The 288,358-nt window shown below is 50.5% G+C and overlaps 1 protein-coding gene across 2 annotated transcripts; it reads right to left on the bottom strand.

Annotated features, from left to right (window-relative positions):
- Window positions 1-81,111: 81,111 nt before the first annotated feature.
- LOC140393961 (transcription factor ETV7-like) lies at window positions 81,112-242,108 on the bottom strand. Of its 2 annotated transcripts, none has more exons than XM_072480655.1 (8): window positions 241,980-242,108; window positions 207,259-207,423; window positions 204,227-204,361; window positions 177,202-177,375; window positions 91,392-91,619; window positions 88,454-88,596; window positions 85,884-85,984; window positions 81,112-81,576 (listed from the first exon to the last, which is right to left on the bottom strand). In XM_072480655.1, the coding sequence occupies exons 1-8, from the start codon at window positions 242,074-242,076 to the stop codon at window positions 81,462-81,464; spliced, it is 1,158 nt and encodes a 385-aa protein (XP_072336756.1). In that variant the 5' UTR covers window positions 242,077-242,108; the 3' UTR covers window positions 81,112-81,461. The 2 variants fall into 2 exon arrangements, with proteins under 2 accessions (XP_072336756.1, XP_072336757.1); XM_072480656.1 differs by having other exon boundaries at window positions 242,010-242,108.
- Window positions 242,109-288,358: the final 46,250 nt, after the last annotated feature.

Here is a 288,358-nt window from a genome sequence, read left to right as displayed (position 1 = left end):
GGCTGGTTTAGGGTCTATTACCCCAGGGAGTGGGGGCGGTTTTGGGTCTTTTACCCCAGGGAGTAGAGCAGGTTTTGGGTCTATTACCCCAGGGAGTGGGCTGGTTTTGGGTCTATTACCCCAGGGAGTGGGGGTGGTTTTGATTATATTACCCCAGTGAGTGGGGCAGGTTTTGTGTCTTTTACCCACAGGGAGTGGGGCAGGTTTTGTGTCTATTACCCCAGGGAGTAGAGCAGGCTTTGGGTCTATTACCCCAGGGAGTGGGGGTGGTTTTGATTATATTACCCCAGTGAGTGGGGCAGGTTTTGTGTCTACTACCCCAGGGAGTGGGGCAGGTTTTGTGTCTACTACCCCAGGGAGTGGGGCAGGTTTTGTGTCTACTACCCCAGGGAGTGGGGCAGGTTTTGTGTCTATTACCCACAGGGAGTGGGCTGGTTTTGGGTCTATTACACAGGGAATGGTGCTGTTCTGAGTCTATTACCCCAGGGTGTGGGGGCGGTTTTGGGTCTATTACCCCAGCGAGTGGGGCTGGTTTTGGGTCTATTACCCCAGCGAGTGGGGCAGGTTTTGGGTCTATTACCCCAGTGACTGGGGCTGGTTTTGGGTCTATTACCCCAGAGAATGGGGCTGGTTTTGAGTCTATTACCACGGGGAGTGGGGCAGGTTTTGGGTCTATTACCCCAGGGAGTGGGGCTGGTTTTGATTATATTACCCCAGTGAGTGAGGCAGGTTTTGCGTCTATTAGCCCAGGGTGCGGGGCTGGTTTGGGGTCTATTACTCCAGGGAGTGGGCTGGTTTAGGGACTATTACCCCAGGGAGTGGGCTGGTATTGGGTTTATTACCCCAGGGAGTGAGGCTGGTTTTTGCTCTATTCCCCCAGGGAGTGGGGCTGGTTTTGGGTTTATTACCCCAGGGAGTGGGGCTGGTTTTGGGTTTATTACCCCAGGGAGTGGGGCTGGTATTGGGTTTATTACCCCAGGGAGTGAGGCTGGTTTGGGTCTATTACCCAAGGGAGTGGGGCTGGTTTTGGGTTTATTACCCCAGGGAGTGGGCTGGTTTTGGGTTTATTACCCCAGGGAGTGGGGCAGGTTTTGCGTCTATTACCCCAGGGAGTGGGGCTGGTTTTGGCTCTATTACCCCAGAGAGTGGAGCAGGTTTTGCGTCTATTACCCTGGGGAGTGGGCTGGTATTGGGTCTATTACCCCAGCGAGTGGGGCTGGTTTTGGGTCTATTACCCCAGCGAGTGGGGCAGGTTTTGGGTCTATTACCCCAGTGACTGGGGCTGGTTTTGGGTCTATTACCCCAGGGAGTGGGGCTGGTTTTGGGTCTATTACCCCAGTGAGTGAGGCAGGTTTTGAGTCTATTGCCCCAGGGAGTGGGGCTGGTTTTGCGTCTATTACCCCAGGGAGTGGGACTGGTTTTGGGTCTATTACCCCAGGGAGTGAGGCTGGTTTTGGGTCTATTACCCCGGGGAGTGGGGATGGTTTTGTGTCTATTAGCCCAGGGAGTGTGGCTGGTATTAGGTCTATTACCCCGGGGAGTGGGCTGGTTTTGGGTCTATTAGCCCAGGGAGTGGAGCTGGTTTTGGGTTTATTGCCCCAGGGAGTGGGGGTGGTTTTGGGTCTATTACCCCAGGGTGTCGGCTGGTTTAGGGTCTATTACCCCAGGGAGTGGGGGCGGTTTTGGGTCTTTTACCCCAGGGAGTAGAGCAGGTTTTGGGTCTATTACCCCAGGGAGTGGACTGGTTTTGGGTCTATTACCCCAGGGAGTGGGGGTGGTTTTGATTATATTACCCCAGTGAGTGGGGCAGGTTTTGTGTCTTTTACCCACAGGGAGTGGGGCAGGTTTTGTGTCTATTACCCCAGGGAGTAGAGCAGGCTTTGGGTCTATTACCCCAGGGAGTGGGGGTGGTTTTGATTATATTACCCCAGTGAGTGGGGCAGGTTTTGTGTCTACTACCCCAGGGAGTGGGGCAGGTTTTGTGTCTACTACCCCAGGGAGTGGGGCAGGTTTTGTGTCTACTACCCCAGGGAGTGGGGCAGGTTTTGTGTCTATTACCCACAGGGAGTGGGCTGGTTTTGGGTCTATTACACAGGGAATGGTGCTGTTCTGAGTCTATTACCCCAGGGTGTGGGGGCGGTTTTGGGTCCATTACCCCAGCGAGTGGGGCTGGTTTTGGGTCTATTACCCCAGCGAGTGGGGCAGGTTTTGGGTCTATTACCCCAGTGACTGGGGCTGGTTTTGGGTCTATTACCCCAGGGAGTGGGGCTGGTTTTGGGTCTATTACCCCAGTGAGTGAGGCAGGTTTTGAGTCTATTGCCCCAGGGAGTGGGGCTGGTTTTGCGTCTATTACCCCAGGGAGTGGGACTGGTTTTGGGTCTATTACCCCAGGGAATGTGGCTGGCTCTGTGTCTATTAGCCCAGGGAGTGTTGGGTCCTAGCCTCCAGGCAATTGGGCTGGGTCTAATGCCCCAGGGATTGAGGCTGGGATTGGAGTGGGGCTACTTCTAAGTGTGAGAGTAGATCAATGTTACATCGAGGTCTCCACAAACAGTGGTAAAGGAATCAAATGACGGAGTTGAGGAGGTAGCTGGAACGTAACTCAGCAATCTGTCTCGCCTCTGCTCAGGAGAAGGATTTGGGGGTGGAAACGAGGACGTGGCTGTTAACTCTCTCACTCGCTGAGTGTCAATGTGGGGAAGTTGGGGAACACTTTTCCCAGCATCAGGGTAATAAACTGCAGGACTCAACACAGGCACATTAGCTCTCTCCGAATGAAATACCTCCTCTGATCAGCATGAAAGGCATGTTGTCAAATTGCTATTTGCAACATGAGGGGATTTTCAGTTTTCTGTAACAGCAGGAACTGGAACTAAGGAAGTACCTTAACTTGGCTGAAGTCCAGAACAAATTCCGCAGTTGGGAGTTGACACAGGACTTTGTGTTTACTGGAAGGGAAGGGCGAGTAATGAAGCACCTCCGACTTCTCTGTTTCCTTGTTCACCTGTTCCAGTGGGCGTGCCTGTAGATTCAAGCAACTGCTTTCTCGCTCTGCTCAAAGAGAGCGGGTAAGGACAACCCTGCCCTCCTACAAATACTGTGCACTGTGACCTTCAGTGCCCTCGTCTCCTGCCCTGAACCAGAGTTCAAGCCTGTATTCTGCCCCTCGCGGTGCCTTCATGCCTTACACTCTGTGCCCCTCGCAGTGCCCTCTGTCCCTCGCCCTCACTCTGTGCCCCTCGCAGTGCCCTCAGCTCCTCGCCCTCATGGTGCCCCTCGCAGTGGCCTCAGCCCCTCGCCCTCACTCTGTGCCCCTCGCAGTGCCCTCAGCTCCTCGCCCTCACGGTGCCCCTCACAGTGCCCTCAGTCCCTCGCCCTCACTGTGCCCCTCACAGTGCCCTCAGTCCCTCGCCCTCACTGTGCCCCTCACAGTGCCCTCAGCCCCTCCCCCTCACCCCGTGCCCCTCACAGTGCCCTCAGCCCCTCGCCCTCACCCCATGCCCCTCACAGTGCCGTCAGCCCCTCGCCCTCACGGTGCCCCTCGAGTGCCCTCAGTCCCTCGCCCTCACGGTGCCCCTCACAGTGCCCTCTGTCCCTCCCCCTCACCCCGTGCCCCTCGTAGTGCCCTCAGCCCCTCGTCCTCACTGTGCCCCTCACAGTGCCCTCAATCCCTCGCCCTCACTGTGCCCCTCGTAGTGCCCTCAGCCCCTCGCCCTCACGGTGCCCCTCGCCGTGCACTCAGCCCCTCGCCCTCACGGTGCCCCTCGCAGTGGCCTCAGCCCCTCGCCCTCACTCTGAGCCCCTCGCAGTGCCCTCAGCCCCTCGCCCTCACTGTGCCCCTCGCAGTGCCCTCAGCCCCTCCCCCTCACTCTGTGCCCCTCGCAGTGCCCTCAGCCCCTCGCCCTCACGGTGCCCCTCGCAGTGCCCTCAGCCCCTCGCCCTCACGGTGCCCCTCGCAGTGCCCTCAGCCCCTCCCCCTCACCCCGTGCCCCTCACAGTGCCCTCAGCCCCTCGCCCTCACGGTGCACCTCACAGTGCCCACAGCCCCTCACCGTCACTCTGTGCCCCTTACCCTCACTCCGTGCCCCTCGCAGTGCCCTCAGTTCCTTACCCTCACAGTGCCCCTCACAGTGCCCTCAGCCCCTCGCCCTCACTGTGCCCCTCGCAGTGCCCTCAGCCCCTCCCCTCACTCTGTGCCCCTCGCAGTGCCCTCAGCCCCTCGCCCTCACAGTGCCCCTCGCAGTGCCCTCAGCCCCTCGCCCTCACTCTGTGCCCCTCACAGTGCCCTCAGTCCCTCGCCCTCACTCTGTGCCCCTCGCAGTGCCCTCAGCCCCTCGCCCTCACCCCGTGCCCCTTACCCTCACTGTGCCCCTCGCAGTGCCCTCAGCCCCTCGCCCTCACTGTGCCCCTCGCAGTGCCCTCAGCCCCTCGCCCTCACTCTGTGCCCCTCGCAGTGCCCTCAGCCCCTCGCCCTCACTGTGCCCCTCGCAGTGCCCTCAGCCCCTCGCCCTCACTCTGTGCCCCTCGCAGTGCCCTCAGCCCCTCGCCCTCACTCTGTGCCCCTCGCAGTGCCCTCAGCCCCTCACCCTCACTCTGTGCCCCTCGCAGTGCCCTCAGCCCCTCGCCCTCACTGTGCCCCTCGCAGTGCCCTCAGCCCCTCGCCCTCACTCTGTGCCCCTCGCAGTGCCCTCAGCCCCTCGCTCTCCTCGGTGATCCTCGCAGTGCCCTCAGCCCCTCCCCTCACTCTGTGCCCCTCGCAGTGCCCTCAGCCCCTCGCCCTCACGGTGCCCCTCGCAGTGCCCTCAGCCCCTCGCCCTCACTGTGCCCCTCGCAGTGCCCTCAGCCCCTCGCCCTCACGGTGCCCCTCGCAGTGCCCTCAGCCCCTCGCCCTCACTGTGCCCCTCGCAGTGCCCACAGCCCCTCGCCCTCACGGTGCCCCTCGCAGTGCCCTCAGCCCCTCGCCCTCACTCTGTGCCCCTCGCAGTGCCCTCAGCCCCTCGCCCTCACTCTGTGACCCTCGCAGTGCCCTCAGCCCCTCGCCCTCACAGTGCCCCTCGCAGTGCCCTCAGCCCCTCGCCCTCACTGTGCCCCTCGCAGTGCCCTCAGCCCCTCCCCTCACTCTGTGCCCCTCGCAGTGCCCTCAGCCCCTCGCCCTCACAGTGCCCCTCGCAGTGCCCTCAGCCCCTCGCCCTCACTCTGTGACCCTCGCAGTGCCCTCAGCCCCTCACCCTCACTGTGCCCCTCGCAGTGCCCTCAGCCCCTCGCCCTCACAGTGCCCCTCGCAGTGCCCTCAGCCCCTCGCCCTCACAGTGCCCCTCGCAGTGCCCTCAGCCCCTCGCCCTCACTGTGCCCCTCGCAGTGCCCTCAGCCCCTCCCCTCACTCTGTGCCCCTCGCAGTGCCCTCAGCCCCTCGCCCTCACAGTGCCCCGCGCAGTGCCCTCAGCCCCTCCCCTCACTCTGTGCCCCTCGCAGTGCCCTCAGCCCCTCGCCCTCACAGTGCCCCTCGCAGTGCCCTCAGCCCCTTGCCCTCACTGTGCCCCTCGCAGTGCCCTCAGCCCCTCGCCCTCACTCTGTGCCCCTCGCAGTGCCCTCAGCCCCTCGCCCTCACTCTGTGCCCCTCGCAGTGCCCTCAGCCCCTCGCCCTCACTGTGCCCCTCGCAGTGCCCTCAGCCCCTCGCCCTCACTCTGTGCCCCTCGCAGTGCCCTCAGCCCCTCGCCCTCACAGTGCCCCTCGCAGTGCCCTCAGCCCCTCCCCTCACTCTGTGCCCCTCGCAGTGCCCTCAGTCCCTCGCCCTCACTGTGCCCCTCGCAGTGCCCTCAGCTCCTTGCCCTCACTGTGCCCCTCGCAGTGCCCTCAGCCCCATGCCCTCACGGTGCCCCTCGCAGTGCCCTCAGCCCCTCGCCCTCACTCTGAGCCCCTCGCAGTGCCCTCAGTCCCTCGCCCTCACTGTGCCCCTCGCAGTGCCCTCAGCCCCTTGCCCTCACTGTGCCCCTCGCAGTGCCCTCAGCCCCTTGCCCTCACAGTGCCCCTCACAGTGCCCTCAGCCCCTCGCCCTCACGGTGCACCTCATAGTACCCTGAGCCCCTTGCCCTCACTGTGCCCCTCACAGTGCCCTCAGCCCCTTGCCCTCACTGTGCCCCTCGCAGTGCCCTCAGCCCCTTGCCCTCACAGTGCCCCTCACAGTGCCCTCAGTCCCTCGCCCTCACTCTGTGCCCCTCGCAGTGCCCTCAGTCCCTCGCCCTCACTCTGTGCCCCTCGCAGTGCCCTCAGCCCCTCGCCCTCACAGTGCCCCTCGCAGTGCCCTCAGCCCCTTGCCCTCACTGTGCCCCTCGCAGTGCCCTCAGCCCCTCGCCCTCACTCTGTGCCCCTCGCAGTGCCCTCAGCCCCTCGCCCTCACGGTGCCCCTCGCAGTGCCCTCAGCCCCTCGCCCTCACTCTGTGCCACTCGCAGTGCCCTCAGCCCCTCGCCCTCACTCTGTGCCCCTCGCAGTGACCTCAGCCCCTCGCCCTCACTCTGTGCCCCTCGCAGTGCCCTCAGCCCCTCGCCCTCACTCTGTGCCCCGCGCAGTGCCCTCAGCCCCTCGCCCTCACTCTGTGCCCCTCGCAGTGCCCTCAGTCCCTCGCCCTCACACTGTGCCCCTCGCCCTCACTCTGTGCCCCTCGCAGTGCCCTCAGCCCCTCGCCCTAACTCTGTGCCCCTCACAGTGCCCTCAGCCCCTCGCCCTCACTGTGCCCCACGAAGTGCCCTCAGCCCCTCACCCTCACACTGTGCCCCTCGCAGTGCCCTCAGCCCCTCGCTCTCCTCGATGATCCTCGCAGTGCCCTCAGCCCCTCGCCCTCACTCTGTGCCCCTCGCAGTGCCCTCAGCCCCTCGCCCTCACTCTGTGCCCATTTGCAGTGCCCTCAGCCCCTCGCCCTCACTCTGTGCCCCTCGCAGTGCCCTCAGCCCCTCGCCCTCACTCTGTGCCCCTCGCAGTGCCCTCAGCCCCTCGCCCTCACTGTGCCCCTCGCAGTGCCCTCAGCCCCTCGCCCTCACGGTGCACCTCATAGTACCCTGAGCCCCTTGCCCTCACTGTGCCCCTCACAGTGCCCTCAGCCCCTTGCCCTCACTGTGCCCCTCGTAGTGCCCTCAGCCCCTTGCCCTCACAGTGCCCCTCACAGTGCCCTCAGTCCCTCGCCCTCACTCTGTGCCCCTCGCAGTGCCCTCAGTCCCTCGCCCTCACTGTGCCCCTCGCAGTGCCCTCAGCCCCTCGCCCTCACTCTGTGCCCCTCGCAGTGCCCTCAGCCCCTCGCCCTCACAGTGCCCCTCGCAGTGCCCTCAGCCCCTTGCCCTCACTGTGCCCCTCGCAGTGCCCTCAGCACCTCGCCCTCACTCTGTGCCCCTCGCAGTGCCCTCAGCCCCTCGCCCTCACGGTGCCCCTCGCAGTGCCCTCAGCCCCTCGCCCTCACTCTGTGCCCCTCGCAGTGCCCTCAGCCCCTCGCCCTCACTCTGTGCCCCTCGCAGTGCCCTCAGCCCCTCGCCCTCACTCTGTGCCCCTCGCAGTGCCCTCAGCCCCTCGCCCTCACTCTGTGCCCCTCGCAGTGCCCTCAGCCCCTCGCCCTCACCCCGTGCCCCTCGCAGTGCCCTCAGCCCCTCGCCCTCACTGTGCCCCTCGCAGTGCCCTCAGCCCCTCGCCCTCACTCTGTGCCCCTCGCAGTGCCCTCAGACCCTCGCCCTCACGGTGCCCCTCGCAGCGCCCTCAGCCCCTCGCCCTCACTCTGTGCCCCTCGCAGTGCCCACAGCCCCTCGCCCTCACGGTGCCCCTCACAGTGCCCTCAGCCCCTCGCCCTCACTGTGCCCCTCGCAGTGCCCTCAGCCCCTCACCCTCACACTGTGCCCCTCGCCGTGCCCTCAGCCCCTCGCTCTCCTCGATGATCCTCGCAGTGCCCTCAGCCCCTCGCCCTCACTCTGTGCCCCTCGCAGTGCCCTCAGCCCCTCACCCTCACTCTGTGCCCATTTGCAGTGCCCTCAGCCCCTCGCCCTCACTCTGTGCCCCTCGCAGTGCCCTCAGCCCCTCGCCCTCACTCTGTGCCCCTCGCAGTGCCCTCAGCCCCTCGCCCTCACTGTGCCCCTCGCAGTGCCCTCAGCCCCTCGCCATCACTCTGTGCCCCTTACCCTCACTGTGCCCCTCGCAGTGCCCTCAGCCCCTCGCCCTCACTCTGTGCCCCTCGCAGTGCCCTCAGTCCCTTACCCTCACTGTGCCCCTCGCAGTGCCCTCAGCCCCTCGCCCTCACTCTGTGCCCCTCGCAGTCCCCTCAGCCCCTTACCCTCACTGTGCCCCTCGCAGTGCCCTCAGCCCCTCACCCTCACTCTGTGCCCCTCGCAGTGCCCTCAGCCCCTCGCCCTCACTGTGCCCCTCGCAGTGCCCTCAGCCCCTCGCCCTCACTCTGTGCCCCTCGCAGTGCCCTCAGCCCCTCGCCCTCACTGTGCCCCTCGCAGTGCCCTCAGCCCCTCGCCCTCACGGTGCCCCTCACAGTGCCCTCAGCCCCTCGCCCTCACGGTGCCCCTCGCCGTGCACTCAGCCCCTCGCCCTCACGGTGCCCCTCGCAGTGCCCTCAGCCCCTCGCCCTCACGGTGCCCCTCGCAGTGGCCTCAGCCCCTCGCCCTCACTGTGTCCCTCGCAGTGCCCTCAGCCCCTCGCTCTCACTGTGCCCCTTGCAGTGCCCTCAGCCCCTCGCCCTCACTCTGTGCCCCTTACCCTCACTGTGCCCCTCGCAGTGCCCTCAGCCCCTCGCCCTCACTCTGTACCCCTCTCAGTGCCCTCAGCCCCTCGCCCTCACTCTGTGCCCCTCGCAGTGCCCTCAGCCCCTCGCCCTCACTCTGTGCCCCTTACCCTCACTGTGCCCCTCGCAGTGCCCTCAGCCCCTCGCCCTCACTGTGCCCCTCGCAGTGCCCTCAGCCCCTCGCCCTCACTGTGCCCCTCGCAGTGCCCTCAGCCCCTCGCCCTCACTCTGTGCCCCTCGCCCTCACTGTGCCCCTCGCAGTGCCCTCAGCCCCTCACTCTCCTCGATGATCCTCGCAGTGCCCTCATCCCCTCGCCCTCACTGTGCCCCTCGCAGTGCCCTCAGCCCCTCGCCCTCACTCTGTGCCCCTCGCAGTGCCCTCAGCCTCTTGCCCTCACTCTGTGCCCCTCGCCTTTACTGTGCCCCTTGCAGTGCCCTCAGCCCCTCGCTCTCCTCTGTGCCCCTCGCAGTGCCCTCAGCCCCTCGCTCTCCTCTGTGCCCCTCGCAGTGCCCTCAGCCCCTCGCCCTCACTCTGTGCCCCTCGCAGTGCCCTCAGCCCCTCGCCCTCACTGTGCCCCTCGCAGTGCCCTCAGCCCCTCGCCCTCACTCTGTGCCCCTCGCAGTGCCCTCAGCCCCTCGCTCTCCTCGGTGATCCTCGCAGTGCCCTCAGCCCCTCCCCTCACTCTGTGCCCCTCGCAGTGCCCTCAGCCCCTCGCCCTCACGGTGCCCCTCGCAGTGCCCTCAGCCCCTCGCCCTCACGGTGCCCCTCGCAGTGCCCTCAGCCCCTCGCCCTCACTGTGCCCCTCGCAGTGCCCACAGCCCCTCGCCCTCACGGTGCCCCTCGCAGTGCCCTCAGCCCCTCGCCCTCACTCTGTGCCCCTCGCAGTGCCCTCAGCCCCTCGCCCTCACTCTGTGACCCTCGCAGTGCCCTCAGCCCCTCGCCCTCACGGTGCCCCTTACAGTGCCCTCAGCCCCTCGCCCTCACTGTGCCCCTCGCAGTGCCCTCAGCCCCTCCCCTTACTCTGTGCCCCTCGCAGTGCCCTCAGCGCCTCGCCCTCACAGTGCCCCTCGCAGTGCCCTCAGCCCCTCGCCCTCACTGTGCCCCTCGCAGTGCCCTCAGCCCCTCGCCATCACTCTGTGCCCCTCGCAGTGCCCTCAGCCCCTTGCCCTCACTGTGCCCCTCGCAGTGCCCTCAGCCCCTCGCCCTCACTCTGTGCCCCTCGCAGTGCCCTCAGCCCCTTGCCCTCACTGTGCCCCTCGCAGTGCCCTCAGCACCTCGCCCTCACTCTGTGCCCCTCGCAGTGCCCTCAGCCCCTTGCCCTCACTGTGCCCCTCGCAGTGCCCTCAGCCCCTCGCCCTCACTCTGTGCCCCTCGCAGTGCCCTCAGCCCCTCGCCCTCACTCTGTGCCCCTCGCAGTGCCCTCAGCCCCTCGCCCTCACAGTGCACCTCGCAGTGCCCTCAGCCCCTCCCCTCACTCTGTGCCCCTCGCAGTGCCCTCAGCCCCTCGCCCTCACTCTGTGCCCCTCGCAGTGCCCTCAGCCCCTCGCCCTCACAGTGCACCTCGCAGTGCCCTCAGCCCCTCCCCTCACTCTGTGCCCCTCGCAGTGCCCTCAGCCCCTCGCCCTCACAGTGCACCTCGCAGTGCCCTCAGCCCCTCGCCCTCACTCTGAGCCCCTCGCAGTGCCCTCAGTCCCTCGTCCTCACTGTGCCCCTCGCAGTGCCCTCAGCCCCTTGCCCTCACTGTGCCCCTCGCAGTGCCCTCAGCCCCTTGCCCTCACAGTGCCCCTCACAGTGCCCTCAGCCCCTCGCCCTCACGGTGCCCTCAGCCCCTCCCCTCACTCTGTGTCCCTCACAGTGCCCTCAGCCCCTCCCCTCACTCTGTGTCCCTCACAGTGCCCTCAGCCCCTCGCCCTCACTCTGTGCCCCTCGCAGTGCCCTCAGCCCCTCGCCCTCACTCTGTGCCCCTCGCAGTGCCCTCAGCCCCTCGCCCTCACCCCGTGCCCCTCGCAGTGCCCTCAGCCCCTCGCCCTCACTGTGCCCCTCGCAGTGCCCTCAGCCCCTCGCCCTCACTCTGTGCCCCTCGCAGTGCCCTCAGACCCTCGCCCTCACGGTGCCCCTCGCAGTGCCCTCAGCCCCTCGCCCTCACTCTGTGCCCCTCGCAGTGCCCACAGCCCCTCGCCCTCACGGTGCCCCTCACAGTGCCCTCAGCCCCTCGCCCTCACTGTGCCCCTCGCAGTGCCCTCAGCCCCTCACCCTCACACTGTGCCCCTCGCCGTGCCCTCAGCCCCTCGCTCTCCTCGATGATCCTCGCAGTGCCCTCAGCCCCTCGCCCTCACTCTGTGCCCCTCGCAGTGCCCTCAGCCCCTCACCCTCACTCTGTGCCCATTTGCAGTGCCCTCAGCCCCTCGCCCTCACTCTGTGCCCCTCGCAGTGCCCTCAGCCCCTCGCCCTCACTCTGTGCCCCTCGCAGTGCCCTCAGCCCCTCGCCATCACTCTGTGCCCCTTACCCTCACTGTGCCCCTCGCAGTGCCCTCAGCCCCTCACCCTCACTCTGTGCCCCTCGCAGTGCCCTCAGCCCCTCGCCCTCACTGTGCCCCTCGCAGTGCCCTCAGCCCCTCGCCCTCACTCTGTGCCCCTCGCAGTGCCCTCAGCCCCTCGCCCTCACTGTGCCCCTCGCAGTGCCCTCAGCCCCTCGCCCTCACGGTGCCCCTCACAGTGCCCTCAGCCCCTCGCCCTCACGGTGCCCCTCGCCGTGCACTCAGCCCCTCGCCCTCACGGTGCCCCTCGCAGTGCCCTCAGCCCCTCGCCCTCACGGTGCCCCTCGCAGTGGCCTCAGCCCCTCGCCCTCACTGTGTCCCTCGCAGTGCCCTCAGCCCCTCGCTCTCACTGTGCCCCTTGCAGTGCCCTCAGCCCCTCGCCCTCACTCTGTGCCCCTTACCCTCACTGTGCCCCTCGCAGTGCCCTCAGCCCCTCGCCCTCACTCTGTGCCCCTCGCAGTGCCCTCAGCCCCTCGCCCTCACTCTGTGCCCCTCGCAGTGCCCTCAGCCCCTCGCCCTCACTGTGCCCCTTGCAGTGCCCTCAGCCCCTCGCCCTCACTCTGTGCCCCTTACCCTCACTGTGCCCCTCGCAGTGCCCTCAGCCCCTCGCCCTCACTCTGTACCCCTCTCAGTGCCCTCAGCCCCTCGCCCTCACTCTGTGCCCCTCGCAGTGCCCTCAGCCCCTCGCCCTCACTCTGTGACCCTCGCAGTGCCCTCAGCCCCTCGCCCTCACGGTGCCCCTTACAGTGCCCTCAGCCCCTCGCCCTCACTGTGCCCCTCGCAGTGCCCTCAGCCCCTCCCCTTACTCTGTGCCCCTCGCAGTGCCCTCAGCGCCTCGCCCTCACAGTGCCCCTCGCAGTGCCCTCAGCCCCTCGCCCTCACTGTGCCCCTCGCAGTGCCCTCAGCCACTCGCCATCACTCTGTGCCCCTCGCAGTGCCCTCAGCCCCTCGCTCTCCTCGATGATCCTCGCAGTGCCCTCAGCCCCTCGCCCTCACTCTGTGCCCCTCGCAGTGCCCTCAGCCCCTCACCCTCACTCTGTGCCCATTTGCAGTGCCCTCAGCCCCTCGCCCTCACTCTGTGCCCCTCGCAGTGCCCTCAGCCCCTCGCCCTCACTCTGTGCCCCTCGCAGTGCCCTCAGCCCCTCGCCCTCACTGTGCCCCTCGCAGTGCCCTCAGCCCCTCGCCATCACTCTGTGCCCCTTACCCTCACTGTGCCCCTCGCAGTGCCCTCAGCCCCTCGCCCTCACTCTGTGCCCCTCGCAGTGCCCTCAGTCCCTTACCCTCACTGTGCCCCTCGCAGTGCCCTCAGCCCCTCGCCCTCACTCTGTGCCCCTCGCAGTCCCCTCAGCCCCTTACCCTCACTGTGCCCCTCGCAGTGCCCTCAGCCCCTCACCCTCACTCTGTGCCCCTCGCAGTGCCCTCAGCCCCTCGCCCTCACTGTGCCCCTCGCAGTGCCCTCAGCCCCTCGCCCTCACTCTGTGCCCCTCGCAGTGCCCTCAGCCCCTCGCCCTCACTGTGCCCCTCGCAGTGCCCTCAGCCCCTCGCCCTCACGGTGCCCCTCACAGTGCCCTCAGCCCCTCGCCCTCACGGTGCCCCTCGCCGTGCACTCAGCCCCTCGCCCTCACGGTGCCCCTCGCAGTGCCCTCAGCCCCTCGCCCTCACGGTGCCCCTCGCAGTGGCCTCAGCCCCTCGCCCTCACTGTGTCCCTCGCAGTGCCCTCAGCCCCTCGCTCTCACTGTGCCCCTTGCAGTGCCCTCAGCCCCTCGCCCTCACTCTGTGCCCCTTACCCTCACTGTGCCCCTCGCAGTGCCCTCAGCCCCTCGCCCTCACTCTGTGCCCCTCGCAGTGCCCTCAGCCCCTCGCCCTCACTCTGTGCCCCTCGCAGTGCCCTCAGCCCCTCGCCCTCACTGTGCCCCTTGCAGTGCCCTCAGCCCCTCGCCCTCACTCTGTGCCCCTTACCCTCACTGTGCCCCTCGCAGTGCCCTCAGCCCCTCGCCCTCACTCTGTACCCCTCTCAGTGCCCTCAGCCCCTCGCCCTCACTCTGTGCCCCTCGCAGTGCCCTCAGCCCCTCGCCCTCACTCTGTGACCCTCGCAGTGCCCTCAGCCCCTCGCCCTCACGGTGCCCCTTACAGTGCCCTCAGCCCCTCGCCCTCACTGTGCCCCTCGCAGTGCCCTCAGCCCCTCCCCTTACTCTGTGCCCCTCGCAGTGCCCTCAGCGCCTCGCCCTCACAGTGCCCCTCGCAGTGCCCTCAGCCCCTCGCCCTCACTGTGCCCCTCGCAGTGCCCTCAGCCACTCGCCATCACTCTGTGCCCCTCGCAGTGCCCTCAGCACCTCGCCCTCACTCTGTGCCCCTCGCAGTGCCCTCAGCCCCTTGCCCTCACTGTGCCCCTCGCAGTGCCCTCAGCCCCTCGCCCTCACTCTGTGCCCCTCGCAGTGCCCTCAGCCCCTCGCCCTCACTCTGTGCCCCTCGCAGTGCCCTCAGCCCCTCGCCCTCACAGTGCACCTCGCAGTGCCCTCAGCCCCTCCCCTCACTCTGTGCCCCTCGCAGTGCCCTCAGCCCCTCGCCCTCACAGTGCACCTCGCAGTGCCCTCAGCCCCTCGCCCTCACTCTGAGCCCCTCGCAGTGCCCTCAGCCCCTCGCCCTCACTGTGCCCCTCGCAGTGCCCTCAGCCCCTTGCCCTCACTGTGCCCCTCGCAGTGCCCTCAGCCCCTTGCCCTCACAGTGCCCCTCACAGTGCCCTCAGCCCCTCGCCCTCACAGTGCCCCTCGCAGTGCCCTCAGCCCCTTGCCCTCACTGTGCCCCTCGCAGTGCCCTCAGCCCCTTGCCCTCACAGTGCCCCTCACAGTGCCCTCAGCCCCTCGCCCTCACGGTGCACCTCATAGTACCCTCAGCCCCTTGCCCTCACTGTGCCCCTCACAGTGCCCTCAGCCCCTTGCCCTCACAGTGCCCCTCACAGTGCCCTCAGTCCCTCGCCCTCACTCTGTGCCCCTCGCAGTGCCCTCAGTCCCTCGCCCTCACTGTGCCCCTCGCAGTGCCCTCAGCCCCTCGCCCTCACTCTGTGCCCCTCGCAGTGCCCTCAGCCCCTCGCCCTCACAGTGCCCCTCGCAGTGCCCTCAGCCCCTTGCCCTCACTGTGCCCCTCGCAGTGCCCTCAGCCCCTCGCCCTCACTCTGTGCCCCTCGCAGTGCCCTCAGCCCCTCACCCTCACGGTGCCCCTCGCAGTGCCCTCAGCCCCTCGCCCTCACTCTGTGCCCCTCGCAGTGCCCTCAGCCCCTCGCCCTCACTCTGTGCCCCTCGCAGTGCCCTCAGCCCCTCGCCCTCACTCTGTGCCCCTCGCAGTGCCCTCAGCCCCTCGCCCTCACCCCGTGCCCCTCGCAGTGCCCTCAGCCGCTCGCCCTCACTGTGCCCCTCGCAGTGCCCTCAGCCCCTCGCCCTCACCCCGTGCCCCTCGCAGTGCCCTCAGCCCCTCGCCCTCACCCCGTGCCCCTCGCAGTGCCCTCAGCCCCTCGCCCTCACTCTGTGCCCCTCGCAGTGCCCTCAGCCCCTCGCCCTCACGGTGCCCCTCGCAGTGCCCTCAGCCCCTCGCCCTAACTCTGTGCCCCTCACAGTGCCCTCAGCCCCTCGCTCTCCTCGATGATCCTCGCAGTGCCCTCAGCCCCTCCCCTTACTCTGTGCCCCTCGCAGTGCCCTCAGCGCCTCGCCCTCACAGTGCCCCTCGCAGTGCCCTCAGCCCCTCGCCCTCACTGTGCCCCTCGCAGTGCCCTCAGCCACTCGCCATCACTCTGTGCCCCTCGCAGTGCCCTCAGCCCCTCGCTCTCCTCGATGATCCTCGCAGTGCCCTCAGCCCCTCGCCCTCACTCTGTGCCCCTCGCAGTGCCCTCAGCCCCTCACCCTCACTCTGTGCCCATTTGCAGTGCCCTCAGCCCCTCGCCCTCACTCTGTGCCCCTCGCAGTGCCCTCAGCCCCTCGCCCTCACTCTGTGCCCCTCGCAGTGCCCTCAGCCCCTCGCCCTCACTGTGCCCCTCGCAGTGCCCTCAGCCCCTCGCCATCACTCTGTGCCCCTTACCCTCACTGTGCCCCTCGCAGTGCCCTCAGCCCCTCGCCCTCACTCTGTGCCCCTCGCAGTGCCCTCAGTCCCTTACCCTCACTGTGCCCCTCGCAGTGCCCTCAGCCCCTCGCCCTCACTCTGTGCCCCTCGCAGTCCCCTCAGCCCCTTACCCTCACTGTGCCCCTCGCAGTGCCCTCAGCCCCTCACCCTCACTCTGTGCCCCTCGCAGTGCCCTCAGCCCCTCGCCCTCACTGTGCCCCTCGCAGTGCCCTCAGCCCCTCGCCCTCACTCTGTGCCCCTCGCAGTGCCCTCAGCCCCTCGCCCTCACTGTGCCCCTCGCAGTGCCCTCAGCCCCTCGCCCTCACGGTGCCCCTCACAGTGCCCTCAGCCCCTCGCCCTCACGGTGCCCCTCGCCGTGCACTCAGCCCCTCGCCCTCACGGTGCCCCTCGCAGTGCCCTCAGCCCCTCGCCCTCACGGTGCCCCTCGCAGTGGCCTCAGCCCCTCGCCCTCACTGTGTCCCTCGCAGTGCCCTCAGCCCCTCGCTCTCACTGTGCCCCTTGCAGTGCCCTCAGCCCCTCGCCCTCACTCTGTGCCCCTTACCCTCACTGTGCCCCTCGCAGTGCCCTCAGCCCCTCGCCCTCACTCTGTGCCCCTCGCAGTGCCCTCAGCCCCTCGCCCTCACTCTGTGCCCCTCGCAGTGCCCTCAGCCCCTCGCCCTCACTGTGCCCCTTGCAGTGCCCTCAGCCCCTCGCCCTCACTCTGTGCCCCTTACCCTCACTGTGCCCCTCGCAGTGCCCTCAGCCCCTCGCCCTCACTCTGTACCCCTCTCAGTGCCCTCAGCCCCTCGCCCTCACTCTGTGCCCCTCGCAGTCCCCTCAGCCCCTCGCCCTCACTCTGTGACCCTCGCAGTGCCCTCAGCCCCTCGCCCTCACGGTGCCCCTTACAGTGCCCTCAGCCCCTCGCCCTCACTGTGCCCCTCGCAGTGCCCTCAGCCCCTCCCCTTACTCTGTGCCCCTCGCAGTGCCCTCAGCGCCTCGCCCTCACAGTGCCCCTCGCAGTGCCCTCAGCCCCTCGCCCTCACTGTGCCCCTCGCAGTGCCCTCAGCCACTCGCCATCACTCTGTGCCCCTCGCAGTGCCCTCAGCACCTCGCCCTCACTCTGTGCCCCTCGCAGTGCCCTCAGCCCCTTGCCCTCACTGTGCCCCTCGCAGTGCCCTCAGCCCCTCGCCCTCACTCTGTGCCCCTCGCAGTGCCCTCAGCCCCTCGCCCTCACTCTGTGCCCCTCGCAGTGCCCTCAGCCCCTCGCCCTCACAGTGCACCTCGCAGTGCCCTCAGCCCCTCCCCTCACTCTGTGCCCCTCGCAGTGCCCTCAGCCCCTCGCCCTCACAGTGCACCTCGCAGTGCCCTCAGCCCCTCGCCCTCACTCTGAGCCCCTCGCAGTGCCCTCAGCCCCTCGCCCTCACTGTGCCCCTCGCAGTGCCCTCAGCCCCTTGCCCTCACTGTGCCCCTCGCAGTGCCCTCAGCCCCTTGCCCTCACAGTGCCCCTCACAGTGCCCTCAGCCCCTCGCCCTCACAGTGCCCCTCGCAGTGCCCTCAGCCCCTTGCCCTCACTGTGCCCCTCGCAGTGCCCTCAGCCCCTTGCCCTCACAGTGCCCCTCACAGTGCCCTCAGCCCCTCGCCCTCACGGTGCACCTCATAGTACCCTCAGCCCCTTGCCCTCACTGTGCCCCTCACAGTGCCCTCAGCCCCTTGCCCTCACAGTGCCCCTCACAGTGCCCTCAGTCCCTCGCCCTCACTCTGTGCCCCTCGCAGTGCCCTCAGTCCCTCGCCCTCACTGTGCCCCTCGCAGTGCCCTCAGCCCCTCGCCCCACTCTGTGCCCCTCGCAGTGCCCTCAGCCCCTCGCCCTCACAGTGCCCCTCGCAGTGCCCTCAGCCCCTTGCCCTCACTGTGCCCCTCGCAGTGCCCTCAGCCCCTCGCCCTCACTCTGTGCCCCTCGCAGTGCCCTCAGCCCCTCACCCTCACGGTGCCCCTCGCAGTGCCCTCAGCCCCTCGCCCTCACTCTGTGCCCCTCGCAGTGCCCTCAGCCCCTCGCCCTCACTCTGTGCCCCTCGCAGTGCCCTCAGCCCCTCGCCCTCACTCTGTGCCCCTCGCAGTGCCCTCAGCCCCTCGCCCTCACCCCGTGCCCCTCGCAGTGCCCTCAGCCGCTCGCCCTCACTGTGCCCCTCGCAGTGCCCTCAGCCCCTCGCCCTCACCCCGTGCCCCTCGCAGTGCCCTCAGCCCCTCGCCCTCACCCCGTGCCCCTCGCAGTGCCCTCAGCCCCTCGCCCTCACTCTGTGCCCCTCGCAGTGCCCTCAGCCCCTCGCCCTCACGGTGCCCCTCGCAGTGCCCTCAGCCCCTCGCCCTAACTCTGTGCCCCTCACAGTGCCCTCAGCCCCTCGCTCTCCTCGATGATCCTCGCAGTGCCCTCAGCCCCTCGCCCTCACTCTGTGCCCCTCGCAGTGCCCTCAGCCCCTCGCCCTCACTGTGCCCCTCGCAGTGCCCTCAGCCCCTCGCCCTCACTCTGTGCCCCTCGCAGTGCCCTCAGCCCCTTACCCTCACTGTGCCCCTCGCAGTGCCCTCGGCCCCTCGCCCTCACTGTGCCCCTCGCAGTGCCCTCAGCCCCTTACCCTCACTGTGCCCCTCGCAGTGCCCTCAGCCCCTCGCCCTCACTGTGCCCCTCGCAGTGCCCTCAGCCCCTCGCCCTCACTCTGTGCCCCTCGCAGTGCCCTCAGCTCCTCGCCCTCACGGTGCCCCTCACAGTGCCCTCAGCCCCTCGCCCTCACGGTGCCCCTCGCCGTGCACTTAGCCCCTCGCCCTCACGGTGCCCCTCGCAGTGCCCTCAGGCCCTCGCACTCACGGTGCCCCTCGCAGTGGCCTCAGCCCCTCGCCCTCACTGTGTCCCTCGCAGTGCCCTCAGCCCCTCGCCCTCACTGTGCCCCTCGCAGTGCCCTCAGCCCCTCGCCCTCACTCTGTGCCCCTTACCCTCACTGTGCCCCTCGCAGTGCCCTCAGCCCCTCGCCCTCACTCTGTGCCCCTCGCAGTGCCCTCAGCCCCTCGCCCTCACTGTGCCCCTCTCAGTGCCCTCAGCCCCTCGCCCTCACTCTGTGCCCCTTACCCTCACTGTGCCCCTCCCAGTGCCCTCAGCCCCTCGCCCTCACTCTGTGCCCCTCGCAGTGCCCTCAGCCCCTCGCCCTCACTCTGTGCCCCTCGCAGTGCCCTCAGCCCCTCGCCCTCACTCTGTGCCCCTTACCCTCACTGTGCCCCTCGCAGTGCCCTCAGCCCCTCGCCCTCACTGTGCCCCTCACAGTGCCCTCAGCCCCTCGCCCTCACTGTGCCCCTCGCAGTGCCCTCAGCCCCTCGCCCTCACTCTGTGCCCCTCGCCCTCACTGTGCCCCTCGCAGTGCCCTCAGCCCCTCACTCTCCTCGATGATCCTCGCAGTGCCCCCATCCCCTCGCCCTCACTGTGCCCCTCGCAGTGCCCTCAGCCCCTCGCCCTCACTGTGCCCCTCGCAGTGCCCTCATCCCCTCACCCTCTCTGTGCCCCTCGCAGTGCCCTCAGCCTCTTGCCCTCACTCTGTGCCCCTCGCCTTTACTGTGCCCCTTGCAGTGCCCTCAGCCCCTTGCTCTCCTCGGTGATCCTCGCAGTGCCCTCAGCCCCTCGCTCTCCTCTGTGCCCCTCGCAGTGCCCTCAGCCCCTCACTCTCCTCTGTGCCCCTCGCAGTGCCCTCAGCCCCTCGCTCTCCTCTGTGCCCCTCGCAGTGCCCTCAGCTCCTCGCTCTCCTCGGTGATCCTCGCAGTGCCCTCAGCCCCTCGCTCTCCTCTGTGACCCTCGCAGTGCCCTCAGCCCCTCGCTCTCCTCTGTGACCCTCGCAGTGCCCTCAGCCCCTCGCTCTCCTCTGTGCCCCTCGCAGTGCCCTTAGCCCCTCGCTCTCCTCTGTGATCCTCGCAGTGCCCTCAACCCCTCGCTCTCCTCTGTGAACCTCGCAGTGCCCTCTGCTCCTCGCTCTCCTCGGTGATCCTCGCAGTGCCCTCAGCCCCTCGCTCTCCTCGGTGATCCTCGCAGTGCCCTCAGCCCCTCGCTCTCCTCTGTGATCCTCGCAGTGCCCTCAGCCCCTCGCTCTCCTCTGTGCCCCTCGCAGTGCCCTTAGCCCCTCGCTCTCCTCTGTGCCCCTCGCAGTGCCCTCAGCCCCTCGCTCTCCTCTGTGACCCTCGCAGTGCCCTCAGCCCCTCGCTCTCCTCTGTGCCCCTCGCAGTGCCCTTAGCCCCTCGCTCTCCTCTGTGATCCTCGCAGTGCCCTCAGCCCCTCGCTCTCCTCTGTGAACCTCGCAGTGCCCTCAGCTCCTCGCTCTCCTCGGTGATCCTCGCAGTGCCCTCAGCCCCTCGCTCTCCTCGGTGACCCTCGCAGTGCCCTCAGCCCCTCGCTCTCCTCTGTGATCCTCGCCGTGCCCTCAGCCCCTCGCTCTCCTCTGTGACCCTCGCAGTGCCCTCAGCCCCTCGCTCTCCTCTGTGCCCCTCGCAGTGCCCTCAGCCCCTCGCTCTCCTCGGTGATCCTCGCAGTACCCTCAGCCCCTCGCTCTCCTCTGTGATCCTCGCAGTGCCCTCAGCCCCTCGCTCTCCTCTGTGCCCCTCGCAGTGCCCTCAGCCCCTCGCTCTCCTCGGTGATCCTCGCAGTACCCTCAGCCTCTCGCTCTCCTCTGTGCCCCTCGCAGTGCCCTCAGCCCCTCGCTCTCCTCTGTAAACCTCGCAGTGCCCTCAGCTCCTCGCTCTCCTCGGTGATCCTCGCAGTGCCCTCAGCCCCTCGCTCTCCTCGGTGACCCTCGCAGTGCCCTCAGCCCCTCGCTCTCCTCTGTGATCCTCGCCGTGCCCTCAGCCCCTCGCTCTCCTCTGTGACCCTCGCAGTGCCCTCAGCCCCTCGCTCTCCTCTGTGCCCCTCGCAGTGCCCTCAGCCCCTCGCTCTCCTCGGTGATCCTCGCAGTACCCTCAGCCCCTCGCTCTCCTCTGTGATCCTCGCAGTGCCCTCAGCCCCTCGCTCTCCTCTGTGCCCCTCGCAGTGCCCTCAGCCCCTCGCTCTCCTCGGTGATCCTCGCAGTACCCTCAGCCTCTCGCTCTCCTCTGTGCCCCTCGCAGTGCCCTCAGCCCCTCGCTCTCCTCTGTGACCCTAGCAGTGCCCTTAGCCCCTCGCTCTCCTCTGTGACCCTCGCAGTACCCTCAGCCCCTCGCTCTCCTCTGTGACCCTCGCAGTGCCCTTAGCCCCTCGCTCTCCTCGGTGATCCTCGCAGTACCCTCAGCCCCTCGCTCTCCTCTGTGAACCTCGCAGTGCCCTCAGCTCCTCGCTCTCCTCGGTGATCCTCGCAGTGCCCTCAGCCCCTCGCTCTCCTCTGTGACCCTAGCAGTACCCTCAGCCCCTCGCTCTCCTCGTTGATCCTCACAGTGCCCTCAGCCCCTCGCTCTCCTCTGTGAACCTTGCAGTGCCCTCAGCCCCTCGCTCTCCTCTGTGACCCTAGCAGTACCCTCAGCCCCTCGCCATCACTCTGTGTCCCTTACCCTCACTCTGTGCCCCTTGCCCTTACTGTGCCCCTCGCAGTACCCTCAGCCCCTCGCTCTCCTCTGTGCCCCTCGCAGTGCCCTTAGCCCCTCGCTCTCCTCTGTGAACCTTGCAGTGCCCTCAGCCCCTCGCTCCCCTCCATGACCCTCATGGGGCCCTCAGCCCCTGGCTCTCCTCTGTGACCATCACAGTACCCTCAGACCCTCGCCCTCACTTTGTCACCCTCGCAGTGCCCTTAACCCCTCGCTCCCCCCCGTGACCCTCACAGGGCCTGTATTATTCCTTGAGTCTGAATAAAGCTCGTAGTCGTACAGTTGAAGTAGATGCTTTATTTTGAGTTTGTTCTCTCTCCAGCGCTCATACTATGTTACATCTGATCTGCCTGCCTGTGGCCTGCTCACCAGCTGCCGTTCCTGTGAAGAGTGCCCTGACTTCCTGTTTGTCTACGTATATATACATCACTGGTGCTCCCTCTAGTGGTTATTTAGTTGTAGTGTATTTACATTAACCCTTTGTGTATATACAGTGATGCCTGTCACAAATCCTCCTTTTTTCTTTTTACATATTTTTTGTACTTTGTTAAAGAAAATTGTACAGAATAGGTAGATAAATGATGATATGTAGAAGTTGTGATGATATTGATGATTATACAAAGCCAATTAATATTTATGAGTCCAATTTTAATTTAAAAAAAGTATGAGTCCAAACTTTATAAAAAAAAATTTCTGTTGTTGACGTGGTGATGTTGATATTGTAACTTCTTTGTGAATGTCGCCAGTGTTCTTGTTTTTAAGTTAGCAACAAATCATCACAAGGTGTTCGAATGGTCTAACCACTGATGTTGACTGACGTGGACGTGTTTGTGCTTGTGGTATCGATTTAGTGTGTCATCTGCCTTGAAAGCTGGTGTGCTTGTTTGTTCCGGAGCAAATGTGAGTTTATGAGATTCGTTGTCATGCCATGGTATGTTTGTAGTCTTGTTATTGTTTTGGGGTGTAATGTTGCATTGTCCTTCATGAGCAGGGTTATACCATGTTGTACAGGTCGTTGTTTCATTGTTGTTGTTTCTGTCACTTCTGTCTTTGTTATTTTCATTGTCGTACTTGTTGTTGTTTTTGTCATGCTTGTTGTTTCTGTTTTTGTCGTTGTTTTTGTTATTGTTCTTGTAGTTTTTGTTGTTGTGCTTCTTGTAATTTGTTGCGCTCAATGACTGTTCCATGTGGATAATTTGAGTCATTCTCAAATTTATTGGTGTCAGTGTCCTTTGTGGTATCTGATGTTCCATTTAGCGTTTCTTCTTGAGGATTGTGAGAATGATCTGATGTTGCATTGATCAGTCATTTGTGGTGGATTTGATTCCTCTTCTTTCTTTCCTCGGTGCTCCTCTTCTGGAGTCATTTCTGGTTCAGTTGAATCATCTTTGGTTTCTTGGTGCTCCTCTTCTGGAGTCAAAGTCTTCAAGATTTAATTTCCTTGTGGGTAGTTTAGAGTACATGAGGTTTCAATTGATGCGGTCTCACTAGGGAGTGGTTGTGCTTTGATTGTCAAGTTCTTTTGTACAGACAAGCTGAGATCTGTCAGTCTCGCTGTAATCTTGCACATCTTGTATGGGAATTGTGATTTCTTCATCACTTGTCTCACATACAGTGGGTAGACTTACATTCTCTTCTTGTTGTTCACGTGAGCTGGGTAGACTTTCATAGTCTGCTTCTGGTTGCTCAGATAAGGTTGATAGAACTTCATGGTCTTGTTCATGCATGGACTTCGCTCTGGAGTTTTTAGTTGCTTCCATTTTGGAGTCTGTCTGTGGAGGCTTGTGTCGCTCTCTCTGTGGAGTCTTTCATTGTTCTCTGTGTGGAGTCGTGCAGTGTTCTCTCTGTGGAGTCGATCTGTGCTCTCTCAACGGAGTTGTTCAGTACTCGCTGTGTGACAGCGTTTTCGTCTTGGGTATTTGACAGATTGCTGCAATCCAATGTATCGACGATCTGCCATTGCATCATGGTATTGGATTCATCTACCATGAGTAGAGTCGTGTTGAGCTTTTCAACCTTGCCGCTGATGCTATGATCAGCATACCAGAATAACTCAGCCATGTCTGAGTAGTATTTTTCGATAAACAAATCATCTTTATTTGTTTCGGATTTGTTATTGTCCTATTCATGTTCAATGAACAAATCAACTTCTTTGGTTTTGGATTTGTCATTGTGCTCTTCACTTTGGGTGGTGCAAACTGCTTGTTCCAGGGTGCTGCGAAAGTTATGTTCAACTGCTGGTAGAAGTTCAGGTAATGTTGTGGCTTTTGAGGTTAAATTTGTTGGTTTTGTGCCTTTAAGAGTCTTGTTGGTGATTTTCGGGTATTTCCCCTTTAAGTGGGCATGGTCTGAGTTGTCCGACGTCATGACGCTTGTGACGTAAAGCGTAGGAATCGATTGCCCATGCGCAAATCGATTTTCCGTTACAGTGCGCTTTTTCATAAACTGCGCATGCGCAACTTGTGCAAGCGCAGATTCCTCTTCGAACTGTGCACTCTTTTGTCCAACTGCGCTTGCACATGCACAGAATGATCTGAATTGAAAACGTCTTTTTTCAATTGGTATGCGCGGTTGCGGTTTCCAGCGCATGCGCAGACACAGATTTACGTCTTTTGTTCCCCGGGCAGTTTAAAATGTGCTCATATGCCATTTTAACTTCTTCAGACCTGTGGAAAAGAACTTTTTCACCATTTTTTCTTGTTAAAAACTTTAAAAAAAAATTTATTGAGATCTGCACTTGTAAATCGCGATTTCCAGCATTAAACCTTTCTGTTCTGATGATTGTTTGAGTTTCGCAACACTCATTCCCTGTGCAATTTGGTCTCTGAGCATTGAATGTCTTAAAGCAGCATTGTTATTGGTGTTACAGTAATCTTCAAATTCTTTAAGTATTACTTCTAATTTGGTTTTGTCTTCACCTTTCAAGTAATTAAAGCAGTTATAGATTTCTCTAGCTTCATGTCCTGCTAGTAGAAGTGCTATTTTCATTTCTTCTGAGGCCGTGCTCAACTCATTAGCTATGATATATAGTTCGAACGTTTGTTTAAAATTTTCCATCTATGACTTAAATTACCGGTTGTTTTCAGCTGCAGTGGAGTTCCAACGAGTTTCATCGACTCAGCGAAGTCTCCCCACATATGAGTTTTCTTCTGTTTTCGATCTTGCTTTGTCTGCATCATGTGTAACTTTTCTAGGAAGCGTTTTGAAGTCACCTGGTACCATGTATTATTCCTTGTGACTGAATAAAGCTCGTAGTCTTACAGTTGAAGTAGGTGCTTTATTTTGAGTTTGTTATCACTCCAGTGCTTATACTATGTTACACCTGAGCTGCCTGTCTGTATCCTGCTCACCAGCTGCCGTTCCTGTGAAGAGTGCCCTGACTTCCTGTTTGTCTATGTATATATACATCATTGGTGCTCCCTCTACTGGTTACTTAGTTGTAGTGTATTTACATTCACCCCTTGTGTATACACAGTGGTGCATATCACTACAGGGCCTTCAGCCCCTCGCCATCACTCTGTGCCCCTCGCAGAAACCTCAGCCCCTCGCCCTCACTCTGTCACCCTCGCAGGACCCTCAGCCCCTCGCCTTCACTGTGGTCCTCGCAGTGCCCTCAGACCTGCACTGATACAGGTCACATTGCAGGTCAATGGTCATCCAGTGACAATGGAAATAGACGCTGGTGCCGTTGTCTCCATTGTTGACCTCCGCACATTTCACTGGCTTTGTGCAGGGATCATGCCTCTGATGTTATGCGATCCCACAGCACGACTGGTGACCTACACAGGGGAGCCTTTGAAGATCGTGGGGTCCACCATGACTCCGGTAACATACGGACCTATCATTAGTGGGCCCAACCCGGTATTCTCCGGGGACTCCACGATTCTCCGCCTCCAATGGGCCACATTCCCATGGCCAATCCTGTTCGGCTGGTGGTCAACAGCACCACCCAAAGCTGCAGACTGGCTGTCCGACCTCTTGGAATCTCTCCAAATGGAGAAAATCAAAGAAAGGCGATCCACAGGAGAAGGGGAGGGAGGAAGGGGGCAGAAGGGGGACGGAGGGGGGGGGAAGAGGGAGGAGACAGGGAATAATAGAGGGGAACCAGAGAGGTGGGGGGGAGGCAAGGGAATGATAGCCGGAAGGAGGGCACGGGAAACGATAACAAACTTGGCAAATACAGGAACAGCGAGCAAGGAAAATATGGTTGAACGACGGGACGAACGGCCGAAGCGGAGGTGAACGCGAGACGACAACAGCAACGAAAACCATCCGGGAGAAACAAGTAACAGCACCAACACCAGATCCATTTGCGTATTGCCCTCTCTGTATTGGACATCACCAATGTAACTGTTTCTCCGACACCCAAATGTATATGTACCTCCCCTCTCCACCCCCCCCACCCCCCAGCCCCCACCATAAACAGGTGCCTACTTATGTGTTAAAAAAAATAATATTGGCAATTGTGTAGAGTTGCTGTTGTTGAGCATAATACCCTACCAGTTCTTTTTTTGTGTGTGTTTTCTTCTCTTCTACACATATATATATTTTATTCTGTGTACATAACGGTAAATATACTTTGTTCAAAAACCCAATAAAAAACATTTATATTTAAAAAAATCAGGAAACAGTCACCTAGAGGGGTACGGATAGTGTCCAACATCGTCATAGTTTGCTGACAATTGTGCCGCTGGGCGGGGGGCTTCTGCCGGTGCTGGGGGAGTAGCGGGGTGTGGCCAGGCGGTGGACTGTGGGGTCGGAATGGACAGGCAGGGAACTCCATTGCCGTTGCCGGCAAGGCAACCATGCAGCTGCACCTGCCGCTGACTGTCCGCTGTGAACTTAGGGCCACGGGTCGTATGGGTGACCCCCCCCCCCCCCAGGCCACCCAATGAGGTGCCCTCTGGCCCCAGCCAGCCCAATAGTCGTATGAGCGCATTCCAGCCCAACCAGTGTCATGTTGTTGGCTGGGATGAGTGTGTGTATGGAGTGAAGTGTGTATATGCATGTGTATGTAGCTTGTCAGCCTTCTGAGTGTCAAACCCGAAACCGGCGAATCCCGCACCATTTCTTATTGGAATCGATTGCGTTCCACGTGGTGCCGGTGCCAGCACCCACAACAGCCGCTGAATGGGTATAAGTGCAGCGCCAGGTTTACTGTCGTGGGAGTCCACTGATCCAGTCCCGGCGTCAACACTTAATCCGAGGAACGGAGAACCCTGCTGCTGGAGGTAGGTGCACCTGGCTAAGTCAGACTCTTTATGCTCCCAAACGTCTGGGCCCCGTAGGCCTTCAGGAGGACAACTTTCTGAAGGCCTTCTGCCAAAATCCTATTTTCCTGGAAAAAGTACTGCATGTTCTCCGCATACTGGTTTCAATCTTTCAGACCTGCGTCAAAGGCTTCCAACTTTCCAAATAGAGGCATCCTAAGTTGGTTACAAGGTATGTTCCATACAGCAAACTTCCAGTGCCTAGGCGAATCAACGAATGAGTCTGGAGTTTCCTTTAATCCTCGTCACCAGATCAATAACTCAGAGGAAGCTGGCGGTAAATTAATATAACTTTATTTAACTATTTACAAAGTCCTACTCATTGTAGCATGAGACTCTCAGGACAGCCGCGGCTGGGAGGACTCAACACCAGGCCCTGCTTTGAGCCTACTTTTATCTTAGTTTATAACGAGCCCTCTATCTGGGAAGCTCGTACTCCCTGAGTCCCACAGGGAGATCGATGATGGTTTCCTCTTGGTTCTTCTGGGGTTATGACAAGTATAAAAGTAGGCTATTTTAAAGTTCTGCCTTTATTGGCACTGGAATGTGGCTTTGAATTGCAGTAGCGTGAGACTGAGGGGTTTGGTGACTGAGGGAGTTTGTTGACTGAAGCAGCAAGGTGATCCTTTCCTTTCCTACCGTTCCTTAGAAATCAGAGCAGCAGCCTTGGTGAGTAGAATCTGGTGAGTATCTCTACTATGCTTAATATATCCTAAACTAGTGGAGGTAAAGGGAGAAATTTAAGGATAAGTCATGGCAGAGCAACTTGGCCATGTGGGATGCTCCTCTTGTGCAATGTGGGAAGTCAGGGCCATTTCCAGTATCCAGGGCAACCATGTGTGCCTTCGTCCAACTCCCTCTCAAACTGGTTTTCCATTTTGGATCCTGTTGGGGGAGATGGGTTCTCAGGGTTCTCCCTGGCACCACCAGTACAGGGGCAGGGAAGTGGGAGAGCAATACTGATAGGGGATTCTATCGTAAGGGGAACAGGCACTAGGATGGTGTATTGCCTCCCTGGCACCAGGGTCAAGGATGTCACTGAGTGGCTGCGGGACATTCTGAAGAGGGAGGGTGACCAGTCAGAGGTTGTGGTTCACATATAGGTAGAAAGAGGGATGAGATCTAGAAAATAGGGAGTTAGGAAATAAATTAAAAAGCAGGACTTCAAAGATAGTAATCTCAAGATTACGCCCAGTGCTACCTGCTAATGAGTTGAGGAATAAGAGAATAGACCAGACTAATGTGTGGCTGGAGAGATGGTATAGGAGGGAGGGATTTAGATTCCTCAAGCATTGCGATTGAATCTAGGGGTGATGGGACCTGTACAAGCTGGACAGGTTGCATGGCAACAGCACCGGAACTAATATTCTCAGAGGGGTATTCACTGGGTGAAATAAGGGCTAGCAGCAAATAGGGCCACAATACGATGATGATGTGTAAAATTGTTGAAACAACAAGTCTAAAAGCACTGTATCTGAATGCAGGGAGCATACTCAATAAGGTGGATGAATTACCAGCACAAATTGGTATACATGGCTACGATATGATTGCGATTATGGAGACTTGGCTGCAGACTGACCAAGAATGAATGGTTAACTCCTCTCTCATGGTGTAAAAAGCGCGGAGCTCGTGGCAAAGCTATTTTGATATCATGGACCATCTTTGCTGGCTGCATGGAATGGATGCAAATGGAGGAGATCTCCTGTATGAGGACATCCCTTTGAGCACTAGCTATGGCTCCACTCCCAGTTCCCCCGGCCAAGTACTCGAGAAACCCGGTGGCAGCCACACTGAAGATCTGGAACCAGCTCAGGCATCACTTTAATCTTGGTGCAATATCTGCCCAATATGGCCCCCATCTGCAACGACCATAATTTCATCCCGGTGCCAATGGATCTTCCTTTAAAATGTGGAGACAGGACAAAGTGGTACTGACAGTAGGGGATTTCTACATGGATGACAGAGTAACGACCCTGGGGGAACTAACAGAAAAGCTCCAACTCCCGAAAGGGAATGAGCTTCGATACCTGCAACAAAGAACTTCCTCCATAAGGAAACTGCAACATTCCCCCAGCTATCCAGACAAACACTACTGGACAGATTGCTAGCATCGGGCAAATTAGGGAATGCAACTGTAATGATATGTATAATGTCAGTATAAGTAAAGGCTTAATATCTGAATCTATGTGTAAATCAAATACTTAGAGGGCGTCACTAATTCACTGTACATAAGACAGCATCTCTAGGAATTCTGGGAGAAGCTGAAGAGAACATGAAGAGAGCAGAGTGAAAGTTGAATAGAGAAATATAGCATGAGGTCAAGTCATAGGGTAGTTTAATAGTTAGATAGAATATTTTATGCTGGACTACAGATTCAGGATCATCAGTTTATTATCTGTAACTCAGTGGAGTGTGCAAACTTCATTTAGTTTAGAAGTGTAAAATAAATTAGTTTTGATTCAATCTTTTTATATGTATATTCTTTGTCAACACTACATATCTGGCTATCTTGGAGGAAAAGGCAAGGTATATAACAGCAACTATGTCAACATGTACGGGTGACTGCGAGAGGAGGTAAGGGCCCCGCTGGATGAGACATGGGAAAAGTGAGAGGAGGAACTGGGTAGGCCTGGCCAACTGCACTCACATGTTCTAGGCCTGCCCCAAGCTTGTCAGGTTCTGGAAGCCATGTCCAGGATTGTGGGAGTGAAGGTGGAGCCATGTCCGATGGTGGTGTTCTTTGGGATAGTCAGAATAGCCAGGTCTCTTTAGGAGGAGAGGGGTAGACATGCTAACTTTTGCCTCCCTGATCGCCTGCCAGAATCCTGCTTGGCTGGAGATCAGCAGCACCTCCCAAGGCTGCAGACTGGCTGTCTGACTTGGTGGAATTCCTCAAATAGGGGAGGAGAACAGGGAGGGTGGGGAGGGAAGGAGAGGCTGGACAAGAGAGGGGAAATGAGGGGGGGAGAGAGAGAGAGAGAGAGGAGGTGAGGGGGGAGAAGGGAATGGGGGGAAATAACCCATTGATGCTGCCAAGGCAATTAATGGGTTATGCCTCTGTGGCCTCAAACACAACCCTGGTATGTTTTAATGCCATGGGGTAACGTCTATATAGTTAATAATATGGCTGCTTGTAGCCGACCACTCAGCATTCACTGTTAATATACCTCATGTTTTTGTACATGTTTCCTGTGTGTTCCTACCTTTTTGTTTTGTTATAAATTTTATTGAAAATCAACAAAAAAAAATATATTTTTTTTTATGTTTGCTGCCGGCGTGTGTGATCTGCATGTAGGGCAGCTTCGCGTTCCTCTATTCTGCAGGACGACAGCACTTGAACCTCCTCCTGATGTGTGTGCTCAGTGGTGGGTGAATGAGCCCTGGAACGGGCATTAGTGGGGTATATCTCCTAACGCACTTGCAGATCACACTGAGGTTGTAGCGTTGGAGCTGGAGCATCATCCACTGCAGGCGTGGTGATGCAGTATGGAGGGGCTTTTTAAGGATGGTAATGAGCGGCTGGTGACCAGTTTCAAGGTTGACGGTGGCCATTGATGTAATCATGGAATTTCTGACATACAAAGACGAGGGCAAGGAGTCCCTTCTCGATCTGGGCATAGCGAATTTCACTGGTCTGCCATTCTGGATACACACTGCTCCGAGTCCGTGCTTGGAGGCATATGCTGATAAGAGTGCAGCTGCTCAGACATTGCATGGTAGCACAGTGGTTAGCACTGTTGTTTCACAGCTCCAGGGTCCCAGGTTCGATTGCCGCTTGGGTCACTGTCTGCACGTTCTCCCCGTGTCTGCATGGGTTTCCTCCGGGTGCTCCGGTTTCCTCCCACAAGTCCCGAAAGACGTGCTGTTCAGTGAATTGGACATTCTGAATTCTCCCTCCGTGTACCGGAACAGGTGCCGAAATGTGGCGACTAGGGGATTTTCACAGTAACTTCATTGCAGTGTTAATGTAAGCCTACTTGTGACAATAAATATTATTATTAAATCTGCTTGATCTTTCCACAGAAGACAACACCTTTGTCCCAGGAATCAGTCCAGTGAACTGTCTCTGAACTACTTCCAATGCAAGTACATCTCTCCTTACACAAGCAGACCAAACCTGTGCACAGTACTCCAGGCGTGATCGCAAAAGTGCCCTGTATAGTTTAGCAAGGCTTTCCAACTTTTATTCTCTATCCCATTATAATAAAGGCTGATATTCCATTTGTCTTCCTAATTACTTGTTGTACCCATACGCTAACTTTTTGTGATTCATGTACTTTATTGCTATCAAAGAAGAGAGGCAGGGCTGGCAGCGCAATATGCCAGTGTATACAACCTTCAGGTGAGACAGGGAGGATGTAAAAGAGGAGGTGGTGGTGCAGTATTGATTGATCAATGATTAAATTACTGCAGTGACGAGGGATGATACATGAGCAGCATCCTCACCTGAGCCCATATGGGTAGAACTTAAAAACAGAAAGGGGGCAATCACATTGCTGGGAGTGTACTATAGACCCCCCAAACAGTCAGGGAGAGAGATAGAAGGGCAGATATATGAGGGCATGAAAAACCACTGGCGGGTTGGGGGGGGGGGGGGGGGGGTGAGGTATTAAATGAGCATTTTACATCTGTGTTCACTATGGAGAAGGCCAATGTAAGTGTAGAAAGCAAAATGTGGGGCTGTGATATTATTGAACAGATTAGCAAATATCAGAGAAGTGTAAAAACAATAGGGTAATAAGAGTACGGAATTTCAACCTCTCCAATCTTAATTGAGACAGGCAAAGTATGTATGGCTTAGAAGGAGCAGAATTCTTAAAGTGCATCCAGGAGAGCTTTTTGAGCTGGCATGTAGAAAGTCTTACAAGAGAGGGGGTGGTACAAACAAACAAAGAACAAAGAACAATACAGCACAGGAACTGGCCTTTTGGCCCTCCAAGTCTGTACCGGTCATGTTACCAACCTTGGCCAAAACCCTCAGCACTTCCTTGTGCCGTACCCCTCTATACTGTACCTAATTTTAAGGAATGAAGCTGGACAGGTGGTGGAGATGTCAGTGGGGGAGCATTTCGGTGATAGTGACCATAACTCGGTAAGAGTTGAGGTAGTTATGGAAAAGGACAAATATGGACCAGAAAGAAAGGTTCTGAATTGGGGGAGGCCAATTTTAATAGGATGAGACAGGATCAAAGTGGGCTAGGAGCAGCTACTTGTGGGAAAATCCATATCAGAGCCGTGGGAGTCATTCAAAAACAAAATTGAGAAAGCACAAAGCTGTTAAGCACGTTGAGATAACACGGGCTGCAACTGGATGCAGCTCTAACTCAAGTAGACTCCAGACCTTGAAGTTAGTTCAACTTGATTTATTGAACCTGTCACACAGTTAGCACAGGGGCGAAATTCTCCTACCCCCCCCGCCACATTTCTGCTCCGACCGGCCGGCGGGAGTCTCCGTAACACCGGCCGGTCAATGGGGTTTCCCATTGTGGGGCAGCCCCACGCCGTTGGGAAACCCCCGGGCGCCGGCAAAACGGAGACTCCCGCCGGCGGAGAATGATGCCCCAGTTCTCTGTGAGTTCGACTCTCTGCTAACGTAGATGTGATTTCTCTATCTAGACTGAACCAGACTAGCTCTTCTCCACGTGCTGTATGCGTTACGTGATATGTACACTGGACTCACTCTGTAGATGTCCCTAGTAGAAAGAGGCGGAGTGTGAGTTACTCATGCCTTTTATAGTGGGAAACCACCTCCCAAGTGTTCTGCCTGCTGATTGGTTATGTCCTGTTCCCTGTGCTCATTAGCTGCCTGTCTGTATCTCATTAAGTGCCTGTCTGCATATCATGACAAAAGCCAACATGTTCCTGTAAAGGTAAACGGAGGGACCACAAAGTACGGAAAACCCTGGATGTCAAGGGATTATGCAAGATTGGATAAGGAAAGAAAAGGGAGATGCATAGATGCATGGCAGTTACCAAGGGTTCAAAACAGTGGAGTATAGAAAAAATACAGGGAGTAATTAAAAAATAAATTAGGAAGCCCAGCAAACCATGTCCATATGTTTTGGGCATGCCCGAACCTTAGTGGGTTCTGGCAGGGGTTCGCAAAGGCACTGGCTACGGTACTCAAAACACGGGTGGTGCCGAGCCCGGAGGTGGCGATCTTTGGCGTGTCGGAAGATCCGGGAGTTCAGGAGGCGAAAGAGGCCGACGTCCTGGCCTTTGCCTCCCTGGTAGCCCGGAGACGGATCTTATTAATGTGGAGGAACTCGAAGCCCCCGAGTGTAGAGACCTGGGTTAGTGACATGGCTGGGTTTCTCAGTCTTGAGAAAATAAAGTTCGCCTTAAGAGGGTCAATGGTCGGGTTCTCCCGGAGGTGGCAGCCGTTCGTCGACTTTCTCCGGGGAAAATTAAAAATGTCAGCAGGGAAGCGGAATTCCAAAGGGGGTGTGTGGAGAGGGCTGGATTGTTGTTTCATGGTTGGGGTGTGTGAAGATTGGGATGGTGGGGGGAAATGTTTATTGTAACATGTTCATGGCATTGTTATTGTTATTATTATAAAAACTTGCAAATACCCTAATAAAAACATTTTAAGGAAATAAATAAATAAATTAGGAGATTGAACAGCGGGCATGAAAAAATAAAGGAAACTCCCAAGGTGTTTTATAAGTATATTAAGGTTACCGGGGAAAGAGCAGAGCCAATTTGTGTCCTAAGTGGCAGCCTGTGTGTGTGTGTGGGGGGGGCAGGGTGGACGTTGGTGAGGAATTAAATGGGTATTTTACATCTGTGTTCACTATGGAGAAGGACGATGTAGGTATAGAAAGTAGAAAGTGGGGCTGTGGTATAATTGAACAGGTTAGCATTGAGAGGGAGGGGTGTTAGCGGTTTTAGCAGGCTTAAAAGTGGATAAATTAGTGGTTTTAGCAGGCTTAAAATGGATAAATTCCCAGGCCCAGATGAAATGTATCCTTGGCTGCTGTGGGATGCAAGGGGGGAGATTGCAGGGGCTCTGATGCTAATTTTCAGATCCTCTATGGCCACAGGTGCCAGAGGACTAGAGGACAGCAAATATGGTACCATTATTCAAAAAGGGAAGCAGAGATAAATCAGGTAATTACAGGTCAGTGAGTCTGACATCAGTGGTGAGCAAATTATTGGAAAACATTCTGAGGGCCAGAATTAATCTCCGCTTGGAGAGGCAAGGATTAATCAGGGATAGTCAGCATGGCTTTGTCACAGAGAGATCATGTCTAACAAATTTGACTGAATTTTGCGAAGAGGAAAATGGAGTTAAGGCCACAATCAGATCAGCCATGGTCATATTGAATGGTGGAGTTGGCTCAGTCTGCAGAATGGACCACTCCTGCTCCTATTTCTTTTGATCTTTTGGCCACCGCAAGCGCTGCTTATTATTTAAGAGGGAATTTATAATCAGGAACCTTCAAACCGTGTGAGGTGTCTATCATCGACGCTACTTATCCTCCCTCATCCTAGCATCAGTCACCTCCTCCACTACCCAACTCCAAAAAAAACCTGTCCTTTAGTTAATTTTGGGCTTGGCGAATAAGGGGTGGGATTCTCCGATATCGACGTGGTGTCCGCCGACCGGCGCCAGAAACGGCGCGAATCAGTCCGGCATCGCGCCGCCCCGAAGGTGCGGAAGTCTCCACATCTTGAGCGGCCGAGCCCTCACCTTGAGGGGCTAGGCCCGCGCCGGACTGATTTCTGCCCCGCCAGCTGGTGGGAAAGGCCTTTGGTGCCCCGTCAAGCTGCCGCAAAACTGACTTTGCCGGGCAGCACATGCGAGGGAGCGTCAGCGGCCGCTCTCGGCATCCCCGCGCATGCGCAGTGGAGGGGGTCTCTTCCGCCTCCGCCATAGTGGAGACCATGGCGAAGGCAGAAGGAAAAGAGTGCCCCCGTGGCACAGGCCCGCCCGCCGATCGGTGGGCCCCGATCGCGGGCCAGGCCACCGTGGGGGCACCCCCCCGGGGCCCGCCTGCGCCCCCGTGTCCCGCCATCCCAAAGGTGGTTTAATCCACGCCGGCTGGCGTGGGTTGACAGCGGCGCGACTTCGGCCCATCGCGGACCGGAGAATCGCCGGGGGGGGCCCACCAACCAGCGCGGCGGGATTCCCACCCCCGCCGAATATCTGGTGCCGGAGAATTCGGCAACCGGCGGGGGGCGGGATTCACGCCAGCCCCCGGCGATTCTCCGACCCGGAGGGGGGTCAGAGAATCCCGCCCCAGGTCCTCTCCTCCCTGCCCTTTCAAGCTCTAACTTGTCCAAAGTTCCAAGTTGTATGAAACTCCAACGCTCACACCGTATCCCATACTAAACCCAGATGGTTTTACACCTCATCGAATTCAAAATGTTGTTCCCATTTAGAAACTCCTACATGATCTTGTAGGCGATGGTGTAGTGTATTGTCACTGGAGTAGTAATCCAGTGACTCAGGGTAATGCTCTAGACATCTGGGTTCAAATGCCACCACAGCAGGTGGTGAAATTTGAATTTGATTTAAAAAAATCTGTAATTAAAAGTGAAACCATTGTCGTTTTAAAAACTTGTCTGGTTCATCTCCCCTAAATTGATTTTTGGCCAAGTCTCTCATGACTTCCTTGAGACCATCTGCATTCAAGGTACTTTAGAAATGTAAGTTGTTGTTTTATTAATAATGACGCAGAGGGTTTCAGTCTGTCAGTTCACAATGGGGAATAGAGAGCAAGAACTGATGGAAAGTCTAAATGATCAGTTGGACCCCCTTTACCAGACCACACTAAATTCTACCTTAAAATGGATCCCTAATTGTAATGATGCACTTTGATAAACTTTGTTAGAAACACAAAAGGTATTTATTGATAAAGTAAAGCTAAAGTCGCCATAGTCCCAGATGACCATAGGCTGCTTTCCCCTTTGAGAGAGAGAGCTGACTGTTGGTGATTCAACCTGAGGATCACCACACCTCAGGCGAGGGTCAAGATTGAGCAGCCGGAAGTTGAACCTGTGCTGTTGGCCTCACTCTGCATCACGAACCATCGGTCCAGCCAACTGAGCTATTTATTAATAAGAAGAATTGTACGGCAGTATAGCAGCCAGCACAGCTGCCCTATTCCTCTACATGTCTATTGTCGAAGAGAGGACTCCACCCCCGAGAGTGATTACCCACTCTGTCCCAATTGGGTCCCCAAACCAGGTGACCCTTACTCTGCTGTGTTGTCCTTAAAGCGTCATTCACCACACTAATTGTCATATGTGGATTGCCCCAAATGTTGAACGTGTGCTCTCCCAGTTAATAGATAGGTTTGCAATTCACTATTGCCTTTATTATTTCACAGTAACTTCATTGCAGTGTTAATGTAAGCCTTCTTGTGAAAATAATAAAGATTATTATTATTTGAAGAAATGTTTTCAATTGCTGTCAACTAACCTCTTGAGCATACCTCTGACCTTGGCGCTATTTACATACACAGCTCAATGCAAACCTCCCTCATGATATCAAAACATGCTGATTCATTTTGAGAACGTGTTTCTGTTGTGCACCATAAAAAAAGCTGGGAGGTGTGGACTCTTCTCATGGTGAACAATGAGAAATTAGTGGCTTTATTTTGATAAGACTCAGCAGATCAATATTTACGGTGCGTGCAGAGGTTGCAAGCCTCCAACATTAATATTAGTTTGCCATAAAACCTCCTCCATTTGAAAGGTAGCTCTGCCCAAAAAGGGTTTCTGCCTTTGTGAATGACGTCGATCAGGAACTCCAGGAAGCCTCGGGCTTCACTGGCTGTGTTTCTGAGCAGCATCTGGCACACAAGGTGGTGGCACTGGTTGAAGGTGACTGCTGGGCACAGGGTAGATGGTAAATTCCTGAAGCTGCGAAAGGGGTTTACAGTCAGAAATTGAGCTCCGAGCACGGTCTAGTGGGTGTGCAATGGCATTGACATCTGCATTCACGGTAAAATGGGGCTTGATGAGTTCACTGAAATAGCTCAAAGACATGAATGACCTTTTCAAAATAGAATAAATAAACGTCGAGAAAGAAATGGGTTGATCGAAGACAGAGGGATAACAAGTAAATGAGAAAAAGCAGGGAACGGATCTTTATTCATTAAGGTAAAAGCAAGTTACTGCGGATACTGGAATCTGAATCAAAAACAGACAATATTGGGAAAACAGAGCAGGTCTGGCAGCATCTGTGGAGAGGGAAAAAAAGAGTTAACGTTTCTAGTCCGCTGTGAAGAAGTTATCTGGATTGAAAGTTCTTCCCCAATCGTATTGTCTTGGAGAACACGAGGGCTCATAACGTTCTCCCATCACCTTGGAAAGGCAATAGCACAATGAAACACAAATGTATACAAGCCATGGTCAGATATATTTACAGGTGGAATAATACGTGAGAGCAGTAAGGCAGAGCAAGATATTTCAAGAGTTCAATATTTATACAATATGTAAAATTGTAGAGTGGTTACAACACTAAGGAAGCCACTCTGCCCTTCAAGTCCATCCTGGCTCTCTACATGGAAATTCCAACTGGCCTAGCCCTTTACTTGTTGTCCTGCAATTCTTTTTATCTTCAAATATTGATCTAATTCCATTTTTGAGAGGCAGCATTGAATCTCAGATAGCTGGATACTAACCACTCGCTACATAACAAGGTTTTCCTGCTTGCCGCCACTTGCTCTTTTGCCAGTTACCTGAAATTACCGTTCTCTGCTTCCACCAATGGGAACAGTTTCTCCCTCGTCTACTCTGTCCTGACTCGGCACGGTGGCACAATGGTTAGCACTGCTGCCTCCCAGCACCAGCAACTCCTGTTCAATTCTGGCTGTGGAGTTTGCATGTTCTCTCCGTGTCTGTGTGCGTGGGTTTCCTCCGGGTGCCCGGTTTCCTTCCGCAGTCCAGAGATGTGCAGGTTAGGTGGATTGGCCATGCTAAAATTGTCCCTTATTCATAGATTATCATAGAATTTACAGTGCAGAAGGAGGCCATTCGGCCCATCGAGTCTGTACCGGCTCTTGGAAAGAGCACCCCACCCAAGGTCAACACCTCCACCCTATCCCCATAACCCAGTAACCCCACCCAACACTAAGGGCAATTTTGGACACTAAGGGCAATTTATCATGGCCAATCCTACCTAACCTACACATCCTTGGACTGTGGGAGGGAACCGGAGCACCCAGAGGAAACCCACGCACACACGGGCCCAAAGAATTGCAGGTTAGATGGGTTACAGGGACACGGTGGAGGAATGGGCCTGGGCACGGTGCTCTTTTGGAGGGTCGGTGCAGACTCGATGGGCCGAATGGCCTCCTTCTACACTGAAGTGATTCTACCAGCTTTGAGCACCTGGATCAAATCTCCTCGCGGCCCTCCTTCCTCCAAAGCGAACAGTCCCAATTTCTCCAATCTCTAATGTAACTGCAGTCCCTCATCCCTCCTCATCCCTGGAACCATTCTTGTAAATCTATCTGACTCCTCTCTACACCCTTCATATTCTTCCTAAAGTGTGGTGTCCATAATTGGACAGAGTGGTCCAGTTAAGTTGGCTGCAGTGTTTCCTACGTTACAATGGTGACTACACATTGAACATATTGCCGTGCTGGAAAGCGTTGTAGGATTTCCTGAGGCTGTGAAAAGTGCTGCATTAAAGTTCTTCCTTCCTCCCAAGATGGTTAAGAGTTATTGCGATGGGACTGTGGGCCAGCTGCACAGCTTGCCAGTGTCCCAGAGTTGTGGTGTTGGACTGGTAATGGGGTGGCAGTATAGAACCATAGAATCCCTGTAGCGGAGAAGAGGCCATTCGGCCCATCGAATCTGCACCGACTCTTTGAATGAGCTACCCATTTACACTCCCATCCACTCTGCCCTAACCCTGTAACCCCATAACCTAACCTGCACATCCCTGGGCACCAAGGGGCAATTTAGCATGGCCAATCCAACTAGCCTGTACATCTTTGGACTGTGGGAGGAAACCGGAATACCAGGAGGAATCCCACACAGACACGGGGAGAACGTACAAACTCCACACAGACAGTGACCCAAGGCCGGAATTGAACCCTGGCACTGTGAGGCTGCAGTGCTAACCACTGTACCACCATGCCGCCCACCATAGTTGGGCATAGCAAGACCAAGAGGAGATTTGTAAACAAGGGCCAGAATTGTTTGTTGAAGGATGGAAAGGCAGTGGAGTTTAGTAGAATAGGAGCAATGAGAGAATGTTCCTTGGTGTGGGAGAAATCAGATTCCGATGTACTGGAGCCCATGGGAAGTTTTGGAAGTTGAAAAACATGTAATTTTATTTAATCTGGGGTCAAAGGCAACTGGGACCTCAACTCAGACACATTAGTCAGCCTTTCTGATTCTTCAGTATCATTTTGATGGTAGAACCGCCATTTTGAACATAGGTAAAGGTGGTCATCGGGCAGGAATGCAAACCTGAACAATATATATATTTTTAACATTTTGAGTGCCCAATTATTTTTTTCCAATTAAGGGGCAATTTAGTGTGGCCAAACCCCCTAACCTGCGCATCTTTTTGGGATGTGGGGGTGAGACCCCCGCAGACATGGGGAGAATATGCAAACTCCACACAGACAGTGACCCGGGGACGGGGTTGAACCCGGGTCCTCGGCACCGTGAGGTAACAGTGCGAACCACTGCGCCGCCGTGCCGCCCTAAACCTGAACATGTAAAACAGTAAATGGAGACAATTATTTCAGAGAACAGTTCTTATTTAAATAAATCAAGTGGGATTGCAGTGCTGGAAAGCGTTGTAGGACTTCCTGAAGCTGTGAAAAGTGCTGCATTAAAGTTCTTTCTGATAATTGCTCACAATTTTGTCTTTGTGGTTCTTTTCAGACCGTATGTACCATATAAAGCCCAAATTCAGGTTATTTTCATCTCCTTCAAACTGCAGACATTAATAGAGCTCTCTATTCTGAGTTAGGATTTATTCCTGACAAGTCCATTGAACACGACAGCATAATTTAGCGAGTAAGAAATCAAAAAACTTTGAAGGCAGGGAGTGTCGAGCACCCTGGGTATATAAATAAATTCATTAAATAGGGTGAAAAAAAATCCCAAACAATTATTTGACAAAGAGTAGGGGAGTTCTCTTGGTGTCCAGACCAGCATTGGTCCCTCAACCAATCTTCGGTGATCACTTGCGAACGAGTATGATTGTCCTCCTAAGAAACTCCTTGTTACTGGTCATGGGTTCTGTGGGTTCTTGCATGGCTGATGAGCTCGATCCTAGCGCCACATCTTAGATCGCATGCTTGGCAGGCATTTCTGGGAGGTGGGATCAGTCCTTGGACACTAGATCACTGGTATTCCTTTGTCAGGCTCCTTTTCTGGGCCTCTGGCCCTGACCTATATAAGAAATCCATAATGGAAAGCCATCAGGGATGCCAAAAGACAATACCGGATCAAACTAGAGTACCAGGCCAATGACACAAACCCACAACGTTTATGGCAGGATCACAGGTTACAAAGCAAGGCCAGACGGAATCTCTGGGGCTGGAGCTCCCTCCCCGATGAACTGAACAAGCTCTACGCGATGATAATGGTGTTGAAGCCCGCTTTGAACAGTAAGCCAATGCATCAGTGCAATCCGCCCCAACAACCCTGGACACACCCACACCCACTATTACAGCCTCAGAGGTAAGAGCTGCTTTCTTGAAAGTGAAACCATGGAAAGCGACGGGCCCCGACGGAGTCCCTGGGCGAGCACTCAGAGCCTGCGCAGAACAGCTGGCGAATGTATTCCCAGACATCTTCAACACCTCACTTCTCATCTCCGAGGTCCCCACCTCCTTCAAGAAGACCACCTAATACCAGTACCAAAGAAGAACAAGGTAGCGTGCGTCAACAACTACCGACTGGTGCCCTGATGTCTGTTATCATGGAATGCTTTGAGCGGCTAGTCATGAGAAGGATCAACGCAAGCCTCCCAGACGGTCTTGATCCATTGCAATTTACCTTTCGCCGCAACCGGTCCGCAGCAGATGCTATTTCTCTGGCCCTATAATCAACACTGAAACACCTCGACAACAAGGACACCTACATCAGACTGCTGTTTACAGACTACAGCTCCGCCTTCAACACCATCATCACGACAAGACTAATAACCAAACTCTGCAATCTTGGACTTGACCCCTCCCTGTGCAGCTGGATTTGTGACTTCCTCACCAACAGACCACAATCTGTCAGGATAGGTAACAGCACCTCCTCCACAATAGTCCTCAACACCGGGGCCCCGCAAGGATGTGGGCTCAGTCCTATATTGTATTCCCAATACACACACGACTGTGTGGCAAGATTTAACTCCAATTTGATCCAAATGTTTACGGATGATACGACTGTGGTGGGTCGTATCTCAAACAACGACGAATCAGAATACAGAAGGGAGATAAATCACTTGGTTGCATGGTGTACCAAAAACATCCTCTCTCTAAATGTTGGAAAGACCAAGGAACTGATCATCGACTTCAGGAAGTGTAGTACGACACACACTCCCATCGGCATCAATGGCTCCGATGTGGAGATGATCGATAGCTTTAAGTTCCTGGGGGTCACCATCACCAACAGTTTGTCCTGGTCCACTCACGTTGATGCAACAGTCAAGAAAACCCAACAACGTCTCTACTTCCGACCGAAGCTAAAGAAATTTGGCAAGTCTGCATCGGCTCTCATGAGCTTTTATAGATGTGCCTCAGAGAGCATCCTATCCGGCTGTATCACAGCTTGGTCTGGCAACTGCTCGGTCCAAGATCGCAAGAAACTGCAGAGTGTGGTGAACTCAGCCCAACGCATCACACAAGCTTGCCACCCTCCCATTGATTCGGTCTACACCTCCCACTGCCTCAGGAAGGCTGACAGCATTATCAGAGACCCCTCCCACCCAGGCATTTCCCTCTTCCAGACCCTTCCATCAGGCAGAAGATACAGAAGTCTGAAGACCTGCACATCCAGACATAGGAACAACTTCTTATCCACAGCTACTAGACTCCTCAACGACTCTCCCTCGGACTGATCTGTTCCCTGTAAGAGCACTATTCACGTCACCCTATGCTGCTCTTGCTCATGTATTTGCTTTGTTTGGCTCCTTATTCCGCACTGTAACCAATCACTGTTTGTCGATGTACCATTTGTCAATGTTCTCTGTTGATTATTCTTTTTGTCTACTATGTACGTACTGTGTCGTACACCCGTACTTGGTCGCAGAAAAATAATTTTCACTGTACTTCGGTACATGTGACAATAAATATCGATCAATCAACCAATCCTCTTGCCGTCGGGTGTTCTTGAAGAACTGTGTCCCTTCAATCAGGAAGTTCCTGCTAGTAAGTCTTTTCTGAGCAAGGGTCTCCAGGCATTGCCATCGATGTTGCATATCATGAGGTAAGTCTTCAGGGGTTTGTAAAGCATTTCCTTTGTCCTCTTGTTTAGGAGTCTTCCTTGAGCTGGTCAAAGAAAATTTGTTTTGGCAGTCAGGACTCTGATATCCTAAACACATGGCCGGCCCAGCGGAGTTGGTTTTGGATGATCATGGCTTAATGCTGGTGCTCTTGGCTCCTTCAAGGATGCTGGTGTTAGTATGCCTGACCTTCCAGCGGAGAATCCATCTCAGACAGCATTGATGGTACCTCTCCGTGTCCTTGAGGTGGCGCCTGTATGTCAGCCTTCGAGGAGAAATGGGCAGCACGGTAGCATAGTGGTTAGCACTATGGCTTCACAGCGCCAGGGTCCCAGGTACGATTCCCGGCTTGGATCACTGTCTGTTCGGAGTCTGTACATTCTCCCCATGTCTGCGTGGGTTCCCTCCAGGTGCTCCGGTTTCCTCCCACAAGTCCCGAAAGACATGCCTGTCAGGTAATTTGGACATTCTGAATTCTCCCTCCGTGTACCCGAACAGTCGCCGGTATGTGGCGACTAGGGGCTTTTCACAGTAACTTGTGACAAAAAAGATTATTATTATTATGTATGTAATCCAAGTTTCTGAGTCCTATAAAACAGCTGGGAAGATGATCACCTTGTACACGAGGATCTTGGTGTCGGCACAGATGTCGCAGTCATCAAAGACTCTCATCCTTAGGGATCTGAAGGAGGCGCTTGCGGATTGGATACGATGTTGGATCTCCACTTCAAAGTCAGCCTGAGAGGAGATGTGGCTCCCCAGGTAGGGGAAATCTTCCATGTTTGGTAGGGTTTCTCCGCTGATGGAGGGAAAGACTGGATTTTTGCCCTAAGGTGGGTTGGTAAAGGACTTGACTCTTCTAGAGGTTGCGGCTGAGACTGATTCTTTGATATGCTTCCGCAAAGGTGTCAAGCATGGGTGGACGTCTGGTGGCGCAATGTAGTGGGAAGATGCATAGGAGGTGGCTCCCACTGGAGAACAGAATTCTTTGCCCTTTTTCTTGGTGCTACGGATTGTTTGTGCCTCGGAAACTTTTGATAGTTATCAGGGTAGAGTTCATACCGCCCTGTATCACTTTTGAATGTGGACAACATGTTCCTTGCTAAGGTGCTGGCGCTGCGTTTGGAGCCTTGCGTCTCAAATATAATTTTGGAGGATCAAACAGGCCTCATGAAAGGCTGACAATTGTCGGCCAATATACATCGCCTGTCAAATGTGATCCTTTCCCCTTCCCCAACACCCGAGCGGAGGTGATAGTTTCTCTGGATGCTGAAAAGGCATTTGACAGAGTGGAGTGGGAGCATTTATTTGAGATTCTTAGAAGGTTTGGATTTGCTTCCTGGATTTGCCTATTATATAATGCCCCTACTGTGAGTGTTCAAACAAACACCTTGAACTCTGATTATTTCCCCTTAAGTAGGGATATCAGGCAGGGCTGTCCACTTTCCCCACTTCTGTTCGCTCTGGCAATAGAGCCGCTCTCTATAGCTTTGAGGTCCGCGAGTCGGTGGAAGGGCATTTGTCGCGATGCTGTGGAACATCGGGTGTCTCTCTAAGCCGATGACCTACTTCTCTATTTAACAGATACAGCCCCCTCCACTGGTGACATAATTAAGTTGCTTAACACCTTTGACTCCTTCTCAGAGTATAAATTGAACTTAGGTAAGAGTGAATATTTCCCAGTTAACCCCTCTGGGAGGAGAGCCCAATTGGGGGTGTTATCTTTTTGCCTTTCTAAGACAGGCTTTCACTATTCGGGGGTTCAGGTGCCACAACTGGGCCTCACGTCATAAGTTAAATTACACGAGTTCGATAATAGTATCAAAACAGATTTGCAGAGGTGGAACAACCTTCCTCTATCCTTGGCGGGTAGAATTCACACTATTAAAATGAATGTATTCCGAGGTTTTTTTCTTTCTTTCGGTGTCTTCCCATTGTTGTAGATATTGCACACACACACATTCAGCTGCGCTCAGTACACATCTATATTTATTACCACATAGGCACATGTTCTTGTAAAAAAGAGGGATGTCATGATATTCAGATAAACATCATGGTGCAAACACACATACACACTGATGGACAGATCAACGGGCCAATCAATACACACACAACATCACAGCCAATCACAAGCAAGAGCACACACACTATAAAACGGGGAACACAACACTTCCGGGTCATTCCAGCAGGAGACAGCTGAGGGCACAGAGCTCACAGCAAGCCACTCAGACATTCACCATGTGCTGAGTGCCTCTCCAAGATAGTGTTAGGGCTGGGTCCACAGGTTAGAGGGTAATGAACGAACCACAGTAGCCAGTTTACAAATGTTATACAGTTAGTAATAAAACTGAGTTGTACCCTCCGCAACCGTGTTGGTTCGTCTGTGTAGCAGAGCACCCAACACGACACGTAGTGTTCTGCTCCAAAGGGACAGACAGTCGGGGGCTTAGCCCACCCCAAATTATTGTTCTATTTTTGAGCTGCTAACATTCAAAAGATATTGTTGTGGATTTAATATCCTTGAGTCTATTTGGGGACAAATGGAGGCTCGATCCTGCTCTACTTCTACTCTTCTCACCATAGTCACTGCCCTGTTTCCCTTTTCCCCCCACTAGATTTTCTTCAAACCTCGAGGTGGTCTCATTGCTTGGGATTCAGAAACAGTTTTGACAACATTTTAAGCTCCATTCCCTGTCTTAATTAGCCCACATTATTTGTAACAATCACCTTTTTCTATCTTCTGGCTTGGACCCAATATTTAAATCTTGGGAAGTGAAGGGTCTGGAGTGTTTTGTGGACCTGTTCATGGGAGAGGGTTTGCCAGTTTTAGGGAGTTAGCTGATAAATTCTAGCTGCCCAGCTCCAGCCTTTTTTGGTATTTTCAAGTTCACAATTTTTCGAGTAAGTCTTTTCCTTCCTTTGGTGCCACCTTCTTCCTTGATGAAGTGGATTCAGTCCCTGGCTCAGATTGGGTGAGGGGTCTATTTCGGACCCATATGGCCATAGTCTCTTATCAGTTTCTGCTCCATTGAGTGGTGAGAGGGCGAAATGGGAAAGTGAATTGGGCCCTGTTCTTACTGGTGAGGTTTGGAGTGAGGCCCTTCACAGGGTCAACTCCACGTCCTCGTGTGCTCAGTTAAGGCTAATTCAGTTTAAGGTGCACTTCACTCAAAGATGAGTGGATTTTTCCCTAATGTTGAGGATAGGTGTGATTGCTGTTCTCTTGGCCTGGCTACCCATACAAACATGTTCTGGTCCTGCCCCAAACTCATAGGTTTCTGGGCTTCATTCTTTAATGCCATGTTGAAGAAACTCCATGTGGATTTAGACCCATGCCTGTCAAGTGGCAATTTTTGGGGTATCGGATACGTCGGTGATTCAGCCTGAGGTAGAGGTGGATATCGACGCCTTTGCCTTGCTGATAGTTCAGAGGCGAATATTGCTTAGTTGCAGTTCTCCCACTCAACCCACTGCCTCTGCTCGGTTGGGTGACTTAATGTCATTCCTGCATTTGGAGAAGGTTAAGTTCACCATTAGGGGGTCAGTGGAGTGGTTCTACCTGAAATGGCAACCATTTCATTCCTTTTTCAAGGAATTAGACACCGTCCGTTGTTAGCTGGTTTAGGTAAGATTTAGTATTTAAATTAATTATGGAGTGTGTGCTTTGGTTATACTTTTATATTTGATTGTGTTTTTTTGTATTCTTTTGTTCTGATTTGTATTGATTGTTATGAAAAAAAGGCTTTGAGCATGGCTTGGAGATGCTCTTCTGAAGGGATGGCGATGGCGATATTGATGTACCGTCAATTACCACGAGACGAGAATGGTGAAACAATCGAGGCTTTATTGCACAAGATGTTGTGACTCCTGCAGCTGGAACCAGAATGGGAGCAGCACAGGAGAGCTTACACTTTTATACGCCGCCTGCTGGGAGGGGCCAGCAGGCAGGGATTTACCGTAGTACCTGCAACACACGGGCAGTGCCGTAATACATACAATATATCACTAGTGGTGTTTACCACATTCACCCCCTGTTTAAAAAAGAGTCTGACGGGGGTGACGAAAATATTACAGATTAAGTCTGTCGGGGGCTTTGAACCTTCCCTGCGATCGCCTCAGTCCTGGTGGTGATGTGGGCGCTGACGTGGTCACCTGCGACTCTGGGAGCATGTTGCCCTCGTCTTCATCACCCCTGAGTGGATCCAGTGGGAGGGTGGATCCTGCTGGGGTGGCGGCTGCGGTGAGGTTCGCTGGAGGGAGGGTGGGTGGCGCAGGGGTGAATGAGGCAACCGGGGGATGGGGGGAGGAGCGGTGTCAGGTCGGGGGTCGTGGGTGGGGACCCAGCAGGTGGCAGGTCCTGGAGGGAGACTGTCTCCTGTCGCCCATTGGGGTGTGCCACGTAGGCGTACTGCAGGTTTGCATGTAGGAGGTGGATTTTCTCGATCAAGGGATACGATTTATGGCTCCGCACATGCTTCCGGAGGAGGACGGATCCAGGAACTGTCAGCCATGTTGGGAGCGAGACCCCGGAGGTGGACTTCCTGGGGAAGGCAAACACACGTTTGTGAGGGGTCTCATTAGTGGCGGTGCAGAGGAGTGACCGGATGGAGTGAAACGCGTCGGGGAGGACCTCCTGCCAGCGAGAGACCGGGAGATTTCTAGACCGAAGGGCCAGCAGGACGGCCCAGACCGTCCCGTTCTCCCTCTCCACCTGCCCGTTTCCCCAGGGGTTATAGCCGGTCGTCCTGCTCGAGGTGATGCCCTTGCTGAGCAGGAACTGACGCAGCTCATCACTCATGAAAGCGGATCCCCGATCACTGTGGATATAGGTGGGGAAACCAAACAGAGCGAAGATGCTGTGCAGGGCTTTAATGACCGTGGCAGAAGTCATGTCGGGGCATGGGATGGCGAAGGGGAACCGGGAGTACTCGTCAATTACGTTAAGGAAGTACATGTTGCGGTCGGTGGAGGAGAGGTGCCCTTTGAAGTCCATGCTGAGGCGCTCAAAGGGGCGGGAGGCCTTCACCAGGTGCGCTCTATCTGGCCGGTAGAAGTGCGGCTTGCACTCTGCACAGACTTGGCAGTCTCTGGTTACGGTCCTGGCCTTCTCAATGGAGTAGGGCAGGTTGCGGGCCTTGACAAAATGGAAGAACCGGGTGACCCCCGGGTGGCAGAGGTCATAGTGGAGAGCCCGGAGTCGGTCCACTTGTGCGCTGGCACATGTACCATGGAATAGGGCATCTGGGGGCTCATTGAGCTTCCCCGGGCGATACAAGATCTCATAGTTGTAGGTGGAGAGCTCGATCTTCCACCTCAAGATCTTGTCATTTTTGATCTTGCCCCGCTGTGTCTTATTAAACATGAAGGCAACCGACCATTGGTCAGTGAGGAGAGTGAATCTCCTGCTGGCCAGGTAATGCCGCCAATGTCGCACAGCTTCCACAATGGCTTGGGCCTCCTTTTCGACAGAGGAGTGCCGAATTTCGGAGGCATGGAGGGTGCGGGAAAAGAAAGCCACGGGTGTGCCCACCTGGTTGAGGGTGGCGGCCAGAGCGACGTCCGATGCGTCGCTCTCCACCTGAAAGGGGAGGGTCTCGTCGACCACGTGCATCGTGGCCTTGGCGATGTCCGCCTTGATGTGGTTGAAGGCCTGACGGGCCTCAGCCGTCAGGGTGAAAACTGTGGACTTGATGAGTGGACGGGCCTTGTCCGCATAATTCGGGACCCACTGGGCGTAATATGAGAAAAACCCCAGGCAACGTTTCAGGGCCTTGGGGCAGTGGGGGAGAGGGAGTTCCAGGAGGGGGCGCATGCGGTTGGGGTCGGGCCCTAGGACTCCATTTTACACTACGTAGCCAAGGATGGCTAAGCGGTTGGTGCGGAACACGCATTTCTCCTTATTGTAGGTGAGGTTAAGGAGTTTGGCGGTATGGAGGAATTTTTGGAGGTTTGCATCGTGGTTCTGCTGATCGTGGCCGCAGATGGTGACATTATCTAGGTACGGGAAGGTGGCCCGCAGCCCGTACTGGTCAACCATTCGGTCCATCTCTCGTTGGAAGACCGAGACCCCATTGATAACGCCGAAGGGAACTCTAAGGAAATGATAGAGGCGGCCATCTGCTTCGAACGAAGTGTATCGGCGGTCCTACGGGCGAATGGGGAGCTGGTGGTAGGCGGACTTCAAGTCTACTGTGGAGAAGACTCGATACTGCGCAATTTGATTGACCATGTCAGATATGCGTGGGAGGGGGTACGCGTCGAGCTGCGTGTACCAGCTGATGGCTGTAGTCAATGACCATCCTGTGCTTCTCCCCAGTCTTCACTACCACCACTTGAGCTCTCCAGGGGCTGTTGCTTGCCTCAATGATCCCCTCCCGCAGAAGCCGTTGGACCTCCGACCTGATGAGGGTCCTGTCCTGGGCACTGTACCGTCTGCTCCTAGTGGCGACGGGTTTGCAATCTGGGGTGAGGTTCGTAAACAGTGGAGGTGGATCGATCTTAAGGGTCGTGAGGCCGCAGACGGTGAAGGGGGGAGGGGTCCGCTGAATTTCAAAGTAAGGCTTTGGAGATGGCATTGAAAATCAAGGCCTAGTAACAGGGCAGCGCAGAGGTGGGGGAGGACATAGACCCTGAAGTTGCGGAACTCTATGCCCTGAATGGTGAGGGTCGCGACACAGTACCCCCGGATTTCAACGGAATGGGGTCCGGAGACCAGGGAGATTTTCTGTGTGATGGGGAGCACCGGGAGGGAGCAGCGCCTTACCGTAGCGGGGTGGATGAAACTCTCTGTGCTCCCGGAGTCAAAGAGGCAGGTCGTCTCGTGCCCGTTGATCTTCACCGATGTCCTAGCGGTCACGAGGTTGCGGGGCCGAGACTGATCCAGGGTGATGGAGGCGAGCTGCGGAAGATGTTGGGAGGTCCCGGGCTGATCAGCGGTGGCGGAGGTATCAGTAGGCAGCGAACGGCCAGATGAGCAGAGGTCCTGAGGCGCGGTCCAAAATGGCACCGAAGATGGCGGCGCCCACGGGGCGCACATGGCGGGCGGCATCAAAGATGGCGGTACCCACGGGCCGCACGTGGCTTGCGGTGGAGAAGATAGCGGCATTCCTGGATCGCACGTGGGGGGTGTAGTAATGCCGGGCCTGGAAACAGCGGCGACCGACCGGGCCTGGCAAATGGAAACAAAGTGTCCCTTCTCCCCACACCCGTTGCAGGTCGCGCTCCGCGCCGGGCAGCGCTGCCTGGGTTGTTTGCTCTGTCCACAAAAATAATACTTGGGCCCCCCCTGAGTTGGCTGGCTGCCGCGCGGCGCAGGCTTGCGGTGAGCTGGAGTCGGCAGTTGGTGGGGCCCACGATGCCACGAGGGTGCCGCGCGGTCAGGGGTGTAGGCATCCAGATTACGGGAGGCCACTATTAGCAAGCTGCCTAGTCCCCGCAAGATCAAGCGTACCCCCTTCCAATAGTCGCTGGCGAAAGTACATAGACTTCATGTCCATGACATAAGTGTCTCTGATTAATAGTTTGGTGTGTTGGACTGCCGAAACTGCCTGGCAGTCACAGTTCCTACCGAGAATCTGTAGAGCCCGCAAGAAATCGTCCAGAGTCTCCCCCGGGAGATGCCATCTCGTGGACAGGAGGTGCCTGGCGTACACTTGATTCACCGACTTAACGTAATGTCCCTTTAGTAGCGTCATCACTTCTGTGTAGGTGGGCGCATCCCGGATGAGGGGGGAAAAATGTCAGGTCTCACCCATGAGTAGAGGACTTGGAGCTTCTGTAGGTCCGAGAATTCTTCAGTGGCTGCTCTTAGGTAGCCTTCGAAGCAGGCTAGCCAGTGCTGGAAGGTGGACGTGGTGTTGGCTGCATGAGGGCTCAGCTCCAGGCGATCAGGCTTGATTAAGGTGTTCATCTTTTAAAATCTTGTGCAATAAATTGATGTACCGTTAATTACCACAAAACGACAATGGTGAAACAATCGAGGCTTTATTGCACAAGATGTTGTGCCTCCTGCAGCTGGAACCAGAATGGGAGCAGCGCAGGAGAGCATACACTTTTATACGCCGCCTGCTGGGAGGGGCCAGCAGGCAGGGATTTACCTGTAGTGCCGTAATACATGCAATATATCACTAGTGGTGTTTACCACAGATATCATCCTCATATTGAAGTTCTGCGGCATGGTAGCACAGTGGTTAGCACTGTTGCTTCACAGCGCCAGAGTCCTAGGTTCGATTCCCGCTTGGGTCACTGTCTGTGCGGAGTCTTCACGTTCTCCCTGTGTCTGCGTGGGTTTCCTCCGCGTGCTCCAGTTTCCTCCCACAAGTCCCGAAAGACATACTGTTAGGTGAATTAGACATTCTGAATTCTCCCTCTGTGTACCCGAACAGGCACCGGAGTGTGGCGACTGGGGGATTTTCACAGTAACTTCATTGCAGTGTTAATGTAAGCCTACTTGTGACAATAATAAAGATGATTATTATTACGAGCAATGTCAGGGTCGTTTTCATCTTGGATTACAACCAGTTGAGGTTGAAAGGTTTTCTGTCCGCCCTGTAGACAATGTCCACTACACTGGGAAGCTTGTTCTTGACATGGTCCACCCCTGCTGCTTTCCATTCTTCACGTGTTTCATGGCAGCTTGAACTTCAACCAAGCTTGGTGGGAGTCCAAGATCATCTTCGATGGAGAGTTTAGGGAATTTCATCCAACACGTCCTCAACTTTGATTGTATCACAGGTTAGGAGTTCTTTGAAGTGTTCTCTTCTTTATTTTTAATAAATTTACAGTATCCAATTAATTTTTTCCAATTAAGGGGCAATTTAGTATGCCAATCCACCGAGCTTGCACATCTTTTTTGGGTTGTGGGGACGAATCCCACGCAGACACAGGGAGAATGTGTAAACTCCACACGGACGGTGACCCAGAGCCGGGACCGAACCCGGGACCTTGGTGCCGTGAGGCAGCAGTGCTAACCACAGTGCTGCCCTAAAAACCTCCATAGCTGACTTCTTTTACCAATAATGTTAAATGTGTCCTCTGGTTATTTACCCTCCTACTAGTGGAAACAATCTCTCCCTTTCTACTCTATCAAACTCTGAACATAATTTTGAACTCCTTCATTAAATGTCCCCTTATCCCTTTCAGCTCTGAGATAAACAATCCCATCTTCCCTAGCGACCGTTGAGGGGCTAGCACTGCAGCCATGTGGAACACAATCGATTCCAATGAGAAACGGTGCCGGATCCGCCGGTTTCGCGATTGACACTCGGGAGGCTGACAAGCTGCAGCCGCACATACACATTACACTCCCCACACACACACATCCCAGCCAACAAGATGGCAGCAAGACGCTCGGCACCGAGGTTTGCCGACGTGGAACTGGAGACCATGCTGGATATCGTGGATGAGAGGTGGGCAACCTTGTAGCTCGGGGTGGGAAGGAGGCTGCCAGCCACCGCTGTGCATTGGGCCTGGGCACAGGTGGCAGATGTGGTCAGCGCCGTGGGCAACACCGTGTGGCCAGGGTGAGTAAGCAGCACTGTGCCACTGGCACTAACCCCATCCCTCACGCCCGTAACCACTATCCCCCCAACCCAGAGGGCGGCCTAACCCCAAACCTGCACCACATGCTGGCACCCATACCCGCTGCCATGGCCGGGTGCAATGGCCACTGAAGCCACCAGTAACCCACTCCTTGGTCCGCATGCACGGTCGGACTGTCTAACGCTATGCGTTTTCCGGGTGTCCCCCCCCCCCCACCCCCGCAGGAGATGGCCGTTCATAACTCCCAAGAGCGGGAGAAGACTGGAGGGGGACCACCGTACTTGCGGCCCCTAACTGCAGTGGAACAGAGGTTAGGGGGCAAAGAAAGGGCAGTCGCAGGGGCGGAGGTTGGCATCGGGCGAGGAAATGAAACCCCGCTGAGTTGCGGTTTCCCAAGGAACGTGTTCTCCCCCCCCCCCACCACCCCCACACCACCCTCACACCCACACCACACCCACACCTATACACCACTCCACACCCAGACCACCCTCACACCCATACCACCCCACACCACACCCAGCACACCCTCACACCCATACCACCCCACACCATCCCCACACTCCTGCTTCAACACCACCACTCCTACCCCCCCCCACCCCCCACCCCCCGACCCGCAGTGCAAGATGGGGTTGGCCTTCTGGTGTCTCCCGCCCCTGACCACAACCACAGCCACAGCCAGAACCCCAGATGCCAATCAGCGATGAGACCGACACCGATACGGACGAGAGCCCTCAACCCTACTCCCAGGACACCACACAGCTCAAGTCGGAGGGAATTTTAGTGAAGAGGCTCCTGGGACACTATCTGGTGCTCACCACACAGCCGATCTGGTCCAGCAGGTGGGGGTAGGAATTCCCAAGGGGGCGGACAGTTGGAGGGTGGGTCAACCCTAGGAACGAGCTGCCATCCAGACGGGTTTGGGGTTGATGGATTGTGGAGATGCAGTCGCAGAGTGAGAGACTATGAGAGGAGTTGCCAGTGAGCATCCAGCATCCTGCAGGTGCAGTTGGAGGAGTCCACCTCAGTGCAGGAGCAGGAGGTGATGCCAATCATGCGTGCTACCCAAGGCAACACCGCATGGGTAGCGCCCGCAGTGGGCAGAAGAAGGCAGCACCATGCCACCTGGGACACCCGAGCAGCAGCCGAGCTCATCCAGGCCTGGTCATCCCAGAAGACGGCCGCCACAGGGGACCCAGGTCGCAGGGTGGAAATCACAGCAGGCCACCTCCACTCCTGCTGTACCAACTGGGGATCCACCTGGGCGTGGTGTTAGGGCCCTCAAGGCCTGAAAAGTAGACAACGGTTAAGTTGGCATGAGTGCAAGTCACAGTTTAGCATTTCGGGTTAGGGCACAAATCTGTATATGTTTTTACATTAAACACCTGTGCACCTGCCTCGGTGCTCTGTCAGCTTGGTGTGAGGGTGTGAGGGTGGGATGGTCTGCTTTGGCCACAGAGGGGCGTGGATGGGGGGGGATTGATTGATTGATTTATTGATTGATTGATTGTCACATGTAGCGAAGTACTGGGCTAACGGTAAGATTCTTGGCAGTGTGGATGAGCAGACAAATCTCGGTGTCCATGTACATAGATCCCTGAAAGTTGCCACCCAGGTTGAGAGGGTTGTTAAGAAGGTGTACGGTGTGTTAGCTTTTATTGGTAGAGGGTGTGGTAGTATGCATTAGGAGTCATGTGGGACTGTGAAGCCGTGATGTCATTGGCTGACAGATCCCGGGTCCTGGTTGGCTGTTGACCTCTAGCTCCGCCCTGAAGGCGGTGTATAAGAACCAGGAGTTCTCCCCCGCAGGCCAGTCTGCTACTGAACTGCGGGGAACAAGTCACGCTTAATAAAGCCTCATCGACTTCATCTCTATTCGTCTCTCGTGAGTCTTTGTGCGCTACAATTTATTAAGCGTGCTTAAAAGAACTATGGAGCTCAGGATCATCCCGGAATGCCTGAGGATCAGCCCCAACGCAGTGAACTCAGCAGCAGTTTTCAAACACTGGCAGACTTGTTTTGAGGCCTACCTCAGAACGGCCCCCGGCCGGGTCACAGAAGACCAGAAACTACAGGTCCTGCACTCGAGGGTAAGCCCGGAAATTTACCCTCTCATCGAAGACGCAGAGGATTTCCAGACGGCGTTCGCAGCACTAAAAAGCATCTATGTTCGCCCAGTGAACCAGATCTACGCACGCTACCAACTCGCAACGAGACGGCAAAGTCCCGGAGAATCGATAGATGAATTCTACGCCGCGCTACTAATTTTGGGACGGGCCTGCAGCTGCCCGCCGGTAAACGCGATGGAACACACAGACATGTTGATGCGTGATGCTTTTGTGGCTGGTATGAACTCTTCCCAAATCCGCCAAAGACTTTTAGAAAAAGAGTCGCTAGGACTCTCAGAGGCACGGGCCCTTGCAGCCTCACGAGATGTGGCCGCGCGAAACGCCCGCGCCTACGGCCCCGACCGCACGGCCCCTTGGGCTCCGTGGACCCCCGTCGCGACAAACCCCCCACTCCCCCCCACCCCATAGACTTGCGCGGTTCAGACGCCAAGTCGTCCCGGGGGAGCCCGCTGCTATTTCTGCGGCCAGGCGAAACACCCCCGGCAGCGCTGCCCGGCCCGCGCAGCGATTTGTAAGAGCTGCGGGGAAAAGGGCCATTTCGCGGCTGTGTGCCGGTCCCGGGAGGTCGCCGCTGTCCCATGCGAACAAGGATTCCTGCGCGCTTCTAACGCTCCCCAGCCCCCCCCAGCGCCCCATGTACGACCTGCAGGCGCAACCAGTTTGGGTCCCGGCCACCGCTGTCCAGCGCCCCATGTACGACCCGCAGGCGCAACCAGTTTGGGTCCCGGCCACCGCTGTCCCTGGAGAACAAGGCGATCTGCGCGTTTCTGACGCTCCCCAACCCCCCCAGCGCCCCATGTGCGACCCGCAGGCGCCGCCATTTTGGGTCCCGGCCAGCATGAGGGGAGGAGGGACGCCGCCATCTTGGGACCCCCCAGACCTGTGCGACACATGGGGACGGTTATTTTGTCCACCCCCGCCGCCATCTTGTGACCCCCCAGCCATGTGCGATGCATGGGGGCGGCCATTTTGTTCACCCCCGCCGCCATCCTGGACGGCAACAACGGACCCCAGTGTCGACGGCTCCACGGGGTTCGAGGAAGACGCTCAAGCACTATGATCATGCCTGGCCTCAATGACGCTGGACCAAGCACGGCCCCGGACGCTCCAGACAACAACGGTGCTGATAAACGGGCACGAGACACCATGCCTGGTTGACTCCGGGAGCACGGAAAGCTTCATCCACCCCGACACGGTAAGACGCTGTTTTTTGACCATCCGTCCCAGTGCGCAAAAGATTTCCCTAGCTGCAGGATCCCACTCCGTACAGATTAAAGGCTTCTGCATAGTGACCCTAACAGTGCAAGGGAGGGAGTTTAAAAACTACAGGCTCTACGTCCTTCCCCAACTCTGCGCGCCCACATTACTGGGATTATATTTCCAGTGTAACCTGCAGAGCCTAACGTTTTAATTTGGCGGCCCAATACCCCCACTCACTATCTGCGGCCTCGCAATCCTCAAGGTTGAGCCCCCATCCTTGTTTGCAAACCTCACCCCGGATTGCAAACCCGTCGCCACTAGAAGCAGACGGTACAGCGTCCAGGACCGGACATTCATTCGGTCCGAAGTCCAGCGGCTACTGAAGGAAGGCATAATCCAGGCCAGCAACAGTCCCTGGAGAGCACAGGTGGTAGTAGTAAAGACAGGGGAGAAGCAAAGGATGGTCATAGACTATAGCCAGACCATCAACAGGTACACACAACTAGATGCGTACCCTCTCCCCCGCATATCCGACATGGTCAATCGGATTGCCCAATATAAGGTCTTCTCCACCGTGGACCTCAAGTCCGCCTCCCATCAGCTCCCCATCCGCCCAAGTGACCGCAAGTACACAGCCTTCGAGGCAGACGGGCGATTATACCACTTCCTAAGGGTCCCATTTGGCGTCACAAACGGGGTCTCGGTCTTCCAACGAGAGATGGACCGAATGGTTGATCAAAACGGGTTGCAGGCCACGTTCCCGTACCTCGACAACGTAACCATCTGCGGCCACGATCAGCAGGACCAGGACGCCAACCTCCAAAAATTCCTCCAGACCGCTAAAGCCTTGAACCTCACATACAACGAGGACAAGTGCGTGTTTAGCACACACCGGCTAGCCATCTTGGGATATGTAGTGCGCAATGGGATAATAGGCCCCGACCCCGAATGCATGCGCGCCCTCATGGAATTTCCCCTCCCGCACTGCTCAAAAGCCCTGAAACGCTGCCTGGGGTTCTTTTCATATTACGCCCAGTGGGTCCCCCAGTACGCAGACAAGGCTCGCCCCCTAATACAGACCACGACCTTCCCTCTGTCGACAGAGGCTTGCCAGGCCTTCAGCCGCATCAAAGCGGATATCGCAAAGGCCACGATGCGCGCCATCGACGAGTCCCTCCCCTTCCAGGTCGAGAGCGACGCCTCCGATGTAGCTCTAGCGGCCACCCTTAACCAAGCGGGCAGGCCCGTGGCCTTTTTCTCCCGAACCCTCCACGCTTCAGAAATCCGCCACTCCTCAGTGGAAAAGGAAGCCCAAGCCATAGTGGAAGCTGTGCGACATTGGAGGCATTACCTGGCCGGCAGGAGATTCACTCTCCTCACGGACCAACGGTCGGTAGCCTTCATGTTCGATAATGCACAGCGGGGCAAAATTAAGAACGACAAGATCTTAAGGTGGAGGATCGAGCTCTCCACCTTCAACTATGAGATCATGTACCGTCCCGGAAAGCTGAACGAGCCGTCCTATGCCCTATCCCGTGGCACATGTGCCAACGCACAAATTAACCGCCTCCAAACCCTCCACGAGGACCTCTGCCACCCGGGGGTCACTCGGTTCTACCACTTTATAAAGTCCCGCAATCTCCCCTACTCTGTGGAGGAGGTCCGTACAGTCACAAGGAACTGCCACATCTGCGCAGAGTGCAAACCGCACTTTTTCAGGCCGGATGGTGCGCACCTGATCAAGGCTTCCCGTCCCTTTGAACGCCTTAGTCTGGATTTCAAAGGGCCCCTCCCCTCCACCGACCGCAACATATACTTCCTGAACGTGGTGGACGAGTACTCCCGTTTCCCCTTCGCCATCCCCTGCCCTGACATGACAGCGGCCACAGTCATTAAAGCCCTTAAGACCATATTCACACTGTTCGGTTGCCCCGCATACGTCCACAGCGACAGGGGGTCCTCCTTTATGAGTGACGAGCTGCGCCAGTTCCTGCTCAGCAACGGTATAGCCTCGAGCAGGACGACCAGCTACAACCCCCGGGGGAACGGGCAAGTAGAGAGGGAGAACGGCACGGTCTGGAAGACCGTCCTACTGGCCCTACGGTCCAGGGACCTCCCAGTTTCACGGTGGCAGGAGGTCCTCCCGGACGCTCTCCACTCCATCCGGTCGCTACTGTGTACTAGCACTAACCAAACGCCTCATGAGCGCCTCCTTGTCTTCCCCAGGAAGTCCTCCTCTGGAACGTCGCTGCTGACCTGGCTGGCGGTCCCAGGACCCATCTTACTCTGAAAACATGTGCGGGCGCACAAGTCGGACCCGTTGGTCGAGAGGGTTCGCCTCCTCCACGCGAACCCGCAGTACGCTTACGTGGAGTACCCCGACGGTCGACAGGACACGGTCTCCCTGCGAGATCTGACGCCCGCCGGCAACACGCACACCCCCCCGACACCAATCACCCCCTCCCTGCCACCGGCGCACCCCGCGAGCGCCCCCTTCCCGGGAGGATTGGTCCTCCTCCCAGGTCCGACCAGAAGTGAAGCTGAAGCAGAAACCGTAAGGCTCCCGGAGACGACAACACGGGAACAAGCACCACCACCGGGGCCGAGGCGATCGACGAGGACGACCAGACCGCCCGACCGACTCGTGGCATCGATGTAACACTACAATGTTGTGGACTTTAACGAGAACTCTTTCCTTTTCCCCCTTTTACTGTAAATAGTTCAAAACAAAAAAAAAAACCTCTGTACATGCTGTGATGACATGCAAAAGTTTTCCTCCCAGGACCAGCCTTGTAAACCCTTACCACCATACGAAGCACCACCCCGCCAGGTTCATTTTTAACAAGGGGTGAATGTGGTAGTATGCATTAGGGGTCATGTGGGACTGTGAAGCCGTGATGTCATTGGCTGACAGATCCCGGGTCCTGGTTGGCTGTTGACCTCTAGCTCTACCCTGAAGGCGGAGTATAAGAACCAGGAGTTCTCCCCCGCAGGCCAGTCTGCTACTGAACTGCGGGGAACAAGTCACGCTTAATAAAGCCTCATCGACTTCATCTCTATTCGTCTCTCGTGAGTCTTTGTGCGCTACAGAGGGATTGAGTTTCGTGGCCATGAGGTCATGTTGCAGCTGGACAAAACTCTGGTGCGGCCGCATTTGGAGTATTGCGTGCAATTCTGGTCGCCGCATTATAGGAAGGATGTGGAAGCATTGGAAAGGGTGCAGAGGAGATTTACCAGAATGTTGCCTGGTATGGAGGGAAGATCTTATGAGGAAAGGCTGAAGGACTTGAGGCTGTTTTCGTTAGAGAGAAGAAGGTTAAGAGGTGACTTAATTGAGGCATACAAGATGATCAGAGGATTGGATAGGGTGGACAGCGAGAGCCTTCTTCCTCGGATGGTGAAGTCTAGCATGAGGGGACATAGCTTTAAATTGAGGGGAGATAGATATAAGACAATTGTCAGAGGTAGGTTCTTTACTCAGAGAGTAGTAAGGGCGTGGAATGCCCTGCCTGCAACAGTAGTGGACTAGCCAACACTAGGGGCATTCAAATGGTCATTGGATAGACATATGGACGATAAGGGAATAGTGTAGATGGGCTTTAGAGTGGTTTCACAGGTCGGTGCAACATTGAGGGTCGAAGGGCCTGTACTGCGCTGTAATGTTCTATGTTCTAAGTACAGTGAAAAGTATTTTTCTGCGGCTAAGGGAACATACTCAGTATGTACATAGTAGACAAAAAGAATAATCAACAAAGTACATCGACAAATAGTGATTGGTTACAGTGTGGAACAAGGGCCAAACAAAGCAAATACATGAGCAAGAGCAGCATAGGGTGTTGTGAATAGTGTCTTACAGGGAACAGATCAGTCCAAGGGAGAGTCGTTGAGGAGTCTGGTAGCTGTGGGGAAGAAGCTGTTTCTATGTTTGGATGTGCGGGTCTTCAGACTTATGTATCATCTGCCTGATGGAAGGATCTGGAAGAGGGCAAAGCCTGGGTGTGAGGGGTCTCTGATAATGCTGTCTGACTTCCTGAGGCAGCGGGAGGTATATACAGAATCAATGTGGGGCAGGCAAGCTTGTGTGATGCATTGGGTTGAGTTCACCACACTCTGCAGTTTCTTGCGATCTTGGACCAAGCTGTTGCCATACCAAGCTGTGATGTAGCCGGATAGGAGGCTCTCTATGGCACATCTGTAAAAGTTTGTGAGAGTCGATGCAGTCATGCCAAATTTCTTTAGCTTCCGTAGGAAATAGAAACGTTGGCCGGGTATTGGGAGTGGGTTTGAACTAGGGACTGCAGTTCAGCCAGTGCACACTGCTCCAGTACCCTCCCACTCCCCACTGTTCCCTCCCCCCTCCGCCATCCCATGGATTCGATGGGACCAAGTGATGGAATGGGCAGCTCACATGCAGGTGGGAAGTGTTACTGTAGACAAGATTCACATGTTGTCAAATGATGCGGAGCAACAGAGCTCATCACAGAACGGGTTGTCATCATCTTCCATCCCATGGACCATACCTGCTGCTACTGCCAACCCAGGGCCCGCAACCTGCAGTGCAACGGGTAAGTATCACAGCGGGGGTTGCAAGCGGTGGGGGCGGGGAGAGGGGGGGGGGATGTGTTGTACGTATCCCTGACCAGTTCCCCCACATTCCCAGTCAGTGAACCTAGAGGCGCTCAGAACGTCCCGTGTGCATTGGTCCTGGCACAACTGTTATCCTGCCTCCTGTGCCTGCTGGGCCCCATGTCCTGTCGGTCCTCGGCCTCCCCCGCATCCACCTCATCGGACGAGGACTGGCATTTATCTTCCTCATCCAGCACCTCGATCCTCTGCTACGCGATGCTGTGAAGGACCCAGCAGGCCGCCACGATGTGGGTGGCCCTCCCAGGGCTATACCGTAGGGCCCATCCAGAGCATTCCAGGCACCTGAATCACATCTTCAGGATGCCGAAGCATAGATCAATCACGCCCCTGGTCACGGCATGGACGTCATTGTAGCAGGTCTCCACTCGGCCTGTGGCCTCCGGATAGGTGTCATCAGCCATGAACCCTGCCACTCCGGAGCCAACCCCCCAGCTGGGGTGTGCCTCTAGCACACTGCCCGGGTATCATGGTCGCGCAGCAGCTGCACATGCATCGAATGGAACCCCTTTTGGTTTGTGAAGATTGGTCTGTCATCTGCAGGTGTTGGTAGGGGGACATGCATCCCATCGATCACCCCCTGGACCCGGGCACCTCGGCGATGGCGGTGAACCCCCAGCCCTGGCTTCCTGGTGAGCTCGATCCACAATGAAATGGATGTATTGTGTTGACTGGGCATATAGGGCCTTCATTACGGCACGGAAGCACCTGTGCACCGACGTCAGTGAAAACCCGGACAGGTCCCCACTCGGCACCTGGAAGGACATTGTGGCGTAATATTTCAGGGCTATTGTCACCATCACATCCACCAGGAGTGGGTGTCCTCCCCCATTCCTCCCTAAGTGCCAGGTGCACCATGATCTGGCAGATATGTTGCACTGTCCCCCTGTGGTAGTCTCTGTAGAGGTATTACGGTACCTGGTAATACTGGAACACCATTGGTAGATATTGTATGTTTCCCATTGGTCAAACTGTCTGGTAGCTTCGCCCTGCTAGGCGGGGTATAAGAGCCCGTGCCGCCCCAGCAGCCCTCATTCTGTACCTGAGCTACTGGGGGAAACATCTAGCTTATTAAAGCCTTCAGTTGGACTACAACCTCGCTTTAGTGGTCATTGATCGTGCATCGCCCCCTACTCAGCCGGAGCCATCGCGGCATGCTCGGTTCGGCAGGTCCTCAAATGACAGGCAGTACATGCGGGTGAGATCCTTTGCATCTCTTCCTCCTCAGCCTATTGGGCAGCCGGGTCTCCATCCTTAGTGGCTGACTCCTGTTCCACCGGGGCAGGTTCCACTGCTGCATGGCCCTCCTCCTGGAGCAGCTCCATCTTGTACAGCCTCAGTGTATCCCCAGGGCTGCAGTGACGAGGAGGAAGGCCACCATTGCTGGTTGAATTCCAATTTCCATTGTCTGCAGGGGGTGGAATGCCGATATGTTAGCATTGTGCATACCCCTGTGCCCAACCTGGTCCACGGGCTGCATGGTGGCCCAGTTTGGCACTGCAGGCCCTGCCCCACATGACCCCCTCCATCTCTGCACCCATGGTCCCATTGGTGCCTGGCTCCCTGGGGGCCTCTGGCCCTGATGCCAGTCCCTGCTGCCAGGGGGTTCAATCAGCTGGTGCTGCCCTTGCCAGCGGTATGCTCCGTGGCCCCCGTCCAGCGCCCCTCTGTAGGGCCAACGTGCCATTGCCCTTGGGCGGATCGTGTGATGCCCCACTGGTGGGTGGCGGCCGGTTGGAGGGTGGTATGGCAGAGGTTGGGATGCGGGAATGGGAGCTGGGATGCAGGGGTAGTTGGGTGCTGGGGTAGTTGGGTGGAGGGTGGGGTCACCCGTCCGGCCATGGGCAGAACAAGGGGCCAAGGTGGGTGGACAGTGGTGTGCGCAGCAAGTTGTCTGCCTTGCGGACCGCGGCAATGGCGGTCCATGCCTGGACAGTGCTCTAGTTCATTGGGGTCACCCCGGCCCCAAGACCCATCCTTCCGTCACCACCGCGCCCCCTCTCCCAGCCATGCCAGGGCCCCCCACCTGCCAGCCCGACCAGTGTCAGGACCAGCAGCCCAGGATCGTGCGTCTCTGTGTCCTACTTCCTCTCTCTCCCTCATCAGCCACCAGGGGCACAGGTTTAAGGTCCATGGGGAAAGTTTAGAGATGTGTGAGGCAGGTTTTTACGCAGAGGGTGGTGAGTGCCTGGAACGCGTTGCCAGGGGAGGATGTGGAAGCAGATACATTAACGGCGTTCAAAAGGCACCTCGACAAACACATGGATAGGATGGGTAAAGAGGCATACAGCACAAGGAAGTGTTGAGGGTTTTGGCCAAGGGTGGTATCATGCCCGGTACAGGCTTGGAGGGCCGAAGGGCCTGTTCTTGTGCTGTATTGTTCTTTTCTCTTTGAAGCCCCACCCCTTTAACAGGGAAGCTCATACTCTACTGAAGTCAAGGGAACCTGTTAGTCCATACACCGTGACCTCAGTGAGGGTTGGAACACAATGCCTCTCCTTATCTCCCAGCCAACTCCTAAACCAGATTATCTCATTTATTTCATTGCTGTTGTACACAAATTAATAGCTGTGTTTCCTAAATTGCAACAGTGACTGCACTCAGTGTACTTTATGAGGGTGTGAGGTTGTGAAAGGCACTGAACAAATGCTAATTCTTTAAATAATCTTTCAATATTCAAATATGATGAATGTAGGCGTTTCAGATATATTGTATTCTCAGTATTTGGTGCAGTAAGGATTAGAAGCCTGAGTTAGTGTGTGTGACTTCTGCAGTCATGTTTTAAAAGAAATCCTGGTTTGAAAGGCAAGTATATTTTGGGAGGCAGTGGTGCATTTAAAGTGTGGTAAAAAGCTTGGGATAATGCAGTTTTGCTTGGATAAAAGGGATTTCCTGTGGAGTTAATTCGATTTCAGCTTGGTAAAATTATGCCATTGCTGAGTGGAGCTAAGGCATCAGGCATTTTGAGAAAGCAGTTCAGTTCTGAGCTGAATGAAGCTGTGACCAGAAGAGAAGCAGTTTTGCTCTCACTGCAGTGCAGTTTAAATAGATGAACAATCTTTAAAGCAGTGCAAAGAACTGAGAACAAGGACACTTGAAACCAGCTGAAACAGCTTCTGAAGAAATACAGCCAGTTCTGTATAGTTCTGACAGGAGTCAGGGGCGTCATTCTCCGACCCCCCAGAGGGTCGGAGAATGGCCGTTGGCCGCCGTGAATCCCGCCCCCGCCGGTTGCCGAAGTCTCCGAAGGGAGAAAAGTCGGCGGGGCGTTAATGGCGCCGCTGACGTCGGAGAATGGCACGGGTCTGCGCAAGGCAGACGATTTTCGGCCTGCCGATATTCTCCCTTCCGGATGGGCCGAAGTCCCGTCGACGTGATGACCGTTCACGTCGACGTAAATCAAACCTCCTTTTCACCGGCGTGACCCTGTGCTCCAGGTTCACGCCGACCAGCGTGGAGGCGAGTGACGGCCTGGGGGGTTGGCTCTGGGCAGGCGATGGCGTGGCCGCAGTCTGAATGTGTGGGGAGAGGTGTGTCTCGGGTTGTGTGTGTGTGTGTGTGCGGCGGGGGGGGTGGTTAGAGTGGGCTGGGCTCCGGGGGAGTGCCGGGAGGGGGGTCCGTGCCGGGGAGGAGGATGGGGGGTCCGTGCCGGGGAGGAGGATGGGGGGTCCGTGCCGGGGAGGAGGTTGGGGGGGTCCGTGCCGGGGAGGAGGTTGGAGGGGTCCGTGCCGGGGAGGGGGATGGGGGGTCCGTGCCGGGGAGGAGGTTAGGGGGTCCGTGCCGGGGAGGGGGATGGGGTCTGTGCCGGGGAGGAGGTTGGGGTCCGTGCCGGGGAGGGGGATGGGGGGTCCGTGCCGGGGAGGAGGTTGGGGTCCGTGCCGGGGAGGGGGATGGGGGGGTCCGTGCCGGGGAGGAGGTTGGGGGGGTCCGTGCCGGGGAGGGGGATGGGGGGTCCATGCCGGGGAGGGAGATGGGGGGGTCCATGCCGGGGAGGGGGATGGGGGGTCCGTGCCGGGGAGGAGGTTGGGGGGGACGGTGCCGGAGAGGGGGATGGGGGGGTCCGTGCCGGGGAGGGGGATGGGGGGGTCCGTGCCGGGGAGGGGGATGGGGGGTCCGTGCCGGGGAGGAGGTTGGGGTCCGTGCCGGGGAGGGGGATGGGGGGTCCGGGCCGGGGAGGGAGATGGGGGGTCCGTGCCGGGGAGGAGGTTGGGGGGGTCTGTGCCGGGGAGGGGGATGGGGGGTCCGTGCCGGGGAGGAGGTTGGGGTCCGTGCCGGGGAGTGGGATGGGGGGTCCGGGCCGGGGAGGGGGATGGGGGTTCCGTGCCGGGGAGGAGGTTGGGGGGGGTCCGTGCCGGGGAGGGGGATGGGGGGTCCGTGCCGGGGAGGAGGTTGGGGTCCGTGCCGGGGAGTGGGATGGGGGGTCCGGGCCGGGGAGGGGGATGGGGGGTCCGTGCCGGGGAGGAGGTTGGGGGGGTCCGGGCCGGGGAGGGGGATGGGGGGTCCGTGCCGGGGAGGAGGTTGGGGGGGGGTCCGTGCTGGGGAGGGGGATGGGGGGTCCGGGCCGGGGGATGGGGGGTCTGTGCCGGGGAGGAGGTTGGGGTCCGTGCCGTGGAGGAGGTTGGGGTCCGTGCCGGGGAGGGGGATGGGGGGGTCCGTGCCGGGGAGGGGGATGCGAGGGCAAGTGAGTTGGTCCACCTGGCCAGGTGCCAGCCTCCAACAGTTGGACCCATGCGGTCCATGCCACCTGGCTGGGGGGAGGAGGGAATATGGGCAATGATGACATGTCGTCGTTCCCCTCCCCCCCCACCAGGCCGTCATGTTTTCCGATCATCCAGCGATGTTGGCCGCCGTGGCGGCAGCCGCTAATGTCTATGTTGCCCTGGATGAGGAGGAGGATGAGGAGGAGCGTGCCAGAGAGGCGGCGCAGGCTGCCGCAGAGGGACAGGCGGCAGCCGCCCAGGCTGGAGGGACACCTGACCGACAGGACGAGGAGGGGGAGGAGGACATCGCGGCCCCACGGCAACGGAGGTACCCAAGGGCGCCCGGCCAATGTGTACCGGCCCCGGCAGTCATACCAGGACCTCATGGACCGGGAATGCAGGAGGAGACTCTGGATGAGGCGGGAAACCGTGGCACACATCTGCCACCTGCTGGCACACCTGTCACCGCGTGGCACTGGCGGGGGACACCCTCTCCCCGTGACCGTCAAGGTAACGATGGCCCTGAACTTTTATGCAACGGGGTCATTCCAGGCACCGAGTGGGGACCTGTCTGGCATATCGCAGACATCGGTGCATCGGTGCATCGCGGCAGTGACAGATGCCCTATATGCCATGGCGCACCGCTACATCCACTTCCCTGTGGACCGGGCCAGCCAAGATGCCCGGGCCGTGGGCTTCTCTGCCGTGGCCGGGTTCCCCATGGTCCAGGGCGCGATTGATGGGATGCACGTCGCCGTGCGGCCACCTGCAGATAACAGGGCCGTGTTCACCAATAGGAAGGGGACCTATTCGATGAACGTACAGATGGTCTGCGACCACCGCATGATGATCCTGCAAGTCTGCGCCCGTTACACAGGCAGTGTACACGACTCATACATGTTGTCGCGGTCATCCATCCCCAGCATGTACGAGGGACGCCATCCCCGGCTGAGGGGCTGGTTGCAGCGCGACAGGAGCTACCCATTGCGATCGTGGCTGATGACGCCTATACGGAGGCCACGCAATGAGGCGGAGAACCGCTACAATGATGCCCATGTAGCGACAAGGGGAGTGATAGAGAGGTGCTTTGGTGTGCTGAAGATGCGTTTCAGGTGCCTGGACCTCTCTGGGGGCGCCCTCCAGTATCGGTCAGATAGGGTCGGCCGCATCATTGTGATGTGCTGCGTCCTGCACAACATAGCCCAGCAGAGGGGCGATGTGCCGCAGGCAGAGGAGGGCGGAGTGGAGGAGCAGCAGGAAGAGGCGCAGTCCTCCCCAGATGAGGGGGATGGGGGTAATGGTCAGGGCAGATGGCAAAAGAATAAATAGGGTGGTCAATAGGACTTTAAACTAAAGATTGGGGGGGAAAGGAAAGTCAGGGAACCAAGAGGTGAAGTAATCAGTGGGAAGACTGAAAAGACAAAACTCAGGAGAGGTTACGATGGTCCCCATCCCACAAAATATGACACAGTGTATGGAAAGGCTCAGTAAACCAAGGTCCACCACACTAAGAAAACAAAAAGGGATGGTCAATAGAGAATTAACGGTGCTATATTTAAATGCGCGCAGTGTACGGAACAAGGTAGATGAGCTTGTGGCCCAGATTGTGACTGGCAGGTATGATGTGGTAGGCATCACAGAGACATGGTTGCAGGGGGTTCAGGACTGGCATTTAAACATCCAGGGATTCACAACCTATCGAAAAGACAGAGAGGTGGGCAGAGGGGGCGGGGTTGCCTTGTTAATTAGGAATGAAATTAAATCAATAGCACTAAATGACATAGGGTCAGATGATGTGCAATCTGTGTGGGTGGAGTTGAGGAACCACAAAGGCAAAAAAAACATAATGGGAGTTATGTACAGGCCTCCTAACAGTGGCCAGGACCGGGGGCACAAAATGCACCACGAAATAGAAAGTGCATGTCAGAAAGGCAAGGTCACAGTGATCATGGGGGACTTCAATATGCAGGTGGACTGGGTAAATAATGCTGCCAGTGGACCCAAGGAAATGGAATTCATTGAATGTTTACAGGAGGGATTTTTGGAACAGCTTGTGATGGAGCCCACGAGGGAACAGGCCATTCTGGACTTACTGTTATGTAATGAGCCAGACTTGATTAGAGATCTTAAAGTAAGGGAGCACTTAGGAGGCAGTGATCATAATATGGTAGAATTCCATCTCCAATTTGAAAGAAAGAAGGTAGAATCAGATGTAAAGGTGTTACAGTTAAATAAAGGTAACTACAGGGGCATGAGGGAGGAACTGATGAAAATCAACTGGGAGCAGAGCCTAGCGAGAAAGACAGTAGAACAGCAATGGCAGGAGTTTCTGGGAGTAATTGAGGACACAGTACAGAGGTTAATCCCAAAGAAAAGAAAGGTTATCAGAGGGGGGATTAGGCAGCCATGGCTGACAAAGGAAGTTAGGGAATGCATCAAAGCAAAAGAGAAAGCCTATAATGTGGCAAAGAGTAGTGGGAAGTCAGAAGATTGGGAAGGCTACAAAAACAAACAGAGGATAACAAAGAGAGAAATAAGGAAAGAGAGGATCAAATATGAAGGTAGGCTAGCCAGTAACATTAGGAATGATAGTAAAAGTTTCTTTAAATACATTAAAAACAAACGGGAGGCAAAAGTTGACTTTGGGCCGCTCCAAAATGACGCTGGTAATTTTGTGATGGGAGACAAGGAAATAGCTGAGGAACTAAATAAGTACTTTGCGTCAGTCTTCACAGTAGAAGACATGAGTAATATCCCAACAATTCCGGAGAGTCAGGGGGCAGAGTTGAATATGGTAGCCATCACAAAGGAGAAAGTGCTGGAGAAACTAAGAGGTCTAAAAATTGATAAATCTCCGGGCCCAGATGGACTACATCCTAGAGTTGTAAAGGAGATAGCTGAAGAAATAGTGGAGGCGTTAGTTATGATCTTTCAAAAGTCACTGGAGTCAGGGAAAGTCCCAGAGGATTGGAAAATCGCTGTTGTAACCCCCCAGTTCAAGAAGGGAACAATGAAAAAGATGGAAAATTATAGGCCAATTAGCCTAACCTAGGTTGTTGGCAAGATTCTAGAATCCATTGTTAAGGATGAGATTTCTAAATTCTTGGAAGTGCAGGGTCAGATTAGGACAAGTCAGCATGGATTTAGTAAGGGGAGGTCGTGCCTGACAAACCTGTTAGAGTTCTTTGAAGAGATAACAAATAGGTTAGACCAAGGAGAGCCAATGGATGTTATCTATCTTGACTTCCAAAAGGCCTTTGATAAGGTGCCTCACGGGAGACTGCTGAGTAAAATAAGGGCCCATGGTATTCGAGGCAAGGTACTAACATGGATTGACGATTGGCTGTCAGGCAGAAGGCAGAGAGTTGGGATAAAAGGTTCTTTTTCGGAATGGCAACCGGTGACGAGTGGTGTCCCGCAGGGTTCAGTGTTGGGGCCACAGCTGTTCTCTTTATATATTAACGATCTAGATGACGGGACTGGGGGCATTCTGGCTAAGTTTGCCGATGATACAAAGATAGGTGGAGGGGCAGGTAGTATGGAGGAGGTGGGGAGGCTGCAGAAAGATTTAGACAGTTTAGGAGAGTGGTCCAAGAAATGGCTGATGAAATTCAACGTGGGCAAGTGCGAGGTCTTGCACTTTGGAAAAAAGAATAGCGGCATGGACTATTTTCTAAACGGTGACAAAATTCATAATGCTGAAGTCCAATGGGACTTGGGAGTTCTAGTCCAGGATTCTCTAAAGGTAAACTTGCAGGTTGAGTCCGTAATTAAGAAAGCAAATGCAATGTTGTCATTTATCTCAAGAGGCTTGGAATATAAAAGCAGGGATGTACTTCTGAAGCTTTATAAAGCATTAGTTAGGCCCCATTTAGAATACTGTGAGCAATTTTGGGCCCCACATCTCAGGAAGGACATACTGGCACTGGAGCGGGTCCAGCGGAGATTCACACGGATGATCCCAGGAATGGTAGGCCTAACATACGATGAACGTCTGAGGATCCTGGGATTATATTCATTGGAGTTTAGGAGGTTGAAGGGAGATCTAATAGAAACTTACAAGATAATGAATGGCTTAGATAGGGTGGATCTAGGGAAGTTGTTTCCATTAGCAGGGGAGACTAGGACCCGGGGGCACAGCCTTAGAATAAAAGGGAGTCACTTTAGAACAGAGATGAGGAGAAATTTCTTCAGCCAGAGAGTGGTGGGTCTGTGGAATTCATTGCCACAGAGGGCGGTGGAGGCCAGGACGTTGAGTGTCTTTAAGACAGAAGTTGATAAATTCTTGATTTCTCGAGGAATTAAGGGCTATGGAGAGAGAGCGGGTAAATGGAGTTGAAATCAGCCATGATTGAATGGTGGAGTGGACTCGATGGGCCGAATGGCCTTACTTCCGCTCCTATGTCTTATGGTCTTATGGTAGACACAGGCGGGTGGCTGTCCACCGTTACCGGCTGGCCCAGCGGGCACGGGACAGACTGATAGCCGCCCGCTTCACTGACTAGATGGGCGTGGGAATCGGGTAGTATGGCCACAGACCGCACACCATGGCAACAGCCGACCACCCACACCCCCCACCCATCCACCCACCCAGCACCCTCACCCTCCTCCCCAACCCCACCCACCCCATCCGCATACACACCAACCCCCCCCATTGCCGATCCACCTGTGGCACAACAGGCCGGGCTCACATAGTTGCGGGTGGACGCGTGTCTATTGCAGGCCATGGAGGATGATGACAACCCGCCCTGCGGTGAGCTCCTGGCTCCACATCGTTGGACTATGTCTGACCCATGGCCACAGTACCACCATCCACCCGGACCATCCCTGCATGCGGCTGTGACACTGCAGCGCACGGTCCCGTCCTCTGCCCGGGGGGATGTTGATGGCGGCCCAGGGGGAAGGGGGCAGACTCACCTGGGGCTGAGGTAAGACCACCCCTCACACACACACATGCGCTCAACATACATGACACCCCCGCACGCTTTGTACAGAGCACAAAGGCAGCTTCTGTAGGTGTAACATTGACTTTAATAACCAAAGGAGTTCATGCACGTGCCCTAGCCCCTAAAACTCATCTGTGCCCTGCACCCGTGCCAACTTACTCAGTGTCTAATTGTTTGGCCTTACGGGCCCTTTGACTACGTCTACGTGGTTCCCCAGACGGTACAGCAGAACTGGAGGTGGACTCCTGTGATTCCTGCCCTCTGACACTGGATCCCTTTAGCGGCCGTTTCCTGGGGCGTCCTGGCCTAGATGGGCCAGGCTGCGGCCCGGGCGACTGGGATGGCGAGCTGCCAGCCTGTCCTGCCCGTTGCCCACCCGATGCACCTGGGACGGAAGGGGGGGAGTCCGAGGTGTTGCGGTGTTCCCGGACCTCCCCTACAGGGGGACCCGGGACGGACCACACCACCTCCTCCACCCTCGGGGTGCCCGATGGCCCCCAGGCCTCTACATGGGTGGGGGATGCGAACGGACTGGCCATCCGACGCCCCCCCGACATCTGGCGTTGCCAGTCCTGGAGGCCCGTGCTGGTATCGACAGGGGTCTGCAGGTTTGCAGCCATGGAGCCCAGGGGGTTGGCAAACCCTGTCTGTGACAGTGTGACGCCGGCTCGCACATGGCCACTGGCACCGATGCCCTCAGCGATGGCCTGCAGAGACTGGGCCATGGCCTGCTGAGACTGGGCTATGGCCTGCTGAGACTGGGCTATGGTGTTGAGCGCCTCTGCCATCTGGCGCTGGCACTGGCTCATGGCCTCCTGTGAGAGGGCAGCCATTTCCTGGGCCAGAGACGCCGCCTGCACGGAAAGCCCCAGGCCTCGCAAACCGTTCCCCATGTCTGACACCATCACACCCATGGCCTCCACCGCGGACGCCACCCGTGCGGTCTCAGCCTGGGTGGCACGTATGACCGGCACCACTCCCAGCTCCTGGACGCGGGTGGACTCCTCCACCTGCGACTGCAGCCGCCGCAAGTCGGCCGTCACCCTCTTCGCTCGTCTCCGGGTCGGTGGTTGCATCGGATCTATGTGTGGGTGTGGTAACTCCAGGAACCCGGGATTCATCTGGGCGGCAGATGTTCGCTTGGGCTGGGCTGCCCTCTGACCGCCCGGCCCCTCTGCTGCTCCTACCTCCACCTGTTGTACTGGGACGGCTGTGTTGTGCGCACCAGTGAGTGTACCAGACGCCTCATCACTAAAGTGCCCAACCGAGGTGAGCGTCTCTGCGATGGTGGAGGGTGTTGGTGACAGCAGTGGCGTTGTGTCGTGCTCTTCGTCCCACTCTGAGTCTATGGCACTTTGGGGTGGGGGTTCGTCTCCACCCATCCACTCTGAGTCACTGTCCGGTATTTCGTCTTCCTGGGTAGTGCTGTCGCGGGTAGGGGTGTCCTGGGCAGTGCTGTCCCGGGTAGTGGTGTCCTGGGTAGTGGTGTCCTGGGTAGTGGTGTCCTGGCTCGGATGTGACGGGGGCCTGTGGCTGCCCCCCTCGTCGCTGGGTGGTCGCTCCCGCACGTGACAGGGTGTCGTCTCCCTGTTGCTCCAGGTCTCTCCGTCTCCCGTGGTGTGCGAGGGGCATCCTGCGGGCGTCGCATGCTGGAGGGTCCGGGTCTCTCTGTCTCCCGTGGCCTCCGAGGGGCATCCTGCGGGCGTCGCATGCTGGAGGGTCCGGGTCTCTCCGTCTCCCGTGGCCTCCGAGGGGCATCCTGCGGGTGTCGCATGCTGGGGGGTCCGGGTCTCTCCGTCTCCCGTGGCCTCCGAGGGGCATCCTGCGGGCGGTCTGCATCTGCGGGGGTGGGTGCCTGGACGTTTGGTCCTGCGATACACAATGAAGCATGCATGGTTAGACACGCAGGCAGTGATCAGGTGATATGGGGGAGGGGGATATAGGGGAGGAGGGATATGGGGACGGGCTGTCGGTGGCTCACTTGCTAGTACGCCCCCGACCTCTGCATCAGCAACCTCCCGGTCCTCAGGTCCGCCAGCCAGTTCCAGGGCCCTTTCCTGGTGTTCGGTCAGTGGCCTCTCATCAGCGTGGCCTCCTCCAGTCCTCACATGCTCCCTATTGTTGTGTGCGCGCTTCTCCTGTGGGGGGGGGGGGGGTAGGGGGGGGTGTGGCAGGGGTAAAAGGCAACACTGTTAGGCAGGTATATGAATGCACGCCATCGGTTGCGCGTGCATTGCAGAGGTTAAGGTTAGGGCTGGATTCACTTGGGGATATGGGAGATATGGGGGATATGGGGGAGGGGGGGATATGGGGGAGGGGGGATATGGGGGAGGGGGGATATGGGGGAGGCTCACCCTGCCTGCTCTGACGAGGTCGTTCACCTTCTTGTGGCACTGGGTGCCTGTCCGTGGTGTCAGGACCACAGCGGTGACTGCCTCTGCCACTTCCCTCTACAGACGCCGGCTGTGGCGTGGGACAACTCTGCGGCCGTGCCCGGGATACAGGGCCTCCCTCCTCTGCTCCACTGCGTCCAGGAGCGCCTCCACATCCCGTGACTCGAACCTCGGGGCTGAGCGGCGGCCAGCCATCCAGTCGGGTGTTCCGGTCGGGTGTTCCGGTCGGGTGGGGGGGAGGCGGCCTTATGAGCCGTCACGCCGTGCGGCGCGTATGACGCTGCACGGCGTCAACCACGTGCGCAAGCGCGGATCCCGTTACGTCGCTGCTAGCACATTTCGGGCCGGAGACTTTCGACCCATTTTTCCGACGTGACGCGAGTCGGATTTGCGCCGTTTCTTGCGCCGATCGGCGGACTTTGCGCCGATAACGGAGAATTTCGCCCCAGGTCTTTTCTTTAAAGCAGTGTCAAAGGATCTTTCTTTCTCAAAGAACATCTCTGTAAAGCAAACATTTCTGAGTGTCAATGGTTTAATAGTGGAATGTGAGCTGAAATGGTTTTTCTTGTTGTATGAGTGGGAATAAAGATAGCAGTTAAGTATTCACTGTATTGAGTAGCATTGTTTAAGGGGTATTTGTAAGTTATTTTCTGGTGTGATGTTAAAAATATTCTAATACTATTTTAGTAATAAAACTTGTTTTAATATACCATGTCCCTCCGATGTGAAATCACTCCTGGAGCGAGGTATCCTTTCCTCACAGTCTGACAAAATTAAAATAAAATATTGGGGTTTCTGCCCAGTATCCTAGCCATTGTTGGGATTTGGTCTGGGATCGTAATATTTGTGTGATAACTTTATCAATTGATAGTTTTAACAATTAAATGGAAATGCAGAAGGGATTCCATTTTTGGAGATTATCTTATTTGCTTTAAAGATTTTTCATTTGGTGACTGATTTGCATCTGTATTTTAAGGAATGAAGATCAAAAAGATAAATAAAGTTGACAACATATGATTAAAAATTGTTACAATGGTCGACCACCATTATAGGCAGGCGATACTTCACTTCCTAACCTTGGTGATGATTTCAGTCTTGTGTATTACTGCCGTTCTAGAAGCCCCGCCTTCAATTTGATATGTGTGTCAATTTTTTAGGTTCCAGTCATGGAGTTTGAAACCCTCTAGCAAGGGGCTCTCAACTCACCCATCGAAGATTCATCGATCGGACTGGGTACAATGTGACCAGCGGACATTGGAAAACCCTCTAAACTGGCCAATCAAACACTCTCACAACTGTTACCAACCAGTGCTACCCTCACATTCAGTGGGCAGGGGATTGAAACTGACCCAATCACCCCATCAAAGAGGTTTTCATCTCACCATTCTGGACTGAATCAAGAAGTGTGAGGGCAGTGTGATAATCCACAACATCCTTTCCTTTAATAAGAACTCCCTAAAATATGAGATGACCAGATATGGAAGTAATGACAAATATCTATTCATTGAATTTGGAACAATAATATTCTGCTCGTGAGCTACAGGTGGGTGATGCAGGTTCAGACTAGTACTGATTAAGAAACTCGCCAATCCTGTTTATATGAATATATATGTCATCTTGTCAATTGTCATCTTGTCAAAGGCTGCAGAATATTCTAGCCTAGATTTTTCCAATGAGTGCAATTTATCTCCAATCTTAATTCATTTGTTTTAAACTTGCTAATGCCACACGGAGACATGAAGCAAAAAATATATATATATTTGTCAATTGGACTAATGTTTTTGTGCCTTTCAAAATGGACTATGCTGACAAGTTGGCTCCAGCTGTCCATGTGCTGGCTTCCGGAAGTTTTTGAGCCATTTCAAGGTGAACAAAGGCAAACCCCAAAAACGTCTGGAAAGTAACATTTCTTGCATCGCATAAACACTCCAGCCAACACAATGGGCCAGCAGATGGTCTGTCTGCTCCAGCCAACTTTGATCAAAGACAGCCATTCGCAGGTCCTAATCTACAACAAAGGTGCTAATGGTCTAAACATTAACTGTTCTGACACAGTACTTTCAACAAGTGGGCTTTGTTTGAACAATCTAAAACCAGCATCACATGACCGAGACTTGGGCTGTCTGATTTCCTTTAATTGTACAGTTTGGACCTTATACTAAGTTATTATTTGACCTCCGATGAGAACAGGACTCCAGGCAACCAGCTTGTGCTGTCTACCATCAATCTGGTGGCAACAGAAAGACCTTTGACCGTAATCAAACCTGCATCTCCTGGTATTTTTAAATGACATCCCGATCTCAGAGGCCCTAAAAAGAATCCCAGCCCAATCACGCGCGTGCAAAAAATGCCAGCTTGACAGTGCCAGGCTGGCACTCAAGTGGCATTGCCAGGGTGGCAGTGCCAGCCACCACCCTGCCCAAAAGGCATGCAGCTGGGGGGCCTCCAATCCCCTTGCAGACCCCCATGAGTGCCATTCCCTCTGGCCCCCGTTTGTGGAGACCAGTACCAAATGGCGCTTGCCCGAAGGGATTGAATCCCAAACCCTCAGGTACACCGGGAATCTGCACATTAGAGTAAGGCGTGCCTTGCTCTAATATGCAGATTTGCTAAAATGTGATCCCGCCCATTGTGGGCAGGATTCCCCTTTCAACGTCTCGTGAGATTGCGTTCAATCTTGGGAGGCATTGTGAGCAAGGTAGATCTCGGGAGTAGGGTCTCCCAGCTTTCTCCAGCTATGCTGCACTGCGGCGAGCTGATTTTCCAATGCAGCATGGCTGGAGGATCGTGACCTGTATCCCCCCGTGTGCAATACAGAGCTGAAGTAACATTGGTCAGGCATCTGCGCTTCTTACTTCTTGTGACCAATCAGAGTCAGGATGGAAAGGGGTTCTGGCTCCTGCCTATTGGACCTGATGTGTCCTCACTGGTGCTCAGGCTGATGATGCATTCTTTATCAGAATTTGTACCTCATCTGCGTGAATAATTTCAGTCGGCATTGCCAGTTCATCTATGATCTTCATCCCCAACATGTTACACTGGGATATGCTAATTACTCTAAAGCCTGCATTACCCTGCATTTGCACCCAGTGTAAGCCTGCGTTACACTGGGCCTATTCCCAGTCTAAGCATTCTCCAGAATTTACTCAAAGTCTTGCCTTCCTGTGCAACCAGTACCATTCTAAAGCTTGTGTCACTCTAGATTTCCCTCTTGCATCACTCGAGGTCTTGTCCCAGTCTAAGCCTACATTGCTCTGGTTTTGCCATCGAGCCTGCTTTACTCTGGATTTGCCCTCCAGTCTGTATTACATGGATTTTCCCCCAATCTAAGCCTGCATTACTCTGGATTTGCCCCCAGTCAAAGCCTGCATTTAGACCATAAGACATAGGAGCGGAAGTAAGGCCATTCGGCCCATCGAGTCCACTCCACCATTCAATCATGGCTGATTTCAACTCCATTTACCTGCTCTTTCTCCATAGCCCTTAATTGTTTGAGAAACCAAGAATTTATCAACTTCTGTCTTAAAGACACTCAACGTCCCGGCCTCCACCGCCCACTGTGGCAATGAATTCCACAGACCCACCACTCTCTGGCTGAAGAAATTTCTCCTCATCTCTGTTCTAAAGTGACTACCTTTTATTCTAAGGCTGTGCCCCCGGGTCCTAATCTCCCCTGCTGTAGCCACGTAAAATGGCTGCGTTCCGATTAATCTGGCCAAAACCCAGTTTGAAATGGCTAACCCGAAAGGCTGCTGGGAAAAGCAGCTAACAAGACACATGCAGGCAGCTGCAGACAGTATTGCATATTCGGCTCTGGGGAAGTTAGCCCAGATCGATTCTCAGGGCTATTAACAGCCCATCAACCCAGGTATTTGCAGTTACATTCAGGACTGTTTGCAGCCCATCTATCCAGACATCTGCAGTTAAATCGGCTATCCCTGGGGACAATTGCAACATATTAGCAATTGAATACCGGGCCAGACCTGTCGGCGCCTGCAGTGGCCGAAACAAAGACAGGTGAACGACCACCCCCCGATCGAGGAACCGCCTCACCATTGGACACATCGACCCCAGGGATTGGGAACAAATCCAATCACTTGGGACTCACGGTCAAGGGCCGCCCCGGGAGGCGGGAAGCCCCTGGGCCCTATAAAAGTGAGGGGCCAAGTTCAGATCTCTCTCTCTCTCCTCTTCGCCTGCTCGAGACCTTCGCAAGAACAGCAACCGGCAACAGTAAGTTTGAATCCAGCGATCGCTATCCGGGAGAGACACCTAGCCACCGACCTGTAGCAGCCTTTTCAATCCCACGGGCCAGATCTGATTGGACAAGCCATTCGTTTCCCTGACCTGGTGGGCTCTTCTTAAGTTAAGTATTGGCCAGTAGTGATAGATTTATTATATAGAAAGTAGTATTAGGGGATTAATATTGCTTGTTGTATATAATAAATGACCGTTGTTTTAATCCTTACTAAGCGGTGTGCTGTGTTATTGATCATAACCTGAATTTGAACCACGTGGCGGTATCATAAAGATACCTGGCGACTCGTGAGCAAAGGTGACGTAATCAGAGCAAATAGACTAAGGTTAAAAAGAGCAACACTGCTAATGGAAACAATTTCCCTACGTCCACACTATCTAAGCCATTCATTATCTTGTAAGTTTCTATTAGATCTCCCCTCAACCTCCTATAGTCCAATGAATATAATCCCAGAATTCTCAGACGTTCACCGTATGTTAGGCCTACCATTCCTGGGATCATCTGTGTGAATCTCCGCTGGACCCGCTCCAGTGCCAGTATGTCCTTCCTGAGGTGCGGGGCCCAAAATTACTCACAGTATTCTAAATGGGGCCTAACTAGTGCTTTACAAAGCTTCAGAAGTACATCCCTGCTTTTATATTCCAAGCCTCTTGAGATAAATGACAACATTGCCTTCGCTTTCTTAATTACGGACTAAACCTGCAAGTTTACCATTAGAGAATCCTGGACCAGGACTCCCAAGTCCCTTTGCACTTCAGCATTATGAATTTTGTCACCATTTAGAAAATAGTCCATGCCTCTATTCTTTTTTCCAAAGTGCAAGACCTCGCACTTGCCCACGTTGAATTTCATCAGCCATTTAATGGACCACTCTCCTAAACTGTCTAAATCTTTCTGCAGCCTCCCCACCTCCTCAATACTACCTGCCCCTCCACCTATCTTTGTATCATCGGCAAACTTAGCCAGAATGCCCCCAGTCCCGTCATCTAGATCGTTAATATATAAAGAGAACAGCTGTGGCCCCAACAATGAACCCTGCGGGACACCACTTGTCACCGGTTGCCATTCCGAAAAATAACCTTTTATCCCAACTCTCTGCCTTCTGCCTGACAGCCAATCGTCAATCCATGTTAGTACCTTGCCTCGAATACCATGGGCCCTTATTTTACTCAGCAGTCTCCCGTGAGGCACCTTATCAAAGGCCTTTTGGAAGTCAAGATAGATAACATCCATTGGCTCTCCTTGGTCTAACCTATTTGTTATCTCTTCAAAGAACTCTAACCGGTTTGTCAGGCATGACCTCCCCTTACTAAATCCATGCTGACTTGTCCTAATCCGACCCTGCACTTCCAAGAATTTAGAAATCTCATCCTTAACGATGGATTCTAGAATCTTGCCAACAACCGAGGTTAGGCTAATTGGCCTATAATTTTCCATCTTTTTTCTTGTTCCCTTCTTGAACAGGGGGGTTCCAACAGCGATTTTCCAATCCTCTGGGACTTTCCCTGACTCCAGTGACTTTTGAAAGATCATAACTAACGCCTCCACTATTTCTTCAGCTATCTCCTTTAGAACTCTAGGATGTAGCCCATCTGGGCTCGGAGATTTATCAATTTTTAGACCTCTTAGTTTCTCTAGCACTTTCTCCTTTGTGATGGCTACCATATTCAACTCTGCCCCCTGACTCTCCTGAACTGTTGGGATATTACTCATGTCTTCTACTGTGAAGACTGACGCAAAGTACTTATTTAGTTCCTCAGCTATTTCCTTGTCTCCCATCACTAGATTACCAGCGTCATTTTGGAGCGGCCCAATGTCTACTTTTGCCTCCCGTTTGTTTTTAATGTATTTAAAGAAACTTTTACTACATTCCTTATGTTACTGGCTAGCCTAACTTCATATTTGATCCTCTCCTTCCTTATTTCTCTATTTGTTATCCTCTGTTTGTTTTTGTAGCCTTCCCAATCTTCTGACTTCCCACTGCTCTTTGCCACATTGTAGGCTTTCTCTTTTGCTTTGATGCATTCCCTGACTTCCTTTGTCAGCCATGGCTGCCTAATCCTCCCCTCTGATAACCTTTCTTTTCTTTGGGATGAACCTCTGTATTGTGTCCTCAATTACTGCCAGAAACTCCTGCCATTGCTGTCCTACTGTCTTTCCCACTAGGCTCTGCTCCCAGTCAATTTTCATCAGTTCCTCCCTCATGCCCCTGTAGTTACCTTTATTTAATTGTAACACCTTTACATCTGATTCTACCTTCTTTCTTTCAAATTGCAGACTGAATTCTATCATATTATGATCACTGCCTCCTAAGTGTTCCCTTACTTTAAGATCTTTTATCAAGTCTGGCTCATTACATAACACTAAGTCCAGAATGGCCTGTTCCCTCGTGGGCTCCATCACAAGCTGTTCCAAAAAGCCCTCCTGTAAACATTCAATGAATTCCCTTTCTTTGGGTCCACTGGCAACATTATTTACCCAGTCCACCTGCATATTGAAGTCCCCCATGATCACTGTGACCTTGCCTTTCTGACATGCCCTTTCTATTTCGTGGTGCATTTTGTGCCCCTGGTCCTGACCACTGTTCGGAGGCCTGTACATAACTCCCATTATGTTTTTTTTGCCTTTGTGGTTCCTCAACTCTACCCACACAGACTCCACATCATCTGACCCTATGTCGTTTAGTGCTATTGATTTAATTTCATTCCTAATTAACAAGGCAACCCTGCCCCCTCTGCCCACCTCTCTGTCTTTTCGATAGGTTGTGAATCCCTGGATGTTTAAATGCCAGTTCTGAACCCCCTGCAACCACGTCTCTGTGATGCCTACCACATCATACCTGCCAGTCACAATCTGGGCCACAAGCTCATTTACCTTGTTCCGTACACTGCGCGCATTTAAATATAGCACCTTTAATTCTCTATTGACCGTCCCTTTTTGTTTTCTTAGTGTGGTGGATCTTGGTTTACTGAGCCTTTCCATACACTGTGTCATACTTTGTGAGATGGGGACTATCGTAACCTCTCCTGAGTTCTCTTTTCGTGCTTTTTTGTATTCCTAAGCAGCTACGTTTCCCACTGATTACTTCACCTCTTGGTTCCCTGACTTTCCCTTCCCCCCCCAATCTCTAGTTTAAAGTCCTATTGACCACCCTATTTACTCTTTTCGCCAGAACACTGGTCCCAGCTCGGTTCAGGTGGCGAACATCTCAACGGTATAGGTCCCCCCTGTCCCAAAACTGATGCCAGTGTCCGATGAAAAGGAACCCCTCTTTCCCACACCATTCTTTCAGCCACGTGTTAACTACCCTTATTCTTGCCTCCCTCTGCCAATTTACACGTGGCTAGGGCAATAATCCAGAGATTATGATCCTTGAGGACCTGTTTTTTAATTTGAATCCTAGCTCTTTATAATCTCTAAACAGGTCTTCTTTCCTAGACTTGCCTATGTTGTTGGTACCGACATGGACCACAACAACTGGATCCTCCCCCTCCCTCTCCAGTATCCTTTAAAGCCAGTCAGAGATGTCCCGCACCCTAGCACCGGGCTGGCAACATACCATGCGGGACACTTTATCCTGCTCACAAAGGATACTATCTATCCCCCTGATAATAGACTCCCCTACAACTACAACTTGCCTATTTCCTCCCTCCCCTTGAATGGCCTGCTGACCCATGGTGCCTTGGTCAGCTGACTCATCCTTCCTGCAACCCTGTTCGCCATCCAGGGAGCAAGTGCCTCGTACCTGTTGGACAGTGTCAAGGGCTGAGGCTCCTGAGTTCCTGACGGCTGGTTCCCTTTACCTGCCTGACTTGCAGTCACACCCTGCTGTCCCTGGCCACTGGCAGGATTTAAACTACTTACTCTGACAGGTGTGACTGCCTCCTGAAACACAGTGTCCAGATAAGTCTCCCCCTCCCAGGTGTGCCTCAGTGTTTGAAGCTCAGACTCCAGCTCATCAACTCTGAGCCGGAGCTCTTCGAGCAGCCAACACTTACTGCAGATGTGGTGATAGATTATCATAGAATTTACAGTGCAGAAAGAGGCCATTCGGCCCATCGGGTCTGCACCGGCTCTTGGAAAGAGTGCCCTACCCAAGGTCAACACCTCCACCCTATCCCCATAACCCAGTAACCCCACCCAACACTAAGGGCAATTTTGGACACTAAGGGCAATTTATCATGGCCAATCCACCTAACTTGCACATCTTTGGACTGTGGGAGGAAACCGGAGCACCCGGAGGAAACCCACGCACACATGGGGAGGATGTGCAGACTCCGCACAGACAGTGACCCAAGCCAGAATCGAACCTGGGACCCTGGAGCTGTGAAGCAATTGGCTATCCACAATGCTACCGTGCTGCCCGTCGCTGCAGTTCGCAATGGGATCTGCCAGCTCCCACATCAAGCAGCTCAAGCACATCACCTGACCAGCCATCTCTAATTAATTAATTAGTTTAATTGAAGTTTACGAGTTTAACTGTGTTTTTAAAAAAAATTGGGGCAGATTTGCTATCAACCAATCAGATCACTGACGTCAGTTTTGAAAAAAAAAGTGTTCAAAAATCTCTGAATTTGCCCCCAGTCTAAATCTGCATTAATTTGTCTTTGCCCCATTCCCCCTGTCTAAGGCTGTATTTCTCTAGATCCCACTCCCCCCCCCCCGCAGTCTAAGCCTGCATCACTCTGCATCCCACCCACCCCCTAGTCTAAACCTGCATTACTCCAGGTCTTGTCCCATTCTAAGTCTGCATTACTTGAGATGTGCTTCCAATTTCAAATGTATTGCAGTGAGATCTTCGACCAGTCTAAACCTGTTTTACTCTTGACATGCTCCCAGATTTAACCTGCTTCACACTGAAACAGCTCTCAGTCTATGCCTGCATTAATCTGGGTTTAATCCCAATTTTAATTTTAACTCATTTACTGGATGTAAATGTTAGCGTTACTGGAAAACCGGATTTGTTTTCCATCCCCATCCTCTAGCACATATGGTGATGAGCAACATCCCCTCTAATGACCGATTTATTTCAGTGCCTGACATCTTTACACTTTTTACACTGCCGTCTGGCGGCTCTCATATGGCCTGCAGTGTATCGTTTGGGTCACTTCATTGCTGTGCAGCTGCATCCCGTGGTGAGCTGCCTTCTTGAACTGCTGTGCACCCACAGTGCTGTTAGGGAAGGAATTCCAGGATTTTGACACAGTGAAGGAATGGTGACTTATTTCCAAGTCAGGATGGTGAGTGACCTGGAGGGGAATCTCCAGGTGGTGGTGATTCCATATGTCTGCTGCCCTTGTTCTTCTAGGTGGCAGTGCTGTTGAAGGAGGCTTTCGATCTCCACCCTTTCATTGCAAGTTAACTAGTTGGTGGCCGCCCCAGCCAATTCTGATATCTCACAGAACCTACATCCAGACAGGCATTGGACTCCTTGCCATTCACGTGTCAATTTAAATGAGGCCAGGCTCTCAACATTGGGTGGAGAGTGGGGCCTGTTCATCCCCCCACAATGGGCATCCAACCAACACTGACCCACTCAGTCACCCCAAGAGTCAAAAATGAAACCCTCTGTCTTAATGCAAATACTCTGTTCCAGTATTCTGCTCTGTCTGTTCAAAAAAGATGGACAAACACAAGGGAATGTGGCAGGATCAAGAATAGTGCATAGTATTAAGAATTTATTCACAATTTCCCATCAGATTTTTTGCTGAAAGCTTCTTAACATATTTTACAGTTCAGCAGTGCATACATCAAACGTAGTGCTATTGTCAACAAACCAAAATCACAAATCCGATGGGCGGACGGGCCTCCACTGAACTGTGTGACTCGATGACTCTGTGACAAACCCACATAAAAACAGGAAGGTTTCACATTGGTATCATTTGGAGAAAAAAAAGAGAGTTTGTTTTGGATTGGTGTAGCCATGATTGACAAGTGTCAGTCTGAAGAACAAGAACTGATCAGGCTCAGGCTTCAGGTTAATATTATCTTTAGGCCACTGTCACGGCGACAGTTCAAATGTGTCCTCTTTGAAATCTGCTCCTTCCTGTTCCTGAAATTCCAGTTGTTCCAATTTGCCGGGTTTGTGGATGATTTCCCCTGGAGTCTTCAGAAACCTGTGTAAACAGGATCAGCAAGAGGTTATGCTGTGACATTTAAAACAATGATTACATTTACAGCAAGGATAGGGAGGTTCCGAGGCTGTTAAATCATCTAGGGAAAGGAGGGCGACTGTGAGGACAGAAAATTCAACTTCCGATGCTTCACCAACATAGAAAAGTTTGCAGTCAGAACGTTTTTTTAAATATAAATTTAGAGTACCCAATTATTGTTTTTCCAATCAAGGAGCAATTTAGCGTGGCTAATCCACCTACCCTGCGACACCTTATTGGGTTGTGGGGTGAGACCCACACAGACATGGGGAGAATGTGCAAACTCCACACGGACAGTGACCCGGGGCCGGGATCGAACCCGGATCCTCAGCACTGTGAGACAGCAGTACTAACCACTGCACCACTGTGCAGCCCTTTGCAGTCAGAATTTAGGAACATAAAGTGCCATTCTGCCCATCAGTCCTGCTCCTTCCAATGTCATACAGGCTCTACCTGTCATGAAAACTATCCGCCTCCCCCAAAGCTCCAAACCTCATTGATTGAGAAAGTCACGGATTGTTCACTGAACAAATGGCATTGTGTTTATGCAAGTGGCTTTCTTTCTGTGTTAAGATCCCTTTGGAGAGGTTGCGTGTTTTTGTTTTAGCATTTTTGCCCCAACATCACATCACATCCCCTGACATCCCATCATACCAGAGATAACCTTCAGATCAAATGAAACCCCAAATGACCTGCACCATCCAACAAGTTCCAGGACAGGATTTTTAAAAAGTAATTACTCTTGTCATTCCCTCTTAGAACACAGTACTGCAGTGTTCCTTACCAGCACTGTTACTTGCTGCCAAATAAAACAGTAAACGTTTTACTGTTCGCTTTGTTCCTTTGTGGTTTGGTTCAGGGAGTAAGTATATTGTCTCTGCTCCCAATCACTTTCAAGTGCTCTTTATTGTGTAACCTACCAGCTGAAGATCTGAAAGATGCCGATGGGATCATAGTACGAGTCATTCCCACCAGAAGCATGTATCCATAAACAGCACAATTTCATACATTTTTCACTAAAATCAAAGCCAAATGCTGCAGATCTGAACTACAAAAAGAAATGCTGGAAAATCGCAGCAGGTCAGCATCAGTGGAGGCAGAAAAACCAAGATAACGTTTCGAGTCCACATGGCTCCCAAGGACTCAAAACATTAACTCTGTTTCTCTCTCCACCGATGCTGCCAGACCTGCTGAGTGTTTCCTGCATTTTTTCTTTTTAGTTCATGATATTTTGCCTTTTTATTCTTAAAGTAGTATTAAATTGAATAGATTGATAGCTGCGTTCATGTGATTCTGTGGCTACATGAGCAGGTCAGAGGCTAGGAATCCTGCAGCGAGTAACTCACCTCCTGACTCCCTAAAGCCTGTGCACCAACTACAAGGCACAAGTCAGGAGTGTGATGGAATACTCTCCACTTGCCTGGATGAGTGCAGCTCCAACAACACTCAAGAAGTCGACACCATCTAGGACAAAGCAGCCCACTCACATTCACTCCCTCCACCACCAACTCACAGTAGCAATCATGTGTACTGTTTACACAACTTTGACAAAGAGTCATCCAGACTCAAAATATTAGCTCCCTTCTTTTTCCTCAGGTGCTGTCAGACCCAGTACATTTTTCCAGCATTTTCTGTTTTTGTACCGTTTACAAGGTTCACTGCAGGAACTCATCAAGGCTCCTTAAGCAGCACCTTCCAAGCCCACGAGCTCTACCATCCAGAAGGAAAGAGCAGCAGATACCTTGGAACCCCACCACCTGGAGGTTCCCCTCCAAGTCACTTACCATCCTGACTTGAAAATATATCGCCATTCCTTCATTGTCGCTGGGTTAAAATCCTGGAACTCCCTCTCTATTATCACACAGGGTGTACCTACACCTCAGGGACTGCAGCAGTTGAAGAAGGCAGCTCACCACCACCTTCTCAAAGGCAATTAGGGATGTGCACCAAATGCTGGCTTAGCCAGCAAAGCCCACATCGCGTAAAAATAATTTTTAAAAAAGATCTCTTACATCAGTAGGCAACAGTCAGGAAACACGCCATACATCCCAGCAAGAGTTAACCGCTGAATCAGCAGGCGGGTAACTGGGTAACCTGTGCAATCCTATAACTAACTATGTAGGACCAAAGCAGCATATAATCCCACCTCGAGGATCCTACCAGAGGCGCATGGACATCACTTGGATTCAAAATCCCTGATTAATTCCATGATTGTTTGCTGGAAGTAGCTGCCTCTCTAGTGTCTCAAAGTTATTATGGTTTTATACCCTTGCTAATGCTGTTTGAAGATTGGAATGCCGAAAGTTTGTTCATAAAATCATAGAATTTACAGTGCAGAAGGAGGCCATTCGGCCTTGTTCGGGTACACTGAGGGAGAATTCAGAATGTTCAATCCACCTAACCTGCACATTTTTGGACTGTGGGAGGAAACTGGAGCACCCGGAGGAAACCCACGCAGACATTTTTATTGGACAGATCTTCATAAAGACATGGTGCAGTTTTGTAAAACAATTAAAATTCACATATCATCCTCAAAGGGAGCTACTATCTACCATCAAAGTCTCAAAACAATGATTAAAGCATACTGTCATCACTCACTGTGTGGCACCGTGGCAACTGCTGGCTTACTGGGACATTGAGGTGCAACTGGGTTTCGATCACCCCTTCCATTAGCTGAGGCTATGGTGGGAGCAATCTGGCTTCTAACACAGAAGCTTCTAAGTTCAAGTCCCACTGGCAGGGTTTGAGAACAATAATTAAAGCTGGCACTCCACTGTAGGGAGCTCACTGAGGGATTACTGAACCGTTGTAGGCACCATTTTGTGGATGAGACATTAAAGCTGAGGCCTTCTCTGCCCTCAGAGGTAGATGTAATAGCTTCCATGGTACTATTTTGAGGAAGAGCAGAGCAATATTCCTGGCGTCCTGGCCAATATTTATTCCCCATTATCATCACTGTCGTCATGCGGTCCATTTAAGGGACGTGGCCGGCTCAGGGTCAATCACACAGGAACGTGTGAACCCCGACCAATGGAGAGGCAGTGCTGGGCCCTGGGAGCAGGGGTCTGGCAGTGTGGACCCCGGAGCCAGAGAGTTAAGACTTGTGTTATGGGTCAGAGTTTAGAAAACTCCAAAGTATATCATGGAATTCACCTGACCGACAACTGTTCATTAATTTTGGTTATGAGGAGCACAAGGGCCTATCTTTCATGTGTTATTCAACAGAGGCCTTAAGCACTGTTAATCAAAAACGTTTATTCTCCGAATTTAGGTAACATTTTTATAAACACACACAGTAAGCATTTTTATCAACTACCAACATGAATACCCCACACAGCTACAGTACTCTTAACTCTTAATAAATTCCCCTGTTTAAGCTGTTCCAATTTAATAACAAGATCCCATAAACCAGAAAACCCTTTTCAGAGGTGTGGCCCAGAACACAGCACTCAAGATCTGGTTTAGGTATTTCTTGTTTCCTGTCCAAAACAGCTGGTTTGAAATCCTTCCAGAAAACAGTTATCACTTTTAAGTTATCAAGTAATCTGCAAACAGCTTTTAAACTGAAGATCCTTCTGAATCCAGCAGCCAAATGTGAAAACGAAAGCAAAAAACTCAGAGCCATAAACAAGCCCAAACCAAAACGAAAGTAAAAACTCGGAGCCACACCCCAGCTCCACCCACACAATGACATCACTGAAGCCATGTGATAAGACAAAACATTTCTTAAAGGGACACTCCCATGACATTTGATCATCGTTGCTTTGTGCCTGTATAAAGTTGTCTTTGCCTCATGTTAATACACCCTCTTTGCTGTTACTGAAAGCATCCAGTGAATTGTCACAAGCCATCACAATCACAAAAACAGATTATCTGTTCATTATCACTTTGCTTTTCGTGGGATCTTGCTGTGTGTACATTGACTGCTGCGTTTCCTACATTTAAATAGTAATTACACTTCAAAAGTGCTTAATTGACTATGAAACACTTTGAGACATCCTGTGCATGCTGCAGGTAGGAGGGTTAAGGAGCAGGCTCTCACCCACATTGCACTCCCTTCCTGAGCTCTGCTGTCTCCCCATGGTTCGGGGTGTACTTTACTCATCACTTCACTGAATCATTCAGGCTAGTTTGTTCATGTCGTTAACATAGAGTCCAAGTCTCTCCCGAGTGGGATTCAGCTGCTGTGACCACGGCTATGAAGTAACCATGGTCACAACCGTGACCCCTGGCCCTTGACGGTGTAGACTAGGTGCCACAATATCACTCACCTGAAGACCAGTTTCTGGCCAGGTTCCTTTCTGATGATGTTTAGTTTGTAATAGTGCCGTAGAGCTCTTGACATCTTCTCATATGTCATATTTGCTCGGTTCTGGAAGGAAGCAAAAAAATATCTTTCAAAAACAGAAACATGGATGAATCAATTTCAGCCCATGTACACTCTGTCTATTATGGATTGGTCTCACCCATTTAATCTCGTTTCACAGTGCATGGACCCTCTCCCTAACTGGCGGGACCAACCTACCAGAGATGGCAGACAGAGTCTGGAGTGAGGGATCCTGGGAGTCCTGAACATTGACTGCAGAGTCACAAAATCTAATGGCATTAGGCCAAATATGGATGAGGAAACCTCCTGTTGCTTATCACCACCCACCCTCCCTTGGCTGGTGAATCAGTGTTCCTTCATTATACCACTTGGAAAAAGCACTTAGAATGCTAAGAACACAAAATGCACTCTGGTTGGGAGACTCAATGTCCATCACCAAGAGTGGCTTGGTAGCCATTACAGACATAGCTGACCGAATCCTGAAAGTCTTAGCTGCCAGACTGGGACTGCAGAAGGCGGTGAGGGAACCAACCAACAAGAGGGAAACATCTGAAGACACTGGATACAGTAAAGGCCATGGTCGTTGATAACATCCTGGCAGTTGTGCTGAAGACCTGCGCTAGCCAAACTGTTCCAGTACAGCTACAACATTGGCCTTTAACTACCTTTTGTGAGGGCCACAAAGAATCCAGCACGAGTTGAAGGATAGAAAGAAATAACATTTATTTACAATAACATACATATATACACAACAGCAGCAGTAGCACCTCCTTGCTGCTCACTCTCCTCTAGCCAGTTCCAAACTGGCCAGCTTTATTTTTGCAGGGAATCTGCTAATGATTTCTCCGCCCCCCTCATTGGGGAAGCTCATACTCCCAAAGGATTGTGGGATTGCCATTAGTCCCCAGCCAGTGGTAAGCAGGCAGGTTATAACACTACCATTGTGGAAAATTGCCCAGGTATTTCCTGTCCATAAAAATCAGGACAAATCTAAGCCGCAGAAGTCTTGCCCTATCAGTTTACACTCAATCATCAGTAAAGTGGTGGAAGGGATCATTTACAGTGCTGTGAAGTGGCTCTAACTAAGCAATAACCTGCTAACTGACACCCAGTTTGCATTCCGCCAGGGTCACTCAGCTCCTGACCTCATGGTCCAAACATGAACAGAAGAGCTGAATGCCAGAGGTGAGGTGAGAGTGAATATCCATGACATCAAGGCAGCAGCTGACTGAGTATGGCATCAAAGAACCCTAGCAAAACTGGAGTCAATGGGGATCAGGGTGAAAACTCTCTGCTGGCTGGAGTCATATCTGGTGCAAAGGAACATGGCTGTGGTTGCTGGAGGTCAATCATCTTGTTTCAAAACATCATTGCTGTCCAAACATCTTCATCTTCCATCCAACATAAGGTCAACATTGGGGATGTTCGCAGCTGAATGCACAATGTTCAGCACTATTCATGACTCCTGTACTGAAGCAATTCATGTCCAAATGCAGAAAGGCCTGACCAATATTCAGGGTTGGACTGATAGGTGGAAGTAACATTCATGCCACTCAAAGGGCCAGGCAATGACTGTCTCTCCTTGGCACTTAATGGCATTGCAATTGCTGAATTCTCTACCATCAACATCCTGAGGGTTCCCATTGACCAGAAAATTAACTGAACCAGCCATATAAATACTGCAGCTAGAGCAGGCCAGAGGCTGGGAATTCTGCAGTGAGTGACTCACCTCCTGGCTCCCCAAAGCCGTGCACAATCTACAAGGCATAAGTCAGGAGTGCCACGGAATACTTGCTACTTGTCTGGATGAGTGTGGCTCCAAAAATACTCAAAAAGCTCGCGCCATCCAGGACAAAGCAGCCCGATTGATTGACAAAGATGCACTCCTTCTACCACTAGTCCATAGTTTTTACCACAAGATGCACTGCAGAAAATCTTCAAGGCTCCTTAGTAAAGTAAGTAAAGTCGTCATAGTTCCAGATGACCACAGGCTGCTTTCCCTTTTGCGAGGAAGAGCTGACTGGTGATGATTTAACCCGAGGATCACCGCATCTCAGGCGAGGGGCAAGGTTGAGAAGGTGGGGCCTTCGTGAATAACCTCAGCTGGTGTGGGAATTGAACCCACACTGTTGCCTTCGCTCTACACCACAAACTAGCTGTCCTGCCAACTGAGCTGAACTGGCCACCTTAGGCAGCACCTTCCAAACCCACAACGTCTACCACCAAGGACAAGGGTGGCAGATACATGGGAACCCTGAAGGTTCCCCTCCAATTCACTCGCCATCCTCATGGGAGGGTGAATTGTGAGGGGAGGGTGAATTGTGATGAGAATGCAGGATCCTATAGCAAGATCTGGACAGGTGAAGTTGCTCCTGGGATAGAATGTGCAGCAGGCGAGGTTCATCAATGAAAATTTGTCATTTTCAATCAAAAAGAGGGTGAATGTCTTTTTGACGAAGAGTGCACAATCCTTGTGTAGATGTAATTCTTCCCCAGTAACAGATATCTGCTCACCTTGTGATTCCCCCAGAGACGCGCCAGACCATTGGGATCCACTACACGAAAGATCTTGGATTCTTCATCTTCCCACCTGATGTACTGCTCATATCGACTGTCAGACAGAAGCTGATAAACGTAATCCCAGAGTAGCCTGCAGTCTGCACAAAAATCATTTCATCAGGAATTATCACTAGATCACAGTCCCTCCTCCAATCTCCCTCCACAGCCTGGTGAAACCAATCTCATTGGTCGTTTTTATATTTTTGATCATTTTCACCCAGAGCCTGAACGCAGAAATTCCTCACCTTTAACCTTCCAAAACCTACACATCAATTCCTCATTTATTGACTTATCTTGTCTTTTTCATTCTTCATTACTTGATAACATTCCATCACGGGACTTGGGTAATTTTACAAATCAGACCCAATTTACACAAAGCCCGATGACTAGACATTTGGACAGCGGTTGATTTTAGAGTATCTTAAAGGAGGAAAAAGACTTAAGAGAGTTGGAGGAGTTCCAATTAAAATAAGGATGTGCAAAATTAGTGGTGATGCAGAGAACTTGGCAGTTTCTGTGGCTGAAGGACATACCAGAGATAGGGTGGGGTGATGCCATAGAGGGATTTGAAAGCAAGAACAAGAATTGTTGTTTAACCAGGAGCATAGGGGTGATGGATGAAAGGAACTTGGCATCAGTTAAGAAGCAGGAAGCAGAATAGAATGAGGGAGGCCAGCCAGGATTGTGCTGGAAAAGTTGAGACTAGAGGTAATGAGGGTGCGAACGAAGATTTGAGCGGCAGATGCGCTGAGGCAGGGGTGGATTCAGGCGGTGTTACAGAGATAGGAGCTCTTAGTAATGCCGCTGGTTTGCGGTCGGAAGCTTATCCTAGGGTTAATATGACACTGAGGTTGAGAATAATCTGCCACGGAGAGGGATTGAGTCACTGGTGAAGGGACAGAATCTGTGGTGGGCATCGTAGACAAAGGTTTTGTACTTTACAATGTTTAACTCACAGCAGCACATTCGGTCACAGCTGGCTTGAGCTCACAACAATGGTTGCTGTCATTGATAATGTGTGAGATCACATCATACAAGAGTCGGAAGGAGCCAAAGCATAAATCTGAACGAGGGTGAAAAATATTGAGAGAAATTAAATGAGGAAGTTGGAGAGAGAAATGTCCGTTTGAGTCACACGGGAAATTTGGTCAATAATACTTCAGACTAGCTGGCCTTGCTTAGTGCTGGGCCACTGATGGAAAGAATAAAAATAGATGATAAGACCATTGTGGTAAACCACTGTTGCACCTACATTAGGTGATGTACGGTAGGACCTGTACTACAGGTTCGGCGGTAGTCCCTGCCTGCTGGCTCCGCCCAGTAGGCGGAGTATAAATATGTGTCCTTCGTGCAGCAGCCATTTCGCCAGCTGCTGTGGGAAGCCACACATCTTAGAGCAATAAAGCCTCAGTTGTATTCAACTCTCGTCTTTGTCCAATTGATCGTGCATCAACCATAAGATATAGGAGCAGAATTAGGCCATTCGGCCCATTGAGTCTGCTCCACCATTCAATCACGCTTGACATGTTTCTCATCCCCATTGTCCTGCCTTTTTTCCATTAACCCTGATCCCCTTATTAATCAAGAACCTAACTATCTCTGTCTTAAAGATACTCAGTGATTTGGCCTCCACAGCCTACTGCATCAATGAGTTCCACAGATTCACCACCCTCTAGCTGAAGAAATTCCTCCTCATCTCTGTTTTAAAAGATCGTCCCTTCAGTCTGAGGCTGTCCCCTCGGGTTCTAGTTTCTCCTACTGGTGGAAATATCTTCTCCACGTCCACTCTATCTAGGCCTCAGATCCCCTCCTCACCTTTCTAAACTCCATTGAGTATAGACCCAGAGTCCTCAACCGCTCTTCATATGACAAGCCCTTCATTCCAGGATCTTGCAGTTATAAAGCACCCTTCATGATCTCAGGACATCCCCAAATGTTTTCACTACTGTGAAGTAGGAAATGTGGTAGCCAACCTGAGTACAAGTTATCATCAGCAGCAAGGTGATAATTAATCAATTAAAATCTTATTAATAATAATAATCTTTATTGTCACAAGTAGGCTTACATTCACATTGCAATGAAGTTACTGTGAAAATCCCCTAGTAGCCACATTCCGGCACCTGTTCGGGTACACTGTGGGAGAATTCAGATTGTCCAATTCACCTAACAAGCACGTCTTTCGGGACTTGTGGGAGGAAACCAGAGCACCCGGAGGAAACCCACGCAGATACAGGGAGAACGTGCAGACTCTGTACAGACAGTGACCCAGGCGGGAATCAAACCCGAGACCCTGATGCTGTGGAGCAACAGTGCTAACCACTGTGCTACCGTGCCGCCCATATGATGGCTGCAGCGTAAATATTCTTCTACGAAAAGTGCTGTGGCATTTTTCACGTCCACCTGAGAGAGGTGCTTCAGATTAATGTCTGATTCAAATGACTGCACCTCTGACAGTGCAGCGCTCTCTCAATCCTGGAGTGGAGTTCCGGCCTAGGACTCCCCGTGGGCTTCGTGGAATATGAACTCCCCTATTGAGCAGGCTTACCCAATGGGAAACGAGCAGCGGTAATTTAAAACCCACTGCTTCAACAGGGGCCGGTATTCCGTGGGTCCCCGGGCTTGGACTTGTGCGCTGTAAGCCACGACTGCAGTCTTTTGTGTTATATAAATGAAAGGGTGCGGTGTCAGAAGAAGGCCTTGGAGACATTATCACACTGGCCTCTCTTAGATCACCTTTTTACCCTGGGGAAAACTCAGCCTCACTCTCATGTAAACACATGTAAAATTAGCAGAAGCATGTCAGAGAATATTAATGGCATTCTTCTAACCCTGTGGACATTAAAGGCTTCTCACGTGTTATGCTGAAGCCCCACCTCATTGTTCAAACCCTCACCTGCTATTTTCCCATTGGCTGGTGTTTGCCATGCGGAAGGTAGCGAGCATGTCACATGACCCCTCTTGACCGCTGCCCTGTTTGAGAGGTTTAGCGGCTCCTCCCAGTGGCCGTTCCTGCGCACCTCTGTGCTGTTCATCTTGCTGAAGGAGAGCCGCACGGCTGTGTTCATCGCACTGAGGGGCTTCTGATACTGCACCATGTTCATGATTCGAGGCACTTCTGCATCTAAAAGGAAAATAACCCTTTGATGAGACCTTCTTAAAGGACATCGTGAGGTGATGGCACAACAATGGGCATTTTGGAAAATGGTACCTTTGTCCTCGTTTCTCCCTCGCATCCCACGGAGTCACTTCTAAACCCCAGGTGGGAGTGCTGCACCTTGTGACTCAGCAGTGATCTCACTGTCTGGCCAATCAGGATTAAGAATGTTTGCAGAGCTGGCATTCAGAATCACAGAATTGTGAGGCGCAGTCGGAGGCCATTCAGCCCATCACGTCCGCACTGACTTGCCAAACGAGAATCATGGCTCAGTGCCTTCTCCCCATAACCCTGCACATTGCTTTCATTCAAATAATCATCAATCCCCTCTCAAATGCCTCGATAGAACCTGCCTCCACCACACCACAATCTCCAGTCCTGTGTCTGACAATGTTCACAAACCAAACCAGTAGCACTTGCAAACAAAAGGACCAGTTAAAGAGGGAACCTTGATATAAGCAATTTTTAAAAGAGACGCCCAGCCAAAGCACCACTTTTATAACCAAATTAAGTGTTTTAATTTATCATGTTGTCAAATCAAGAACTTATTGTTAAATCAGGTGCTTAATTGATGATATAATTAGGTTCTGTATAATTAATCAGATCTAGGGAGAATGAAAGTAAACTTAATTAAATTGAGGATATCATTGAAGGGTTCTGTATTTTCAGTAAATTACACCCTGACATGTATGAGTAATGAAATTAAATTAAAACAGATGCTTACCTACAAATTAATCTGAACCCTAATATCTAAATATAGGGCTGGATTCTCCATTCCCCCAGCCGCGTATATCCCAGGGGCAGGCCGTTTACTGTCGACAGGATTCTCTCTTCCTGCCATTTGTCAATGGGATTTCCCATTGAAGCCACCCCACGCCTTCGGGAAACCTGCGGGAAAGGGTCCACTGCCAGTGGGAAAAGAGAATCCCGACGATGGAGAATTCGGGCCATAATCTACATCTCAAGTAATAGTATATAGAACAAAAATAAGACTAATAAATGAATGAACTAGAAGTAGCAATGTGCTGGATCTGTAGTATGTGGGAGTCTGCACAGACAGATAGTCTAAGATTTAGACACCTCCAGTAAATGATTAGGGACCCTGCTCCTACGAGTAAGAGACACTCCGACACATGAGGTGGAAGGGGAATTTCTGGATGATTCTCTCAAGTAGAGTCAAATCTCATTTTCATACCCAATCTACAAGCTGGCTAGCATGGGGACCAACAAGTCAGGAAGGAGAACACTGTCATGATATACACCAGTATATCATGGTGCAGATACACACACATTGATGGACACACAGCAAGACCAATCAACACACACAACACCGCAGCCAATCTTAGAGCACACTAACTATAAAGACAGGGGGCATCAGAGTTCCCGCTCATTCAGGATGCAGCCTCCTACAACGACAGAGCTTACAGCTTACAGCACAGGTCCTCACCATGTGCTGAGTGCATAGACTGGTTCGGACAGGCATAGGTCTTTAGTTTAACCTACCATCGTGTTAATCCACAGTGAAAGTATGTTCAACAGTTTCTAACTTAATAAAATAGTGTTGCACTATTTTAAGTGTTGGTGGCCTGTATGTGTTCCACAGATCCAGAACACCAACATATCAAACACATGGCTAAAGGAATGGTGCGGAAAGGAGCGGTTCAATGTTAGGAATCTATTACTAGAACAGGAAGGAGGTATACTGTTATAACCCCCATGAGGCCCACAGGGAAAGCATTCTCGATCTCCATGTGGGGCTCATGGAGTACTAGCTTCCCAGGGAGGGGGCGGATGCCCACCCAGCTGGGGCTCGTTAAACCAAACATAAAAGTCAGCCTGAGACTTCCGGTGGCGGCTATGAAGGGACTTCCGGTGGTGGTTATGAAGGAGTAAGTCACACATTTGGTGGCTCCCACTCGGGTCGGACTTTTGGACCTTTTCCCCCGATTTTCTACCGGACTTGAATTGAAAATTGATGACAGAGGCAATTGTGTACTGAATTCCTACATCGGTGCATGTAGAGGAAGACTAGAAGTGCTCGTAAAGGCAGAAACAGAAAGACAGAGAAGGCTTGGGCTGAAGCTGCAGCAGGAGACAGCATGGCGGAGGACCAGACCTCTGGCTTGTCAACCCAGCGGTCAACGGAGCAGCTGATGCAAGTTATTCAGGGGGGCTTCACTAAGCGGAAAAGGGACTGCTTGGACCCAATAAAAGAGTCAGTTGAGCGGCTGGAGCTTAGATTGGATGCCCAAGATCAGGCGATCCAGAAGGTAGAGAAGGCCCTGGCTGAGCAGGAGGAACATCAAATTGCGGTGGAGTTGGAGTTGGGGATGCTGAGAGACCAACAGAAGAAGCTCCTGGAGAAGGTGGATGACCTAGAGAATAGGTCCCACCGCAGAACTTGAGAATCGTTGGACTATCGGAGGGGTCCGAAGGAGAGGACGCTGGGGCATACATCGCGGACATGTTTGAAAAGCTGCTGGGGGATGGGGCATTCACCCGACCCTTAGAGGTGGACAGAGCTCACAGAGCACTCGTGAGGAAGCCGCGAATGGGAGACCCCCCGAGGGCAATGGTGGTGAGATTCCACAGGTACTTGAATAAGGAGCGCATTCTTGTGGGCCAAGCAGACAAGGAGCTGTAAATGGGACAACAGTATCCTGCGGATCTACCAAGACATGAGTGCGGAGGTGGCCAGGAGAAGAGCGGGCTTTAACCAGATCAGGTCGATCCTATTTAAGAAAAAGGTGAAGTTCGGACTGTTGTATCCGGCTCGTCTCTGGGTCACGTACGAGGAACAGCACTTTTATTTTGAGTCGCCTGAGTTCGCGATGGACTTCGCGAAAAGGAAAGGACTGGTGATGAACTGAGAACTTTTGAACTTTGCTGCAACGTTCATGGTTCTTTTTAAAAAAAAGTTTCTCGTTTTTCGTTTTGTGGAAGCGGTCTGTAATGCCTTCTGTATTGATTTGGGACCAGTGGCAGAGCTGAGTGAGTTAAGGTTTACATTTGCACTGCTGGGGGATGGAGGCGTGCTTGTTTGGTTTTGGATCTCTTACTTGATCTTTGTTAGCGATTTTTTTCTCTTCCTATTTTTTCGGTCGGGCAATTGTGTTGGGATTGTTTGTTATTGGAGTATGTATGTATGAGCGGGGGGGAGGGAGGGAACAATAGGTGGGAGACATTTCAGCGCCAGAGATGGGGGCCACCAAGCTTGCTGGGCGGGCTAGCTCACGGAAGCGCAGTTGGGGGTGTGCATATGTTAGGTTTATTAAAAGGGATGAGTTACATTGTGTTGTTACTGGGGGGGGGGGGGGGGGAATATTCTGCTGACGAGGGAGGGACTGGTGCTAAGGAACAGAGAGGAGGTTGGGGGCGGAGGCTCTCTGGGGGCGGGCTGGTGGAGGCGCGGAGCACGGGCTGGAGGTTGGCCCAAAAAAGTGGATGGCTGATCGGCGAAGGGGGGAGGGCAATGAGCCCCCCAACTAGGCTGATCACCTGGAATGTTCGAGGGCTAAATGGGCCGGTCAAGAGGGCATGCGTGTTCACGCATCTGAGGGACTGAAGGCGGACGTGGTAATGTTGCAGGAGACGCACCTTACAGTAGCTGACCAGATTAGATTGAGGAAAGGCTGGGTCAGTCAGGTCTTTCACTCAGGACTAGATTCAAAGGCTAGAGGGGTCGCGATCCGGATCAATAAGCGGGTGGTGTTTGAGGCGGGTAGAATAGTCTTGGACGTGGGGGGTCGTTACATTATGGTCAGTGGGAAACTGGAGGGGGTGCAGGTGGTGTTAGTAAATGTGTACACGCCAAATTGGGATGATGTGGAGTTCATAAAGAGGATGCTGGGGAAGATACCGGACCTGGACTCGCACAGGTTGGTCATGGGAGGGGATTTTAACACAGTTATTGACCCTGGCTTCGACCGGTCAAGCTCAAATATGGGCAGGGTGGCAGCAATGGCAAAGGAACTAAAAGAGTTCATCGAGCAGATGGGGGGTTGGATCCATGGAGATTTGGGCAGCCGAGGGTGAAGGAGTTCTCCTTCTACTCACACATGCACAAAGTGTACTCCTGGATCGATTTCTTTACTCTGAGAGGGCTTTATTGACGAGGACGGTGGACACGGGGTGTCCGGCGATCACAATCTCAGACCATGCTCCGCACTGGATTGACCTGCAGGTTAGTAAAGACAGTAACCAGCGCCTGCACTGGAGGTTAGATGTGGGACTTTTAGCTTACGAAGGGGTGTGCGAGCGGCTGAGGAAATGTGTTCAGAACTACCTGCAGGTCAATGACACGGGGGAAATTTCAGCAGCGGTGGTCTGGGAAGCACTGAAGGTGGTGGTCAGAGGGAAGCTGATCTCAATACGGGCCTATAGGGAGAAGGTGGACAGGGCAGAGTCGGATCGACTGGTAAAGGAGATACTACAGATCGATAGGAGGTATTCGGAGATCCCAGAGGCAGGGCTTTTAAGGGAACGGCGGAGGCTACAAGTGGAGTTCGGCTTGTTAACCACAGGGAGGGCGGTGGAACAGCTGAGAAAGGCGAGGTGGGCGATCTATGGTGAGAAGGCCAGCAGAATGCTTGCACAACAGCTTAGAAAGAGGGAGGCAGCCAGGGAGATAGGGAAAGTAAATGGCGGAGATGGGAACCTGGGGCGAGATTCTCTGACCCCCCGCCGGGTCGGAGAATCGCCGGGGCCTGGCGTGAATCCCGCCCCCGCCGGTTGCCGAATTCTCCGGCACCGGATATTCGGCGGGGGTGGGAATCGCGCCGCGCCGGTTGGCGGGCCCCCCCGCGCGATTCTCTGGCCCGGATGGGCCGAAGTCTTGCTGCTAAAATGCCTGTCCCGCCGGCGTAGATTAAACCACCTACCTTACCGGCGGGACAAGACGGTGCGGGCGGGCTCCGGGGTCCTGGGGGGGGCGCGGGGCGATCTGGCCCCAGGGGGTGCCCCCAGGGTGGCTTGGCCCGCGATCGGGGCCCACCGATCTGCGGGCGGGCCTGTGCCGTGGGGGCACTCTTTTCCTTCCGCCTTCGCCACGGTCTTCACCATGACGGAGGCGGAAGAGACCCCCTCCACTGCGCATGCGCGGGAATGCCGTGGGCGCCCGCTGACGCTCCCGCGCATGCACCGCCCGGAGATGTGATTTCCGCGCCAGCTGGCGGGCACCAAAGGCCTTTTCCGCCAGCTGGCGGGGCGGAAATTCGTCCGGCGCCGGCCTAGCCCCTTAAGGTTGGGGCTCAGCCCCCAAAGATGCGGAGCATTCTGCACCTCTGGGGCGGCGCGATGCCCGACTGATTTGCGCCGTTTTGGGCGCCAGTCGGCGGACATCGCGCCGTTTCCGGAGAATTTCGCCCCTGGTTGGAGATTCAGCAGGAGTGAATACGGCGTTTAGGGATTTTTACAGTAGGCTGTATGGGTCGGAACCAGCAACGGGGGCGGAGGGGATGAGGCACTTCTTAGGGGGACTGAATTTCCCAAAGGTGGACCGGGAGTTGGTAGAAGGGCTGAGGGCCCCGATCGGGTTGGAAGAGATAGTGGAGGGTCTGAAGGCCATGCAGGTGGGTAAAGCCCCGGGGCCAGACGGGTACCCAGTGGAGTTCTATAAAAAGTTCTCTGGGATATTGGGACGGTTGTTGATGAGGATGTTCAATGAGGCAAAGGAGAGAGGGTGCTGCCCCCGACGATGTCACAGGCCATGATTTGCTGATCCTGAAGCGGGACAGTTGGTGGCAAATATAAGGCTATTAAACATGATAATGATGCCCCTGGAAGGCAGAGAAGGTGGAGGTAGTGGTCGCAATGGGCACAGAGAAGGCTTTTGATCAGGTAGAACGGGAATATCTATGGGAGGTACTGGGACGGTTTGGATTTGGACGGGGCTTTATTGACTGGGTCAGGTTGCTGTATCAGGCTCCTGTAGCAAGCGTACGGACGACATCGGACCACTTTAGACTGCACCGTGGGACGGAACAGGGATGCCCCCTCTCCCCACAGTTGTTCGCGCTAGCTATAGAGCCGCTGGCAATTGCTCTGAGAGCTTCAAGGGGCTGGTCCGGGGGGCAGGGGAGGTGGAGCAGAGTATCACTTTATGCAGACGACCTGCTTCTGTATGTATCGGACCCAATAGAGGGGATGGAAGAAATCATGAGAATTCTAGGGTAATTTGGCCGGTTTTCGGTGTACAAGCTAAATATGGGGAAAAGTGAGATGTTTGCGGTCCAGGCGAGGAGACAGGAGAGGCGATTGGGGGAGCTGCCGTTTAGATTAGTAGGGGGAAGCTTTAGGTATATAGGCATCCAGGTAGCGTGGGAATGGGACCGGCTGCATAAATTACATCTGGCCCGACTAGTAGACCAAATGAAGGACGATTTTCAGAGATGGGACGCGCTTCCGTTGTCAGTAGCTGGGTGGGTGCAGACAGTGAAGATGACGGTCCTCCCGAGATTTCTGTTTGCATTTCAGTGTCTCCCCATTTTTATTCCGCGGTCCTTTTTTAAACGGGTCAATAAAGTGATCTTGGGCTTTGTATGGGCGGGCAAGACCCCGTGAGTAAGGAAGGTAGTGCTTGAGTGGAGTCGGGGAGAGGGCGGGCTGGTGCTGCCAAATTTTAGTAACTGTTACTGGGTGGCGAACATAGCCATGATCAGGAAGTGGATGGTGGGGGGAGGATCGGCATGGGAGCGTATGGAGGCGGCTTCATGCAAGGGCACCAGTCTGGGGGCGTTGGTAACTGCGCCTCTGCCGTTCCTACCGGCACGGTATCCCACCAGCCCCATGGTGGTGGCGGCCCTGAGAGTCTGGGGGCAATGGAGGGGACATGTGGGAGCAGATGGAGCATCGGTCTGGTCCCCAATCTGTTCCGGATATCCCTGTTCCAGAGAGCAGGGATTGAGAGGATGGGGGATCTGTTTATAGAGGGGAGCTTTCCGAGTATGAGGAGAAGTTTGGATTGGCGTGGGGAAACAAATTCAGGTACCTGCAGGTGCAGGACTTCCTACGTAGACAGGTGTCAACCTTCCCGCTCCTATCACCAAGGGGGATTCAGGACAGGGTAGTTTCCAGAGGGTGGGTGGGAGAGGGGAGCGTCTCTGACATTTATCGGGAACTTATGGGGAGCTGAAACCCAAGTGGGAAGAGGAGTTGGGAGGAGAGATAGAGGATGGTCTATGGGCGGACGCGTTGAGTAGAGTCAACGCATCCACAACATGTGCCAGGCTCAGCCTGATACAATTCAAGGTCGTTCACCGGGCCCACATGACAGTGGCCCGGATGACCAGATTTTGTGGTGTGGAAGACAGGTGTGTAAAGTGTGTGGGAGGACCAGCGAACCATGTCCACATGTTCTGGGGGCTTGTCCGAAGCTTAGAGGATTTTGGCAGGGGTTTGCAGATGTCATGTCCACAATGTTAAAAACAAGGGTGGCACCGAGACCAGAGGGGGCGATTTTAGGGGTGTCAGAAGATCCGGGAATCCAGGCGGAGAAAGAGGCAGACGTTCTGGCCTTTGCTTCCCTGGTAGCCCGGAGACGGATACTATTAGCTTGGAGGGACTCAAGGCCCCTGAGGTCAGAGACGTGGCTATCGGACATGGCGAGCTTTCTCTGTCCGGAGAAAATCAAGTTCGCCTTGAGAGGGTCAATGTTAGGGTTCGCCTGGAGATGGCAACCGTTCGTCGACTTCTTTGCGGAAAATTAATCGTCAGCAGAAGGGTGGGGGGGGGTTAGTTTTGTTTAGAGCAGGGGGTTAATAAAGGGGGAACCTGTAAGGGAGGGAGATGTCTTTTGTACTATGTTTATAGATTCATGTACATTGTTTATTTTGTTGTTATTGTAATACCAAAAATACCTCAATGAAATATTTATTTTTTAAAAAGTCAGCCTGTGCGTGGACCGGCCAGTTGGCCTCTGATTGTATACAGTTAATGATGTTTATGATGTTTAAAGTAAAATAAATCTTGAACCTTCCTCCTGCTGGCTTCCATGGTCATAGGCGACGAGGAAAAAAGGAAACTCTGGACTCAGTTTTCAAGCTGCCCAGCCTCCCCAGATGACTACTGTGCAGCAACGTGAGGATTTAAGGTTCAAAAAGCTGCTATTTGATAAGTTGTAGATCATCGAGGTGGGCCTGAAAGACTAGGGCCAACACATGGAATGGGCATTTTGGTACTTCTTTCAGGCCAATGGCATTTTGGTTGAAGACCAACAAAAAGTGACTCTTCTGATGGCCTGTGGGACCCTGATCTTTGGGATTATAAAGAGCCTTACCGACCCAGCTGTTCTGGATATCCAAGTCATTTGATGAGTTGGTTGCTCGAGTGGCTGAACACTCTGATCCGAATCCTTCCGTTACAATCCAACGTTATAGGTTCAATACGACTGTGCGGTCTCTGGGTGAGTCGGTAACTGGCTTTTTGACCCGCCTCGGGCTGCTGGTGGAGCACTGCGAGTTCGGGCTGTCCCTTTTGGAAATGTTGAGGGATAGGCTTATTTGTGGAATAAATAAAAGGACACAAAAAATAAGTTGTTGGTGGATGAAGTTGTGGCGACGCTGAATTTTATGGATACCTCTGCCAGTGATGGCTGTCCAGGTTCGAGCAATGACACAGCGAGATCCTAAATTGGCGAAGCTCCACCATATGCCATTAAATGGTGGATTACAGGGAACCCCCCCCCAGCAGCCCTACACCCAGAAGCACCAAGAACTAAGTGTGAAGGATGGTATCGTACTGTGGCAGGCTTGCATGGTCATCCCACCGCAGGGTCAGGAGTCACTCTTAAAGGATCCACACAGTTTTCACCCGGGCGCCTCGAAAATGAAGATGCTGGCTTGAAGCTACGACTGGTGGCTTGGCATCGATGGGAACATAGAACGAGTTGTACGTAGTTGCCCGGCATGTCAGGAGCACCAAGAGTGGGTTTGGGGTGCCTCACAGACTGCAGCCGGTGGCCTCCCTCCATCCCTGGGAATGGCCAGGGCGTCCCTGGGTGGGACTGCGTGCCGATTTCGCCAGGCCTTTTATGGGGTCCATGTTTCTCATCATTGTGGACTTCCACTCACTTGAAATGGCTCGACATTGTAAAATGATCTCGACTACATCAAGGGCCACCGCCGAGAAGCTGAGGTGCTCGTTCAGCACTCACGGGATTCCTGAAGTTCTGGTGATGGGCAATGAAGCGCTGTTCATGAGTGAAGAGTATTCCACATCCACTAATCTGAACAGAATACTTTTATAGAGAGAATCTCATCACCAGGACCCCTTTTATGGAGAACCATTATCATGGATCCATTTTATAGAGAGAGCCTCACATTCGGAGACCCCTTTTATACAGAGGGTGCCATCATCAGGACCCCTTTTATATAGAGAGGGTCTCATCACCAGGGACCCCTTTTATACAGAGAGCGTCACCATCAGGGACCCCTTATATAGAGAGAGGGTCACCATCAGGGACCCATTATATAGAGAGAGGGTCACCATCAGGGACCCATTATATAGAGAAAGCCTCATTATCAGAGACCCCTTTCATAGAGAAAGTCAAACCATCAAGACCCCTTTTATAGAGAGAGCCTCACCATCAGGGACTGCTTTTATGGACAGAGCCGACTCTCATTGGCAACAAGCCCCCCCCACCCCCCCCAGTCCTCGCCGTAGCAGCCAAAGCCATGTTGGCGCTAAATTCTATATACACGTTGCCTGTCGCAGCCTTGCAAATTTGCGTGTGGGCACAAAAGGTTCCTATGTTGGCAAAGTTGCACCATGTCATCCTACATGGGGGACGACAGGGGAAACTGCCTGAAGAACTGTGGGTTTTCACAACCAAGCAACAGGAGCTTAGTGTTGAAGACTGCATTCTCCTGTGGGGAACCATGCAGACTGTTAGATTTGGCAAGAACATTGCAGTTAAAATTACCTGACAAAATGCGAAAAGATGAGGTAACTATGGCGGTGGTTAAGCATTTAAAGTTGCATGAGATAGAGTTTGACTCATTGGAAATGGCAAAAATTGAGTTGCAAATTAAACAAATGGAACGTGAGAAAGAATTAAAGCGGCTGGCATACGAGAGTGAGAGAGAGGAAAAAGAAAGAGAAAGAGAGAGAGAGAGGAAAAAGAAAGAGAAAGAGAGAGAGGAAAAAGAAAAGGAGAGAGAAGAAAGAAGAAAAGAATAGCCCGAGCAGAACAAAAAGAAAAAGAAAGGGAGATACAGATCAAGGAAAAAGATAAAGAGAGGGAGTTTGAACTTCAGAAAATGGCCATGAAACATGACAATCAGTTAAAATTGGCAGATGTAAAGGGAAACGTACAGTTGGATGATAGTGATGAGGATAGAGAGAAAGAGCGTCATCGTCGAAGGCTTGGTGGGAATCTATTTAAATATGTCCAAGCATTGCCAAGGTTTGATGAGAAGGAAGTGGAAGCCTTTTTCATTTCATTTGAGAAGGTAGCTAAACAAATGCAATGGCCACAGGACATGTGGGTATTACTGATTCAAACAAAGCTGATAGGTAGAGCTAGTGAAGTGTTTGCATCACTACCGGAGGAGGTATCTGGAACATATGAGGAGGTGAAGAAATCCATCTTAAGTGCATATGAGCTAGTGCCTGAAGCTTACAGGCAAAGGTTTAGAAATTTAAGGAAAGAATTTGGTCAAACATACATGGAGTTTGAAAGGCTCAAACAGAGTAATTTTGATAGATGGATAAGGGCTTTGAAAATAGATCAACGTATGAAGTTCTCAGAGAAATTATACTTTTGGAGGAGTTTAAAAATTCAGTTCCTGATGTAGTGAGAACTCGTGTGGAAGAGCAGAGGGTTGAAACTGCGAGATTAGCAGCGGAAATGGCAGATGATTATGAATTAGTTCATAAATCAAAGATTGGTTTCCAACATCAGTTTCAGCCGGTGAGGGATAGAAACTGGGGACATGAGAAATACTCAAGTGGTAATGGTAAAGGTGATCTGACGGGAGACAATAAAGAGAGTATACCTCAGATTAAAAAAGAAATCCAGGAGGGTGGAAAAGAAATGAAAAGTTTCAAATATTTTCAATGCAATAAACTAGGCCATGTAAACTAGGCCATGAAGAATAAACTAGGCCATGTAAACTAGGCCATGAAGAAAAGCACTGGGAAGGCGATGTGGTAAAACAGGAGAAGACAGTGGGGATTGTTAGAGTGGTAAAGAAAAGCCCAAGGGAAGCGAAGGAGGTGCAAACGATTGTACAGCCTGTTCAAGAAGTAATTGTTAAGAAGGTGCCAGATGTCTTTAAAGAATTTAGTTGTGTGGGTAAAGTTTACTCATGTGTATCAGGAGGAGCAGGTAAAGAAGTCACAATTTTAAGAGATACAGAGGCTAGTCAATCTTTAATGGTAAGAGATGAGGAATTATATAGTTTGGGAAGAATGTTGCCAGAAAAGGTGGTGATTTGTGGAATTCAGGGTGAGAGGAGTAGCGTTCCATTATATAAGGTACGGTTGGAAAGTCCAGTGAAGAGTGGTGAAGTGGTAGTAGGAGTAATAGATAAACTATCTTGTCCAGGAATACAGTTTATCTTGGGTAATGATGTAGCTGGATCGCAGGTGGGAGTGATGCCTATTGTGATTGATAAGCCAGTGGAAAATCAGTCAACTGAAGTGTTGAAGGACGAATATCCTGGGATTATTCCGGATTGTGTAGTAACAAGGTCGCAAAGTTATGGGCAGCACGGCAGCATTGTGGATAGCACAATTGCTTCACAGCTCCAGGGTCCCAGGTTCGATTCCGGCTTGGGTCACTGTCTGTGCGGAGTCTGCACATTCTCCTTATGTCTGCGTGGGTTTCCTCCGGGTGCTCCAGTTTCCTCCCACAGTCCAAAGATGTGCAGGTTAGGTGGATTGGCCATGATAAATTGCTTGTTTGGTGGGGTTACTGGGTTATGGGGATCGGGTGGAGGTGTTGACCTTGGGTAGGGTGCTCTTTCCAAGAGCCGGTGCAGTCTCGATGGGCCAAATGGCCTCCTTCTGCACTGTAAATTCTATGTTTAAAAAGTCACAGGTTAAGACAAGAGGAGAAATCAAAGAGTGAAAATGAAGTTGAAGTGCAATTATCAGAAACGATTTTTGATCAGATGGTTGAAAAAGAACAAGAACAGGTGGAGGATGAGGCGGATATTTTTAGTTCAGGAAAATTGGCGGAGTTACACCAGAAAGATGTAGACATAAAACGGATTTATTAGAAAGCATGTACGGAAGAGGAATCTGAGAGTATACCAGAGTGTTATTACCGTAAAAATGATGTCTTGATGAGAAAATGGAGACCTGTACATATGCCTGCGGATGAAAAGTGGGCAGACGTTCATCAAGTAGTATTGCCGGTAGGGTATAGAAAGGAGGTGTTGCGAGTTGCACATGAGGTACCAGTGGGAGGTCATTTGGGAATAAGGAAAACTCAAGCTAAAATCCAGAAACATTTTTATTGGCCTGGACTACATAAAGATGTCGTTAAATTTTGTCAATCATGTCACACATGTCAAGTGATAGGGAAACCTCAAGCAGTGATAAAACCAGTGCCCCTAATACCCATTCCAGCATTTGAGGAACCTTTTACAAGGGTCCTAATTGATTGTGTAGGACCGTTTTCTAAAACAAAAAGTGGGAATCAATATCTTTTGACTATAATGGATGTATCTACTAGGTTTCCAGAGGCCATTCCAGTACATAATATTACAGCTAAAAGGATTGTGGAGGAGTAACTTAAATTCTTTACTCGATATGGACTACCCACAGAAATTCAATCGGATCAAGGAACAAATTTTACTTCAAAATTATTCAAAGAAGTTATGGATAGCTTAGGAATAAAACAATTTAAATCAACTGCGTACCATCCAGAATCGCAGGGAGCATTAGAAAGGTGGCATCAAACATTAAAGACAATGGTGAGGGCATATTGTCAAGATTATCCAGAGGATTGGGATAAAGGAATCCCATTTGTATTGTTTGCAATTAGGGATGCACCTAATGAGTCTACCAAATTTAGTCATTTTGAACTAATTTTTGGTCATGACGTAAGAGGACCACTTAAATTGATTAAGGAAAAATTGGTGGGTGAGAAATTGGAAATTACATTATTGGATTACGTGTCAAATTTTAGGGAACAATTAAATAGAGCAGGTGAATTGGCTAGACAACATTTGAAAGATGCACAAAATGTAATGAAACGGGTAGCGGACAAGAAATCCAAAGTTCGTAGTTTTGCCAGTGGGGATAAAGTTTTAGTGTTGTTACCAGTGGTAGGTGAGCCTTTAAAAGCTAGGTTTTGTGGACCGTATCAGATTGAAAGGAAATTAAGTGACGTGAATTATGTGGTAAAAACACCAGATAGAAGGAAGACTCACCGAGTGTGTCATGTGAATATGCTTAAAAGGTACTTTGAAAGGGAAGGAGAGAAAAAGGAGGTTTTAATGATTCTAACTCAAAATGACAAACCAAATCCAGATGACTGTGAATTTGACATACCTCAAATTAAATTGGAAAATGAGGATGTTCTTAAAAATTGGGATGAATTGTTAAGTTACCTTCCAGAGGAAAAACGAACTGACCTGAAAGAGTTATTGATATCACATGGGCAAGTTTGTAGAGATAAAGTGGGAAGTACTAAAATGGCTATACATGATGTAGATGTAGGAAATGCTGTTCCTATCAAACAACATCCATATAGACTTAATCCTTTAAAATTGGCACAGGTTAACAGAGAGATTAAGAATATGCTGAAGAATGGCATAATTGAAGTGGGTTGCAGCCAATGGAGCTCACCCATAGTGATGGTACCTAAACCAGACAGTACCCAACGGTTGTGTGTGGACTATCGAAAGGTGAATACAGTTACAAGAACGGACTCTTATCCTGTCCCACCATTGAAGGATTGCATGGAGAAAGTGGGACAATCTGCTTTTATTTCCAACTTCCAGACATGGAAAGAACAGTTAAAACATCGTATGGAGTCCTTCGATCGACTTCAGGAGGCGGGTTTGGTGATGAACCTAGCCGAAAGTGAATTTGGAGAAGCCCGAATCACTTTCCTTGTGGAGTTTCCGTTATCCTCAAGATGAAGGGAAATAATGCGATTTCTTAGCATGAATGGCTTTGATCGAACAGTTGTGCAAAAGTTTTGTGGCGTGATTACTCCACTGATGGAATTGTAGAAGAAACGTAAAAAAATTCAATGGACAGTGGACTTTCAACAGGCATTTGACTGCCTGAAAGCTGTGATCACCGATGTTCCGGTATAGGGGAATTGCAAAGAACTCTGTGGTCAGATTGAATTAAATTATCTGATTCTGAAGAGAAATGCCGAGGAGTAGAGGAATGGATGGATCGTGCCGAGACTTTGTTCAAAGAGACTGTCAATTGAGAAGGTTTTCGGTTGGCGGAAGCAGAACAAAGAAAAATGGACTATATTATATCTGGTTGAGTGTGTTGCTTTCTTTAAATGAAAATGTATATTTACTGTGTGCATTTCTTTGTGGATGGTGCAAAAGTGAAAAATGAAACCATCTTGAAGTTGATGGTTTATTTTTTTTTCTTGGGGGAGATGTCATGCGAGAGTGCCTTTAAGAACTGGATGTTTAAGCAATGTACCTTTAAGAAAACAGTGATGTCATAGAGTGGGTGGAGCTCAGCTCTGTTCAGCCATTTTGCAGTTTGGTTTTGCAGTTTGAAAAGTGTCTGGCTGGTTTTGCTGAGAGCAGTTTAAAAGTGCCTGGCTGTTTTGCTGTGAGCTGACTAAAAGGAGAAAGCCAGTTGGAAAAAGTGTGTGTCTGTGTTTTGCAGTGAGCTGTGATGTCTCCAATAAAAGACCATCTCTGGATCATTTGGGTGATTTAAACTCATAATTGTAAAGCCTTTAACCTGATGTGATTTTGTTTAAAGGTGTTACGTCTCTTGGAAGTTTGAAGGAACATTTTAAGGAATTATTTACTGTTGCAATATTTTCTGAGTTATCTTTGAAGTAAGGGGTGTTAAGAGATCCAATGTTTACTTAAGATGTTAAGTTGAGTACATGGAATGAACAGTGTTTTGTGTTTAAAAACCCATGTGTCCATAATTGTAATTCCACACCTAGGGAAAAAGCCGTGTGCTAGGAAAAGCAACAAATACATTAAAGGGTTGGTCGAACTCCATGATACATTTTGGGGTTCAGAAAACGCCTCGCCCATAACAAAAGTATCTGAGGAGTTTGATAGGGACCTGTATAAGTCGGAGCCACCGGGGGATGAGGGGATTCCTGGATGGGTTGGAGTATCCGAAGCTGGGTATGGAGGATAGAGCAGGGTTGGAGGGGCCAGTGGAGGAGCAGGAGTGAAGGAGGTGATTGGGAGAAGGTAGGCAGGGAAGGTGGCGGTGCCCGAAGGGTTGCCAGTTGAATTTTATAAGAAATTAAGGACAAGCTGGCGCCGTTCATGGTGGGGATGTTTGAGGATGCGATAGGTAGGGGTGTCTTGCCGCAAAAGATGGGGCACGTTTCCACCTCGTTACCACTAAAGAAGGACAGGAAAATGGTGGCATGTGGGTAATAGAGGCCCATATCTCTGCTGAATGGAAATGCCAAGATATTGGCAAATGTGTAGGAGTCAAGGTTGGAATACGAGCTCCCCAGCTGAGGCGCAGTGACCTGGACGCTGGGGCTCATGAATCTGCTGCTTAAAAGCTGGCCCATTTATAGAGAGAGTCCCACCATCAGGAGACCTTTTATAGAGAGTCCCACCATCAGAAACACTTTTATAGAGAGAGTCCCACCATCAGGAACTCTTTTATATAAAGAGTCCCACCATCAGGAACACTTTTATAGAGAGTCCCACCATCAGGAACACTTTTATAGAGAGAGCCACATCACCAGGAACCCTTTTATAGAGAGAGAGCTACAATCAGAAACCCTTTTATAGAGAGAGTCTCACCATTAGGAACACTTTTATAGAGAGAGTCCCACCATCAGGAGCCCTTTTATAGAGAGAGTCCCACCATCAGGAACCCTTTTATAGAGAGAGTCCCACCATCAGGAACACTTTTATAGAGAGAGTCCCACCATCAGGAACGCTTTTATAGGGAGAGTCCCACCATCAGGAACACTTTTATAGAGAGAGTCCCACCATCAGGAACCCTTTTATAGAGAGAGTCCCACCATCAGGAACCCTTTTATAGAGAGAGTCCCACCATCAGGAACACTTTTATAGAGAGAGTCCCGCCATCAGGAACACTTTTATAGAGAGAATCCCACCATCAGGAACCCTTTTATAGAGAGAGTCCCACTATCAGGAACCCTTTTATAGAGAGAGTCCCACCATCAGGAACTCTTTTATAGAGAGTCCCACCATCAGGGACACTCTTATAGAGAGTCTCACCATCAGGAACACTTTTATAGAGTGAGTCTAACTATCAGGAAATCTTTGATAGAGAGAGTCCCACCATCAGGAACCCTTTTATAGAGAGAGTCCCACCATCAGGAACCCTTTTATAGAGAGAGAGCTACAATCAGAAACCCTTTTATAGAGAGAGTCTCACCATTAGGAACACTTTTATAGAGAGTCCCACCATCAGGAGCCCTTTTATAGAGAGAGTCCCACCATCAGGAACCCTTTTATAGAGAGAGTCCCACCATCAGGAACACTTTTATAGAGAGAGTCCCACCATCAGGAACGCTTTTATAGGGAGAGTCCCACCATCAGGAACACTTTTATAGAGAGAGTCCCACCATCAGGAACCCTTTTATAGAGAGAGTCCCACCATCAGGAACCCTTTTATAGAGAGAGTCCCACCATCAGGAACACTTTTATAGAGAGAGTCCCGCCATCAGGAACACTTTTATAGAGAGAATCCCACCATCAGGAACCCTTTTATAGAGAGAGTCCCACTATCAGGAACCCTTTTATAGAGAGAGTCCCACCATCAGGAACTCTTTTATAGAGAGTCCCACCATCAGGGACACTCTTATAGAGAGTCTCACCATCAGGAACACTTTTATAGAGAGAGTCCCACTATCAGGAACCCAATTATAGAGAGTCCCACCATCAGGAGCTCTTTTATAGAGAGAGTCCCACCATCAGGAGCCCTTTTATAGAGAGAGTCCCACCATCAGGAAACCTTTTATAGAGAGTCCAACCATCAGGAACACTTTTATAGAGAGAGTCCCACTATAAGGAACCCAATTATAGAGAGTCCCACCATCAGGAGCTCTTTTATAGAGAGAGTCCTACCATCAGGAACTCTTTTATAGAGAGAGTCCCACTATTAGGAACCCAATTATAGAGAGTCCCAACATCAGGAGCTCTTTTATAGAGAGAGTCCTACCATCAGGAACTCTTTTATAGAGAGAGTCCCACCGTCAGGTACCCTTTTATAGAGAGAGTCCCACCATCAGGAACCCTTTTATAGAGAGTTTCACTGTCAGGAACTCCTTTATAGAGAGAGTCCCACCATCAGAAACCCTTTTATAGAGAGAGTCCCACCATCAGGAAACCAATTATAGAGAGCCACACCATCAGGAGCTCTTTTATAGAGAGAGTCCTACCATCAGGAACCCTCTTATAGAGAGAGTCCCACCGTCAGGAACTCTTTTATTGAGAGAGTCCCACCATCACGAACCCTTTGAAAGAGAGAGTCCCACCATCAGGAACCCTTTTATACAGAGAGTCCCACCATAAGGAACTCTTTTCTAGAGAGAGTCCCACCATCAGGAACCCTTTTATAGAGAGAATCCCACCATCAGGAACTTTATTATAGAGAGAGTCCCACCGTCAGTGAGCTCTTTTATAGAGAGAGACCCACCATCAAAAACCCTTTTATACAGAGACTCCCACCATAAGGAACACTTTTATAGAGAGAGTCCCACCATCAGGAACTCTTTTATAGAGTGTCCCACCATCAGAAATCCTTTTATAGAGAGAGTCCCACCATCAGGAACTTTTTTATAGAGGGAGTCCCACCGTCAGTGAGCTCTTTTATAGAGAGAGTCCCACCATCAAAAACCCTTTTATAGAGAGTCCCACCATCAGGAACTCTTTTATAGAGCGAGTCCCATCTTCAGAAACCCTTTTATAGAGAGTCCCACCATCAGGAACCCTTTTATAGAGAGTCCCACCGCCAGTGAGCTCTTTTATAGAGAGAGACCAACCATCAGAAATCCTTTTATAGAGAGTCCCACCATCAGGAAACCTTTTATAGAGAGTCCCACCATCAGAAACCCTTTTATAGAGAGAGTCCCACCATCAGGAACTCTTTTATAGAGAGAGTCCCACCATCAGGAACACTTTTATAGAGAGTGTCCCACCATCAGAAACTCTTTTATAGAGAGAATCCCACCATCAGGAACACTTTTATAGAGAGTGTCCCACCATCAGGAGCCCTTTTATAGAGAGTCCCACCATCAGGAACACTTTTATAGAGTCCCACCATCAGGAGCCCTTTTAAAGAGAGTCCCACCATCAGGAGCCCTTTTATAGAGAGAGTCCCACCATCAGGACCCTCTTATAGAGAGAGTCCGACCGTCAGGAACTCTTTTATAGAGAGAGTCGCACCATCAGGAACCCTTTGAAAGAGCGAGTCCCACCATCAGGAACCCTTTTATACAGAGAGTCCCACCATAAGGAACTCTTTTATAGAGAGAGTCCCACCATCAGGAACCCTTTTATAGAGAGTCCCAATATCAGGAACCCTTTCATAGAGAGAGTCCCACCATCAGGAATTCTTTTAATGAGAGAGTCACACCATCAGGAACTCTTTTATAGATAGTCCCACCATCAGGAACCCTTTTATAGAGAGAGTCCCACCATCACAAACCCTTTTATAGAGAGAGTCACACCGTCAGGAACCCTTTTATAGAGAGAGTCCCACCATCAGGAACTTCTTTTATACAGAGAGTCCCACCGTCAGGAACCCTTTAATAGAGAGAGTCCCACATCAGGAACCCTTTTATAGAGAGAGTCCCACCATCAGGAATTCCTTTTATAGAGAGAGTCCCTCCGTCAGGAACCCTTTTATAGAGAGAGTCCCACCATCAGGAATTCCGTTTATAGAGAGTCCCACCATCAGGAGCCCTTTTATAGAGAGAATTCCACCATCATAAACCTTTTTATAGAGAGAGCTTCACTATCAGGAACCCTTTTATAGAGAGAGTCCCACCTTCAGTGAGCTCTTTTATAGAGAGAGTCCCACCATCAAAAACCCTTTTATAGAGAGTCCCATCATCAGGAACTCTTTTATAGAGAGTGTCCCACCACCAGAAACCCTTTTATAGAGAGTCCCACCATCAGAAACTCTTTTATAGTGAGAGTCCCAACATCAGGAACCCTTTTGTAGAGAGTCCCACCGTCAGTGAGCTCTTTTACCGAGAGAGGCCCACCATCAGAAACCCTTTTATAGAGAGTCCCACCATCAGGAACTCTTTTATAGAGCGAGTCCCATCTTCAGAAACCCTTTTATAGAGAGTCCCACCATCAGGAACCCTTTTATAGAGAGTCCCACCGCCAGTGAGCTCTTTTATAGAGAGAGACCAACCATCAGAAACCCTTTTATAGAGAGTCCCACCATCAGGAACCCTTTTATAGAGAGTCCCACCATCAGAAACCCTTTTATATAGAGAGTCCCACCATCAGGAACTCTTTTATAGAGAGTCCCACCAACTGAAACTCCTTTTATAGAGAGAGTCCCACCATCAGGAACTCTTTTATAGAGAGAATCCCACCATCAGGAACACTTTTATAGAGAGTGTCCCAACATCAGAAACTCTTTTATAGAGAGTCCCACCATCAGGAACACTTTTATAGAGAGTCCCACCATCAGGAGCCGTTTTATAGAGAGTCCCACCATCAGGAGCCCTTTTATAAAGAGAGTTCCACCATCAGGAACCCTTTTATAGGGAGAGTCCCACCATCAGGAGCTCTTTTATAGAGAGAGTCCTACCATCAGAAACCCTCTTATAGAGAGAGTCCCACCATCAGGAACTCTTTTGTAGAGAGAGTCCCACCATCAGGAACCCTTTGAAAGAGAGAGTCCCACCATCAGGAACCCTTTTATACAGAGAGTCCCACCATAAGGAACTCTTTTATAGAGAGAGTCCCACCATCAGGAACCCTTTTATAGAGAGTCCCACTATCAGGAACCCTTTCATAGAGAGAGTCCCACCATCAGGAACTCTTTTAATGAGAGAGTCACACCATCAGGAACTCTTTTATAGATAGTCCCACCATCAGGAACCCTTTTATAGAGAGAGTCCCACCATCACGAACCCTTTTATAAAGTGAGTCCCACCGTCAGGAACCCTTTTATAGAGAGAGTCCCACCATCAGGAACTCCTTTTATAGAGAGAGTCCCACCATCAGGAACCCTTTAATAGAGAGAGTCCCACATCAGGAACCCTTTTATAGAGAGAGTCCCACCATCAGGAACTCCTTTTATAGAGAGAGTCCCTCCGTCACGAACCCTTTTATAGAGAGAGTCCCACCATCAGGAATTCCTTTTATAGAGAGTCCCACCATCAGGAGCCCTTTTATAGAGAGAATCCCACCATCATAAACCTTTTTACAGAGAGAGATTCACCATCAGGAACCCTTTTATAGAGAGAGTCCCAGCATCAGGATCTCTTTTATAGAGAGTCCCACCATCAGGAGCCCTTTTATAGAGAGAGTCCCACCATCAGGAACTCTTTTACAGAGAGTCCCACCATCAGGAAGCCTTTTATAGAGAGAGTCCCACCATCAGGAACTCTTTTATAGAGAGAGTCCCACCGTCAAAAACCCTTTTATAGAGAGTCCCACCATCAGGAACCCTGTTATAGAGAGAGACCCACCATCAGGAACTCTTTCATAGAGAGAGTCCCACCATCAGAAACCCTTTTATAGAGAGTCCCACCATCAGAAACCCTTTTATAGAGAGAGTCCCACCATCAGGAACTCTTTTATAGAGAGAGTCTCTCGATCAGGAACCCTTTTATAGAGAGAGTCCCACCATCAGGAACTCTTTTATAGAGAGAATCCCACCATCAGGAACACTTTTATAGAGAGTGTCCCACCATCAGAAACTCTTTTACAGAGAGTCCCACCATCAGGAACACTTTTATAGAGAGTCCCACCATCAGGAGCCGTTTTATAGAGAGTCCCACCATCAGGAGCCCTTTTATAAAGAGAGTCCCACCATCAGGAACCCTTTTATAGAGAGAGTCCCACCATGAGGAGCTCTTTTATAGAGAGAGTCCTACCATCAGAAACCCTCTTATAGAGAGAGTCCCACCATCAGGAACTCTTTTAATGAGAGAGTCACACCATCAGGAACTCTTTTATAGATAGTCCCACCATCAGGAACCCTTTTATAGAGAGAGTCCCACCATCAGGAACCCTTTTATAGAGTGAGTCCCACCGTCAGGAACCCTTTTATAGAGAGAGTCCCACCATCAGGAACTCCTTTTATAGAGAGAGTCCCACCATCAGGAACCCTTTAATAGAGAGAGTCCCACATCAGGAACCCTTTTATAGAGAGAGTCCCACCATCAGGAACTCCTTTTATAGAGAGAGCCCCTCCGTCACGAACCCTTTTATAGAGAGAGTCCCACCATCAGGAATTCCTTTTATAGAGAGTCCCACCATCAGTAGCCCTTTTCTAGAGAGAATCCCACCATCATAAACCTTTTTACAGAGAGAGATTCACCATGAGGAACCCTTTTATAGAGAGAGTCCCACCATCAGGAACACGTTTATAGAGAGAGTCCCACCATCAGAAACCCTTTTTATAGAGAGAGTGTCACCATCAGAAACCCTTTTTATAGAGAGCCCCACCAGCAGAAACCCTTTTACAGAGAGTCCCACCGTCAGGACCCTTTTTATAGATAAAGTCCCACCATCAGGATCTCTTTTATAGAGAGTCCCACCATCAGGAGCCCTTTTATAGAGAGAGTCCCACCATCAGGAACTCTTTTACAGAGAGTCCCACCATCAGGAAGCCTTTTATAGAGAGAGTCCCACCATCAGGAACTCTTTTATAGAGAGAGTCCCACCGTCAAAAACCCTTTTATAGAGAGTCCCACCATCAGGAACCCTTTTATAGAGAGAGACCCACCATCAGGAACTCTTTCATAGAGAGAGTCCCACCATCAGAAACCCTTTTATAGAGAGTCCCACCATTAGAAACTCATTTATAGTGAGAGTCCCATCTTCAGAAACCCTTTTATAGAGAGTCCCACCATCAGTAACCCTTTTATAGAGAGTCCCACCGTCAGTGAGCTCTTTTATAGAGAGAGACCAACCATCAGAAACCCTTTTATAGAGAGTCCCACAATCAGAAACCCTTTTATAGAGAGAGTCCCACCATCAGGAACTCTTTTATAGAGAGAGTCTCTCGATCAGGAACCCTTTTATAGAGAGTCCCACCATCAGTGAGCTCTTTTATAGAGAGAGTCCCACCATCAGAAACCCTTTTATAGAGAGTCCCAACATCAGGAACCCTTTTATAGAGAGTCCCACCGTCAGTGAGCTCTTTTATAGAGAGAGACCCACCATCAGAAACCCTTTTATAGAGAGTCCCACCATCAGGAGCCCTTTTATAGAGAGTCCCACCATCAGAAAGCCTTTTACAGAGAGAGTCCCACCATCAGGAACTCTTTTATAGAGAGTCCCACCATCAGAAACTCCTTTTATAGAGAGAGTCCCACCATCAGAAACTCTTTTATAGAGAGTCCCACCATCAGGAACACTTTTATAGAGAGTCCCACCATCAGGAGCCCTTTTATAGAGAGTCCCACCATCAGGAACCCTTTTATAGAGAGAGTCCCACCATCAGGAACCCTTTTATAGAAAGAGTCCCACCATCAGTAACCCTTTTATAGAGAGAGTCCCACCATCAGGAACACTTTTTAGAGAGTCCCACCATCAGGAGCCCTTTTGTAGAGAGTCCCACACATAGGAGCTCTTCTATAGAGTGAGTCCCACCATCAGAAACACTTTTATAGAGAGTCCCACCAGCAGAAACCCTTTTATAGAGAGTCCCACCATCAGGAGCCCTTTTATAGAGAGTCCCACCATCAGGAACCCTTTTATAGAGAGAGTCCCACCATCAAAAACCTTTTTATAGAGAGTCCCACCATCAGGAACTCTTTTATAGAGAGAGTCCCACCATCAGAAACCCTTTTATAGAGAGTCCCACCATCAGAAACTCTTTTATAGTGAGAGTCCCACCATCAGGAACCCTTTTGTAGAGAGTCCCACCGTCAGTGAGCTCTTTTCTCGAGAGAGTCCCACCATCAGGAACCCTTTTATAGAGAGAGTCCCAGCATCAGGAACACTTTTTAAGAGAGTCCCACCATCAGGAGCCCTTTTATAGAGAGTCCTACACATAGGAGCTCTTCTATAGAGTGAGTCCCACCATCAGAAACACTTTTATAGAGAGCCCCACCAGCAGAAACCCTTTTATAGAGAGTCCCACCGTCAGGAATCCTTATATAGAGAGAGTCCCACCATCAGGAAACCTTTTATAGACAGAGTCCCACATTCAGGAACTCTTTTATAGAGAGAGTCCCCCTATCAGGAACCCTATTATAGAGAGAGTCCCACCATCAGGAACCCTTTCATAGAGAGTCCCACCATCAGGATCCCTTTTATAGAGAGTCTCACCATCAGGAACACTTTTATAGAGAGTGTCCCACCATCAGAAACTCTTTTATAGAGAGTCCCACCATCAGGAACAATTTTATAGAGAGTCCCACCATCAGGAACCCTTTTATAGAGAGAGTCCCACCATCAGGAACCCTTTTATAGAGAGAGTCCCACCATCAGGAACCCTTTTATAGAGAGAGTCCCACCATCAGGAACACTTTTTTAGAGAGTCCCACCATCAGGAGCCCTTTTATAGAGAGTCCCACACATAGGAGCTCTTCTATAGAGTGAGTCCCACCATCAGAAACACTTTTATAGAGAGTCCCACCAGCAGAAACCCTTTTATAGAGAGTCCCACCGTCAGGAACCCTTATATAGAGAGAGTCCCACCATCAGGAAACCTTTTATAGAGAGAGTCCCACCATCAGGAACCCTTTCATAGAGAGTCCCACCATCAGGATCCCTTTTATAGAGAGTCTCACCATCAGGAAAACTTTTATAGAGAGAGTCCCACTATCAGGAAATCTTTAATAGAGAGAGTCCCACTATCCGGAATCCTTTTATAGAGAGTCCCACAATCAGGAACCCTTTTATAGAGAGAGTATCACCGTCAGGAACTCCTTTATAGAGAGAGTCCCACCATCAGGAAGCCTTTTATAGAGAGAGTCCCACCATCAGGAACCCAGAGAGTCTCCCATTAGGATCTCTTTTATAGAGAGAGCCCCACCATCAGGAAGCCTTTCATAGAGAGTCCTACCATCAGGAACCCTTTTATGGAGAGAGTCCCACCATCAGGAACCCATTTATAGAGAGTCCCACAGCAAGCAACACTTTTATAGAGAGAGTCCCACCATCAGGAACCCTTTTATAGAGAGAGTCCCACCATCAGGAACCCATTTATAGAGAGTCCCACAGCAAGCAACACTTTTATAGAGAGAGTCCCACCATCAGGAACCCTTATATAGAGAGAGTCCCACCGTCAGGAGCTCTTTTATAGAGAGAGTCCTACTATCAGGAACCTTCTTGAACCCTTTTATAGAGAGAATCCCACCATCAGGAACTCTTTTATAGAGAGAGTCCCACCATCAGGAACTCTTTTATAGAGAGAGTCCCACTATCAGGAACCCTTTGAGAGAGAGAGTCCCACTATCAGGAACTCATTTATAGAGAGAGTCCCACCGTCAGGAACCCTTTTATCGAGAGAGTTCCACCATCAGGCACTCCTTTTATAGAGAGAGTCCCGCCATCAGAATCCCTTTTATACAGAGAGTCCCACCATCAGGAACACTTTTTTAGAGAGTCCCACCATCAGGAGCCCTTTTATAGAGCGTCCCACACATAGGAGCTCTTCTATAGAGTGAGTCCCACCATCAGAAACACTTTTATAGAGAGTCCCACCAGCAGAAACCCTTTTATAGAGAGTCCCACCGTCAGGAACCCTTATATAGAGAGAGTCCCACCATCAGGAACCCTTTTATAGAGAGAGTCCCACCATCAGGAACTCTTTTATACAGAGAGTCCCCCTATCAGGAACCCTATTATAGAGAGGGTCCCACCATCAGGAACCCTTTCATAGAGAGTCCCACCATCAGGATCCCTTTTATAGAGAGTCTCACCATCAGGAACACTTTTATAGAGAGTGTCCCACCATCAGAAACTCTTTTATAGAGAGTCCCACCATCAGGAACACTTTTATACAGAGTCCCACCATCAGGAGCCCTTTTATAGAGAGTCCCACCATCAAGAACCCTTTTATAGAGAGAGTCCCACCATCAGGAACCCTTTTATAGAGAGAGTCCCACCATCAGGAACCCTTTTATAGAGAGAGTCCCACCATCAGGAACACTTTTTTAGAGAGTCCCACCATCAGGAGCCCTTTTATAAAGAGTCCCACACATAGGAGCTCTTCTATAGAGTGAGTCCCACCATCAGAAACACTTTTATAGAGAGTCCCACCAGCAGAAACCCTTTTATAGAGAGTCCCACCGTCAGGAACCCTTATATAGAGAGAGTCCCACCATCAGGAACCCTTTTATAGAGAGAGTCCCACCATCAGGAACTCTTTTACAGAGAGAGTCCCCCTATCAGGAACCCTATAATAGAGAGAGTGCCACCATCAGGAACCCTTTCATAGAGAGTGCCACCATCAGGATCCCTTTTATAGAGTGTCTCACCATCAGGAACACTTTTATAGAGAGAGTCCCACTATCAGGAAATCTTTAATAGAGAGAGTCCCACTATCCGGAATCCTTTTATAGAGAGTCCCACAATCAGGATCCCTTTTATAGAGAGTATCACCGTCAGGAACTCCTTTATAGAGAGAGTCCCACCATCAGGAAGCCTTTTATAGAGAGAGTCCCAGCATCAGGAACCCAGAGATTCTCACCATCAGGATCTCTTTTATAGAGAGTATCACCGCCAGGAACTCCTTTATAGAGAGAGTCCCACCATCAGGAACCCTTTCATAGAGAGTCCCACCATCAGGATCCCTTTTATAGAGAGTCCCACCATCAGGAGCCCTTTTAGAGAGAGAATGCCACCATCATAAACCTTTTTACAGAGAGAGATTCACCATCAGGAACCCTTTTATAGAGAGAGTCCCACCATCAGGAACACTTTTATAGAGAGAGTCCCACCATCAGAAACCCTTTTTATAGAGAGCCCCACCAGCAGAAACCCTTTTACAGAGAGTCCCACCGTCAGGACCCTTTTTATAGATAAAGTCCCAGCATCAGGATCTCTTTTATAGAGAGTCCCACCATCAGGAGCCCTTTTATAGAGAGAGTCCCACCATCAGGAACTCTTTTACAGAGAGTCCCACCATCAGGAAGCCTTTTATAGAGAGAGTCCCACCATCAGGAACTCTTTTATAGAGAGAGTCCCACCGTCAAAAACCCTTTTATAGAGAGTTCCACCATCAGGAACCCTTTTATAGAGAGAGACCCACCATCAGGAACTCTTTCATAGAGAGAGTCCCACCATCAGAAACCCTTTTATAGAGAGTCCCACCATCAGAAACTCATTTATAGTGAGAGTCCCAACTTCAGAAACCCTTTTATAGAGAGTCCCACCATCAGTAACCCTTTTATAGAGAGTCCCACCGTCAGGGAGCTCTTTTATAGAGAGAGACCAACCATCAGAAACCCTTTTATAGAGAGTCCCACCATCAGAAACCCTTTTATAGAGAGAGTCCCACCATCAGGAACTCTTTTATAGAGAGAGTCTCTCGATCAGGAACCCTTTTATAGAGAGAGTCCCACCATCAGGAACTCTTTTATAGAGAGAATCCCACCATCAGGAACACTTTTATAGAGAGTGTCCCACCATCAGAAACTCTTTTATAGAGAGTCCCACCATCAGGAACACTTTTATAGAGAGTCCCACCATCAGGAGCCGTTTTATAGAGAGTCCCACCATCAGGAGCCCTTTTATAAAGAGAGTCCCACCATCAGGAACCCTTTTATAGAGAGAGTCCCACCATGAGGAGCTCTTTTATAGAGAGAGTCCTACCATCAGAAACCCTCTTATAGAGAGAGTCCCACCATCAGGAACTCTTTTAATGAGAGAGTCACACCATCAGGAACTCTTTTATAGATAGTCCCACCATCAGGAACCCTTTTATAGAGAGAGTCCCACCATCAGGAACCCTTTTATAGAGTGAGTCCCACCGTCAGGAACCCTTTTATAGAGAGAGTCCCACCATCAGGAACTCCTTTTATAGAGAGAGTCCCACCATCAGGAACCCTTTAATAGAGAGAGTCCCACATCAGGAACCCTTTTATAGAGAGAGTCCCACCATCAGGAACTCCTTTTATAGAGAGAGTCCCTCCGTCACGAACCCTTTTATAGAGAGAGTCCCACCATCAGGAATTCCTTTTATAGAGAGTCCCACCATCAGGAGCCCTTTTATAGAGAGAATCCCACCATCATAAACCTTTTTACAGAGAGAGATTCACCATCAGGAACCCTTTTATAGAGAGAGTCCCACCATCAGGAACACGTTTATAGAGAGAGTCCCACCATCAGAAACCCTTTTTATAGAGAGAGTGCCACCATCAGAAACCCTTTTTATAGAGAGCCCCACCAGCAGAAACCCTTTTACAGAGAGTCCCACCGTCAGGACCCTTTTTATAGATAAAGTCCCACCATCAGGATCTCTTTTATAGAGAGTCCCACCATCAGGAGCCCTTTTATAGAGAGAGTCCCACCATCAGGAACTCTTTTACAGAGAGTCCCACCATCAGGAAGCCTTTTATAGAGAGAGTCCCACCATCAGGAACTCTTTTATAGAGAGAGTCCCACCGTCAAAAACCCTTTTATAGAGAGTCCCACCATCAGGAACCCTTTTATAGAGAGAGACCCACCATCAGGAACTCTTTCATAGAGAGAGTCCCACCATCAGAAACCCTTTTATAGAGAGTCCCACCATCAGAAACTCATTTATAGTGAGAGTCCCATCTTCAGAAACCCTTTTATAGAGAGTCCCACCATCAGTAACCCTTTTATAGAGAGTCCCACCGTCAGTGAGCTCTTTTATAGAGAGAGACCAACCATCAGAAACCCTTTTATAGAGAGTCCCACAATCAGAAACCCTTTTATAGAGAGAGTCCCACCATCAGGAACTCTTTTATAGAGAGAGTCTCTCGATCAGGAACCCTTTTATAGAGAGTCCCACCATCAGTGAGCTCTTTTATAGAGAGAGTCCCACCATCAGAAACCCTTTTATAGAGAGTCCCAACATCAGGAACCCTTTTATAGAGAGTCCCACCGTCAGTGAGCTCTTTTATAGAGAGAGACCCACCATCAGAAACCCTTTTATAGAGAGTCCCACCATCAGGAACCCTTTTATAGAGAGTCCCACCATCAGAAACCCTTTTACAGAGAGAGTCCCACCATCAGGAACTCTTTTATAGAGAGTCCCACCATCAGAAACTCCTTTTATAGAGAGAGTCCCACCATCAGAAACTCTTTTATAGAGAGTCCCACCATCAGGAACACTTTTATAGAGAGTCCCACCATCAGGAGCCCTTTTATAGAGAGTCCCACCATCAGGAACCCTTTTATAGAGAGAGTCCCACCATCAGGAACCCTTTTATAGAAAGAGTCCCACCATCAGTAACCCTTTTATAGAGAGAGTCCCACCATCAGGAACACTTTTTAGAGAGTCCCACCATCAGGAGCCCTTTTGTAGAGAGTCCCACACATAGGAGCTCTTCTATAGAGTGAGTCCCACCATCAGAAACACTTTTATAGAGAGTCCCACCAGCAGAAACCCTTTTATAGAGAGTCCCACCATCAGGAGCCCTTTTATAGAGAGTCCCACCATCAGGAACCCTTTTATAGAGAGAGTCCCACCATCAAAAACCTTTTTATAGAGAGTCCCACCATCAGGAACTCTTTTATAGAGAGAGTCCCACCATCAGAAACCCTTTTATAGAGAGTCCCACCATCAGAAACTCTTTTATAGTGAGAGTCCCACCATCAGGAACCCTTTTGTAGAGAGTCCCACCGTCAGTGAGCTCTTTTCTCGAGAGAGTCCCACCATCAGGAACCCTTTTATAGAGAGAGTCCCAGCATCAGGAACACTTTTTAAGAGAGTCCCACCATCAGGAGCCCTTTTATAGAGAGTCCTACACATAGGAGCTCTTCTATAGAGTGAGTCCCACCATCAGAAACACTTTTATAGAGAGCCCCACCAGCAGAAACCCTTTTATAGAGAGTCCCACCGTCAGGAATCCTTATATAGAGAGAGTCCCACCATCAGGAAACCTTTTATAGACAGAGTCCCACATTCAGGAACTCTTTTATAGAGAGAGTCCCCCTATCAGGAACCCTATTATAGAGAGAGTCCCACCATCAGGAACCCTTTCATAGAGAGTCCCACCATCAGGATCCCTTTTATAGAGAGTCTCACCATCAGGAACACTTTTATAGAGAGTGTCCCACCATCAGAAACTCTTTTCTAGAGAGTCCCACCATCAGGAACACTTTTATAGAGAGTCCCACCATCAGGAGCCCTTTAATAGAGAGTCCCACCATCAGGAACCCTTTTATAGAGAGAGTCCCACCATCAGGAACCCTTTTATAGAGAGAGTCCCACCATCAGGAACCCTTTTATAGAGAGAGTCCCACCATCAGGAACACTTTTTTAGAGAGTCCCACCATCAGGAGCCCTTTTATAGAGAGTCCCACACATAGGAGCTCTTCTATAGAGTGAGTCCCACCATCAGAAACACTTTTATAGAGAGTCCCACCAGCAGAAACCCTTTTATAGAGAGTCCCATCGTCAGGAACCCTTATATAGAGAGAGTCCCACCATCAGGAAACCTTTTATAGAGAGAGTCCCACCATCAGGAACCCTTTCATAGAGAGTCCCACCATCAGGATCCCTTTTATAGAGAGTCTCACCATCAGGAAAACTTTTATAGAGAGAGTCCCACTATCAGGAAATCTTTAATAGAGAGAGTCCCACTATCCGGAATCCTTTTATAGAGAGTCCCACAATCAGGAACCCTTTTATAGAGAGAGTATCACCGTCAGGAACTCCTTTATAGAGAGAGTCCCACCATCAGGAAGCCTTTTATAGAGAGAGTCCCACCATCAGGAACCCAGAGAGTCTCCCATCAGGATCTCTTTTATAGAGAGAGCCCCACCATCAGGAAGCCTTTCATAGAGAGTCCTACCATCAGGAACCCTTTAATAGAGAGAGTCCCACATCAGGAACCCTTTTATAGAGAGAGTCCCACCATCAGGAACGCTTTAATAGAGAGAGTCCCACATCAGGAACCCTTTTATAGAGAGAGTCCCACCATCAGGAACTCCTTTTATAGAGAGAGTCCCTCCGTCACGAACCCTTTTATAGAGAGAGTCCCACCATCAGGAATTCCTTTTATAGAGAGTCCCACCATCAGGAGCCCTTTTATAGAGAGAATCCCACCATCATAAACCTTTTTACAGAGAGAGATTCACCATCAGGAACCCTTTTATAGAGAGAGTCCCACCATCAGGAACACGTTTATAGAGAGAGTCCCACCATCAGAAACCCTTTTTATAGAGAGAGTGCCACCATCAGAAACCCTTTTTATAGAGAGCCCCACCAGCAGAAACCCTTTTACAGAGAGTCCCACCGTCAGGACCCTTTTTATAGATAAAGTCCCACCATCAGGATCTCTTTTATAGAGAGTCCCACCATCAGGAGCCCTTTTATAGAGAGAGTCCCACCATCAGGAACTCTTTTACAGAGAGTCCCACCATCAGGAAGCCTTTTATAGAGAGAGTCCCACCATCAGGAACTCTTTTATAGAGAGAGTCCCACCGTCAAAAACCCTTTTATAGAGAGTCCCACCATCAGGAACCCTTTTATAGAGAGAGACCCACCATCAGGAACTCTTTCATAGAGAGAGTCCCACCATCAGAAACCCTTTTATAGAGAGTCCCACCATCAGAAACTCATTTATAGTGAGAGTCCCATCTTCAGAAACCCTTTTATAGAGAGTCCCACCATCAGTAACCCTTTTATAGAGAGTCCCACCGTCAGTGAGCTCTTTTATAGAGAGAGACCAACCATCAGAAACCCTTTTATAGAATGTCCCACAATCAGAAACCCTTTTATAGAGAGAGTCCCACCATCAGGAACTCTTTTATAGAGAGAGTCTCTCGATCAGGAACCCTTTTATAGAGAGTCCCACCATCAGTGAGCTCTTTTATAGAGAGAGTCCCACCATCAGAAACCCTTTTATAGAGAGTCCCAACATCAGGAACCCTTTTATAGAGAGTCCCACCGTCAGTGAGCTCTTTTATAGAGAGAGACCCACCATCAGAAACCCTTTTATAGAGAGTCCCACCATCAGGAACCCTTTTATAGAGAGTCCCACCATCAGAAACCCTTTTACAGAGAGAGTCCCACCATCAGGAACTCTTTTATAGAGAGTCCCACCATCAGAAACTCCTTTTATAGAGAGAGTCCCACCATCAGAAACTCTTTTATAGAGAGTCCCACCATCAGGAACACTTTTATAGAGAGTCCCACCATCAGGAGCCCTTTTATAGAGAGTCCCACCATCAGGAACCCTTTTATAGAGAGAGTCCCACCATCAGGAACCCTTTTATAGAAAGAGTCCCACCATCAGTAACACTTTTATAGAGAGAGTCCCACCATCAGGAACACTTTTTAGAGAGTCCCACCATCAGGAGCCCTTTTGTAGAGAGTCCCACACATAGGAGCTCTTCTATAGAGTGAGTCCCACCATCAGAAACACTTTTATAGAGAGTCCCACCAGCAGAAACCCTTTTATAGAGAGTCCCACCATCAGGAGCCCTTTTATAGAGAGTCCCACCATCAGGAACCCTTTTATAGAGAGAGTCCCACCATCAAAAACCTTTTTATAGAGAGTCCCACCATCAGGAACTCTTTTATAGAGAGAGTCCCACCATCAGAAACCCTTTTATAGAGAGTCCCACCATCAGAAACTCTTTTATAGTGAGAGTCCCACCATCAGGAACCCTTTTGTAGAGAGTCCCACCGTCAGTGAGCTCTTTTCTCGAGAGAGTCCCACCATCAGGAACCCTTTTATAGAGAGAGTCCCAGCATCAGGAACACTTTTTAAGAGAGTCCCACCATCAGGAGCCCTTTTATAGAGAGTCCTACACATAGGAGCTCTTCTATAGAGTGAGTCCCACCATCAGAAACACTTTTATAGAGAGCCCCACCAGCAGAAACCCTTTTATAGAGAGTCCCACCGTCAGGAATCCTTATATAGAGAGAGTCCCACCATCAGGAAACCTTTTATAGACAGAGTCCCACATTCAGGAACTCTTTTATAGAGAGAGTCCCCCTATCAGGAACCCTATTATAGAGAGAGTCCCACCATCAGGAACCCTTTCATAGAGAGTCCCACCATCAGGATCCCTTTTATAGAGAGTCTCACCATCAGGAACACTTTTATAGAGAGTGTCCCACCATCAGAAACTCTTTTATAGAGAGTCCCACCATCAGGAACACTTTTATAGAGAGTCCCACCATCAGGAGCCCTTTTATAGAGAGTCCCACCATCAGGAACCCTTTTATAGAGAGAGTCCCACCATCAGGAACCCTTTTATAGAGAGAGTCCCACCATCAGGAACCCTTTTATAGAGAGAGTCCCACCATCAGGAACACTTTTTTAGAGAGTCCCACCATCAGGAGCCCTTTTATAGAGAGTCCCACACATAGGAGCTCTTCTATAGAGTGAGTCCCACCATCAGAAACACTTTTATAGAGAGTCCCACCAGCAGAAACCCTTTTATAGAGAGTCCCATCGTCAGGAACCCTTATATAGAGAGAGTCCCACCATCAGGAAACCTTTTATAGAGAGAGTCCCACCATCAGGAACCCTTTCATAGAGAGTCCCACCATCAGGATCCCTTTTATAGAGAGTCTCACCATCAGGAAAACTTTTATAGAGAGAGTCCCACTATCAGGAAATCTTTAATAGAGAGAGTCCCACTATCCGGAATCCTTTTATAGAGAGTCCCACAATCAGGAACCCTTTTATAGAGAGAGTATCACCGTCAGGAACTCCTTTATAGAGAGAGTCCCACCATCAGGAAGCCTTTTATAGAGAGAGTCCCACCATCAGGAACCCAGAGAGTCTCCCATCAGGATCTCTTTTATAGAGAGAGCCCCACCATCAGGAAGCCTTTCATAGAGAGTCCTACCATCAGGAACCCTTTTATAGAGAGAGTCCCACCATCAGGAACCCATTTATAGAGAGTCCCACAGCAAGCAACACTTTTATAGAGAGAGTCCCACCATCAGGAACCCTTTTATAGAGAGAGTCCCACCATCAGGAACCCATTTATAGAGAGTCCCACAGCAAGCAACACTTTTATAGAGAGAGTCCCACCATCAGGAACCCTTATATAGAGAGAGTCCCACCGTCAGGAGCTCTTTTATAGAGAGAGTCCTACTATCAGGAACCTTCTTATAGAGAGAGTCCCACCGTCAGGAACCCTTTCATAGAGAGAATCCCACCATCAGGAACTCTTTTATAGAGAGAGTCCCACCATCAGGAACTCTTTTATAGAGAGAGTCCCACTATCAGGAACCCTTTGAGAGAGAGAGTCCCACTATCAGGAACTCATTTATAGAGAGAGTCCCACCGTCAGGAACCCTTTTATCGAGAGAGTTCCACCATCAGGCACTCCTTTTATAGAGAGAGTCCCGCCATCAGAAACCCTTTTATACAGAGAGTCCCACCATCAGGAACACTTTTTTAGAGAGTCCCACCATCAGGAGCCCTTTTATAGAGCGTCCCACACATAGGAGCTCTTCTATAGAGTGAGTCCCACCATCAGAAACACTTTTATAGAGAGTCCCACCAGCAGAAACCCTTTTATAGAGAGTCCCACCGTCAGGAACCCTTATATAGAGAGAGTCCCACCATCAGGAACCCTTTTATAGAGAGAGTCCCACCATCAGGAACTCTTTTATACAGAGAGTCCCCCTATCAGGAACCCTATTATAGAGAGGGTCCCACCATCAGGAACCCTTTCATAGAGAGTCCCACCATCAGGATCCCTTTTATAGAGAGTCTCACCATCAGGAACACTTTTATAGAGAGTGTCCCACCATCAGAAACTCTTTTATAGAGAGTCCCACCATCAGGAACACTTTTATACAGAGTCCCACCATCAGGAGCCCTTTTATAGAGAGTCCCACCATCAAGAACCCTTTTATAGAGAGAGTCCCACCATCAGGAACCCTTTTATAGAGAGAGTCCCACCATCAGGAACCCTTTTATAGAGAGAGTCCCACCATCAGGAACACTTTTTTAGAGAGTCCCACCATCAGGAGCCCTTTTATAAAGAGTCCCACACATAGGAGCTCTTCTATAGAGTGAGTCCCACCATCAGAAACACTTTTATAGAGAGTCCCACCAGCAGAAACCCTTTTATAGAGAGTCCCACCGTCAGGAACCCTTATATAGAGAGAGTCCCACCATCAGGAACCCTTTTATAGAGAGAGTCCCACCATCAGGAACTCTTTTACAGAGAGAGTCCCCCTATCAGGAACCCTATAATAGAGAGAGTGCCACCATCAGGAACCCTTTCATAGAGAGTGCCACCATCAGGATCCCTTTTATAGAGTGTCTCACCATCAGGAACACTTTTATAGAGAGAGTCCCACTATCAGGAAATCTTTAATAGAGAGAGTCCCACTATCCGGAATCCTTTTATAGAGAGTCCCACAATCAGGATCCCTTTTATAGAGAGTATCACCGTCAGGAACTCCTTTATAGAGAGAGTCCCACCATCAGGAAGCCTTTTATAGAGAGAGTCCCAGCATCAGGAACCCAGAGATTCTCACCATCAGGATCTCTTTTATAGAGAGTATCACCGCCAGGAACTCCTTTATAGAGAGAGTCCCACCATCAGGAACCCTTTCATAGAGAGTCCCACCATCAGGATCCCTTTTATAGAGAGTCCCACCATCAGGAGCCCTTTTATAGAGAGAATCCCACCATCATAAACCTTTTTACAGAGAGAGATTCACCATCAGGAACCCTTTTATAGAGAGAGTCCCACCATCAGGAACACTTTTATAGAGAGAGTCCCACCATCAGAAACCCTTTTTATAGAGAGCCCCACCAGCAGAAACCCTTTTACAGAGAGTCCCACCGTCAGGACCCTTTTTATAGATAAAGTCCCAGCATCAGGATCTCTTTTATAGAGAGTCCCACCATCAGGAGCCCTTTTATAGAGAGAGTCCCACCATCAGGAACTCTTTTACAGAGAGTCCCACCATCAGGAAGCCTTTTATAGAGAGAGTCCCACCATCAGGAACTCTTTTATAGAGAGAGTCCCACCGTCAAAAACCCTTTTATAGAGAGTCCCACCATCAGGAACCCTTTTATAGAGAGAGACCCACCATCAGGAACTCTTTCATAGAGAGAGTCCCACCATCAGAAACCCTTTTATAGAGAGTCCCACCATCAGAAACTCATTTATAGTGAGAGTCCCATCTTCAGAAACCCTTTTATAGAGAGTCCCACCATCAGTAACCCTTTTATAGAGAGTCCCACCGTCAGTGAGCTCTTTTATAGAGAGAGACCAACCATCAGAAACCCTTTTATAGAATGTCCCACAATCAGAAACCCTTTTATAGAGAGAGTCCCACCATCAGGAACTCTTTTATAGAGAGAGTCTCTCGATCAGGAACCCTTTTATAGAGAGTCCCACCATCAGTGAGCTCTTTTATAGAGAGAGTCCCACCATCAGAAACCCTTTTATAGAGAGTCCCAACATCAGGAACCCTTTTATAGAGAGTCCCACCGTCAGTGAGCTCTTTTATAGAGAGAGACCCACCATCAGAAACCCTTTTATAGAGAGTCCCACCATCAGGAACCCTTTTATAGAGAGTCCCACCATCAGAAACCCTTTTACAGAGAGAGTCCCACCATCAGGAACTCTTTTATAGAGAGTCCCACCATCAGAAACTCCTTTTATAGAGAGAGTCCCACCATCAGAAACTCTTTTATAGAGAGTCCCACCATCAGGAACACTTTTATAGAGAGTCCCACCATCAGGAGCCCTTTTATAGAGAGTCCCACCATCAGGAACCCTTTTATAGAGAGAGTCCCACCATCAGGAACCCTTTTATAGAAAGAGTCCCACCATCAGTAACACTTTTATAGAGAGAGTCCCACCATCAGGAACACTTTTTAGAGAGTCCCACCATCAGGAGCCCTTTTGTAGAGAGTCCCACACATAGGAGCTCTTCTATAGAGTGAGTCCCACCATCAGAAACACTTTTATAGAGAGTCCCACCAGCAGAAACCCTTTTATAGAGAGTCCCACCATCAGGAGCCCTTTTATAGAGAGTCCCACCATCAGGAACCCTTTTATAGAGAGAGTCCCACCATCAAAAACCTTTTTATAGAGAGTCCCACCATCAGGAACTCTTTTATAGAGAGAGTCCCACCATCAGAAACCCTTTTATAGAGAGTCCCACCATCAGAAACTCTTTTATAGTGAGAGTCCCACCATCAGGAACCCTTTTGTAGAGAGTCCCACCGTCAGTGAGCTCTTTTCTCGAGAGAGTCCCACCATCAGGAACCCTTTTATAGAGAGAGTCCCAGCATCAGGAACACTTTTTAAGAGAGTCCCACCATCAGGAGCCCTTTTATAGAGAGTCCTACACATAGGAGCTCTTCTATAGAGTGAGTCCCACCATCAGAAACACTTTTATAGAGAGCCCCACCAGCAGAAACCCTTTTATAGAGAGTCCCACCGTCAGGAATCCTTATATAGAGAGAGTCCCACCATCAGGAAACCTTTTATAGACAGAGTCCCACATTCAGGAACTCTTTTATAGAGAGAGTCCCCCTATCAGGAACCCTATTATAGAGAGAGTCCCACCATCAGGAACCCTTTCATAGAGAGTCCCACCATCAGGATCCCTTTTATAGAGAGTCTCACCATCAGGAACACTTTTATAGAGAGTGTCCCACCATCAGAAACTCTTTTATAGAGAGTCCCACCATCAGGAACACTTTTATAGAGAGTCCCACCATCAGGAGCCCTTTTATAGAGAGTCCCACCATCAGGAACCCTTTTATAGAGAGAGTCCCACCATCAGGAACCCTTTTATAGAGAGAGTCCCACCATCAGGAACCCTTTTATAGAGAGAGTCCCACCATCAGGAACACTTTTTTAGAGAGTCCCACCATCAGGAGCCCTTTTATAGAGAGTCCCACACATAGGAGCTCTTCTAGAGAGTGAGTCCCACCATCAGAAACACTTTTATAGAGAGTCCCACCAGCAGAAACCCTTTTATAGAGAGTCCCATCGTCAGGAACCCTTATATAGAGAGAGTCCCACCATCAGGAAACCTTTTATAGAGAGAGTCCCACCATCAGGAACCCTTTCATAGAGAGTCCCACCATCAGGATCCCTTTTATAGAGAGTCTCACCATCAGGAAAACTTTTATAGAGAGAGTCCCACTATCAGGAAATCTTTAATAGAGAGAGTCCCACTATCCGGAATCCTTTTATAGAGAGTCCCACAATCAGGAACCCTTTTATAGAGAGAGTATCACCGTCAGGAACTCCTTTATAGAGAGAGTCCCACCATCAGGAAGCCTTTTATAGAGAGAGTCCCACCATCAGGAACCCAGAGAGTCTCCCATCAGGATCTCTTTTATAGAGAGAGCCCCACCATCAGGAAGCCTTTCATAGAGAGTCCTACCATCAGGAACCCTTTTATAGAGAGAGTCCCACCATCAGGAACCCATTTATAGAGAGTCCCACAGCAAGCAACACTTTTATAGAGAGAGTCCCACCATCAGGAACCCTTTTATAGAGAGAGTCCCACCATCAGGAACCCATTTATAGAGAGTCCCACAGCAAGCAACACTTTTATAGAGAGAGTCCCACCATCAGGAACCCTTATATAGAGAGAGTCCCACCGTCAGGAGCTCTTTTATAGAGAGAGTCCTACTATCAGGAACCTTCTTATAGAGAGAGTCCCACCGTCAGGAACCCTTTCATAGAGAGAATCCCACCATCAGGAACTCTTTTATAGAGAGAGTCCCACCATCAGGAACTCTTTTATAGAGAGAGTCCCACTATCAGGAACCCTTTGAGAGAGAGAGTCCCACTATCAGGAACTCATTTATAGAGAGAGTCCCACCGTCAGGAACCCTTTTATCGAGAGAGTTCCACCATCAGGCACTCCTTTTATAGAGAGAGTCCCGCCATCAGAAACCCTTTTATACAGAGAGTCCCACCATCAGGAACACTTTTTTAGAGAGTCCCACCATCAGGAGCCCTTTTATAGAGCGTCCCACACATAGGAGCTCTTCTATAGAGTGAGTCCCACCATCAGAAACACTTTTATAGAGAGTCCCACCAGCAGAAACCCTTTTATAGAGAGTCCCACCGTCAGGAACCCTTATATAGAGAGAGTCCCACCATCAGGAACCCTTTTATAGAGAGAGTCCCACCATCAGGAACTCTTTTATACAGAGAGTCCCCCTATCAGGAACCCTATTATAGAGAGGGTCCCACCATCAGGAACCCTTTCATAGAGAGTCCCACCATCAGGATCCCTTTTATAGAGAGTCTCACCATCAGGAACACTTTTATAGAGAGTGTCCCACCATCAGAAACTCTTTTATAGAGAGTCCCACCATCAGGAACACTTTTATACAGAGTCCCACCATCAGGAGCCCTTTTATAGAGAGTCCCACCATCAAGAACCCTTTTATAGAGAGAGTCCCACCATCAGGAACCCTTTTATAGAGAGAGTCCCACCATCAGGAACCCTTTTATAGAGAGAGTCCCACCATCAGGAACACTTTTTTAGAGAGTCCCACCATCAGGAGCCCTTTTATAAAGAGTCCCACACATAGGAGCTCTTCTATAGAGTGAGTCCCACCATCAGAAACACTTTTATAGAGAGTCCCACCAGCAGAAACCCTTTTATAGAGAGTCCCACCGTCAGGAACCCTTATATAGAGAGAGTCCCACCATCAGGAACCCTTTTATAGAGAGAGTCCCACCATCAGGAACTCTTTTACAGAGAGAGTCCCCCTATCAGGAACCCTATAATAGAGAGAGTGCCACCATCAGGAACCCTTTCATAGAGAGTGCCACCATCAGGATCCCTTTTATAGAGTGTCTCACCATCAGGAACACTTTTATAGAGAGAGTCCCACTATCAGGAAATCTTTAATAGAGAGAGTCCCACTATCCGGAATCCTTTTATAGAGAGTCCCACAATCAGGATCCCTTTTATAGAGAGTATCACCGTCAGGAACTCCTTTATAGAGAGAGTCCCACCATCAGGAAGCCTTTTATAGAGAGAGTCCCAGCATCAGGAACCCAGAGATTCTCACCATCAGGATCTCTTTTATAGAGAGTATCACCGCCAGGAACTCCTTTATAGAGAGAGTCCCACCATCAGGAACCCTTTCATAGAGAGTCCCACCATCAGGATCCCTTTTATAGAGAGTCCCACCATCAGGAGCCCTTTTATAGAGAGAATCCCACCATCATAAACCTTTTTACAGAGAGAGATTCACCATCAGGAACCCTTTTATAGAGAGAGTCCCACCATCAGGAACACTTTTATAGAGAGAGTCCCACCATCAGAAACCCTTTTTATAGAGAGCCCCACCAGCAGAAACCCTTTTACAGAGAGTCCCACCGTCAGGACCCTTTTTATAGATAAAGTCCCAGCATCAGGATCTCTTTTATAGAGAGTCCCACCATCAGGAGCCCTTTTATAGAGAGAGTCCCACCATCAGGAACTCTTTTACAGAGAGTCCCACCATCAGGAAGCCTTTTATAGAGAGAGTCCCACCATCAGGAACTCTTTTATAGAGAGAGTCCCACCGTCAAAAACCCTTTTATAGAGAGTCCCACCATCAGGAACCCTTTTATAGAGAGAGACCCACCATCAGGAACTCTTTCATAGAGAGAGTCCCACCATCAGAAACCCTTTTATAGAGAGTCCCACCATCAGAAACTCATTTATAGTGAGAGTCCCAACTTCAGAAACCCTTTTATAGAGAGTCCCACCATCAGTAACCCTTTTATAGAGAGTCCCACCGTCAGGGAGCTCTTTTATAGAGAGAGACCAACCATCAGAAACCCTTTTATAGAGAGTCCCACCATCAGAAACCCTTTTATAGAGAGAGTCCCACCATCAGGAACTCTTTTATAGAGAGAGTCTCTCGATCAGGAACCCTTTTATAGAGAGAGTCCCACCATCAGGAACTCTTTTATAGAGAGAATCCCACCATCAGGAACACTTTTATAGAGAGTTTCCCACCATCAGAAACTCTTTTATAGAGAGTCCCACCATCAGGAACACTTTTATAGAGAGTCCCACCATCAGGAGCCGTTTTATAGAGAGTCCCACCATCAGGAGCCCTTTTATAAAGAGAGTCCCACCATCAGGAACCCTTTTATAGAGAGAGTCCCACCATGAGGAGCTCTTTTATAGAGAGAGTCCTACCATCAGAAACCCTCTTATAGAGAGAGTCCCACCATCAGGAACTCTTTTAATGAGAGAGTCACACCATCAGGAACTCTTTTATAGATAGTCCCACCATCAGGAACCCTTTTATAGAGAGAGTCCCACCATCAGGAACCCTTTTATAGAGTGAGTCCCACCGTCAGGAACCCTTTTATAGAGAGAGTCCCACCATCAGGAACTCCTTTTATAGAGAGAGTCCCACCATCAGGAACCCTTTAATAGAGAGAGTCCCACATCAGGAACCCTTTTATAGAGAGAGTCCCACCATCAGGAACTCCTTTTATAGAGAGAGTCCCTCCGTCACGAACCCTTTTATAGAGAGAGTCCCACCATCAGGAATTCCTTTTATAGAGAGTCCCACCATCAGGAGCCCTTTTATAGAGAGAATCCCACCATCATAAACCTTTTTACAGAGAGAGATTCACCATCAGGAACCCTTTTATAGAGAGAGTCCCACCATCAGGAACACGTTTATAGAGAGAGTCCCACCATCAGAAACCCTTTTTATAGAGAGAGTGCCACCATCAGAAACCCTTTTTATAGAGAGCCCCACCAGCAGAAACCCTTTTACAGAGAGTCCCACCGTCAGGACCCTTTTTATAGATAAAGTCCCACCATCAGGATCTCTTTTATAGAGAGTCCCACCATCAGGAGCCCTTTTATAGAGAGAGTCCCACCATCAGGAACTCTTTTACAGAGAGTCCCACCATCAGGAAGCCTTTTATAGAGAGAGTCCCACCATCAGGAACTCTTTTATAGAGAGAGTCCCACCGTCAAAAACCCTTTTATAGAGAGTCCCACCATCAGGAACCCTTTTATAGAGAGAGACCCACCATCAGGAACTCTTTCATAGAGAGAGTCCCACCATCAGAAACCCTTTTATAGAGAGTCCCACCATCAGAAACTCATTTATAGTGAGAGTCCCATCTTCAGAAACCCTTTTATAGAGAGTCCCACCATCAGTAACCCTTTTATAGAGAGTCCCACCGTCAGTGAGCTCTTTTATAGAGAGAGACCAACCATCAGAAACCCTTTTATAGAGAGTCCCACAATCAGAAACCCTTTTATAGAGAGAGTCCCACCATCAGGAACTCTTTTATAGAGAGAGTCTCTCGATCAGGAACCCTTTTATAGAGAGTCCCACCATCAGTGAGCTCTTTTATAGAGAGATGCCCACCATCAGAAACCCTTTTATAGAGAGTCCCAACATCAGGAACCCTTTTATAGAGAGTCCCACCGTCAGTGAGCTCTTTTATAGAGAGAGACCCACCATCAGAAACCCTTTTATAGAGAGTCCCACCATCAGGAACCCTTTTATAGAGAGTCCCACCATCAGAAACCCTTTTACAGAGAGAGTCCCACCATCAGGAACTCTTTTATAGAGAGTCCCACCATCAGAAACTCCTTTTATAGAGAGAGTCCCACCATCAGAAACTCTTTTATAGAGAGTCCCACCATCAGGAACACTTTTATAGAGAGTCCCACCATCAGGAGCCCTTTTATAGAGAGTCCCACCATCAGGAACCCTTTTATAGAGAGAGTCCCACCATCAGGAACCCTTTTATAGAAAGAGTCCCACCATCAGTAACCCTTTTATAGAGAGAGTCCCACCATCAGGAACACTTTTTAGAGAGTCCCACCATCAGGAGCCCTTTTGTAGAGAGTCCCACACATAGGAGCTCTTCTATAGAGTGAGTCCCACCATCAGAAACACTTTTATAGAGAGTCCCACCAGCAGAAACCCTTTTATAGAGAGTCCCACCATCAGGAGCCCTTTTATAGAGAGTCCCACCATCAGGAACCCTTTTATAGAGAGAGTCCCACCATCAAAAACCTTTTTATAGAGAGTCCCACCATCAGGAACTCTTTTATAGAGAGAGTCCCACCATCAGAAACCCTTTTATAGAGAGTCCCACCATCAGAAACTCTTTTATAGTGAGAGTCCCACCATCAGGAACCCTTTTGTAGAGAGTCCCACCGTCAGTGAGCTCTTTTCTCGAGAGAGTCCCACCATCAGGAACCCTTTTATAGAGAGAGTCCCAGCATCAGGAACACTTTTTAAGAGAGTCCCACCATCAGGAGCCCTTTTATAGAGAGTCCTACACATAGGAGCTCATCTATAGAGTGAGTCCCACCATCAGAAACACTTTTATAGAGAGCCCCACCAGCAGAAACCCTTTTATAGAGAGTCCCACCGTCAGGAATCCTTATATAGAGAGAGTCCCACCATCAGGAAACCTTTTATAGACAGAGTCCCACATTCAGGAACTCTTTTATAGAGAGAGTCCCCCTATCAGGAACCCTATTATAGAGAGAGTCCCACCATCAGGAACCCTTTCATAGAGAGTCCCACCATCAGGATCCCTTTTATAGAGAGTCTCACCATCAGGAACACTTTTATAGAGAGTGTCCCACCATCAGAAACTCTTTTATAGAGAGTCCCACCATCAGGAACACTTTTATAGAGAGTCCCACCATCAGGAGCCCTTTTATAGAGAGTCCCACCATCAGGAACCCTTTTATAGAGAGAGTCCCACCATCAGGAACCCTTTTATAGAGAGAGTCCCACCATCAGGAACCCTTTTATAGAGAGAGTCCCACCATCAGGAACACTTTTTTAGAGAGTCCCACCATCAGGAGCCCTTTTATAGAGAGTCCCACACATAGGAGCTCTTCTATAGAGTGAGTCCCACCATCAGAAACACTTTTATAGAGAGTCCCACCAGCAGAAACCCTTTTATAGAGAGTCCCACCGTCAGGAACCCTTATATAGAGAGAGTCCCACCATCAGGAAACCTTTTATAGAGAGAGTCCCACCATCAGGAACCCTTTCATAGAGAGTCCCACCATCAGGATCCCTTTTATAGAGAGTCTCACCATCAGGAAAACTTTTATAGAGAGAGTCCCACTATCAGGAAATCTTTAATAGAGAGAGTCCCACTATCCGGAATCCTTTTATAGAGAGTCCCACAATCAGGAACCCTTTTATAGAGAGAGTATCACCGTCAGGAACTCCTTTATAGAGAGAGTCCCACCATCAGGAAGCCTTTTATAGAGAGAGTCCCACCATCAGGAACCCAGAGAGTCTCCCATCAGGATCTCTTTTATAGAGAGAGCCCCACCATCAGGAAGCCTTTCATAGAGAGTCCTACCATCAGGAACCCTTTTATAGAGAGAGTCCCACCATCAGGAACCCATTTATAGAGAGTCCCACAGCAAGCAACACTTTTATAGAGAGAGTCCCACCATCAGGAACCCTTTTATAGAGAGAGTCCCACCATCAGGAACCCATTTATAGAGAGTCCCACAGCAAGCAACACTTTTATAGAGAGAGTCCCACCATCAGGAACCCTTATATAGAGAGAGTCCCACCGTCAGGAGCTCTTTTATAGAGAGAGTCCTACTATCAGGAACCTTCTTATAGAGAGAGTCCCACCGTCAGGAACCCTTTCATAGAGAGAATCCCACCATCAGGAACTCTTTTATAGAGAGAGTCCCACCATCAGGAACTCTTTTATAGAGAGAGTCCCACTATCAGGAACCCTTTGAGAGAGAGAGTCCCACTATCAGGAACTCATTTATAGAGAGAGTCCCACCGTCAGGAACCCTTTTATCGAGAGAGTTCCACCATCAGGCACTCCTTTTATAGAGAGAGTCCCGCCATCAGAAACCCTTTTATACAGAGAGTCCCACCATCAGGAACACTTTTTTAGAGAGTCCCACCATCAGGAGCCCTTTTATAGAGCGTCCCACACATAGGAGCTCTTCTATAGAGTGAGTCCCACCATCAGAAACACTTTTATGGAGAGTCCCACCAGCAGAAACCCTTTTATAGAGAGTCCCACCGTCAGGAACCCTTATATAGAGAGAGTCCCACCATCAGGAACCCTTTTATAGAGAGAGTCCCACCATCAGGAACTCTTTTATACAGAGAGTCCCCCTATCAGGAACCCTATTATAGAGAGGGTCCCACCATCAGGAACCCTTTCATAGAGAGTCCCACCATCAGGATCCCTTTTATAGAGAGTCTCACCATCAGGAACACTTTTATAGAGAGTGTCCCACCATCAGAAACTCTTTTATAGAGAGTCCCACCATCAGGAACACTTTTATACAGAGTCCCACCATCAGGAGCCCTTTTATAGAGAGTCCCACCATCAAGAACCCTTTTATAGAGAGAGTCCCACCATCAGGAACCCTTTTATAGAGAGAGTCCCACCATCAGGAACCCTTTTATAGAGAGAGTCCCACCATCAGGAACACTTTTTTAGAGAGTCCCACCATCAGGAGCCCTTTTATAAAGAGTCCCACACATAGGAGCTCTTCTATAGAGTGAGTCCCACCATCAGAAACACTTTTATAGAGAGTCCCACCAGCAGAAACCCTTTTATAGAGAGTCCCACCATCAGGAACCCTTATATAGAGAGAGTCCCACCATCAGGAACCCTTTTATAGAGAGAGTCCCACCATCAGGAACTCTTTTACAGAGAGAGTCCCCCTATCAGGAACCCTATAATAGAGAGAGTGCCACCATCAGGAACCCTTTCATAGAGAGTGCCACCATCAGGATCCCTTTTATAGAGTGTCTCACCATCAGGAACACTTTTATAGAGAGAGTCCCACTATCAGGAAATCTTTAATAGAGAGAGTCCCACTATCCGGAATCCTTTTATAGAGAGTCCCACAATCAGGATCCCTTTTATAGAGAGTATCACCGTCAGGAACTCCTTTATAGAGAGAGTCCCACCATCAGGAAGCCTTTTATAGAGAGAGTCCCAGCATCAGGAACCCAGAGATTCTCACCATCAGGATCTCTTTTATAGAGAGTATCACCACCAGGAACTCCTTTATAGAGAGAGTCCCACCATCAGGAACCCTTTCATAGAGAGTCCCACCATCAGGATCTCTTTTATAGAGAGTCCCACCATCAGGAGCCCTTTTATAGAGAGAGTCCCACCATCAGGAACTCTTTTACAGAGAGTCCCACCATCAGGAAGCCTTTTATAGAGAGAGTCCCACCATCAGGAACTCTTTTATAGAGAGAGTCCCACCGTCAAAAACCCTTTTATAGAGAGTCCCACCATCAGGAACCCTTTTATAGAGAGAGACCCACCATCAGGAACTCTTTCATAGAGAGAGTCCCACCATCAGAAACCCTTTTATAGAGAGTCCCACCATCAGAAACTCATTTATAGTGAGAGTCCCAACTTCAGAAACCCTTTTATAGAGAGTCCCACCATCAGTAACCCTTTTATAGAGAGTCCCACCGTCAGGGAGCTCTTTTATAGAGAGAGACCAACCATCAGAAACCCTTTTATAGAGAGTCCCACCATCAGAAACCCTTTTATAGAGAGAGTCCCACCATCAGGAACTCTTTTATAGAGAGAGTCTCTCGATCAGGAACCCTTTTATAGAGAGAGTCCCACCATCAGGAACTCTTTTATAGAGAGAATCCCACCATCAGGAACACTTTTATAGAGAGTGTCCCACCATCAGAAACTCTTTTATAGAGAGTCCCACCATCAGGAACACTTTTATAGAGAGTCCCACCATCAGGAGCCGTTTTATAGAGAGTCCCACCATCAGGAGCCCTTTTATAAAGAGAGTCCCACCATCAGGAACCCTTTTATAGAGAGAGTCCCACCATGAGGAGCTCTTTTATAGAGAGAGTCCTACCATCAGAAACCCTCTTATAGAGAGAGTCCCACCATCAGGAACTCTTTTGTAGAGAGAGTCCCACCATCAGGAACCCTTTGAAAGAGAGAGTCCCACCATCAGGAACCCTTTTATACAGAGAGTCCCACCATAAGGAACTCTTTTATAGAGAGAGTCCCACCATCAGGAACCCTTTTATAGAGAGTCCCACTATCAGGAACCCTTTCATAGAGAGAGTCCCACCATCAGGAACTCTTTTAATGAGAGAGTCACACCATCAGGAACTCTTTTATAGATAGTCCCACCATCAGGAACCCTTTAATAGAGAGAGTCCCACATCAGGAACCCTTTTATAGAGAGAGTCCCACCATCAGGAACTCCTTTTATAGATTGAGTCCCTCCGTCACGAACACTTTTATAGAGAGAGTCCCACCATCAGGAATTCCTTTTATCGAGAGTCCCACCATCAGAAGCCCTTTTATAGAGAGAATCCCACCATCATAAACCTTTTTACAGAGAGAGATTCACCATCAGGAACCCTTTTATAGAGGGAGTCCCACCATCAGGAACACGTTTATAGAGAGAGTCCCACCATCAGAAACCCTTTTTATAGAGAGAGTGCCACCATCAGAAACCCTTTTTATAGAGAGCCCCACCAGCAGAAACCCTTTTACAGAGAGTCCCACCGTCAGGACCCTTTTTATAGATAAAGTCCCACCATCAGGATCTCTTTTATAGAGAGTCCCACCATCAGGAGCCCTTTTATAGAGAGAGTCCCACCATCAGGAACTCTTTTACAGAGAGTCCCACCATCAGGAAGCCTTTTATAGAGAGAGTCCCACCATCAGGAACTCTTTTATAGAGAGAGTCCCACCGTCAAAAACCCTTTTATAGAGAGTCCCACCATCAGGAACCCTTTTATAGAGAGAGACCCACCATCAGGAACTCTTTCATAGAGAGAGTCCCACCATCAGAAACCCTTTTATAGAGAGTCCCACCATCAGAAACTCATTTATAGTGAGAGTCCCATCTTCAGAAACCCTTTTATAGAGAGTCCCACCATCAGTAACCCTTTTATAGAGAGTCCCACCGTCAGTGAGCTCTTTTATAGAGAGAGACCAACCATCAGAAACCCTTTTATAGAGAGTCCCACAATCAGAAACCCTTTTATAGAGAGAGTCCCACCATCAGGAACTCTTTTATAGAGAGAGTCTCTCGATCATGAACCCTTTTATAGAGAGTCCCACCATCAGTGAGCTCTTTTATAGAGAGAGTCCCACCATCAGAAATCCTTTTATAGAGAGTCCCAACATCAGGAACCCTTTTATAGAGAGTCCCACCGTCAGTGAGCTCTTTTATAGAGAGAGACCCACCATCAGAAACCCTTTTATAGAGAGTCCCACCATCAGGAACCCTTTTATAGAGAGTCCCACCATCAGAAACCCTTTTACAGAGAGAGTCCCACCATCAGGAACTCTTTTATAGAGAGTCCCACCATCAGAAACTCCTTTTATAGAGAGAGTCCCACCATCAGGAACTCTTTTATAGAGAGAGTCCCACCATCAGGAACACTTTTATAGAGAGTGTCCCACCATCAGAAACTCTTTTATAGAGAGTCCCACCATCAGGAACACTTTTATAGAGAGTCCCACCATCAGGAGCCCTTTTATAGACAGTCCCACCATCAGGAACCCTTTTATAGAGAGAGTCCCACCATCAGGAACCCTTTTATAGAAAGAGTCCCACCATCAGTAACCCTTTTATAGAGAGAGTCCCACCATCAGGAACACTTTTTAGAGAGTCCCACCATCAGGAGCCCTTTTGTAGAGAGTCCCACACATAGGAGCTCTTCTATAGAGTGAGTCCCACCATCAGAAACACTTTTATAGAGAGTCCCACCAGCAGAAACCCTTTTAAAGAGAGTCCCACCATCAGGAGCCCTTTTATAGAGAGTCCCACCATCAGGAACCCTTTTATAGAGAGAGTCCCACCATCAAAAACCTTTTTATAGAGAGTCCCACCATCAGGAACTCTTTTATAGAGAGAGTCCCACCATCAGAAACCCTTTTATAGAGAGTCCCACCATCAGAAACTCTTTTATAGTGAGAGACCCACCATCAGGAACCCTTTTGTAGAGAGTCCCACCGTCAGTGAGCTCTTTTATCGAGAGAGGCCCACCATCAGAAAACCTTTTTTCGAGAGCCCCACCATCAGGAACTCTTTTCTCGAGAGAGTCCCACCATCAGGAACCCTTTTATAGAGAGAGTCCCAGCATCAGGAACACTTTTTAAGAGAGTCCCACCATCAGGAGCCCTTTTATAGAGAGTCCTACACATAGGAGCTCTTCTATAGAGTGAGTCCCACCATCAGAAACACTTTTATAGAGAGCCCCACCAGCAGAAACCCTTTTATAGAGAGTCCCACTGTCAGGAATCCTTATATAGAGAGAGTCCCACCATCAGGAAACCTTTTATAGACAGAGTCCCACATTCAGGAACTCTTTTATAGAGAGAGTCCCCCTATCAGGAACCCTATTATAGAGAGAGTCCCACCATCAGGAACCCTTTCATAGAGAGTCCCACCATCAGGATCCCTTTTATAGAGAGTCTCACCATCAGGAACACTTTTATAGAGAGTATCCCACCATCAGAAACTCTTTTATAGAGAGTCCCACCATCAGGAACACTTTTATAGAGAGTCCCACCATCAGGAGCCCTTTTATAGAGAGTCCCACCATCAGGAACCCTTTTATAGAGAGAGTCCCACCATCAGGAACCCTTTTATAGAGAGAGTCCCACCATCAGGAACCCTTTTATAGAGAGAGTCCCACCATCAGGAACACTTTTTTAGAGAGTCCCACCATCAGGAGCCCTTTTATAGAGAGTCCCACACATAGGAGCTCTTCTATAGAGTGAGTCCCACCATCAGAAACACTTTTATAGAGAGTCCCACCAGCAGAAACACTTTTATAGAGAGTCCCACCGTCAGGAACCCTTATATAGAGAGAGTCCCACCATCAGGAAACCTTTTATAGAGAGTGTCCCACCATCAGGAACCCTTTCATAGAGAGTCCCACCATCAGGATCCCTTTTATAGAGAGTCTCACCATCAGGAAAACTTTTATAGAGAGAGTCCCACTATCAGGAAATCTTTAATAGAGAGAGTCCCACTATCCGGAATCCTTTTATAGAGAGTCCCACAATCAGGAACCCTTTTATAGAGAGAGTATCACCGTCAGGAACTCCTTTATAGAGAGAGTCCCACCATCAGGAAGCCTTTTATAGAGAGAGTCCCACCATCAGGAACCCAGAGAGTCTCCCATCAGGATCTCTTTTATAGAGAGAGCCCCACCATCAGGAAGCCTTTCATAGAGAATCCTACCATCAGGAACCCTTTTATAGAGAGAGTCCCACCATCAGGAACCCATTTATAGAGAGTCCCACAGCAAGCAACACTTTTATAGAGAGAGTCCCACCATCAGGAACCCTTTTATAGAGAGAGTCCAACCATCAGGAACCCATTTATAGAGAGTCCCACAGCAAGCAACACTTTTATAGAGAGAGTCCCACCATCAGGAACCCTTATATAGAGAGAGTCCCACCGTCAGGAGCTCTTTTATAGAGAGAGTCCTACTATCAGGAACCTTCTTATAGAGAGAGTCCCACCGTCAGGAACCCTTTCATAGAGAGAATCCCACCATCAGGAACTCTTTTATAGAGAGAGTCCCACCATCAGGAACTCTTTTATAGAGAGAGTCCCACTATCAGGAACCCTTTGAGAGAGAGAGTCCCACTATCAGGAACTCATTTATAGAGAGAGTCCCACCGTCAGGAACCCTTTTATCGAGAGAGTTCCACCATCAGGCACTCCTTTTATAGAGAGAGTCCCGCCATCAGAAACCCTTTTATACAGAGAGTCCCTCCATCAGGAACACTTTTTTAGAGAGTCCCACCATCAGGAGCCCTTTTATAGAGCGTCCCACACATAGGAGCTCTTCTATAGAGTGAGTCCCACCATCAGAAACACTTTTATAGAGAGTCCGACCAGCAGAAACCCTTTTATAGAGAGTCCCACCGTCAGGAACCCTTATATAGAGAGAGTCCCACCATCAGGAACCCTTTTATAGAGAGAGTCCCACCATCAGGAACTCTTTTATACAGAGAGTCCCCCTATCAGGAACCCTATTATAGAGAGAGTCCCACCATCAGGAACCCTTTCATAGAGAGTCCCACCATCAGGATCCCTTTTATAGAGAGTCTCACCATCAGGAACACTTTTATAGAGAGTGTCCCACCATCAGAAACTCTTTTATAGAGAGTCCCACCATCAGGAATACTTTTATAGAGAGTCCCACCATCAGGAGCCCTTTTATAGAGAGTCCCACCATCAAGAACCCTTTTATAGAGAGAGTCCCACCATCAGGAACCCTTTTATAGAGAGAGTCCCACCATCAGGAACCCTTTTATAGAGAGAGTCCCACCATCAGGAACACTTTTTTAGAGAGTCCCACCATCAGGACCCCTTTTATAAAGAGTCCCACACATAGGAGCTCTTCTATAGAGTGAGTCCCACCATCAGAAACACTTTTATAGAGAGTCCCACCAGCAGAAACCCTTTTATAGAGAGTCCCACCATCAGGAACCCTTATATAGAGAGAGTCCCACCATCAGGAACCCTTTTATAGAGAGAGTCCCACCATCAGGAACTCTTTTACAGAGAGAGTCCCCCTATCAGGAACCCTATAATAGAGAGAGTGCCACCATCAGGAACCCTTTCATAGAGAGTGCCACCATCAGGATCCCTTTTATAGAGTGTCTCACCATCAGGAACACTTTTATAGAGAGAGTCCCACTATCAGGAAATCTTTAATAGAGAGAGTCCCACTATCCGGAATCCTTTTATAGAGAGTCCCACAATCAGGATCCCTTTTATAGAGAGTATCACCGTCAGGAACTCCTTTATAGAGAGAGTCCCACCATCAGGAAGCCTTTTATAGAGAGAGTCCCAGCATCAGGAACCCAGAGATTCTCACCATCAGGATCTCTTTTATAGAGAGTATCACCGCCAGGAACTCCTTTATAGAGAGAGTCCCACCATCAGGAACCCTTTCATAGAGAGTCCCACCATCAGGATCCCTTTTATAGAGAGTCTCACCATCAGGAACACTTTTATAGAGAGAGTCCCACCATCAGGAAGCCTTTCATAGAGAGAGTCCCACCATCAGGAACCCTTTTATAGAGAGAGTCCCACCATCAGGAACCCATTTATAGAGAGTCCCACAGCAAGGAACACTTTTATAGAGAGAGTCCCACCATCAGGAACCCTTTTATAGAGAGAGTCCCACCGTCAGGAGCTCTTTTATAGAGAGAGTCCCACCATCAGGAACTCTTTTATAGAGAGAGTCCCACCATCAGGAACCCTTTTATAGAGAGTCCCACTATCAGGAACCCTTTGAGAGAGAGAGTCCCACTATCAGGAACTCATTTATAGAGAGAGTCCCACCGTCAGGAACCCTTTTATCGAGAGAGTTCCACCATCAGGCACTCCTTTTATAGAGAGAGTCCCACCATCAGAAACCCTTTTATAGAGAGAGTCCAACCATCAGGAACCCTTTTCTCGAGAGTCCCACCATCAGAAACCCTTTTTTAGAGAGAGTCCCACCATCAGGAACCCTTTTATAGAGAGTCCCACCATCAGAAACCCTTTTGTAGAGAGAGTCCCACCATCAGGAACCCTTTTATAGAGAGAGTCCCACCATCTGAAACCCTTTTATAGAGAGAGTCCCACCATCAGGAACCCTTTTATAGAGAGAGTCCCACCATCACGAACCCTTTTATAGAGAGTGTCCCACCGTCAGGAACCCTTTTATCGAGAGAGTTCCACCATCAGGCACTCCTTTTATAGAGAGAGTCCCACCGTCAGGAACCCTTTTATAGATAGAGTCCCACCATCAGGAACCCTTTAAGAGAGAGTCCCACCATCAGGAACCCTTTTATAGAGAGGCTCCCACCATCAGGAACTCCTTTTATAGAGAGAGTCCCTCCGTCAGGAACCCTTTTATAGAGACAGTCCCACCATCAGGAACTCCTTTTATAGAGAGTCCCACCATCAGGAGCTCTTTTATAGAGAGAATCCCACCATCAGGAACCCTTTTATAGAGAGAGTCCAACCACCAGAAATCCTTTTAGAGAGAGAGTCCCACCATCAGGAATCCTTTTATAGAGAGAGAGCTACAATCAGAAACCCTTTTGTAGAGAGAGAGCTACAATCAGAAACCCTTTTGTAGAGAGAGTCTGACCATCAGGAACACTTTTATAGAGAGTCCCACCATCAGGAGCCCTTTTATAGAGAGTCTCACCATCAGGAACCCTTTTATAGAGAGAGTCCCACCATCAGGAACCCTTTTATAGAGAGAGTCCCACCATCAGGAACCCTTTTACAGAGAGTCCCACCATCAGGAACCCTTTTATAGAGAGAATCCCACAATCAGAAACCCTTTTATAGAGAGATTCTCACCATCAGGAACACTTTTATAGAGACCGTCCCACCATCAGGAAGCCTTTTATAGAGAGAGTCCCACCATCAAGAACTCTTTTATAGAGAGAGTCCCACCGTCAGTGTGCTCTTTTATAGAGAGAGTCCCACCATCAAAAACCCTTTTATAGAGAGTCCCACCATCAGGAACACTTTTATAGAGAGAGTCCCACCATCAGAAACTCTTTTATAGAGAGTCCCACCATCAGGAACACTTTTATAGAGAGTCCCACCATCAGGAGCCCTTTTATAGAGAGTCCCACCATCAGAAACCCTTTTTATAGAGAGTCCCACCAGCAGAAACCCTTTCACAGAGAGTCCCACCATCGGGAACTTTTTTATAGAGAGAGTCCCACCGTCAGTGAGCTCTTTTATAGAGAGAGTCCCACCATCAAAAACCCTTTTATAGAGAGTCCCACCGTCAGTGAGCTCTTTTATCGAGAGAGGCCCACCATCAGAAACCCTTTTATAGAGAGTCCCACCATCAGGAACTCTTTTATAGAGCGAGTCCCATCTTCAGAAACCCTTTTATAGAGAGTCCCAGCATCAGAAACCCTTTTATAGAGAGTCCCACCGTCAGTGAGCTGTTTTATAGAGAGAGACCAACCATCAGAAACCCTTTTATAGAGAGTCCCACCATCAGACACCCTTTTATAGAGAGAGTCCCACCATCAGGAACTCTTTTATAGAGAGAGTCCCACGATCAGGAACCCTTTTATAGAGAGTCCCACCGTCAGTGAGCTCTTTTATAGAGAGAGTCCCACCATCAGAAACCCTTTTATAGAGAGTCCCAACATCAGGAACCCTTTTATAGAGAGTCCCACCATCAGTGAGCTCTTTTATAGAGTGAGACCCACCATCAGAAACCCTTTTATAGAGAGTCCCACCATCAGGAACCCTTTTATAGAGAGTCCCACCATCAGAAACCCTTTTATAGAGAGAGTCCCACCATCAGGAACCCTTTTATAGAGAGTCCCACCGTCAGTGAGCTGTTTTATAGAGAGAGACCAACCATCAGAAACCCTTTTATAGAGAGTCCCACCATCAGAAACCCTTTTATAGAGAGAGTCCCACCATCAGGAACTCTTTTATAGAGAGAGTCCCACGATCAGGAACCCTTTTAGAGAGAGTCCCACCGTCAGTGAGCTCTTTTATAGAGAGAGTCCCACCATCAGAAACCCTTTTATAGAGAGTCCCAACATCAGGAACCCTTTTATAGAGAGTCCCACCGTCAGTGAGCTCTTTTATAGCGAGAGACCCACCATCAGAAACCCTTTTATAGAGAGTCCCACCATCAGGAACCCTTTTATAGAGAGTCCCACCATCAGAAACCCTTTTATAGAAAGAGTCCCACCATCAGGAACTCTTTTGTAGAGAGTCCCACCATCAGAAACTCCTTTTATAGAGAGAGCCCCACCATCAGGAGCTCTTTTATAGAGAGAGTCCCACCATCAGGAACACTTTTATAGAGAGTGTCCCACCATCAGAAACTCTTTTATAGAGAGTCCCACCATCAGGAACACTTTTATAGAGAGTCCCACCATCAGGAGCCCTTTTATAGGGAGTCCCACCATCAGGAGCACTTTTAAAGAGAGAGTCCCACCATCAGGAACCCTTTTATAGAGAGAGTCCCACCATCCGGAGCTCTTTTATAGAGAGAGTCCTACCACCAGGAACCCTCTTATAGAGAGAGTCCCACCGTCAGGAACTCTTTTATAGAGAGAGTCCCACCATCAGGAACCCTTTTATACAGAGAGTCCCACCATAAGGAACTCTTTGATAGAGAGAGTCCCACCATCAGGAACTCTTTTAATGAGAGAGTCACACCATCAGGAACCCTTTTATAGAGAGAGTCCCACCATCACGAAACCTTTGATTGAGAGAGTCCCACCATCAGGAACCCTTTTATAGAGAGAGTCCCACCATCAGGAACTCCTTTTATAGAGAGAGTCCCACCGTCAGGAACCCTTTAATGGAGAGAGTACCACATCAGGAACCCTTTGATAGAGAGAGTCCCACCATCAGGAACTCCTTTTATAGAGAGTCCCACCATCAGGAGCCCTTTTATAGAGAGAATCCCACCATCATAAACCTTTTTTTTTAAAATAAATATTTTATTGAAAATTTTTGGTCAACCAACACAGTACATTGTGCATCCTTTACACAATATTATAACAACACAAATAACAATGACCTATTTTATAAACAAAAAATGAATAAATAATAAATAACAAAAATGAAAACTAACCCTAATTGGCAACTGCCTTATCACAAGTAACACTCTCCAAAAATATAATTTAACAGTCCAATATATAATTATCTATCGCAACGACCTATAAATATTATACAGTGTATATTAACAACCCTGAGAGTCCTTCTGGTTCCTCCTCCCCCCCCTCCCCCCCCCTCCCCCCACCACTCCCCCCCCCCCCCCTAGAGTTTATAAGCTCTAGCTTTATAAACCCTGCCATGTCATTTATCCAGGTCTCCACCCCCAGGGGCTTGGCTTCTTTCCACATTAACAATATCCTGCGCCGGGCTACTAGGGACGCAAAGGCCAAAACATCGGCCTCTCTCGCCTCCTGCACTCCCGGCTCTTGTGCAACCCCAAATATAGCCAACCCCCAGCTTGGTTCGACCCGGACCCCCACTACTTTTGAAAGCACCTTTGTCACCCCCATCCAAAACCCCTGTAGTGCCGGGCATGACCAAAACATATGGGTATGATTCGCTGGGCTTCTCGAGCACCTCGCACACCTATCCTCCACCCCAAAAAATTTACTGAGCCGTGCTCCAGTCATATGCGCCCTGTGTAATACCTTAAACTGAATCAGGCTTAGCCTGGCACACGAGGACGACGAGTTTACCCTGCTTAGGGCATCTGCCCACAGCCCCTCCTCGATCTCCTCCCCCAGCTCTTCCTCCCATTTCCCTTTTAGTTCATCTACCATAGTCTCCCCTTCGTCACTCATTTCCCTATATATATCTGACACCTTACCATCCCCCACCCATGTCTTTGAGATCACTCTGTCCTGCACCTCTTGTGTCGGGAGCTGCGGGAATTCCCTCACCTGTTGCCTCGCAAAAGCTCAGTTGCATATACCTGAATGCATTCCCTTGGGGCAACCCATATTTCTCGGTCAGCGCTCCCAGACTCGCGAACTTCCCATCCACAAACAGATCTTTCAGTTGCGTTATTCCTGCTCTTTGCCACATTCCATATCCCCCGTCCATTCCCCCCGGGGCAAACCTATGGTTGTTTCTTATCGGGGACCCCCCCAAGGCTCCAGTCTTTCCCCTATGCCGTCTCCACTGTCCCCAAATCTTCAGTGTAGCCACCACCACCGGGCTTGTGGTGTAGTTCCTCGGTGAGAATGGCAATGGGGCTGTCACCATAGCCTGTAGGCTAGTCCCCCTACAGGACGCCCTCTCTAATCTCTTCCACTCCGCTCCCTCCTCCTCTCCCATCCACTTACTCACCATTGAAATATTAGCGGCCCAATAATACTCACTTAGGCTCGGTAGTGCCAGCCCCCCCCTATCCCTGCTACGCTGTAAGAATCCCTTCCTCACTCTCGGGGTCTTCCCGGCCCACACAAAACCCATGATGCTCTTTTCAATCCTTTTAAAAAAAGCCTTCATGATCACCACCGGGAGGCACTGAAACACAAAGAGGAATCTCGGGAGGACCACCATCTGAACCGCCTGCACCCTCCCTGCCAGTGACAGGGATACCATATCCCATCTCTTGAAATCCTCCTCCATTTGTTCCACCAACCGCGTTAAATTTAACCTATGCAATGTGCCCCAATTCTTGGCGATCTGGATCCCCAGGTAACGAAAATCCCTTGTTACCTTCCTCAACGGTAGGTCCTCTATTTCTCTACTCTGCTCCCCTGGATGCACCACAAACAACTCACTTTTCCACATGTTCAATTTATACCCTGAAAAATCCCCAAACTCCCCAAGTATCCGCATTATTTCTGGCATCCCCTCCGCCGGGTCTGCCACGTATAGTAGCAAATCGTCCGCATACAAAGATACCCGGTGTTCTTCTCCTGCTCTAAGTACTCCCCTCCACTTCTTGGAACTCCTCAACGCTATCGCCAGGGGCTCAATCGCCAGTGCAAACAATAATGGGGACAGAGGGCATCCCTGCCTTGTCCCTCTATGGAGCCGAAAATATGCAGATCCCCGTCCATTCGTGACCACGCTCGCCATCGGGGCCCTATACAACAGCTGCACCCATTTAACATACCCCTCTCCAAAACCAAATCTCCTCAACACCTCCCACAAATAATCCCACTCCACTCTATCAAATGCTTTCTCAGCATCCATCGCCACTACTATCTCCGTTTCTCCCTCTGGTGGGGCCATCATCATTACCCCTAACAGCCTCCGTATATTCGTGTTCAGCTGTCTCCCCTTCACAAACCCAGTTTGGTCCTCGTGGACCACCCCCGGGACACATTCCTCTATTCTCATTGCCATTACCTTGGCCAGGATCTTGGCATCTACATTTAGGAGGGAAATAGGTCTATAGGACCCGCATTGTAGCGGGTCCTTTTCCTTCTTTAAGAGAAGCGATATCGTTGCTTCAGACATAGTCGGGGGCAGTTGTCCCCTTTCCTTTGCCTCATTAAAGGTCCTCGTCAATACCGGGGCGAGCAAGTCCACATATTTTCTATAGAATTCGACTGGGAATCCATCCGGTCCCGGGGCCTTTCCCGCCTGCATGCTCCTAATTCCTTTCACCACTTCTTCTACCTCGATCTGTGCTCCCAGTCCCACCCTTTCCTGCTCTTCCACCTTGGGAAATTCCAGCCGATCCAAGAAGCCCATCTTTCTCTCCCTCCCATCCGGGGGTTGAGCTTCATATAATTTTTTATAAAATGTCTTGAACACTCCATTCACTCTCTCCGCTCCCCGCTCCATCTCTCCTTCCTCATCCCTCACTCCCCCTATTTCCCTCGCTGCTCCCCTTTTCCTCAATTGGTGTGCCAGCAACCTGCTCGCCTTCTCCCCATATTCGTACTGTACACCCTGTGCCTTCCTCCATTGTGCCTCTGCAGTGCCCGTAGTCAGCAAGTCAAATTCTACATGTAGCCTTTGCCTTTCCCTGTACAGTCCCTCCTCCGGTGCTTCCGCATATTGTCTGTCCACCCTCAAAAGTTCTTGCAGCAACCGCTCCCGTTCCTTACTCTCCTGCTTCCCTTTATGTGCCCTTATTGATATTAGCTCCCCTCTAACCACCGCCTTCAACGCCTCCCAGACCACTCCTGGACCTCCCCATTATTATTGAGTTCCAAGTACTTTTCAATGCACCCCCTCACCCTTAGACACACCCCCTCATCTGCCATTAATCCCATGTCCATTCTCCAGGGTGGGCGCCCTCCTGTTTCCTCCCCTATCTCCAAGTCTACCCAGTGTGGAGCGTGATCCGAAATGGCTATAGCCGTATACTCCGTTCCCCTCACCTTCGGGATCAACGCCCTTCCCAGCACAAAAAACTCTATTCGCGAGTAGACTTTATGGACATAGGAGAAAAACGAGAACTCCTTACTCCTAGGTCTGCTAAATCTCCACGGGTCTACACCTCCCATCTGCTCCATAAAATCTTTAAGTACCTTGGCTGCTGCCGGCCTCCTTCCAGTCTTGAACTTCGACCTATCCAGCCCTGGTTCCAACACCGTATTAAAATCTCCCCCCATTATCAGCTTTCCCATCTCTAGGTCCGGAATGCGTCCTAGCATCCGCCTCATAAAATTGGCATCATCCCAGTTCGGGGCATATACGTTTACCAAAACCACCGTCTCCCCCTGTAGTTTGCCACTCACCATCACGTATCTGCCCCCGTTATCCGCCACTATAGTCTTTGCCTCGAACATTACCCGCTTCCCCACTAATATAGCCACCCCCCTGTTTTTCGCATCTAGCCCCGAATGGAACACCTGCCCCACCCATCCTTTGCGTAGCCTAACCTGGTCTATCAGTTTCAGGTGCGTTTCCTGTCATATAACCACATCTGCCTTAAGTTTCTTAAGGTGTGCGAGTACCCGTGCCCTCTTTATCGGCCCGTTCAGCCCTCTCACGTTCCACGTGATCAGCCGGGTTGGGGGGCTTCCAACCGCCCCCCCTTGTCGATTAGCCATCCCCTTTTTCCAGCTCCTCACCCGGTTCCCACGCAGCTGTATCTCCCCCAGGCGGTGCCCCCCCCACCCATCCCCTCCCATACCAGCTCCCCCCTCTCCCCAGCAGCAGCAACCCAGTAATTCCCCCTCCTACCCCCCCCCGCTAGATCCCCCGCTAGCGTAATTACTCCCCCCATGTTGCTCCCAGAAGTCAGCAAACTCTGGCCGACCTCGGCTTCCCCCCGTGACCTCGGCTCGCACCGTGCGACGCCCCCTCCTTACTGCTTCTCTATTCCCGCCATGATTATCATAGCGCGGGAACCAAGCCCGCGCTTCTCCCTTGGCCCCGCCCCCAATGGCCATCGCCCCATCTCCTCCACCTCCCCTCCTCCCCCCATCACCACCTGTGGAAGAGAGAAAAGTTACCACATCGCAGGATTAGTACATAAAACTCCTCTTTCCCCCCTTTTTAACCCCCCTCTTCCTCCCCCCACATTCGCCCCACCACTTTGTTCAAACGTTCTTTTTAATAACCCGCTCATTCCAGTTTTTCTTCCACAATTAAAGTCCACTCTTCATCCGCCGTCTCAAAGTAGTGGTGCCTCCCTCGATATGTGACCCACAGTCTTGCCGGTTGCAGCATTCCAAATTTTATCTTCTTTTTATGAAGCACCGCCTTGGCCCGATTAAAGCTCGCCCTCCTTCTCCCCACCTCCACACTCCAGTCTTGATAAACGCGGATCACCGCGTTCTCCCATTTACTGCTCCGAGTTTTCTTTGCCCATCTAAGGACCATTTCTCTATCCTTAAAACGGAGGAATCTCACTACTATGGCTCTGGGAATTTCTCCTGCTCTCGGTCCTCGCGCCATCACTCGGTATGCTCCCTCCACCTCCAACGGACCCGCTGGGGCCTCCGCTCCCATTAACGAGTGCAGCATCGTGCTCACATATGCCCCGATGTCCGCTCCCTCCGCACCTTCAGGAAGACCAAGAATCCTCAGGTTGTTCCTCCTTGCGTTGTTCTCCAGTGCCTCCAACCTTTCCACACATCGTTTCTGATGTGCCTCATGCGTCTCCGTCTTCACCACCAGGCCCTGTATGTCGTCCTCATTCTCAGCTGCCTTTGCCTTCACGACCCGAAGCTCCCGCTCCTGGGTCTTTTGTTCCTCCTTTAGCCCTTCGATCGCCTGTAGTATCGGGGCCAACAGCTCTTTCTTCATTTCCTTTTTGAGCTCTTCCACACAGCATTTCAAGAACTCTTGTTGTTCAGGGCCCCATGTTAAACTGCCACCTTCCGACGCCATCTTGGTTTTTGCTTGCCTTCCTTGCCGCTGTTCTAAAGGATCCACTGCAATCCGGCGACTTTCTCCTCCTTTTTTCATCCGTATCCAGGGGGGATTCCCTTCTGGTTTACCGCACAGTGATTTTAGCCGTCAAAATTGCCGTTGGGGCTCCGATCAAGAGCCCAAAAGTCCGTTTCACCGGGAGCTGCCGAAACGTGCGACTCAGCTGGTCATCGCCGCACCCGGAAGTCCCTCATAAACCTTTTTATAGAGAGAGCTTCACCATCAGGAACCCTTTTATAGAGAGAGTCCCACCATTAGGAACCCTTGAAGAGAGAGTCCCACCACCAGGAACCCTTTTATAGAGAGAGAGCCACAATCAGAAACCCTTTTATAGAGAGATTCTCACCATCAGGAACACTTTTATAGAGAGCGTCCCACCATCAGGAAGCCTTTTATAGAGAGAGTCCCACCATCAAGAACTCTTTTGTAGACAGAGTCCCACCGTCAGTGTGCTCTTTTATAGAGAGAGTCCCACCATCAAAAACCCTTTTATAGAGAGTCCCACCATCAGGAACACTTTTATAGAGAGAGTCCCACCATCAGAAACTCTTTTATAGAGAGTCCCACCATCAGGAACACTTTTATAGAGAGTCCCACCATCAGGATCTCTTTTATAGAGAGTCCCACCATCAGGAGCCCTTTTATAGAGAGAGTCCCACCATCAGGAACTCTTTTACAGAGAGTCCCACCATCAGGAAGCCTTTTATAGAGAGAGTCCCACCATCAGGAACTCTTTTATAGAGAGAGTCCCACCATCAGTGAGCTCTTATATAGAGAGAGTCCCACCATCAAAAACCCTTTTATAGAGAGTCCCACCATCAGGAACCCTTTTATAGAGAGAGCCCCACCATCAGGAACTCTTTCAAAGACAGAGTCCCACCATCAGAAACCCTTTTATAGAGAGTCCCACCATCAGAAACTCTTTTATAGTGAGAGTCCCACCATCAGGAACCCTTTTGTAGAGAGTCCCACCGTCAGTGAGCTCTTTTATCAAGAGAGGCCCACCATCAGAAACCCTTTTATAGAGAGTCCCACCGTCAGTGAGCTCTTTTATAGAGAGAGGCCAACCATCAGAAACCCTTTTATAGAGAGTCCCACCATCAGAAACCCTTTTATAGAGAGAGTCCCACCATCAGAAACTCTTTTATAGAGAGAGACCCACGATCAGGAACCCTTTTATAGAGTTTCCCACCGTCAGTGAGCTCTTTTATAGAGAGAGTCCCACCATCAGAAACCCTTTCATATAGAGTCCCAACGTCAGGAACCCTTTTATAGAGAGTCCCACCGTCAGTGAGCTCTTTTATAGAGAGAGACCCACCATCAGAAACCCTTTTATAGAGAGTCCCACCATCAGGAACCCTTTTATAGAGAGTCCCACCATCAGAAACCCTTTTATAGAGAGAGTCCCACCATCAGGAACTCTTTAATAGAGAGTCCCACCATCAGAAACTCCTTTTATAGAGAGAGTCCCACCATCAGGAACTCTTTTATAGAGAGAGTCCCACCATCAGGAACACATTTATAGAGAGTCCCACCATCAGGAGCCCTTTTATAGAGAGTCCCACCATCAGGAACCCTTTTATAGAGAGAGTCCCACCATCAGGAACCCTTTTATAGAGAGAGTCCCACCATCAGGAACCCTTTTATAGAGAGAGTCCGACCATCAGGAACACTTTTTTAGAGAGTCCCACCATCAGGAGCCCTTTTATAGAGAGTCCCACACATAGAAGCTCTTCTATAGAGAGAGTCCCACCATCAGAAACACTTTTATAGAGAGTCCAACCAGCAGAAACCCTTTTATAGAGAGTCCCACCGTCAGGAACCCTTTTATAGAGAGAGTCCCACTATCAGGAACCCTTATATAGAGAGAGTCCCACCATCAGGAACACTTTTATAGAGAGAGTCCCACCATCAGGAACTCTTTTATAGAGAGAGTCCCACTATCAGGAACCCTATTATAGAGAGAGTCCCACCATCAGGAACCATTTCATAGAGAGTCCCACCATCAGGAACCCTTTTATAGAGAGTCGCACCATCAGGAACACTTTTATAGAGAGAGTCCCACTACCAGGAAATCTTTAATAGAGAGAGTCCCACTATCCGGAACCCTTTTATAGAGAGTCCCACCATCAGGAACCCTTTAATAGAGAGAGTCCCACCATCAGGAACCCATTTATAGAGAGTCCCACTGCCAGGAACACTTTTATAGAGAGCATCACCGTCAGGAACTCCTTTATAGAGAGAGTCCCACCATCAGTATCTATTTTATAGAGAGAGTCCCACCGTCAGAAACCCTTTTATAGAGAGTCCTACCATCAGGAAGCCTTTCATAGAGAGAGTCCCACCATCAGGAACCCTTTTATAGAGAGAGTCCCACCATCAAAAACCCTTTTATAGAGAGTCCCACCATCAGGAACCCTTTTATAGAGAGAGTCCCACCATCAGGAAACCTTTAAGAGAGAGTCCCACCATCAGGAACCCTTTTATAGAGAGGGTCCCACCATCAGGAACTCCTTTTATAGAGAGAGTCCCTCCGTCAGGAACCCTTTTATAGAGACAATCCCACCATCAGGAACTCCTTTATAGAGAGTCCCACCATCAGGAGCCCTTTGATAGAGAGAATCCCACCATCATAAACCTTTTTATAGAGAGAGCTTCACCATCAGGAACCATTTTATAGAGAGAGTCCCACCATCAGGGACCCTTTTATAGAGAGAGTCCCACCATCAGGGGCCCTTTTATAGAGAGTCCCACACATAGAAGCTCTTCTATAGAGAGAGTCCCACCATCAGAAACCCTTTTATAGAGAGTCGCACCAGCAGAAACCCTTTTACAGAGAGTCCCACCGTCAGGAACCCTTTTATAGATAGAGTCCCACCGTCAGGAACCCTTTTATAGAGAGAGACCCACCATCAGGAACTCTTTGATAGAGAGAGAGTCCCACCATCAGAATCCCTTTTATAGAGAGTCCCACCATCAGGAACCCTTTTACAGAGAGTTCCACCATCAGAAACACTTTAATAGAGAGTCCCACTGTCAGTGAGCTCTTTTATAGAGAAGACCCACCATCAAAAACCCTTTTTTCGAGAGTCCCACCATCAGGAACCCTTTTATAGAGAGTCCCACCATCAGAAACATTTTTATAGAGAGAGTCCCACCATCAGAAACTCTTTTCTTGTGAGAGTCCCACCATCAGGAACCCATTTATAGAGAGCCCCACCATCAGTGAGCTCTTTTATCGAGAGAGTCCCACCATCAGAAACCCTTTTACAGAGAGTCCCACCATCAGGAACCCTTTTATAGAGTCCCACCGTCAGTGAGCTCTTTTATAGAGAGAGACCAACCATCAGAAACCCTTTTATAGAAAGTCCCAGCATCAGGAACCCTTTTATAGAGAGTCCCACCATCCGAAACCCATTTATAGAGAGAGTCCCACCATCAGGGACTCTTTTATAGAGAGAGACCCACCATCAGAAACCATTTGATAGAGAGAGTCCCACCATCAGGAACTCTTTTATAGAGAGTCCCACCATCAGGAAGCCTTTTATAGAGAGAGTTCCACCATCAGGAACACTTTTATAGAGAGAGTCCCACCGTCAGTGACCTCTTTTATAGAGAAAGTCCCACCAACAAAAAGCCTTTTCTAGAGAGTCCCACCGTCAGGAACCATTTTATAGATAGAGTCCCACCGTCAGGAACCCTTTTATAGAGAGAGTCCCACTATCAGGATCCCTTTTATAGAGAGAGTCCCACCATCAGGAACTCTTTGATAGAGAGAGTCCCACCATCAGAAACCCTTATATAGAGAGTCCCACCATCAGGAACCCTTTTATAGAGAGTTCCACCGTCAGAAACACTTTTATAGTTAGAGTCCCACCATCAGGAACCCTTTAATAGAGAGTCCCACTGTCAGTGAGCTCTTTTATCGAGAGAGAGCCACCAACAGAAACCCTTTTATAGAGAGTCCCACCATCAGGAACTCTTTGATAGAGAGAGTCCCACCATCAGTAACCCTTTTATAGAGAGCGCCACCGTCAGTGAGCTCTTTTATAGAGAAGACCCACCATTAAAAACCCTTTTTTCGAGAGTCCCACCATCAGGAACCCTTTTATAGAGAGTCCCACCATCAGAAACATTTTTATAGAGAGAGTCCCACCATCAGAACTTCTTTTCTTGTGAGAGTCCCACCATCAGGAACCCATTTATAGAGAGCCCCACCATCAGTGAGCTCTTTTATCGAGAGAGTCCCACCATCAGAAACCCTTTTATAGAGAGTCCCACCATCAGGAACCCTTTTATAGAGTCCCACCGTCAGTGAGCTCTCTTATAGAGAGAGACCAACCATCAGAAACCCTTTTATAGAGAGTCCCAGCATCAGGAACCCTTTTATAGAGAGTCCCACCATCCGAAACCCATTTATAGAGAGAGTCCCACCATCAGGGACTCTTTTATAGAGAGAGACCCACCATCAGAAACCATTTGATAGAGAGAGTCCCACCATCAGGAACTCTTTTATAGAGAGTCCCACCATCAGGAAGCCTTTTATAGAGAGAGTCCCACCATCAGGAACACTTTTATAGAGAGAGTCCCACCGTCAGTGACCTCTTTTATAGAGAGAGTCCCACCAACAAAAAGCCTTTTCTAGAGAGTCCCACCATCAGGAACCCTTTTATAGGGAGAGTCCCACCATCAGGAACTCTTTTATAGAGAGAGTCCCACCATCAGAAACCCTTTTATAGAGAGTCCCACCATCAGAAACTCTTTTATAGTGAGAGTCCCACCATCAGGAAACCTTTTATAGAGAGTCCCACCGTCAGTGAGCTCTTTTATCGAGAGAGACCCACCATCAGAACCCCTTTTATGGAGAGTCCCACCATCAGGAACTCTTTTATAGAGAGAGTCCCACCATCAGAAACCCTTTTATAGAGAGTCCTACCATCAGGAACCCTTTTATAGAGAGTCCCACCGTCAGTGAGCTCTTTTATAGAGAGAGACCCACCATCGGAAACCCTTTTATAGAGAGTCCCACCATCAGGAACCCTTTTATAGAGAGTCCCGCCATCAGAAACCCTTTTATAGAGAGAGTCCCACAATCAGGAACCCTTTTATAGAGAGTCCCACCGTCAGTGAGCTCTTTTTTAGAGAGAGTCCCACCATCAGGAACCCGTTTATAGAGAGTCCCACCATCAGAAACCCTTTTATAGAGAGAGTCCCACCATCAGGAACCCTTTCATAGATTGACTCCCACCATCAGGATCTCTTTCATAGAGAGTCCCACCATCAGGAGCCCTTTTATAGAGTGTCGCACCATCAGGAGCCATTTTATAGAGAGAGTCCCCCATCAGGAACTCTTTTATAGAGAGTCCCACCATCAGGAAGCCTTTTATAGAGAGAGTCCCACCACCAGGAACACTTTTATAGAGAGAGTCCCACCATCAGGAACCCTTCATAGAGAGTCCCACCATAAGAAACATTTTATAGAGAGTCCCACCATCAGGAACCCTTTTATATCGAGAGTCCCACCATCAGGAACCCTTTTATAGAGAGAGTCCCACCATCAGGAGACCTTTTATAGAGAGATTCCCACCGTCAGGAGCCCTTTTATAGAGAGAGTCCCACCATCAGAAACCCTTTTATAGAGAGTCCCACCATCAGGAACCCTTTTATAGAGAGTCCCACCATCAGAAACCCTTTTATGGAGAGAGTCCCACCATCAGGAACCCTTTTTTAGAGAGTCCCACCGTCAGTGAGCTCTTTTATAGAGAGTCCCACCATCAGAAACCCTTTTATAGAGACTCCCACCATCAGGAACCCTTTTATAGAGAGTCCCACCGTCAGTGAGCTCTTTTATAGAGAGAGACCCACGATCAGAAACCCTTTTATAGAGAGTCCCACCATCAGGAACTCTTTTATAGAGAGTCCCACCATCAGAAACTCCTTTTATAGGGAGAGTCCCACCATCAGGAACTCTTTTATAGAGAGAGTCCCACCATCAGGAACCCTTTTATTGAGAGAGTCCCACCATCAGGAACACTTCTATAGAGAGAGTCCCACCATCAGCAACACTTTTATAGAGAGTCCCACAATCAGGAGCCCTTTTATAGAGTGTCCCACCATCAGGAGCCATTTTATAGAGAGAGTCCCACCATCAGGAACCCTTTTATTGAGAGAGTCCCACCAACAAGAACACTTTTATAGAGAGAGTCCCACCGTCAGTGACCTCTTTTATAGAGAGAGTCCCACCAACAAAAAGCCTTTTCTAGAGAGTCCCACCATCAGGAACCCTTTTATAGGGAGAGTCCCACCATCAGGAACTCTTTTATAGAGAGAGTCCCACCATCAGAAACCCTTTTATAGAGAGTCCCACCATCAGAAACTCTTTTATAGTGAGATTCCCACCATCAGGAAACCTTTTATAGAGAGTCCCACCGTCAGTGAGCTCTTTTATCGAGAGAGACCCACCATCAGAACCCCTTTTATGGAGAGTCCCACCATCAGGAACTCTTTTATAGAGAGAGTCCCACCATCAGAAACCCTTTTATAGAGAGTCCCACCATCAGGAACCCTTTTATAGAGAGTCCCACCGTCAGTGAGCTCTTTTATAGAGAGAGACCCACCATCGGAAACACTTTTATAGAGAGTCCCACCATCAGGAACCATTTTATAGAGAGTCCCGCCATCAGAAACCCTTTTATAGAGAGAGTCCCACAATCAGGAACCCTTTTATAGAGAGTCCCACCATCAGGAGCCCTTTTATAGAGAGAGTCCCACCATCAGGAACTCTTTTATAGAGAGTCCCACCATCAGGAATCCTTTTATAGAGAGAGTCCCACCATCAGGAACACTTTTATAGAGAGAGTCCCACCATCAGGAACCCTTCATAGAGAGTCCCACCATAAGAAACATTTTATAGAGAGTCCCACCATCAGGAACCCTTTTATATCGAGAGTCCCATCATCAGGAACCCTTTTATAGAGAGTCCCACCATCAGTAGCCCTTTTATACAGTCCCACCATCAGGAACCCTTTTATAGAGAGAGTCCCACCATCAGGAGACCTTTTATAGAGAGATTCCCACCGTCAGGAGCCCTTTTATAGAGAGAGTCCCACCATCAGAAACCCTTTTATAGAGAGTCCCACCATCAGGAACCCTTTTATAGAGAGTCCCACCATCAGAAACCCTTTTATGGAGAGAGTCCCACCATCAGGAACCCTTTTTTAGAGAGTGCAACCGTCAGTGAGCTCTTTTATAGAGAGTCCCACCATCAGAAACCCTTTTATAGAGACTCCCACCATCAGGAACCCTTTTATAGAGAGTCCCACCGTCAGTGAGCTCTTTTATAGAGAGAGACCCACGATCAGAAACCCTTTTATAGAGAGTCCCACCATCAGGAACTCTTTTATAGAGAGTCCCACCATCAGAAACTCCTTTTATAGGGAGAGTCCCACCATCAGGAACTCTTTTATAGAGAGAGTACCACAATCTAGAACCCTTTTATTGAGAGAGTCCCACCATCAGGAATACTTCTATAGAGCGAGTCCCACCATCAGCAACACTTTTATAGAGAGTCCCACAATCAGGAGCCCTTTTATAGAGTGTCCCAGCATCAGGAGCCATTTTATAGAGAGAGTCCCATCATCAGGAACCCTTTTATAGAGAGAGTCCCACCAACAAGAACACTTTTATAGAGAGAGTCCCACCGTCAGTGACCTCTTTTATAGAGAGAGTCCCACCAACAAAAAGCCTTTTCTAGAGAGTCCCACCATCAGGAACCCTTTTATAGGGAGAGTCCCACCATCAGGAACTCTTTTATAGAGAGAGTCCCACCATCAGAAACCCTTTTATAGAGAGTCCCACCATCAGAAACTCTTTTATAGTGAGAGTCCCACCATCAGGAAACCTTTTATAGAGAGTCCCACCGTCAGTGAGCTCTTTTATCGAGAGAGACCCACCATCAGAACCCCTTTTATGGAGAGTCCCACCATCAGGAACTCTTTTATAGAGAGAGTCCCACCATCAGAAACCCTTTTATAGAGAGTCCCACCATCAGGAACCCTTCTATAGAGAGTCCCACCGTCAGTGAGCTCTTTTATAGAGAGAGACCCACCATTGGAAACCCTTTTATAGAGAGTCCCACCATCAGGAACCCTTTTATAGAGAGTCCCGCCATCAGAAACCCTTTTATAGAGAGAGTCCCACAATCAGGAACCCTTTTATAGAGAGTCCCACCGTCAGTGAGCTCTTTTTTAGAGAGAGTCCCACCATCAGGAACACTTTTATAGAGAGATTCCCACCATCAGGAACCCTTCATAGAGAGTCCCACCATAAGAAACATTTTATAGAGAGTCCCACCATCAGGAACCCTTTTATATCGAGAGTCCCATCATCAGGAACCCTTTTATAGAGAGTCCCACCATCAGTAGCCCTTTTATAGAGTCCCACCATCAGGAACCCTTTTATAGAGAGAGTCCCACCATCAGGAGACCTTTTATAGAGAGATTCCCACCGTCAGGAGCCCTTTTATCGAGAGAGTCCCACCATCAGAAACCCTTTTATAGAGAGTCCCACCATCAGGAACCCATTTATAGAGAGTCCCACCATCAGAAACCCTTTTATGGAGAGAGTCCCACCATCAGGAACCCTTTTTTGGAGAGTCCCACCGTCAGTGAGCTCTTTTATAGAGAGTCCCACCATCAGAAACCCTTTTATAGAGACTCCCACCATCAGGAACCCTTTTGTAGAGAGTCCCACCGTAAGTGAGCTCTTTTATAGACATAGACCCACGATCAGAACCCCTTTTATAGACAGTCCCACCATCAGGAACTCTTTTATAGAGAGTCCCACCATCAGAAACTCCTTTTATAGGGAGAGTCCCAGCATCAGGAACTCTTTTATAGAGAGAGTACCACCATCTAGAACCCTTTTATTGAGAGAGTCCCACCATCAGGAACACTTCTATAGAGAGAGTCCCACCATCAGCAACTCTTTTATAGAGAGTCCCACAATCAGGAGCCCTTTTATAGAGTGTCCCACCATCAGGAGCCATTTTATAGAGAGGGTCCCACCATCAGGAACCCTTTTATGGAGAGAGTCCCACCAACAAGAACACTTTTATAGAGAGAGTCCCACCGTCAGTGACCTCTTTTATAGAGAGAGTCCCACCAACAAAAAGCCTTTTCTAGAGAGTCCCACCATCAGGAACCCTTTTATAGGGAGAGTCCCACCATCAGGAACTCTTTTATAGAGAGAGTCCCACCATCAGAAACCCTTTTATAGAGAGTCCCACCATCAGAAACTCTTTTATAGAGAGAGTCCCACCATCAGGAACCCTTTTATTGAGAGAGTCCCACCATCAGGAACACTTCTATAGAGAGAGGCCCACCATCAGCAACACTTTTATAGAGAGTCCCACCATCAGGAGCCCTTTTATAGAGTGTCGCACCATCAGGAGCCATTTTATAGAGAGAGTCCCACCATCAGGAACCCTTTTATAGAGAGAGTCCCACCAACAAGAACACTTTTATAGAGAGTCCCACCATCAGGAGCCCTTTTATAGAGAGTCCCACACAGAGGAGCCCTTTTATAGAGAGAGTCCCACCATCAGAAACCCTTTTATAGAGAGTCCCACCGCAGAAACCCTTTTCTAGAGAGTCCCACCATCAGGAACCCTTTTATAGAGAGGGTCCCACCGTGAGGAACTCCTTTTATAGAGAGAGTCCCACCATCAGAAACTCCTTTTATAGAGAGAGTCCCACCATCAGGAAGCCTTTTATAGAGAGAGTCCCACCATCAGGAACACTTTTATAGAGAGAGTCCCACCATCAGGAATCCTTCATACAGAGTCTCACCATAAGAAACATTTTATAGAGAGTCCCACCATCAGGAACCCTTTTATATCGAGAGTCCCATCCTCAGGAACCCTTTTATAGAGAGTCCCACCATCAGGAGCCCTTTTATAGAGTCCCACCATCAGGAACCCTTTTATAGAGAGAGTCCCACCATCAGGAGACCTTTTATAGAGAGATTCCCACCGTCAGGAGCCCTTTTATAGAGAGAGTCCCACCATCAGAAACCCTTTTATAGAGAGTCCCACCATCAGGAACCCTTTTATAGAGAGTCCCACCATCAGAAACCCTTTTATGGAGAGAGTCCCACCATCAGGAACCCTTTTTTAGAGAGTCCCACCGTCAGTGAGCTCTTTTATAGAGAGTCCCACCATCAGAAACCCTTTTATAGAGACTCCCACCATCAGGAACCCTTTTGTAGAGAGTCCCACCGTCAGTGAGCTCTTTTATAGAGAGAGACCCACGATCAGAAACCCTTTTATAGAGAGTCCCACCATCAGGAACTCTTTTATAGAGAGTCCCACCATCAGAAACTCCTTTTATAGGGAGAGTCCCACCATCAGGAACTCTTTTATAGAGAGAGTCCCACCATCTAGAACCCTTTTATTGAGAGAGTCCCACCATCAGGAACACTTTTATAGAGAGAGTCCCACAATCAGGAGCCCTTTTATAGAGTGTCCCACCATCAGGAGCCCTTTTATAGAGTCCCACCATCAGGAACCCTTTTATAGAGAGAGTCCCACCATCAGGAGACCTTTTATAGAGAGATTCCCACCGTCAGGAGCCCTTTTATAGAGAGAGTCCCACCATCAGAAACCCTTTTATAGAGAGTCCCACCATCAGGAACCCTTTTATAGAGAGTCCCACCATCAGAAACCCTTTTATGGAGAGAGTCCCACCATCAGGAACCCTTTTTTAGAGAGTCCCACCGTCAGTGAGCTCTTTTATAGAGAGTCCCACCATCAGAAACCCTTTTATAGAGACTCCCACCATCAGGAACCCTTTTGTAGAGAGTCCCACCGTCAGTGAGCTCTTTTATAGAGAGAGACCCACGATCAGAAACCCTTTTATAGAGAGTCCCACCATCAGGAACTCTTTTATAGAGAGTCCCACCATCAGAAACTCCTTTTATAGGGAGAGTCCCACCATCAGGAACTCTTTTATAGAGAGAGTCCCACCATCTAGAACCCTTTTATAGAGAGTCCCACCATCAGAAACCCTTTTATAGAGAGTCCCACAATCAGGAGCCCTTTTATCGAGTGTCCCACCATCAGGAGCCATTTTATAGAGAGAGTCCCACCATCAGGAACCCTTTTATAGAGAGAGTCCCACCAACAAGAACACTTTTATAGAGAGAGTCCCACCGTCAGTGACCTCTTTTATAGAGAGAGTCCCACCAACAAAAAGCCTTTTCTAGAGAGTCCCACCATCAGGAACCCTTTTATAGGGAGAGTCCCACCATCAGGAACTCTTTTATAGAGAGAGTCCCACCATCAGAAACCCTTTTATAGAGAGTCCCACCATCAGAAACTCTTTTATAGTGAGAGTCCCACCATCAGGAAACCTTTTATAGAGAGTCCCACCGTCAGTGAGCTCTTTTATCGAGAGAGACCCACCATCAGAACCCCTTTTATGGAGAGTCCCACCATCAGGAACTCTTTTATAGAGAGAGTCCCACCATCAGAAACCCTTTTATAGAGAGTCCCACCATCAGGAACCCTTTTATAGAAAGTCCCACCGTCAGTGAGCTCTTTTATAGAGAGAGACCCACCATCGGAAACCCTTTTAGGGAGAGTCCCACCATCAGGAACTCTTTTATAGAGAGAGTCCCACCATCAGGAACCCTTTTATTGAGAAAGTCCCACCATCAGGAACACTTCTATAGAGAGAGTCCCACCATCAGCAACACTTTTATAGAGAGTCCCACCATCAGGAGCCCTTTTATAGAGTGTCGCACCATCAGGAGCCATTTTATAGAGAGAGTCCCACCATCAGGAACCCTTTTATAGAGAGAGTCCCACCAACAAGAACACTTTTATAGAGAGTCCCACCATCAGGAGCCCTTTTATAGAGAGTCCCACCATCAGGAACTCTTTTATAGAGAGAGTCCCACCATCAGAAACCCTTTTATAGAGAGTCCTACCATCAGGAACCCTTTTATAGAGAGTCCCACCGTCAGTGAGCTCTTTTATAGAGAGAGACCCACCATCGGAAACCCTTTTATAGAGAGTCCCACCATCAGGAACCCTTTTATAGAGAGTCCCGCCATCAGAAACCCTTTTATAGAGAGAGTCCCACAATCAGGAACCCTTTTATAGAGAGTCCCACCGTCAGTGAGCTCTTTTTTAGAGAGAGTCCCACCATCAGGAACCCGTTTATAGAGAGTCCCACCATCAGAAACCCTTTTATAGAGAGAGTCCCACCATCAGGAACCCTTTCATAGATTGACTCCCACCATCAGGATCTCTTTCATAGAGAGTCCCACCATCAGGAGCCCTTTTATAGAGTGTCGCACCATCAGGAGCCATTTTATAGAGAGAGTCCCCCATCAGGAACTCTTTTATAGAGAGTCCCACCATCAGGAAGCCTTTTATAGAGAGAGTCCCACCACCAGGAACACTTTTATAGAGAGAGTCCCACCATCAGGAACCCTTCATAGAGAGTCCCACCATAAGAAACATTTTATAGAGAGTCCCACCATCAGGAACCCTTTTATATCGAGAGTCCCACCATCAGGAACCCTTTTATAGAGAGAGTCCCACCATCAGGAGACCTTTTATAGAGAGATTCCCACCGTCAGGAGCCCTTTTATAGAGAGAGTCCCACCATCAGAAACCCTTTTATAGAGAGTCCCACCATCAGGAACCCTTTTATAGAGAGTCCCACCATCAGAAACCCTTTTATGGAGAGAGTCCCACCATCAGGAACCCTTTTTTAGAGAGTCCCACCGTCAGTGAGCTCTTTTATAGAGAGTCCCACCATCAGAAACCCTTTTATAGAGACTCCCACCATCAGGAACCCTTTTATAGAGAGTCCCACCGTCAGTGAGCTCTTTTATAGAGAGAGACCCACGATCAGAAACCCTTTTATAGAGAGTCCCACCATCAGGAACTCTTTTATAGAGAGTCCCACCATCAGAAACTCCTTTTATAGGGAGAGTCCCACCATCAGGAACTCTTTTATAGAGAGAGTCCCACCATCAGGAACCCTTTTATTGAGAGAGTCCCACCATCAGGAACACTTCTATAGAGAGAGTCCCACCATCAGCAACACTTTTATAGAGAGTCCCACAATCAGGAGCCCTTTTATAGAGTGTCCCACCATCAGGAGCCATTTTATAGAGAGAGTCCCACCATCAGGAACCCTTTTATTGAGAGAGTCCCACCAACAAGAACACTTTTATAGAGAGAGTCCCACCGTCAGTGACCTCTTTTATAGAGAGAGTCCCACCAACAAAAAGCCTTTTCTAGAGAGTCCCACCATCAGGAACCCTTTTATAGGGAGAGTCCCACCATCAGGAACTCTTTTATAGAGAGAGTCCCACCATCAGAAACCCTTTTATAGAGAGTCCCACCATCAGAAACTCTTTTATAGTGAGATTCCCACCATCAGGAAACCTTTTATAGAGAGTCCCACCGTCAGTGAGCTCTTTTATCGAGAGAGACCCACCATCAGAACCCCTTTTATGGAGAGTCCCACCATCAGGAACTCTTTTATAGAGAGAGTCCCACCATCAGAAACCCTTTTATAGAGAGTCCCACCATCAGGAACCCTTTTATAGAGAGTCCCACCGTCAGTGAGCTCTTTTATAGAGAGAGACCCACCATCGGAAACACTTTTATAGAGAGTCCCACCATCAGGAACCATTTTATAGAGAGTCCCGCCATCAGAAACCCTTTTATAGAGAGAGTCCCACAATCAGGAACCCTTTTATAGAGAGTCCCACCATCAGGAGCCCTTTTATAGAGAGAGTCCCACCATCAGGAACTCTTTTATAGAGAGTCCCACCATCAGGAATCCTTTTATAGAGAGAGTCCCACCATCAGGAACACTTTTATAGAGAGAGTCCCACCATCAGGAACCCTTCATAGAGAGTCCCACCATAAGAAACATTTTATAGAGAGTCCCACCATCAGGAACCCTTTTATATCGAGAGTCCCATCATCAGGAACCCTTTTATAGAGAGTCCCACCATCAGTAGCCCTTTTATACAGTCCCACCATCAGGAACCCTTTTATAGAGAGAGTCCCACCATCAGGAGACCTTTTATAGAGAGATTCCCACCGTCAGGAGCCCTTTTATAGAGAGAGTCCCACCATCAGAAACCCTTTTATAGAGAGTCCCACCATCAGGAACCCTTTTATAGAGAGTCCCACCATCAGAAACCCTTTTATGGAGAGAGTCCCACCATCAGGAACCCTTTTTTAGAGAGTGCAACCGTCAGTGAGCTCTTTTATAGAGAGTCCCACCATCAGAAACCCTTTTATAGAGACTCCCACCATCAGGAACCCTTTTATAGAGAGTCCCACCGTCAGTGAGCTCTTTTATAGAGAGAGACCCACGATCAGAAACCCTTTTATAGAGAGTCCCACCATCAGGAACTCTTTTATAGAGAGTCCCACCATCAGAAACTCCTTTTATAGGGAGAGTCCCACCATCAGGAACTCTTTTATAGAGAGAGTACCACAATCTAGAACCCTTTTATTGAGAGAGTCCCACCATCAGGAATACTTCTATAGAGCGAGTCCCACCATCAGCAACACTTTTATAGAGAGTCCCACAATCAGGAGCCCTTTTATAGAGTGTCCCAGCATCAGGAGCCATTTTATAGAGAGAGTCCCATCATCAGGAACCCTTTTATAGAGAGAGTCCCACCAACAAGAACACTTTTATAGAGAGAGTCCCACCGTCAGTGACCTCTTTTATAGAGAGAGTCCCACCAACAAAAAGCCTTTTCTAGAGAGTCCCACCATCAGGAACCCTTTTATAGGGAGAGTCCCACCATCAGGAACTCTTTTATAGAGAGAGTCCCACCATCAGAAACCCTTTTATAGAGAGTCCCACCATCAGAAACTCTTTTATAGTGAGAGTCCCACCATCAGGAAACCTTTTATAGAGAGTCCCACCGTCAGTGAGCTCTTTTATCGAGAGAGACCCACCATCAGAACCCCTTTTATGGAGAGTCCCACCATCAGGAACTCTTTTATAGAGAGAGTCCCACCATCAGAAACCCTTTTATAGAGAGTCCCACCATCAGGAACCCTTCTATAGAGAGTCCCACCGTCAGTGAGCTCTTTTATAGAGAGAGACCCACCATTGGAAACCCTTTTATAGAGAGTCCCACCATCAGGAACCCTTTTATAGAGAGTCCCGCCATCAGAAACCCTTTTATAGAGAGAGTCCCACAATCAGGAACCCTTTTATAGAGAGTCCCACCGTCAGTGAGCTCTTTTTTAGAGAGAGTCCCACCATCAGGAACACTTTTATAGAGAGAGTCCCACCATCAGGAACCCTTCATAGAGAGTCCCACCATAAGAAACATTTTATAGAGAGTCCCACCATCAGGAACCCTTTTATATCGAGAGTCCCATCATCAGGAACCCTTTTATAGAGAGTCCCACCATCAGTAGCCCTTTTATAGAGTCCCACCATCAGGAACCCTTTTATAGAGAGAGTCCCACCATCAGGAGACCTTTTATAGAGAGATTCCCACCGTCAGGAGCCCTTTTATCGAGAGAGTCCCACCATCAGAAACCCTTTTATAGAGAGTCCCACCATCAGGAACCCATTTATAGAGAGTCCCACCATCAGAAACCCTTTTATGGAGAGAGTCCCACCATCAGGAACCCTTTTTTGGAGAGTCCCACCGTCAGTGAGCTCTTTTATAGAGAGTCCCACCATCAGAAACCCTTTTATAGAGACTCCCACCATCAGGAACCCTTTTGTAGAGAGTCCCACCGTAAGTGAGCTCTTTTATAGACATAGACCCACGATCAGAACCCCTTTTATAGACAGTCCCACCATCAGGAACTCTTTTATAGAGAGTCCCACCATCAGAAACTCCTTTTATAGGGAGAGTCCCAGCATCAGGAACTCTTTTATAGAGAGAGTACCACCATCTAGAACCCTTTTATTGAGAGAGTCCCACCATCAGGAACACTTCTATAGAGAGAGTCCCACCATCAGCAACTCTTTTATAGAGAGTCCCACAATCAGGAGCCCTTTTATAGAGTGTCCCACCATCAGGAGCCATTTTATAGAGAGGGTCCCACCATCAGGAACCCTTTTATGGAGAGAGTCCCACCAACAAGAACACTTTTATAGAGAGAGTCCCACCGTCAGTGACCTCTTTTATAGAGAGAGTCCCACCAACAAAAAGCCTTTTCTAGAGAGTCCCACCATCAGGAACCCTTTTATAGGGAGAGTCCCACCATCAGGAACTCTTTTATAGAGAGAGTCCCACCATCAGAAACCCTTTTATAGAGAGTCCCACCATCAGAAACTCTTTTATAGAGAGAGTCCCACCATCAGGAACCCTTTTATTGAGAGAGTCCCACCATCAGGAACACTTCTATAGAGAGAGGCCCACCATCAGCAACACTTTTATAGAGAGTCCCACCATCAGGAGCCCTTTTATAGAGTGTCGCACCATCAGGAGCCATTTTATAGAGAGAGTCCCACCATCAGGAACCCTTTTATAGAGAGAGTCCCACCAACAAGAACACTTTTATAGAGAGTCCCACCATCAGGAGCCCTTTTATAGAGAGTCCCACACAGAGGAGCCCTTTTATAGAGAGAGTCCCACCATCAGAAACCCTTTTATAGAGAGTCCCACCGCAGAAACCCTTTTCTAGAGAGTCCCACCATCAGGAACCCTTTTATAGAGAGGGTCCCACCGTGAGGAACTCCTTTTATAGAGAGAGTCCCACCATCAGAAACTCCTTTTATAGAGAGAGTCCCACCATCAGGAAGCCTTTTATAGAGAGAGTCCCACCATCAGGAACACTTTTATAGAGAGAGTCCCACCATCAGGAATCCTTCATACAGAGTCTCACCATAAGAAACATTTTATAGAGAGTCCCACCATCAGGAACCCTTTTATATCGAGAGTCCCATCATCAGGAACCCTTTTATAGAGAGTCCCACCATCAGGAGCCCTTTTATAGAGTCCCACCATCAGGAACCCTTTTATAGAGAGAGTCCCACCATCAGGAGACCTTTTATAGAGAGATTCCCACCGTCAGGAGCCCTTTTATAGAGAGAGTCCCACCATCAGAAACCCTTTTATAGAGAGTCCCACCATCAGGAACCCTTTTATAGAGAGTCCCACCATCAGAAACCCTTTTATGGAGAGAGTCCCACCATCAGGAACCCTTTTTTAGAGAGTCCCACCGTCAGTGAGCTCTTTTATAGAGAGTCCCACCATCAGAAACCCTTTTATAGAGACTCCCACCATCAGGAACCCTTTTGTAGAGAGTCCCACCGTCAGTGAGCTCTTTTATAGAGAGAGACCCACGATCAGAAACCCTTTTATAGAGAGTCCCACCATCAGGAACTCTTTTATAGAGAGTCCCACCATCAGAAACTCCTTTTATAGGGAGAGTCCCACCATCAGGAACTCTTTTATAGAGAGAGTCCCACCATCTAGAACCCTTTTATTGAGAGAGTCCCACCATCAGGAACACTTTTATAGAGAGAGTCCCACAATCAGGAGCCCTTTTATAGAGTGTCCCACCATCAGGAGCCCTTTTATAGAGTCCCACCATCAGGAACCCTTTTATAGAGAGAGTCCCACCATCAGGAGACCTTTTATAGAGTGATTCCCACCGTCAGGAGCCCTTTTATAGAGAGAGTCCCACCATCAGAAACCCTTTTATAGAGAGTCCCACCATCAGGAACCCTTTTATAGAGAGTCCCACCATCAGAAACCCTTTTATGGAGAGAGTCCCACCATCAGGAACCCTTTTTTAGAGAGTCCCACCGTCAGTGAGCTCTTTTATAGAGAGTCCCACCATCAGAAACCCTTTTATAGAGACTCCCACCATCAGGAACCCTTTTGTAGAGAGTCCCACCGTCAGTGAGCTCTTTTATAGAGAGAGACCCACGATCAGAAACCCTTTTATAGAGAGTCCCACCATCAGGAACTCTTTTATAGAGAGTCCCACCATCAGAAACTCCTTTTATAGGGAGAGTCCCACCATCAGGAACTCTTTTATAGAGAGAGTCCCACCATCTAGAACCCTTTTATAGAGAGTCCCACCATCAGAAACCCTTTTATAGAGAGTCCCACAATCAGGAGCCCTTTTATCGAGTGTCCCACCATCAGGAGCCATTTTATAGAGAGAGTCCCACCATCAGGAACCCTTTTATAGAGAGAGTCCCACCAACAAGAACACTTTTATAGAGAGAGTCCCACCGTCAGTGACCTCTTTTATAGAGAGAGTCCCACCAACAAAAAGCCTTTTCTAGAGAGTCCCACCATCAGGAACCCTTTTATAGGGAGAGTCCCACCATCAGGAACTCTTTTATAGAGAGAGTCCCACCATCAGAAACCCTTTTATAGAGAGTCCCACCATCAGAAACTCTTTTATAGTGAGAGTCCCACCATCAGGAAACCTTTTATAGAGAGTCCCACCGTCAGTGAGCTCTTTTATCGAGAGAGACCCACCATCAGAACCCCTTTTATGGAGAGTCCCACCATCAGGAACTCTTTTATAGAGAGAGTCCCACCATCAGAAACCCTTTTATAGAGAGTCCCACCATCAGGAACCCTTTTATAGAGAGTCCCACCGTCAGTGAGCTCTTTTATAGAGAGAGACCCACCATCGGAAACCCTTTTAGGGAGAGTCCCACCATCAGGAACTCTTTTATAGAGAGAGTCCCACCATCAGGAACCCTTTTATTGAGAAAGTCCCACCATCAGGAACACTTCTATAGAGAGAGTCCCACCATCAGCAACACTTTTATAGAGAGTCCCACCATCAGGAGCCCTTTTATAGAGTGTCGCACCATCAGGAGCCATTTTATAGAGAGAGTCCCACCATCAGGAACCCTTTTATAGAGAGAGTCCCACCAACAAGAACACTTTTATAGAGAGTCCCACCATCAGGAGCCCTTTTATAGAGAGTCCCACACAGAGGAGCCCTTTTATAGAGAGAGTCCCACCATCAGAAACCCTTTTATAGAGAGTCCCACCGCAGAAACCCTTTTCTAGAGAGTCCCACCATCAGGAACCCTTTTATAGAGAGGGTCCCACCGTGAGGAACTCCTTTTATAGAGAGAGTCCCACCATCAGAAACTCCTTTTATAGAGAGAGTCCCACCGTCAGGAAGCCTTTCTTCGACTGTCCCACCATCAGGAACCCTTTTATATCGAGAGTCCCATCATCAGGAACCCTTTTATAGAGAGTCCCACCATCAGTAGCCCTTTTATAGAGTCCCACCATCAGGAACCCTTTTATAGAGAGAGTCCCACCATCAGGAGACCTTTTATAGAGAGATTCCCACCGTCAGGAGCCCTTTTATAGAGAGAGTCCCACCATCAGAAACCCTTTTATAGAGAGTCCCACCATCAGGAACCCATTTATAGAGAGTCCCACCATCAGAAACCCTTTTATGGAGAGAGTCCCACCATCAGGAACCCTTTTTTGGAGAGTCCCACCGTCAGTGAGCTCTTTTATAGAGAGTCCCACCATCAGAAACCCTTTTATAGAGACTCCCACCATCAGGAACCCTTTTGTAGAGAGTCCCACCGTCAGTGAGCTCTTTTATAGACAGAGACCCACGATCAGAACCCCTTTTATAGACAGTCCCACCATCAGGAACTCTTTTATAGAGAGTCCCACCATCAGAAACTCCTTTTATAGGGAGAGTCCCAGCATCAGGAACTCTTTTATAGAGAGAGTACCACCATCTAGAACCCTTTTATTGAGAGAGTCCCACCATCAGGAACACTTCTATAGAGAGAGTCCCACCATCAGCAACACTTTTATAGAGAGTCCCACAATCAGGAGCCCTTTTATAGAGTGTCCCACCATCAGGAGCCATTTTATAGAGAGAGTCCCACCATCAGGAACCCTTTTATAGAGAGAGTCCCACCAACAAGAACACTTTTATAGAGAGAGTCCCACCGTCAGTGACCTCTTTTATAGAGAGAGTCCCACCAACAAAAAGCCTTTTCTAGAGAGTCCCACCATCAGGAACCCTTTTATAGGGAGAGTCCCACCATCAGGAACTCTTTTATAGAGAGAGTCCCACCATCAGAAACCCTTTTATAGAGAGTCCCACCATCAGAAACTCTTTTATAGTGAGAGTCCCACCATCAGGAAACCTTTTATAGAGAGTCCCACCGTCAGTGAGCTCTTTTATCGAGAGAGACCCACCATCAGAACCCCTTTTATGGAGAGTCCCACCATCAGGAACTCTTTTATAGAGAGAGTCCCACCATCAGAAACCCTTTTATAGAGAGTCCCACCATCAGGAACCCTTTTATAGAGAGTCCCAACGTCAGTGAGCTCTTTTATAGAGAGAGACCCACCATTGGAAACCCTTTTATAGAGAGTCCCACCATCAGGAACCCTTTTATAGAGAGTCCCGCCATCAGAAACCCTTTTATAGAGAGAGTCCCACAATCAGGAACCCTTTTATAGAGAGTCCCACCGTCAGTGAGCTCTTTTTTAGAGAGAGTCCCACCATCAGGAACACTTTTATAGAGAGAGTCCCACCATCAGGAACCCTTCATAGAGAGTCCCACCATAAGAAACATTTTATAGAGAGTCCCACCATCAGGAACCCTTTTATATCGAGAGTCCCATCATCAGGAACCCTTTTATAGAGAGTCCCACCATCAGTAGCCCTTTTATAGAGTCCCACCATCAGGAACCCTTTTATAGAGAGAGTCCCACCATCAGGAGACCTTTTATAGAGAGATTCCCACCGTCAGGAGCCCTTTTATAGAGAGAGTCCCACCATCAGAAACCCTTTTATAGAGAGTCCCACCATCAGGAACCCATTTATAGAGAGTCCCACCATCAGAAACCCTTTTATGGAGAGAGTCCCACCATCAGGAACCCTTTTTTGGAGAGTCCCACCGTCAGTGAGCTCTTTTATAGAGAGTCCCACCATCAGAAACCCTTTTATAGAGACTCCCACCATCAGGAACCCTTTTGTAGAGAGTCCCACCGTCAGTGAGCTCTTTTATAGACAGAGACCCACGATCAGAACCCCTTTTATAGACAGTCCCACCATCAGGAACTCTTTTATAGAGAGTCCCACCATCAGAAACTCCTTTTATAGGGAGAGTCCCAGCATCAGGAACTCTTTTATAGAGAGAGTACCACCATCTAGAACCCTTTTATTGAGAGAGTCCCACCATCAGGAACACTTCTATAGAGAGAGTCCCACCATCAGCAACACTTTTATAGAGAGTCCCACAATCAGGAGCCCTTTTATAGAGTGTCCCACCATCAGGAGCCATTTTATAGAGAGAGTCCCACCATCAGGAACCCTTTTATAGAGAGAGTCCCACCAACAAGAACACTTTTATAGAGAGAGTCCCACCGTCAGTGACCTCTTTTATAGAGAGAGTCCCACCAACAAAAAGCCTTTTCTAGAGAGTCCCACCATCAGGAACCCTTTTATAGGGAGAGTCCCACCATCAGGAACTCTTTTATAGAGAGAGTCCCACCATCAGAAACCCTTTTATAGAGAGTCCCACCATCAGAAACTCTTTTATAGTGAGAGTCCCACCATCAGGAAACCTTTTATAGAGAGTCCCACCGTCAGTGAGCTCTTTTATCGAGAGAGACCCACCATCAGAACCCCTTTTATGGAGAGTCCCACCATCAGGAACTCTTTTATAGAGAGAGTCCCACCATCAGAAACCCTTTTATAGAGAGTCCCACCATCAGGAACCCTTTTATAGAGAGTCCCACCGTCAGTGAGCTCTTTTATAGAGAGAGACCCACCATTGGAAACCCTTTTATAGAGAGTCCCACCATCAGGAACCCTTTTATAGAGAGTCCCGCCATCAGAAACCCTTTTATAGAGAGAGTCCCACAATCAGGAACCCTTTTATAGAGAGTCCCACCGTCAGTGAGCTCTTTTTTAGAGAGAGTCCCACCATCAGGAACCCTTTTATAGAGAGTCCCACCATCAGAAACTCTTTTATAGAGAGAGTCCCACCATCAGGAACCCTTTCATAGATTGACTCCCACCATCAGGAACTCTTTTATAGAGAGTCCCACCATCAGGAATCCTTTTATAGAGAGAGTCCCACCATCAGGAACACTTTTATAGAGAGAGTCCCACCATCAGGAACCCTTCATAGAGAGTCCCACCATAAGAAACATTTTATAGAGAGTCCCACCATCAGGAACCCTTTTATATCGAGAGTCCCATCATCAGGAACCCTTTTCGAGAGTCCCACCATCAGTAGCCCTTTTATAGAGTCCCACCATCAGGAACCCTTTTATAGAGAGAGTCCCACCATCAGGAGACCTTTTATAGAGAGATTCCCACCGTCAGGAGCCCTTTTATAGAGAGAGTCCCACCATCAGAAACCCTTTTATAGAGAGTCCCACCATCAGGAACCCTTTTATAGAGAGTCCCACCATCAGAAACCCTTTTATGGAGAGAGTCCCACCATCAGGAACCCTTTTTTAGAGAGTCCCACCGTCAGTTAGCTCTTTTATAGAGAGTCCCACCATCAGAAACCCTTTTATAGAGACTCCCACCATCAGGAACCCTTTTATAGAGAGTCCCACCGTCAGTGAGCTCTTTTATAGAGAGAGACCCACGATCAGAAACCCTTTTATAGAGAGTCCCACCGTCAGGACCCTTTTATAGAGAGAGTCCCACCATCAGGAACCCTTTTATATAGAGTCCCACCATCAGGAACCCTTTTATGGAGAGAGTCCCACCATCAGGAACACTTTTATAGAGAGAGTCCCACCATCAGGAACTCTTTTATCGAGAGTCCCACCATCAGGAACTCTTTTATAGAGAGAGTCCCACCATCAGGGAGCCCTTTTATAGAGAGAGTCCCACCATCAGGAGCCCTTTTATAGAGAGAGTCCCACCATCAGGAACCCTTTGTTAGAGAGAGTCCCACCATTAGTGAGCCCTTTTGTAGAATGTCCCACCATCAGAAACTCTTTTATAGAGAGTCCCACCATCAGGAACCCTTTTATAGAGAGTCCCACCATTAGGAACACTTTTATAGAGAGTCCCACCATCAGGAACCCTTTTATAGAGAGAGTCCCACCGTCAGGACCCTTTTATAGAGAGAGTCCCACCATCAGGAAACCTTTTATAGAGAGGGTCCCACCATCAGGAACCCTTTTATAGAAAGATTCCCACCATCAGGAACACTTTTATAGTGAGTCCCACCATCAGGAACCCTTTTATAGAGAGAATCCCACCATCAGGAAGCCTTTTAGAGAGAGAGTCCCACCATCAGGAACTCTTTTCTAGCGAGTCCCACCATCAGGAACCCTTTTATGGAGAGAGTCCCACCATCAGGAACACTTTTATAGAGAGAGTCCCACCATCTGGAACTCTTTTCTCGAGAGTCCCACCATCAGGAACTCTTTTATAGAGAGAGTCCCACCATCAGGGAGCCCTTTTATAGAGAAAGTCCCACCATCAGGAGCCCTTTTATAGAGAGAGTCCCACCATCAGTGAGCCCTTTTGTAGAAAGTCCCACCATCAGAAACTCTTTTATAGAGAGAGTCCCACCATCAGGAACACTTTTATAGAGAGAGTCCCACCATCAGGAACCCTTTTATAGAGAGTCCCACCATCAGGAACACTTTTATAGAGAGTCCCACCATCAGGAACTACTTTATAGAGAGAGTCCCACCATCAGAAACCCTTTTATAGAGAGAGTCCCATCATCAGGAACCCTTTTATAGAGAGAGTCCCACCATCAGGAACCCTTTTATAGAAAGAGTCCCACCATCAGGAACACTTTTATAGTGAGTCCCACCATCAGGAACCCTTTTATAGAGAGAATCCCACCATCAGGAAGCCTTTTAGAGAGAGAGTCCCACCATCAGGAACTCTTTTCTAGCGAGTCCCACCATCAGGAACCCTTTTATAGAGATAGTCCCATCATCAGGAACCCTTTTATAGAGAGAGTCCCACCATCAGGAGCCCTTTTATAGAGAGTCCCACCATCAGGAACCCTTTTATAGAGAGAGTCCCACCATCAGGAACTCTTTTATAGAGAGTCCCACCATCAGGGAGCCCTTTTATAGAGAGTCCCACCATCAGGTAGCCCTTTTATAGAGAGTTTCTGGTGTATTTACATCATTGGTTCAGGGTGGGACCTGCATCTTCTAATCAGTATTCCAACCCCCTCCCACCACCGTCAGCAACCTTCACACGTTTTCCTGGGTAGAGGGAAGATGCACCTGTGCGGGGTGCATGCCTAGTGAGATCAGTGCTATAATGCAGCGGGGTGGGAGGGGGGGGGGAGGCGGAGGGGGGGGGGGGCGCGGTAGAGTCACATTTTTGGTGGGATTTGAGGATGCACTGAAACAATTTGGGGGAATTTAATGGGGGAGGAACAGCCATGAAGATCTGCCGGGAAGTTTCAAGTTGGGTGTCAGACCAAACCAAACTCTAACATGGAACAGTTGTCAGAGCTGAGGTGATAAGGCAGCGAAGTGACCATCACTGGAACCTCTCCCTTCCAAAGTGGTCTCAGCACACTGTCTTAGTTACGCCAGTGTTTTCCACCACCCATCTCCCTGGGGTTGGTGGGTTTTATGATGTTGAGTGGCCTAGTTCTCTGCTGCTGGTATGGATGGAGATGTAACCAGAGGCCTCACAGTCTACTTTGTTTTCATTTTCAGCTGTATATGAAACAATGTAATGAGTCTGAGGAGGTGAAATATATTGATAATACAGGCCAGGGGAGATTGCCTCCTTCAGAGGGACTTTTTTTGAATGAAGAATATTGGGCGAATGAAAGAGCTCTTCAGCTTATTAGCCCATTGGCTGTAACAGACCAGCTACAAATTGGACATGACTGAATTTAAATTCCCTTCCTCTGGGAATTTTCCTCAGCCCAACTGAATGTAGCTACTGAGCTGTTAGCCTCAGTGGAGAAAGAAGCAGATTTAACGTTTCAGGTGAGTGACTGTTAACCTAACAGAAGGTCATCAACCAGAAACATTAACTCTGTTTCTCCCTTCACAGTTGCTGCCAGACCTGCTGAGTATTTCCAGCAGTTTCTGTTATTATTTCAGATTTCTAGCATCTGCAGTATTTTGTACGAGTTGTCAGCATTAGAATGGTGATGATTACGGTAATTTGCAGTATTAGTATGAATCCCAGGGAGGGTTTCAGTGGACATTGGTTGACTTCTCCGATCATGCCCTCAGGGCCTACCTGTGTGGAACTGGAACTTCAGAAATGGCTCCATGTTGGTCTTTTCTCTTGCATCCATCGTGACTCCACCTGATTGCACTGCAGGTTGGACTGGGGAGGTGTTTCTCTGGAATAGGACAGGGCTGCTGCTCACATATCTGGATGAAGGGAATATTGGTGTCGGTTCTTGGATACCTGCAAAATCCAAGCCCAAGAGGCTGCTCTCGTCAGTGAATGCGACAGCTTTATAAATACAATACAATTTATAAATACAATCAATTCTAGGAAACAAATGAAGCTCGGTTCCAAGATAACGATCAATCATCACCTTACGTTGAAATGTTAATCTTAACTTAATGAATTAACAGTAAGACCAAACTGTTATAACAGCAAATCTTAGAATCCCTGCAATACAAGAGGCCAATCAGCCCATCAAGTCTGCGCTGGCCCAATGCTCAATATATGCAACATTGATTGCTGATCCAAAACAAGGTCTAAAAAGGTTTAAATATTCAGTTTAAAGTCAAGGTTAGGAATGTGTTATATTGCTAGAGAAAGCCATTGAAACACAGTATAAATAGTTCCTATCTAATACCACTATAGGAGCAGCATATGCATCAAGGCAACAGTGGTTCAAGGGGAAAGACTATTCCTTCTCAGGTCAACCGGGGATGGACAATAAATTAAGGTCGAGATTTTGGGGCCCTCGCTGGCTGGCGGGATATTACAGTCATGCGGAAGTAAACAGCAATTTAATTAGGGCACTGCTTGCGCTGGGAGAGCGGGTGTGGTGATATGCTGTGGCAGGACTGTACAATCCTGGTCTAAGTCTTGCCAGAGCTGCTCAGGTTCTTTACAATTATAATCATCTTTTTTTTTTTAAAACACCAATTGCAAAGGAAATACTCATCCATGATGAGAATATGAGTATCTGGGATTGATTGTGTCTGGGATTGTGCTTAATTAGGACTAAACGTCTTTTAATCTACATCCACCTATGCCCGATTTTGAATATTTAAATCTGATTGAGTTCTAATCGCATGTCCTATCTTCATTTATTTCTATCTCTGAAATATTCAGCTTAGCTGCATTCTGGAGAAACCACCATCCACACTCATTACTTGTCTTCTTCCATGGCCTCCTGAGTTTCTCCCCACTCAAAATCTGACTCATTCAAAACTCACTGCTGCATTATTAAATCCCACCCACCACACCATTGTGCGGAGTCAGAGATATTGGTCCTTGCTTTCAAATTTTTCTGAGGCACTTCTTCGTCCTTTCACTGTAACCCTAGCCATTGCAATGTCCCTGCCTGTGCCTTTCAGTCCTTCAACTCTAATCTCCTGTGCAACTGAAGGATCTCTCAGCATAATAGATGGGAAGTTAGGAACCCATTGTTAAAGGGCTTATTATTGTTTGGAGATGACACCACACAACAAGAATACAGTTTTGTAATGGAATGTAGTTACAATTGAAGCAGCAACAAATAAACAGTCCGGATTGCTTAGAGAGAACATTGTGACCCATGTACTATCTTCAATCATCCTTAATTCTTCCGTGACAGTCCATGGTATGAATGCTTAAATTATTACTGGTTTATCTGTTGATCTGCATTATGTAGCTGCCTAAAATATGTCAGTGTACTGAATCCAAGTTGAGTTTGCATATGACCTGGATTTTCACAGAATCATAAAGACTCCAGGGACCTTTAAAAATTGGGGTGGGACTGGAACTGGACGTCCCACCTCCATTTATAATAGATCCTGGGCGAGATTCTCCACCCCCAGGATACCTGGTATGTGTTCCCCGATGGGACGAAGAATCGGGTGTTGGGGGGGAACAAAGATTGGGATTGGCGACCGAACACCATGCTCCGACTCCTCGCTGGCAGCAAGAACGAGGTCCACGATACGTGCTGGCGGGTGGAAGTAATTAAATGCAAATGCATCTTAATGACCTATTTGCATTTGTTTAATGGGCCTGGCGCCCTATGCTCTGATTGTCCGGTCCCCGTGGCCGCGAATCACATGGGCACTGATCACTTATGGACTCTACCACTGTGGCCCTGGTACGGTGGATCTTGCAGTGGGCAATGGGGGCATTCGCGAGGTCCACATTCCAAGGCCATTTTGGTAGAGACCATTCAAGGGCCGCCCCCACTCCCACCCAACAATGCATGGCCTGGCCACGCCTCCTCGAGCAGATCCCCCCCACCCTTCTCCCCCCTTTAACCCCCCACAGGGACTCCTGTAATGGAGGATCCCTGTAATAGGGGACCCTCCCAAGGACCCCTGAAATAGGGGGACCCCATACAAGGACCCATGGGTGTGTGTGAAGGTCATGAGTTGGCATAAACGTGGCATGGGCTACAAGGGGCATTGGGGGTGGGTGGGGCGTCATGTGTTGCCATGAGTTGGCATGCATCAGCATGGACAGTGGGCATATGGGTTAGAGGGCCTAATGTTTAGCAAATCAATTGCTCTGTGCTCCTAAGGAACCTAGGCAGACCTATTAACAAATCTGCCTCTGCATTCGGCAGCCCTCTGGGTGTCCCCGATCTGTGGATCCGCAATCCGGAACGGAGATCCCAGCATTTGGGGCACTTTCCTGAGGCAGGTGCGACAAGCCCGAAGATTTCCCCAATCTCCACACCCTTCACGGGAGTGAAAATCCAGGCCTTTATGTGCGGTCCTATTCGTCCAGGTGAGTTGTTATGATCTGAAAGGATGGTGGAAGCCGACTGAATTAGTTAACACATTAAAAGGAAAAGAAACTGCAGGATTATGGAGAAAGAACGGGAGCTAACTGGTTCACTCTTAGAAAGGTATATTAGGCTGATTGGCCTCTTTTTGTGCTCTGTGATTGTACGAGTATCAAAGAGTAAGGCGGCACGGTAGCACAGAGGTTAGCACTGTTGCTTCACAGCTCCAGGTTCGATTCCTGGCTTGGGTCACTGTCTGTGCGGAGTCTGCACGTTCTCCCCGTGTCTGCGTGGGTTTCCTCCGGGTGCTCCAGTTTCCTCCCACAAGTCCCGAAAGACATACTGTTAGGTAATTTGGACATTCTGAATTCTCCCTCTGTGTACCCGAACAGGTGCCGGAGTGTGGCGACTAGGGGCTTTTCACAGTAACTTCATTGCAGTGTTAATGTAAGCCTACTTGTGACAATAATAAATATTATTATTATTATATAAATTTCCATTGACTTGTTGATCGCCTGATTGGCAAGAAGGGTTAAAAAGCAGTTTGGATGATTTCCTCCCTCTACAGGCTGAACACCTGTCATGATATGCACTCATGCATAGTTATACATGTACATACAGTCGCATATGCTCCACGCAACCGACAATTTTTATTTTTTTTCAAAAGGGGGGATGTCATGATATGCACTCATGCACATAATGAGATACAGACAGGCAGTGACAGACACTCAGTACAGCCAATCAACACACAGGACAGAACACAACCAATCACCAGGCAGAACACGAGAGGGGGGTTTCCCACTATAAAACACACGAGGCATCAGCACTCTGCCTCTTTCCACTGGTGACAACTGTAGTGACAGTCAGGGTGTATATATCAGTTAGCACCTTCTACACGTGGCTCAGAGCTAGTCTGGTCTAGTTAGTTATAGTTAGCTTGCTTAGATTAGTAGAGTGTCAACCCACAGCAAACTGTGTGCACTGCTCAGCAAGTTCAATAAAGCGTATTGAACTTACATCAAAGTTTGGAGTCTACTTTCAAGTACAACTGCATCCAGTTGCAGTCTGTGTTACCCCAGGGTGAATAACACAACAGACACAACTAAAAACCTTGATCATGCCAATTATTATTACCTCACCCTGGGCTAGTGCATGGTCAATTGCAGCCAGCCCCACTAGCCCAGAGCCACAACATAAATGAATTAACCAATAATCCCTATAGAAATACCCAAACTCTTTGGCCTTTGGCTGCCCAATAATTACAGTCAACAGTTTTATAATTGTAAACACCATTACATTTATTCATAACAGTACAAGAATTATCTTGAAATATGCAGTAAAAACAATTGGTTAACGACAAGCTAATACCTAATAGCCCTTTACCATGCCACCCACCCGCTACACTCAAACACACATACACAAGACAGACAAACACAGAGGAGTGGAAAGGGGTAAAAACTAGTAAAAACAAACGGAGGGCTTTCTCTGGGATTGGGTGGGAGGGGACGGTATAACGTGGTGGGGGTGCCACCTGCGCTAGCTAACTAAAGTCGGCTAGTGAACGGAGGTGAGGTGAGAGGGCTGTGGAGCCTGGTTGGCATGTTTCGATGGGCCTACGAGGCGAGCGAGGGTGGGAAGGGATTGTTGCCGGGAGATGATTTTTCAAGAGGAAATGTTTTTGGGAGAGGGGGGGGGGGGGGGGGGGGTTCGATGTTAATAATTGATAGGGGCGGGTCAGGCTTATGGGGCAGGGCCCGGTGGTATGATGATGGTGGATAAGAAGGGTGGGAGGAGGGGTGAGAGACCCCCAGTTAGGACAGTCACGTGGAATGTGAGGGGGTTAGGAGGTCCGGTCAAGAGGTCAAGGGTGCTTGCGCATCTTAAAAGTTTGAAAGCAGATGTAGCAATGCTGCAGGAGACCCACTTGAGGGTGAAGGACCAGGTGAGACTTAAAAAGGGCTGGGTTTGTCAGGTGTTTCACTCTAGACTTGACGGAAGGGCTCGAGGGGTGGCGGTAATGGTCAGCAAAAGAGTCCGCTTCCAGATGGAGAAGGTGGTGACAGATCAGGGGGGTAGATATGTGATTGTGACAGGGGCACTGGAGGGGAGGCTAGTGGCACTGTTAAGTGTATATGGCCCCAATTGGGACTATGTGGGATTCGCAAAGAAGGTGTTTGGGGCCATCCCTGACTTGGACACACACAAACTGATAGTGGGGGGGGGGGGACTGGAACTTGGTGCAGGAGCCAAGGTTGGACAGGTCACGGCCGCGCTCACTGGTCCCATCAGGGGGGGGATGAAGGCGTTAGCTGGGCTAATGGTGGAAATGGGGGGGTGGCCCCTTGGAGGTTTCTGCACACAAGGGAACCGGAGTACTCCTTTTTCTCAGCTGTTCATAAGGCATATTCGCGGATCAACTTTTTCGTGGTGGGGAAGGCTTTGTTGGCAGGGGTTAAGGGGTCGGAATACTCAGCAATTGCAGTGTCAGATCATGCTCCGCTTTGGGTGGATATGGTGCTGGAGAAGTGGGTAGCACAGAAGCCGGGGTGGAAGTTAGATGTGGGACTTTTGGGGGACCAAGTGTTCTGTGACAAAATTGCAAAGATAATTAAGGAATATGTAGGTTTCAACTGTATGGGTGAGGTGTCGAAGGCGGTCGTCTGGGAGGCTCTAAAGGCGGTGGTGAGGGGGGAGGTGATCTTGTTTAAGGCCAGGGTGGATAAAGAGGAGGTTGGAGTGGCAGAGGGTAATAGATGAGATGTTGGAGGTAGATAGGAGTTATGCAGAGGATGGGGACCCAGAAAACTGGAAAAAAGGAAGGAACTACAGGCGAGCTTCGACCGACTGTCAACCAGGAAGGCGGTGCGCCAACTGAGACGAGCAAGGGGTGCAGTTTACGAACATGGAGATAAGGCAGGGCATCTGTTAGCAGGTCAGCTCCGGAGGGAAGCAGCGGCAAGGGAAATGCAGGTGAGGGATAGGGCAGGGAAGTTGGTGGTGGCGCCGGATCTGATTAACAAGGTTTTTGAGTAGTTTTATGAGAGGTTGTACAGGTCAGAGCCACCTGGGGGGGACCGTGAGATGCAGGAATTTCTAGATGGGTTGGAGTACCCGAGGTTAGGGGAGGGGGACAGGGCTACATTAGAAGGAGCAATAGTGGAGCAGGAGATAAAGGATGCGATTGGGAGGATGCAGTCGGGGAAGGTGGCAGGGCCGGATGGGTTTCCGGTGGAATATTATAAATAATTCAAGGATAAGCTGGCACCCCTGATGGTGGGGATGTTTGAAGAGATGATAGGGAAGGGGATGTTGCCACAAAACTTGGGGCAGGCATCGATTTCCCTGTTGCTAAAAAAAGATAAGGATCCAACGGAGTGTGGGTCGTATAGGCCCATATCGAGTGCAGACTCGATGGGCCGAATGGCCCCCTTCTACACTGTAAATTCTATGATAATCTATGATAATCTATGATATCACTTCTGAATGTGGACGTAAAAGTATTGGCGAAGGTTCTGGCGGGTAGGCTGGAGGAGTGCCTCCCGAAGGTGAGAGGTGAAGATCAGACGGGGTTCGTGAAAGGGAGGCAGCTCTTTTCAAACATTAGAAAGGTATTGAACGTCGTTATGGCACCGGCAGAGGGGAAGGAAACAGGTGGTTGTGGCATTGGACGCTGAGAAGGCGTTTGACCGGGTATAAGGGGGTACTTGATGGCAGTTCTCGAGCGATTTGGGATTGGACCAAGATTTGTGAATTGGGTAAAGCTATATAAGGCACCGAGGGCGAGTGTCTGCACAAACAACATCAGCTCGAGATACTTTTCTCTCCACCATGGGACTAGGCAGGAATGTCCTATGTCCCCCCTGCTGTTTGCACTCGCGATTGAGCCGTTGGCCATCGCATTAAGAAGTTTGGGGGTATGGAAGGGAATAGTGCGGGGGAGGGGGATAGAGCATAGGGTGTCCTTATATGCCGATGACTTGCTGTTGTACGTGTCGGAACCGGGTGTGTCGATATGGGAAATATTGGAGCTGCTTCGAGTGTTTGGGTCTTTCTCGGGGTACAAGCTGAATCTAGACAAGAGTGAGTATTTTGTGATATCTCGGCCGGGTGTGGGGGCAGGGGTGGGGGCTGCCATTCTGTAGGGCAGGGACTCGCTTTAGGTACCTGGGGGTGCAGGTTGCCTGGGAATAGGGGGGGGGCCTCCGCAGGTACAACATTTCTAGTTTGGTGGGGAGAGTGAAAACTGATCTGGCAAGGTGGGATGGTCTCCCTCTGTCACTGGCGGGTTGGGTACAGGTGGTTAAAATGAACGTGTTGCCACGATTTCTGTTTATTTTTCAATGCCTGCCGATTTTCCTGCCAAAGGCTTTTTTCAGAGAGATTCAGGGAAGGATTACGTTGTTCAAATGGGGAGGAAGGTGGCCAGAGTTAGAAAGGTGTTACTACAGAGGGGAAGGCAGGCAGGGGGTTTGGGTCTTCCGAACCTGATGTATTACTACTGGGCGGCGAATGTGGAGAAGGTGCGGAGCTGGGTAAGAGGGGTTGATTCCCAGTGGGTCAGAATGGAGGAGAGCTTGTGCAGGGGGTCGGGATTGAAAGCACTGGCAACAGCGCCGCTCCCGATAGCCCCGGGGAAATACTCAGGGAGTCCGGTAATAATAGCTTCATTGAGAGAATTTGGAGGAAGTTTCGCCAACACTTCGGATTAGGGGCAGGGTCAAGGGAAATGCCGATTCGGGGTAACCACAGATTTGACCCAGGGAGGTGGGATGGAAATTTTCGGAAATGGGAGGAGAAGGGGATTCAGACACTGAAGGATTTGTTTCTTCGGGGTCGGTTTGCAGGATTGAAGGAGCTGGAAGTGAAGTATGGGCTGGAGCAGGGAGAAATGTTTAGATACATGCAGGTTCGAGATTTTGCCAGAAAGGAGATGCAGAACTTCCCGGAGGAGCCGGCCTCCACATTGCTGGAGGAGGTGCTGACGACAGGGGGACTGGGGAAGGGGGTAGTGACAGCGGTCTACGGAGCTATTTTGGAGGAGGAGAAGGAGGCACCACTGGAAGGGATCAAAGCAAGGTGGGAGGAAGAGTTGGGAGAGGTTATAGAGGAGGGGTTCTGGTTGAGGTGCTCTGGAGAGTGAATGCCTCCACCTTGTGCGTGAGGTTGGGGCTGATACAGCTGAAGGTGGTATACAGAGCACACCTCACGAGGGCGGGGATGAGCCAATTCTTTGAAGGAGTAGATGATGTGTGTGAACGTTTTGGTCCTGTCCAAAGCTAGAAGATTACTGGAAGGAGGTTTTTAGGATAATTTCTAAAGTGGTGCACAAGAAACTGGAACCATGGCCCCCGGGAGGCCATATTCAGGGTGTCGGACCAGCCAGGGTTGGAAACGGGTGCGGAGGCAGATGTTGTAGCCTTCGCGTCATTGATCGGCCGAAGGCGGATCCAGATGGGATGGAGGGCAGCCTCTCCACCCTGTGCCCTGGCGTGGCGGGGGGATCTGTTGGAATTCTTGACTCTTGAGAAGGTTAAGTTTGAACTGAGGGGAAGGATGGAGGTGTTCTACATTCATGGGCATTATTCATTATGCACTTTCAAGAACTGGATAACATCGAACATTAGTTGGGGGGGGTGGGTGGGAGAGTTGGGGGGAGGGGGGCGATGGGTGTTAATGGTGACTATGGGTGATTCCTGATTCCTTTTTGTCAGTTGTTTATGTGAACATGTGGGCGAATGTTTTGGGTTTGGTGGGAGGATGGGATCGTTGTTATTGATATGGGGATTGACATATTTGTTCCTGATTATTGTTTATTGTTGGTGGGTGTAAATTTAGGAGAAAATGCGAAAAAGGAGAATAAAGAAATATTTTTTTTTTAAATAAATAAACGGAGGGAAGAAAAAGTCTTCGTTCCAGATGATGATTTTAGCACATTTATCTTTACAGCAAGCTTGAAGATTAGAGTCTTTGGTTTGCAGCCTGTAATGATCTTTGTAGATACATTTATTCAGGGTCTCTGCAGTTTAGAAAATGCAGTACCCCCAGGGAGCAGGCTTGCTGGAGAGACACCTGATTGTTAATCAAACTTTGCTTTCAAGTTGAGGTTCGCATTCAGGCTTCTGCCTTTCTGGAGAGAGAGGTGGTCGGTTCTGGACTTTTCAGGCACAACCTGTAATGGTTCTCCTGTACATAGATTCATTTAGTTCACAAACACAGCCTTTCTGGAGAAAAACAGAGAGGAGAAGATAGCTGACCTTCCTTGGGGCTGCCAGGAGTCAAACCGAAACTTCGGGACTCAGAAAACATTGCAGTGGAATAGGATGCAATCACCCCTGGTTACCGGGTAGAGCACAGCCTTTTGGGCCAATTCATTGGCCACCAGCCAATCAATCAAACCAAGTCTCAACCCATCTCTCTGTCACTGGTGCCAGTCAGTCTACTGTCTCCAGTTCAAATCAGTGTAGCCATTGGGTTCTTCTGTTTTGATTAAGGTACAGACTGCTTGCCTTAAAGTGAGATATCCATTAATTATCGATGGATCAAAATGTAACGGCAAAAATAAAAGATAGGAGAAATAAGGGAACAAACAGAAAGGAGCATGACACTATCCTCCCCAGTGCTGATGGACTCTAAATCTAATTTCCTAGGATTTTCTCCCACTCCCAGATCCTGGGGCCTCCCACCCCAAAGCTTCCAGATCCCAGCACAGTTTTCTTAGTGATCCCTGAACCGGCTCCACTGTTCTCCAATTCCAGGACCCTTCCCCCACTGATCCCTGCACCTACCCCGATGTTCTCAGAACACAGGACCCCTCCAAGTGTTCCCTGCCTCTGGGCACCCCTCAAATTGCTGCTAAACTCTGGGGTCCCATCCCAGTACTGCCAAAATGCCAGCCCCCTAAAACTTTGCTCCAATATCCCAATGGAAAAATGTCAGTGTTCCTGAGAAGGCTGAAAAAGCTGATTCATATGAGTTATCTGCACTGTTAGAATAGAGCCATAAGAGTAAAGGGGCAGTGGCAACATGGATAATAAATTTGCTCAGGAACTAAGAGCAGAGAGTTGTTGTAAATGGCTGTTTCTTAGACTGAGTTGGCAGTACACAGTAGTACTTCCCAGGGACCTGTATTAGGACGCCTTCTGTTCGATATGTATTAATGATTTGGACATTGCTATGCTGGGGCTCATTTCAAAATCTGTAGGGGAAATGATAATCATGAATGCCGCAAAGTCTGTGCCTGAGCTCAGAGTGGGTAGCACACAGTGGAGGCACTCCATTAAAAATACCTTTTTCTGAGTGCAACAGACGATCAAAACAACTCGACATTGGAAGGCATTTACCGGAGTACAGTGAGTAGAAAAGAAAGGACCATTGGGTGAGTGACCGGAGATTCGTAGGATAGAGAGTACATGAGGTGCAGCGGCCCGACTTTTCATGTAGAGGCGGCGGCTTGGAGTAGCGGCTGCATCTCAAGGGGCTCCCGTGCAGGCGCCGGCACTTCGGGCTTATCTGCCCGATCCAAGGGAAACCTTTTTTCCCTTTTTTTTTACATTAAAAATAATCGGAGGTCCTCAGTAGGAAAACTGGCTGTGGAGTCTGGGGCCCGAGGATTGTGCTGAGGGAGCAGAAGTGCCAACAAGTTCAAGGCAAGTTCAAGCTAGGCCCAGGCCAGGCGGTGCGGAGCTCAGATCCAGGCAGGCCAGCTGGGCCAGGAAAACCAAGCTCACCAAACTCCCCCCTGAGAGAAAGAGAAGAAAAGTAAACTAAAGAAAAAGGAGGAAAGAGAGAGTTCAGCGAGGTGTATGCGTAAAGGAAAAGCTGACTTCCAAGTACCGGTGACGGTGTACGCACATCAGGTGGTTCCCCTCCAAGCCGCAACAGAAAAAGGGCACTTTTGGTCGAATTTTGCCCGAATTTCAAAGGAAAAAAATCCCTCAACAGCAAAAGGAGGTCAACCAAGAAAAGATGCCAGCAAACAGCTCGAGGGGCCGAAGAGATGGCAGAAGCTATCGAGAAAGAGGACGGCCAGCGACCCAAACATCAGTCCCCCCCCACCCACCTGGAGATGGATGGAAGAGCTTCTTGATGAAGGAGCTGACCGCCATGAAGGAGGCGATCAGGATAGAAATCCAGGTGGCGGTAGCAGAGGTGATGGCCACCATGCAGAAGGCAATCGATGGGCTGGGGAAGAAAGTGACAAATCGGGGAGGACGATCCTCAACCTGGAAAAGGCCTTGATTGACCAGAGCAACAGAATTATCACCCTGGAGGCTGAAGTAAAAAGTTTTGTGTCGGTCCAGGAGAACTTAAGAGGGAAAGTCGAGGACTAGAATAGGTCCCGACGACAAAATATCTGGATCGTGAGCGTGCCTGAAGGTATCGAGGGCAAAGACCTAATGGACTACGTCGCTCAATTGCTGGGCGACATAGTCGGGAAAGACAGTTTCCCCAAACCCCCTGTTTATTTTCCAAATCTCCCAATTTTTGTGTCCAAGTCTTTCATTGGAAGAATGAAGAGGATGGGTGGGTAAGGTACCCCGGGTTAGGAGAGTGTTTTTGGAGAGGGACAGGCGGAGAGGGGGGTTGGTGCTGCTAAGGTTGTTGAGTTATTACTGGGCGACAAATGTTGAAAAGGTCAGGAGGTGGGCCGTGGAGGAGAGGTCGGTATGGGGCGGATGGAGCAGGCCTTGTGCAGAGGGATGAGCTTGAGGGCACTGTTACTGGCACCTCTTCCGTTCCTGCCAGATAAGTACTCCACGTGCCCGGTGATGGTTTCATCGCTCAGAGCGTGGAATCAGTGCAGGGAACATTTTAAGATGGAGGGTCAGTCACTGTGGGCACCAATTTGTGGCAATCGTAGGTTTATCACGGCAGGGCTGGATTCCACATTCGGGGAGTGGGGGCAGGTGGAAATAGAGTGTTTTAGGAATATGTTCCTGGGTGTAGGTTTGCGGAATTCGGAGAGTTGGAGGAGGAGTTCCAGTTGCCGAATGGTAATGGATTTCACTACTTGCAAGTCAGAGACTAAGCTTCAATCAGTTTGAAATGGTGCACAAAGCGCAGATGACAGTGTCGCGGATGTGTCGTTTATTTCTGGGGGTACAGGATAAATGCGGGGGGTGCTCGAGGGGACCGGCTAATCACACCCATATATTCTGGGCCTGCTTGGAGTTGAAAGAGTTTTGGAAGTTTTTTTGCTATGTCAGAGATTCTGGGGGTGAGTGTGGCCCCCAGCCTGCAGGTGGTGATAGTTGGAATGTTGGAGGATCCAGGAGGTCTGGTGGGAAGAGAAGTCGACGTTTTGACCTTTGCCTCCCTGATAGCCCAGAGGCGGATCTTGTTAGAATGGTGGGATGCGGAGCCTCCTAAAGTGTCCAGTGGGTGAGTGAGTTGGCGGAAGTCCTTCATTTGGAAAAAATAAAATTTGTCATAAGGGTGTCAGAGGATGGGTTCTTTTAGAGGTGGTGGCTGTTGATCGCTCTTTAAGGAATGGTAAACATCTGCTGGGGGGGTTTTAATGTGTTGTGGTTATTTTCTCTGGTGTTTTTGTTATAATTGAACTGTAGGTTGGGTTGGGACATGGGGGTGTGTGTTTATAGTAAAACTATGGTTTGTGGATGATAGTTATTTGTGTTCTGTGTTTTGTAAATAATTAGAAAATGCCTTGAATAAAAATATTTTAAAAAAAAAGAAATTTAACACAGAAGGATGAAGTGATTAATATTGGAAGGAAGAATGAGGGGAGACAATATAGGAACCTGGAACATTACCAGGCCATTCAGTCCCTCGTACCTATTCTGCTGTTCAATGAAATCATGGATCATCGACGCTGTAACTCCATATAATCACCGTTGGGTTAATAAAAGTTTATCAACCTCAAATGTAAAATTAACAATTGATTTCTGAAAAACTTCAACTACTCTTTGTGAGGGGAAGTGTTTCCTAATTTCACTCCGGGAAGGTTTGCCTCTAATTTTTCAACTATGAGTTCTATATTCCCCAACTAATTGATATAGTTTCTCTCCACTCTCTCGACTCAGTATGCTCGCCTTAAAACTGTGATAAAATCAATACTTAAGTTTCTAAGTACCAGGAAACCTAACAGCAATTTGTGTAATCGCTGCTCATAATTTAACCCTTTGAGTCAGGTATCATTCTGATGAGCTGACATGGAATCCCTCCAAAGCCATTTGGGCAGAATTTCCTCAACCGCTTTGGGACCCTGACAGCCGTTGAAATGTGTGTCAGCAACACAGCCGGCCAATCAGTGGGAACACCCGCTCGGTTGTACCAATGGCAATTCTCTAATAGGCTGCTATCGAGCTGGGGAGGACTGGCAGCTCGGCAGTATCACCAGGAGCAGTGACTACTGCTGAGATATGCAGAAATATGCAGGGGCTGTTTAGCACAGGGCTAAATGTCAACAGGGCAGCATGGTAGCCTTGTGGATAGCACAATTGCTTCACAGCTCCAGGGTCCCAGGTTCGATTCCGGCTTGGGTCACTGTCTGTGCGGAGTCTGCACATCCTCCCCGTGTGTGCGTGGGTTTCCTCCGGGTGCTCCGGTTTCCTCCCACAGTCCAAAGATGTGCAGGTTAGGTGGATTGGCCATGATAAATTGCCCTTAGTGTCCAAAATTGCCCTTAGTGTTGGGTGGGGTTACTGGGTTATGGGGATAGGGTGGCGGTGTTGACCTTGGGTAGGGTGCTCTTTCCAAGAGCCGGTGCAGACTCGATGGGCCGAATGGCCTCCTTCTGCACTGTAAATTCTATGATAATCTATGATAATCTATGATAAATTGCTGGCTTTGAAAGCAGACCAACGCAGGCCAGCAGCACGGTTCAATTCCCGTAACAGCCTCCCCGAACAGGTGCTGGAATGTGGCGACTAGGGGCTTTTCACAGTAACTTCATTTGAAGTCTACTTGTGACAATAAGCGATTTTCATTTCATTTCATTTCAAATATGCTGAGACCCTGCAACAATCGCAATCGGCCAAATAAATACCTTGTAAATTTTAATTTAATTTAAGTGCCGGAGGGGCAAGCCCCCTGAGCAAATAGCTAGGGCTGCCTTTCCAGGCCCCCTCTTTGATGAAAAATATCTCCACCCCCCGCTCCTGGGAAGACCACTTGCATTCAGCTAGGGCCCTCCCAGCTGGTGGGGGGTGAGGGGGGAGAGGGGGAGCAATCATGTCAACAATTGTCTGGTCTACAAATCCCTTTTTTAAACTGCAGAGGTGACATGAAGATTTTTCAGTGACAACTTTCAAAAGAGAATTGGATAGATACTCAAGGTGGAAAAATGCAGGGCTTTGTGTGTGTGCCAATTGGACAGGCTCCACCAATTCAGGCACGATGGGCTGAATGTTTCCTGTCTGTGCTCTATTATTTTATGGTTCTATGTCTGGGTAGAACAGGTTCTGTGAAAGAACAGGATGGAGCTTATTCTGTTCTCTTTGTGTTTCGTTATTTGCTCACTGAGTCACCCTGACAACAATCTCCTTCCTGGCGAAACTGCAACTTTCACTGACGGTGGTGGGGAAGAGCTGAACTGGGTGGATCAGACATGGAGATAGACTGGGGGCGGGGGGCTGGGAGAAATCACCAACAGGGAAATGCGTTGACTCATATAATGAAGCAATGTGAGAAGTGATAGCTACTGTAGAGTCAGCATAATGCACTTGCCAATAGGTCAAATAATGATCCCTTTCAAGTAGGGAAACTGATTGAGAGGGCTCAACACAGGAATTGTTAAAACACTGCTGCTGGATAAGGGTAATGGTTCAATTTTCTTTTGTATTTGTGAGATGCTCTGTGTTTCCTGGGACAGAACAATAATCCCTGGACTTTAGGATCTTTGCAATATTAATACAGAGCAGATGATAAGTAGGGTTGTATATTTTTTTCAGGTCTAACTGACAACAAAAGGCACTCTGCCAGGCAATGATACGACCATTGGCTGGGGTGTGTCCCACTGACATCTCTGTGCAGTAACCCGGGTTAGAGTCCACTCAACTGACTGGCACACAAACCATTTGGAAACTTTCTAAAACTCTCCGGTGTCAAACAACTCTGACTAGTTTTCCCAACCGTATTCTATTCATTTCTCTCTGTATATTTTACGATTCACTCACCAGCTTACTACACTGAGGCCATGGCACTGTGCCACTTTGAGCAAGTCTATTATTTACAATGCAGGTTGGATACATTGGAATGTAAGGCTATTGAGTACTGAGATCTTAATGAGAAACATTTGCGAATTCCAGGCAAGCAAATAGCTGTGTCTGAAGTTTGTTTCACCCTTGCGTGTTCAAAAACTGCAGCTAATTTTTGACTGAACTGATTTCCAATTTCTCTGGACAGTTACTGGAACCCCAGGGAATCAGCGGAGAAGAGGTTTGATCCTCTGGGTCCTTCTCTCACTGTATCTATCACTGCTGAGATGGTACAAAATCTCAAGTTGCAAGAATTTCTGCATTGTAGCTTCATATTCACACAAACTTCAAAGGGATTTTTAAGGTGAAAACCAATCTGGATTCCTTACGTGTAGTGGAATGTTACCGTATGATTCTCTGCAGCAGACTTTGAGAGGAAAGTCTCACCTTTATTTATGTCTTTGTTTGAGAACAGTCCCTTATCAGGCTGAGAGTAGTTTCCGGTAACTCCAGCAACAGTGCAGTAAGTTGGGCAGCACGGTGGCGCAGTGCCTTGCTGCCTCACGGCGCCGAGGTCCCAGGTTCAATCCTGGCTCTGGGTCACTGTCTGTGTGAAGTTTGCACATTCTCCCGTGTTTACGCGGGTTTCGTCCCCACAACCAAAAGATGTGCAGGGTAGGTGGATTGGCCACACTAAATTGCCCCTTAATTGGAAAAAATGAATTGGGCACTCTAAATTTATAAAAAAACCAATACAGTAAGTTTGCCACAGTGAGATAAAAATTGGGTTATTACCTGTAATAGTTGCTCCAATATGGGTTTTTTAAAATTCTTTCATTGGGATGTGAGCATCATTGGCTATGTCAGCATTTATTGTTAATTACCCTCGAGAAGATGGTGGTGTGCCACCTTCTTGAACCGCTGCAGTCCGTGAGGTGTTAGGGAGGGAGTTCCAAGGTTTTGACCCAGCAACAGTGAAGGAATGGCCGATGTATTTCCAAATCAAGATGGTGAGTGACTTGGAGGGTGTAATAACTTGGAAGGAGTGACGGCCAACGAGCAGAGTAACTATGTACAGAGAATGGTGGTAATGGTACTGATAACTTGGACTCCAGTCTCTGGACTGGCTAGGAAAATCCACACACAGCCCCAGGATTCGGGCGCTCTGGGCCAATGAGTCACATGACCATCCCAGAACACGCCCCTTAAAGGGGTATGCTCCCACATTCCCCCCTTTAAGTCCCTGATCAACACCTTACAAAGCAATGGAACTATTTACAATATTACACAACAAGTGGATCTCAACACAGTCCCTTATAATTAAGATGGTCCAGGGACTTCCTATTCCATGGGGAGCATTTTAATTCACTGGTGGTTGCTCCCACAGTAGAGGTAACTTCGGTTTGAACCTCAGTGGGCCGATTATCGACTAGAAAAGGTGCATCTGTGCAGATTACTTCCAGTTCCCACTGGAATATCACTGGGCTCTTCCTTGGGGTAGCTTGCTGCAGCATTACTTTCATCTGTAGTAATATCACTGACAGTAATACTAGTGGCGGACTGCCCTACTCGTGGTGTTCAATTCTCTTCTTCTCAAATGGTCCAGCTATTTCTTCACCCTCTTACCATGCACATCTATTTCATACGACACTGGACCTATTCTGGCTATGACTGTTCCAGGGATCCAATTTGGGCCAGCACCAAAACATCCATCTCAAATGTTCTCTCAGTTTTTGTCAAACCATTTGTTTTTTGCACACTCTGCTTTGCCTCCACTGTGGTAGTGCGGCCCTTTTAAGGGGGTGGATTGATGGACTTGACGCAAATTACTGCGGATGCTGGAAGCTGAAACCAAAGGAGAAAATGCTGGAAAATCTCAGCAGTTCGGGCAGGATCTGTAAGGAGAGAAAAGAGCTAACGTTTCGAGTTCAGGTGACACTTTGTCAAAGCTAAAAGATCATAGAATTTACAGTGCAGAAGGAGGCCATTTGGCCCATTGAGTCTGCACCGGCTCTTGGAAAGAGCACCCTACCCAAGATCAACATCTCCACCCTATCTATCCCCATAACCCATAAACCCCACCCAACACTAAGGGCAATTTTGGACACTAAGGGCAATTTATCATGGCCAATCCACCTAACCTGCACATCTTTGGACTGTGGGAGGAAACCAGAGCACCCGGAGGAAACCCACGCACACACGGGGAGGATGTGCAGACTCCACACCGACAGTGACCCAAGTCGGAATCGAACCTGGGACCCTGGAGCTGTGAAGCAATTGTGCTAACCACTGGGCTACCGTGCTGCCCATCAAGGCATAGAAAATGGGAGATATTTATACTGAGTAAGGGAATGAAAGATGAGTCATCTCTCTCTGGGGACTGCCATTAGCACTCTTTTCCCTTGGTTTCTGTGCAGGGATGCCGGTGGTTACTTTTACATGGCTGCTTTTAAAGTTTGCAAAGCCCTCTCCACCAATCCATTCAAGGAGAGGTGGTACAGTGAGGTACAGAAATGATTAGTGTCAAATGCTTAGGGAGACGGTGGTGCGGTGACATTATCACTGGACTAGTAATCCTGGGGCCCAGGGTTGGAATCCCACCACAGCAGATGGTGAAATTTTAATTCAATAAAATCTGGAATTAAAAGTCTAAAGGTAACCATGAGTTCATTGTTGATTGTCGTAAAAACCCATTGTGACAGTAAAGATTATTTATTTATTTATTTTATGTCCTTTAGGAAAATAAGTCTGTCACCCTCACCTGGTCTGGCCTGCATGTTACTCCAGATCCACAGCAATGTGGTTGACTCTTAATTGTTCTAAGGGATGGGCAATAAATGCTAGCCCAGCCTGGGACACCCACATCACATGGCTGAACTTAAAAAAAATTGACGACCTGAAATTCTAGAGCTCCTCATTGGTAAACGCTGCCTCATTGTCCGAAACCCACATCTCCGGCACACCAAGAGTGGCAAAGTTTGCCTAAACTTTTCCACTATTGCCAAAGAAGTCGTGATCTTCATTTCATAGATGTCTCGCCATTTGAGTGTGCATCCCCTATAATAACAATAATAGCTAATTGTCACAAGTAGGCTTCAATGAAGTTACTGTGAAAAGCCCCAAGTCGCCACATTCCGGCGCCTGTTCGGGGAGGCTGGTATGGGAATTGAACCCGCGCTGCTGGCATTGTTCTGCATTGCAAGCCAGCTATTTAGCCCACTTTGCTAAACCAGCCCCCGTAGGAGTAGCCCCGTAGCCCCTGTAAGTAGGATCATGGCGACTTCCAATGTCAGCTGTGGTTTGACCGGCTGCACACAAGCTGGCTCCTGTTTGGAGGTGTCAGTTTTGGACCTTCTTGCCCACTTGATGGGTGATTTTGGGTGACAAATTGTGTGCAGAGTGGAGGGTGGTGGATCGAATGAGGAGAGGGAACCAGCTGCAGCTAAAGTCTGTGAAAGCCCTAGCTCAGGAGTTGGAAGAGCCTTGTGGTAATGCAGCAGTGGGAAACCGGCAAAGGGGGTGGGCTGTTTCTGCAACAGCGAAAGGAGATCCAGGGGGACTGGTCGATAGCGATTGAGGGTGCTCTAGCACCCCTTCGCGTGTCTTTGGACCAAGTGGAGAAGCATCTGGAGGCACAGGGTGCAACGATCAAAGAGGTGAATGATGGCCTCGCAACAGTGACTGGATCGTGTTGTTGGAGGCGGAAATGTCGCTGATGGGGGACACGTGCAAGGTGCTGCGGGTGAGGATGGATGACCAGGAAAATCGATCCAGGTGGCAGCATTTGTGCATCGTAGGTCTGCCGGAGGCAGTGTAGGAAACAAATGCCACCAGCTATGTCGCGAAGATGTCCAGGAAGTTGGTGGAGGAGAAGATATTTGAGAGTCTCTGAAGTGGAACATGCCCACCGGACCTTGAGACAGAAGCCGAGGGTGGGAGTGCCACCCTGGGCTGTGATTGTGCATATGCACAAATTTCTGAACAAAGAAAAGATTCTGAGGTGACCAAGGCAACTCGGGACTGTAGCTTTGATTCGACTTGATTTGATTTGTCACATGTACTGATGTACAATGCAAAGTATTTTTCTGTGGCCAAGGGAACGTACACAGTAGACAAAAAAAGAAGAATCGACAGAGTACATTGACAAATGGTACATCGACAGTGATTGGTTACAGTGCGGAACAAAGCAAATACATGAGCAAGGGCAGCATAGGGTGACGTGAATAGTGCTCTTACAGGGAACAGATCAGTCCAAAGGAGAGTCGTTGAGGAGTCTAGTAGCTGTGGGGAAGAAGCTGTTCCTATGTCTGGATGTGCGGATCTTCAGACTTCTGTATCTTCTGCCTGATGGGTCTGGAAAAAGGCAAAGCCTGGGTGTGAGGGATCTCTGACAATGCTGTCTGCCTTCCTGAGGCAGTGGGATGTGTAGACCGAATCAATGGGAGGATGGCAAGCTTGTGTGATGCATTGGGCTGAGTTCACCACACTCTGCAGTTTCTTGCGATCTTGGACCGAGCAGTTGCCAGACCAAGCTGTGATACAGCCGGATAGGATGCTCTCTAAGGCACATCTATAAAAGCTCATGAGAGCCGATGCAGACTTGCCAAATTTCTTTAGCTTCGGTAGGAAGTAGAGACGTTGTTGGGTTTTCTTGACTGTTGCATCAATGTGAGTGGAAAGAACAGACTGTTGGTGATGGTGACACCCAGGAACTTAAAGCTATCGACCATCTCCACTTCGGAGCCATTGATGCAGACGGGGGTCGGGTATCGTGCTATGCTTCCTGAAGTCGATGATCAGTTTCTTGGTCTTTGCGACATTTAGAGAGCCAGGAGCGGGCCCGGGTCTGGACATATCAGGACATTGGGCTGACCTGGCTAGGCGACGGGTGGGGTTCAACAGGGCCAAGGAGGTGTTCTTCAGGAGCAAGGTTCGGTTTGGGGTGTTGTTTTGCTGTGTCTCCCAGTACCATCTCTGGTGCTTTTTTAATAATGCATGTAGAGGGGCCAATATCATGGACAAATTTGGAATAAACCTTTGACCTTAATTTATCATCCCAAGGAAAGATTTTAACTCTGACACATTCTTTGGGGCTGGTGTTTCTTCAATGGTCTGAGCTTTATCTTCCATCAGTGCAATCCTTATGTATCTACTCTAAACCCGAAATAAGTCCCGTAATTTGCCTTAAAGGTGCATTTCTCTCTCATTAATCTTTCATCAGCCTTCTGGAACCTTTTTCAAACCTCCTCTAGGTTGGTTAGGCATCCAAGTGAACCTTAGGTAAATCTTGCAATAGGCTCTCCATTGTACGTTGAAAGATTGCTCAAGCCGATGATACTCCAAATGGCAGTCTAGGGTACTGGTATCGGCCTTTATGTGTGATGATAGTGACAAACTCTCTGGATGCTTCATCCAGCTCCAGGTGCTGGTATGCATGACTCATGTCTAACTTAGAGTAAGTTAGACTTCCAGCTTGGTGTACAGGTCCTCTATTTGAGGTATAGGATACCTGTCCAATTTTGCCTCTTGATTGATCGTTAATTTATAGCAGTCACATATTTGTACAGACTTAAACGGCTTAAGTATTGGCACAACGGAAGCTGCCCATTCCACAAACTGCAAGAGCTTGAAAATGCCCAAATCTTCTCACCATCTAAGTTCTGTTTCCACCTTCTCATGCAGGGAATAGGACATGGGTCGTGCTCTGTAAACTTTTGGTGTTTTCTCTGAATGTATGTAAATTTTGGCCTTCAAACCTCATATTTTGGATAGGCCGCCAGCCTGGTTGCCTTGTTTTTAATCACAGCGGCTGGACCCCTCCCTGTAGGTATCAATAAGTGTTCTTCCACTACTGAGGCGGAGGCTCCTGGGTTGACCTCCATTTTAAGCGGATAACCATTAACCATCAATTTGATCTTGATGGGAGCCACTTTGCCCACCTTAATATTAGTTGACCTGTACACATCTGATCACAGAATCCCTACAGTGCAGAAAGAGGCCACCCGACCAATCAGGTCTGCACCGACGCTTCGAAAGAGCACTCTATCCATGTCCACTCCCCAGTCCACCCCTCCCCATCCGCGTAACCACATGAAGGGGCAATTTAGTATGGACAATACACCTAACTGGCACTCTTTAGACCAGGCATTGTCAAACTGGGGGGCACGACCCACGGGTGGGTCACAGGCGTGTGTCGGAAGGGTCGCGGAGCTGTCCGTCGTGGCGCACCCGATCGCGCAAATCTGCGCGCAACAGCCGCAGCAGCCGGCTGTTATAAAAAGCCGGCTGCAAGCGGCCTTCAAAATGGCCACGGGCATGTAAAAAAAATGCGGCCGCACTGCGCATGCACGCCGATGATCTGGCACGCATGCGCAATGCGGCCGCATTTTTTTTAAACGGTCGCAGCTTTTTGTTTTACAAGTTTGGGGGGGTTTATTCATTTTATTTATTTATTTTATTCATTTAATTTTTATTTTTTCATTTATTTTATTCATTGTATTTTTACTTTTTTTTACAAGTTCGGGTGGGGTTTATTTGATACAATTTTACCAGGAAAAAATGCAGAACTTTGGACAGATGGAGACTCAATACTTTCCGACACTGGAAGGCTTCAACTTCATCCAACAGGTTCCATTGGAGGAGCGTGTATGAGGGCCAAAGGGACCCAAAACCATTTCCTCCATTTTTGTCAGCAGCAAACAAGGTAAGAGAAATTGGTGGGTCGCGCAGGTCGGCCGGCGTGGGCCGCGAAGGTCGGCCGGCGTGGGCCGCGAAGGTCGGCCGGCGTGGGTCGCAAAGGTCGGCCGGCGCGGGTCGTAAACGTAGGCCGGGTTGGGTCCCGAAGGTTGGCCGGTTGGTAAAAATGGGTCCCCGGAAAAAAAGTTTGAAGAAAACTGCTTGAGACTGTGGGAGGAAACCAAGTCCCCCCACCGAAAGCATTCTTCACAGTTCTTGGTGTGTAGACCGAATCTCTGATAACTCTGCACTCCATCTATACTTCTTTGTTCGTTAAACTCTGCGCCTACATCCCTGGCGCTACTGCCATTAACAGTTCCTCTCCAAACCTGTTGTTCCTCGCTTTAAAGTTCCATCGTGCCTTATTCAGCATTTTACAGAGCAAAGGAAATTTCTAACACCTTCATTCGGCGTTATTTCTGTTTCTGCCATCAGTTTCTTCTGTATGACAGTATTATTCACCCCACACACTAGCCGGTCTCTCAACATCCCATTAAGGACAGACCCAAATCTACAATGTTCAGCAATTTTCCTCAACCTTGCCACGAGAGCTGCTATCGCCTTCTCGGGGGCTCTTGCCGTTAAATTAATTGTATATGTATGCATAGTCGCCAAGGGCTTTGGGTGATAACGCCCTTTTACTATTTCTAGGAAGGCCTCAGTGTCGGGTCCTCTGGAGATGTCAAGTTCCTTATCAACTTAAATGTTTGGACACCGCTGGGTGTTAACAGTATTATCCTCTGTGTCTCTTCCCTGCCCTCACCCCCATTTTGTTTGCTTTGAAGAAATATCACAGGTGTTCAACGTATTGAACCCAATCTTCAGAATTAGGGTTGAATGGCTGAAGCATTCTGAATAGAGGCATTATGGTAACTCACTGACTGCCAAATAGATGAGATACAACAACTTCTACACGAGGCCTGCTCTGCTGTTCTCTGCGGGTAATGCAAAGTGCTCCGTTGATCCTCATCACCAAATGGAATAGCTTGGAACGAATGGCAACCATCACAGTAACTATAGAACTTCTTATTAACAATATAACAGTGCACAGAGAATTATAATAATGTCACCGATTACTTTGAATTCAGTCTCTAGATGTGCCAAGAAAGCCCCGCGCTCAGCCCCAGCCAGTTGGCCAAACGGGTCACATAACCCTCCGAGAAGCCGCCCCTTAAACCGTAACTGTGGTTCACTGAACTTTCTTGATGATTAGCTGTTACATATTGACTACCATAGAGGGGAACTTCCAGGTGGGGGTGTTTCCATGCGTCTTCTACCCTTATCCTAGTTAGTAGAGGTCAAGGGGTTGGAAGGTGCTGTCGAAGGAGCCTGGCTGCACCGCATCCTAAATAAATAATTGTTTATTGTCACAAGTTGGCTTCAATGAAGCTACTGTGAAAAGCCCCTAGTTGCCATATTCCTGCGCCTGTTCGGGGAGGCCGGTATGGGAATTGAACCTGCGCTGCTTGCCTTGTTCTGCATTACAAGCCAGCTGTTTAGCCCACTGTGCTGAACCAACTTCCTGATGGTCCACTCTGCTGCCACTGTACGTCGGTGATGCAGGGTGTGAATGTTTGTGGATGGGATGCTAATCAAGTTGGCTGCTTTGTCCTGGATGGTGTCTTGTTGAGTGTTGTTGGAGCTGCACTTAAGTGGGGAGTCATAGAATCCGACAGCACAGAAAAGGCCATTCAGTCCATCTGTGACGGTCAAAAACAATCATCCAACTATTCTAATCCCATTTTCAAGCACTTGGCCCATAACCTTATATGCCCTGGGATCACAAGTGAACATATAAATACTTCTTAAATGATTTGAGGGTCTCCACCTCCACCACCCTTTCAGGCAGTGAGTTCTAAACTCCCACCACCATCTGGATAAAAAGGTTTTTCCTCCCAGCCCCTCTAAATCTCCTGCCCTTACTTTAAATCTATGTCTCCTGGTCATTGATCTCTCCACCAAGGGGAAAGGCTTCTTCCTGTCTACTCTATCTATGTCCCTCATAATTGTATACATCTCAATAATGTCCTCCCCAGTCTCCTCTGCTTCAAGGAAAACAACCTCAGTCTATCCAATCTCTCTTCATAGCTAAAACTCTCCAGCCCAGGCAACGTCCTGGTAAATCTCCTCTGCACCCTGTCCAGTGATATCACATCCCTCCTATAATGTGGATTCCAGAACGGCACACAATACTTTAGCTGTGGCCTAACCAGCATTGTATACAGTTCCAGCACAACCTCCCTGCTCAATGCCTTGGCTAATAAATGCAAGTATACCAAATGCCTTTGTAACACTGTGTCCACCTGCTCTGCTACCTGAAGGGACTGGTGTAATGCACACCAAGATACCTCTGATCCTCGGTGCTTCCGAGGGTCCTGCTGTTTATCATGTGTTTCCTTGCCTTGTTTGTCCTGCCCAAGTACGTCACCTCACACTTATCCGGATTGAATTCCACTTTCCATTCAACAGCTCATCTGAACAGCCCGCCTATATCCTCCTGCAATCTAAGGCTATCCTCCTCACTATTTACCACCTGTAAGGATCCTCCTGTTAATCCCTGTTTGTCCCTTGTTTATTCCCTTTCTTTTGGCTTTTATAATTTTTGTACCTGAAAAATTAATAGGGCCTGCAGCTTTAAGATGGTCTTCATCTTTATTTTTATAAAAAAGGAATCCAGCAGGATGTTCTGGCATCAGTGATTACTCATCTTGACGGACTTGGCTGTCAGCCAATGAGCTGTTTACTTTGCCGGGCTCTTAGATGATCGTCTATGGTGCTGACCATTCCAAAGTGTTCTGCCAGGGACAAGAAGGCTTCCTCTGGGTTTTAATTTCAGTTTGGTCAAGAAACTGGAGGGTCAAAGCCCTGATCTCTCTCTCTTACCTGATGGACTCTGTCTAAAGGTTCAAATTAAAGATCTTTCTCTCTCTACAGTTAGATTAACCTGCAAGGACACTCAGTCCAGCAACAGCTGCAGGCAGGGTCAGCTGGTTAAGGAACTCTCTGTAAAATCACGTGAGGGGAACTCTGTTTTTCCTCAGTAAAGCTAAGGGGCATTCTGGTGAAGTGGGAAACAAATAAGAATTACGCAGGCTCGAGGTTGTTCTTTTGAGTGAACGCCCAGGTTAATTAAAAATAAAGTGGCTCCCCAGAGGGAATCCCACAATCTAGGGATTCTGACTGAATGTTACAGCCAGACGATCATCAGCCATCCAATCAGTGGTTCTCAATCAGTCCACATCCCGGAAGGACAGTCAGCTGAAAAAACTTCAACATCCGAAGCAAGGGGACTCATCTTCCATCTCACATTAATCATCTTATTTTTATTTCTCCCCTCCCTCTCCATGTGTCTGTCTTGTGTGTGGTTGGGCAGAGGGTGGGACAGTAAAGGAGTGGGCCGTTATTCTAGTATCATTATTGCCTGTCTTATTGCTATTGTTGTTATAAATAAACAGTTGTTGTGTTTCACTTACAAATATTCTGCCTGGAAGTCCCTGGAGCAGTCACGAGCCAAAGATCTCGAAAGCTTTATCTGAATTATTGTTTAATTCACTAGTGTTGGGACTCAGGGGCCTGTGGGACTGGAATTGACCATGCACTAGCCCAGGGTGTCGTAACACACCCCACCAATTTTTGTACCATCTGCAAACTTACTGAACAACCCTCCTCCATCCATATCTAAATCATTTATATAAATCATAAACAGTAAGGACCTCAACACTGTTCCCGGGGGGCCCGCTGGACACAGGCTTCCAATCGGAAAAACATTCCTCGACCATCACGCTTTGTCACTCAACCAATTTTCAATCCAATGTGCTAAATTTACTTGGATCCCAAGGACTCTTACCTTCGCTATCAGTCTCCCATGTGGGACCTTATCAAAAGCCTTGCTGAAGTCCAAGCAGACTACGTCAAAAGCATTTCCCTCATCTATACACCCGGTCACCTCTTCAGAAAATTCAATCAAGTTGGTCAGATATGTATTTATTAAATCAACAGTACAAAAGAGAAACGGGACTGACCTCCAATGTGACAGAAACAAGCATACGGGCAGATTAGGTAATTTAAGTTCTAATGAGTAGAAAAAGGTTTTGAGATATCCCAGTGCAATGTGGAGAGTTTTAAATGGTATTGAGAAGGTGAATCCCCTCATTTAGCTCTTCTTGATTTAATTTTAGACATATCTAATCAATCACCCCATAGCATTGCCCCATCTAACGAAAACATCCCCATTTCAGCTTTCCTCATATTAGACAGCATCCTCGTGAATCTGCATTGTATTTTCTACTACCTCCACATCCTTCCTTTAGTGTGGAGTCCAAACTGTGGGTTACTGAACTTTCTTGGTGATTAGCCATTACATATTGACATTAATATTCATATATTAATATACCTCTTACCATAAAATCTATTATTCCATTAGGTTTCTTTATGGCATGATTCACTTGAGTGTCTTGGTGAACCTGAGCCTCAAATTCCTTAATTTTATCACTCATCCTGCTTAACATCCAAGTACAACTGTTCCCTTCAAAATATGCCACTTCTTCAATCCTGTGGGTCACAACATACTTCAAACTACACAGAAAGTAACCTTAACTTGCACTCGGTTTCTGACATTTAACCAGTTTTTTCAGCCACATTTGCTACCTTCTCCTAATTCCCCAAACCCTTAATTTTCTCTCGGAGTTTCCTGTGTGGTACCTTGGCAAAGACTTTCTTAAATCCATATTTATAATTTTTAAAAATGAATTCAGAGTACACAATTCTTTTTTTTTTCCAATTAAAGGGCAATTTACTGTGGCCAATTCACTCACCCTGCACATCCATTTTGGTTTGTGGGGTGAGACCCACGCAGACCTAAAGAGAATGTGCAAACTCCATACGGACAGTGACCCGGGGCCATAATCAAACCCTGGTCCTCGGCGCCGTGAGGCAGCAGTGCTAACCACTGCGCCATTGTGTTGCCCTGAATCCATACCTACCAGACTACTGCATTTCACTGACCGCCATATCGACCACTTCCTCAAAGACTCTCTCAGATTTGTCAAGCACAATCTTTCTTTCTGAGCTATTATTTTTCATTCATCGAGAACTTTAGAAATTTTGTCTGCAATTAAAGATTCAAAGAGTGTTCCTGACCATAGAATTGAAACTAACTGGTCTGTAGTTACCTGTCCTTGCCTTGTGTCCCAATTAGAAAATTGGTCTTGCACCGCACACTCTCTCATCCTCTGGTATATATAATTTGCAATATAACCTCATTGAATAATTACTGTGGTTTCTATTTCTTCCCACATTTCCCTCAGGATGCATGGATGAATTTAATTTGATCCCAGCCCTCTTTTTAACATTTACTAGGGATGAGTGATGCATTCATAGTGAGCATATGGTAGGGTGATGGTGTGGTAGTGCTAATGCCACTGGACGAGTAATCCAGAGTGGACATTCATCGTACCTTCAATGGTTCGGTGCAGAGCTACATGTGGGGTGTGCATAGCCAGTTCTGCTGCTGCTGTATTCAAGATGGAACTCCTTTGTGCAAAGCTCCTGTAGTTATTAATCTGTTGAAGTATTTCATACAGCACGTCCCCTAAAAAGAGAAAACAGATCAAACCCTTCTTATTCAAGGATGTTTGGGTTTTTCCAACGTTATCAGTAGAAATTGTCTCAATGTTTGCAGCTGATGTGGGCAGGGAAGCCTATAAAAGCTATGGATTCAAATGCACTGCTGGCCTACATGACAGACTCTGAACCAATCTCTGTCCTTCTGATCCAGTGCTGTCTTCATGCAGGAATAGCTTGCAGGTATATTATCAACATTTACATGAAGAATGACCCATGGGTAACACACCAGAGGGCTGTGGAAACATGGAATCAAACCAGAGCTAGGGTTATAGGCTCCATTCCTTTTCATTGATACACTCTCAGAGGTTGAGGGAATCATAAACAGTTACACTTTGTTGATATCATGGTCTACTTTGGTGCAAAGTAAAGAAACAGCCCTCCTTTCCTCCCATTCCTCACCCCTTTCCCAATCCCAGGGTAAACAGCTGACATGTTCCTGGATCTCCACCATTTTAAGTCCAGAGGTTCCTCTGGAACCAGCCATTGGTGGAGGCACAGGGTCAATTGGAGCGAGCCCCCTTTTGGTTTGTTGTTCTTCCTTTGGTTATCAGAATAGAATGTTCAATGGCACTGCTTTATTGAAGAATGGAGTTCCTACCCCCATGTGTATGGTGGATCTCAGGGTGTTACATGGGGCTTCTATTCTGAAATACAAGACATATCGGAGTCGCAATAGTTTGGATCACGCCAATCTGGTATTTGCTCCTTCCCAGTGCATTGAATCTGCCTAAATCCATAAACGACACTTTTTGTGTCTGTGACACATTCGCTACTTGTTCTTGGTGAACTCTCAATGTCCGATCACACCAAGGCCCAGTATTGTCCATCATTAGCCACAGTCCACACTTACCTATCTTAATGTAAGACAGACTATTTCTAGCAATTGATTCTCTCCCCAGATCAGAAGGTCATCTTGGAAGTCTACCAAAGATCCCCCTCCTTTTCCTGATCTACATGCTGAACTTTGGCAACATCATCAGCCATGAATCAATGCAGATGGCACACAGTACTACATGCCCATCACCATTCCCAGCCCCGCCCACTCCCAGCCCCGCCCACTCCCAGCCACACCCACCCCAGCCCCGCCCGCTCCCAGCCCCACCCACTCCCAGCCCCGTTGAGCTGCTTGTCTGACATTTGATGAGCTGAAATTTCTTTCAGTTAAACATCAGTAAGGCCAGAACCATCACAAATCCCTTCCCCCTCTCCAGCCACACCCTCCGATTCAGCCAAACTATTTGTAATGTCGACATCCCATTTAACCCCGAACTGACCTTCCAACCCCATAATCCTCTCCATTACAAAGACGGCCTATTGCCACCTCTATAATATTGTTATCGTCTCCATCTCTGCCTCACTCCATCTGCCTCTGAAACGTTCATTCATGGTTTATTATTCCAGACTCAACTATTCGCAAGTTCTTCCAGCCAACCTCCCATCTTTCACCTTCCAATAACTTGATCTCATCCATATCCTTTGTGGCCTGGATCTTAACTCGCACTACATTTGGTTCACCCTTCACACCTGCCCTCACTGACCAGCCACGGTCCTCACAATTTAAATTTTAAATCTCCAGTGATAGGTACAACCCTCTCGCACCCCCAACACATAGCCCCGCCCCCAACCCTGAACTCTGTTCCTATAATTTGAAACCCTTATGTACCCCCAAATATGAGGGATCGTATTTTTGATTCCCAGGTCTAAGCTTCCAAATTTCTACTTCTTTTGTTTGTTGTCCTTTTGCCTCTGTGAAGAACTTTCAGAGAATAATTATCAACAAATAATAGACTGGTACACAGAACTGTTAATGCCCATGTACAAAATATACTCCAGACTTTACATTGTGCTACTTTCTGTATATCCCTAATATATCCCAGACTGGTACACTCTGCTACCGTTACCATATACCCAATATATCCCAGACTGGTACATTGTGCTACTTTCCATATATACACAATATATCTCAGACTGATACACTATGCTACTTTCGATATATTCCCGATATGTCCCAGACTGATACACTGTGCTACTTTCCATATGTGCACAATATGCCCCAGATTGGTACGCTGTGCTACTTTCCATATGTGCACAATATGCCCCAGATTGGTACGCTGTGCTAATTTCCCTATATATCCAATGTATCTCAGACTTCACTGTACTACTTTCCCCATATCCCCAATATATCTCAGACTGCACTGTGCTATTTTCCCCAGACACCCGATATATCCCAGACTGGTATAGTGTGCTACTTTCCTCATACAAAGGCTAATCACCGGGGTGGGGGGGGGGGGGCACTGCCAATGGCCCCCGACCGACGTGAATCCCGCCCCGCCACCAGCTGCCGGATTCTCTGGCGCCGTTTTTTCGGCGGGGGCGGGAATCGCGCCGGTCGGGGGCCGTTGGCAGTGCCCCCCCCGGCGATTCTCCGGCTCACGATGGGCCGAGCGGCCGCCCGTTTTCGGCGGGTCCTGCCGGCATGAAATACGCCAGGTCCTTACCAGCGGGACCTGGCTCTGCAGGCGGCCTGCGGAGTCCTCGGGGGGGGATCTGGCCCCAGGGGGGGGACCCCACGGTGGCTTGGCCCGCAATCGGGGCCCACCGATCCGCGGGCAGGCCTGTGCCGTGGGGGCACTCTTTCTCTCCACGCCGGCCGGTGTAACGGTCCGCCATGGCCAGCATGGAGAAGATCCCCCCTGCGCATGCGCTGTGATGACGCCAGCACTCGCGGCCCGCCCCGCCGGTTAGGGGAGAATCCCACCCTATATCTCAGACTGGCACACTGCTCTACTTTCCCCATTTACCTAATGTATCCTAAGCATCAAAATTTACAGAAAATTCCCAGTGAAACACTGTCGTTCTTACCTGAACTGGGAGAACGGTACCGGAAGTCATCTTTGGTGAGCAGACAGAGGGCCTTTCCATTCATTTCAAACTTGTTTTCCTCAATAAAGCGCAGGGAATATTCTCTCTCCGCCCATTTCAGCCACTGAATGACATCTGCCTTGCTCCAGAGAGAAGGCTGGGTTTCTGTTACAGATCAAGGGCACAACTACTGTTACAGGCACATTCAAGCTACATTTACACTACCATTTGTATTTAAATGTAGTTCTCAAGATGTCAAAAGACTGGACTGAATTTTTCGGATGGTGGGGTCTCGTTCCCACCATCCGAGCGGTCAGTGCAGAACACATTCCCACTGACTCAGAGTCCCCCACAGCCATTTCACACTCAAATGAGTGGCAAATGGAATGAAGGAAGGCAAATGAAACTTGGCTTTATAGCTAAAGGGACTGAGTATAAAAGTCGGGAAGTGTACAAAGCATTGGAGAGACCACACCTGGAGTACTGTGTACAGTTTTGGTCCCCTTATTTGAGGAGGGATGCAGTTGCACGAGGGGCAGTTGAGAAGGATTGATTCCAGAGATGAGGAGTTGGGCTCATGAAGAGAGATTGAGCAGTTTAGACCTATACTCGCTTGAGTTTAGAAAAATGAGAGGCGATCTAATTGAGATACACAAGATGATAAAAGGTATTGACAGAGTAGATGTAGAGTGGATGTTTCCTGTTGTGGGGAAATCTAGAACAAAAGGCCGTGGTTTTAGGATAAGGGGAGCAGATTTTAAACAGAGATGAGGAGACATTACTTCTCTCAAAGGGTCGGGAAATTGTGGAATGCACTGCCCCAGAGTGTGATAGATGCCGGGACATTGAGTAAATTTACGGAGGAGATAGATCGATTTTTAATTAGTAATGGGTTGAAGGGTGATGGAGAACGGGCAGGAACGTGGAGTTGAGGCAGAGAGGGGATCAGCCATGATCGTACTGAATGGCAGAGCAGGTTCAGGGGACTGGGGTGCATGCTCCTGCTCCTGGTTCTTATGCTCTTATGTTCTGGCGTGTGAGGCAGTAGTTCTAATCACTTTTTCGCTAATTCTGACGCTGTGAGGCAGCAGTTCTAACCACTATGTCACTAATGTTCTTTAGGGAAGGAAATCTGCCTTCCTTACCCAGTCTGGCCTATATGTGATTTCCCAGACTATGAACCTTCTTCTGAAATGGACTCGGCAGTCACGCAATTGTGTCAAACTGCTACAAAACAGTTGACCGACACCAGGACCACCCTGGGCATTGGAAGCAACAAAAGCAAATCCTTCCCAATCAAACCTCAAAACCCTCTTTGGCGAGTAACCCACCATCGACAAGGTACCAGAATCCTTTCCTTAATAACACTGTGGGTGTTCTTATGGGAGAGCAGTCTCACAGACTAGTCAAGCAACAGCCTGACATAGTCATACTCTCAGAATCATATCTTACAGATGATGTTCCAAACACCACTATCACCATTCCTGGGTCTGTCCTGTCTCACTGGTAGGACGGGCCCTGCAGAGGTGGCGGCACAGTGGTATACAGTGTGGAGGAAGTTACCCTGGGAATCCGGATCAACTCTGGATCCCATGAAGTTTCATGACGCTACGTCAAGGATGGGCAAGGAAACCTCCTGCTGATTACCACGTACCATCCGCCATCAACTGATGAATCCATTGAATTCCTAGAATCCTGACAATGCAGAAAAAGTCCATCGGATCGGCACCAACCTCTGAAAGAGCACCTCACCCAGGCCACTCCCCCGGAACATTCCTGCAGCCTCAACCCTGCCAATCTGCACATCTTTGGACAATTTTACCATGGCCAATCCACCTAAACAGATGGATCAATACTCCTCCATTTTGACCATCACTCGGAGGAAGCACTGTGGTGGCAAAGGCACAAAATGTACTCTGTCTCACGCCGCTAAGGACCTGGTTCGATCCCGGCCCCAGGTTACTGTCCATGTGGAGTTTGCACATTCTCCCCGTGTTTGTGTGGGTCTCAGCCCCACAACCCAAAAAGATGCACTGGGTAGGTGGATTGGTCAAACTAAATTGCCCCTTAATTGGAAAAAAAAATAATTGGGTACTCTAAATTTATTATTTTTAAAAATATACTCTGGGTGGGGGACTTTAATGCCCATCAACAAGAGTGGTTTGATAGTAGTACCACAGACTGAGCTGGCCAGGTCCTAAAAGACATAGTTGCTAGACTGAGGCTGCGACAGCTGGTGAGGAAACCAACAAGAGGGAACACACTTGACCTCACCCTCACCAATCTGCCTGCTGCAGATGCATCTGTCCATGACAGTATCGGTAGAAGTGACCACCGCACAGTCCTTATGGAGGCCAAGTCCCGTCTTTACATTGAGGATAACCTCCATTATGTTCTGTGGTACTACCACTGTGCTAAATGGGATAGACTTCGAACAGATCGAGCAACTTTAACTGGCATCCATGAGACACTGTGGGCCATCAGCAGTGACAGAATTGTTCTCAATCAATATCTGTAACCTCATGGCCCGGCATATCCCCCACTCTACCATTACCACCAAGCCAGGAGATCAACCCGATTCAATGACGAGTGCATGAGAGCGTGTCAGGAGCAACACCAGGCATATATAAAAATGAGGTGTCAACCGGGTGAATCTACAACATAGGACTACTTACATGACAAACAGCATAAGCGGCAAGTAATAGATAGAGCTAAGCGATCCCACAACCATTCTAAGCTCTGCAGTCCTGCCACATCCGGCCATGAATGGTGATGGGCAATTAAACAATTGACTGGAGGAGGAGGCTCCATAAACATCCCATCCCCAGTGATGGAGGAGCACAACACATCAGTGCAAAACATAAGGCTGAAGCATTTGCAACAATCTTCAGCCAGAGTGTCAAGTGGATGATCCATCTCGGTATCCTCCAGACGTCACTAGCATCACAGATGTCAGTCTTCAGCCAACACGATTCACTCCACGTGATATCAAGAAATGGCTGAAGGCATTGGGTATTGCAAAGGCTATGGGCCCTGACAATATACCAGCAATGGAACATAGAACATACAGTGCAGAAGGAGGCCATTCGGCCCATCGAATCTTCACCGACCCACTTAAGCCCTCACTTCCACCCTATCCCTGTAACTGACCCACTTAAGCCCTCACTTCCACCCTATCCCCTTAACCCAATAACCCCTCCTCACCTTTTTGGTCACTGAGGACAATTTATCATGGCCAATCCACCTAACCTGCATGTCTTTGGACTGTGGGAGGAAACCGGAGCACTCGGAGGAAACCCACGCAGACATGGGGAGAACGTGCACACTCTTCACAGACAGTGACCCAGCAGGGAATTGAACCTGGGACTCTGGCGCTGTGAAGCCACAGTGCTAGCCACTTGTGCAACCGTGCTGCCCACAATAGTACTGAAGACTTGTGTTCCAGACTTACCGCATCCCTAGCCAAGCTCTTCCAGTAAAGCTACAACACTGGCATCTACCCGACAATGTGGAAAATTGCTCAGGTGTGTCCTGTACACAAAAAGCAGGACAAATCAAACCCTGCCAATTACTGCCCTATCAGTCTCCTCTCCATCATCAGTAAAGTGATGGAAGGGGTCACCAACAGTGCTATCAAGCAGCACTTACTAAGCAATAAACTGCTCACAGATGCTCAGTTTGAGTTCTGCCAGGGTCACTCAGCTCCTGACCTCATTTCAGGCCTGGTTCAAACATGGACAAAAGTGCTGAACTCCAGATGTGAGGCGAGAATGACTGCCCTTCACATCAAGGCAGCATGCGATCGAGTATGGCATCAAGGAGCCGGAGTAAAAGTGGAGTTAATGGATATCATGGGGAAAACGGTTCACTGGTTGGAGTCATACCTGGCACAAAGGAAGATGGTTGTGGTGGTTGGAGGTCAATCATCTCAGCTCCAGCACATCACTGCAGGAGTTCCTCAGGGTAGTGCCCTAGGCCCAATCATCCTCAGCTGCTTCATCAATGACCTTCTTTCCATCACAAGGTCAGAAGTGGAGATTGCTCACTGATGACTGCACAATGTTCAACACCATTCGCGACTCCTCAGATAATGAAGCAGTCCATGTCCAAAAGCAGCAAGGCCTGAACAATATCCAAGTTTGGGCTGTCAAGTAACAAGTGACATTCGTGCTTGGCAATGGCCATCTCCAATAAAAGAGCATCTAACCATCGCCACTTGACATTCAATGGCATTACCATTGTTGAATCCTCCCATTGTCAACATCCTGAGGATTTGGATGCGACATTTAAGTAGTGGAAAGGAAAGGGCCTTGAATATTTCAGGGATCTGTTCAGGATCTGTTTGTGGAGGGACGGTTTGCTGGTTTGGAGGAGCTTTCGTCAAAATTTCAACAACGCACTTGTTCTGCAATTCCAGATACGCAATTTTATCCAGAAGGCTTGTCCCACATTTCCCTCAGGGCCGCAACCCTCCCTTTGGGGAGAATCCTATTGCTGGCAGGGTCTTGTGGGGAGAGGTGGGAGCATTTCAAATATTTATGGACAGATCATACCAGTGGAAGCCATCTTGCTGGACCAGGTGAGAATGAAGCGAGAGGGAGACTGGGACCTGTGTGTGAGGCCCTTCACAGGGTGAACTTTACTTCCTCCTGCCCGCGACTCAACCTGATTTAGCCCAAGGTGGTACATAGGGCTTACCTAACTAAAGCTCGGATGAGTAGGTTATTCACGGGAGTGGAGGACAGGTGTGAGCAGTGCTCTCATGGGCCTGTAAAGCACACCCACATGTTCTGGGCCTTTTCAACGATGGTGAGCCTTTGGGTCCCCTTCTTTAGCACCATGCCAGTGATTCTTTTTTTAAAAATTTAAAGTACCCAATTAATTTTTTTTCAATTAAGGGGCAATTTAGCGTAGCCAATCCACCTAACCTGCACATCTTTGGGTTGTGGGGGTGAAACCCACGCAGACATGGGGAGAATATGCAAACTCCACCCGGACAGTGACCCAGGGCCGGGATTCGAACCCAGGTCCTCAGCGCCGCAGTCCCAATGCTATCCACTGATGTCAGTGATTCTTAACATTGATCTGGAACCTTGTCCGTCAGTGGCCATTTTCGGAGTGTCAGACTCCCCGGGGCCACAGACTGGGGCGAAGGCGGATGCTCTCGCCTTTGCCTCGCTGATAGCCCGAAGGCGAGTTCTGCTGGGATGGAGATCTTCCGCTTCACCCATTGCCTTGGCCTGGTTTGGTGACCTCATGGAGTTTTTATATCTGGAAAAAGTCAAGTACACTGTGAAGGGATAGGTGGAGGGGTTATACCTGAGGTGGCCATTCATTTCCTATCTTTTAAGAAAAATCCTGGGGATTATCATTGACCAGAAACGGAAATGGATAGCCACATGAGTACTGTGGTTGCAAGAGTAGGTCAGAGGCTAGGAATCCTGCAGCGAGTAACTCACCTCTGGACTCTCCAAAGCCTGTCCACCTGTGATGGAATACTCTCCACTTGCCTGGATGAGTGCAGCTCCAACAACACTCAAGAATCTCAAGACCATCTAGGACAAAGCAGCCTGTTTGATTGGCACCGCTTCCACAATTATTCAATCCCTCCAACATCGACGCACCGTAGGATACAGCATGTACCATCTACAAGATGCACTGCAGGAACTCACCAAGGTTCCTTAGCCAGCAACCACAAAGCCACAAGCAGTACCATCTAGAGGACAAGGGCACTAACCATCCTGACTTGGAAATATATTGCTGTTCCTTAACTGTCACTGGATCATAATCCTGGAACTCCCTCCCTAACAGCACTGTGGGTGTACCCATACCACATGGACTGTAGCAATTCAAGAAGGCAGCACACCACCACCTTCTCAAGGGGCAATTAGGGATGGGCAATAAATGCTGACTTACCCAGTGATGCCCATATCCTGTAAATGAATTACAAAAAACATGGACTCAATGGTTCACCATCACCCTCTCAAAGGAAATTAAGGATGGACAATAAACGTCTATGATGCTGACATCCCAACAACAAATTTTTAAAAACGTCATATTTATTCTGTTGGGATGTCTGGCACCTTAGCCAATGCACCACTTTCCACACATGAGTTCAAACTGGCCGGGCCCAATGTTGTCCTCACCAGATGCTCCAGCGTCGGCCACTAGGAAGTAATCAGGAGCGGCTATTTTCACTTCCCTATGTCATGTGAGAGTACCTTTAAGAAATGGGTGTTTAAGAAATGTACCTTTAAGAAATGGGTGTTTATCAATGATGTCAGAGAGTGGGCAGAGTTGGGCTGTCTGTCAGCTTTTTACTTTCGTTTTAGGCTGTTTGCTGCAGGGTGTGTTTTAGTTTCGTTTTCAGAGCTGGATAGCTGCAGTCACAGCCAGAAGGGCTCTGTCGCTGTAATCTAAAGGCTTTAAATCGATCCTTTGGTGATTTAAAACTAATAACTGCTCTCAGTAGTGACTTTAACCTGATGTGCTTCTGTTGAAAGATTTTTTAAAAGTCTTATGGATGTTAAAAGGACAGCTTAAGGATGACTTAGTGTTGTATTCTTTGGAAGTTGTATTTGAATTGATGGTTGCTAAGATGCTCACTGTATGTTTTAAAAAGGTTACTTGTGTTCATAGAATAAACACTGTTTTGCTTTAAAAAATACTTTTCCATTTCTGCTTTACCACACCTGTAGAGTGGGCCATGTGCTCCCCATACCACAAAAGTTGTGGGTCAGGTGAACTCCATGATACACCCTGGCCCATAACACCTAAGTCCGAGATACTGAGAACTACCTGGCTGAGATCAGACAACAGAATTTGATCCTTGTGCCAGCCCAGCATGGATGGTATAGCACATCACTTGCTGAGCTAATGCCACTAATCAGACTGGTGTGACGGCCAAGATGAGACTTTGTTCTGCCAGAAGGGAAATAATTACCCAAGTAATTCATGTCACAGTTGAATGGAAAATTGGATGAGCTTAGCCTGGTTCACGCTGTGATTTTGGCTTTGGCCTCTATAACTCTGCTGGGGGTTTGAGAGTTCCAGGAGCTGGGTCAGTTCTGACCATCGTCACCTGGCTATGTCAACGACCGTGCTTCGGATTCATGGATCAGGGTTCATGCCATTCACTTTGATTCTGTTGTCTCTCGGCCTATGCATTACATTTCTCAGCTGTGTAAGAAGATACTGGCCAGACTCAAAGCACTGACTTGGCTAATCCTTTGCTGCTCCTTTCACACCTCAATGATGCAATGCTCACTCTGAGCCAAGTAAATGTCAGTGCCTGGCATACACCCAAGTGCTCATTTGCCTGATTTGAGCTGGAAACTCCCCATCCACTGGGTGTATCCAGCATTCCTTAAGGAGTTTAAAAAAAAATAGATTTCTCTTGTTGCTCTACACATGAACCACTGAAAGAACTTGAAGTAAATTGTCATGTATAGGCGGAGGAAAAAGTAAGAAAACAGCTTTTACAATAAATCTCCACACCAAGTGAATCGTCAATTAATGAATTATCTCCAGGGAAGGTGAGACACACTCACAGCCAGTAAAAGGAAAACAGAGTGAATGAATCAGCTCAAGTGACTCTGAGTGGCTTCCACACAACGCTGGCAAAGATGTTGGAGCAGCTGGCGACCATCCAGGAACAGTCTAGATTGTCTGCTTGACAGCAGCGCCTTGAGGAGAGAGATGGGGAGGGTAACTTTGAAAAAGAGTATCTACTTAATGACAGGAATGGGGAAGAAACCAATAAAGCTGCAGATGGACCCATTCCAATGGTCTAAAACATGAAACATTCTTTTTAAAAGGTCAGAATACAGAAAAGACTAAAGATTAGCAGCATGACGGCGATTGAATGAGATCCCAGTCATGGCACATAACGTATTGACCGGAGGTTGGCCATCAGAGAGATGTTGAGGTTTAAGGTGGGATTTCCAGAGCTTAGGGTCCCGACAGCGGAAGGCACGGTTACCAATCGTGGAATGATTATCTGAAATTCTCAAGTGAACAGATACCTTGGAGGGTTTATGAGCTGGAGAAAATGACAGAGATAGGGAGAGGCAAGGCACTGGAGGTATTTGAAAATAAAGATGAGAATTTTCAAATCGAGGCATTGCTTATCTGAGAACCAGTGTAGGACGATGAACACCAAGAGTGACGAGTGAGTGGGTGTTCTTATGAATTAGGACACAGGAGCGATGGGCAAGTAGGACTTGTTATGAGTTAGGACACAGGTAGCAGAGTTCTGCATGGGCTCAAATCTATGGAGGAGAGAATGTGGGAAGTCAGTGTATCGGAATAGGCAAGCATTGAAGTGCCAAAGGCTTGGATGAGGGTTTCAGCAGCTGATGATCTGGGGCAGGTTGGAGTCGGGCACTGTAGCAAAGGTGGAAGCCGACGGTCTTAACGTGGATATCTGGTCAAATATGGCACCCAGTTGGCAAACAATGTGGTTCAGCCTCAGGCAATTGCTCCAGAGAAGGATGGAGTGGTGGTTTGGTGAGGAGTTTGGAGCAGGAACCAAAGATAATGGCATTGGTCTTTCCAGTGTTAATTGGAGGAAACCTTTTTGCTGATCTACTTGGATGGTAGATAAGCAGTCTGATAATTTTGTAACAGTGGAGGAACCGAGAGAGAGAGCGTGGTGAGATAGAGCGGGTGTCATCCGCGACATGTGAAAACTAACGCTGTGCTGTTGGATGTTGTTGAGAATGATGAAAAATAGGAGGGAGCCAAAAGATAGATCCTTGGGGGACCTGATTGAAGCGTATAAAATTATGAGGTACATAGACAGGGTGGACAGGAAAATACCCTTCCCATTAGTGGAGGGGCCAATAACCAGGGGACATAGATTTAAGGTAATGGGCAGGATGTTTAGAGGAGATGTGAGGAAAAACATTTTCATCCAGAGGATGATTGAAATATGGAACTCCATATGAAAGGCTGGTAGAGGCGGGAACCCTCACAACATTTCAGAAGTATGTAAATCAGCACTTGAACTCTCACTGCATGCAAGGCTATGGTCCAAGTGCTGGAAAACAGGATTAGAATAGAAAGGTGCTTGATGATCAGCATGGACACGATGGGCCATAGGGCTTCTTTCTGTGCTGTAAACCTCAATGACTCTTTCAGCGTGCATGAATACTGTGGTTAAGATTAGATAGGTGAGCATGGAACCAGGTGAGCGTAGTCCCGCCTAATTGGACAAAAGTGATGAGACGTTGGTGGTCAATTCTGTCAAAAGCTGAAGACAGGTTGAGAAGGACAAGGGAGGATAGTTTACCACGATCATCGTCATGTTGGATATCATTTGTGAATTTGATAAAAGCCATTTTGATACTGCAGCAGGAGCAACAATCTGATTGGAGGGATTAAAACATGGTGTTCCGGAATGGTGGACACAGATTTGGATAGCAGTAACATGACCACGGACTATAAGAGAGGAATGGGATGTTCAAGATGGGGAAGCAGTTTTCAAGTCTTGAGGGGTCAATACTCGGAAAGCGACGGGTCCTGATGGGGCCCCTGGTCGTGCACTCAGATCCTGTGTGGACCAACTGGCCATGTATTCAAGGACATCTTCAACCTCTCCCAACTATTTTCCGAGGTTCCCATGTGCTTCAAGAAGACCCCATCATACTGGTGCCAAAGGAGAACCAGGCAACGTGGCTCAACAACTACCGTCCAGTTGATGGCCTTGACATCAATCATTATGAAGTGCTTCGGGCAGCACAGTGGCGCAGTGGTTAGCACAGCTGCCTCACGGCGTTGAGGACCCAGGTTTGATCCGGGCTCTGGGTCACTGTCCGTGTGGAGTTTGCACATTCTCCCCATGTTTGCGTGGGTTTCGCTCCCACAACCCAAAGATGTGCAGGGTTGGTGGATTGGCCACGCTAAATTCCCCTTAATTGGAAAAAATTAATTGGGTACTCTAAATTTTAAAAGAAAATGAAGTGCTTCAAGAGGTTTGTCATGAGACACATCAACACCATACTCCCAGAATGCCTTGATCCAATGCAATTCGCATACCACCACAACCAGTCCACAGCAGACGCCATCCCCCCGGCCCTACACAAATCCCTGGAGCAGCTCGACAACAAGGCCACCTACGTCAGACTCCAATTCATTGACTACAACTCTGCCTTCAACACCATAATCCCAGCCAAGCTCATATCAAAGCTCCAAAACCTACCACTTGGCTTCTCCCTCTGCAACTGGATCCTCAACTTCTGACCTACAGACCACAATCAGTAGGGATAAACAACAACATCTCCTCCACCATAATCCTCAATACTGGAGCCTCAGAAGGCTGCGTACTTAGCCCCCTACTATACTCCCTATACATACATGACGGTGTGGCAAAATGTGGCTCCAACTCCATCGAGTTGTTGTACGAGGCTGTTTAGTACAGGGCTAAATCGCTGGCTTTGAAAGCAGACCAAGGCAAGCCAGCAGCACGATTCAATTCCCGTAACGGCCTCCCCGAACAGGCGGCGGAATGTGGCGACTAGGGGCTTTTCACAGTAACTTCATTTGAAGCCTACTTGTGACAATAAGCGATTTTCATTTCAATTTCATTTCATTTCACCTGCACGTTTGCTAATGACACGACCGCAGTGCGTCGGATCTCGAACAATGATGAGTCAAGAGTACAAGAGGGAGATAGAGGACCTAGTGGAGTAGTGTAACAACAACAACCTCTCCCTTAATGTCAGCAAAACTAAAGAGCTGGTCATTGATTTCAGGAAGCAAAGTATCAAACACATCCCTGTCTGCATCAATAGTGCCAAGGTGGAGATGGTTGATAGTTTCAAATTCTTAGGTGTGCACATCACCAACAATCTGTCCTGGTCCACCCACGTCGACGCAACAACCAAGAATGTGTAACAGTGTCTATACTTTCTTGGGAAAATTTGGTATTCAGCATGTCCACATTGACTCTTAGCAATTTTTACAGATGCACCTAGAAAACATCCAATCAGGCTGCATCACAGCTTGGTATGGCAACTGCTCGGCCCAGGACCGCAAGAAACTTCAGAGAGTCGTGAACACTGCCCAGTCCATCACACAAACCTGCCTCCCATCCATTGACTCCATCTACACCTCCCGCTGCCTTGGGAAAGCGAGCAGCATAATCCAAGACGCCTCCCCCCCCAAGGTTATTCACTCTTCCAACTTCTTTCCTCGGGCAGAAGATACACGCACTAACAGATTCAAAAACTGTTTCTTCCCCGCTGTTACCAGACTCCTGAATGACCCTCTTAAGGGCTGATCTGATCTCTTTACACATCTTCTCTACTGAGTAGAAATGCACTCCGTATGCTTCACCCGATGCATATGTCAATGTATTTACATTGTGTATTTATGTATGCCCTATGTTTTTTTTTTCATGTATGGAATGATTTGTCAGGACTGTACAATACTTTTCACGTGACACTAAAACAATAAAATAAGTACGTGACAAATAATTTGAGGATTGGGTGATACTATCCCAGATTTGAAAGAGAGAGGGACAGTACCTGAAGAGGGAGAACTGTTAACAAAATTAGCTGACAAGGGAGCCAGGAGGAGAAAGCGTGCAGTCAGCAGTTTAATGAGAATAGGGTTGAGGGAGCAGGAGGTGGGTCTCATGGGCATGATGAGCTCAGTGAGGGCGAGAGGGCAGGAGAGAAGCTGTGGAAAGATGGGAGTTCAGAGCAAGGTGGGAGGAGCATTAAAGGAGGTTTGAGCTGGTGGGTTGGGAGAATGGAGGGAGGTGGCAGAGGCAGCTGATAGGATGGTCTCAATCTTAGTGACAAAGAAGTTAATGAGCTCCCCAGACATGTGTTAGAGGCGAGGGTGGGAGAGACAGAGTAGAGAGGTTTAAAAAGGTGGTTTGAAGTAGAGAAAAGAAGCCAGTTGTTATCTTTGCTTCCAGAATCAGGATTTTGGAAACTCAACATTATTGTTGAGACACTCAAACCATTATTTCTAGAGGGATAGAATTGAAAATATGAGAAGTTGTGCTGAGCTGGTACTGAAGATCACACTTGGAGCACTGCGCATGGTTCTGGTCACCAAATTATATAAAGGAACAGTCCCTGGAGAGGGTATAAAATAGATTTACAAGAATAATACTGAAAATGCAACATTAGACCTATCAGAAAAAATCAGAAAGACTGGGACACTTCTTCGTGAGAAAATAAACTGAGGGATGACCAAATGGAGATATGTAAAATGATGAAAGGTTTCGATAAGAGTGGACACAGAGAGAATGTTTCCTCTTATAATAATAATAATAATTGCTTATTGTCATAAGTAGGCTTCAATGAAGTTACTGTGAAAAGCCTCTTGAGGGGAAGAACAGAACTAGAGGCTGTCAATTAATCACTAAGAAATCTAATCGGACATTCAGGAGAAACTTCTTTATTCAGCGAATGAGGAGAATTGGAAATTCCCTACCAGAAGAGTGGTTGAAACTGCAGATTTCCAACTCACCACTTCCCACCATAGGAACATAGGAATTAGGAGCAGAAGTAGGCAATTCAGCCCTCCGAGCCTGCTCCCCCATTCAATCAGATCATGGCTGATCTCTGGGGAAGGAGGGAGGGATGGGGGATAAGGAGGGAGGGAGGGGGCCAGGAAGAGAGAGGGTGAGAGGGGGACTGAGGAGAGGGAGGGAGGGAGAAGGAGGGAGGGAGGGAGGGGGCCAGGGAGAGTGAGGGAGGAAGTGAGAGTACCAGCGGGAGGGAGGGAGGGGGCCGGGAAAAGGGAGTGAGGAAGAAGGCCGAGGAGAGAGAGGGAGGGAGGGGGCCGGTGAGGGAGGAAGGGAGAGAGCTGGAGAAATGGATGGAGGGGGCATGGGGAGAGCCCTTGGCCTCACGTGAGCCAATATCCTCACCAGTAAGAGAGTCCATCTGGGAACCAGTCCCGTGTTGTGCGTCAATGCCGTCTGGCTGAGACTGTGTCACTGTGTGCCTGCCAGCCTCTGTACATGAACCAGTGTCAATGCCCATGCTTCATTCAGCTGGTGTTTAGATGTAAACCAGTGCGTACCCGAGAGCCTGTGTCTGACTGGAATCCAGTGTTACTGTGAGAGCCGCGCCAATGGCCTGGCATATACAGACAGGCCCTGCTTATACAAGCTCCTAGTATAAGCCAGATGGAATCTGCATCTACTGAATTGACAAAAAGGGCTTCTGCTGGTTGCTGCAACTTCCTGCTTGAAACGTTTCCAAGTTTCGCCGTTGAACAACATTGTGTGCCCATGTTAAAGGAATGTAAAGGCATCACATATACTGTGCCCCAGTGTATCTGGAACACTCTACTGCTTTCATTGAGCCTAGGGGCATATGGTACGCGCTGCTACCATTATGTGTCAGTGTATTTGGTACACACTGTTGCCACTAAGCTTCAGTGTATATGGTACACACGGCTGCCACTATGTGTCAGTGTGTATGGTATACAGTGCTGCCACTATGCATTAGTTTATATCAGTGTTCTTCAAAGTCGGGTGTGCGACCCGCGGGTGGGTCGCGGGCGGGTGTCGGGAGGGTCGCGGAGCCGTTGTCCGCAGCGCTCCCAATCGCGCAAATCCCCGCGCAGCAGCCGGCTTTTCATAATGCCGGCTGCAAGCGGCCGCGAACATGCTAAAAAAGAAATTCGGGCACGCATGCGCAGTGCGGCCGCTATTTTTTTAAACGGTTGCAGCTTTTTGTTTTACAAGTTCTGTAGTGGTTTTTATTCATTTATTCATTTATTTTATTCATTTAATTTTTATTTTTTTCATTTATTTTATTCATTTTTTTTTACAAGTTCAGGGGGGGTTTTATTTGAAAAACTTTTACAGGAAAAACATTCAGAACTTTGGACAGATGGAGACGCCATACTTTCCGACACCGGAAGGCTTCACCTTCACCCAACAGGTTCCATTGGAGCAGCGTGTACAAGGGCCAAAGGGACCCAAAACCATTTCTTCCATTTTTGTCAGCAGCAAACAAGATAAGAGAAAATGGTGGGTCGCTCAGGTCGGCCGGCGTGGGTCGCTCAGGTCGGCCGGCGTGGGTCGCGATGGTCGGCCGGGTTGGGTCCCGAAGGTTGGCAAAAATGGGTCCCCAAGTGCAGCATGGTGGCGCAGTGGGTTAGCCCCGCTGCCTCACGGCGCCAAGGTCCCAGGTTCGGATCCTGGCCCTGGGTCACTGTCGATGTGGAGTTTGCACATTCTCCCTGTGTCTGCGTGGGTTTCGCCCCCACATCCTAAAGATGCGTAGGCAAGGTGGACTGGCCATGCTAAATTGACCCTTAATTGGAAAAAATTTATTGGGTACTCAAAATTTATTTTAAATTCTTTTTTTTTTTATGGGTCCCCGGAAACAAAGTTTGAAGAACACTGGTTTATATGGTACACACGGCTGCCACTATGTGTAAGTGTGTATGGTATACAGTGCTGCCACTATGCATCAGTGTATATGGTACACACTGCTGCCATTATGCATCAATATATATGGTACACACTGCCACTATACGTCAATGTATATGGTACACACTGCCACTATGCTTCAGTGTATATGGTACACACTGCTGCCACTATGCGTCAGTGTATATGGTACAAACCGCTGCCACTATGCATCAGTGTATATAGTACAAACCGCTGCCACTATGCGTCAGTGTATATGGTACAAACCGCTGCCACTATGGGTCAGTGTATATGGTACAAACCGCTGCCACTATGCGTCAGTGTATATGGTACAAACCGCTGCCACTATGCGTCAGTGTATAAGGTACAAACCGCTGCCACTATGCGTCAGTGTATACGGTACAAACCGCTGCCACTATGCGTCAGTGTATATGGTACACACTGCTGCCACTATGCGTCAGTGTATATGGTACAAACCGCTGCCACTGTGCGTCAGTGTATATGGTACACACTGCTGCCACTATGCGTCAGTGTATATGGTACAAACCGCAGCCACTATGCGTCAGTGTATATGGTACAAACCGCTGCCACTATGCGTCAGTGTATATGGTACAAACCGCTGCCACTATGGGTCAGTGTATATGGTACAAACCGCTGCCACTATGCGTCAGTGTATATGGTACAAACCGCTGCCACTATGCGTCAGTGTATAAGGTACAAACCGCTGCCACTATGCGTCAGTGTATACGGTACAAACCGCTGCCACTATGCGTCAGTGTATAAGGTACAAACCGCTGCCACTATGCGTCAGTGTATAAGGTACAAACCGCTGCCACTGTGCGTCAGTGTATATGGTACACACTGCTGCCACTATGCGTCAGTGTATATGGTACACACTGCTGCCACTATGCGTCAGTGTATATGGTACACACTGCTGCAACTATGCGTCAGTGTATATGGTACACACTGCTGCCACTATGCGTCAGTGTTTAAGGTACAAACCGCTGCCACTATGCGTCAGTGTATATGGTACACACTGCTGCCACTATGCGTCAGTGTATATGGTACACACTGCTGCAACTATGCGTCAGTGTATATGGTACACACTGCTGCCACTATGCGTCAGTGTATAAGGTACAAACCGCTGCCACTATGCGTCAGTGTATATGGTACACACTGCTGCCACTATGCGTCAGTGTATATGGTACACACTGCTGCCACTATGCGTCAGTGTATATGGTACAAACCGCTGCCACTATGCATCAGTGTATATAGTACAAACCGCTGCCACTATGCGTCAGTGTATATGGTACAAACCGCTGCCACTATGGGTCAGTGTATATGGTACAAACCGCTGCCACTATGCGTCAGTGTATATGGTACAAACCGCTGCCACTATGCGTCAGTGTATAAGGTACAAACCGCTGCCACTATGCGTCAGTGTATACGGTACAAACCGCTGCCACTATGCGTCAGTGTATATGGTACACACTGCTGCCACTATGCGTCAGTGTATATGGTACAAACCGCTGCCACTGTGCGTCAGTGTATATGGTACACACTGCTGCCACTATGCGTCAGTGTATATGGTACAAACCGCAGCCACTATGCGTCAGTGTATAAGGTACAAACCGCTGCCACTATGCGTCAGTGTATACGGTACAAACCGCTGCCACTATGCGTCAGTGTATAAGGTACAAACCGCTGCCACTATGCGTCAGTGTATAAGGTACAAACCGCTGCCACTGTGCGTCAGTGTATATGGTACACACTGCTGCCACTATGCGTCAGTGTATATGGTACACACTGCTGCCACTATGCGTCAGTGTATATGGTACACACTGCTGCAACTATGCGTCAGTGTATATGGTACACACTGCTGCCACTATGCGTCAGTGTTTAAGGTACAAACCGCTGCCACTATGCGTCAGTGTATATGGTACACACTGCTGCCACTATGCGTCAGTGTATATGGTACACACTGCTGCAACTATGCGTCAGTGTATATGGTACACACTGCTGCCACTATGCGTCAGTGTATAAGGTACAAACCGCTGCCACTATGCGTCAGTGTATATGGTACACACTGCTGCCACTATGCGTCAGTGTATATGGTACACACTGCTGCCACTATGCGTCAGTGTATATGGTACACACTGCTGCCACTATGCGTCAGTGTGTATGGTACACACTGCTGCCACTATGCGTCAGTGTATAAGGTACAAACCGCTGCCACTATGCGTCAGTGTATATGGTACACACTGCTGCCACTATGCGTCAGTGTATATGGTACAAACCGCTGCAACTATGCGTCAGTGTATATGGTACACACTGCTGCCACTATGCGTCAGTGTATATGGTACAAACCGCTGCCACTATGCGTCAGTGTATATGGTACACACTGCTGCCACTATGCATCAGTGTATATGGTACACACTGCTGCCACTATGCGTCAGTGTATATGGTACACACTGCTGCCACTATGCGTCAGTGTATATGGTACAAACCGCTGCCACTATGCGTCAGTGTATATGGTACACACTGCTGGCACTATGCATCAGTGTATATGGTACACACTGCTGCCACTATGCGTCAGTGTATATGGTACACACTGCTGCCACTATGCGTCAGTGTATATGGTACACACTGCTGCCACTATGCGTCAGTGTATATGGTACACACTGCTGCCACTATGCGTCAGTGTATATGGTACAAATCGCTGCCACTATGCGTCAGTGTACATGGTACACACTGCTGCCACTATGCGTCAGTGTATATGGTACACACTGCTGCCACTATGCATCAGTGTATATGGTACACACTGCTGCCACTATGCGTCAGTGTATATGGTACACACTGCTGCCACTATGCGTCAGTGTATATGGTACAAACCGCTGCCACTATGCGTCAGTGTATATGGTATAAACCGCTGCCACTATGCGTCAGTGTATATGGTACAAACCGCTGCCACTATGCATCAGTGTATATGGTACACACTGCTGCCACTATGCGTCAGTGTATATGGTACACACTGCTGCCACTATGCGTCAGTGTATATGGTACACACTGCTGCCACTATGCGTCAGTGTATATGGTACAAACCGCTGCCACTATGCGTCAGTGTATATGGTACAAACCGCTGCCACTATGCGTCAGTGTATATGGTACACACTGCTGCCACTATGCGTCAGTGTATAGGGTACACACTGCTGCCACTATGCGTCAGTGTATATGGTACAAACCGCTGCTACTATGCGTCAGTGTATATGGTACACACTGCTGCCACTATGCATCAGTGTATATGGTACACACTGCTGCCACTATGCGTCAGTTATAAGGTACAAACCGCTGCCACTATGCGTCAGTGTATATGGTACACACTGCTGCCACTATGCGTCAGTGTATATGGTACACACTGCTGCCACTATGCGTCAGTGTATATGGTGCAAACCACTGCCACTATGCGTCAGTGTATATGGTACACACTGCTGCCACTATGCGTCAGTGTATATGGTACACACTGCTGCCACTATGCGTCAGTGTATAAGGTACAAACCGCTGCCACTATGCGTCAGTGTATATGGTACACACTGCTGCCACTATGCGTCAGTGTATATGGTACACACTGCTGCCACTATGCGTCAGTGTATAAGGTACAAACCGCTGCCACTATGCGTCAGTGTATATGGTACACACTGCTGCCACTATGCGTCAGTGTATATGGTACACACTGCTGCCACTATGCGTCAGTGTATATGGTACAAACCGCTGCCTCTATGCGTCAGTGTATATGGTACAAACCGCTGCCACTATGCGTCAGTGTATATGGTACAAACCGCTGCCACTATGCGTCAGTGTATAAGGTACAAACCGCTGCCACTATGCGTCAGTGTATAAGGTACACACTGCTGCCACTGTGCGTCAGTGTATATGGTACACACTGCTGCCACTATGCATTAGTGTATATGGTACAAACCGCTGCCACTATGCGTCAGTGTATATGGTACACACTGCTGCCACTATGCGTCAGTGTATATGGTACAAACCGCTGCCACTGTGCGTCAGTGTATATGGTACAAACCGCTGCCACTATGTGTCAGTGTATATGGTACACACTGCTGCCACTATGCGTCAGTGTATATGGTACACACTGCTGCCACTATGCGTCAGTGTATATGGTACACACTGCTGCCACTATGCGTCAGTGTATATGGTACAAACCGCTGCCACTGTGCGTCAGTGTATATGGTACACACTGCTGCCACTATGCGTCAGTGTATATGGTACACACTGCTGCCACTATGCGTCAGTGTATATGGTACAAACCGCTGCCACTATGCGTCAGTGTATATGGTACAAACCGCTGCCACTATGCGTCAGTGTATATGGTACAAACCGCTGCCACTATGCGTCAGTGTATAAGGTACACACTGCTGCCACTGTGCGTCAGTGTATACGGTACAAACCGCTGACACTGTGCGTCAGTGTATATGGTACAAACCGCTGCCACTATGCGTCAGTGTATATGGTACAAACCGCTGCCACTATGCGTCAGTGTATATGGTACAAACCGCTGCCACTATGCGTCAGTGTATATGCTACAAACCGCTGCCACTATGCGTCAGTGTATATGGTACACACTGCTGCCACTATGCGTCAGTGTATAAGGTACAAACCGCTGCCACTATGCGTCAGTGTATAAGGTACAAACCGCTGCCACTATGCGTCAGTGTATATGGTACAAACCGCTGCCACTATGCGTCAGTGTATATGGTACAAACCGCTGCCACTGTGCGTCAGTGTATAAGGTACAAACCGCTGCCACTATGCGTCAGTGTATACGGTACAAACCGCTGCCACTATGCGTCAGTGTATAAGGTACAAACCGCTGCCACTATGCGTCAGTGTATATGGTACAAACCGCTGCCACTATGCGTCAGTGTATAAGGTACAAACCGCTGCCACTATGCGTCAGTGTATATGGTACACACTGCTGCCACTATGCGTCAGTGTATAAGGTACAAACCGCTGCCACTGTGCGTCAGTGTATATGGTACAAACCGCTGCCACTGTGCGTCAGTGTATATGGTACACACTGCTGCCACTATGCGTCAGTGTATATGGTACACACTGCTGCCACTATGCGTCAGTGTATAAGGTACAAACCGCTGCCACTGTGCGTCAGTGTATATGGTACAAACCGCTGCCACTATGCGTCAGTGTATATGGTACACACTGCTGCCACTATGCGTCAGTGTATATGGTACACACTGCTGCCACTATGCGCCAGTGTATATGGTACAAACCGCTGCCACTATGCGTCAGTGTATATGGTACAAACCGCTGCCACTATGCGTCAGTGTATATGGTACACACTGCTGCCACTATGCGCCAGTGTATATGGTACACACTGCTGCCACTATGCGTCAGTGTATATGGTACAAACCGCTGCCACTGTGCGTCAGTGTATATGGTACAAACCGCTGCCACTATGCGTCAGTGTATATGGTACACACTGCTGCCACTATGCGTCAGTGTATATGGTACAAACCGCTGCCACTATGCATCTTGTATATGGTACAAACCGCTGCCACTACGCATCAGTGTATATGGTACACACTGCTGCCACTATGCGTCAGTGTATAAGGTACAAACCGCTGCCACTATGCGTCAGTGTATAAGGTACAAACCGCTGCCACTATGCGTCAGTGTATATGGTACAAACCGCTGCCACTATGCGTCAGTGTATATGGTACAAACCACTGCCACTGTGCGTCAGCGTATAAGGTACAAACCGCTGCCACTATGCGTCAGTGTATACGGTACAAACCGCTGCCACTATGCGTCAGTGTATAAGGTACAAACCGCTGCCACTATGCGTCAGTGTATATGGTACAAACCGCTGCCACTATGCGTCAGTGTATAAGGTACAAACCGCTGCCACTATGCGTCAGTGTATATGGTACACACTGCTGCCACTATGCGTCAGTGTATAAGGTACAAACCGCTGCCACTATGCGTCAGTGTATAAGGTACAAACCGCTGCCACTGTGCGTCAGTGTATATGGTATAAACCGCTGCCACTGTGCGTCAGTGTATATGGTACACACTGCTGCCACTATGCGTCAGTGTATATGGTACACACTGCTGCCACTATGCGTCAGTGTATAAGGTACAAACCGCTGCCACTGTGCGTCAGTGTATATGGTACAAACGGCTGCCACTATGCGTCAGTGTATATGGTACACACTGCTGCCACTATGCGTCAGTGTATATGGTACACACTGCTGCCACTATGCGCCAGTGTATATGGTACAAACCGCTGCCACTATGCGTCAGTGTATATGGTACAAACCGCTGCCACTATGCGTCAGTGTATATGGTACACACTGCTGCCACTATGCGCCAGTGTATATGGTACACACTGCTGCCACTATGCGTCAGTGTATATGGTACAAACCGCTGCCACTGTGCGTCAGTGTATATGGTACAAACCGCTGCCACTATGCGTCAGTGTATATGGTACACACTGCTGCCACTATGCGTCAGTGTATATGGTACAAACCGCTGCCACTGTGCATCTTGTATATGGTACAAACCGCTGCCACTGTGCGTCAGTGTATATGGTACAAACCGCTGCCACTATGCATCAGTGTATATGGTACACACTGCTGCCACTATGCGTCAGTGTATAAGGTACAAACCGCTGCCACTATGCGTCAGTGTATATGGTACACACTGCTGCCACTATGCGTCAGTGTATATGGTACACAATCCTGACACTGTGCATCAATGTATATAGTACACACTCCGGCAATTATGAAGTACTTCGAGAGGTTGGTCATTTTAAAAATGTATTTATTCATTTACGGGCTGTGGCCGTCGCTGGTTAGTCCAGCATTTATTGCGCATCCCTAGTTGCCCTTCAGAAGGTGGTGGTGGAGTTGTCTTCGTGAACCGCTGCAGTCCTTCAGGTGTAGGTCCATCCACTGTGCTGTTTGAGAGGGAGTTCCAGGATTTTGCCCCATCAACAGTGAAGGAATGACGATATATTTCCAAGTCAGGATGGTGAGTGACTTGGAGAGGAACCTCCTGGTGGTGGGGTTCCCAGGTATCTGCTGCTCTTTGTCGTTCTAGATGGTAGCGGTCATTGGCTTGGAAGGTGCTGTTGAAGGAACCTTGGTGAGTTACTGCAGTGCATCTTGTAGATGGTACACACAGCTGCCACGGTTTGTCGGTGGTGGACGGTTTGAATGTTTGTGGAAGGGGGAGCAATCAAGCGGGCTGCTTTGTCCTGGATGGTGTTGATCTTCTTGAGTGTTGTTGGAACTGCACTCATCCAGGCAAGTGGAGAGTATTCTGTTACACTCCTGACTTGTGCCTTGTAGATGGTTGACACGGTTTGGGTAGCCAGGAGCCGAGTTAATCGCCATAGGATTCCTAGCCTTTAACCTGCCCTGGTAGCCACAGTATTAATGTGGCTAGTCCAGTTCAGTTTCTGATCAATGGTAACACCCAGGATGTTGATTGTGGGGGATTCAGCGATGGTAATGCCATTGAATGTCAAGGGGCGATGGTTAGATCCTCTCTTGTAGGTGGTGGTCATTGCCTGACACTAGTGTGGTGCAAACGTAACTTGCCACTTGTCAGCCCAAGCCTGGATATTGTCCAGTTCTTGCTGCATTTGAACACGGGCTGCTTCATAATCTGAGGAGTTGCAAATGGTGCTGAACATTGTGCAGTCATCTGCAAACATCCCCACTTCTGAGCTTTTGATGGAAGGCAGGTCATTGATGAAGCAGCTGAAGATGGTTGGGCCGAGGACACTGCCCTGAGGAACTCTTCTCGTGATGTCCTGGAGCTGAGATGATTGACGTCCAACCACCACAACCATCTTCCTTTGTGCCAGGTGTGACTCCAACCAGCGGAGAGTTTCCCCCCTGATTCCCATCGACTCCAGTTCAGCGAGGATCCTTGATGCCATACTCGGTCAAATGCTGCCTTGATGTCAAGGGCAGTCACTCTCACGTCACCTCTGCCATTCAGAGCTTTTGTCCATGTTTGAAGCAAGGCTTTAATGAGGTCAGGAGCTTAGTGACCCTGGCGAAACCCAAACTGAATGTCCGTGAGCAGGTAGTTGCCGAGTAAGTGCCGCTTGATAGCACTGTTGAGGAATTCTTCCATTGCTTTGCTGATGATGGGGAGTAGACTGATAGGGTGGTAATTGACTGGGTTGGATTTGTCCACTTTCTTGTGTACAGAACACACCTGGGCAATTTTCCACATTGCCGGGTAGATGCCAGTGTTGCAGCTAAGAACATAGAACATACAGTGCAGAAGTCCATCAAGTCTGCACCAACCCACTTAAGCCCTCACTTCCACCCTGTCCCCGTAACCCAATAACCCCTCCTAACCATTTTAGTTGCGAAGGGCAATTTATCATGACCAATCCACCTAACCTGCACGTCTCTTGGACTGTGGGAGGAAACCAGAGCACCCGGAGGAAAACCACGCAGACACGGGGAGGACGTGCAGACTCCACACAGACAGTGACCCAGCGGGGAATCGAACCTGGAACCCTGGCGCTATGAAGCCACAGTACTATCCACTTGTGCTACCGTGCTGTACTGGAACAGATTGGCGAGGGGTGCGGCAAGTTCTGGAATGCAAGTCTTCAGTACTGTTGCAGGAATATTACCATATCACGTGGAGTGAATGTATTGGCTGAAGACTGACATCTGTGATGCTGGGGACGTCTGGAGGAGACCAAAATGGATCATCCAGTCGGCACTTCTGGCTGAAGATTGTTGCGAATGCCTCAGCCTTGTCCTTTGCACATATGTGCTGGGCTCCTCCATCACTGAAGATGGGGATATTTGTGGAGCCTCTTCCAAAACGAGTTGTTTAATAGTCCACGACCATTCACGGCTGGATGTGGCAGGACTGCAGGCCTCAGATCTGATGCGTTGGTTGTGGAATCGCTGAGCTCTGTCTATTACTTGCTGATTATGCTGTTTGGCACACAAGTAGTCCTATGTTGTAGCTTCACCAGGTTTACACCTCATGTTTCGGTATGCCTGATGTTGCTCCTGGCTTGCTCTCCTGCACTCTTCATTGAACCAGGGTTGATCCCCTGGCTTGGTGGTAATAGTAGAGTGGGAGATATGCCGGGCCATGAGGTTGCAGTTTGTGGTTGAATACAATTCTGCTGCTGCTGATGGCCCACAGCACCTCATGAAAAAAACCCGGTAAAGTGACGTCACAGGTGACTGTGACCTGATTGGCTGAAAGGCAGACTGGGTTAAATTTGAATATCTGGAGTTACTGATTTAAATACTAGAACATACAGTGCAGAAGGAGGCCATTCGGCCCATCGAGTCTACACAGACCCACTTAAGCCCTCACTTCCACCCTATCCCCGTAACCCAATAACCCCTCACCTTTTTGGACACTAAGGGCAATTTATCATGGCCAATCTGCCTAAACTGCACGTCTTTGGACTGTGGGAGGAAACCGAAGCACCCGGAGGAAACCCACGCAGACACGGGGAGAACATGCAGACTCCGCACAGACAGAGACCCTAGCGCTGTGACGCCACAGTGCTATCCACTTGTGCTACCATGCTCCCCAGTTTTGATTTGACTTAGATTACTATTTTTAAATTGATTTGAATTACTATTTTTAAAATTTGACTTAAATAACTATTTTGGGTTGATTTAAATTACTATTTTTAAGTTGATTTAAATAACTATTTTAATTTCAATTAAATAACTATTTTTAATTTGTTGTCAGAGCACGTGGGATAAATACTCAGTTGCTTTTTAAAAAAAAAAAATCTAATTAAATAGTATACAGGGATTGGATTTAATCTGACACAAAAACATCTTTCGAAAGTTTAATTTCAAAAGTTTAATTTAAAAGAATAAATCATGGCAGGACAGTTGCAAGATGTGGTTTGCTCCTCTTGCTCCATGTGGCAGGCTGGGGACAGTTCCAATCCCCAGGGTCAGCATGTGTGCAGGAAGTGTCTACAGTTACAGCTCCTGGAAGCTCGAGTTTCAGAGCTGGAGAGGTGGCTGGATACACTGTGGAGCATCGGCGAGTCGGAGAGTATCGTGGGTAGCACATATCGAGAGGTGGTCACACCGCAGGCTCAGACTCCGCAGGCAGGAAGGGAATGGATGACCACCAGACAGCAAGAGAGTGAGGCAGGTAGCGCAGGAATCTCCTGTGGCCATTCACCTGTAGAACAGATATGCCATTTAGGATATTGTTGAGGGGAATGGCCTCTCAGGGGAAAACAGCAACAGCCAAACCCATGGCACCACGGTTGGTTCTGCTGCAGAGGGGAGGAGTAATAAGTGTGACATTGCAATAGTTATGGGGATTCAATTGCAAGAGGAATAGACAGGCATTTCTGTGGCCACAAACGAGACTCCAGGATGGTATGTTGCCTCCCTGGTGCTAGGGTCAAGGATGTCTCGGAGCGGGTACAGGACATTCTGGAGGGGGAGGGTGAACAGCCAGTGGTCGTGGTACACATCGGTACAAACGACATAGGTAAAAAAAGGGATGAGGTTCTAAATGCAGAATACAGGCAGCTAGGAAGGAAGTTAAGAAATCGGACCTCAAAGGTAGTGATCTCAGGATTACTACCAGTGCCACGTGCTAGTCAGAGTAGAAATGACAGGATATATAGGATGAATATGTGGTTGAAGAGATGGTGTCAGGGGGAGAGTTTCAGATTCTTGGGGCATTGGGACCGGTTCTGGGGGAGGTGGGACCTGTACAAACCGGACGGTCTGCACCTGGGCAGGACTGGAACTGATGACCTAGGGGGCTCTTTGCTAGAGCGGTTGGGGAGAGTTTAACTAATATGCCAGGGGTCTGGGAACCTACGCCAGGAGTCAGAGAAAGAGGGAGCAAGGACAAAAGCAAAAGGTAGAAAAGTGAATAAGAAAAGTGATAGGTGGAGAAACCAAGGACAAAATTCAAACAGGGCAGTAGAGAAAAATATTGGGAGCAAGACAAGCATTGTGAAAACAACAAACTTAAAGGCTCTGTGCCTCAATGCACGGAGCATTTGCAATAAAGTGGATGGACTAATCGCGCAGATAGATATAAATGGGTATGATATAATTGGGATTACGGAGACATGGCTGCAGGGTGAACAGGGATGGGAAGTGAATGTCCCAGGGTTCTCAGTATTTAGGAATGACAGGCATAAAAGAAAAGGTGGTGGCGTGGCACTGCTGGTTAAAGAGGAAATTAACACAATAGTGAGAAAGGATATTAGCTCTGACAATGTGGAATCTGTATGGGGAGGGTTGAGAAATACCAAGGGACAAAAAACATTAGTAGGTGGCATATATAGACCTCAAAACTGCAGTGGTGAGGTTGCGAATGGCATTAAACAAGAAATTAGAGACGCATATAATAAGGGAATATCGGTGATCATGGGTGATTTTAATCTTCACATAGATTGGGCAAATCAAATTAGCCACAATGCCGTAGAGGAGTAATTCCTGAAGTGTATCCGGGATGGTTTTCTTGATCAATATGTGGAGGAACCAACTAGAGAGCAGGCCATCTTAGACTGGGTACTGTGTAATGAGAAGGGAATCATTGCCAATCTGGCTTTGCGAGACCCCTTGGGGATGAGCGACCATAACATGATAGAATTGTTTTATCAAGATGGAGAGTGAAGTAGTTGATTCGAAGACTAGGGTGCTGAATCTTAATAAAGGGAACTATGAGGATATGAGGCATGAGTCGGCCTTGATAGATTGGGGAGAGTTACTGAAAGGAATGACAGTGGATAGACAATAGCAAACATTCAAGGAACACATGGAGGAACTACAGCAACTGTTCAGTCCAGTCTGGCACAAAAGCAAAGGGGGTAAGAGGGCCAATCCATGGCTCACAAAGGAAATTAGAAATAGTATCCGATACAAGGAAGAAGCATACAGATTGGCCAAGAAAAATAATAGGTCTGAGGATTGGAAGCAGTTTAGAATTCAGCAAAGAAGGACGAAGGGATTGATTAAGAAGGGGAAAGTACAGTATGAAAGGAAGCTTGCAGAGAACATAAAGACTGACACTAAGAGTTTCTACAGTTTTGTGAAGAGAAAGAGATTGGTAAAGAGAAATGTAGGCCCACTACAGACAGAAACAGGGGGATGCATAATAAGGGAAAAAGAAATGGCTGAGCAATTGAATACATACTTTGGTTCTGTCTTCACAAATGAGGACACAAATCAGAAAATGCTTGAATTCATTATCAAGGACTTTATAGCGGAACATTTAGAAAGCAGTGGCAGGATCAGTCAGAGTCAGCATGGATTTATGAAGGGAAAATCATGCTTGACAAATCTGTTGGAATTCTTTGAAGTGGGAACCAGTACAGACGATAAGGGGGAGCCAGTCATTTGGTATATTTGGACTTTCAGAAGGCGTTTGACAAAGTCCCGCATAAGAGATTATTGTGCAAAATTAAAGTGCATGGGATTGGGGGAAATGTATTGAGGTGGATAGAAAATTGGTTGGCAGAGAGGAAACAAAGAGTAGGGATTAATGGGACCTTTTCAAATTGGCAGGCAGTAACCAGTGGGATACCACAGGGATCGGTGCTGGGACCCCAGCTATTCACAATATATATTAATGATTTGGATGAGGGAACAAAATGTAACATCTCAAAGCTTGCAGATGATACCAAATTGGGTGGGAGGGTGAACTGTGACAAGGATGCAGGGATCCTACAGCAAGATCTGGACAGGTTGGGCGAGTGGGCAAACCAATGGAAGATGCAGTATCATTTGGATAAGTGTGAGGTTATTCATTTTGGAAGCAAAACAGGAAGGCAGATTACTACCTGAATGGTTGTAAATTGGGAGAGGAGTGTGTGCAGCGGGACCTGGGCGTCCTTGTGCACCATTCACTGAAGGCAAGCATTCAGGTGCAGCAGGCGGTAAAGAAGGCTAATGGTATGTTGGCCTTCATTGCGAGAGGTTTCGAGTATAGAAGCAGAGATGTGTTGCTGCAATTATACAGGGCCTTGGTGAGGCCACACTTGGAGTATTGTGTGCAGTTTTGGTCTTCTCTGAGGAAGGATGTTCTTGCTCTCGAGGGAGTGTAGCAAAGGTTTACTAGACTGATTCCGGGGATGGCGGGACTGTCATATGAGGAGAGATTGACTAGGTTGGGATTGTTCTCGCTGGAGTTCAGAAGAATGAGGGAGGAATCTCACAGAGACTTATAAAATTCTAACAGGATTAGACAGCGTAGATGCAGGGAAGATTATACCAATGATGGGTGTGTCCAGAACCAGGGGTCACAGCCTGAGGATTCAGGGTAAACCATTTTGGACAGAGATAAGGAGACATTTCTTCACATAAAGAATGGTGAGCCTGTGGAATTCATTACCACAGGAAGTAGTGGAAGCTAAAACTTTGAATATATTCAAGAGGCGGCTGGATATAGAACTTGGGGAGAATGGGATCAAAGGTTATGGGGAGAAAGCAGGATTAGGCTATTGAGTTGGATGATCAGCCATGATCGTGATGAATGGCGGAGCAGGCTCGAAGGGCCAAAAGGCCTCCTCCTGCTCCTGCTCCTATCTTCTATGTATCTATGTATCTATGGATGCCCAGTCTTGAATTGTGAGTTCGAAGTCTATCCCATTTAGCATGGTGGTAGAACATGATGTGAAGATGGGACTATGTCTCCACAAGGACTGTGCGGTGGGGCACGCCTACTGATACTGTCCTGGACAGATGCATCTGCTGCAGGCAGATTGGTGAGGATAAGGCCAAGTATGTTTTTCCCTCTTGTTGGTTCCCTCACCACCTGCTGCAGTCCCAGTCTAGCAGCTGCGTCCTTTAGGACCCGGTCAGCTCGGTCTGTGGTGGTACTGAGCCACTCTTGGTGATGGACATTGGAGTCCCCTCCCAGAGCATATTGTGCGCTCTTGCCATCCTCAATGGTTCCTCCAAGTGGTGTTCAACATGCAGATCGGATTCATCAGCTGATGGTGGCCGGTATGTGGTAATCAGCAGGAGTTTCCTTGCCCGTGTTTAACCTGAAGCCATGAGACTTCATGGGGTCCAGAGTCCATGTTGAGGACTCCCAGGGCAACTCCCTCCCGACTGTATAGCAGTGTCGCCGCCTCAGCTTGGTCTGTCCTGCCGGTGAGACAATCGTGCTGTCTGGGATACTGTCTGCAAGGTGTGATTCTGTGAGTATGCCTATGTCAGGCTGTTGCATGACTAGTCTGTGAGACAGCTCTCCCAACTTTGGCACAAGCTCCTTCGACAGGGCTGGGTCTGCCATTGTCGTTTCCGGTGCCTGATTTGATGCCGGGTGGTCCGCCCGGTTTCATTTCATTTTTATGTTTTTGTAGCGGTTGAATACAACTGAGTGGCTTTCTAGGCCATTTCAGAGGACACTTAAGAGTCAACCACATTGCTGTGGGTCTGGCGACACATGTAAGCCAGACCAGGTAAGGGCGGCAGATTTCCTTCCCAAAAGGACATTAGTGAACCAGATGGGTTTTTACGACAGTCAACAATGGTTTCATGGTCATCATTAGACTTTTGATTCCAGATATTTTACTGTATTTAAATTCCACGGCCTGCCGAGTAGGATTTGAACCCGGGTCCTCAGATCATTATCCTGGGTCTCTGGACTACTAGTCCAGTGACAACACCACTACGCCACCGCCTCCCCTTGAGACACATCAATTCCATACTCCCAAAATGCCTTGAATCATTGCAATTCGCATACCGCCACAACCGGTCCACAGCAGACGCCATCTTCCTAGCCTTACACTCACTCCTGGAGCATCTCGACAACAAGGACACCCATGTCAGAGTCCTATTCATTGGCTACAGCTCCGCCTTCAACACCATAATCCCAGCCAAACTCGTATCAAAGCTCCAAAACCTGGCTCCTCCCTCTACAACTGGATCCTCGATCCTGACCTACAGACCACAATCAGTAGAGATAAACAACATCTCCTCTACCATAGTCCTCAATACCAGGACCTCACAAGGCTGCCTACGTAGCCCCCAACTATTCTCCCTATACGTACATGACTGTGTGGCAAAATGTGGCTCCAACTCCATCCACATGTTTGCTGATGTCACGACCGTAGTGAGTCGGATCTCAAACCATGATGAGTCAGAGTACAGGAGGGAGATAGACAACCTAGTGGAGTAGTGTAATGACAACAATCCCTTCCTCAATCTACTGAGTAGTAATGCACTCCGTATGCTTCACCTGATGCCTGTGTCAATGTATTTACATTGTGTATTTCTGTATGTCCCATGTTTTTTTTAATGTACGGAATGATTTGTCTGGACTGTAAGCAGAACAATAACAATAGCAGTGACAATAAAACAAATACAAATAATTTGAGGATTGGGTGATACAGCAGATTTGAAAGAGAGGGACTGTACCTGAAGAGGGAAACCGGAGCCCAAAGGAGAAGGCGGGCAGTCAGCAGTTTAATGAGAATAGGGTTGAGGGAGCAGGAGGTGGGTCTCATTGACAAGATGAGCTCAGTGAGGGCGAGAGGGCAGGAGAGAAGCTGTGGAAAGATGGGAGTTCAGAGCAAGGTGGGGGGAGCATTAAAGGAGGTTTGAGCTGGTGGGTTAGGAGAATGGAGGGAGGGAGGTGGCAGAGGCAGCTGATAGGATGGTCTCAGTCTTAGTGACAAAGAAGTCAATGGCCTCCCCGGACATGTGTTAGAGGTGAGAGTCAGTACATACTGCTGACACCTCACATCAGTGTATATGGTACACACTGCTGCCACTGTTTGTCAGTGTATATGGCACACACTCCTGCCACTATGCATCAATGTATATGGGGCACACTCCCGCCACTATACGCCAGCGTATACGGTACACACTGTTGTCACTATGCATCAATGTATATGGTACACACTGCTGCCACTATGAATCAGATTATATCATACACACTGCTGACACTATGCATCAGTGTATATGGTACACACTGTTGCCACTATGCATCAGTGTAGATGGTAGATACAGTTGACACTGCTTCAGTTTATATGGTACACACTGCTGCCATTACGCTCCAGCGTTGACAGGAGAAGGTAATCTTGCCTATAAACATCTTTGTACTCTGGGTTGTTGGATGCAAATGCAGTGCCGCTATTGCCATCCATGTGTAGAGTTGGCAATGCCATTGTGCACCAAGGGGCAACATGCATAACCGGTCCATTCCTTGGGAGGCAACTTATTGCAAAGTCAGTGAGAAATACATAAAGTAGTGCAGGGCTTCAGCGGGGATTTTCACGCATGGAAACCTCCTAATGTACACAAAAGATCCAGTTACTCCAAAAACAAACCAAGAGCATTCAGGCTGAAAGCTGATCAGAAACACTTGAGACGTGATAACAAGCAGTGAGGCAAGAGAATGAACCACATTTTGGTAGGTAACATCATTTAAGCTGAATTATCAATCAGGTGAAGCTGTACAGATCCATTGACAACTCATGTGTCAAATACATCATAATCACCAGCCGGGTTAAACACTCCAAAATAATCCAGCCGCCTTGTGCTCCTAAATGGAGGACCTCCTCCATCAAAGTCATGCAAGAGAATTCATGCTGTGTTCTCATCGAGCCTGTCTGACTATTTTATAGCAATGTTTGGATGTCTGTGAATGGCCTCCTTGGAGAACTCTCATCAACTGAATGTCACATTCAACACCACTTCCTCCAGTGGAATAAAAGGGATTGAACACTCCAATGTACACGTTACACACACTGGAGTACGTCCCTGCAGACACATCACAACATGCAATGTGAGTAGATGCCAACGTATGTATTACAACACACAGTGGTGTAGATACCTGTGTAAACATTACTACACGAGCAGATTCCTGTGTACACATTACTACATATGGTCTGCATTTACTGCACATGGGAGCAGGTGCCTTTGTACACATTACTGCACATGCCTGTGTACACGTTACTATACATGGGAGCAGATGCTTGTGTACACATTACTGCACATGGGAGCAGATGCCTGTGTACACATTACTACACATGGGAGTAGATGCCTCTGTACACATCATGACATGCAATGGGAGTAGATGCCTGTGTACACGTTACGACACATGGGAGTAGATGCCTGTGAAATGAAATGAAAATCGCTATATGCCTGTGTGCACATTACTGCACAAAGGAGCAGATGTCTGCATACACCTTACTACACATGGGAGTAGATGCATCTTTACACATCTTGACATACAATGGGAGTAGATGCCTGCAAACGCGTTACTACACATGGGAGCAGATGCCTGGCCACACATTACTGCACATGGAAACAGATGCCTGTGTACACATTACTACACATGGGAGAAGATGCCCGTGTGCATATTACTACGCATGGAAGTATATGCCTGTGCGCACATTAGTACACATGGCAGTGGCTGCCTGTGTACACATTACTACACATGGGAGTAGATGCCCGTGTGCATATTACTACGCATGGAAGTATATGCCTGTGCTCACATTAGTACACATGCCAGTGGCTGCCTGTGTACACATTACTACACATGGGAGTAAATGCCTGTAAATATATTACTACACATGGGAGCAGATGCCTTGGTACACATTTCTACATGTGGAATTAGATGCCTGGGTACACATTACTACATATGGGAGTAGATGACAGTGTATACATTCGTACATATGGGACTAGATGCCTGTTCACACTTGCTGCACATGGGAGTAGATGCCAGTGGACACGATACTATATACGGGAGTAGAAGCCTGTGTGCACATTACTACATATGGGAGTAGATTCTTCGTACTCATTATGACACATGGGAGTGTCTGACTGTGTACACATTACTGCACATGGGAGTAGACGCCTGTGTACACATTATTGCATATGGGAGTGGCTGCCTGTGTACACATTACTGCATATGGGAGTGGCTGCCTGTGTACACATTACAACACATGGGAGTAGATGCCTGCGTACATTACTACACATGGCAGTAGATGCCTGTAAATACATTATTCACATGGGGGCAGATGCCTGTGTACACATACTAAATATGAGAGTAGATGCCAGTGTACACATTACTACATATGGGAGTAGATTCCTGTGTACACATTACTACATATGGGAGTAGATGGCTGTGTACACATTGCTGCACATGGGAGCAGATGCCTGTGTACACATTACTACTCATGGGAGTAGATGCCTGTGTACATATGGGACTAGATTCCTGTGTACACATTGCTACATATGAGAGTAGATGCCTGTGTACACATTATGACACACAGGGGTAGTATATGTGTATGAACAGTTTACAACACATGGGCGTATTAGCGAGAGGCAACACGGTTTTGTGATTGAGAGGTCGTGTCTCACTAACCTGATTGAGTTTTTCAAGGAAATTACGATGATGATTGATGAAGGTAGGGCAGTGGATGTTTTTTACATGGACTTGAGGAAGCCTTAGACAAGGTCCCTCATGGTAGAATGGTACAGAAGGTGAAGTCAGACATAGTCAGAGGTGAGCAAGCAAGATGGATACAGGACTGGCTCGGTCATAGAAGGCAGAGAGTAGCAATGGAAGGGTGCTTTTCTGATTGGAGGGCTGTGACTAGTGGTATTCCACAGGGATCAGTGCTGGGACCTTTGCTGTTTGAAGTATATATAAATGACTTGGAGGAAAATGTAACTGGTCTGATTAGTAAGTTTGCAAACAACACAAAGATTAGTGAAATTGCGGATAGCAATGAGAACTGTCACAGGATACAGCAGGATATAGGTCGGTTGGAGACTTGGGCGGCGAGATAGCCCAAGATGGAGTTTAATCCGGACAAATATGAGGTAATGCATTTTGGAAGGTCTAATACAAGGGGGGAATATAGAGTAAATGGCAAAACCCTTAAGAGCATTGACAGGCAGCAGAGAGGTCTGGGTGTACAGGTCACTGAAAGGGGCAACACAGGTCGAGAAGGTAGTCAAGAAGGCATACGGCATGCTTGCCTTCATTGGCCAGGGCTTTGAGTATAAAAATTGGCACGTAATGCTGCAACTGTGTAGAACCTTAGTTAGGCCACACTTGGAGTATAGTGTTCAATATTTCATTTCTGGTCGCCACACTACCAGAAGGATGTGGAGGCTTTGAAGAGGGTACTTAAGAGGTTTACCAGGATGTTGCTTGGTATGGAGGGCATTAGCTATGAGGAGAGGTTGGATAAACTTGGTTTGTTCTCACTGGAACAACGGAGGTTGAGGGGCGACCTGATAGAAGTCTACAAAATTATGAGGGGCATGGGCAGAGTGGATAGTCAGAAGCTTTTTCCCAGGATGGAAGAGTCAATTACGAGGGGACATAGGTTTAAGGTGCGAGGGGCAAAGTTTAGAGGAGATGTGCAAGGGAGGTCTCTTTTAACAGAGGGTAGTGGGTGCCCAGAACTCTCTGCTGGAAGAGGTGGTGGAAGCAGGTACAATAGTGATGTTTAAGGGGTGTCTTGACAAATACATGAATAGGATGGGAATAGAGGGATACAGACCCCAGACATGTGGAAGGTTTTAGGTTAGATGGGCAGCATGGTCGGCACAGGCTTGGAGGGCCGAGGGGCTAGCTCCAGGGCTGTACTTCTCTTTGTTCTTTGGAGATACACATTTGTATACATATGTGCTGTATATGTGGAATAGTTTTTTCTGGTGATATTTGCCAAATGTAATAGTGTCACGAGGATTTGGCCCCTGGGTTATTTTTCAGACTGGGCAACAAGGGCAACTGGAATATAGAACATAGAACATAGAAAATACAGCACAGAACAGGCCCTTCGGCCCACGATGTTGTGCCGAACCTTTGTCCTAGATTAATCATAGATTATCATTGAATTTACAATGCAGAAGGAGGCCATTCGGCCCTTTGAGTCTGCACCGGCTCTTGGAAAGAGCACCCTACCCAAACTCAACACGTTCACCCAACACCAAGGGCAATTTGGACATTAAGGGCAATTTATCATTGGCCAATTCACCTAACCTGCACATCTTTGGATTGTGGGAGGAAACCGGAGCACCCGGAGGAAACCCACGCAGACACGGGGAGGACGTGCAGACTCCGCACAGTCAGTGACCCAAGCCGGAATCGAACCTGGGACCCTGGAGCTGTGAAGCAATTGTGCTATCCACAATGCTACCGTGCTGCCCTTGAGAATATGAGGTAAAATTTTACAAAGTGGGTTACACTGTAGCATCTCATCAGCTCAAAATGCCACGCACACAGAATGTGCAATGATTACACAATCGATACTCACTCAACTTCCTGGGCAAGTGGCTGAGCTCACCCTGAGAGTTACTGTGGACGGTGTTGGCTGGGCTGGGTTGAGCCAGTGGAGAGTCCGCCCTTGGCATTGGGCTGCAGGTTGGCACTTCACACACTTGCTCTTTCTGGGGAAACAGAAATTTCAAATTCGATGACAGTTTCCACAGCTCAAAAAAAACAGGAACAGTGCTTTAGTGCTGACCAATACAATCACTCCTGGGCTGCATGTAGAACACTGCAAGTTAACTGTTATCCCCACCATTGAATGAAGACAAACCACCCATAAAGAATTACGTTACAAGTTCTGCCTGGCAATATTCAATCCTCATTCCTTTACAAATGAAGTTGACCCATTTTGTGTGACACTAGGTTCTATCAATCAAATTAATGGGCTTCCTCCATTCAGACTGATGTATAACATCATGAATTCTCCTGGGGGGGGGGGCTGCTGTCCTCCAGGAAAACAGGAATGGGGATCCAATGATGGGATGCTAATTGACATAGTTAAGCCCCAAAAAGGGGTAATCTTGCAGCTTTGCCAACATTTTTCAGGTGGCACTCAGCTCAATGGAGGCAACTTCCCTATGGCAGGCTGGTGAGCCGGGTGGAGGCAGGGGGAGCCATCAGAGCTGGTAGATCCATTCCACCAAGAGCAGGCTGTCGGCATCAAGTGCCGCAATTGGTGCTCAGTTCAATCCAGTATAGGGCGTTTCTCTCCATTCATATGTTGATGGACCCTCACGGTCTTTGCTCTGCATCTGTAACACCCACCTCTGATTGGGCCTGCAGCATCAAGAGTCCACTGCTGTCTTTGATTGGACAGTGAGTGTGGAGCTGGCCAATTCAGAGGCTACGTCCAGGAAGATTGCTCTGCTGGTCTCACTCATGGCCAGTGTGGGCTCAGGACCCCCACCTGGTCCCGAGGTCAGGGTCCCAAAGCCTCCAGGAACATCCGGCCCATAGTTTCATCCTGCAGAAACCAGCCAATCTGTACATGCGTATCCTGTAGGTCAATTTCAGACATCTCAGGCTAGCTGGATCTAGGCTGGGGTCTCGCAGCATCATGGTTTGCATGTTCTCCCCGTGCCTGTGTGGCTTTCCTCGGGTGCTCTGGTTTCCTTCCACAGTCCAAAGATGTGCAGGTTAGGTGGATTGGCCATACTAAATTATCCCTTAGTGTCCAAAGATGTGCAGATTAAGTGGGGTTACGGGGATAGGGCAGGGGAGTGGGCCTAAGTGGGGTGCTCTTGGTAGGGCTGGTACAGTCTTGATGGGCCGAATAGCCTCTTTCTGCACTATCGGGATTCTATGGTTGTGATAGTGCACTCTTAGTCCAAAGGCGTCCTACCACAGTTGCTCGAGGGTTTGAATTCTGTTTAAAAAACTGTTCATTAATATTCTTTAGCGAACAAACTTTTACCCATCCTGACCCACAGATGAAACTGACTGTAAAAGTTTCCCTAGGTAAGTAGAGAAAAAGATTTTTTTTTAAAACAAAACATTTTATTAGGGCATTTATGATTTTACAATAACAAAAAATACAAATACAAATGAAAACATAATTCAGTGCATGACACCCCTCCCAACCAACAACCATACCCAGCCAAAATGGCTTATACATACAATTCCCCCATCCCTCCATCTCCTCACACTAATCCCACCTAAACTAAACTAAACTAACTCCTCCTAACACCGCCCCAACGTTCCCTACCCCCCCCTCCTATTGCACCTTCTAACAGTTTAGTTTTCCCCAAAGAAGTCGATAAATGGCTGCCACCTCCGAGCGAACCTTAACATTGATCCTCTCAGGGCGAATTTAATTTTCTCAAGCCTGAGAAACCCAGCCATGTCGCTAACCATACCCCTGATTTCGGGGACTCCAAGTCCCTCCAGTATAATAGGATCTGTCTCCGGGCCAAAATGCCAGCCTCTCTCGCCCCCTGGACTCCTGGGTCTTCCGACACTCCAAAGATCGCCACCTCTGGACTCGGGGACACCCTTGTTTTTAGCACCATGGACATGACATCAGCAAACCCCTGCCAAATCCCCGAGCTTTGGAAATCCCAAAACATGTGGACATGATTTTTGGGCCCTCCCGCATACTTCCCGCACCTGTCCTCCACCCCTAAAAACCTGTTCATCCGGTCCACCGTCATGTGTGCCCGGTGGACCACCTTGAATTGTATCAGGCTGAGCCTGGCACATGACCAGGCCGTGTTGACTCTACTTAGAGCATCCTCCCACAGACCTGTCTCTAGCTCTTTACCCAGCTCATCTTCCCACTTGCGCTTCACCTCCCTTACCTGGGTTCCCTCCCACTCCATTTCCGAGACCTTCCCTTCCCCCACTCCCATTTTTGAAATTACCCTATCCTGTATTCCCTGTGGCAGTACATAGAACAGTACAGCACAGTACAGGCCCTTCGGCCCACGATGTTGTGCTGAACTAAGATCAAATCAACCTACTCCCAATCATTCTAGTGCATTCCATATGCCTATCCAATAACCGCTTGATAAGTGTCCGACTCCACTACCATAGCTGGGAGTGCATTCCACGCCCCAACCACTCTTTGAGTAAAGAACATCCCTCTGACATCCCTCCTATATCTTCCACCATGAACTTTATAGTGATGCCCCCTTGTAACAGCTACGTCCACCGGAGGAAAAAGTCGCTGAACGACCACTCTATCTATCCCTCTCATCATCTTATACATCCCAAATAAGTCACCTCTCGTCCTCCTTCGCTCCAATGAGAAAAGCTCTAGCTCACTCAACCTTTCCTCATAAGACCTACCCTCCAATCCAGGCAGCGTCCTGGTAAATCTCCTTTGCACCCTTCCCAATGCTTCCACATCCTTCCTATAATGAGGTGACCAGAACTGCACACAATACTCCAAATGTGGTCTAACCAAGGTCTTGTACAGTTGCAGCAAAACCTCACGGCTCTTAAACTCAATCCCCCTGTTAATAAACGCTAACACACTATAGGCTTTCTTCACGGCTCTATCCACTTGGGTGGCAACTTTCAGAGATCTATGGACATGAACTCCGAGATCTCTCTGCTCGTCCAAATTCTTCAGAACCCTGCCGTTAACCCTGTAATCCGCATTCAAATTTGTCTACCGAAATGAATCACCTCACACTTATCAGGGTTAAACTCCATCTGCCATTTTTCAGCCCAGCTCTGCATCCTATCAATGTCTCTTTGCAGCCTACAACAGCCCTCCACATTATCCACCAATCTTGGTGTCATCAGCAAACTTATTAACCCAACCTTTAACTCCATCATCCAAGTAATTGATAAAAATCACAAATAGCAGAGGACCCAGCACTGATCCCTGTGGTACACCGCTGGTGACTGGGCTCCAGGATGAAAATTTACCATCTATCACCACCCTCTGTCTTCTATGTGATAGCCAGTTACTGATCCAATCGGCCAAATTTCCCTCTATGCCATGCCTCCTTATCTGCATGAGCCGATCATGGGGCACCTTATCAAACGCCTTACTAAAATCCATGTGTACGACATCAACTGCTCTACCTTCAAAGTTACCTCCTCAAAGAATACAATCAAACTTGTGAGGCAAGACTTACCCCTCACAAATCCGTGCCGACTATCCTGGATTAAGCTGTATCTTTCCAAATGATCATAAATCCTACCCCTCAGGAATCCTTTCCAATAATTTACCTATAACCGAAGTGTGACTAACCGGCCTATAATTCCCAGGGTTATACCTATTCCCTTTCTTGAACAAGGGGACAACATTCGCCTCGCTCCAGTCTTCTGGCACTATTCCTGTAGACAGTGAGGACATAAAGATCAAAGCCAAAGGCTCTGCAATCTCATCCCTCGCCTCCCAAAGAATCCGAGGATATATCCCATCAGGCGCAGGGGACGTATCTATCCTCAGGTTTCTCAAAATTTCTAACACATCTTCCTTCCGAATATTTACCTCCTCCAGCCTACCAGCCTGTATAGCACTATCCTCCTCAACAACATGGCCCCTCTCCTTTGTGAACACTGAAGAAAAGTATTCATTTAGGGCCTCTCCGATATCTTCAGACTCCATGCACACGTTCCCACTACTGTCCTTGACCGTCCCTAACTTCACCTTGGTCATTCTTTTATTCCTCACATAAGTGTAAAAAGCCTTGGGGTTTTCCTTGATCCTACCTACCAAGGACTTCTCATGCCCTCTCCTAGCTCTCCTAAACCCTTTCTTGAGCTCCTTCCTAGCTATCTTGTATCCCTCAAGTACCCTAACTGAACCTTGTTTTCTCATCCTTACATAAGCCCCCTTCTTCCTCTTGACAAGACATTCAACCTCTTTTGTAAACCATGGTTCCCTCACTCAACCATTTCCTCCCTGCCTGACAGGGACACACCTATCAAGGACCCACAGTATTTGCTCCTTGAACAAGCTCCACATCTCAATTGTGCCTATCCATGAGAGTTCCTGTTTCCATCTTATGCTCCCCAATTCTTGCCTAATTGCATCGTAATTACCCTTCCCCCCCCATTATAAATCTTGCCCTGCCGTATGTTCCTATCCCTCTCTATTGCTATAGTGAAAGTCACCGAATTGTGGTCACTATCTCCAAATGCTCTCCCACAACCAAATCTAAGACTTGGCCCCGTTCATTACCCAGTACCAAATCCAATGTGGCCCCACCTCTTGTCGGTCTATCCACATATTGCGTGAGGAAACCCTCCTGCACACACAGGATAAAAACATCCCCATCTAAACTATTCAAATTATCGTGGTTCCAAGCAATATTTGGAAAGTTAAAGTCACCCATGACAACTACCCTGTGACTACTGCACCTATCCAAAATCTGCATTGCAATCTTTTCCTCCACATCTGTTACTGTTTGGGGGCCTATAGATAACTCCTAACAAAGTGACCGCTCCATCCTATTTTTAACTTCAGCCCACACTACCTCAGTAGACAGATCCTCCTCAAACTGCCTTTCTGCAGCCATTATACTATCCTTGATTAACAATGCTATACTTCCACCTCTTTTACCACCTTCCCTAGTCTTACTGAAACATCTAAACCCCGGAATGTCCAACAACCATTCCTGCCCCTGTTCTATCCACGTCTCTGTAATGGGCACAACATCGTAGTCCCTTCCCCCACTCCCATTTTTAAAACTACCCTATCCTGTATCCCCTGTGGCGGTAGAAGTGGAAAGATCGAAACCTGCCTTCTTACAAAGTCTCTTGCCTGCAGATAGCGAAACCCATTCCCTCCCGGCAATTCAAACTCCTCCTCCAAATCCTCCAAACAACGAAAGTTCCCATCAATGAACAGGTCCCTCAGCCCCTCAATCCCTGCTGTCTGCCACCTTCCAAACTCCCCATCCAACCTCCCTGGCACAAACCGGTGATTTCCACAAATTGGAGCCCACACGGATGCCCCCTCCACTCCCATATGTTTCTGCTACTGCCCCCATACCCTCAGACACCACCAGCACCGGGCCTGTGGAGTACCGAGCCGGCGAGAATGGTAGAGGTGCTGTTACCAGCGCTCCTAAACTTGGCCCCTACAAGACGCCGCCTCCACCCGCTCACACACCGACCCCTCCCCTCTACCCATTTCCTGATCATGGCTACATTTGCCGCCCAGTAGTAATTCCTAAAGGTCGTAGGGCCAACCCTCCTCCCCCTCGGCTCCGCTCCAACAGTACTTTCCCTCCTCGCGGCGTTTTACCCACCCATACAAACCCAGAGATCAACGCATTAACCCACTTAAAAAATAGGGAGACACTGGAAAACAAACAAAAATCTCGGGAGAACCATCACCTTTACGGACTGCACCCTCCTCGCCAGTGACAACGGGAGCTTGTCCCACCCTCCCGCCAGTGACAACGGGAGCTTGTCCCACCCTCCCGCCAGTGACAACGGGAACATATCCCACCCACCCGCCAGTGACAACGGGAGCGTGTCCCACCCTCCTCGCCAGTGACAACGGGAGCTTGTCCCACCCTCCTCGCCAGTGACAACGGGAGCATGTCCCACCCTCCTCGCCAGTGACAACGGGAGCGTGTCCCACCCTCCTCGCCAGTGACAACGGGAGCGTATCCCACCCTCCTCGCCAGTGACAACGTGAGCGTGTCCCACCCTCCTCGCCAGTGACAACGGGAGCGTGTCCCACCGTCCTCGCCAGTGACAACGGGAGCTTGTCCCACCCTACTCGCCAGTGACAACGGGAGCGTGTCCCACCCTCCTCGCCAGTGACAACGGGAGCTTGTCCCACCCTCCTCGCCAGTGACAACGGGAGCGTGTCCCACCCTCCTCGCCAGTGACAACGGGAGCATGTCCCACCCTCCTCGCCAGTGACAACGGGAGCGTGTCCCACCCTCCTCGCCAGTGACAACGGGAGCATGTCCCACCCTCCTCGCCAGTGACAACGGGAGCGTGTCCCACCCTCCTCACCAGTGACAACGGGAGCATGTCCCACCCTCCTCGCCAGTGACAACGGGAGCATGTCCCACCCTCCTCGCCAGCGACAACGGGAGCTTGTCCCACCCTCCCGCCAGTGACAGTGGGAGCTTGTCCCACCCTCCCCGCCAGTGACAACGGGAGCTTGTCCCACCCTCCACGCCAGTGACAACGGCAGCTTGTCCCACCCTCCCGCCAGTGACAACGGCAGCTTGTCCCACCCTCCTCGCCAGTGACAATGGGAGCGTGTCTCACCCTCCTCGCCAGTGACAACGGGAGCGTGTTCCACCCTCCTCGCCAGTAACAACGGGAGCTTGTCCCACCGTCCTCGCCAGTGACAACGGGAGCGTGTCCCACCCTCCTCGCCAGTGACAACGGGAGCTTGTCCCACCCTCCTCGTCAGTGACAACGGGAGCTTGTCCCACCCTCCTCGCCAGTGACAACGGGAGCGTATCCCACCCTCCTCGCCAGTGACAACGTGAGCGTGTCCCACCCTCCTCGCCAGCGACAACGGGAGCATGTCCCACCCTCCTCGCCAGTGACAACGGGAGCATGTCCCACCCTCCTCGCCAGCGACAACGGGAGCTTGTCCCACCCTCCCGCCAGTGACAGTGGGAGCTTGTCCCACCCTCCCCGCCAGTGACAACGGGAGCTTGTCCCACCCTCCACGCCAGTGACAACGGCAGCTTGTCCCACCCTCCCGCCAGTGACAACGGCAGCTTGTCCCACCCTCCTCGCCAGTGACAATGGGAGCGTGTCTCACCCTCCTCGCCAGTGACAACGGGAGCGTGTTCCACCCTCCTCGCCAGTAACAACGGGAGCTTGTCCCACCGTCCTCGCCAGTGACAACGGGAGCGTGTCCCACCCTCCTCGCCAGTGACAACGGGAGCTTGTCCCACCCTCCTCGTCAGTGACAACGGGAGCTTGTCCCACCCTCCTCGCCAGTGACAACGGGAGCGTGTCCCACCCTCCTCGCCAGTGACAACGGGAGCTTGTCCCACCCTCCTCGCCAGTGACAACGGGAGCTTGTCCAACCCTCCTCGCCAGTGACAACGGGAGCGTGTCCCACCCTCCTCGCCAGTGACAACGGGAGCTTGTCCCACCCTCCTCGCCAGTGACAACGGGAGCGTGTCCCACCCTCCTCGCCAGTGACAACGGGAGCTTGTCCCACCCTCCTCGCCAGTGACAACGGGAGCGTGACCCACCCTCCTCGCCAGTGACAACGGGAGCTTGTCCCACCCTCCTCGCCAGTGACAACGGGAGCTTGTCCCACCCTCCTCGCCAGTGACAACGGGAGCTTGTCCCACCCTCCTCGCCAGTGACAACGGGAGCGTGTCCAACCCTCCTCGCCAGTGACAGCGGGAGCGTGTCCAACCCTCCTCGCCAGTGACAACGGGAGCTTGTCCCACCCTCCTCGCCAGTGACAACGGGAGCTTGTCCCACCCTCCTCGCCAGTGACAACGGGAGCTTGTCCCACACTTCTCGCCAGTGACAACGGGAGCGTGTCCAACCCTCCTCGCCAGTGACAGCGGGAGCTTGTCCCACCCTCCCGCCAGTGACAACGGGAGCTTGTCCCACCCTCCTCGCCAGTGACAACGGAAGCGTGTCCCACCCTCCCGCCAGTGACAGTGGGAGCTTGTCCCACCCTCCCCGCCAGTGACAACGGGAGCGTGTCCCACCGTCCTCGCCAGTGACAACGGGAGCTTGTCCCACCCTCCTAGCCAATGACAGCGGGAGCTTGTCCCACCCTCCTCGCCAGTGACAACAGGAGCTTGTCCCACCCTCCTAGCCAATGACAGCGGGAGCTTGTCCCACCCTCCTCGCCAGTGACAACGGCAGCTTGACCCACCCTCCACGCCAGTGACAACGGGAGCTTGACCCACCCTCCTCGCCAGTGACAACGGGAGCTTGTCCCACCCTCCTCGCCAGTGACAACGGGAGCTTGTCCCACCCTCCTCGCCAGTGACAACGGGAGCTTGTCCCACCCTCCTCGCCAGTGACAACGGGAGCTTGTCCCACCCTCCTCGCCAGTGACAACGGGAGCTTGTCCCACCCTCCTCGCCAGTGACAGCGGGAGCTTGTCCCACCCACCCCGCCAGTGACAACGGGAGCTTGTCCCACCCACCCCGCCAGTGACAACGGGAGCTTGTCCCACCCTCCTCGCCAGTGACAGCGGGAGCTTGTCCCACCCACCCCGCCAGTGACAGCGGGAGCTTGTCCCACCCACCCCGCCAGTGACATCGGGAGCTTGTCCCACCCTCCTCGCCAGTGACAACGGGAGCGTGTCCCACCCTCCTCGCCAGTGACAGCGGGAGCTTGTCCCACCCTCCTCGCCAGTGACAACGGGAGCGTGTCCCACCCTCCTCGCCAGTGACAACGGGAGCTTGTCCCACCCTCCTCGCCAGTGACAGCGGGAGCTTGTCCCACCCACCCCGCCAGTGACAACGTGAGCGTGTCCCACCCTCCTCGCCAGTGACAACGGGAGCGTGTCCCACCCTCCTCGCCAGTGACAACGGGAGCGTGTCCCACCCTCCTCGCCAGTGACAACGGGCGCGTTTCCCACCCTCCTCGCCAGTGACATCGGGAGCTTGTCCCACCCTCCTCGCCAGTGACAACGGGAGCGTGTCCCACCCTCCACGCCAGTGACAACGGGAGCTTGTCCCACCCTCCTCGCCAGTGACAACGGGAGCTTGACCCACCCTCCTCGCCAGTGACAACGGGAGCTTGACCCACCCTCCTCGCCAGTGACAACGGGAGCTTGTCCCACCCTCCTCGCCAGTGACAGCGGGAGCTTGTCCCACCCACCCCGCCAGTGACAACGGGAGCTTGTCCCACCCTCCTCGCCAGTGACAGCGGGAGCTTGTCCCACCCACCCCGCCAGTGACAACGTGAGCGTGTCCCACCCTCCTCGCCAGTGACAACGGGAGCGTGTCCCACCCTCCTCGCCAGTGACAACGGGAGCGTGTCCCACCCACCTCGCCAGTGACAACGGGCGCGTTTCCCACCCTCCTCGCCAGTGACATCGGGAGCTTGTCCCACCCTCCTCGCCAGTGACAACGGGAGCGTGTCCCACCCTCCTCGCCAGTGACAACGGAAGCGTGTCCCACCCTCCTCGCCAGTGACAACGGGAGCGTGTCCCACCCTCTTCGCCAGTGACAACGGGTGCGTGTCCCACCCTCCTCGCCAGTGACAGCGGGAGCGTGTCCCACCCTCCTCGCCAGTGACAACGGAAGCGTGTCCCACCCTCCTCGCCAGTGACAACGGAAGCGTGTCCCACCCTCCTCGCCAGTGACAACGGGAGCGTCTCCCACCCTCCTCGCCAGTGACAACGGGAGCTTGTCCCACCCTCCTAGCCAGTGACAACGGGAGCGTGTCCCACCCTCCTCGCCAGTGACAACGGGAGCTTGTCCCACCCTCCTCGCCAGTGACAACGGGAGCATGTCCCACCCTCCTCGTCAGTGACAGCGGGAGCGTGTCCCACCCTCCTCGCCAGTGACAACGGAAGCATGTCCCACCCTCCTCGCCAGTGACAACGGGAGCGTGTCCCACCCTCCTCGCCAGTGACAACGGGAGCCTGTCCCACCCTCCTCGCCAGTGACAACAGGAGCTTGTCCCACCCTCCTCGCCAGTGACAACGGGAGCATGTCCCACCCTCCTCGCCAGTGACATCGGGAGCTTGTCCCACCCTCCTCGCCAGTGACAACGGGAGCATGTCCCACCCTCCTCGCCAGTGACAGCGGGAGCGTGTCCCACCCTCCTCACCAGTGACAACGGAAGCGTGTCCCACCCTCCTCGCCAGTGACAACGGGAGCGTCTCCCACCCTCCCACCAGTGACAACGGGAGCTTGTCCCACCCTCCTCGCCAGTGACAACGGAAGCGTGTCCCACCCTCCCGCCAGTGACAACGGGAGCTTGTCCCACCCTCCTCGCCAGTGACAACGGGAGCGTGTCCCACCCTCCTCGCCAGTGACAACGGGAGCATGTCCCACCCTCCTCGCCAGTGACAACGGGAGCGTGTCCCACCCTCCTCGCCAGTGACAACGGGAGCATGTCCCACCCTCCTCGCCAGTGACAACGGGAGCATGTCCCACCCTCCTCGCCAGCGACAACGGGAGCTTGTCCCACCCTCCCGCCAGTGACAGTGGGAGCTTGTCCCACCCTCCCCGCCAGTGACAACGGGAGCTTGTCCCACCCTCCACGCCAGTGACAACGGCAGCTTGTCCCACCCTCCCGCCAGTGACAACGGCAGCTTGTCCCACCCTCCTCGCCAGTGACAATGGGAGCGTGTCTCACCCTCCTCGCCAGTGACAACGGGAGCGTGTTCCACCCTCCTCGCCAGTAACAACGGGAGCTTGTCCCACCGTCCTCGCCAGTGACAACGGGAGCGTGTCCCACCCTCCTCGCCAGTGACAACGGGAGCTTGTCCCACCCTCCTCGTCAGTGACAACGGGAGCTTGTCCCACCCTCCTCGCCAGTGACAACGGGAGCGTGTCCCACCCTCCTCGCCAGTGACAACGGGAGCTTGTCCCACCCTCCTCGCCAGTGACAACGGGAGCTTGTCCAACCCTCCTCGCCAGTGACAACGGGAGCGTGTCCCACCCTCCTCGCCAGTGACAACGGGAGCTTGTCCCACCCTCCTCGCCAGTGACAACGGGAGCGTGTCCCACCCTCCTCCCCAGTGACAACGGGAGCTTGTCCCACCCTCCTCGCCAGTGACAACGGGAGCTTGTCCCACCCTCCTCGCCAGTGACAACGGGAGCGTGTCCAACCCTCCTCGCCAGTGACAGCGGGAGCGTGTCCAACCCTCCTCGCCAGTGACAACGGGAGCTTGTCCCACCCTCCTCGCCAGTGACAACGGGAGCTTGTCCCACCCTCCTCGCCAGTGACAACGGGAGCTTGTCCCACCCTCCTCGCCAGTGACAACGGGAGCTTGTCCCACCCACCCCGCCAGTGACAACGGGAGCATGTCCCACCCTCCTCGCCAGTGACAACGGGAGCGTGTCCCACCCTCCTCGCCAGTGACAACGGGAGCATGTCCCACCCTCCTCGCCAGTGACAACGGGAGCATGTCCCACCCTCCTCGCCAGCGACAACGGGAGCTTGTCCCACCCTCCCGCCAGTGACAGTGGGAGCTTGTCCCACCCTCCCCGCCAGTGACAACGGGAGCTTGTCCCACCCTCCACGCCAGTGACAACGGCAGCTTGTCCCACCCTCCCGCCAGTGACAACGGCAGCTTGTCCCACCCTCCTCGCCAGTGACAATGGGAGCGTGTCTCACCCTCCTCGCCAGTGACAACGGGAGCGTGTTCCACCCTCCTCGCCAGTAACAACGGGAGCTTGTCCCACCGTCCTCGCCAGTGACAACGGGAGCGTGTCCCACCCTCCTCGCCAGTGACAACGGGAGCTTGTCCCACCCTCCTCGTCAGTGACAACGGGAGCTTGTCCCACCCTCCTCGCCAGTGACAACGGGAGCGTGTCCCACCCTCCTCGCCAGTGACAACGGGAGCTTGTCCCACCCTCCTCGCCAGTGACAACGGGAGCTTGTCCAACCCTCCTCGCCAGTGACAACGGGAGCGTGTCCCACCCTCCTCGCCAGTGACAACGGGAGCTTGTCCCACCCTCCTCGCCAGTGACAACGGGAGCGTGTCCCACCCTCCTCGCCAGTGACAACGGGAGCTTGTCCCACCCTCCTCGCCAGTGACAGCGGGAGCGTGTCCAACCCTCCTCGCCAGTGACAACGGGAGCTTGTCCCACCCTCCTCGCCAGTGACAACGGGAGCTTGTCCCACCCTCCTCGCCAGTGACAACGGGAGCTTGTCCCACCCTCCTCGCCAGTGACAACGGGAGCTTGTCCCACCCACCCCGCCAGTGACAACGGGAGCTTGTCCCACCCTCCTCGCCAGTGACAACGGGAGCTTGTCCAACCCTCCTCGCCAGTGACAGCGGGAGCATGTCCCACCCTCCCGCCAGTGACAACGGGAGCGTGTCCCACCCTCCTCGCCAGTGACAACGGGAGCTTGACCCACCCTCCTCGCCAGTGACAGCGGGAGCTTGTCCCACCCTCCTCGCCAGTGACAACGGGAGCGTGTCCCACCCTCCTCGCCAGTGACAACGGGAGCTTGTCCCACCCTCCTCGCCAGTGACAACGGGAGCTTGTCCCACCCTCCTCGCCAGTGACAACGGGAGCTTGTCCCACCCTCCTCGCCAGTGACAGCGGGAGCTTGTCCCACCCACCCCGCCAGTGACAACGGGAGCTTGTCCCACCCTCCTCGCCAGTGACAGCGGGAGCTTGTCCCACCCACCCCGCCAGTGACAACGTGAGCGTGTCCCACCCTCCTCGCCAGTGACAACGGGAGCGTGTCCCACCCTCCTCGCCAGTGACAACGGGAGCGTGTCCCACCCTCCTCGCCAGTGACAACGGGCGCGTTTCCCACCCTCCTCGCCAGTGACATCGGGAGCTTGTCCCACCCTCCTCGCCAGTGACAACGGGAGCGTGTCCCACCCTCCACGCCAGTGACAACGGGAGCTTGTCCCACCCTCCTCGCCAGTGACAACGGGAGCGTGTCCCACCCTCCTCGCCAGTGACAACGGGAGCTTGACCCACCCTCCTCGCCAGTGACAACGGGAGCTTGACCCACCCTCCACGCCAGTGACAACGGGAGCTTGTCCCACCCTCCTCGCCAGTGACAACGGGAGCTTGTCCCACCCTCCTCGCCAGTGACAACGGGAGCGTGTGCCACCCTCCTCGCCAGTGACAACGGGAGCTTGTCCCACCCTCCTCGCCAGTGACAACGGGAGCTTGTCCCACCCTCCTCGCCAGTGACAACGGGAGCTTGTCCCACCCTCCTCGCCAGTGACAGCGGGAGCTTGTCCCACCCACCCCGCCAGTGACAACGGGAGCTTGTCCCACCCTCCTCGCCAGTGACAGCGGGAGCTTGTCCCACCCACCCCGCCAGTGACAACGTGAGCGTGTCCCACCCTCCTCGCCAGTGACAACGGGAGCGTGTCCCACCCTCCTCGCCAGTGACAACGGGAGCGTGTCCCACCCTCCTCGCCAGTGACAACGGGCGCGTTTCCCACCCTCCTCGCCAGTGACATCGGGAGCTTGTCCCACCCTCCTCGCCAGTGACAACGGGAGCGTGTCCCACCCTCCTCGCCAGTGACAACGGAAGCGTGTCCCACCCTCCTCGCCAGTGACAACGGGAGCGTGTCCCACCCTCCTCGCCAGTGACAACGGGTGCGTGTCCCACCCTCCTCGCCAGTGACAGCGGGAGCGTGTCCCACCCTCCTCGCCAGTGACAACGGAAGCGTGTCCCACCCTCCTCGCCAGTGACAACGGAAGCGTGTCCCACCCTCCTCGCCAGTGACAACGGGAGCGTCTCCCACCCTCCTCGCCAGTGACAACGGGAGCTTGTCCCACCCTCCTAGCCAGTGACAACGGGAGCGTGTCCCACCCTCCTCGCCAGTGACAACGGGAGCTTGTCCCACCCTCCTCGCCAGTGACAACGGGAGCATGTCCCACCCTCCTCGTCAGTGACAGCGGGAGCGTGTCCCACCCTCCTCGCCAGTGACAACGGAAGCTTGTCCCACCCTCCTCGCCAGTGACAACAGGAGCTTGTCCCACCCTCCTCGCCAGTGACAACGGGAGCATGTCCCACCCTCCTCGCCAGTGACATCGGGAGCTTGTCCCACCCTCCTCGCCAGTGACAACGGGAGCATGTCCCACCCTCCTCGCCAGTGACAGCGGGAGCGTGTCCCACCCTCCTCACCAGTGACAACGGAAGCTTGTCTCACCCTCCTCGCCAGTGACAACGGGAGCGTGTCCCACCCTCCTCGCCAGTGACAACGGGAGCGTCTCCCACCCTCCCACCAGTGACAACGGGAGCTTGTCCCACCCTCCTCGCCAGTGACAACGGAAGCGTGTCCCACCCTCCCGCCAGTGACAACTGGAGCGTGTCCCACCCTCCTCGCCAGTGACAACGGGAGCTTGACCCACCCTCCTCGCCAGTGACAACGGGAGCTTGACCCACCCTCCACGCCAGTGACAACGGGAGCGTGTCCCACCCTCCTCGCCAGTGACAACGGGAGCTTGACCCACCCTCCACGCCAGTGACAACGGGAGCTTGTCCCACCCTCCTCGCCAGTGACAACGGGAGCTTGACCCACCCTCCTCGCCAGTGACAGCGGGAGCTTGTCCCACCCTCCTCGCCAGTGACAACGGGAGCGTGTCTCACCCTCCTCGCCAGTGACAACGGGAGCTTGTCCCACCCTCCTCGCCAGTGACAACGGGAGCTTGTCCCACCCTCCTCGCCAGTGACAACGGGAGCTTGTCCCACCCTCCTCGCCAGTGACAGCGGGAGCTTGTCCCACCCACCCCGCCAGTGACAACGGGAGCTTGTCCCACCCTCCTCGCCAGTGACAGCGGGAGCTTGTCCCACCCACCCCGCCAGTGACAACGTGAGCGTGTCCCACCCTCCTCGCCAGTGACAACGGGAGCGTGTCCCACCCTCCTCGCCAGTGACAACGGGAGCGTGTCCCACCCTCCTCGCCAGTGACAACGGGCGCGTTTCCCACCCTCCTCGCCAGTGACATCGGGAGCTTGTCCCACCCTCCTCGCCAGTGACAACGGGAGCGTGTCCCACCCTCCTCGCCAGTGACAACGGAAGCGTGTCCCACCCTCCTCGCCAGTGACAACGGGAGCGTGTCCCACCCTCCTCGCCAGTGACAACGGGTGCGTGTCCCACCCTCCTCGCCAGTGACAGCGGGAGCGTGTCCCACCCTCCTCGCCAGTGACAACGGAAGCGTGTCCCACCCTCCTCGCCAGTGACAACGGAAGCGTGTCCCACCCTCCTCGCCAGTGACAACGGGAGCGTCTCCCACCCTCCTCGCCAGTGACAACGGGAGCTTGTCCCACCCTCCTAGCCAGTGACAACGGGAGCGTGTCCCACCCTCCTCGCCAGTGACAACGGGAGCTTGTCCCACCCTCCTCGCCAGTGACAACGGGAGCATGTCCCACCCTCCTCGCCAGTGACAGCGGGAGCGTGTCCCACCCTCCTCGCCAGTGACAACGGAAGCTTGTCCCACCCTCCTCGCCAGTGACAACGGGAGCTTGTCCCACCCTCCTCGCCAGTGACAACGGGAGCATGTCCCACCCTCCTCGCCAGTGACATCGGGAGCTTGTCCCACCCTCCTCGCCAGTGACAACGGGAGCATGTCCCACCCTCCTCGCCAGTGACAGCGGGAGCGTGTCCCACCCTCCTCACCAGTGACAACGGAAGCGTGTCCCACCCTCCTCGCCAGTGACAACGGGAGCGTGTCCCACCCTCCTCGCCAGTGACAACGGGTGCGTGTCCCACCCTCCTCGCCAGTGACAGCGGGAGCGTGTCCCACCCTCCTCGCCAGTGACAACGGAAGCGTGTCCCACCCTCCTCGCCAGTGACAACGGAAGCGTGTCCCACCCTCCTCGCCAGTGACAACGGGAGCGTCTCCCACCCTCCTCGCCAGTGACAACGGGAGCTTGTCCCACCCTCCTAGCCAGTGACAACGGGAGCGTGTCCCACCCTCCTCGCCAGTGACAACGGGAGCTTGTCCCACCCTCCTCGCCAGTGACAACGGGAGCATGTCCCACCCTCCTCGTCAGTGACAGCGGGAGCGTGTCCCACCCTCCTCGCCAGTGACAACGGAAGCTTGTCCCACCCTCCTCGCCAGTGACAACAGGAGCTTGTCCCACCCTCCTCGCCAGTGACAACGGGAGCATGTCCCACCCTCCTCGCCAGTGACATCGGGAGCTTGTCCCACCCTCCTCGCCAGTGACAACGGGAGCATATCCCACCCTCCTCGCCAGTGACAGCGGGAGCGTGTCCCACCCTCCTCACCAGTGACAACGGAAGCTTGTCTCACCCTCCTCGCCAGTGACAACGGGAGCGTGTCCCACCCTCCTCGCCAGTGACAACGGGAGCGTCTCCCACCCTCCCACCAGTGACAACGGGAGCTTGTCCCACCCTCCTCGCCAGTGACAACGGAAGCGTGTCCCACCCTCCCGCCAGTGACAACGGGAGCATGTCCCACCCTCCTCGCCAGTGACAACGGGAGCTTGTCCCACCCTCCTCGCCAGTGACAACGGGAGCTTGACCCACCCTCCTCGCCAGTGACAACGGGAGCTTGACCCACCCTCCACGCCAGTGACAACGGGAGCTTGTCCCACCCTCCTCGCCAGTGACAACGGGAGCTTGACCCACCCTCCTCGCCAGTGACAGCGGGAGCTTGTCCCACCCTCCTCGCCAGTGACAATGGGAGCGTGTCTCACCCTCCTCGCCAGTGACAACGGGAGCTTGTCCCACCCTCCTCGCCAGTGACAACGGGAGCTTGTCCCACCCTCCTCGCCAGTGACAACGGGAGCTTGTCCCACCCACCCCGCCAGTGACAACGGGAGCGTGTCCCGCCCTCCTCGCCAGTGACAGCGGGAGCTTGTCCCACCCACCCCGCCAGTGACAACGTGAGCGTGTCCCACCCTCCTCGCCAGTGACAACGGGAGCGTGTCCCACCCTCCTCGCCAGTGACAGCGGGAGCTTGTCCCACCCACCCCGCCAGTGACAACGTGAGCGTGTCCCACCCTCCTCGCCAGTGACAACGGGAGCGTGTCCCACCCTCCTCGCCAGTGACAACGGGAGCGTGTCCCACCCTCCTCGCCAGTGACAACGGGCGCGTTTCCCACCCTCCTCGCCAGTGACATCGGGAGCTTGTCCCACCCTCCTCGCCAGTGACAACGGGAGCGTGTCCCACCCTCCTCGCCAGTGACAACGGAAGCGTGTCCCACCCTCCTCGCCAGTGACAACGGGAGCGTGTCCCACCCTCCTCGCCAGTGACAACGGGTGCGTGTCCCACCCTCCTCGCCAGTGACAGCGGGAGCGTGTCCCACCCTCCTCGCCAGTGACAACGGAAGCGTGTCCCACCCTCCTCGCCAGTGACAACGGAAGCGTGTCCCACCCTCCTCGCCAGTGACAACGGGAGCGTCTCCCACCCTCCTCGCCAGTGACAACGGGAGCTTGTCCCACCCTCCTAGCCAGTGACAACGGGAGCGTGTCCCACCCTCCTCGCCAGTGACAACGGGAGCTTGTCCCACCCTCCTCGCCAGTGACAACGGGAGCATGTCCCACCCTCCTCGCCAGTGACAGCGGGAGCGTGTCCCACCCTCCTCGCCAGTGACAACGGAAGCTTGTCCCACCCTCCTCGCCAGTGACAACAGGAGCTTGTCCCACCCTCCTCGCCAGTGACAACGGGAGCATGTCCCACCCTCCTCGCCAGTGACATCGGGAGCTTGTCCCACCCTCCTCGCCAGTGACAACGGGAGCGTGTCCCACCCTCCTCGCCAGTGACAGCGGGAGCGTGTCCCACCCTCCTCACCAGTGACAACGGAAGCGTGTCCCACCCTCCTCGCCAGTGACAACGGGAGCGTCTCCCACCCTCCCACCAGTGACAACGGGAGCTTGTCCCACCCTCCTCGCCAGTGACAACGGAAGCGTGTCCCACCCTCCCGCCAGTGACAACGGGAGCTTGTCCCACCCTCCTCGCCAGTGACAACGGGAGCTTGTCCCACCCTCCTCGCCAGTGACAACGGGAGCTTGTCCCACCCTCCTCGCCAGTGACAACGGGAGCATGTCCCACCCTCCCGCCAGTGACAACGGGAGCTTGACCCACCCTCCTCGCCAGTGACAACGGGAGCTTGTCCCACCCTCCTCGCCAGTGACAACGGGAGCTTGTCCCACCCTCCTCGCCAGTGACAGCGGGAGCTTGTCCCACCCACCCCGCCAGTGACAACGGGAGCTTGTCCCACCCTCCTCGCCAGTGACAACGGGAGCTTGTCCCACCCTCCTCGCCAGTGACAGCGGGAGCTTGTCCCACCCACCCCGCCAGTGACAACGGGAGCTTGTCCCACCCTCCTCGCCAGTGACAGCGGGAGCATGTCCCACCCTCCTCGCCAGTGACAACGGGAGCTTGTCCCACCCTCCTCGCCAGTGACAACGGGAGCTTGTCCCACCCTCCTCGCCAGTGACAGCGGGAGCGTGTCCCACCCTCCTCGCCAGTGACAACGGGAGCTTGTCCCACCCTCCTCGCCAGTGACAGCGGGAGCGTGTCCCACCGTCCCGCCAGTGACAACGGGAGCGTGTCCCACCCTCCTCGCCAGTGACAACGGAAGCGTGTCCCACCCTCCCACCAGTGACAGTGGGAGCTTGTCCCACCCTCCCCGCCAGTGACAACGGGAGCGTGTCCCACCCTCCCGCCAGTGACAACGGCAGCTTGACCCACCCTCCACGCCAGTGACAACGGGAGCGTGTCTCACCCTCCTCGCCAGTGACAACGGGAGCGTGTCCCACCCTCCTCGCCAGTGACAACGGCAGCTTGACCCACCCTCCACGCCAGTGACAACGGGAGCGTGTCCCACCCTCCTCGCCAGTGACAGCGGGAGCTTGTCCCACCCACCCCGCCAGTGACAACGTGAGCGTGTCCCACCCTCCTCGCCAGTGACAACGGGAGCGTGTCCCACCCTCCTCGCCAGTGACAACGGGAGCGTGTCCCACCCTCCTCGCCAGTGACAACGGGCGCGTTTCCCACCCTCCTCGCCAGTGACATCGGGAGCTTGTCCCACCCTCCTCGCCAGTGACAACGGGAGCGTGTCCCACCCTCCTCGCCAGTGACAACGGAAGCGTGTCCCACCCTCCTCGCCAGTGACAACGGGAGCGTGTCCCACCCTCCTCGCCAGTGACAACGGGTGCGTGTCCCACCCTCCTCGCCAGTGACAGCGGGAGCGTGTCCCACCCTCCTCGCCAGTGACAACGGAAGCGTGTCCCACCCTCCTCGCCAGTGACAACGGAAGCGTGTCCCACCCTCCTCGCCAGTGACAACGGGAGCGTCTCCCACCCTCCTCGCCAGTGACAACGGGAGCTTGTCCCACCCTCCTAGCCAGTGACAACGGGAGCGTGTCCCACCCTCCTCGCCAGTGACAACGGGAGCTTGTCCCACCCTCCTCGCCAGTGACAACGGGAGCATGTCCCACCCTCCTCGCCAGTGACAGCGGGAGCGTGTCCCACCCTCCTCGCCAGTGACAACGGAAGCTTGTCCCACCCTCCTCGCCAGTGACAACAGGAGCTTGTCCCACCCTCCTCGCCAGTGACAACGGGAGCATGTCCCACCCTCCTCGCCAGTGACATCGGGAGCTTGTCCCACCCTCCTCGCCAGTGACAACGGGAGCATGTCCCACCCTCCTCGCCAGTGACAGCGGGAGCGTGTCCCACCCTCCTCACCAGTGACAACGGAAGCGTGTCCCACCCTCCTCGCCAGTGACAACGGGAGCGTCTCCCACCCTCCCACCAGTGACAACGGGAGCTTGTCCCACCCTCCTCGCCAGTGACAACGGAAGCGTGTCCCACCCTCCCGCCAGTGACAACGGGAGCTTGTCCCACCCTCCTCGCCAGTGACAACGGGAGCTTGATCCACCCTCCTCGCCAGTGACAACGGGAGCTTGTCCCACCCTCCTCGCCAGTGACAACGGGAGCTTGTCCCACCCTCCTCGCCAGTGACAGCGGGAGCTTGTCCCACCCACCCCGCCAGTGACAACGGGAGCTTGTCCCACCCTCCTCGCCAGTGACAACGGGAGCTTGTCCCACCCTCCTCGTCAGTGACAACGGGAGCTTGTCCCACCCTCCTCGCCAGTGACAGCGGGAGCTTGTCCCACCCACCCCGCCAGTGACAACGGGAGCTTGTCCCACCCTCCTCGCCAGTGACAGCGGGAGCATGTCCCACCCTCCTCGCCAGTGACAACGGGCGCTTGTCCCACCCTCCTCGCCAGTGACAACGGGAGCTTGTCCCACCCTCCTCGCCAGTGACAGCGGGAGCGTGTCCCACCCTCCTCGCCAGTGACAACGGGAGCTTGTCCCACCCTCCTCGCCAGTGACAGCGGGAGCGTGTCCCACCGTCCCGCCAGTGACAACGGGAGCGTGTCCCACCCTCCTCGCCAGTGACAACGGGAGCATGTCCCACCCTCCTCGCCAGTGACATCGGGAGCTTGTCCCACCCTCCTCGCCAGTGACAACGGGAGCTTGTCCCACCCTCCTCGCCAGTGACAGCGGGAGCGTGTCCCACCGTCCCGCCAGTGACAACGGGAGCGTGTCCCACCCTCCTCGCCAGTGACAACGGAAGCGTGTCCCACCCTCCCACCAGTGACAGTGGGAGCTTGTCCCACCCTCCCCGCCAGTGACAACGGGAGCGTGTCCCACCCTCCCGCCAGTGACAACGGCAGCTTGACCCACCCTCCACGCCAGTGACAACGGGAGCGTGTCTCACCCTCCTCGCCAGTGACAACGGGAGCGTGTCCCACCCTCCTCGCCAGTGACAACGGCAGCTTGACCCACCCTCCACGCCAGTGACAACGGGAGCGTGTCCCACCCTCCTCGCCAGTGACAACGGGAGCTTGTCCCACCCTCCTCGCCAGTGACAACGGGAGCTTGTCCCACCCTCCTCGCCAGTGACAACGGGAGCGTGTCCCATCCTCCCGCCAGTGACAACGGGAGCGTGTCCCACCCTCCCGCCAGTGACAACGGGAGCTTGTCCCACCCTCCTCGCCAATGACAGCAGGAGCTTGTCCCACCCTCCTCGCCAGTGACAACGGGAGCATGTCCCACCACCCTCGCCAGTGACAACGGGAGCTTGTCCCACCCTCCTCGCCAGTGACAACGGGAGCGTGTCCCACCCTCCTCGCCAGTGACAACGGGAGCTTGTCCCACCCTCCTCGCCAGTGACAACGGGAGCATGTCCCACCACCCTCGCCAGTGACAATGGGAGCTTGTCCCACCCTACTCGCCAGTGACAATGGGAGCGTGTCCCACCCTCCTCGCCAGTGACAACGGGAGCGTGTCCCACCCTCCTCGCCAGTGACAACGGGAGCTTGTCTCACCCTCCCGCCAGTGACAACGGGAGCTTGTCCCACCTTCCTCGCCAGTGACAACGGGAGCTTGTCCCACCCTCCTCGCCAGTGACAACGGGAGCTTGTCTCACCCTCCCGCCAGTGACAACGGGAGCTTGTCCCACCCTCCTCGCCAGTGACAACGGGAGCATGTCCCACCCTCCTCGCCAGTGACAACGGGAGCATGTCCCACCCTCCTCGCCAGTGACAACGGGAACATATCCCACCCTCCTCGCCAGTGACAACGGGAGCTTGTCCCACCCTCCTCGCCAGTGACAACGGGAGCTTGTCCCATCCTCCTCGCCAGTGACATCGGGAGCGTGTCCCACCTCCGGAAGTCCTCCTTCATTTGCTCAACTAACCGGGCCAGATTTAATTTATGCAACTGCTCCCATCCCCGAGCCACCTGAATTCCCAAGTATAGAAAACTCCCTCCCACTACTTTAAATGGCAACTCCCCCAGCCTCCTCTCCTGCCCCCTCGCCTGGATCACAAAAACCTCGCTCTTACCCATGTTCAATTTATAACCCGAGAACCAGCCAAATTCCCCTGAAATCCACATAATCTCTCCCAGCCTGAATGGTTGTAAACTGGGAGAGGGGAGTGTGCAGTGGGACCGGAGTGTCCTTGTGCACCATTCGCTGAAGGTAAGTCTGCAGGTGCAGCAGGCGGTAAAGAAGGTTAATGGTATGTTGGCCTTCATTCCAAGAGGTTTCGAGTATAGAAGCAGGGATTTGTTGCTGCAATTGTACAGGGACTTGGTGAGGCCACACTTGGAGTATTGTGTGCAGTTTTGGACCTCCCACAAATACTTTCACTCCACCCGGTTGAAGGCCTTCTCCACGTCCATAGCGACCACCACCTCCACCTCCCTCCCCTCGGAGGGCATCATGATAACATTCAAGAGCCTTTTAACGTTGGCTGTTAATTGCCTTCCTTTGTCAAATCCCGTCTGGTCCTCCCCTATCACCCCCGGAACACAATCCTCTATCCTCGAGGCTAAAATCTTGGCCAGCAATTTAGCGTCTACATTTAGTAGGGAGATTGGTCTGTATGACTCGCATTGTTCTAGGTCCTGCCCCCGCTTCAGAATCAATGATATTGTAGCCTGTGACATTGTTGGAGGAAGAACACCCCGCTCCCTTGCCTCATTAAATGAGCTCATCCACAACGGACCAAGCACCCCAGAAAACGTCTTACGGAATTCCACTGGGTATCCACCCAGCCCCAGGGCTTTGACCTACTGCATGGCCTCCAATCCCTCTACTACTTCAACAATCCCGATCAGGGCTCCCAGCCCCTCCACCAACCTTTCCTCCACCTTCGGAAACTGCAAACCCTCCAAGAATTGTCTCATCCCCTCCACCCCAGCTGGAGGTTCCGAGTCATACAGCCGATTGTAAAATTCCTTGAACACCCCATTCACCCCCGCTGGGTCCAAGACCATGTTCCCCCCTCTATCCTTCACTCTTCCTATCTCCCTGGCCTCCCATTTCCTGAGCTGGTGTGCTAACATCCTACTGGCCTTCTCCCCTTATTCATACACCGCCGCTCTCATCTTCCTCAACTGCCCCACCACCTTCCCTGTCCATCTTCAGCTTTTGCCGTTCCTTCAATAACCCCGCTGCTGGTGCTTCCGAGTACCTTCTGTCCACCTGGAGAATCTCCCTAACCAGCCTATCCATCTCTGCCCGCTCCCTATGAGCCCGTTCCAAAATCAGCTCCCTCCTAACTACTGCCTTCAGTGCCTCCCATATCGTTGCTGCCGAAACCTCCCATGTGTCATTTATCTCCACATAATTCTGGATGGCCACCCTCACCCGCACACACACACCTCCTCATCTGCTAATAGTCCTACATCCAATCTCCAGTGCGGGCGCTGGTCCCCTTCCTTGCTCACCCATAAATCTACCCAGTGTGGGGCATGGTCCGACACAACAATCGCCGAATACTCGGCATCTACCACCCCCACCGGGAAAGCCCTGTCCAAAATGAAAAAATCGATCCGGGAGTCAACTTTGTGCACATGGGAGAAAAAAGAAAACAGTTAGCTTTGACAAAGAGTCATCGAACTCGAAACGTTCGCTCTTTTCTCTCCCTACAGATGCTGCCAGACTTGCTGAGATTTTCCAGCATTTTCTCTTTCCTCCACGGATCTACCCCTCCCATCTGTTCCACAAACCCGTTTAGTTCCTTCGCCGCAGCTGGCACCCACCCAGTCCTCGAACTCGACCAATCCAACCTTGGATCTATACCGTATTAAAGTACCCTCGCATGATCAGCCTATGCAAGTCCAGGTCCGGGATCTTCCCCAACACCCGCCTCATAATCCCCGAGTCATCCCAGTTTGGTGCATAGATATTCACTAATACCACAGGCATCCCCTCCAACTTCCCAATCACCATAACGTACTACCCCCCAAGTCTGCCACTATGCTCCCTACTTCAAATGACACCCGCTTATTGATCAAAATATGCTACCCCCCCTAGTTTTAGAGTCTAACCCCGAATGAAAAACCTGCCCAACCCACCCCTTCCTCAGCCTAGTCTGATCCAGCACCCTCAGGTGTGTCTCCTGTAACATTGCCATGTCCGCCTTTAAGCTCTTCAGATGCGCGAACATGCAAGCCCTCGTGACCAGCCCATTCAACCCTCTCATGTTCCATGTGATCAGCCTGGTGATCAACCATAACCCTTCTTAGGCCAGCATCAGAGCCCGCGTCCCACATGTCTTCAGGCCCATCCTCGGGCACCGACCGTCATCGACCCCCAGTCTGTCTCCAAGCGCCAGTCCCTCTCCTGTCAGCAGATCAATACCCACCCCCCAAAAACAAAATAACAAATCCAACCCCCCTTAACAAGCTTATCACCTGTTCGACCCGACTGCACTCCCGTGAGCTAGCCCGCCAAGCCAGTTTGGTAGCTGCCACCCATGCCGCCAAGCATCCTACCCCCATTGATCTCCCTCCCCCAGCTCGAACATACATATTCAAACATTACAATCCCCAACAAACACAAAGAAGAAAATTCCACCCACCATCCCCCATTAAGAACAAAGTTAACCCGCACACAAAACTGAGCCACAGTCCCAAACTTAGTGCAAAACAATACATACAAAATCAGAAGAAAAAAAAGGAAATTTAGCAGCAGATCAAAAACACAGCTACTCGCCCCAAGTTCAATGTCCTCCATCACCCTCTAGTCCCCTGTGATTAACAAAGTTCATCGCCTCATCTGGCGATCCGAAGTAAGGTTTCTGGCCCCCATAGTGACCCACAGACGTGCTGGGTACAGCATACCAAACTTCACCCTCTTCTTAAACAGGGCCGATTTCACTTTGTTAAAACTCGCCCTTCTTTTGGCCAGTTCCGCACCCAAATCCTGGTGGATATGCAGCTCGTTGCCTTCCCACGAACAGCTCCTCCTCTGCCTGGCGCACCTCAAGACCTGCTTCTTGTCCAGGAACCGGTGCATTTGCACCACCATTGCCATTGGCGGCTTTTTCATAAGCGCCCTGTCCACCTGCAAAGGCCGAGCAAACACACCTTCCCCCAGCAGCTTCTCGAACATACGCGCCACATATGCACCAGCGTCCGATCTCTTGCTGCCCTCCGGCAGGCCAACGATCCTCAGGTTCTGCCTGTGCGATCTGTTCTCCAGATCCTCCACTTTCTCTTGCAGTCTCTCCTGGTGGTCCTTCATCAGCCTCATCTCCACCGCCATCGCGGCCAGCTAGTCATCATGCTCAGCCACCGCCTCTCCCACCTTCTGGATCTCCTGGCCCTGGGCTTCCAATCTCTGCTCCACACAATCAATCCCCGTCTTAATTGGAGCCAGGTATTCCATTCTTTGCCGAGCAAATTTATCCTGGAGCAAGTCCACCAGCTGCTCCGTTGACCACTGGGCCGGTAGTTTCGGTCCCTGCCAACCGCCATATTCTCCTGTGCTGCAGACTCTTCTCCGGTCTTTGACCAACATTCTCTCCTTTTCAGACCACTTCTGGTCCACAAATCCATACACTGTGGGGGAATCCTTCACCTCTACTTCACCAGTCTCCTGTTTTGTCAATCAAATCCACCGAAAATCAGAGAAAAAGGTCCAAAAGGTCTACCACGAGCGGGAGCTACCAAATATGCGACCACTCACTCCATGGCCGCCACCAGAAGTCAAGTCGAGAAAAAGATTCATAAAAACTAATGCAGGTCCCTTACAGTCAGAAATAGGGGAATTCAAAACAGGGAACAAAGAAATGGCTGAAGAACTAAATTCGTACTTTGAGGGGTCTTCACAAAGGAAGGGATGGACAGTAGCACGCCGTGGTCGTATAGTGGTTAGTACTCTGCGTTGTGGCCGCAGCAATCTTGGTTCGAATCGGAGTCACAGCAGGAAGGTTTGCACTTCCCTGTACGTTTTTAAGGGCAGTACAGTAGCACAGTGGTTATCACAGTTGCTTCACAGCTCCAGGGTCCCTGGTTCGATTCCCGGCGACTAGGACGGCGCTGGAGCGTCCTCCGCGGCCAATCCCAGCCTGAACACTGCGCCGCGGGGTCCGCGCATGCACAGTTGAGCTGGTGCCAACTAACGCATGTGTATAGTGGCCTTCTTCCCCGCGCCGGCCCCGACGCCAAATGGCACAGGGTTACAGGAACCAGCGCAGAGGAAAGGAGGCCTGAGGGCAGACAGGCCGGCCCGCTGATCGGTGGGCCCCGATCGCGGGCCAGGCCCCCACCCCCCCCCCGGGTCGGACAACCCTTCACCCCCCCCCCCACAGGCCGCACACGGACCCTTCAACGCCGAGGTCCCGCCGGCTCAGAGGATCTTAGAACGGAGAATCGACGCAACGGCCCAGGCCAGAGAGTCAGTGCATACCCCGACCGGCACCCTGCAGACCACGCCGGCGCCGGTGCTCCGCATTGCGTCCCGGTGTCAGGGCGGCGTGGCGCGATTTCCACGGCGCCGTGCCAATTCTCCGACCCGGCGGGGGGTCGGAGAATTCCGCCCAATGTACGAGAAGTTCTGAGAAGCACAAATTTTAGTGAAGAGCTGAAGGAAACTAGTATTAGTAAAGAATGATTTGGGGGGAAATTAATGGGATTGGAGGCGGACAGATCTCCAGGGTACTTAAAGATAATCCCAGAGTACTTAAGAAAGTGGCCTTAGAAATAGTAGATCCATTGGTGGTCATTTTCCAAAACTCTTTGGACTCTGGAATGGTTCCTACAGATAGGAGGGTAGCGAATGTAACCCCACTATTCAAAAAGGGAGGTAGAGAGGAAACAGGGAATTATAGACCAGTGAGCTTCATGTCAGTACTAGGGAAGTTGCTGCAGTCAATGATCAAGGATTTCATAGAACATCATTTGGAAAGCAGTGGTGTAATCAGATGAAAGGAAAATCATGCTTGACAAAATCGACTGGAATTCTTCAAAGATGTAACTAATTGAGTTGACCAGGGAGAACCGGTGGGTGTGGTTTATTTAGACTTTCAGAAGACTTTCGACAAGGTCTCACATAGCAGATTAATGAGAATTAGAATTAGAACATTACAGCGTAGTACAGGCCCTTCGGCCCTCGATGTTGCGCCGACCTGTGAAACCACTCTAAAGCCCATCTACACTATTCCCTTATCGTCCACATGTTTATCCAATGACCATTTAAATGCCCTTAGTGTTGGTGAGTCCACTACTGTTACAGGCAGGGCATTCCACGCCCCTACTACTCTCTGAGTAAAGAACCTACCTCCGACATCTGTCCTATATTCTATCTCCCCTCAATTTAAAGCTATGTCCCCTCGTGCTAGCCATCACCATCCGAGGAAAAAGGCTCTCACTGTCCACCCTATCTAATCCTCTGATCATCTTGTATGCCTCTCTTAAGTCACCTCTTAACTTTCTTCTCTCTAACGAAAACAGCCTCAAGTCCCTCAGCCTTTCCTCATAAGATTTTCCCTCCATACCAGGCAACATCCTGGTAAATCTCCTCTGCAGCATTTCCAATGCTTCCACGTCCTTCCTATAATGCGGCGACCAGAATTGCACGCAATACTCCAAATGCGGCCGCACCAGAGTTTTGTACAGCTGCAACATGACGTCATGGCTCCGAAACTCAACCCCTCTACCAATAAAAGCTAACACACCGTACGCCTTCTTAACAACTCTACCAACCTGGGTGGCAACTTTCAGGGATCTATGTACATGGACACCGAGATCTCTCTGCTCATCCACACTACTGTAGCCACCTAAAATGGCTGATTCCCTATTAATTTGGCCAAAACCCGATATAAAATGGCTAACCGAAAATGCTGATGGGAAAAGCAGCCAACAGGACACAAACGGACAGCTGCAGACAGAATAGCGTATTCGGATCTGGGGAAGTCGGCCCAGGTCGATACCTAAGACCATTAGCAGCACATCAACACAGACACCTGCCGTTTAATCGGCTATCCCCGGGAACAATTGCAACATATTAGCAATTGAATGCCGGGCCAGACCTCTCGGCGCCTGCAGTGGCCGAGACAAAGACAGGTGAACGACCACCCCCCGATCGAGGAATCGCCCCATTATTGGAGCATATCGAACCCAGTGATTGGGAACAAGTCCAATCACTTGGGACTCAGGGTCAAGGGCCGCCCCGAGAGGCGGGAAGCCCATGGCCCCTATAAAAATAGGGGCCAAGTTCAGATCTCTCTCTCTCTCTCCCTTCTTCTCCTGCTCGCAACCTTCGCAAGAACATTGACCAGAAATCGTAAGTTTGACTCCAGCGATCGCTACCCGATAGAGACCCCTAGCCATCGACCATTATCAGCCTTTTGAATCCCGCAGGCCAGATCCAATTCGATAAGCCATTCGTTTCCCTGACCTGGTGGGCCATCTCCTAAAGTTAAGTATTGGCCAGTAGTGGTAGGTTTTGATATAGACAGTAGGATTATTGTGTAAGTATCTATTGCTGTACATAATAAATGACTGTTGGTTTCAATCTTACTAAGCAGTGTGCTGACTTATTAATCATAACTCGAGCTTGAACCACGTGGCGGTATCCGAAAGATACCTGGCGACTCGTGAGCAAAGGTGACATAATCAGAGCTAATAAAACTAAGGCTAATAAGAGCAACACTACCAAGAATCTTACCATTAGCCCAGTACTCGGTATTCCTGTTACTCCTTCCAAAATGAATCACCTCACACTTTTCTGCATTAAACTCCATTTGCCACTTCTCAACCCAGCTCTGCAGCTTATCTATGTCCCTCTGTAACCTGCAACATCCTTCCACACTGTCCACAACTCCACCGACTTTAGTGTCATCCGCAAATTTACTCACCCATCCGTCTACGCCCTCCTCCAGGTCATTTATAAAAATGACAAACAGCAGTGGCCCCAAAACAGATCCTTGTGGTACACCACTAGTGACTGAACTCCAGGCTGAACATTTCCCATCAACCACCATCCTTTGTCTTCTTCCAGCTAGCCAATTTCTGATCCAAACCGCTAAATCACCCTCAATCCCATGCCTCCGTATGCAATAGCCTACCATGGCAAACCTTATCAAACGCTTTACTGAAATCCATATACACCACATCAACTGCTTTACTCTCGTCCACCTGGTTGGTCACCTTCTCAAATAACTCAATAAGGTTTGTGAGGCATGATCTACCCTTCACAAAACCGTGTTGCCTATCCCTAATCAAATTATTCCTTTCTAGATGATTATAAATCCTATCTCTCATAATCCTTTCCAAGACTTTACCCACAACAGAAGTAAGGCTCACTGGTCTATAGTTACCGGGGTTGTCTCTACTCCCCTTCTTAAACAAGGGGACAACATTTGCTATCCTCCAGTCTTCTGGCACTATTCTTGTAGACAATGATGACATAAAGATCAAAGCCAAAAGCTCTGCAATCTCCTCCCTAGCTTCCCGGAGAATCCTAGGATAAATCCCATCCGGCTCAGGGGCCTTATCTATTTTCATACTTTCCAGAATTGCAAACACCCCCTCCTTATCAACCTCAATCCCATCTAGTCTAGTAGCCTGTAACTCTGTATTCTCGTTGACAACATTGTCTTTTTCCTGTGCGACTACTGACGAAAATTGTTCATTTAGCGCCTCTCCTATCTCCTCAGACTCCACGCACAACTTCCCACTACTGTCCTTGACTGGCCCTACTCTTACCCTCGTCATTATTTTATTCCTGACATACCTATTGAAAGCTTTAGGGTTTTCCTTGATCCTACCTGCCAAGGACTTCTCATGTCCCCTCCTGGCTCTTCATAGCTCTCTCTTTAGGTCCTTCCTGGCTAACTTGTAACTCTCAAGGACCCTAACTGAACCTTCAGGTCTCATCTTTACTTAAGCCTCCTTCTTCCTCTTGACAAGTGATTCAACTACTATGTAATATGTAAAGTTAAAGTGCATGGGATTACAGGTAATGTCTTGAGAGGGATAGAAAGCTGGTTAGCAGACAGGAAGCAAAAAGTTGAAATAAATGGGTCTTTTTCTGATTGGCAGGCAGTGACTAGTGGAGTACCGCAGGGATCTGTGCTAGGACTCCAACTGTTAACATTATATTTTAATGATTTGGACGAGGGAACTAAATGTATTGGCCGGGATTCTCTGAGCCCGTGCCAGGTCGGAGAATCCCCGGAGGGCGCGAGATTCCTGCCACGCTGCTCCGACGCCGGGCCACTGATTCTCCAGCGACCGGAGAATCGGCGCCAATTGTGCGGTCAGGAGCCGTTGAAAGCGGCCCCCGCAGCGATTCTCCGCACTCGACAGGCCGAGTGCCCGCCCGCGTGGTTTCCATATGGTCCTACCCAGTGGGACTTCGGCTTTCTGGCTGCGGGGGCCATCCTGGTGGGGGGGCGGGGGGATCCGACTCCGGGGGGGGCCTCCACGATGGCCAGGCCCGCGATCGGAGGCTACCAATTGGTGGGCGCACTCATTCCGGGGGGGGGCGTCTATGTTCCTCCGCAGCCAGAAACTAGGGCTCCGCCATGTTGCCTGGGGGCCGGCGCAGACACAACAACCACACACAATCGCCGGTGCGGAGACAGCAGTGGCGCGCATGCGCGGACCTGCGACGGCCATGTAGGGCCAGTCTTCAGCGCCGGAGCAGCACAGAGCACTCCAGCGCCGTTTTAGCCCCTGAAGAAGAGGAGAATTACTGGGCCTGGAATCCCGTTGATGCCAGCATCGCTTGCGCCGGTTTTGACGCCGACGTCAACACTTGCCCGCGTTATCCGTGAATCCTGGCCACTACCTCCAAATTTGCAGATGAATCAAAGTTGGGTGGGAGGGTGAGCAGTGAGGAGGATGCAGAGATGCTTCAGCGGGATGTGGATAGGCTGTGAGTGGGCAAGTGCATGACAGATGCAGTATAATGTGGATAAATGTGAGGTTATCCGCTTCGTTAGCAAAAATAGGAAGGCAGATTATTTGAATGGGTGCAAAGTGAGAGAGGCGGATACTTAGAGAAATCTTGGAGTCCTCGTGCATCAGTCGCTGAAAGTAAGCGCACAGGTACAGCAGGCAGTAAAGAAGGCAACTGGTACGTTGGCTTTCACAGCGAGAGGATTTGAATATAGGAAAAGAGATGTTTTACTGCAATTGTACAGGGCATTAGTGAGGCCACACCTGGAGTATTGTGTGCAGTTTAGGTGCCCTTATCTGAGGAAGGATGTTCTTGCTACAGAGGGAGTGCAGCAGAGGTTTACCAGGCTGATTTCTGGGATGGCGGGTCTGTGATAGGAGGAGAAACTAAATTGGTTTGGATTGTGTTCATTGGAGTTCAGAAGAGTGAGAGGGAATCTCATAGAAACTTACAAAATTCTAACAGAATTAGACAGGGTAGATTCAGAAAGAATGTTCCCAATGGAGGGGGAGTCCAGAACTAGGGGTCTAGTTTTAGGATAAGAAGTAAACCTTTTAGGACTGAGGCGAGGAGAAATTTCTTCACCCAGAGAATGGTGAATCTGTCGAATTCACTCCCACTGAAAATAGGTGAGGCCAAAATATTGTGTAATTTCAAGAAGGAATTAGATATAGTTCTTGGGGCTAAAGGAGATCAAGTGATATGGAGGGAAGGCAAAATCAGGGTGTTGAACTTAATGATCAGCCATGATCATAATGAATGGCAGAGGAGGCTCGAAGGGCCGATTCGCATCCTTCTGATTCAATTTTCTATGTTCAATGTGCTTGACTCTTAACTCCAAAGTGGAGGAGCAATCAATTCCATTATATCTAACCTCAAGGGCAACAAATACCACCCATGCCAATAATAAACACAACCCAAGAACAATATAAAACATGCTGGTGAAATAAAGACAGCAGTGCAGTGAGAAGAATGGCATTCCAAGTGATGGACGCACCCAATGTCGTGTTTGATGGCCCATTCCCACTCCCTCATCTGGAATACTCTGTGCAACCTCGGTCTCCATGTTCAAGGAACAAGGATACTTGCATTGGAAGCTGTACGGGGAATGCTCACGAAATTGGTCCCTGGGGTGAAAGGGTTGTCCTATGATGAGAGGCTGAGAAAATTGGGTCTACATTCTCTGGAGTTTAGAAGACTGAGAGGTGATCTCACTGAGACAGTCAATATTATGAAGGATAGATTCAGGATTGTTTCCCTTGGCTGAGATTTTTAAAACATGGGCAGAGTTTTAGATCAAGGGGCCAATAATTTTGGAATGCAATCGGGAGCGATTTCTTCAGAATATAGAATATAGAACATACAGTGCAGAAGGAGGCCATTCGAGTCTGCGCCGATCCACTTAAGCCCTCATTTCCACCCTACCCCCATAACCCAATAACCCCTCCTCACCTTTTTGGTCACTAAGGGCAATTTATCATGGCCAATCCACCTAACCTGCACGTCTTTGGACTGTGGGAGGAAACCGGAGCACCCGGAGGAAACCCACGCAGACACGGGGAGAACATGCAGACTCCGCACAGAGAGTGACCAGCGGGGAATCGAACCTGGGACGTGCTTCACTTGAAGAGTTGTGAATCTTTGGAATTCTCTATCCCTGAAGGTTGTGGATGCTCCATTGTTGAATACATTTAAGGCTGGGTGTCTCAGGGAACTAAGGGATATGAGGACAAGGCAGGAAAGTGGACGTCAAGATCGACACGTTGCCACAGTGGTTGGCACTGCCACCTCAGTGCCAGGGACCCAGGTTTAATTCTGGCCTTGGGTGACCGTCTGTGTGGAGTTTGCACGTTCTCCCAGTGTCTGCGTGGGTTTCAATTAGACCATAAGACATAGGAGCGGAAGTAAGGCCATTCGGCCCATCGAGTCCACTCCACCATTCAATCATGGCTGATTTCAACTCCATTTACCCGCTCTCTCTCCATAGCCCTTAATTCCTCGAGAAATCAAGAATTTATCAACTTCTGTCAAAAAGACACTCAACGTCCCGGCCTCCACCGCCCTCTGTGGCAATGAATTCCACAGACCCACCACTCTCTAGCTGAAGAAATTTCTCCTCATCTCTGTTCTAAAGTGACTCCCTTTTATTCTAAGGCTGTGCCCCCGGGTCCTAGTCTCCCCTGCTAATGGAAACAACTTCCCTACGTCCACCCTATCTAAGCCATTCATTATCTTGTAAATTTCTATTAGATCTCCCCTCAACCTCCTAAACTCCAATGAATATAATCCCAGGATCCTCAGACGTTCATCGTATGTTAGGCCTACCATTCCTGGGTTCATCCATGTGAATCTCCACTGGACCCGCTCCAGTGTCAGTATGTCCTTCCTGAGGTGTGGGGCCCAAAATTGCTCACAGTACACTAAATGGGGCCTAACTAGTGCTTTATAAAGCTTCAGAAGTACATCCCTGCTTTTATATTCCAAGCCTCTTGAGATAAATGATAACATTGCATTTGCTTTCTTAATTACGGACTCAACCTGCAAGTTTACCTTTAGAGAATCCTGGACTAGGACTCCCAAGTCCCTTTGCACATCAGCATTATGAATTTTGTCACCGTTTAGAAAATAGTCCATGTCTCTATTCTTTTTTCCAAAGTGCAAGACCTTGCACTTGCCCACGTTGAATTTCATCAGACATTTCTTGGACCACTCTCCTAAACTGTCTAAATCTTTCTGCAGCCTCCCCACCTCCTCAATACTACCTGCCCCTCCACCTATCTTTGTATCTTCGGCAAACTTAGCCAGAATGCCCCCAGTCCCATCAGCTAGATCGTTAATATATAAAGAGAACAGCGTGGCCCCAACACTGAACCCTGCGCGACACCACTCGTCACCGGTTGCCATTCCGAAAAAGAACCTTTTATCCCAACTCTCTGCCTTCTGCCTGACAGCCAATCGTCAATCCATGTTAGTACCTTGCCTCGAATACCATGGGCCCTTATTTTACTCAGTAGTCTCCCGTGAAGCACCTAATCAAAGGCCTTTTGGAAGTCAAGATAGATAACATCCATTGGCTCTCCTTGGTCTAACCTATTTGTTATCTCTTCAAAGAACTCTAACAGGTTTGTCAGGCACGACCTCCCCTTACTAAATCCATGCTGACTTGTCCTAATCTGACCCTGCACTTCCAAGAATTTAGAAATCTCATCCTTAACAATGGATTCTAGAATCTTGCCAACAACCGAGGTTAGGCTAATTGGCTTATAATTTTCCATCTTTTTTCTTGTTCCCTTCTTGAACAGGGGGGTTACAACAGCGATTTTCCAATCCTCTGGGACTTTCCCTGACTCCAGTGACTTTTGAAAGATCAACACTAACGGCTCCACTATTTCTTCAGCTATCTTCTTTAGAACTCTAGGATGTAGCCCATCTGGGCCCGGAGATTTATCAATTTTTAGACCTCTTAGTTCCTCTAGCACTTTCTCCTTTGTGATGGCTACCATATTCAACTCTGCCCCCTGACTCTCCTGAACTGTTGGGATATTACTCATGTCTTCTACTGTGAAGACTGACCAAAGTACTTATTTAGTTCCTCAGCTATTTCCTTGTCTTCCATCACTAGATTACCAGCGTCATTTTGGAGCGGCCCAACATCTACTTTTGCCTCCCGTTTGTTTTTAATGTATTTAAAGAAACTTTTACTCTCATTCCTAATGTTACTGGCTAGCCTACCTTCATAATTGATCCTCTCCTTCCTTATTTCTCTATTTGTTATCCTCTGTTTTTGTAGCCTTCCCAATCTTCTGACTTCCCACTACTCTTTGCCACATTGTAGGCTTTCTCTTTTGCTTTGATGCATTCACTGACTTCCTTTGTCAGCCATGGCTGCCTAATCCCCCCTCTGATAACCTTTCTTTTCTTTTGGATGAACCTCTGTACTGTGTCCTCAATTACTCCCAGAAACTCCTGCCATTGCTGTTCTACTGTCTTTCCCACTAGGCTCTGCTCCCAGTCAATTTTCGTCAGTTCCTCCCTCATGCCCCTGTAGTCACCTTTATTTAACTGTAACACCTTTACATCTGATTCTACCTTCTTTCTTTCAAATTGCAGACTGAATTCTGCCATATTATGATCACTGCCTCCTTAGTGTTCCCTTACTTTAAGATCTTTTATCAAGTCGGACTCATTACATAACACTAAGTCCAGAATGGCCTGTTCCCTCGTGGGCTCTATCACAAGCTGTTCCAAAAAGCCCTCCTGTAAACATTCAATGAATTCCCTTTCTTTGGGTCCACTGGCAACATTATTTACCCAGTCCACCTGCATATTGAAGTCCCCCATGATCACTGTGACCTTGCCTTTCTGACATGCCCTTTCTATTTTGTGGTGCATTTTGTGCCCCTGGTCCTGACCACTGTTAGGAGGCCTGTACATAACTCCCATTATGGTTTTTTTGCCTTTGTGGTTCCTCAACTCTACCCACCCAGACTCCACATCATCTGACCCTATGTCGTTTAGTGCTATTGATTTAATTTCATTCCTAATTAACAAGGCAACCCAGCCCCCTCTGCCCAACTCTCTGTCTTTTCGATAGGTTGTGAATCCCTGGATGTTTAAATGCCAGTCCTGAGCCCCCTGCAATCACGTCTCTGTGATGCCTACCACATCATACCTGCCAGTCACAATCTGGGCCACAAGCTCATCTACCTTGTTCCGTACACTGCGCGCATTTAAATATAGCACCTTTAATTCTCTGTTGACCGTCCCTTTTTGTTTTCTTAGTGTGGTGGACCTTGGTTTACTGAGCCTTTCCATACACTGTGTCATACTTTGTGAGATGGGGACTATCGTAACCTCTCCTGAGTTCTGTCTTTTCGTGCTTTTTTGTATTCCTAAGCAGCTACGCTTCCCACTGATTACTTCATCTCTTGGTTCCCTGACTTTCCCTTCCCCCCCAATCTCTAGTTTAAAATCCTATTGACCACCCTATTTACTCTTTTCGCCAGAACACTGGTCCCAGCTCGGTTCAGGTGGAGACCATCCCAACGGTATAGGTCCCCCCTGCCTCAAAACTGATGCCAGTGTCCCATGAAAAGGAACCCCTCTTTCCCACACCACTCTTTCAGCCACGTGTTAACTTCCCTTATTCTTGCCTCCCTATGCCAATTTTCCTGGCACAGTCCAAAGATATGCAGAGATGAGGTGGGGGAGTGGGCCTTGGTAGGGTTTTCTTTCAAAGGGTCGAAGAAAGCTCGCTGGGCCGAATGGTCTACTCCTGCTCCTGATTCTAATGTTCTTAACTCCAGTTCTGTAACTGTCATGATTGCGCTTGACAGGATCAAAGGGAAACAAGGCAACCTTTTCAGAACCACTGGGTACTACTTTAAAAAAAAAACTTTCACAGGATGCCAGACCAGCATTTGCTGCCCATCCCTAATTGCCCTTGAGCCACATTCTTGAAATATTACAAGTTTGATGGAAGGTGCCTCAATGCAGATGACTGAGTGCAGCAACTTTGGCTCAGGAACTGAGAGATCATCAAGATGAGTCATCTCAACACAAGGAGAATCACCAAAGTGATGTGGAAACAATATCGCAAATCCTGAAACCTCTGCCAGGAATTGTAAACCTCATTGTCACCTGAGGAAGGAGCAGTGCTCCGAAAGCTAGTGATTCGAAACAAACCTGTTGGACTTTAACCTGGTGTTGTAAGACTTCTTACTGTGCTCACTCCAGTCCAACGCCGGCATCTCCACATCAGGAATTGTAAAAGCATATTTCAAATTGGTAACTTCTAAACAACATTCATGTCACAAAGGGACCTGGGTTCAATTCAGACCTCAGGGCACTTTCTCCCCGTGTCTGCGTGGGTTCCCTCTGGGTGTTCCGCCTCCCACAGTCCAAAAATGTACAGGTTAGGTGAATTGGCCATGCTAATATTGCCCAAAGATTAGGTGGGGTTACCGAGATAGGAGCGGGGGATTGGGCCTAGGTAGGGTGCTCTATCAGAGCAAGGGCCGGTGCAGACTGGATGGGCCAAATGGCTTCCTTCTGCACTGTAGGGATTCTATGAAAAGTGCCAGGAAATGACCACCTCCAACAAGAATGAACCTAATCATCTGCCCTTGACATTTGATGGTGTTATCATCGGTCAATCCCAACTATCAACATCCCGGGGGTTACCATTGACCACAAACTGAACTGGACCAGCCATATAACTACTATGGCTACAAGAGCAGGTCAGAGGCCGGGAATCCTGCAGCGAGTAACGCACCTCATGACTCCCCAAAGCCTGTCCACAATCTACAAGACACAAGTCAGGAATGAGATGGAAAACTCTCCCCATGCCCGGATGAGTGCAGCTCCAACAACACTCAAGAAGCTCGACACCATCTAGGACAAAGCAGCCCACTTGAGTGGCACCCCTTCCACAAACATTCAATCCCTCCACCACTGGTGCACAGTAGCAACCCTGTGTACCACATTTATCATCTACAAGATGCACTGCAGGAACTCACCAAGGTTCCTTCGGCAGCACCTTCCAAACTACCAACCATTGCCATCTAGAAAGACAAGCCACATACCACTCCGACTTGGAAATATGTTGCCATTCCTTCACTGTCGCTGGGTCAAAATCCTGGAATCTCTCCTTACCAGCAGTGCGGGTGTACCTACACCACATGGACTGCAGTGATTCAAGAAGGGAACTCACCACCACCTTCTCAAGGGTAATTAGATATGGCAATAAATGCTGTCCTAGCCGGTGAAGCCTACACCCCATGAACAGATTTTAAAAAAACATTTAGATTGTGGCAGTGAAAAAAACAAATGAACCTTCTTTGGGGAGTCATGAGGTGCGTTACTCGCTGCAGGATTCCCGGCCTCTGACCTGCTCTTGTAGCCATAGTAGTTATATGGCTGGTCCAGTTCAGTTTGTGGTCAATGGTAACCCCCGGGATGTTGATAGTTGGGGATTCTCTTTCACATTCTCAAGGCATCTCAAGTTGCTGTCCTGCTAACATTATTTTGCTTTTCAAATGGAATTGCTGCTGCTGTTTGGGAAAGTGCAGCAGCCAATTGTTATACAGAAAGAACCCACAACCTTGAATTAGTTGACAAGACTAGATAATCCGTTCATGGTGTTGGTTACGGAGGAATGTTAACCAGTGCATGAGGAGATGCCAATAGCTGATCTGATATTTTTGCATGAACAGGCAGACCAGGGGCTTTGACTTAGTGAATGATGTGAATAAGTGGCAGAGGCTCCAGGTGGAGTTTGGGTTAGTGTCCACGGGAAAGGCAGTAGGGTAGTCATGGAGGGCCAGAGGATGTGTATGTGGATAAGGAGAGTAGGATGCTAGCCCACCAGTTGAGGAATCAGGCAGCAGAAAGGGAGATAGATAAGGTGTGGGACGAGGGGGGGTAAGGTGGTGACGGACCCAGAGGAGGTGAATGGTGTATTTGTGGCCTTCTACAGGAGGTTGCACGAGTCGGACCCTCCGCCCGGCCCGGGGGGGTGGGGGGGATGGGGGGGGGGGGGTTGAGGTGGTCTAGAAAGGTTGGAGTTCCCTCAGGTGGAGGGGGAGCAGGACTGGGGTTCCGATTGGGCTGAGGGAGGTGATGGATGGTGTGGGTGCGATGCAGGCAGGGAAGACCCCAGGGCTGGACGGGTTTCAAGTGGAGTTTTATGAGAAGCTTGGTGCAGAGTTGGGACCGCACAATGAGGTGAGGAGTATGGGGGAACGCCCCCTTCAGTGTCTCAGGCTTCCATCTCCCTGACTTTGAAGAAGGATAAGGATCTGGAGCACTGTAGTTAGAAGAGAAAAAAATGAAATAAAATGAAAATCGCTTATTGTCACAAGTAGGCTTCAAATGAAGTTACTGTGAGAGGTGCCGTTCTTCCCAGGGCTGCCGTCTGCGGTATTGCAGGAAAAGTTGTCAGAGGATGATATAGGGGAGGGTGTTAAATATCTATAGTGAATTGATGGCGAGGGAGGGCACTCCGGTGGAGGAGATTAAGTCCAAATGGGAGGAGGAGTTGGGAGGGGAGGTGCGGGCGTGGACATGGAAAGAGGCCTTGCGGAGGTTTAACGCATCCTCGTCATGTGTGAAGTTAAGCCTCATCTAGTTTAAGGTGGTGCATAGGGCCCACATGACGGTTGTGAGGATGAGTCGGTCTTTGCAGGGGTGAAGGATAGGGGTGGACGGTGTGCAGGGGGCCCGCAAATCACATCCACATGTTTTGGGCATGTCCGAAGCTGAGGGGTTCTGGCAGGGGCTCTTGGATGTGGATGTGAGCGTGGATGTGGCCCCGAGACCAGAGGTGGCGATATACAGTGTGTCGGAAGATCTGAGAATCCAGGTGTGAAGAGAGGCCGATGTATTGGCCTTTGCCTCCCTGATAACCCAGAGACAGATTTTGTTGTGTTGGCGAGACTCAGAGCTACTGACGGTGGAGGTGTGGGTGAGCGAGCTGACAGAATTGCTGCAATTGGAGGAGATCAAGTTTATTTTGCTGGGATTGGAGGAGGGTGTGATGAACAGTTACTGCCTTATTATCATGTAAGGTGATGTCCCCTTTAAGACCGGGCTTGGAAACCTGGGGACTCCGCCACTGGCTCCGCCCATCTGTGAGCCATATATAAAGGGCTGCCTCATGGGCTGTGCAGCAGTCAGCACATGTCTCAGCTCTAGCATAGTTCTTAGTCTAATAAAGCCTTCTTTACCGTTTACACTCGAAGCGTCGTTATTGAGGGTACCTCAATTTATTAGACTAAACTAGATTCAGGATGGACGCAGGCCTAAAACCGGAGAAGCTCAATCTAGAAGCACGGACACCGGAGGCGAAGGAAATTTTTAAATACTGGCTGCGGTGCTTCGAGGCCTATCTGGAATCCTCAGAGATTCCCATCCTGGGGCCACGCAAGCTGCGTCTACTCCACGCCCGGGTGAGTCACAGAATCTCCGCCACGCTCAAAAAGGCGACGACTTATGAAGAGGCAGTCGAGTTACTCTGCAAGCGGTTTGACAAACCCATCAACGAGGTACACGCCAGGCAGCACTCGGGGCAATCGCTAGACGAATTCGTCGAGAAACTCACGTGCTTGCCAGGGACTGTGACCATCAGGATGTGACAGGGGAAGTCCATATGAACCTGCACATCAGAGACGCTTTCGTGTCCAGCATCCACTCGACCTACATCCGGCAACGGCTGCTCGAAAACGGGGCAAAAGACCTCCAGACAACGCTAACGCTCGCCTCCTCGCTGGAGGTGGCCCGACATAACTTGGGTACGTACCCCGCGGACTCTGCGAGCCCCCCCTGGACTTCCTCAGACTCAGCCGTATTACAGGCCTGCGCCACGCGACGACCCGCTCACCATGGGGGCACACCGTGCTACTTCTGCGGGCAGGGCCAGCACCCACACCCACGCTGCCCAGCCCGCTCCACGATCTGCAGCGACTGCGGGAAGAAAGGGCATTTTGCGAGGGTCTGTCTGACCAGATCCAGGGGCCAGAAAAACAAAGAACAGCCGGCCCAAAAATCAGGCCCCCTTCTGACGCGTCATCAGCCTCGTGCGAATCATGGGAGCGGCCATCTTGTCGGCAGCCATCTTCTCGACCCGACACGTGCGACCGATGGCGGCGGCCATTTTACAAGTCCGTCTCGGCTGAGGACTCCGACTACCCGCGAGTGGGTGCGATCACCCTCGACCAAACTCGGCCAAAACACCTGTAGAACTCTATGATGCAGGTCCAGGTCAACGGGCGCGACACTACACGCCTCTTCGACTCCGGGAGCACAGAGAGCTTTATCCACCCTGAAACGGTAAGGCGCTGCTCCCTACGCACCCATCCCACATCCCAAACCATAGCCCTCGCATCCGGGTCCCACTCGGTACAAATCAAGGGCTACTGTATTGCGGATCTCTCGATCCAGGGCGCCAAATACACCCGTTTCAAATTTTATATCCTCCCTCACCTCTGTGCCCTCCTGCTGCTCGGACTGGATTTCCAGTCAGCCACCGAAGCCTGACACTGAAGTTCGGCGGACACTTGCCCCCCCTCACGGTATGCTGCCTTGCGACACTGAAAGTCGCACGCCCCTCGCTATTCGCGAACCTCACTCCCAACTGTAAGCCCGTCGCCACCAGGAGCCGGCGCTACAGTGCCCAAGATATGGCTTTCATCAAGTCAGAGGTCCAGCGCTTACTGGGAGAGGGGGTCATCGAGGCTAGCAACAGCCCCTGGCGAGCACAAGTGGTGGTAGTCCGGGGAGAAGAAACGGATTGTCGTGGATTATAGCCAGACCATAAACCGATTCACGCAGCTTGATGCGTACCCCCTTCCTCGCATCGCAGAAATGGTAAATCGGATCTCCCAATACCGAGTCTTTTCCACGGTCGACCTCAAATCCGCCTACCACCAGCTCCCCCATCCGACCAAAAGACCGCCCCTATACTGCCTTCGAAGCAGCCGGCCGGCTCTTCCACTTCCTCAGAGTCCCCTTCGGTGTCACAAATGGGGTCTCCGTCTTTCAAAGGGCGATGGACCAAATGGTGGACCAGTACGGTTTGCGGGCTACATACCTGTACTTGGACAATGTCACCATCTGCGGCCATGACCAGCAGGACCATGACGCTAACCTCGAAAAGTTCCTCCAGACCGCCCGAGCCCTTAACCTGACCTATAACGAGGACAAATGCATTTTCCACACCACCCGGCTAGCCATCCTCGGCTATGTCATGGAAGACGGAGTCCTAGGTCCCGACCCCGACCGCACTTAAGGAACTCCCTCTCCCCCGAAGCCTCAAGGCCCTCAAACGGTGCTTGGGGCTTTTCTCTTATTACACCCAGTGGGTCCCCAAGTATGCGGACAAAGCCCGCCCACTCATAAAGACCACCATTTTTCCCCTCTCGGCTGAGGCTCAATTGGCCTTCAACCGCATCAAGGCCAACATCATCAAGGCCGCTATGCACGCGGTGGACGAAACCATTCCTTTCCAGGTAGAGAGCGATGCATCAGACATCGCCCTGGCTGCTACCCTCAATCAGGCAGGCAGACCAGTATCGTTCTTCTCCCGAACCCTCACCGCTTCCGAGATTCGACACTCTGCAGTCGAAAAGGAGGCACAAACCACTGTGGAGGCTGTGCGGCGCTGGAGACACTACCTCGCCGGTAGGAGGTTTACCCTCGTCACCGACCAACGGTCAGTCGCCTATTTGTTCGTTAACACGCAACGGGGCAAAATAAAAAACGATAAAATTTTGAGGTGGAGGATCGAACTCTCCACCTACTCGTACGATATCAAGTATCGTCCAGGGGAGCTCAACGAGCCCCCAGATACCCTGTCCCGCGGCACATGCGCCAACGCGCAGGAGGACCGCCTGCAAGCCATCCACAATGACCTCTGCCACCCGGGGGTTACCCAGCTCGTCCATTTTATCAAGCCCCGCAACCTACCTTGCTCAACGAAGGAGGTCAAGGCCATGGTCAGGGCCTGCCAAGTCTGTGCGGAGTGCAAACCGCACTTCTACGGCCAGACAAGGTTCGGCTCGTGAAGGCCTCGGGTCCCTTTGAGCGACTGAGCGTGGACTTCAAGCGGCCTCCCCCGTCCACCAATCGTTATGCCTATTTCCTCACCGTGAACGATGAGTTCTCTCGTTTCCCATTCGCCATTCTCTGCCCCGACCTGACCTCAGCCACTGTGATTAAGGCACTGCACAGCATCTTCACCCTGTTCGGTTTCCCCGCTTATATCCACAGCGACCGGGGTACATCGTTCATGAGTGATGAACTGCGTCAGTATCTGCTCAGCAAAGGCATCGCCTCGAGCAGAACGACCAGTTATAACCCGCGGGGAAACGGGCAGGTGGAGAGGGAGAACGCGACAGTGTGGAAGGCTGTCCTTCTGGCCCTGCGGTCGAGATGTCTCCCAACCACCCGCTGGCAGGAGGTCCTACCCGATGCCCTACACTCCATTAGGTCACTCCTCTGCACGGCCACGAATGAGACTCCTCACAACCGATTGTTTGTCTTCCCCAGGAAGTCTACCTCCGGGGTCTCGCTTCCACCTTGGCTGATGGCTCCGGGACCTGTTCTTCTCCGGAGGCACACGAGGAGCCATAAAACAGACCCCCTGGTCGAAAAGGTCCGACTGCTCCACGCCAACCCCAGTTACGCCTACGTTGAGTACCCCGTCGGCAGGCAAGATACGGTTTCCCTCCGGGATCTGGCACCCGCTGGATCCCCCACCACAGATGCCCCTTCCCGCGCTGCTCCCCTGCAGGACCCGGCGCCCCCTAAATCACACCCCCTTCCGGCCCTACCCCCGTTGGTGAGCACCTACCTCACGCCCCCTTGCACACCCCGCCGGCGCCGGCACCGCTACCCCCGGCCCTGCCTAGTCCCCCTGCCCCGACCCGGACCGAAGCTCCGACCGCTGTGCTCCCGGATGTGCCCTCAACCGGGACGTCCGTGCCCGCCGCACCACCGCCCGAATTGAGGAGGGCGATGAGGACGATCCGGCCACCGAGATGGATGGACCTATGATGGCATTCACCCCCGCCGGACTCTTTTTTAAACAGGGGGTGAATGTGATGAACGGTTACTGCCTTATCATCATGTAAGGTGATGTCCCCTTTAAGACCGGGCTTGGAACCCTGGGGACTCCGCCTCTGGCTCCGCCCATCTGTGAGCCACATATAAAGGGCTGCCTCATGGGCTGTGCAGCAGTCAGCACATGTCTCAGCTCTAGCATAGTTCTTAGTCTAATAAAGCCTTCTTTACCTTTACACTCTAAGCGTCGTTATTGAGGGTACCTCAGAGGGGCTGACCCGGCGGTGGAAACCGTTCATTGATTTGTTCAAGGTGGATTGAGGGGTCAGCAAATTAGGACGTTGGATGCGGTGGGGCGTTGGTATCAGGGAGGTTGGGGATTTGTGGTGTCTGGTTAGGTTGATGTTTTGGGCCTTCTGATATTTTCATGCATACATGTAAAAAGCCTTGAATCAAAATATTTTTTAAAAAGTGAATGATGTGAATGGCAGCATCTCTGATATTGGAACACTTCCTGAGCACTGTGCTGAAATCGGAGTCTGGAGTGTCAGAGCAACTTGACTGTGAAATCCTGCAGGTCCAGTGGGTCAAGGGGAGTTTTCAGGATTTGTGAGTTCATGGGATTAGTCAGATCCAGCACAACCAGAAACCCTGCCTTGGAAAAACCCTCTGAAAATATCCAAGTTGCAATCTGTAACTGCAACCTGTCCTATCCATTTGTTTTACTGGCAGATTCGACTGTATGTGAGTAATAAGGAGCCATACAGAGGAGGAATCGACCTCATAGTCGAGACATTGTACACTGTCAGGGAGAATGAATGAGGGCAGGCAGCGAGATTGTGATTAATCTGATTTTGGCCTCAGCTTCTGCAGACAGAGGGAAGACGGATGTTCTGGGTCAGTTCCTGCTCTCTCGGGTTGACTCACTATTGCAGCTCCTGCTGCAGGTTACAACTCAGATAGGAAGTGCCCAGTTCCTTGCCTGAACGCTAGCACTGCCACTTCCCCATCCGTCCTGTTTGCGAGTCTGACCCAGGATAAATGCTGAGCTCATGACTTCCCTCTGCAAGTTTCGGTTGGACTGCATCAATTCACTTAAATATCCATTTAAATGCAGAATATCACTAACACCACACAGCCCACCTTCCTCAGAGGCAGATTACAGCTTGGAGCACGGGATTTACATGTGACAACTCGTATCTTATGTAACTTGGAACTTGGGTGCATCTAAAGAGTCTTTCACTTGGGACTCGAGGAGTCCGGGGTTGGGGTGGGGTAGCAGGCTGTCTGAGGACCGGGGGGAGTCAGGGACAAAGGGTGGTTCTGGAGACGGAGACAGAAACAGAGGGGGCCGTCAGGGGTGGCTCAGGGACAAAGCAGAGGGTCCGGAGATGGGGGTGGGGACAGTCAAGGACAGAGCAGGTATCTGGGGATGGGGGGGGGGGGGAGGGCGGGCGAGTGATTGGGGATGGGGACAGAGACACAGTGGAGGAAAGGGATGGGGGCAGAGTGGGGACAGGGGGGTGGGGATAGAGTGAGGGGGAGGGTATATAGAGTGTGGGGGGGGAGGAATCAGGGGCAGAGTTGGGGTGAGGGGATGGAGACAGATTGGGGGAGGGGGAGGGTGCGGGGACTGAGTGGGGGAGGGAGGGGGATGGGAGAGAGTGGGGGAGAGGGGTCGGGGAGAGAGTGGGGGACGAGGAGAGGGGACGGGACAAAAGTGCGGGAGGGGTGTGGTAAACCACTGTGTTCTTATATTAGGGGTTGTACGGTAGAACCTGCACTACAGGTTCACCTGGGCCCCTGCATGCTAGCTCCTCCCAGGAGGCGGGTTATAAATATGCGTGGCCTCCAGCTTGTAGCCATTTCGTCAGCTGCTGTGGGAGGCCACACATCTGATACTAATAAAGCCTCAGTTTGGATTCAAATTTGTCTCCAGTCAAATTGATCGTGCCTCAATTTATTAGTATCAGATTCAGAAGATGGACCTCCGGATTAAAACAGATCGCCTGCAGCTGGATCAACACGCAAGCGATGCCAGAAAGGACTTCCAGCACTGGCTAGCTTGTTTTGAAGCATATATCAACGCGGCGCCGACCCCTGTTCCAGAGGATCAGAAGATTCAAATATTGTACTCCAGACTCAGCTCCAAAATCTTCCCGCTGATCCAGGATGCCCCCAATTATGCTGATGCCATGACTCAACTCAAAGAAAATTATGAGCAGAAGACGAACACACTCTTCGCCAGACACGAGCTCGCAACGCGTACTCAACTACCTGGTGAGTCAATCGAGGACTTCTGGAGGGCCCTGATCCCACTAGTTCGGGACTGTGACTGTCAGGATGTTACAGCTAAGGAGCACTCAGATCTCCTTATGCGGGACGCTTTTGTAACTGGGATTGGGTCTGATGTTATCAGACAGCGGTTCGCAGAGACTAAAACATTAGCGCTTTCTATGACGGTCGCCCTGTGCAATGTCCAGTCCTACGCCCCCAACTGCGCGGCCCACTCCTCCTACGCTTCATGGGCCCCACAGGCAGCCGCCCCAGCGGGGGGCGCTACCCACCCAATACACCTGCGCTACGCGCCAGCCAGTCATCTCCGGGGGGCCCCGATGCTATTTTTGCGGCCAGCAAAGACACCCCTGCCAACGCTGCCCGGCCCGCGCTGCCCTTTGTAAGGCCTGCAGGAAGAAGGGCCAGCACGCAGCGGTGTGCCAGGCCCGCTCAGCAGCCGCGGTCACCGCCACCCCCCCCCTGGTCTCGCACAATGGGCGCCGCTATCCTCCTCTCCTCCCCAGGCCATGTGCGAGCAATGGGTGCCGCCATTTTCTCCCCCGCACAACACATGCGTTTCATGGGCCCGTCATCTTGCTCCACCCCCGCAACGTGCGTTCCATGTGCGCCGCCATTTTGTAATCCCCAGGACCTCCGGGCACCGCCATCTTGTCCACCCCGCAGCACATGGATACCAACGGCGTTTCAGGACCCCAACTCAACGGCCGCCTCACTACCCGACGATCAACCACGGCTCGCATCCCTGGCAA

The sequence above is a fragment of the Scyliorhinus torazame genome, chromosome 17 (assembly GCF_047496885.1).
Source record: "Scyliorhinus torazame isolate Kashiwa2021f chromosome 17, sScyTor2.1, whole genome shotgun sequence".
NCBI classification, from domain to species: domain Eukaryota; kingdom Metazoa; phylum Chordata; class Chondrichthyes; order Carcharhiniformes; family Scyliorhinidae; genus Scyliorhinus; species Scyliorhinus torazame.
The sequence above is the reverse complement of the archived record's forward strand: the minus strand, read 5'-3'. Positions and strand labels throughout refer to the sequence as shown.

Excerpts from the sequence above, each read along its gene's own strand:
- LOC140393961 (XM_072480655.1), bottom strand. The coding sequence starts at position 242,076 with ATGCCAAGGGCGGACTCTCCACTGGCTCAACCCAGCCCAGCCAACACC. Across the intron at positions 204,362-207,258 it reads GTACCGTTCTCCCAGTTCAG|GGGACGTGCTGTATGAAATA; the intron begins GTAAGAACGACA and ends TTCTCTTTTTAG. Across the intron at positions 177,376-204,226 it reads TCTGCACCGAACCATTGAAG|GTATCCAAGAACCGACACCA; the intron begins GTACGATGAATG and ends TGGATTTTGCAG.